This window comes from Dermacentor silvarum, chromosome 8 (genome assembly GCF_013339745.2).
Source record: "Dermacentor silvarum isolate Dsil-2018 chromosome 8, BIME_Dsil_1.4, whole genome shotgun sequence".
Classification (NCBI taxonomy): domain Eukaryota; kingdom Metazoa; phylum Arthropoda; class Arachnida; order Ixodida; family Ixodidae; genus Dermacentor; species Dermacentor silvarum.
The window spans coordinates 63,768,919-64,057,276 of record NC_051161.1 but is presented as its reverse complement, the minus strand read 5'-3'; the positions used below and the strand labels follow the sequence as shown (position 1 = coordinate 64,057,276).

At 46.0% G+C, this 288,358-nt stretch overlaps 10 protein-coding genes and 1 non-coding gene across 21 annotated transcripts in view; 3 read left to right on the top strand and 8 right to left on the bottom strand.

Annotated features, from left to right (window-relative positions):
• Positions 1-16,442, bottom strand: part of LOC119461357 (mitochondrial pyruvate carrier 2-like) — a 337,603-nt gene extending 321,161 nt beyond the window's left edge. Inside the window, exon 1 of the mRNA XM_049672519.1 lies at positions 16,434-16,442. The gene's annotated coding sequence lies outside the window, so the exon portion shown is untranslated. The remainder of the gene's footprint in view (positions 1-16,433) is intronic.
• On the bottom strand, positions 12,513-27,076 carry LOC119462167 (membrane metallo-endopeptidase-like 1). Its single transcript, XM_037723511.1, has 3 exons — positions 26,999-27,076; positions 24,408-24,464; positions 12,513-14,546 (listed from the first exon to the last, which is right to left on the bottom strand). The coding sequence occupies exons 1-3, from the start codon at positions 27,074-27,076 to the stop codon at positions 12,513-12,515; spliced, it is 2,169 nt and encodes a 722-aa protein (XP_037579439.1).
• Positions 27,077-46,625: 19,549 nt separating this feature from the next.
• LOC119462166 (neprilysin-1) lies at positions 46,626-48,626 on the bottom strand. Its single transcript, XM_037723510.2, has one exon. It carries the CDS (start codon positions 48,474-48,476, stop codon positions 46,626-46,628), a length of 1,851 nt encoding a protein of 616 aa, XP_037579438.1. The 5' UTR covers positions 48,477-48,626.
• Positions 48,627-65,176: 16,550 nt separating this feature from the next.
• Positions 65,177-69,575, top strand: LOC119461351 (DNA-(apurinic or apyrimidinic site) endonuclease 2-like). Its single transcript, XM_037722630.2, is given in 7 exon segments — positions 65,177-65,373; positions 65,618-65,888; positions 66,531-66,674; positions 66,753-66,825; positions 66,894-66,978; positions 68,230-68,655; positions 68,658-69,575. Coding segments are annotated over 7 exon segments (1,584 nt in total). The 5' UTR covers positions 65,177-65,258; the 3' UTR covers positions 69,128-69,575.
• Positions 69,576-72,748: 3,173 nt separating this feature from the next.
• Positions 72,749-99,290, bottom strand: LOC119461349 (synaptophysin-like protein 2). 6 transcript variants are annotated; one of them, XR_007468374.1, is made up of 7 exons: positions 98,460-98,861; positions 98,012-98,078; positions 95,523-95,644; positions 92,522-92,735; positions 86,385-86,585; positions 77,356-81,932; positions 72,749-76,914 (listed from the first exon to the last, which is right to left on the bottom strand). XR_007468374.1 is itself a non-coding variant. In XM_037722629.2 (7 exons), the coding sequence occupies exons 3-7, from the start codon at positions 98,069-98,071 to the stop codon at positions 81,741-81,743; spliced, it is 789 nt and encodes a 262-aa protein (XP_037578557.1). In that variant the 5' UTR covers positions 98,072-98,078; positions 98,933-99,039; positions 99,165-99,290; the 3' UTR covers positions 72,749-81,740. The 6 variants fall into 6 exon arrangements, 5 of the variants coding, with proteins under 5 accessions (XP_037578557.1, XP_049528465.1, XP_049528466.1 ...); XM_037722629.2 differs by lacking the exon at positions 98,460-98,861 and adding exons at positions 98,933-99,039; positions 99,165-99,290 and having other exon boundaries at positions 72,749-81,932; XM_049672508.1 differs by lacking the exon at positions 98,460-98,861 and adding exons at positions 98,933-99,034; positions 99,159-99,236 and having other exon boundaries at positions 72,749-81,932.
• Positions 99,291-99,667: 377 nt separating this feature from the next.
• On the top strand, positions 99,668-106,823 carry LOC119461348 (translocon-associated protein subunit delta). The gene is made up of 5 exons (XM_037722628.2): positions 99,668-99,800; positions 101,047-101,165; positions 102,223-102,387; positions 103,378-103,443; positions 106,602-106,823. The coding sequence occupies exons 1-5, from the start codon at positions 99,740-99,742 to the stop codon at positions 106,704-106,706; spliced, it is 516 nt and encodes a 171-aa protein (XP_037578556.1). The 5' UTR covers positions 99,668-99,739; the 3' UTR covers positions 106,707-106,823.
• Positions 106,824-111,644: 4,821 nt separating this feature from the next.
• LOC119461347 (protein SSUH2 homolog) lies at positions 111,645-174,520 on the bottom strand. Of its 2 annotated transcripts, XM_037722625.2 has the most exons (12): positions 174,332-174,520; positions 162,514-162,695; positions 141,705-141,809; positions 136,049-136,121; positions 135,216-135,345; positions 133,266-133,326; positions 132,346-132,533; positions 130,714-130,808; positions 129,725-129,817; positions 128,641-128,743; positions 126,757-126,861; positions 111,645-118,965 (listed from the first exon to the last, which is right to left on the bottom strand). In XM_037722625.2, the coding sequence occupies exons 1-12, from the start codon at positions 174,346-174,348 to the stop codon at positions 118,819-118,821; spliced, it is 1,299 nt and encodes a 432-aa protein (XP_037578553.1). In that variant the 5' UTR covers positions 174,349-174,520; the 3' UTR covers positions 111,645-118,818. The 2 variants fall into 2 exon arrangements, with proteins under 2 accessions (XP_037578553.1, XP_037578554.1); XM_037722626.2 differs by lacking the exons at positions 162,514-162,695; positions 174,332-174,520 and adding an exon at positions 146,438-148,332.
• Positions 174,521-186,670: 12,150 nt separating this feature from the next.
• Positions 186,671-198,272, top strand: LOC119461346 (testis-expressed protein 264 homolog). The gene is made up of 3 exons (XM_037722624.2): positions 186,671-187,190; positions 189,767-189,988; positions 193,627-198,272. The coding sequence occupies exons 1-3, from the start codon at positions 186,930-186,932 to the stop codon at positions 193,981-193,983; spliced, it is 840 nt and encodes a 279-aa protein (XP_037578552.1). The 5' UTR covers positions 186,671-186,929; the 3' UTR covers positions 193,984-198,272.
• Positions 198,273-201,182: 2,910 nt separating this feature from the next.
• LOC119461345 (uncharacterized) lies at positions 201,183-222,596 on the bottom strand. Of its 3 annotated transcripts, XM_037722622.2 has the most exons (9): positions 221,946-222,594; positions 221,700-221,823; positions 217,394-217,462; positions 215,282-215,380; positions 211,560-211,637; positions 208,863-208,898; positions 207,078-207,167; positions 205,676-205,753; positions 201,183-204,256 (listed from the first exon to the last, which is right to left on the bottom strand). In XM_037722622.2, the coding sequence occupies exons 1-9, from the start codon at positions 222,088-222,090 to the stop codon at positions 204,076-204,078; spliced, it is 900 nt and encodes a 299-aa protein (XP_037578550.1). In that variant the 5' UTR covers positions 222,091-222,594; the 3' UTR covers positions 201,183-204,075. The 3 variants fall into 3 exon arrangements, with proteins under 3 accessions (XP_037578550.1, XP_049528461.1, XP_037578551.1); XM_049672504.1 differs by lacking the exon at positions 207,078-207,167 and having other exon boundaries at positions 221,946-222,596; XM_037722623.2 differs by lacking the exon at positions 208,863-208,898.
• Positions 222,597-224,457: 1,861 nt separating this feature from the next.
• LOC119461343 (nucleolar and coiled-body phosphoprotein 1) lies at positions 224,458-258,594 on the bottom strand. 3 transcript variants are annotated; one of them, XM_037722617.2, is made up of 14 exons: positions 258,353-258,593; positions 258,123-258,249; positions 257,963-258,043; positions 256,132-256,200; positions 254,873-254,965; positions 250,080-250,148; positions 245,961-246,038; positions 245,108-245,203; positions 241,599-241,691; positions 234,620-234,706; positions 231,694-231,765; positions 227,253-227,345; positions 226,535-226,612; positions 224,458-224,974 (listed from the first exon to the last, which is right to left on the bottom strand). In XM_037722617.2, the coding sequence occupies exons 1-14, from the start codon at positions 258,492-258,494 to the stop codon at positions 224,788-224,790; spliced, it is 1,365 nt and encodes a 454-aa protein (XP_037578545.1). In that variant the 5' UTR covers positions 258,495-258,593; the 3' UTR covers positions 224,458-224,787. The 3 variants fall into 3 exon arrangements, with proteins under 3 accessions (XP_037578545.1, XP_049528458.1, XP_049528459.1); XM_049672501.1 differs by lacking the exon at positions 231,694-231,765 and having other exon boundaries at positions 258,353-258,594; XM_049672502.1 differs by lacking the exon at positions 234,620-234,706 and having other exon boundaries at positions 258,353-258,594.
• An 803-nt stretch (positions 258,595-259,397) lies between these two features.
• Trnae-cuc (transfer RNA glutamic acid (anticodon CUC)) lies at positions 259,398-259,469 on the bottom strand. The gene has a single exon. It is a non-coding gene; the product is annotated as a tRNA-Glu (tRNA).
• Between the last annotated feature and the right edge of the window lie 28,889 nt (positions 259,470-288,358).

Genomic DNA, 288,358 nt, shown 5'->3' with positions numbered 1-288,358 from the left:
TATGCCACCGCACTGACATACAAGGATGGGGATAGCAAACATCAGAAAAAAAGACGCGCTGGTGATGTAAAATGCAACAAGTTCCTTTCAGTTATGGCAGTAATCATCCACAAAAGGTGAAACCACAGTTGACCATCAGGCAGAAACTACGGGCACCACAAATATGTCTGTCATCTGCCAACCAGTTGCTCACAAGCTCGAAATGGTTGCGCCTTCCCCGCTTTTCGTTATTTGAGGAGGGGTGTCTTCAAAAAAAAAATTCAGTGCCATTTCACTCTGTGAAGTTGGATGACCAGCCAAGCTGTGTATGTGGTGATTGACCGTTGCTCCGGTGAAACGTTCCAAATTTGGAATGGGATGGACGGTTCGCATGCACGTGGCCGCCAGGGTCAGCTACGTCAGGTAATGAAGAAGCAAACCTAAGTTCCTACAAAAAGCGCGGTGGAGTGCACACATTTTTTTACGGTGGCGCGACGTGTCTGAAGTTGTTTTACGATCCCGAACGCCGCCATTCCGACGTTTTCATACAACGCCACAAGGTAGCACAACGCGTCTACTTCCGGTCTGTTGCCGGACGCGATCTCCTGGAACCTAGCCTATAGCAGCTTCGCTGTAAAAACGCGCGAAATGCTGCATACTGAAGAAAGTTGCAATTAAACAGCTGAAGCGATTCAGTAATTAAGGCCCTGTGTCAGCAAATACTACATAAACTTCACGACGAGTTGCATCGGAATGTTCAATTATGTTGGGTATAAATAAGGGTGCGCGAATAGTGATTTTTGAGATCGACTCTAATACGAATCGAATAGTACCAGAAGGCAATCGAATATCGAATAGTTCCTGAATAATGAGCAGCCCTTATCACAAATAATACAAAACCATGTACACATCGTAGTATTCTCAAAGTTAGCAAGTTTCTGTCATTTCATAGTACGTTATCAAACGTTGTTTATTAAAAGCACAAATTGAGCATTAGGAACAAACAAATAGTTTCTTCGCATGCACATAGCTCTTGGGAGAGTGCGAATGATCGCTTTATGGTCGGTAATGTACGGCTACCTAAGCAACGTAGCCTGCTCCACCACGCAAGTTCTCATGTTTTATGCCTATACTATGCCTGCGGGAGTGAGAACTTACCGTACTTTTGCCCCAAGTTTATCTTAAGTTGTGCGCAATTGACAGTTTGAAATATTCGAAAAGTATTCGTGCAATTTTCGCATTTACGAATATTGTCCTATTTATTTGGTCTTCGAATCGAATAGGACAATATTCGATTCGTTATTCGAAAGTTTTGAATGTTCGCACGCCCCTATAGGTATAAGGGAGCAGCACGGACCTTTTCGATGTCCTGCAGAAAAACGTGCGAAGGTCACCACCAGTGCCCCTCGCTTTGCAATTCCTTCCCGAGCAAAGCAGGAAACCGCAGAGCTAGAATGTTACAGCTAGGACAGTGTATGCGTTTACGTCTCTCAGGGTTTGGAACAAAGGACATTAGCATTGTACTTCAAGCCAGCAGGACAACCAGTCAAGTGAATGCACTCACTGCAGCTGGACTTATGACTGCATCTATGCGATCTTGATCACGACCGGCATCAGCCTATTTCAATGTCCACTGCCAGCGCGAGGGCCTCTCCCAGCGATTTACAATTACCCCTGGCTTGCGCTAGCTGATTCCAAGTTGCGCGTGCAAATTTGCCCATTTCATCACCTCACATCTTCCGATTTGGTTTGTTTCATGAACCAAATCGAAAGACTAAAGCTTAACACTGCCAGTAGAACGCTCCTCGGAAGACTTGGATGGGTACCCTCTCGAAGAACACAACAGTCCGCAACGTGTAACCCCGACCCTGAGAACAAGGATACACGTAGCCCCCATACCAAGAAACATGCACCCAGAATAAAACAAAGAGAGAGGACAAGCGAGAGCCTCCACACTACAAAAAAGAATGCTACAACAAAGCAGCAACAACAACAAAGCAAGCAAAAAGGCAGAAATAAGACACGTGGATGCCGCCAGGTACAAGGTAGGTAGGTATGTTGTCTGCGTAGCCAACAAGCATAACGAAGAGATAGCAGCTGCATCAGTAGTTTCTAAGGACATTAAGATAGCCGAACAGGTCGCCATAGCAATGACCCTACGGACCTGCCGATGAGACGTGCCGGTCATCGCCGGCACAGACTCGCAGGCAGCCTGTCGCCATTTTTATTTTTATTTTAATGTTTTTTTTACCCATTTTTATTCTTTTGTGAATTTCGTTCTCATGTTCAGGGTCCCCTTTGAGTAATTGACCTAGATAATCGTACTCCTGCACAGTCTCTATAGTCTCACTGCCCGTCATGAATCCTAGTTCCCTTGCCAGGCTACTGAACATTACCTTCGTCGTCTGTATAATAATCTTCCACCCTACTCTTACACTTTCTCGGTTAAGGTCTCAATTCTTGTTGCAATTCATCCCCAGTGTTGCTGAACAGGGCAATGTGATGTGCAAACGGAAGGTTGTTGAGATATTCGCCGTTGATCCTCACTTTAATCCTTCCTAAACTCACAGTTTGAATACTTCTAAGCACGCAGTGAATAGCATTGGTGAAATTGTGTATCCTTGCCTAACCTCTTTCTTAATAGCTATTTTTCCACTTTTCTTGTGTGTAATTGAGGTAGCTGGAAAGTATTTGTAGATATTTCCCAAGATATTCAAGTATGCTTCCTTTACTACTTGATTACGCAATGCCTCCATGACTACTGGTATCTCTACTGAATCAAATGCATTTTTATAATCAGTAAAATCCATATGAACAGGTTGGTTGCACTCAACATATTCCCCAGCAAAGCGTGGCTGATGTGAATTAAAGGCAACTTTCATTTAATTTCATTTTTTTTTACCTTACCGACTGCCTTAAGAAGGTGGTGTCGCATTACGGCTGGGCGTATACAAGAAATGAACACAATGTCGCTACAAGTATTCAGATGCATAAGCGATCAGTTACAGCTGGGCCGGTATTTTGCAGCGATACCTTTCCGATGCTAATGCCTTTTCGCGCTTTTCGCGCTTGGTCAGTGGTCAGAGCGACGGTCCGCTCACGTTATCAACGGGATCAGCCGGCCGTGAGCGGTGGATAAGACTAGTATAGAATAAAGCATAACACATCGCTACAAAATAACGGGCCCGGTCGGCTACATCGTGGCAGTAATGTGCAGATGAAGGTCATTCCAGTCAGAGGCTGCTCGGAAAGAGAATGATAACAAAATGTCATCGTACGGGCTCGTGGACACGCAACTTGGCAAGGATGACCAGTACGGCCAGATATGCGCAGAGGGGCGAAACACAACGTGCGCAGTTAAGAGACGAACAATAGAACTTGCTCAAGAGGGACAGGCTTGGAATAGGGCTGCGTAGGGAAACAGGAGGTGAGATAGAGAGGAAGAAAGAGACAGAAAGAAAGAACGGCATGGAGGTCAACAAGGACGACGTCCGGTTTTGCTACCCTGCACGGGGAAGAGGAGTGATGGATTAAAAGAAAAAATAAGGCGAAGGAAAAAGAAAGTTCACTCGCACATTGATTTACGCAGGGTGTCTATAAGCGTATTTTGAGGTCTGTTGATTTTATAAAAGTCACGAGAGCATGTGTATATTTCTGTATTGATGGTGGGTGAGGCCAAGCACCCAGGATATTTGTTTCTGTAAAAGGTCGACCGTCCAGTTCGCCGAGTGCGCTCTCAAGAGGCTGGCGTTAACGGTGCAGTTGGCTGACGTTAGGCAAGCGGATGCAGTTGCAGAAAGGGTGGTCGATGGTCCCCTCGCAATTACAATGGCCGCATATAGGGAAGTCGGCCATTCCACTGAGGAAAGAGTATGAATTTGTGAAAGCTACACCCAGTCGTAGGCGGCGCACCATTGTAGTGTCACATCGGCAAAGGTTGGACGGTAATCGCAGCCGCAGTGATGAGTCAAGCAAGCACAAACGACCATTGTAATACTCGCGAGTTTTACAAAGAGCCAGTGTGATGTCGCGAGCAATTGTTCCCTGGCGGCGTCTATTCTTGCTAGTGCTATGAGCATGCTCTGTATGAGCATCCTGGACTGATCTGCCAGCTTCATCAGCGAGGTGGTTGTTCAAATAACCACAACGACAAAGTATCTGCTGGAAAATAACACCATGTCCTTTTCCAACAGCGCGATCGTACATTTCTATTATGTTTGAAACCACCTGTTCATAATTTCAATGACCTAATGCCGCCTGCAGGCATTGAAGGGCTGCTTTAGAATCGCAGAACGCTGCCCACTTACATGGCGATTCCTGGTCAATATATATTGAACAGAGACACGAGGAATGGCAAGTTCTGATGCTGGGGACGTGGTCATAAGTGAAGTTCAAAATTTAGCTGTGATCAGGCGGACCGGAACAGCGACAGCAACCGTTGAATTGGTAGACGCGACTGAACTATCAGTGTAAGTGTGAACGCTGTCCGCTTGCACTTCGTGGAAAAGCGATAGAGTAAGCTTCTTTAGGAGTGTTGATGACATACCTGGGCCTTCTTTGTAATCTCTGGTATCTGGAGGCGTACTTGAGGCTTCTGGGCATACACCCCAATGGAAAGGTTGAACTTGCAGTGGGTGCGAAGCTCATTAGAAGGGAAGGCTGGTGAGTATATCGTTCTTGAAAATGTAGCCTGAAGTCTTTGCAATGGCAAGAAAGCGAGATGGTGGTCAGGGATCCGGAATATGTACTGAATATGCACTCTAAGCGCGTCAATAGCTATGTAGGCCATTGTAGCGCACTGACGTACACCTAAGAATGTGCATAGAGCCTGTTCTTGTATGCTATGACGAGCACGAGGATTGGTTTTTACAATGTTGGACATTACAGGCAGGCTGTACCGTAAAGATTCCAGAAAAGGTGATCTGTATAGTCGAAGCATGGATCTCGCTGATGTGCCCCACGTCTTCTACCGAGAAATCTTAGCAGGTGCGCATTAGAACTTAGCTTCTTTGTTAAGCGGGTAAATCAGATTGCACTTTCAGAGATGAAATGCTGATATCATATGAGTATGCTTTATGAACTAACCTGATAGCATAACTTTGAATTGATTCAATGGCATTATGAGGTATGCTTGCGGTGGATCCCATATAGCAGAGGAGTACTCTAGTTTTGATTTGCCAAGTGATTTATAAGTCAGTAGTTTTACATAAGACGGTTCGTGGCGCAAGTGGCGCTTTAGGTAGCCTAGGCTCCCGTTGGCTGATGAGGTAATGCTATTAACATGCGCGCCTCAAGACAAATCCTTACAGAGTGTCGTACCAAGATATTTAAAATACGGGACTAGTTGAACAGAGATGTTAGCAATCGCGTAGGTGTACACTCAAATAGCACATTTTTGTTTCACATTTTAGACATAAACAGAATCATTTGTAATTTTTCAATTCACGTAAGTGAATCTACAAATTTGATTCATTGGGTTCGTAGTTAACCAGGTCAATTCTTTTTAACACAGTCCATGTAGCAAAATGTGGGATTTCAACGCTCCAGTTGGTGCACACAAGTATATATATTGCAGTAGTAGGAGGTACAGCCGCCCGCATTTTTAGCTATATCGCGCAAGTGTCCATCACGCGTCACTTTAGCGCCTTTGAGCGGGCATAATCAGCGAGACCGGCAGAAGTAATCTCAAGTGCACTAAGCACTCTCCTGTGCAAGAGTCGTGTGATGCGATGTTCCCTTCAGCATGACGTACGACCACATTATAGTGTCCTCGCGCGATATAGCTAAAAACGCGGGAGGCTTTATATATGTCCCCCTATTACTGCAATGTAGATATATGAAACTCTACATATGTAGACATTAGGACATTATTAACAACCATCTACATCTGTCATATAGGTACTCATGCTGGTAAAACAACCTGCCGCGTATGCTGAAAATGTTGAGGTCGGCCGAGTGCACAGGAAGGTGGACATGAGGAAGAGGTGTACAAAACAACAAAAAGCTACCTCACGTGTCCTTCAGCTGCTGCATGTGCACATTTTCGAAGCAAGTGATGATGAACAGTAGGCAATGAAACACAGAATAAGAAATAAGTGATTAAGACAAGTCTTTGGAATTTGAAAGTTTTAGCCAGGCCAATAAAGCAGGCAAATAACGTAATCTAGTAGGGAGTCCAGCAAGCAAGATGGCCTGATGGAGGTTTTAAACATCTGATACGCTTATCTTGTAGAGTTGTTGGCCAGGTAGCACGGCTTTTCTGTCAGTGTGCCTGTGGTTCTCACGAGTCCACACTGCAACGAGACCACAATGCCTAACCTTCTTTGCTTCACATGTCACCAACCTGCGTTGGATGCCCGCCTCCTCCAAAAGCCGTACATTCCCCTTTTGTCTGTCACTTTCTCCACACCACTGTGCTCTGTCTTTGTCAATCCGTCGCTTGTTGTAGGTGTTGACTCTGCACCTCCAGCAGGTTGTAAAGCTGAAGGATGATTTGTGATTGTTCACACTGCAGTACTGCTGAAACACTGTGCCAACAGTTCAGTCGGCGTATATAGTGCGGCGTTAGCACTCGTAATATAGCCTTCCAAGTTCTCTTCGTTTATCTATATAGCACTACTTTATGTATCATTGTATTCTAAATGAACCAAATATTGAACTTCGCAAGTTTTGGGAACTTTCATTGATCCCACGCGGCCCAAATACGAAAATATACCTTGAAATCAGTGGCGTCGCACAGACGAACCACGGCTGGATTTAGGCGCGAAACTTATAAAAAAATTCAACTTTATCTCTCTTCGAAGAATTAATCTATTATCGCGAAATTAGCGAAAATATACTTTTCAAGGAATACTTGATCAGTTTAAACGAATTTTATGTTTCTTTGTGCCGTTACTGATTACGCCTAATTTTCAAAATTTTCAAATGATTATATTTTTCTAAACGCATGCAGGCAATAGGATGCAGCAAACATGAGTAATCATTGCGAATTGTTGCATATTTAACGGAATATCTTGCTGAAAGAAAAAGCCGGCAGATTCGACGCCCTGTGGGAATCGATGTTATGCGAAGCAGTATGCAGGGAGCCTACCAAGTTAACGAAACGACCATGAGAGCACCAAGACATAAGCGGCTTTTTCATGACCTACATGGCACGCATCTCATGACATTCACGTCACGAGTCCTCAGGAGCCCCTTTAGCAACGCCTAGGAGACCTTAAGCCTTAGCCATGCTCACGACTAGGACTTCAACCATTGACCTTTAGCCTTTTCCTTCACTTAGTACCACATCCGAACCCATTCCATTGGTTTTTAAGTGTTAAACTTTTTTCGCTGAGTCATTGTCATTTTTGCTGAATCATGCTCATGACTATGACTTCTAGCATCATCCTTTAGTGTTGCCTTCACTCTGTACCCACGTCCGAACAAATTTCATTGGTTTTTGAGTGTTAATGTTTTTTCGCTGGGTCATCCTCATTTTAGGCGGCTGTTAATGACCTACGCATGTCATGACATTCATGTCATGACCTATTATTTATGTTCGTCATACACTGGTGCCATACTATGCCAATTTTGGTACCTACCAAGTTAACCAAACGATCATGAGAGCACCAAGACGCAGGGAGCTGTTTCATCACCTACATGACACACATGTCATGATATTAATGTCGTAACCAATCATTTACGTTCGTCATAGACTCTTGTCATAGTATGCCAATTTTGGTAAATACTAAGTTAACGATACGACCATGAGAGACCATGAGCATCTATATATATATATATATATATATATATATATATATATATATATATAGAGAGAGAGAGAGAGAGAGAGAGAGATAGATAGATAGATAGATTAGATAGATAGATAGATAGATAGATAGATAGATAGATAGATAGATAGATAGATAGATAGATAGATAGATAGATAGATAGATAGATAGATAGATAGATAGATAGATAGATAGATAGATAGATAGATAGATAGATAGATAGATAGATAGATAGATAGATAGATAGATAGATAGATAGATAGATAGATAGATAGATAGATAGATAGATAGATAGATAGATAGATACTGTCAAAGTGATCGCATGTCAAAGTGATCGCAAAGTTAGCGCACTTAATATGCGCTAACTTTTTGTATAGGTTGACTCTTTCGTCGCAGTATTTCGTAATGGCAAACATATCGTAATGGAATTCTTAATTAACCCACGTTCGCACTGTCGTATGCGAACGTGGGTGCACCAGTATTACCACGTCCTTGCTATGTAGTGACCCAGGCAAGGCGCAGCTCTTAATTCTGTAACTTTTCATGTTACAGCGCATGTCCCATTAGCGGATGTGAAACGGAAAAGTACTGGAGGCGGCCCCATTAAACAAATGTCCTGCTTAGCATCAGTTTCGCCACTTGTCAGCACAGCATTCCTCCATGACGCTAATAAGTGTTAACCGGTTCATCATCATTTTGCCGCAGATTTTGCGAACGTGCTATACTTCTCGAAATTGGTGCTAAGTACCGAATGTGTGCTAAATACGATAGGGCTATTGCTCGGCTTATATCCCAGGATGACGTTCGAAGGAAAAATTGTGCGTTATTCGCACACTATGAGTAAGATAACCAACGTTCAGAAATTTTACGTACCAGCAATTCCATTCGTCTATACGTAATCGAATACAACCTTTCCTTCAGAGAACGGACTGACGATATTCGATTCCCTTTTGCGAATTGTGGAACATTCACGAATCCTTATCAAGCAACCGTCAGGCATTCTTTCTCACGGGGACTCCCAATTTCCCACATGAATGAGTCGTGCTCCATGGGAGTATATACTCTCCTGAGAAAATACGCACTCTTCCTTGATTACATGGAAGGTACAGCATTTGCAACGTATGGATACAGCACAGTTGACACGTGGTCATTGTTTCGTTGATTTTTTCCGCGTCTCAACGGGTTACGAAGAATCGCTGCTCAACGCAGCCCTGGTTATCAACCATGTACCTTCTCATCTCAGCATAACACCTAGGGATCACTACACAGACAAAGCTCATGGAATACCAGAGACGACAGCAAATGCAAAACATCCTTTAGAAGTCCCAATCGTCCCTACTGCGTCCTCTCGCTTCTCTGAAGACCGCTGTTCTAGTTCTGTCTCTTGAGCGAGTCAGACGCCAGATGAGCTGCAACGCCTCCGAAAAACAAAACAAAAGACGTACAGTCCCATGCTTTCGTTACTCTCGATACTCTCGGAGCCTTAATTTGTCACGAAGGAGAGAGCGACCGTAGACTCCGTGGACATTTAGGTCTACAGAATGCCATCGAAAGATTCCTGTTCTCAAGCGCACCAGGAGCACTAGCCACGCAAACGGTGGCTCCGTACACTACCGCGGAGGAATTTCATTCCCAACGGAGACGATAAAGTACGAGTATATTCGCTTGACAACCAGATCTGTGCACCGATTCATCATTGGCGTTACGTCAATCAAATGGATCCATTGCTTTGTCGGCCTGTGTTGACTTCAATGTGAACAAGCCCCTGTTTCCAAGAATTGAAAGCTTGGGTCAAGGCGTCGAGGTCTCAGACGACGAGCAAGTTAACTCGAGGAGAAGAGTGCGTTGTGCTGAAATATTTTCCCCTGGGGACACTGAATTTTCAGGAGACAGGTGTTTCGGCTCCTCCTGAATACTAATATGTCACCAATCGTTCCATGTAGTAGGTACGCTCATTAATTGGGTATACGAGTCGAACTAGTTGGATTGATAGCATTCCACATGCGGCTTTGTAGCACAACTCTGTGACTCGTATATCTCCACACTTTTTAAAAGTGGTCGTTCACACGTAGCACTTGTCGGCATGCTTTTGCAAGGCTATAGATCCACCCGTAGCTACCACCATCCTTATCCTGCATGGTGCGCTTCCGTCTAGCGATGAACTTCCGTTACAAGGCACACTCCACGCGGGAACGAAATTTGTACGTAACAATTTACGCATAATTATTTCTTATAATCAATGGCAATTTTTAATTGAACTATAATTTTACGTGATAAAATTTACACTAATTACTTTTTTCGGTAAGAAGTCATGAAGTTGAAGGTATAAGGCATTTGATTCAGTAGAGATACCAGCAGTCGTAGAGGCATTGCGTAATCAAGGAATACAGGAGGCATGCCTGAATATCTTCGGAAATATCTACAAAGATTCCACAGCTACCTTGGTTCTCCACAAGAAAAGAAGAAAGTTACCTATCCAGAAAGAGGTCAGGCAAGGAGACGCGATCTTTCCAATGCTATTAACTGCATGCTTAGAAGAAGTATTCAAGCTCTTAGACTGGGAAGGCTTGGGAGTGAGGATAAACGGCGAATATCTCAGCAGTCTTCGGTTTGCAGATGACATTGTCCTATTCAACAACAATGGGGAGGAATTACAACAAATGATTGAGGACCTTAACCGAGAAAGTGTAAGAGTGGGGTTGAAGATTAATATGCAGAAGACAAAGATAATGTTCAATAGCTTCTCAAGGGAACAATAATTCAGGATTGCCAGTCAGCCTCTAGAGTCTGTAAAGGAGTACGGTTATCTAGGTCAATTATTCACATGGGACCCTGATCATGAGAAGGAAATTTACAGAAGAATAAATTTGTGTTGGAGTGCACACGACAGACATTACCAAATCCTGACTGGGAGCTTACCACTGTCGTTGAAAAGAAAAGTGTACAATCATTGCATGCTACCGGTGCTAATATTTGGGGCTAACATCCTACGCATGTAATGCGTAGGATGGATAACCGGGGGACCATTAGAGTTACAGAATGGATACCAAGAGAAGGGAACGCAGTCGAGGACGGTAGAAAACTAGGCGGAGTGATGAAGTTAGGAAATTTGCAGGCGCAAGTTCGAATCAGCTAGCGCAAGACAGGGGTAATTGGAGATCGCTGGGAGAGTCATTCCTCCCGCAGTGGTCATAAATATAGGCTGATGATGATGATGATGATGATGATGATTATTATTATTATTATTATTATTATTATTATTATTATTATTATTATTATTATTATTATTATTATTATTATTATGATGATGATGATGACTCTATGCCACCTGCGGTTGTGTTACGCATGCTATCCCATGGATGCGCATGTTGCTTTCAGTGTCACTTCTGATGTTTTCACACCCCTAAAGAAATTAACGGGAAAATATGACCAGTTTACTTTCTTTAAAGCAACCATTTAGTGAATTGCAGAGGATGTAAAAAGTTAGCGACGTATTATATAACTCATTTTCCGGAAAGAAATTTTTCACCTCGTCCTGAAGACATTGACAGCGACTGTTACGTTTATCAAGTATTTCTAAAGGGTCACTAATCGCTTAATGTAGTAGGCATGTTCGTTGTATACATATGAGGCGAACATGATGAAGTTGTTGCATTCTATCTTTCTCTTTGTAGCTTTATATGTGCTCACGCAGCGTTTAAATATCTGGCACATTTATCCCCGCATTTGGTTAAAGGAGACACCCGAATCGCGAGCGTTTAGGAAATATTAACGTTAGAAGGGTTGCAGAAGATGTGTTAAAAAGTTTGGTACATAATATAAAATCGAGTTATTTTCAGATCAGTTGGCCAGTTACTTTTGCGGATCAGCAATCGATCGCTGCAATTACATTTTTGAATAAAGCAATAGTAAAAAGAACAAGTTCAAACAGAACACGGCTGCTCCGAATGAAAAAGAGTTCACAATCCATAAAATTAATGTTTTAAGAACGAGTTCACTGAAAAAGCGTGCATTGAGTACCAGCGATACAATGCCCAAAGATTAAGCACGCGCCTAACAGAGCACGAAATAAGGGTAACAACCAAAATGATGAATGAATGCAATGCAGTACAAGCATTAAACTACATTACAAGGAGACTAGGCAGAATACGCTACGTAGCTTAACGCACCAAAATCCCCATGCATAGCCCGGCAAACGGTATCAAATAAAAAAAGTTCCTTCAATGCGAATGAGTAACGTGCGAGCTTAGTGCACTTCGCTTGGTGCGCATACTTTTTTTTTTTTTTAATGGCAATGCGGCCCGCTACGTACGCCCCTCTTCTCAGCCTTGACCTTTGGCGGCCGCGACAGACGCGGCGCGTGTCACCTGTAATAACGCTTCCCTATGTATAGTTGAGTTCCTAGTGCAGTATAGTTGAAAAAGAAAGCAATACAAGGCTCGTTGCCAATAAACACGAAACCCACCAACCCATGGTGTCCAATCGCATGCCAAGAAAATCACGACAATCAGCAGTTATCAAAGAACCCGTTGTTAAAATGGTTAAGTGAAATTTACGGGCTACAGGTCCCCGTCAAGCAGAATCTTCGACCTTTTAGCCCTGTACCTTAAAGATTTGTTATTGTCGATGTCGAAAAAAAAGTTGATTCCATCATTAATAATAATTCCAACTTCATACCCCGGCACCCTAAAGTGAAGTAAGAAAAAAATACGGCAAGTTAGAAGGTAAACAAAAAAGGCGCATGTTGTCCGCGCACGCTTGCTAGAAGAAAGTGCACTTTTTTCTGGGGTTCATGGGTGTGTCGTCAGCGCACTGGAAGGCGGTGGCGAACTTGTACGACTGGCGAATCGGCACGTTACAGTCATCGCCGTTGCTGCCCAAGGCGCAGGTCATGTGGCAGTACGTTATGAAGAAGACTTGGTCGTCAGTGTACGCCTCCAGACCCTTGAGCCGGAAGATGTCCACTGAGTGTGTGACCTTGATGGCAGCGCGGTACGCGGCGAACGCGGTCCTCAAGCCCAGCATGGACAGGAACAGCGGGCTGGTGGGAGCGGCCTCGTGGCCGGAGCGAGACCCGCCGGCTTTGAGGTCGCACTTGAAGCGCTCGTCGTAGGCGTCACGGCCCGAGCTCCACCAAAGAGATTCCTCTCCTTTGTCGTAATTGATACCTCGTTCGTCGAACGCACGAGCCATGGAACTGGCGAGCAACGTGCCCAGCGAGCCATACGTGATGGCGAACGTGCCGTCGACGTGGAAGAGCGGCGGCTCGAGCGCCCCGACAGCAAAGTAGACGCTGTTGTAGTAGTAGCTGTACGACGTTGCCACGTGCCCATCGCCTAGCCTTTTGGAGAAAGTGGTGATGAATTCGTCCGAGGCCAGCTTCTTGCGATATGCCTTGGCTATGTTGACGAAGTTGTCGAAAAATGAGCCAGCTGACTCTTTCGGGAAATCCTTGTACAAAACCCCAGTGGTAAAGTTGGAGAAGAATGCGCTGCCGGGCAGAGAGTTGAGGTCTAAACTTTCGGACATCTTGGCGCTCAGCTTGGTCTTGACCGGCTCGTCGATCCACGTCGCGTCGGCGAATTCTCTTTGGTACTGGGTTCTGACGTTTTCGAAGACGGAATCCAAGAAGCCGCGCACTACTTCTTGAAAGCGTGCGCGCAGGTGACGAGTCGAGACAACAAGGCCAAACATGGCGTTCACGTAAGCAAAGCAGGCAGTTTTTCTTCTCACCGCGAGCTCGATATTGGTGCCCTTGTAACGCAGATGCGCATTTCCGGTGATCGTCCAGAGGTTCATGCGAAGAAACGCCCACGCCATCCCCAACAGGAGCGACTCGTCCCCGATACTTTCCAGCAGGTGGTTGATGTTCTTGAGTATATTGGGGTGCTGGACCAACACAACGTCCTCGGGCCGCCATTCGAAATCGGGAGAGAACATCTCGTTCAGATAAAGCCGCCACTTGTCTTTCTTGGACTTCGTACGTTCGTCAATATCCTTCAGCACCGTCCTCGTCTCATCTCTGGGGTCTGGCGTGAAGCCCAGGGTTGCGTTGACCACAGCTTGGTACACATCCCTTAGCTTCTCCATCTGTTCCAGCGTAGGCGCAGGGACTTCTAAGTACTCGCAGTGCTGTTTGACCGACCGGTCCATTTCGGCCGCCTCAAGCGACCATTTGGGATTCACCAGTCCTGGCTGGATGAAAAGTGCCCTGGGCCGGGCCTTGTACCCTGGCATGGCACGTATATTGAAGATCATGTTGATGTTCCAGTTAACGGTCATATTTATAAGCACCCTGAGCGGGGGCACGGACACACTGCTATTCTCGGGCCATTCCTCGGGCCACAAGAGGCCGAGATCTCGCTTGAACTGTGCGAACTTGCGGACATCTTTCTTCATATAATCTACCGACCGCTCGGCCATACAGCTTTGGAAGTACAGCTGCGCAATAGGAAGATCTGAATCGTTGGCGTTGCTCTTCAGTTGCTGGAGCGCGATGTCGAAAGAGTGGGCAAAAATCGCTTCGATCACGGAACCGTGCCGACCGACGGGCTTCCACGAGCCGCATGAGAATCGGTAGAAGTCGGAGCATGGCTGGACCGACTCGTCCATGGCGGCCCTGAGCGCCTTTGCGTGCCCTATGCATCCGGGCGTAGTGCAAATACCCACCGAGGGAGCAAGCAACCGCCTAATGAGCAACGTCACGCTGGTAAACACGACAATGCAGCCAAACGCCAAGAGTACGACGACGGCCACCAACGTTCCTTTCGCTCGAGCACGGGGTGTTGTCGACGCCTAAGAGAACGGCGAGAAAGAAAGGCAAATTTTTCAAGTAAAAAACACATCAGACGTAGAATAATATTAAAACATAAATGCTTAAATAGATAGTAAATACAAATGTTAGGGAGGACCAGAAGCGTCACAGAGGACAAAACTCTCCCCCCCCCCCTCATGATGAAGTATACAGGGTGTCCCAACTATCATGCAAAAAGATTTTAACATATGCGCATGCCCCGTAGCTGGACAGAACCAAGGTACTAAGGTAATGTTGCTTTCGTCGCCTGGAGAGGCTCAGATTTTTTTCATTCCGCCTAAATACACAGTCTTAATTAATGAGCTTCTCAAACTTCTTAAACGAACTTCTCAATACGTGCTACGTAAAATTGGTTTTCCGAGCGTGCAATAAGCCTGCGAATACACGCAAAGTGGTTGGAGCGGCCAGTCGCGCGGCAGTTTTGCGTGTATTCGTGGGTTTCTTTCACACACTCGAAAAACACTTATGTAGCACGTATGCAACAGAAAGCGTTATCGGGATTTTTTCATGTTGCTCTACAGTTTTCTCGTTGACACTTTTCATCTAATTAAAATATTTGAGAAGTTGATTAATTATTTGCGACTAATTATGCAATTAAGGGAATGCAAAAATAATCTGAGCGACGGCAAACACGGATTCACAACCCGGAAAACTTGAACTTGCCCCAGCCCGTCACTGACGTGCTTTCCCTGGCACCCTAAGTTCGCGGTCAATTGAACCGAAGTGTTCCCCGCCAGACCTCCTGGCGACCGTCAGGCAAGTCTCCCGGCGTGCTTCTGAGCAAGAGTACGAACGTTGCATAGCAGAAGGCGTTGATGTCCTGAGCCACTGTAAGCCAACTGCTTCAAAACTTCCTGTAAAACGTGTTACTTGTTTTCTAAAAGACCAATCCTTGTGTGGGCTCCCAGCAGACAAAGAGGGTGGCTTCGCAGTCTTGTCTATTGGGTTGTATCAGGATAGGGCACGACGCACGCTTTCTTCCTGATTTGATTGTCACAATTTTAATCGCAAAAGTCGATAGCATACCCTGCAGCAAAACTCGAAAACATTACTCGCACCGCAAAACTCGAAGAACTGCTCAGCGGCGTTCAATTGGACATTAATGCTTTCGCATGCACAGCTCTTAAGCGCTTAGTTGTCCTCGTAATGTTTTTTTTTTTTTTTCAATCCATCTCTTCAACACACGCGTTCATCCAGTGCAATTATTTTATATTCTTTCTTGGGCTTCTCTGGTTGATAGTTCTAGCTGTTTATTTATTTATTTGATTCAGTGTATTGGCAGAGGGTGCGTTTGAGGCACGCTACATTTACCGTGGCAGAGCACCCTGCCAACTACATATGGTATACGGACTTTCGCGCGAGCACGTTGAACTCCAGGAAGGACACCGATGCCCAAACTAACCGCTGGAAGCTAACAGCCAACCGACTGCGCCTCACCTGTTGGACAGACAGCGCTCGTCGCTCGGATGATAGGTTGGCGTCGGGTGATAAGTTGGCGTCCGATGACGGGGAACCGGAAACCATCTGTAAAGTAAGACTGCAATTCTAAGAGTTTAATTAAACTCTCGAATTTCCCGTGTCAAAACCACGATCTGATGATGAGCTACGCCGTAACGGGGCACTCCGGTTTAATTCAGGCCACCTGCTGTTTCTTATTGTGCATCCAGTACGCAGTACGTACATTGCTTGTTTTTAGCGCGAAAGTGTTTTATGCCGGGTTTCATGACTGATTTCCGGCAACGGGTGTAACGGATGTGAATATGACGTCGGCTCCGGCGCCGCCATCTGTGAGGCAAAGTACTGCATCGCGACAATAACGAGCGCCGACAGTAAAGTCACACGCAGCGGAGGCTACAACGCGGTGTAGCCATAGAATAAAGAACGAAGTGTAAACCTTTGGGCCTCGTGACTTCGTTAACTGGTCGTTTTCAACGAAGTGCAGTGTAATGAATAACAAAATTAACATTTACAAACTTTAAGTGTCCGACGGCAGGATTCGAGCCCAGGACCTCTAGTACAGAAGCCAGACATTAAAACCATTACACCACGGACGCTTTTTTTTTTCGCCTGTTAGTGCATGCGTCCGTGGTGTAACATTAAAGCCATTACACCACGGACGCATGCACTAAGAGGCGCCTTAGAACGATCTTCTCGCGAGCAAGTCGGTGCGTTTCAACGCCGCTCGCCAACAGGACGCGGCACGCGAGGCAAACATACAACCAATACCACCCAAGTAAGGTGGTGCTGATACAACGCGGTCGCCGTCCCGCAAATTGGGTGTCTTTCGCTGCAGTGGACCGTGAGTTCATGAAGCAAACATCCAACAGCTTCTATGAAGACACGTTCCACTTCCGCGTTCTACCAATTCCTATATAAGAGGGATCAACCATAATTTGGTTTTATTCATTCCACCCCTACCGGAGTGTGACCACCGTGGCCGTTATCGAACTCGCTACATCAAGCTCAGCCGTACAAGCACATAGCCACTGCGTTACCTAGGTGGATAAGTTTGCCACTACGATATTGACGCGTGTGCTCTAGGCAGAAGACAACGACGATGGGGGGCATTTAACGGACTCCGTCTAGTGGGTCAGTGGGATTTGGCCGACGACGAAGAAGACGTGTCTCTGATCTGTTTTGCTTGAACTGGTTGTCTCGTTGTTCCTGAAGAACGTCTCCGAGTCTTCTCTTGGCGTTGTACCGCGACACTGGTGGAGGTGCTGGGTATTGACCACGCCTGATGCTCCGGACTCCTTCTGGGAGTCGTTCATCTAGCCCGGACGCATTGCCCCCAGTTACAACCCCCGTGCATCGCTTCAGCCTTCGACTGCTAGGCCTTGCCCCGGAGTTCTCTCCTGTTCAACCACCTTTTTCTCGGAGCCCCACACATCTGGCAATGGCCGAAACCAGCCCACCGCAAGCACCCCAATGCAGCCGGTCTCCCAGTCAACAACAGGTAACCGTTCTTCATCCGCTGGTTCCCGATCGCTATCGCGGTGCAGCCTTTGAAGACATTGAAGACTGGCTTGACAAGTACGAGCGCGTCGCACAGATCAACCAGTGGACCGAACAGCAAAAGCTCTCCCACGTCTATTTCGCCCTTGACGACAATGGCCGTACTTGGTACGAGAAGCGCGAAGGTAGCCTAACGACATGGAATGACTTTCGGCAGAAAATCATCGATACTTTTGCAAGTGCCGACCGACGCGACCGCGCCCAGCAGTTGATGGAGCTACGGGTGCAACAACCCAATGAGTCGGTCACAATGTTCGCCGAAGACATGGCCCGTCTCTTTCGTAGAGCCGACCCAAACATGACCGAGGATAGGAAGTTGCGTTACCTCATGCGAGGTGTAAAAGAGCAGTTGTTCGCGGGGCTTGTGCGGAATCCACCAGTCACTGCCGCTGATTTCATCAAAGAGGCTACGGCTATTGAGCGGGCCCTTCATCAACGATGCAGGCAGTACGATCGACTGTCCACCAGCACCGTAATCAATGCCACCGCATTGACTCCAGAGTATCAGAGCCCGTTACGCGATTTGATCAGAGAGCTCGTCAGAGAAGAAATTCACAAGATTCTGACACCGACACTGGATAGCCCCGTCACGTCAATCGCCGAAGTGGTCCGTGACGAAATCCGGCAGGCGTTACCGGCAGCCGATCGTCCATACTACCAGCATCCCATGACTTACGCCGCCGTTGTCCGATGTCCGCCACCCGTTACAAGCACACCCCCGTACCACCAGCATGCGACAGCCGCTCCTTGGTCGCCGCCGCAAGAGGAGGCCTTCAGGCGCGCACCCTTGATGCTGCCGATGCAGTAAAACCGCCAGCCATCATTCGCCATCATACGCCGCAAAACGACCCTACGAGACGGCCGCAATTTCGGAGATCCGACGACCGCCGATAACCGCCCTCTCTGTTTTAACTGCGGGGGTGCTGGCCATATTTCGCGCCATTGCTGGCATCGTGACACATCATTTCGACCTCTTCGTCCGTGGTCTGATGGTCAGCGTGCAAATGGCGACTCCATGCTACGCTGCAACGACGCTGATTTTCAGGGACCTCCCATAGCGCACCCGCATGACGAATCCGTGTCCAATGCTCGGTCCGATTTCAGCCGACGGTCGCGCTCCCCAACGCCTACACGCCAGATGCCTGCAGGACGTGCTTTTGCCGACCTTCAAGGACGAAGGTCGCCCAGCCCCCGCCGGGGAAACTGAAGGCGGCGACCTCTGGGGGTAAGGTTGCAGGCCTGCCGCAAGACGATAAAATGCCCCCAACTCGCCCGCTGCCGAACGCCGAGAAGCCGATAACCGACCCCGAAGAAATTGTGAGCGCCGACCTTGATGTTTTCGTGGATGGACAGCCAGTGACAGCGCTAGTCGACACTGGTGCTGACTTCTCTATAAAAAGTCAGGAACTCGCCCTCCGTCTGAAGAAAGTAAAGACGCCATGGACGGGACCTCACATAAGGACGGCAGGCGGCCACTTACTCAGGCCTACTGGAAGTTGTACTGCAAGAATTAACATTGGAGATTCTTCTTTCGTGGCCGCTTTCATCGTGCTTCCTGCGTGTTGTAAAGATTTGATTATTGGAATGGATTTCCTAAGGGAATATGGTGCCGTAATTAACATCCCAGACCGCATGGTGACGTTTTATAAGAGCCCTAGTTTAGTCAATTGCTTATCGCCGCAACACAACTCATTTCGTTTAACAGAAGACGACGTCGTAATCCCACCTCAGTCATGTATCCTTGCTTCAGTGACCTGTGACGTACCGTTTCATTGCGAAGGAGTTGCCGACCAAATAACCATTTTGTTGCTTACTCACGGTATCTCGGTTGCACGAGGAATTGTAAATGTCACCGACGGGCGCACAAACCTATTGCTAACAAATTTTAGCACTGAGAGACGGCACCTTCCAAAAGGCACGGCTGTGGCTTATATTGACGGTGTTGCGGAAGTTCGCGGTTGCTGTTCTCTACTCGAAGAAGCGCCTACACAAGACCCAGCTCCTGTACTTGACGTCAGCACTGTTTTGCCGCAGCATGACCGAGAACGGCTTCTTACGCTATTGGCCGCGTTCAACGACTGCTTTTCGTCGACGTCAAGAGTCGGTCGGACGCCTCTAACAAGGCACCGAATAATTACAGAGGATACGGCGAGACCGATTCACCAAAATCCTTATCGTGTGGCTCCCAGAGAACGTGAAGCCATACAACAACAGGTGACAAAAATGCTTGAAGACGACGTGATCCAACCATCAATGAGTCCCTGGGCATCCCCTGTAGTTCTAGTCAAGAAAAAAGACGGCAGCTTGCGTTTCTGTGTGGACTACCGAAAACTAAATCAGGTGACGAAGAAAGACGTGTACACGCTTTCCCGTGTCGACGATTCCCTCGACAGGCTTCGACACGCACGTTACTTCTCTTCAGTGGACTTGAAAAGCGGCTATTGGCAAATCGAGGTAGACCCCAGAGACCGTGAAAAGACTGCTTTTGTGACGCCAGACGGCCTATACGAATTTAAGGTTTTGCCTTTCGGCTTGTGCTCTGCCCCTTCTACGTTCCAACGCCTCATGGATACTGTGCTTTCCTGTCTCAAGTGGAAAACCTGCTTAGTGTACCTCGACGACGTCATCGTGTTCTCCGCAACGTTTGAAGAACACCTCGAACGGCTTGAAGCGGTTCTGCAGTCCATACGATCCGCCGGCCTCACCCTGAAGACGGAGAAGTGCCACTTTGGCTTTGCGGAATTACAGTTTCTTGGTCACGTCGTCAGCCACGCCGGTGTCCGCCCAGATCCTGAAAAAATTACCGCCGTCGCACAGTTTCCCGTACCATCCGATAAAAAGGCTGTCCGGCGGTTCCTCGGCCTCTGCGCCTATTACCGGCGGTTTATTGCAGACTTTGCTCATAATGCGTCGCCGTTAACTCGCCTCACGAGAGACGACGCTGCTTTTGTATGGGGCGACGAAGAGCAAGGGGCATTTAACGTCTTGCGGCAACGTCTCCAGACACCTCCAGTGCTTGCCCACTTTGATGAGACCGCTCCTACATCGCTCCATACGGATGCCAGCAATGTTGGATTGGGAGCTGGTCTTGTGCAATGGCAGGATAACACAGAAAGAGTGATTGCCTATGCAAGCAGAACGCTCTCACGCGCCGAGGCAAATTATTCCACAACTGAGAAAGAATGCCTCGCCGTAGTATGGGCGGTTATGAAATTTCGCCCATATTTGTATGGCCGCCCTTTCAAGGTTCTCAGCGACCACCATTCACTGTGTTGGTTGACTAACCTTAAAGATCCGTCTGGATGATTGGCGCGTTGGAGCCTAAGGCTGCAAGAGTTTGACATGACGGTCACGTACAAGTCAGGGAAGCGACATACGGATGCTGACTGCCTGTCTCGGTCGCCGATAGAGTCGGCTTCTCCACTCGAAGAAGAAGATACAGCATTTCTTTGCGTTCTGGACACATCTGCCATCGCTCAACATCAACGGGACGACCCTGAGTTGCTTGCACTCATCAATTACTTAGAAAGAAGATCTGCTAAAGCACCTAGAGTTTTCTCAAGAGGATTGTCTTCGTTTTGTTTGCGGGCCAAAGTCCTTTACAAAAGAAACTTTTCTTCAACCGGGTCCCCCTACCTGCTCGTCATTCCTGCAGCTCTTCGTACGGAAGTATTTCAAGCCTGTCACAACGAGGTGACTTCTGGTCACTTAGGCTACACGCGAACATTGGGCAGAGTGCGGCAAAGCTACTACTGGCCGAGGCTTACCACCGCCGTGAAACATCACGTTCGCACTTGTCTTGACTGCCAGAGGCACAAGTCGCCTCCGACGAAACCAGCCGGCCTCCTACAACCTGTCCAGGTTCCTCGAACACCATTCGATCAAATTGGTATGGATATTTTGGGCCCACTTCCTACTTCTACTGCAGGGAATCGCTTTGTTCTCGTTGCAACCGACTATCTGACGCGGTACACTGAAACAAAGGCCATCCAGAGAGGCACAGCAGCCGAGGTGGCGCGCTTTTTCATTGAGAATGTGTTACGACACGGCGCACCCAGCGTCGTAATCACGGACCGAGGAACTGCATTCACGGCTGCACTTTTAGATCACGTCTTGCTGCTAAGTGGAACGGCTCATCGGAAGTCAATGGCCTACCATCCACAAACGAACGGACTGACAGAGCGTCTTAACAAAACAATCGAAGGCATGCTTTCAATGTACGTGGATGCCGATCATAAAAATTGAGATGACATCCTTCCTTATATCACGTTTGCGTACAGCACGGCGAAACAAGAGACGACGCGCATGACTCCGCTCAGCCTTGTTCATGGCCGGGATGTACGAACGATGTTGGATGCAATGCTTCCACACGAATTTGACGACACTGATACGGACGCCGATATGTTTACGCAACGCGCCGAAGAGGCTCGGCAGCTCGCGCGCTTACGGATCTGCCAGCAGCAAGACTGCGACGCAGGCCGCTATGATGCTCACCGTAGAACCGTAACTTATGAAGTCGGCGACCGAGTGTGGGTTTGGACACCCATACGGAAACGAGGCCTCTCCGAGAAGCTGTTAAGGCGATACTTCGGCCCATATCGAGTGTTGCGGCGACTCAGTGATGTAACATACGAGGTCGTCCCCGATAGTCCCAACTGTACGCGGCGTCGCCCGCACCGTCCTGAACTTGTGCATGTTGTACGCATGAAGCCGTATGTGAGCGAATGACTCTGCGCGCGACCCTCACATCCGCAAGTGACATTTCTGGTCTAGCATCGGGACGATGCTCTTCTAGGGAGGGACAAATGACGCGTGTGCTCTAGGCAGAAGACAATGACGATGGGGGGCATTTAACGCACTCCGTCTAGTGGGTCGGTGGGATTTGGCCGACGACGAAGAAGACGTGTCTCTGATCTGTTTTGCTTGCACTGGTTGTCTCGTTGTTCCTGAAGAACGTCTCCGAGTCTTCTCTTGGCGTTGTACCGCGACAATATTACGATATACTGCGACGAAAGAGTCAACCTATACAAAAAGTTAGCGCACATAAAATGCGAAGCATTGCTTGGCGAACATTTGCCACTTTGACAGTATCTATATATATAGCCACCTACGTCTTGCTGCTCTCATGGTCGTATCGTTAACTTATGTTTACCAAAATTGGCATAGTATGATAAGAGTCTATGGCGAACATAAATGATTGGTCACGACATTATTATGATGACATGTGTGTCATGTAGGTGATGAAACAGCTCCCTGCGTCTTGGTGCTCTCATGGTCGTTTCATTAACTTGGTAGGTACCAAAATTGGCATAGTATGACAACAGTGTATGACGAACATAAATGAAAGGTCATGACATGAACGTCATGACATGCGTGTCATGTAGTTCATTAACAGCCGCCTAAAATGACGATCACCCAGCGAAAGAACATTAACACTCAAAAACCAATGAAATTTGTTCGGACGTGAGTACAAAGTGAAGGCAACACTAAAGGATGATGCTAGAAGTCATAGTCATGAGCATGACTCGGCAAAAAAGATTAACCCTCCAAAAACACTGGAATGGGTTCTTACGTGGGTACTAAGTGAACGTAACACTAAAAGATGATCCTAGAAGTCATAGTGACGAGCATGACTCATCAAAGATGACAATGAGTCAGCGAAAAAAGATTAACACTCAGAAACCAATGGAATGGGTTCGGATGTAGTAGTAAGTGAAGGAAAAGGCTAAAGTTATGGGTTCGGATGTAGTAGTAAGTGAAGGAAAAGGCTAAAGTTAATGATTGCAGTCATAGTCATGAGCATGACTAAGGCTTTTGCCTTAGGTTCTCTTAGTCGTAGCTAAAGGCACTCATCATGCAGGACTCACGACATGAATGTCATGACATGCGTGTCATGTAGGTCATGAAACAGCCGCCTACGTCTTGGTGTTTTATTGGTCGTTTCGTTAACTTGGTAAGCTTCCAGCACATTGCTTCGCATAATATCGATTCCCACAGGGCGTCGGATCTGCCGGCTTTTTTTTTCAGGAATAGCCACATTACGGTAATGTGGAAAGTTGGGCTAGTTGGTGATTAATCATCATACTGTATTGGTGTAGCAGTGCACTGACAAGGACAAAGTGGAGAGACGCAAGAATACACGACAGTCGCTGCTCTCGCAACTTTTGCGAGAGCAGCGAGTGTCGTGTATTCTTGCGTCTCTCTCCACTTTGTCCTTGTCAGTGCGCTGCTACACCAATACAGTATGAGCCACATTACGCTTAAACGGCAGTGGTTGCTTAGTGGCTAAACCGGCCACGGCGGCCGCGTTACGATGGAGGCGAAATGCGAAAACACCCGTGTACTTAGGTTTAGATGCACGTTAAGGAACCCCAGGTGGTCCAAATTATTCCGGAGTCCCCCTGCTACGGCGTGCCTCATAATCAAATCGTGAATTTGGCACGTAAAACCCCATAATCAATTCATTCAATTACGCTTAGATATCGTGATATCCGGGGCGTCAAACTTACGCTACAAATGACTTGGTTTAAAAGCGAAAATTTAGAAGAAAAAATTTAACCCAGAAGTTTGCTTGTCGTTTTTTTCAGCTACCAGTCACTCTCATTCCGTCAGAGAAAAAAAAGAGAAAAGAAAGAAAGAACGAAAGGTGCAGGTGGATTTTTCAAAAAGTACTCGAGCCATTAAAATTAATTCATTGTCGCCCTTTGATGGCCCCTCAGTAAGTGTAGCAGATCATGCCGGTTTACGCTTTCGCTTGTCCTTGTTAAGTGGAAGCGTAAACCGGCGTGACAATAACCGTCAAGATGCCAAGAACATCTAGGGCTCACCTTTCCAGCTTCGTCCCTGTGCTTGTCGTGCTGCTTTCCATGCTTGTCCGAGGCCCTCTGCGCTTCAGAAGAAAATGCGCCGAACGACGAAAAGAATACTTAAACGATTAAATCAGCACTAAAGAAAAATAGTAAGACCATCTAGACTGGTAATTACGTTTCTCGAATTTTAGTCATATCAGGGGATATGAGTTTAGTGCGCAGAATTGACCCAAAAAAATAAATTACAGGTGGCGACACCGTCTTGAAGTTGCCGCACTGTAGCTCTCCGTGACATCATTGACAGTTTCACATCATGACCAAGAATGATGAATAAAACACGACAGGGCTATTTACTGTCTTCATGAACGAACTGTTAACTCAGCTGGGCTACTTTTCTGGGCATTGTCAGTACAGGGGCACTCGAATACGCCAAGGCGTACGGCACGAAGTTTGTAAGTTTATTCCTTAATTGTCCTAATTAACAAACGCGCGCTTCTCCGCCCTTCAAAGAAACACGTAAGCAGCCCTCGAATATAATCATCGCCCTTGTAGTGTCCCCTTGAAAAAAGTCGCAGTTTCGCCCGAAAGGCCGAAGCATCAAGTGCGATAGCAAATTAGTAGAGAACTATACGGAGTAAGAATTGTTAGGAATTTCTTCACAGACACACATTTTAAAGAAGGGCGCTCTTTAATTGATAAATAAAAGAAAAAAAAAGAGTTCACAACGAGCGTGACGACTGCCCTCCATCACGAGCCACCATCTCTCCCTATGTTGCCAGCCTTGCCTTCCGATTCCGCTAACAGGATAGTAGTTTTATTGGCTGCATGAACATGGACACATTCGCTTACTAACTGAACTAACAAGCATGGTGTCAGCGCGCACAAGCAAAAATTAGTAGATCACACTCGATGACCGCAGACAACCACTGTCAAAACGCTGCCGTGAGCAAGCGAGGAGGCAGCAGCAGCGAGCAGGCAGCAGCAGCGAGCGAAGGCTCGTGCAGTCTATCGCTTCAACGGAAACTGAGCGGCGAAAGCATAGCGCATACAAAGGTAGGAGCCGTGTGCAGATCGCTTTCAAGATACGGTGCGCGCGACCGCCCGCAGCGGCGCAAAGTACAAATACGCAGTTGCTGGCAGAGTAGAAGCCGCTCCCCCTCTCTTCCTCCCGCGCTGCCTTCCCGCTTTCGTCCTTTCGCGTGGGATATTAAATCGACAGTTCCCCTTGCGCCCGGTCGCAAGATACGCAGTAGGTGCCGCAGCTAAACATCGCCTCCCCTCCCTCTCCCTCCCATCCCCCCACGGCCTTTCGTATGACGGAAGACATCGCGTTTGCTCTCCGCCATGCGTTCACTCGCACATACAGCATTCGGCGCGCGGCGACTTTATCGTCCTAGGACTTTATACTGAACCTCACGGCGACGGTGGTGACGGCGGTGACGCCAACGGCAGAAATCCGCTTGGAGTGTCCATATAATTGCTATCGCAATAAAAAACGAGCTCATTGCCCTGGAAGCAATGACCGCCATCGCTTAGTCAACCTTTTTTCATGCGAGCTAAGGGAGCCCGTGTGCGCTGCAGCATTTCGGACTCGCGTGGAAGACAACCCAGCGATGAAGATCACATGCGCATTCGAGATGGGACCTCAATAAATGATTCCCTTTGAAACAGGGCAGTAGCGCTTGCCACCAAGCTCGTGAGCTTTATCTTTCTTCAGCACTGATTATCACAAGGTTCGTATGTACCTATCTTTTGTATTATACCATCGCATCTGATAAAAATGCATTGTTCTAAAATCTATGAATTTTGTTCCCTGTTGCCTCACTACTACGCCAGTTGTTTTTTACTACTCTCCGCCGGCAGATTTATTAATCTTTCATTTACTGTCCTTAAGTCATCACTGATCTCTGCTCAATAAATACTGCGACATGGTAAGAAAATATGCCCTGACGTAGTCATGTGCTATTCCCATTCGTCGGCCAATTTTCTCCTATAACGCAATGTTCCGAGACATCCTGATCCGACATTCTGACCGGGTATTGAACCCACGACTTGTCGCTCGGCAGCAGAACTGCATAGCATTCGAGCCACCGCCACGGGTCCCTGTGCTTGCCGTAGTCTGCTTTCTTCGGATGCCGATCGCACGATATACAGTGGCCCTCCGAGGAGATGCAGCACGAGAGGCAAACCGCATACAAGGGAAGCACACGACCGAAAGCATAGGGGTCGATGCGCATTGCTGCAGCAGTAAAACACGTATCGAGCGCATGGCAACTTTAAGCCACCAAAATGGATGGAAAGCAGCCGAAATGGACAGTCCACGAGGTGGACAGTCGAGCTGACTATCCACCTAGTGGACTGTCCACTTCGGCTGCTGATGTGCTGGCTGACTTTGCTGGATTACCAGTGAGATGGAGACAGGCACTCTCATCCAGTCTCCTTCTCGCTGTTACAGCTCCAGCCAACCAGTGGTGACCGAAATGGTCAGTTCACTAGGTGAACTCTAACAAAGTACCTTCCCCTCCCCAGGAAAGTGCTCAGGCCACGGCTCACGCGTTCGAACTCGTACTGAATGCGACGGCATATATAGCCATACATGGCGTCCGCACCTTGCCCCTGATCATGGGGTGGTGTTGTTGCTTGTGGTGATGCTTCTTGGGCGTCTGGCCAACGCCGGGCGACGCCATGACGCCGAAGTGCCCTTGACAGTCTGCAGCGCTCGAATCGGAACAGCGAGGACTGGTGCGGAGGCGAGCCTTGATGCGCGGCCAGCAGATCGACTGTGGATGGCGGACCCTCTGGAATACCGGCCCGTGGTTGGGTGGCGAGCAGAGCGCGAGCTACTGGTTATGATGATGACGACGATGATGACGACGACGGCAGCAACCTCAAGCTATGGCGCATACCCGCTGAGGAGGATTTGCCAAGAAACGGACTGTAGAACAATGAGAAAAAGAGAAAAAAACTACACTTATTGGCTTTATCTGGTCGGTCGGTCGGTCCGTTTGAAAAGAAAGTGAGAAAAACCTTATTTTGAAAGGTTACGGAGAGGGGTAGGATGCCCGAATTGGGTGGACCTCTCAGTCCAACCCGACCCATCGGGGTTGGTTTGGTGTGGTTTAGGTGGAATGTGATATATCGGGTTAAGCTGGTTTGGGTTGGGTTGCGTTGGTGTTTGGTTTGTTTTGGTTTTGTTGATTTGGTTTCGTCATTCAGTCACTTGATCCTGAATTATTCTTCTGATTAGAGCTGTTTGTTTAGTCAGTTCTGCTCCAATCAGTTCTCCAGTTTTCTTCTAAATGGGGTTCACACCAACTATATGGAATTTGCCAGTAATCGTATAGGATTACATACGACATTTTGACCAGTCTAGAAAAACAATAAGTGACAAAATGGGGGAATATTAAGGGAAAATTAAAATTCGGTCCTGAAGATGCCCTGAAAATTCACAGAGGAAATCGCCTTTAATGAAACAGAAATTCCTCAACGGCTGAGCAAACATCCCAATTTTAATGTGTCCAACACCATTCCAATTTCAACCACACTTAATTTCCCCGATGTTTTCCTTGGCTTCGTTGTCTGTTGGCTTTATGTGGTTATGACTAATAAAATCGTGCCCCTCGGTTCCCATTCTTCTTTTAAATTTCATTACGAGGGTCTCGAATATGGCAGCCTTGATGTCATTAGGTAGCATGCGAGGGTTTATTAGCCACGTGCCTGCTCTCCCAAGATCACGTGTATCGTGACGCCATCGGGCTAAAAATGATGTTCCACATCCGCCCACCATGGTTCTGAGTGGCGCTGGCTAACACTCCTTGGATTAGATCTAGTAAACATAAATACCCAAGTTAGTGGACGAATTGATGGCCGTCGCCGTAGCACAATTGGTAATGCAACGCACGCGTAATGCGGAGGTTGCGGGTTCGGCTCCCGCCGGCGACAAGTTATTTTTTCGTCCACTTTCATTTTTCATTTTCTTCGTTATTTTCTACATACCAATTTCAACCACACTTAATTTCCCCGATGCTTTCCTTGGCTTCGTTGTCTGTTGGCTTTATGTGGTTATGACTAATGAAATCGTGCCCCTCGGTTCCCATTCTTCTTTCGCATAAAAATCAAATGGCTCTTTCAGAGATGAAATGCTGATATCATATTAGTATGTGGTATGAACGAACCTGATAGCATGACTTTAAATTCATTCAGTGGCATTAGGATGTATGCTTGTGGTGGACCCCATATAGCAGATGCGTACTCTAGTTTTAATTTGACAAGGAATTTCATTATCATCATCATCAGCCTATATTTATGTCCACTCCAGGACATAGATTATGCAGGACAAGTGATTTACAAGCCAGCAATTTTACATAAAGCGGCTCGGTAGCCTAGGTAGCCTAGGCTCCGGTTAGGGGATGAGGCAATGTTATTAACATGCGCACGTCAAGACAAATCGTTATGGAGGGTGGCACCAAGATATTTAATATATGGGACTAATTGAACAGGGAAGTTAGCAATCGTGCAGGTGTTCAATCAAATCGCACATTTTTGTTTCACAGGTTAGACAAAAAAACAATCACTCATGATTTTTCAATTCACGTATATCAGTCTGCAAAGTTGATTCATTGGGTTCCGTTTACCCGGGTCACTTTTTTCTTGTTACTCAATTCAAGCAGGAAACTGTTGTGTTTCAACACTCCACATTGGTTCACACGAGTATATTGCAGTAGTAGGAGGTACGTATGTCCTCCTATTACTGCAATGTAATTATTTCTTGATTTCATATATCTACATGAAAAAATTGTAATGTAGATACATGAAATTCTACATATGAAAACATTATGACATCATTAACAACCATCTACAGCTGTCATATAAGTAATCATACTGGTACAACAGCCTGTCGCGCATGTTGAAAATGTTGAGCTTGGCAGAGTGCACAAGAAGTTGGGCATGTGGAAGGGATGTACGGAGGTTAACATACTTCTCCAGAACGCGCGGACCACGTTCTCAGGACTGCGCTGGCGAATCGGAAGATGACATGTGACATAAAGTCGGCTGTATGTGAGCTTGCGTGACTGCATTTACAGTTTCCATAGATTTCTCTCGGCCTGGTGCTGCTTTGACCCTCAGGAGTGTGTTCCAGACATGTGTGTGGACCTCTGCCCAAAACACTTAACAGCAACCTTCCGTGTCCTTCAGCTGCGGCACGGGCATATTGGCGAAACAAGTAATGAGTATAGAATAAGAACCAAGTGATTAAAACATGTCTTTGGAATTTGAAAGTTCTAGCGAGGCCAATAAAGCATGCCAATAACATAATCAAAATCATAAAGTTAGGGAGGGGGGGGGGGCACTGAGCAAGGTGGCCAGATAGGTGTTCGAACCAGGGGAGGTATTCTGTAAGACTCCACCTAGTGGACATGTCCATTTCGTCTGCTGCTTAAGTGCTGATTGGCTGTGACGCGGGGCTCCTGTTCACGCGCACCCAGGCCCAGCCAATCAGAACTTCAACAGCAGACAAAATGCACATGTCCACTAGGTGGACCCTTACGGAGTACCTTCCTAGCAGATACGCTGCTCTTGTATAGTTGTGGGCCATGTAGCAAGGCGTTTTCATCAGTGTGCCTCTTCTTCTCGCGAGTCCACATGGCAACGAGACTACAATCATTAACCAGCTTCGTTTCACATGTCGCCAAGCTAATGTTGGGTGCCCTCCTCTTCCAAAAGCCGTGCGTTCCACTTTTGTCAGTTACTTTCTGCACACCACTATGTTCTGTCTTTGTCAATCCGTCGCCTGTTGTAGGTATTGCACGTCCACCAGGTTGTAGAGCTGCAGAGGAATAGGCTATTGTTCCCACTGCACTGATGCTGAAACACTGTGCCAACAGTGCAATCGGCGCAGGGCGGCGTAAGCGCTCGTATTAATTGTAACCTTCTAGTCCTCGTCTTTCTTTTATATAGCGCTACTTTAATTATCATTGCATTCTAAATGAACCAAAGATTGAACTTGGCAAGTCTTAGGGACTTTCACTGAGCGCACGCGGCCCAAATATGAAAATATACCTTGAAATCAGTGGCGTCACTCAGACGTACAATCGCTGGGATTCAGGCGTGAAGCTTACAAAAAAATGAACTTTGATTTTGTCTCTCTTCTGACAATCAATATATTATTGCAAAATTAACGAAAATATAGTTTTCAAGGAATACTTGATCAGTTTAAACCAATCTTGTGTTTCTCTGTGCCGTTACTGATTATGCCTAATTTTCTAAATTTTCAAGCGATAATATTTTTCTAAACGCATGAAGGCAATAGGGTGCACCAAACATGCGTTATCGTTGCGAATTGTTGGATTTTTAGCGAAATCTCTTGCTGGAAGAAAAAATTGGCTGCGGCTTAGCTCAGCTAACCCTGGATATGCAAAGCGAAAGCTTGGTTTAGCCTGGTTAAGTCTTGGTTTCACTTGGTTAGCCTTTGATTTAACTGTAATTATTATACCTCGGTATAGACTCATCGATATAAGCCATGTATACATTATAAGCCGACAAGTCCAAGCATTTTGCGAGCCGAACGGCTAGCTCTTCCTCAGTATCCAACGCTAGCTTCGCGCGCTTGGCATTCCGGACCCTCTCCAGTGAAGCAGTTCGCGTCAGACGCCGGTAAGACGCCGCGGGGTGGTCAGACCATAGAGACAGAAACGCTGCCAGCTGCGGCGGTTGCTAGGCAACGGCTCAGCTCGCGGTGCGGCCACCGGCCACAGCGAAACGGCGAGAATGCGGCCAATGTAGCCTTCGCTAGAAAAAGCAACCTCCAAAGACACAAGGCCATTTGAAGCCGGAATGACGAGGTTCAGGCAAATCAATGTACTTACTATCAATCCCATGCTCTCTGAACCTCCGTGTTTGCAGCTTCCATGGAAACAATCACCACAATTCCCTCTGGTATTTTTTTGTTAAAAAATGATGGCGCACCTATGCTTTGAAGATGACTGGGCACGTTGGTGCGATTTGATAGGTGTGTATATCGTCAATGTCAAGAAAGTCGCTGTAAGTTTCCAAAAGACGGCGGAGGTCAGCAGCTTGAGCAGGAACAATGTCAGGTGCAATCAGCTTGCTAAGTTCGTCTGTGACTAGAGTAGGTGAATCGGGGGTTCCTGTAGAGGGGGTTCCTGCTATCTGCCACACGCAACCTTTAAAATTTTTTTGAAAGTGTTTGCTGAAACACCCCGTATTTATGGCCTCTGCATACAAGAGGCGATGTTTCGATCCCTAATGCGTAAATGTTGTAAATAATTAGAAGAGCTTTTTTTCTCTTCTTTTTTTGTCACCAGTCGTTAGCATTGCCTACCGGAAAGAGAATCGCCTTCAAAATCCACCGGTCCTGGGACACTTCGATGGAGACGCCCCGACAGCGGTTCACACCGATGCCAGCAATATCGGCTTCCTATAGTAGCTGTGCTTGAATGCAGGGGCAAGACGGCGCTGAAAAAGTAATAGCTTATGCAAGTAGAGGCCTTTCCCGCACAGAAGAAAATTATTCCACCACAGAAAAAGAAAGAGTGTCTTGCGGTGGTTTGGGCGGTGATCAAATTTCGCCCATATTTGTACGGCCGCTCGTTTGATGTCAGTGATGACCACTCACTTTGTTGGCTGACGAACTTATAAGACCCATCAGAATGATTGGCGCGCTGGAGCCTTAAACTTCAAGAATTTGACATGGCTATTGCGTACAAGTAAGGAAAGCGGCATACAGATGCCGACTGCCTTTCTCGTGCCCCATTCGAACCTGCAAGTAGAGAAGATGACGACGCTACAGCGTTTGTTGCAGTTGTCAACACGACTACGCTCGCACAGCAGCAACGCGAAGACCCAGAATTGGAGCCCATTATTAGCTTCCTGGAGGGTCGCACTTCTACTCTGCCAAAACGTTTTGGAAGAGGACTTCCATCGTTCTGCTTACGCAACGACGTCCTCTATAATGTGAACTTTTCTCCGAACGGAAGCCCCTATTTGCTCGTCGTCCCACCATCTCTCAGGAATAAAAAAATTGCAGGCATGCCATGATGAAGCAACATCCGGTCATTTGGGCTTCACACGAACGCTCTGCAGAGTGAAACAAAAGTATTACTGGCCAAGATTGACGGCGACCGTTCAACAGTACGTCCGCACATGCCTTGATTGCCAGTGGCGGAAAGTGCCAGCCGTCAAACCGGCAGGCTTCCTCCATCCTATCGAAGTACCCAGAACTCAATTTGCACAAGTCTGAATGGATCTGTTAGGACCATTTCCAACTTCTACTACAGGACACCGATGAATTATAGTAGCCACGGACTATCTCACGCGCTACGCCAAAATAAAAGCTCTACCGCGGGCTTATACCCCAGAGGTAAGACAGCGACTCCTACTTAGGTGGCTGTCGCGACAAACCGGGGGAGACCGATCATAGCAGCGTCCGTACGCACGACTTCAAGTGCCATGGCGGAATCCGCGGCCATAGATAGCCCTAGCCATCCGAGACGCTGAGGCCAAGAGCCAGTCGGCTTATATACTCACAGACTTGCAAGACGCCTGCCGGCTTTTCCTTCGGGGAGTTCTACCGGCCGGGGTTCTTCGCATACTAGGACCAAGCCTCCAAATGGACCACGGGATAACCTGGTGTCCCGCGCACACCGGAGTGGAAGACAACGATCGGGCGGATCGTCTGGCTCGAGGTATAACAGGCCGAGCCCGATACACACCGCTCGAACGGACGCCTCTCGGACATCCGGCAGCACACCGAGAAGCATACTTGAGGCACAACGACTAGGAAGACGAACCAAAGCTTCACCTCACCCCAAGCTCAACAGGCGACAGGCGAGGGACTGGCGCCGAATACAGACAAACACCTACCCACACTTACATCGACTCAACAAAATATTTCCCAACAAACACAGCGACAGATGTCCATGGTGCGACTCCACCCCGACACTAGAACGCATCACTTACCAATGCACGCAGCGTCCGGCAGACGTCTCGCCGCTACTTAACGATACACTTAGCAATTGGTCGTGGGAGGCGCGACTCTCCGAACTGGACTTGGAAGCCAATTGGCAACCCTCGACCAGGCCCGGTACGCCGCAATAGCCAGTGGGGCCCTAGAAGAGGGGCTTCACCCACAGTAACCAAGCACGATCTTTATTTAAATAAAGTTGTTTCTCTCTCTCTACCGCGGGGAACAGCCAGTGAAGCAGCTCGATTTTTTATAGAGAATGTGGTACTGAGACATGGCGCCCCCACAGTAATAATAGCTGACAGAGGAACTGCATTCACATCCGAGCTATTGGGCACAGTTTTAAGACTTAGTGGCACATCTTATCAGCAAGCAACGGCGTACCATCCGTAAACTAATGGACTCACGGAGCGCCTCAATAAGACACTTGAAGATATGCTTTGCATGTATGTTGATGTGGAGCATAAAAACTGGGATGAGATATTGCCGTATGTCACCTTTTCATACAATACGGCCCAGCAAGAGACAACGAGGATGACACCGTTCCGCCTTCTCCACGGTCGCGATGTCACAACCATACTCGACGCAATGTTGTCACATGAACATGGATGCGATGGCGTCGAAACTGATGCTGACTACATTACTCAGCGTGCTGAAGAAGCCCGACAACTTGCACACATACGCATTCGTCGGCAGCAGGAGTACGATGCAGGGCACTATAACCTTCGCCACCGAAAAGTCTCCTACGAGCCTGGAGAGAGAGTTTGGGTCTGGACTCCTGTTCGCCGTGGTGGCCTTTCAGATAAACTATTGGGCCGGTACTTCGGTCCGTATAAAGTCATCCGACGTCTCTCTGATGTCAACTATGAAGTCGCTTCCGATAGCCCACATTCCTCAAGGCGTCGACGGCATACACCGGAGATTGTGCACGTCGTCCGGATGAAGCCTTATTTGTACGAATGAAATCACTGCAGCATACGCGTGGACAGATCCTGGCGTCGTCACTTTTGTGGAGCACAGGGAATACTCTACCACATGGTAGGGGGCTGTACAGAATTACCCCTTAGAGAATCACCTAATCCGCACCACACACCTGACCTTTGGGAGAGTGCCCTAACCAGCTCCACCCTCGCAAGCCAGCGCCAGCTGGTAGCGAGGGCCGTGGACGCGGCAAAAGCCTATGGTTTCCTGGAAAGGGGAGACCACCCCGAAGACATCTCCTAAAATAATCTCTTAAATGGTCCCTGAAACGGTTCGGACAAATTTTGTAGGCGTGTAGGATACAGCTATAGTCGGGTACAACTTTAGAAGACAGGAGAGGCCCCGCCCAGTTGACCGAAGCGCAGCAGCCAATTCCTCCGCGACTAAAGAAATAGTCCCGCTCAAAAAATTGACTGCTTCTAAAACGCGTATTTGTCGGCATAAATAAGATTTGTGTATCTTGACGAGTGGTTTGGTAAAACTATCATGATGGAAATGCTACATCACATGCCGGATCGCGAGAGAAAAATAACTCCGTGCCTTCTACAACGCTGTGCGTCGTCTGCTACGGAGCAAGATCGACGGCACCGGGCGTGTAATTATAAATCAGTCGCTGGCTTAATAGCATAAGATTCATATATACTTTTTGTGTGTTTGCACAAGCTTATTTTTTTAATGTGTTAGGCTTATTTTTAAATAATATTTTTTTCCCGGTTGTGAACCTGCGATCTCGTGAGTTTTCCGTGTAGCCTCGATGACCACACCACCAAGGAGCCTCGGCAAGAACAGCCACATCCTGAACAGCGATTCACGCAACATGATCTTCCACTGCTACACGTTTTGGCGTAACAGGCAGCCTGAACGCAGCGCGGAGGACACGAGCAAGTTTGTCGCCGACATGCTCGGTGTCAGCGAAAGGACTGTGTTCAGGGAGGAAGTTAAAGCTTCGCATTTTTCAGGTGGCAAACTGACGACGCCCTCGCGAAAGCGCCCACGCAATGCGGAGAAGAGAAGACGCAACGCGAAGTTTGACAGCTTCACGTTGTGCGCGCTTAGGTCATGTGTGCACGATTTCTTTCGCCGCAACGAGATACCGACGGTCGAGAAGATAACTACCGAGTTCTCGGAGCGTATGGAACTCCCATCACTAAGGCAGTGTACTGTGCGTCGCCTGCTAGCCGAGATCGGCTTCAAGCACGAAAAGAGAAGCCGCAACTCTCTGCTTATCGACCGGGATGACATCACCGATTGGCGGAATCGCCACCTCCGTGACGTGGAGCGCTACCGGGTGGAAGGCCGAAAGATCTTCTACCTGGACGAGACATGGGTGACGGCGGGACACACTCGGTCGATCGTGTGGACAGACACCGTGGTGCAGAAGCGCGGACGCCTGTTCGCTCGAGCAAATGGCCTGACTACGGGTCTAAAACAACCTTCTGGGAAAGGTCAGCGCCTGATCGTGACGGACATCGGCAGCGAGGATGTTTTCGTAGACGGCTGCTTGGATGTATTCCGAGGCGAAAAGACAGGCGACTACCACGAGGAAATGGACGGCAATCGCTTTGAGGGCTTGTTCAATGACGTTCTGCAGAAGTTGCCAGCTGGTAGCGCCATTGTTTTAGACAATGCAACTTACCATAGCCGGCGAGAAGAGAAATTGCCGACGACGGCCTGGAAGAAGGAAAAGATACAGGAGTGTCTCACAAGCAAGAACATCACCTACGGTGAAAGGATGATAAAGAAGCAGCTGCTTGAGCTGGTGGCATCTGTAAAGTCGCGCTTTCTGAGCTACGTAGACAACACAGCTGTAAGGGCCGGTTGCATTGTACTCAGGCTCCTGCCGTACCATTGCGAATTTAATCCCATTGAGCTTGTGTGGGCCAAGGTCAAAAATGGCATCGCTGCGGTCCTGCGGACAGCAGACACTTCAAGCTGTCCGCAGTCGACGTCATCTTGAGGGAGAAAATCAAGCAGGTAACGGCGGAAGACTGGAGGAAGAGCATTCAGCATGTGATGGACTTGGAGGCAAAGTTCAGACTTGACACGTCTGGGAGTGAGCACATTAAACCCATCATCATCCAGCTGAGTGAAGATGACACTGAAGAAAGCGACTCCGACTGTGAGCTGTCTGGCATTGAGCCACTCGACGAAGCATAAAGGCTTCTTACTAACGAAAGAACAGCCCTTATTAGGGTTACCAAAATTTTGCCGGTGGGTTCGCAACAGCCAACCATCCGTTCCGTGACCTCTCAAATAAATAAGCAGTTCCATTTATGGCATGTTCCTTATAATAGAAGCTCAATTCTGATAAGCAACGTCCTGCACACATTGTGCTCGATTTAAGAAGTGGCATAGAAACACATTTAAATGCTGGTATATCTGAATTGAAACACTATATATTGTTAACCCTGATTATCCTTGGCGGGCTCAAAATGCTCATTCGGGCAGCCACCGTCGAGTGTGACGCGCCCCATAGTGAAATAGCAGTAGTCAGAGCATGCTTTATGGTTCTGTTAGCAGTCTGCACTGGAAATCACAGTCATGTCATAGCGAGTGGTGGTGAAATAGCAGCAGACAACACGAAACTGACAGCAACTGTCAGCAGCTTGCATGTCAAAGTACATTCATGTGGTTGCATTGTTTATTTTGTTATCTGGCTCACACAAGTAATGCAATTAAGAGAACAAATACAAGACATCATTAGTTTAGTGAGGCCCAAAATGCTCATTCAGGCAGCCACCGTCGAGTTTGACGCGCCCCATAGTGAAATAGCAGAAGTCAGAGCACGCTTTATGGTTCTGTTAGCAGTCTAACAGTCATGTCATAGCGAGTGGTGGTGAAATAGCAGCAGACAACACGAAACTGACAGCCACTGTCAGCAGCTTGAATGCCAAAGCACATTCATGTACGTGGTTGCATTGTTTACTTTGATATCTGGCTCACACAAGCAATGCGATTAAGAGAACAAATATAAAACATCATTAGCTTAGTGAGGCCCAAAATGCTCATTCAGGCAGCCACCGTCGAGTTTGACGCGCCCCATAGTGAAATAGCAGAAGTCAGAGTACGCTTTATGATTCTGTTAGCAGTCTACACTGGAAATCACAGTCATGTCATAGCGAGTGGTGGTGAAATAGCAGCAGACAGACACGAAACTGACAGCCACTGTCAGCAGCTTGAATGCCAAAGCACAATTATGTGGTTGCATTGTTTATTTTGCTATCTGGCTCACACAAGCATTGCGATTAAGATAACAAATATAAAACATCATTAGCTCATTGCGAGCGTTCTGTCGCAGCGCCGAGCATGTCCGGTATTTCGGTAAGCACAGGCGGGCTGGGTGTTTTGACGGATAGCCAGAGGCGTAAACTAAAGCCCCTCCATACCGCTGTGATGAAGGAGCTTCGTAGACATACGTGATGGCGCAGAGCCAAATACAGATCTAATATTCCTGTAACCAAGCGTAAAACATTGGAAACATATAAAAAGACAACGTGTTCAAGATTACGCTCCTGCCAAAAATTTGAGCCAGCAGCAAAGTAGAAAAAACTTGGTTACTGCTATATTAGCTGTGTGTTTGGTTGAGCTTACGCTTGCGTTCACCTGAATACCGGACAAGCTAAATTCTATTGTGGAAATCCGTCGACGTGAAGTGACGGTCGCAAACGCGTAAATGCTGGCGCCGTTTGGATACTGTCAGTCCGATGCGCTGCAGCCACTCAGCTCGTCTGCTGCCTTGCAGCGGGGCACGATGTCGCAGCTTGACGTGTCGCCGATCGCTACGTTTGCGGCCCACAACGCAAGGGCGAACCATGGTGCTTGCTAAAAGAAAGAACAAGACCAACACTGACCACGCATCTCTCGTCAACACGGAGCACTTTGTAACACAAGTAGACGACACTTGCTGTGGGCCGGAAGTGCTTTTTATGTAGTGATACAGGTCCTTGTGCTTTCTCTTTCTGTTACTTTCTTTTTATGGAAACAAATTAACTAACATCTAAACTATTACGAACAACATTTGTTCACCTTAATGTTGGAAAAATTATCGGTGACGCGCCCTGGGCAGCCAATTGGATAGTTGGCCCAGTGACGTATTCTGGGCAAATCGCGTCATCTGGGCACAAAACTCAGACCCTTGGCGTGCTGCAATCGGTAGCGATGTACATTTTTAAAACCCTATAATAAATTACACACTTTACGTGCAGCGCTTAAATGCGTCAATTAATGATCAGAAGGACCTACTCTAATGACTCAGTACGTTTGTACAAAATCGTCAAAATCGTTTCAGGGTCCCTTGAATAAAGATGTTTATTCTCTCTCTCTCTCGTCACGATAAAGCATCGGGACGATCCTTTCTTGGAAGGGAGGCATTGTCACGACTAAAGAAGACAACTAAAGGGACACACGCGCAAGCATCTCTCTCTCCGAATAAGATAAAGTTGGCGCGGACAATTATTGTTGGGCCTTGAATATAGAGCTTGTGTTTGGGTCTGCCTAAATTCGTTGCTAATAACGTGTTATATCAGGAAGCGCGCTTACCTTCTCTTCACACGAGATTCCGCATGCTTACGGTTCAAACCTACTTAAGGACTTATGAATCTCATGTTAGCCGTACAGAATATACATTTATTAGTGAACCAAATCCATTTTTTGAAAACACGTGGCCACGGTCACATACCCCACAGGATGTATTTGTGCAGGCACAATTAGCACCTTTTCAATGTTCGCATTAGGGAAATCATTCCGTTTGATAGGTCCACATTGTCCCTTAAAATAGAATTTGCAGGCATTTTTCCCAATAAAGCAAAACTGCTGCCACCAACATATTTGAATGCCCATTTGCAAGACTATTTGGCCCATTTCCCATAAATGTAATAGCGACTGATGCTTCCTCGTGGGAAGAGAAGGCAGGCGTGGGATTTTACTGACCATCCCTCGATTGGTCATTTTCACTTCGCCTGCCAGATTACACATCAGTTTTTCAGGCCGAACTTCTGGCAATTGTTTCTGCATTGTGAAAGTTACCGCTACATGTTACAAAAGTTGTTATCGTCACAGATTACCTTTCCGTATGCAGCGCGCTTAACGCGTCTACAAATTCGACAGCTTTGAACACGTTTTATACATTAGCTCCGCCCCACTTAAGGTTCGTTCATTCATTATGGGTACGCAGGCCACCAAAACATCCAACTTAATGAAATAGCTGATTCTTTAGCACGAGCTTCTTCAAAAGGTCCGGCGATATCTGTGCTGCCTGCAACTGCGCATATCACTGCAGCCAGATATAGGCAGTTTTTATTTTTTTATTTTTTCATTTATTTATTATTATTATTTTTTGACCGAAGACAAGAGGGGTGTGTTCCAATATTCGCCTTAGACGTCTAAATAGACAGTTAAAGGGAAGCTGAAGAGGTTTGTGAATTTGAAAATTTACGGGGGTTTGGAAGGCTGACACAGTTAGTATAATTGAACTCCTGCAGTTATTTTCTCGATTAGGCGCGTAGCAGCGCCGCAATTGTGGTTTGAAGTTTCGTTGAAGCTCCGCCCCCTTCGCGCGCCGAGCGTAGCGGTGAAAGACCGGCCGCGAGGATGACGTCAATACGTGAGCGCTCCATTCGAATCACGCTCCTCGCCGATACCTAAGATGACGTCACGATCGTCTTCACCATCAGAGCCCGTTAAGCGACCCGCGGCGTCTCCCGCAGACGCTGCGCCTTGTTTTTGCTAAATTAAAGCAACTATAGCGGTGACTTCTGGCCTGTTAAACTACCATTTTAGTATTCAGAGGGTGAAAAAGTATAATAATTCGTTGAAAGCTCACTTTTCTTGAAAAGTGCTTCCACTGCCCTTCAAGTGGACGGCGGCCATCATAAGTCTGGTTCCAATTCTCACTAAGATGTCAAAGTAGACAGCATCGCGAAGACAGCATTGAAGTCAAGAATGACGCAGGCTACTTTCCTGTCTAAACAAGATGGCGACTGAGCAGGGCGCTTAGAAACTCGACGGGAAGGTTGTCTGCGCACACAAAAACGTAGACACGCTTTTCTATACCCTTAATGTAAGTCACATCATGTTTTTCATAGGTTCGCAGGCGAAAATACTTAAAATGCAGAACTAATGTGTGCTTTTCTCAACTTTCTTTTTGTCGCCGCGAGTTGGCGTCACGTCGCAGAAGCGTCTTCCAGACGGCTCCATACGCGTTCCATTACTTGTCCTCGAAGCTGTCGTGGCTGTCTTCGTAGACGTCAAAGTAGACTGAAAGTAGATGGAAAGAATTGGAACACAGCCGAAAAGCCTCGCATTAGCAAAGATTTTATACATCTAAATTATCCTTGGAACCGACAGTGGTCTCCTAACCGGCAATTCGAAGTAACATTTACAAGACTGCGTTGCCATATTCCACAACAAAATTTTTACTTGCACAGATGTGGTCTAGCGGCATCCCCATTATGCTACCTCTGCAATCAACCCGAATCCATCGATCACTTTTTATTATCGTGTCGGCGGTCTTCTAATCATCGACAACGATGTTTGGAATTCCCACTTCGCAATCTAGGACTGCCGTTAAGCAGTTTAGTTATACTCTCACTTGGAGACTCTTCACAAACGTTTCGGCATGGGACCGGCAGTGTATTACACGGATGCTAGTCCAACCAGCTCCGACACGTTCACCGTAGTCTACGTGTCAGAACAACGTTACAACGGCATCCTTCAAAACCTCCTCGGCATGCGTGGCAGAGGCTGCAGCCATCGCCTTGGCCATTCAGGACGCCGAGCGCCAAACCAATTCGGCTGTCATATTATCCGACTCACAAGCAGTTTGCCGCCTGTTTCTAAATGGAACGGCACCCCAGTCAATAATCAAAATTTTGGGCAATCTACTAGAAGGGTACCACACTATCATATATGATGTCCAGCACACGAGGGACTGGCAGGGAACGCGAGGGCAGGCCGTATTGCTCGAGGATTAAACGTCCGAGCAACGGCAGGGCCCAGCGACGACCTTCCACCGAATCCACGTGACATCCTTTTACAGCAAAGGCAGCAGCGGAGACGTTTTGGACATCCTCACTCGAATTTGAACAGCCAACAGGAGATGGACTGGCGTCGTACTCAGACGAATACATACTCCAACCTGCACCACCTACACAGAATACACCCCACGAGGTTCATTGACGAGTGCCCGTGGTGCACAAAATACCCACACTAAATCATCACATGGGAGTGTCCCAAGAGGCCTCCGCACATAGACAGCCCAATAATACTGAAACATCCACTCATGAAGAATGGGCAGTGGGAGGCATGGCTTGCGTACGAGGGCCGGGAGAGCCAATTGGCTCTTCTGGACCAAGCCCAGCGAGCTGCTCGATCGTGCCAGTGAAGCCCTGGAATAGGGGCCCCAACCAGCGTGCCTTCTTTTCTTTATTTAGTTTCAATAAAGTTCTTGCTCACTTCACTCTCACTTGGAGTCACGGTGTTAGGATATAGCCACGGGAGTGTTTGCCGAGCCATTTATAATTTTCTTTGTGACACAAAAAGATTGCCTTATTAATATATTCCCATTTCTTCATGATTGATTTATTTAGCCTTCAATAAGCTATAGATTTAGCAAATTCAAAAAGTAATGTCACAAAATCAAAATTATAATAATGTTAATTGATTATTCAAAATTTACGTCTATCCTTTACTGTATTTAATTTATTATTAAATTATTACTATTCCTATCGAGGCAAGGCTGACTAACTTAGCATAGATTACTTAATTCTTTTATTATCGGTTCATTTCCCATCTTCAATTATTAATTTATTTTACTTTAATTTTTATTACTTATTTCTAAACTAATTTATTTTAAATTTCGATCATAATACCACCCGGTTCGTGGCCTATCCCCCACAGTGGGTTGTGCCATTGATTGAGGCATCATCAACATCATCATCATCATCAGCTTGTGCTTGTTGTCGCACCATCGTCCTGTGTGCTGTTCTTCGCATCTTGCGACAATATCATAACACACAAAATTATGACCGCCGCCGAGACAATAGGTATTGAGTAAAATGTTATCAAAATACGTGGATACTGCTGCAGTCGTGTTTCTTGCCTTCTGCCATTTTGATTTCACCTCTAGGTCTTTTGAGGAAGACAAGGATGAAGAAACTGTCACCTGTGCAGGAGGAGGTGCGAGGAGAATAGCTCAAATACTTTTTATTGCGATAGCAATTATATGGACACTTCAACCGGATTTCTGCCGCCGGCGTCGCCGTCGCCGTCGCCGTCGCCGTGAGGTTCCGTATAGATAGATAGATAAAAATCTTCGCCGCGCGCCGTATGCCCCAGAGGTAGCGTGCGGGGACGCGCGCTATCACGGAGAGCGAACGCACTCAATCTCCCACGCGCAAGCAAGGAAGCGGAAAGCCAGCGCCGGAGGGAGCAGGGAGGGGGGGGGGGGGGGGCCTTCTCTGCCAACAACCGCGCTCGTCGCTCGTCCGCCAGAGTCTCTTATCTCTCCCACGCGCAAGCAAGGAAGCGGGAAGCCAGCGCCGGAAGGAGTGGCGGGGGGGAGCGCACTTCTACGCTGCCAACAACCGCGCTCGTCGTTCGTTCGACCGCACCGTCTCTTATCTCTACACGGCTCTGACCATTATGCGCCGTGCATTCGCCGCTCAGTTTCCGTTGAAGCGATAGACCGCACGTACCTTCGCCCGCTGCTGCGGCGTATATATGCGCTTGCTGCCAGCGTTTTGACAGTCGTTGTCTGCAGTCATTCAGTGTGATCTATTCATGTTTGTTTGTGCGCGCTCACACCACGCTTGTTCAATCAGTTAGTAATAGTCGGGCCACATTTTCCAACGCACGCTACACATGCAATGCTGCCCGGGTCGGCAGTGCAGCGCTACAGGTGTGTCCCTTCGCACGCGCTGCCCACGGGAAGCGCTTCTCATCAACACCACCGTTTCACACGCGCCTTCTCGTGGTCATCGAGTCTCTCTTCATGTCGGTCTACTTGCGCCGCAGCACACCTGCTTACTTAATCAGCTCATGTTTACTACAATTCATATTGCTACCAAAGCCGCTCACCTTACTTCGTATGACATTGCTGTGTTGCTATCGCATTCATCGCTTCGCCCTTAGGGCGAAACTGTGACATTTTTTGAGTTTGCTAACCATTCGCGTCATGATTTAGAACAATTTCTCTAGGTGTCCTTTTTATAGGACGCCAGGGCCGAAAGGGTTAACGGGGAAAGATTACCAGTGAACCTTTTTAAGGCAACCATTTAGTAAACATTAACAGCGTTGTAAGGGCTGCAGAGGGCGTAAAAATGTCACAGTTTCACCTGAAAGGCGAAGCATCAATTGCGATAGCAAATTGGTAGAGAGCTATACGGAGTAATGATATTAGCTTTATCAGCTGTATAAACTTGGACATGCAGCAGCACCGGCAACACGCAGAACTGTTGTCGACGCCGTCGGCGTTTTGCCCGCGTTCGCTCAAAATGCGTGCGGCGTTGGTGACTGTTGCCGGAGCCTCTGATATAAATAGGCACTTGGTGCCGCAGCTAAACGTCGCCTCCCTTCCCTCCCCCTCCCCCCCCCTCCCCCACGGCCTCTCCCGCATCGGAAGAAGGCGCGTTTGCTCTACATATATGGTGATTGTAAAGGAGGAAAGAGACGCCTACTTCTGCAGCCCTTAAGGGAGCACGGCGCAGAACGCGCGTTTGTTCTCCGCCGTGCGTTCACTCCCCGTGAAAGCGCACGCCCCTCGCGCCCTTTCACTCGCACATACAGCGTTCGGCGCGCGGCGACGATTTAATCTCCATTGACGTCATACGGAACCTCACGGCGACGGCGACGACGACGGCGACGCCGACGGCAGAAATCTGCTTTTGAGTGCCCATATAATTGCTATCGCAATAAAAGTTGGTGACATATTATATACTCCAATTTCAGGAAACAAATGTTTCACCTCGACCTGAAGCCATGTAATTCTAAGAACTCACTAATCACTCGATGTAGTAGGTATGTATGTTCATTGGATGTATAAGAGGCGAACATGGCGGAGTGGTGGCGTTCTATATTTCTCTTTGTACAGTTTTATCTGCTCACGCAGCGTTTAAATCTCTGGCACATTTATCCCGCACTTTGTGAAGGGAGTCATCCGGATCGCGACAGTTTAGGGAATATTGAACGTTGGAACGTTGGAATGGTTGCAGATGATGTACTAAAAATTTTGGTACGTAATATAAAATCGATTTCTTTTCTTATCAGTTGCACAGTTACTTTGGCGGATCAGCAATCGATCTCTGCAATTACATTTTTGAATAAAGCGACTGTAATCGGTTGCCTTTTTTTTTAACACGAAAGTGTTTTATGCCGGGGTCCACCAAGACTTCACTGACGTATTTCCGTCACGGAAATACGTCATAGAACATAATACAAAGAAAGAAACCAGAAGAAAAAGTTCCACAAACATGCAAAATTTGGAAATCGAACCCACGACCTCTCGGTCCGCGACGATAGATCGCCGAGCGTTTAACCCATTGCGCCACAAACGCATTTGCAGAGATCTACACCGACGCGCCTTATATATCTAACACTCCTCCGTGTACCCGCGCTCTTGCTCGGGGCGGTGCCGCCGCCTACGAGCAGAAAAGAGAAGTACTGCATTATGACACTAACGCGCACCGACAGTGAACGCTTCGGTGGTCTCATCACTACGACGCCTCGATGCCAGCATTCGAAGGGACGCTGGCATCAAGAAGCACTACCAACGCCGTAACACGCTAGCACAAACGCGTTAGAAACGCGCTAGGTGGCGTTCACCGTACTCAGCACAGCGGAGCGTGGCCTCCGCAATTAGCTCTGAAAATGTTTCTGAAGTTGATCGCGGAGGCTGCAATTACGACGCGCTGTACGCGCTGATTTGACTCGGTGACGATTCAGTTACGTGCTTTGTCTTGCGCGTTGTATTAGTGTGTCAGTTACGTGCTGCGTCTTTCGCGTTGTGCTAGCGTGTGCAGCGTAGTGCAGCTTCCATATGCTTCCATCATGGTCATCGACGTTGGTAGTCGTGATGGAGGAGACGTGCCACCAGGCGTCAGCGTGGGTGCATCAACGCCTAAGGGCGCTTTAGCCACAAAACACCAATAGACATTATATATCAATGTGCAATAAACATTACACTACTTCTGTGAAGACACGTTTCACTTTCGTGTTCTATACCGATTCCTATATAAGAGGGATCAACCACATTTTTTCTTTAACTCGTAGAACAAGTCTGAAAAGAACGGGGCCGCCCCGAATGAAAAAGAGTTCACAATCCATAAAATTAACGTTTTGAGAACGAGTTCACTGAAAAGGACATGTATTGAGTTCCAGCGATTGAAGGCCCAAAGAGTGACCACATGCCTAACAGAGCACAAAATAAGGGTACCAACCAAAATGACGAATGAATGCAATACAGTACAAGAGACAAATACATTAAAAAGAGACTAGTCATTATACGCTACGTAGCATAACGCAGCAAAATCCCCATGCATAGGTGCAGTCTTTCCCGGCAAACGAAAAACAGTGTGAAATAAAAAATATGTCACTAAAAAATAATACCAGCACTACAAACAGGCGCACAGACCATGAGTGAGCACGCCAATGTGCTCCCGGGCGAAGTGTTCCACGAAGCGAATTCAGTCGCTTTTTTTTTCTACAAGTTCCTTCAAGTGTACTTGTTACACCAATCAGTTCCAGTGCGACAATCACTTAGTGCACTTTGGCAGTGTGGCCCGCTACGTACGCCCCTCATCTCAGCATTGAACTTTGATGGCCGCGACAGACGCCACGCTTGTCGCCTGTAATAAAGCTTCCCTGTGTAGTTCAGTTCGTAGAGCACTATAGTTTAAAAAAAAGAAAGAAAAGCAAGTCTCGTCGCCAGTAAACACGAAACCCGCCAACCCATCCATACATGGTGCCAAGAAAAGCATGACAATCGCGTGCCAAGAAAAGCATGACAATCAGCAATTAGATATCTAAGAACCCATTATTAAAAGAGCTAAGTTAAGTTTACGGGGCCCCGTCAAGCAGAATCTTTGAGCTTTTATCCCTGTACCTTGAACATTTGTAACTGTCGATGTCGAAAAAAAAAAGTTTTTTCGATTTCAGTACTGAAGCGCGCACTACGTTAATATACTGGAACTTCATGCCCCGCACCCTAAAGTGAAGAAAAAATAATAATACGGCAAGTTAAAATAATAAAAAAAGAGCATGTTATCCCCGCACGTTCACTAGAAGAAAGTGCACTTCTTGCTGGGGTTCATGGGCGTGTCATCAGCGCACTGGAACGCGGTGGCGAACTTGTACGACTGGCGAATCGGCACGTTACAGTCGTCGCCGTTACTGCCCAAGGCGCAGGTCATGTGGCAGTACGTTATGAAGAAGACTTGGTCGTCAGTGTACGCCTCCAGACCCTTGAGCCTGAATATGTCCACTGAGTGTATGACCTTGATGGCCGCGCGGTACGCGGCGAACGCGGTCCTCAAGCCCAGCATGGCCAAGAACAGTGGGCTGGTGGGAGCGGCCTCGTGGCCGGCGCGAGACCCGCCGGTTTTGAGGTCGCACTTGAAGCGCTCGTTGTAGTCGTCACGGCCCGAGCTCCACCAAAGAGATTCCTCTCCTTTGTCGTACTTGATGCCATGTTCGTCGAACGCCCGAGCCATGGAACTGGCGAGCAACGTGCCCAGCGAGCCGTACGTGATGGCGAACGTGCCGTCGACGTGGAAGAGCGGTGGCTCGAGCGCCCCGACAGCAAAGTAGACGCTGTTGTAGTAGTAGCTGTACGAAGTGGCCACGTGACCATCGCCCAACGTTTTGGAGAAAGTGGTGATGAATTCGTCCGAGGCCAGCTTCTTGCGAAAAGCCCTGGCAATGTTGACGAAGTTGTCGAAGAATGAGCCAGCAGACTCTTTCGGGAAAGCCTTGTACAAAGTCCCGGTGGTAAAGTTGGAGAAGAATGCGCTGCCGGGCAGAGAGTTGAGGTCTAAACTTTCCGACATCTTGGCTCTCAGCTTGGTCTTGACCGCCTCGTCGATCCACGTCGCGTCGGCGAATTCTCTTTGGTACTGGGATTTGACGGTTTCGAAGACGGTATTCAAGAAGAGGCGCGCTTCTTCTTGAAAGCGTGCGCGCAGGTGACGAGTCGAGATAGCAAGGCCAAACATGGCATTCACGTAAGCCAGGCAGGCAGTTCTTCTTCTTACCGCGAGCTCGATATCGGTGCCCTTGTAACGAAGACGCGCATTTCCGGTGATCGTCCAGAGGTTCATGCGCAGAAGCGCCCACGCGATCCCCAACAGGAGCGACTCCTCCCCCATACTTTCCAGCAGGTGGTTGATGTTCTTGAGTATAGTGGGGTGCTGGACCAGCACGACGTCCTCGGGTCGCCAGTTGAAATCGGGAGAGAACATCTCGTTCAGATATAGCCGCCACTTGTCTTTCTTGGACTTCGTACGTTCGTCAATATCCTTCAGCACCGTCCTCGTCTCATCTCTAGGGTCTGGCTTGAAGCCCAGGGTTGCGCCGACCACAGCTTGGTACGCATCCCTTAGCTTTTCCATCTGTTCCGGCGTAGGCGCAGGGACTTCTAAGTACTCGCAGTGTTGTTTGACCGACCGGTCCAATTCGGCCGCCTCAAGCGACCATTTGGGATTCACCAGTCCTGGCTGGATGAAAAGGGCCCTGGGCCGGCCCTTGTACCCTGCCATGGCGCGTACATTGAAGATCATGTTTATGTTCCAGTTAATGGTCATATTTATCAGCACCTTGAACGGGGGCATGGGCACATTGCTTTTCTCGGGCCATTCCTCGGGCCATAAGAGGCCCAGATCTCGCTTAAACTGTGCGAATTTGCGGACCTCCTCCTTCAGCGATGTGTCGGAGTGTTCGGCCAGACAGGTTTGGAAGTACAGCTGCGCAATAGGAAGATCTGAATCGTTGGCGTTACTCTCCAGTTGCTGCACCGCGATGGCGAAAGAGTGGGCAAAAATTTGGTCGATCACGGAACGGTGGCGACCGACGGGCTTCCACGAGCCGCACGAGAATCTGTAGAAGTCGGAGCACGGCTTGACCGACTCGTCCATGGCGGCCGTGAGCGCTTTTGCATGCTCTATGCATCCGGGCGTAGTGCAAATGGCCACCAAGGGAGCAAAGAGCCACCTAGCGAGCAATGTCACGCTGGTAAACACCACAAAACAGCCAAACGCCGAGAGTACGACCACGGCCACCAACTTTCTCTTCGCTCGAGGTGGAGGTGTTGTTCGATGGCGACGCCTGAGAGAATAGCGAGAAAGAAAGGCAAATTTTTCGAATAAGAAAACCCATCAGACGCAGATTAATAATAAAACATAATTGTTTAGGTAGTAAAGGCAAATGTTAGGTCAAGCTAAAGTGATAGATTTGTGGGGACGAGCGACCACGTAGACCGGTAAAGTCTCGGCCTTGCGAGGGAGAGAACAAACCGACGCCCGATATCTTAGTGTAGCATTTTTAATATGTCTCGGAACGCTAACCCGTGCCGGTGAGTGCCAGCCGCACCTGCCTCGTGTAGCACCCTCGCTGCCGGCTACACCAATTTGCGACGCAACCCTGCTGCATCCATCGACGCCGCCTCCGTACGTGACACCCAAGACACGCCGCGTCCCGTGGACTTTCCATCGTTCTTTCCTCCTCTCTAGGGGGGGGGGGGGGGGGGGCACCTTTCTTTGGCGGCAGCAGCATCGGCCTCGTATCAGAATTACGTAGACGCTCGCGTCTACACGAAGAAGCTGCGGCTGGCACGCGCCGGCACGGGCTAGTGTTCCGAGACAGAATAAAATTGGAGGACGCTTAAGCTTTGACTTAAAAAGTGGAACGCGATAGGTTATCGGGCTCCGTTCACATCACATTTTTCTTTGAGTAGGCTTCACTGCAACACACATAGTGGGAAAGCATGCTTACAAACAGCAAGCTTACACTCATCCCCTTAAAGTCGGCTTCACTTTTAAACACAAATGCATTGCTGGGAAGACATTTTCACAGGCGCAATTTAAGCAGTCTTAGATCAAAATGTGAAGGCCCTTATTATTAATTATTTAATTAATAATTAGGTCGTCCGGCAGCGTTTCACACTGTTTTTGGTTTGGGGGGGGGGGGGGGGGGGGGGGGGGGGACGCTGAATCGACGCAGCTTTCACGTGCGACGGTTTCGCGTTTGCGCAGACGCGGAAGGGAAAAGCTGCAAAATAAGTAAACTTTTACGGTCAGTGGTGTGTTCTGTCTTATTTAACTGTTGATGATAAACTGCTTATGTTTTCTCTTCCCCAGCCTAAACCAACGTGGATTAAAACGCGGGACTCTTTTCAGAAGCGCTCTCACTTGTGCGCGCTTTGCCTCGGTAGCTTTCCCTTCATTGCCACAGAATATTGTCCGCGAGTATAGTGCTTATTTGTTTTTAAGCGCAAGCGTGAAATGGCCCACTGAGGGAAAAAAAACCGGCCTCTGTAGCGTCGACACAGCTACTGAATTCTCACTGGCTGCAACGCCACGTGACGAGCGTGCCTCAACGGAGCAGAGCGGGCGAAACGGTACACCTAGGTACACCTGCTGCTGCGCTAGCGCGTCAGGTGAAGAGCGAGGGGAGAGGGCATCGCCGCGACGCCACGTCACCAGCGCGCCTCGACGGAGGAGATACGGCGACGCGGGGCGAGACGGGCGGTCGTCGGCGAGGCAGTCGCGTGAAGCGCGCGTGCGGGTGCCGTCATCGCGCTCTCGGTAGCCAGCGCGCGGTCCGTATCTCTCTCTCTCTCTCTCTCACCCTCACTGGGCTTAGCTGCTGCGCGCACCCGCCGGCCTTGGTGGCCGCTGCTGTTTCCTCGGTCTCTCGACGGTTGCGCAGGACGTCGATGGCATCCGGCGTCCTCGATTTCTCAGCAATATCGTCGAAATGATTCCGGTTTACAGCCAACATGCTAACGTAGAAACTGCACAAAAAAACGTGGGCAGCTTGCACTAGTAGTGCAAGGCTGGAGTAAACAGCGGAGCTGGTGATCGACCTAGCTTCTTCCAGGTTTTACTAGGTTTTAAGTTTTGCTAGGAAATGCTAAGTGCTGCTAGGCACGGTATTCCGAATCGGCTCGCCGCCGACGCGCAGATTCTCGCTTGGCCACGCTTCAAGATAAGCGGCTTCTTCGGGTGTCCGGATCTTCTTTGGTCGTCCCATGTCAAGGCTACATGTACTCGCCACAGAGTCAACGAGAGTTCTGCCGCCGTCACGGCAGCAGTCGAGTCGTTCAGTCGAGGAAGCGATGCAGGCATGTTGGAGTACACGAATCCGTTCGTCGTGCTCAACTGTGGCAATTTCCCCCTGAGCAGACTCTCGCGGCAAGTCCTACACACACGCATTTCCTTGTGGTCGGTAGCTTCGGGAAACGCTTCGCGTAGCACTTGGGGTCCGAGACTAAGCTTCTCCGAGTCACGCGCAGAGTTCATGTGTCGAGAGGTTCACGTCAAACCAAAGCCGGTCACAGACGCGGCACGAATGTCCAAACTCTATGTTGAATTCCCGCTCGGAACGGCCCTACGCTCCTCCCATGGACTTGCGAGCTCCGCGTCGTGATGCCTCGGCGCTTCTCTGTAGTCTGTGTTTTCGCGCATGTTCCGCATACCGATCCGCTTTCATTCCCTTTCTCGATCGGCGTATTAGGGATCTTCGAATCTGCGCCGTAGGCCTCCTCGGCTCGACGCCGGCGACTGCACTCCTGTCCGGCCCAGCGGCGTGATTCCCGGAAAGTGGACCCTTCCTCGGGAGCGCGGCTCCCCCTCGGTCTCCCCATGGCAGCCACCACCGCCCGCACACACACACAACACTTTGTGAAGCTTGGCCATGACGTCACACTGATTATAAAGATCGTGTCGCTGCGACAGCGACGCACCAAACTCTCGTATAGCCTTCGCACTGAGTAAATGTAACATGGGACGGCCGAAGCACATACAAGACTCAGAAGAAAAAGCCGCTCAGCTGGAAGCTCGTCGTGCCGCCATCCGAGAAGGAATGCGGCGATTGCGTGTTAATCCGGAGTATCGCGCCGAAGCCGCTGCTGCTAAACACGCCAAGGCTAGTAAAACCTGGAAGAAGCTAAGTCCCGATCACCAGCTGCGCTCTTTATTCCAGCCTTGCACTAGTTTAGGCTGCCCACCTTTTTTTTCAATCTAGCTTTTCACTGCGCGCCTTCCGACAGTGCAATTGTTTTGAATTCTACTTTCTTGGGCTTCTCTGGTTGATATTTCTAGTCATTTATTTATTTATTTATTTATTTATTTATTTATTTATTTATCTATTTATTTATTTATTTATTTATTTATTTATTTATTTATTTGTTTGTTTGTTTGTTTGTTTGTTTGTTTGTTTGTTTGTTTGTTTGTTTGTTTGTTTGTTTGTTTGTTTGTTTGTTTGTTTGTTTGTTTGTTTGTTTGTTTATAATTTGATTCAGTTTAATAGAAGAGGGTGCATTTGGGGCACGCTACGTTTACCATGGCAGAGCACCCTGCCAACTACATATGATATACGGGCTTTTGCGCGAGCACGTGGTACTCCAGGAAGGACATCGATGTCCAACTAACCGCTCGAACAACCTGTAACAGCCAACCGACTTCGCCTCACCTGTTGGTGAGACAGCGCCCGTCGCTCGGGTGATAGGTTGGCGTCGGGTGATAGGTTGGTGTCGGGTGACAGGTTGGCGTCCGGTGACGGGGAACCGGAAGCCATCTGTAAAGTAAGACGGCAATTCTAAGAATTTAATTAAACTCTCGAATTTCACGTGTCAAAACCACAATCTGATTACGAGGTACGCCGTAAAGGGGGACTTCGGATTAATACTGGCCACCTTCTGTTTCTTATTGTGCATCCAGTACGCAGTACTTTTTTTTTTAGTCATTCCACCACCATAGGGATGCGACCGCCATGGCCGTTATCGAACCCATTACCCTCGAGCTCAGCAGCGCAACGCCATAGCCACTGGATTACCTTGGTGGATAAGATTGCAGTTACAATGGGACGAAAGAGTGAACCTAGCAACGTTTGAGCGCATATTGTTTTTTTATTGTTTTTTTGCAGGAATATCCCAATTACGCTAAGATATCGTGAAATACGTGACGTCAAATTTACGCAACAACTGACACGGTTTGAAAGCGAAACTTTAAAAAATCTTAACGCAGAAGTTTTCTTGCCGTATTTTTTCAGCTACCGTTCATTCTCATTATGTTAGAAGAAAGAAAGAAAGAAAGAAAGAAAGAAAGAAAGAAAGAAAGAAAGAAAGAAAGAAAGAAAGAAAGAAAGGAAGGGAGGAAGGAAGGAAGGAAGGAAGAAAGAAAGAAAGAAAGGACAAAGAAAAGAAAGAAAGAAAGAAAGAAAGAAAGAAAGAAAGAAAGAAAGAAAGAAAGAAAGAAAGAAAGAAAGAAAGAAAGAAAGAAAGAAAGAAAGAAAGAAAGAAAGAAAGAAAGGTAGAGTTTTAAAAAAGTACTCAAGCCATTAAAATTAATTTATTGTCGCCCTTTGATGGCCCGTACGTCAGTAAGTGTGGCATATCATGCCGGTTTACGCTTTCGCTTGCACTTCTTAAGTGTAAGCGTAAACCGGCGTGACAATAATCGTCAAGGTGCCAAGAAGTGGGCTCACCCTTGCAGCTTCGTCCCTACGCTTGTCGCGCTGCTTTCCACGCTTGTCCGAGGCCTTCTGCGCCTGCGAAGAAAGAAAATGCGCCGAATGACAAAAATTTAATAATAAACAAATAAATCAGCACTAAAGAAAAGCATGACCATCTAGACTGGTACTTGCGTCTCGAATTTTAGTCATATCACGGGATATGAGTTTGGTGTGCAGAGATGACCCAAAAAGTCGCAGTTTCACCCGATAGGCGAAGCATTGATTGCGACAGCAAATTAGTGGACAGCTATACAAAGTAAGGATGGTAGCTTTATCGGCCGAATAAACTTTTAAATATAGGCAGTACTAACTGAATTAACAAGCATGGTGTCACGCGAACGCAAGCAAACATGAACGCATCTCACTCGATGACCGCGGAAACTGGCTGTCAAAACGCTGGAGTGAGTCAGCGCAGCAGCAGCAGCAGTGAGCGAATTGAGTTCCGTGTGGGCGCTCGCATCCACGCTATCTTAGCCGCGAAAATACAGGGAGGGTGGACTCTGCCCGCGCCGCACATGGCTTTCAAGAGACAGTCGCGCGGCGGGCGCACGCAGTGCGCCCGCCGCGCTGGGAGAGTGGCTTGGAGAATGGCCCCTCCACCTGCCCCCCCCCCCCCTCCCCCCGAGACTTCCGGCGCGGCGGGAGCGCGCGGCCGCAGTAAGTCGCGGCCCCTCCACCTCCCTGCCGTCCCTGCGGAGCGTTGTACGCCACTGGAAGACTGCGCTTCCTTCCCGCTTCCCGCCCTTGTGCGGGCGAGCCGCGATGGCCGGCTAACCGTCGCATGCTTTCACTCGCACATACAGCGTATGGCGCGCGGCGGAAGATTTAATAGCCCGTGGACTTTATACGGAACCTCACGACGACGACGGCGTCGGCGATGACGACGACGGCGGCGGCGGAATTTCGCCCAGAGTGTCCACATAGCTGACATCGCAATAAAATTAATGACAGGTGGCGACACCGTCTTGAAGTTCCCGCACTCGATATCATTGACAGTTTGAGAGTATGGCGAAGAATGGTGAATAAAACACGACAGGACTATTCACAGTCTTCGTTAACGAATTGTTAACTCAGGATGGGCCACTTTTGTGGACATTGCCATCACAGAAGGCATTCAAAAAACTTGGAGTACGCTTAAGCTTCGCCTTTAAGAGTGGAACGCGATATATAGCGTTATTGGACACCGTTGACGCGGACACCGATACCATATTTTCCGCCACAGGGGGCCCGATCAAAATTTATAAAGGCTCAGTTTTCAATATTCCCCTCAATGTTGCCTAGAACCAAAGTACAGTGAAACACCATCAGAATTGGGGGACGCTTAAGCTTCGCCTTTAAGAGTGCACGCGATAGCATTCAAAGATCCCTGGCTGCTTATCAGGTTTTTTTTTTTTTTTTCTCGTATGTTCAAATTATAATCCGACGCTATCACGTCTGTAGGTTGTGGTTAAGTCGTATTTTACGATTTTTACGACAGATCTTACTTCGAGAAGTTCAATTTTTGTTCACTAACGCCTTGCGCCACGCGAAGGGCCCGCCCTATCGGGATGGTTCGGGAGGATGTGGTTCGTCATTATTATTTCCGCCAGACGCCGATGCTTAACGCCGACGCCGGTTTTTCTGCGACACGCGGCCCTTAACACTATCGCATTAATACGCCAAAGCATACGCCGCGATGCTCGCGAGTTTATTCTTAAATTTTCCTAATTAACAAACGTACTTCTTCCGCTGAAGAAATACGCGAGCAGGCCTCGAATGCAATCATGCCCCTTTTGTGTCCCCTTAAAGAAAAACGAGCTCATTGTCCTGGAAGCAACGAAAGACATCGCTGATTCAACCATTTTCATGAGAACTAAGGGCGCCCGTATGCGCTAGCACCATTCCCGACAACCCAGCGGTGAAGATCGCAGGCGTATTCAAGGTGGGACCTCGGTAAATGTTTCCCATTGAAACAGATTGGAAGCGCGAATGCCATTTCACTCATGATTTTTGCCTTCTGCGATATTTATCCCACGGTTATTACCCGTGGTTCGTATTAAACCATCGAATTTGATAAAAATGCATTGTCCTAAAATCGATTACATTTAACGCGACAACGTTAAGCGCCCCGTGTCGCAGAAAATCCGGACATCGGTGCCGGCGCCAGTGTCGGTGTCGGCGCCGACGTCCGCGGCCGAGAAAGTCATCCCCAACCACGCAGGCCCTCCGAATATATTTAGGTACATGTATATGTCACGCCTTCTTATAATACATGTGATATATGCGGTTTGTATTGCCACACCATTCTATCATTAATGTTGCTCATACCTTGTCTTGCATTCTTGGCAAAGCTATTCCTCGGAATTTTCAGAATGACAATCCACAAACAAATGTCATGAAACAAAACACCCACAGCGCATGCCTTTTATGTTAAGTCTACTTAGACTGAAATATGAAAAGTGGCAAACAAAAACGGAAACCTGAAAATTATGTTTTTTTTTTCTTTTTTTTTCTCTCTTTTTTCTTTTTGCACGGCTGTGCACTATCTCCGGGATCGCCCCACGAAAGAGGCCGCGTTTCTATATATACCAGAAAGCTCGCCTTCGTGCATAGCGTTCGCCGCCAGTGTTTCCCGGTGACGATTACGGTTGCTTAAGCTGCAGTTGTCGGGAAGCGTGAGAAGCAGTCAGGGATCTTTGAATGATATCGCGTTCCACTCTTAAAAGCGATGCGTCCTCCAAATTTTTGTTCCCCGTTTTTGCACCACCGACGCTCCTGTCGTAATTTACTACTCTCCACCGGCAGATTAACCGTTGCATTACTCTCCTTAAGCCCAAGGAATCGGATAGAGTTATTACGTCCACACTGATATCTGCACAATAAATACTGCGACATGCTAAAAAAAAAAATACTCCCTGTGGTACTCATGTGCTATTCCCACACGCTGCGCATGCATATTCTTCGTCCGCCAATTTTCTCCTATAACGCGATGTTCTGAGACATCCTGATCCGACATTCTGACCGGGTATTGAACCCACGACTGTCGCTCGGCAGCAGAACTGCATATATCCTTCGAGCCACCGCCACGGGTCCCTGTGCTTGCCGTAGTCTGCTGTCTTCGGATGCCGAGCGCACGATACAGTGGCCCGTCGAGGAGCAGCAGCACGATAGGCAAACCACATACAAGGGAAGCACACGGCAGAAAGCATGCGCATTGCTGCAGCTGCAAAACGCGTAACGAGCGCCTGCAACTTTGTGCCACCGAAATGGATGGAAAGCAGCCGAAATGGGCAGTCCACTATAGGTGGACAGTCGAGCTGACTATCCACCTAGTGGACTGTCTATTTCGGCTGCTGCTCATGTGCTCACTGACTGTGGTGGAGTACCAGTGAGATGGAGACAGGCGATCCACTCTCCTTCTCGCTGTTACAGCTCCAGCCAACCAGTGGCGACCGAAATGGACAGTCCACTAGGCGGGGTCTTACAAAATACTCTCCAAAAGTGCTCAGGCCGCGGGTCACGTGTTGCAACTCGTACGGAATGCGACAGCATATATAGCCATATACATGGCGTCCGCACCTTGCCCCTCATCATGGGGTGTTGTAGTTTGTGTTGCTTCTTCTTGGGCGTCTGGCCAACGCCGGGCGACGCCATGACGCCGAGGTGCCCTTGACAGTCTGCAGCGCTCGAATCGGAACAGCGAGGACTGGTGCGGAGGCGAGCCTTGATGCGCGGCCAGCAGATCGACTGTGGAATGCGGACCCCCTGGAATACCGGCCCGTGGCTGGGTCGCGAGCAGAGCGCGAGCTACTGATTATGATGATGGCGACGATGAGGATGACGACGGCGGCAACCTCAAACTATGGCGCATACCCGCTGAGGAGGATTTGCCACGAAGCGGACTGTAGAACAATTAGAAAAGATAGAAGAAAGAAACTACACTTGGCTGGTTCTCGTCGGTCGGCCAGTTCGTATGGAGAGAAAGAGATAAACCCCTTATTTTTAAATGTTACGGAGATGTGTAGTGTCCCCGAAATGTGTGGACCTCTCAGTCCAACCCAGCCCAGCGTGGTTGGTTTGGTGTTGTTTAGGTGGGATGGGATATATTGGGTTAAGTTGAGTTGGGTTGGGTTAGATCATGTTGGTTTTGTTTGGTTTGTTTTGGTTTAGCTGATTTGGTTTGGTCTCTCAGTCACTTGATCCTGAATTATTCTTATGACTAGAGCCGTTTCCTTTAGTCAGTTCTGCCCTAATGATGATGATGTTGATTATGATCCTCTGTACAAATGGCACATACCCACCGTGGGGCATCGGCCTAGAATTGGGCGGTTTGAAGAGTTAAAAAGAAAAAGGTTGTGGTATCCTGCTGGCTGTTCTACTTAATTATTATAATTGACTGTTTTAGGAAGTTTTTCATCGCAGTGCGAACATTCTAGTGGCTGTATCCGAATGGGGAAGCTCCAAACGAAATCAAGACGGAGACGTTCATGCTATAGGCCAAGCTTGTTTAAAGGGTCCTCGAGCACCCTTTTATTGCGAGAGCAATTATATGGACACACCAAGCGCATTTTTGCCGTCGCCGTCGCCGTCGCCGTGAGGTTTCGTATAAAGTCCAACGGTGATAAAATCGTCGCCGCGCGCCGTACGCTGTGTGTGCGAGTGAAAGCGTGCGAGCGTGAGCCGGCAACCGCAGCCTTATCTCGCGAACGCGAGAGAGGAAGGCGGCCGGAAGCGAGCGCAGTCTTCGCGCGTGAGGCTCGGGGAGGAGGCAACGGAGAGGGGGGGAGGGGGGGTGCTTTTGCGGCTGCTGCGCACGGAGCTGCCGCGCGGGCGCCTATCTTGAAAGCGATGTGCGATGTGGCCGAAGTGTGCGCCCGCGGGAGCCTCATCTTCAAAGCGATCTGCGATGGATACAAAGTGCATGCGCCGAGTGCCGGCAGCTTTGTATGCGCTGTACTTTCGGCGTTTAGTTTGCGTTGAAGCGAGAGCCAGCGCGAAGGTCAATTTGCTCGCTGCCGCTGGCGCGCTTTCTCACTCCAGCGCTTTGACGAGTTTCCGCGGTTATCGAGCGAGATGTGTTCATGTTTACCTGTGCGCACGTGACACCGTGCTTGTTTATTTAGTTAGTAAGCGAATATTTACGACTTTATACGGCCGATAATACTATCAATCAATCAATCAATCAATCATTTTATTTCAGCATCGATGAATATCAATGACACTTGGTGGGTACAGACAAAAAGCCATTAATCAGGCTTGACAGGGTCTGTACCCCCGGGCTTGGCAAACAAGGCACGTGATTATACAGTACAGAAGTACAAACGAACCAATCTGGATATTATACAGAAGATAGGTGTTTTCACTCAACGGTCATATTTGCGCTAGTAAGGTTGGAAATGCTAAAGGCACTGATACTGCCATCTTTATACAAATGCAAACAAGATAAGTGAGCGTGTTACATGTGAAGCTCTGAATTATTAAGTAGCACAGGCAACTGGTATTTTAACATTTGTGTGCCGTAATTTGTTCGTATTCTAGGCCCCCTCCAGACTTCGCGTGCCCTCAGGGTGCGCACATGCTCAGCCTGTCTTAACCCAGACAATTCTGTAAAAAACGTGTCGTTGTTTTTCGTAGCCAATGTATCGCGTTTCAGTAACATTGAACGGTAAACCTCATTCACTGGTAATAGATTGAGAGCCTTGAAAATTGGTTCCGTGTGCGTCGTATGCAGCATTAACGATGTTTCGAAGGGCTTTCTTTTGAAGTTTGTGGAGTTTTTCAGTGTTAGTTTTGGTGGTCGTGCCCCCAACTAAGCAACAGTAAGATATGTTGGACAAAAATCGCGATTTGTAAATTAACAACTTTATGTTCTGAGGCAGGATGTAGCGAAATTTGCATAAGATGCCTACAGTTCTTGAAAGTTAATTTAAGGTTGAATTTAATTGATCTGACCACGTCATATGTTCTTCAAAAATGACGCCAAGGCTTCTAGCTACGCGTGAAAGCTCTATAGTTGATGACCCTAATTTTAAGTTGTCGGTGATATTCAGTCTTTTGTTCTGAGGGCGAAATAATACTGCTTCTGTCATGAATCGGCAACACTCCATGTGTGGATTTTTCCTATAGTACTGCGTTGCCTTTTTCTACGGGTTTTGAAGGGTCGTGGCCTGTAATAAAAATACTTGTGCCGTCTGCGTAAATGATAAATTTAGTGTTAGCACAAATATTTACGATGTCATTTACGTACAAGTTGAAGAGTAAAGGGCCCAAGATACTGCCTTGAGGCGCACCAGCAGTAACTGGCTTGAATTCGGATACAAAGCCGTTAACAGTGACTTGCTGCCGACGGTGATGAAAGTAAGAAGTGATAAGTTTTAGGAAAGTACCCCTAAAGCCATAATGATTGCAATTTATCAAACAAGGAATGGTGATTAATTGAGTCAAATGCTTTTGAGTAGTCAATGAAAATGCCTAGTGTGCGTAGATGATCTTCAAGTGACTGCAAGATAAATTCCTTTTGCCTCAGAAGAGCCGTTTCAGTTGAATAATCTTTCCGAAAGCCATACTGGCAAGGCGTAATAATGTTATGCTTCGTCGAAAAACTGGACATGCGTTTATATATAAATTTTTCAATGCATTTCGAAAACACGGGAATTATTGAAATAGGCCTATAGTTAGAGAAATTATTGATACCACCACCCTTGTATATCACGGTTACTTTTGACATCTGAAGTTGTTTAGGGAAAATACCAACAGAAAACATTAGGTTAATTACGTGCTCTAGAATTGGAGCGATAGTATCGATAACATATTTTACAGGTTGTATCTGTAAGTCATCAACGTCGGTACACATACTGTTTCTCAGTGACATGACAGAACTTACAATTTCATGCACGGTTGTGGCAAACAAGAATGCACTTCCCTGTATTGGTGTTCTTAAGTACTGAATGCATTTGGGATCGTGCTTACTTTTTACTAATGATGTGAAATAGTCGTTGAAAGAGTTTGCTAATCGTGCATCTGTTAATGTGTCGCCTTTAATGTTAATTGATAAAGTGGATTTTTCTTGGGGGTCACCGTGGAGCGTGTTGTTCAATCGCTTCCCCACAAGGTGTGGCCTTTTAAGTACCTCGGGAGAAAAAATATTACTGAGGTAGGTCTGTGTTGCTCCACGGAGCTGTTTGTTGAGTTTATTCCGGAAACGCTTAAAAGCAAGCAGGTCTGTTAGAGCTCTTGTTTTCATAAAAATTTGGTACAGTTTGTCTTTTTCTTTCACACTCTTTAGGTGTTCCCACGTGACCCATGGTTTACGGGCTTTCCGAGCTCGCTTTCGTAATTTACGTGGAAAACATTGGTCGTACACCACCTTAAAACTTTTATGAACTCAATATAGGCTTTCTCTGGTTCAACAGTTTCTAATACTTTGCTCCAGTCAGTGAGACGCAAATGAGAGCGAAAACGTTCCAGAGTAAGAGTTTATCTGCCTGTACGTTTTGGTAGACGGGTGCTGTAACGTGTTGGAGGGCTTCATATATTCCGATAGAACATAAATGGGTAAATGATCGCTCACGTGAGAACTGATAACACCGGCACTGAGATGCTCAGAGGGAATATTGGTAATCAAGATGTCTAGTAGTGTCGAAGAAGTTGGTTGTGCTCGTGTCGGTAGATTTATTGCGTTAATATAATTGTCCGCATCCAAGATTCTACAAGATTCTTTATTATTTGATGATTGTTGCAAGCAGTCAATGATTATATCACCTCCCAGAATGACAGTGATACCACCATCATTGAAATAGCTAAGGTACCTCTCAAAAAATGTAAAGAAATTCGAAACACTCGCGTGGGGCGGACGATACACTTTAGCGTCATTTCTGACGGTGAGCGCACTTCAAAATCTGAAGTGATTTTCGAAAATTCTTCCACAATAACACAACTCGAACTATTTTTTACTAACAGCATGACACCGCCTCCTTTTCTTAAGGTATGGTTTAGAAAGAAGTATATCCTGGAATTTTCAGCACTTCTGCAGCATCACGGTACCATGTCTCGGTAAACATCATAATATCAAATTGAAGATTCATGCGCAATAATAAGCATTGTATTTCTTCCTCCTTATTTTTAGCAGACTGGGTGTTAATATTCAGTACGGAGATGAATATTTGTTACGTGATAACCTGCGAATTTCTGAAACTGACAAAAGGCGGTTTTCCATGTTCACTTAATTGTTGAAATGGTTTGCACGTGCTTGCTTACTCTGCCTTATCTAAGTCATTGAGCTTCGTGACGCGAAGCACACGTGACCGACTCATTTTTCCTTGCAAATATTTTGCCCTCTTTCGTCCAGCAGAAACGCCAGTTCTCATTTTTCTTGGCTACTGTTTTTCCAAGTAGCACTTTCAATGTGGGGCAAAGATGCTCATTTATGTAGATAGGCTGGCGATCCCCATGGTGTCCGATGTCGGCAGTGGTTATGCGTTTTTTTTTTTTTTTTCGTGTATTTTCAAGCAGGGCATTTCGTTTTGAGCGGCTATTGGAACTGGACAACAATGTTATGTCTTGAGGCGTTCCATGTTGGTACACGGTGGCAAACTTCAATGTCGCTTTCTGATACCGGTTCGTTCACTGCATTGCCAATAGCTGCAAGCACCCTCTCGAGTTTTACGTTCGCTGTCGTAGGAACACCCTTAATCTCGATGTTCTTATTTCTAGAGTATTGTTCTAGTTGGGTGATTCTAAGTTCATTCTCAGTCACTTTGTCTCTCAGCAGCGCGCATTCACTCGTGAAGGAGCTGTTGGCATGCCTTCAGTTCGGCGTTTACAGTTTCAACTTTTTTTAGTTGGTTTGTCATGTCTTCAAAAGCTTTATTCGTGAAATCAAGAGATACCTGGATCTCGCGATACTCTTTCCGCAGTTCTTTCTCGAGCGACTGGCGCATTTCAGTCAAGTCACGTCTTAGCTCCTTCACAAGTTTGCCCACTTCAGTGCGGGACAAGCTCATGGCACAGGACAGCACAGTACACTTTTGATGGCAGCAGCAGCAACGGTAAAAAATTAATGCACTAATAAATCCCGGCTACAAGAGAATTTCAGACCTGCGATCAGTAGAAGGGTGATTGTGAGCGACGTTGCAAGCATGCCGCCGCTGCTGCCAAGTGGACGGTGCCAGACGATGGTCCTGTAGAAATACTGATGGTCCCTGGCGGCACAGTCGCTTCCCGGAGTGACGTCACAGACTATTAAGACCGTCGCCGTCTCCCAGGAAAAAACGAGTGATGTTGCCACCAACTTCTTCACGCACGTATCGGCACTGGAGGTATCTGCGATCAGTAGAAGGATTATTGTGAGCGACGTTGCAAGCATGCCGCCGCTGCTGCCAAGTCCTTACTTCGTAAGCTTTACTTCGTATAGCTAGCTGTCTACTAATTTGCTATAGCAATCGATGCTTCGCCTTTCGGGCGAAACTGCAACTTTTTCTAACTGAGGAGAATCGTCGGCACGCAAGGAGAAAGTGATAAATTGTTTCTGCCTCTCCAGACTGTATACACGAAGGAGATGCCGCCAAACCAGCCCTGTGTGTATAGAAATTTAGCGTCGGGATGCGGCAGCGTAGCCTTGTGAATGTAATCCCTAATTTGCGTGTTAGGCAGAATTTGCGGCTCCAAGGGAATAGTAGGTGGTGGTAGACAGAATGCGAAGTCACACTAGATTTCTATATCTCATTCATCATTGTTAATCTCCTAAACCTAGCAACAGTTATAGGCTGTTGGGGGAACGGCCGGTACTAATGGGCCACGCAGAGAAGCCTTTGCTAATGAATCTGCACACTAATTCAAAGGCAAATTTTCATGCTCAGCCACCCAAATTAGACGAAGCAAGCGCAAATGAGACGGAGCCAGAGATATAATGCTTGCAATTTTTTTTTTAGTCATTACACGTTGCAAGCGATGAACATATTGTTGATGAACATGCAAGCGATGAACAAATATGTTGGTCCTAATCGATTAGGACCAATCTAGCGAATGAGAAAAATATTCCTGCACCTGCCTTTTCATTGCTCTGTGAGGCATCCGTAGCTATTATAGCGTTGGTCTGAAAATGACTCAAGTGATAAACCAGCAAGTCACTGAGAATTCCTCAAGATAAAAAAAAATGCATTATTTCGGTAGATGTTATCAAAAATAATTTCTAGAGAGACGATAGTAGACTTTGCTGGAGTTTACGTGTAGAGTTTAAAATTCAATGGCTCGAGTATAGTGCCTGCGCAAAAACAACCTCTGGCATTTGAAAACGGGGCCAATGGACAAAAAATAAAATGGGCTGACTAACAAACACTGTCTGGTGCCTTCTAAAAGGTTATTCATGCACTCGCCGAAAGGTTTGGACTGTTAGTAGTCGAAGCCTAGCCATTAAAGAAGGCACTCGCGATTCCGGGTACAGTATACAGCGTTCGATACGAATTAGGGGAGGCCAACGCAGAGGCGGAGCGCATCCCGTTCTATTAAAACAAGGGGACAAGTTTTTTTTTTCTTTTTTTTCTTTTTTTTTTTAAATCGCTACCACCACAGACCAGGGCGGTATTCTGTAAGAGTCTACCTAGTGGACTGTCCATTTCGCCATTTCGGCGACCGTTGATTCGCTGCTGCTTGACGTGCAGGAAGGTGCCAGCCAGTCTCCTTCCTGCACGTCAAGCAGCAGCGAATCAACTGTCGCCGAAATGGACAGTCCACTAGGTAGACTCTTACAGAATACCGCCGCAGAACACGCCCAAATTCTAATATTACCCTGACACACATGCTGTATATCATTAGTAATGTGTATCTTCGCATTCCTGACCGATTGTTGCTCAGCCATTGTAATATTCCGAGAGCACGGAATAGCAACATAATCAATATGCGGTAGCCAATTGAGTTTACTGTCATAAATCCCCCTAAGGCACTTGGTTTGTTCAACTTGAGGGATAAATTTGTTCTGATAAAAGATAAATAGATACACTGGACTCCTTAGCGGAAAGACCAGCACGGCACTCTTGTTAACGTTAACAGATAGGTGAATTAATTTCTTCCAGCCATTGTTCAATTGTGTTGACATAAGCTTGCAATGTTCTGTAAAGAGACTGAATGTCATCTGCTGAAGCAAAAAATGCAACATCATCTGCGTAAACGTATGTGTTTTAAGTAATACATTGAAAAACGGCCCGTTGAGGTACACCCCGGGTCTGTCTAAACCTTCTAGAGGCGATACCATTCCTAACACAGAATTCTCTCCCCTTCAAGAACTCGACTGTCCATCTTATAAAGTACTCGGGGATATCTCGTGCATTCATTCTATCTGACAATATTGAATGGTCCACACTGCCATAAGCTTTGGCGACATCTAGCGTGATGTGCAGCACATTGCCCGTGGTGCCGTGCTAGACGAATTAGATTCTGCGTGCGCACACCAGATGGTCAAGCCTGATCTAAAACTACATTTGTAAAGGGCTCAGCAGTTCTCTGGTGTTCACGAACTTCATGATTCAGACATGTAATATTCTTCCGATTAGCTTAACAATGTTTGACGTTAAGGAAATAGGCCGAATGTTCTCAAGTGTTCTAATGGTGGCAAGAAGGCAAACCTCCCTGACCGGCTGCTTTCTACAGCTGCCGGCCGGCGGCGACACAAGTGACACAAGTTTATGCTAAAGCCGTCGCTGCAGCAGCTCGATCCCACCCCCATAAGTGAGGGCAAATGTGCCCTTTTTTTCTTAAAAAACAGGCAAGTAACTGTGGTAAGCGTTATACTAAACGAAGTAGACTCCAAAATGTGATCGTTCTGCAAAATTTCAGCAAGAACAATGCAGCGGTGAGCGCAAAATCTTTTTTTCGAACAGGCGCAGCGAAATATTCAACACCTCCAGTTACTGTTGCTTTAATCCGTCCTTTGACGAAGTTTTTTTTTTTTTTCTTTTTTTCCAAACTCTGTGACTTGTTTCCCTTCCTATCGTGGAAGGAAAACCTGCTTTAATTATAGTACCTAGAATATTCTACTTTAATCAGTGGGGCTAGGGTTCCTTTGTCCCTTGTTGGGAAGCGTTGATCATGCTAGGTTAGAAAGAGACAGCACCTTGGACAACACGCCAAGCCAAGCCAAGCTGCACCAATCCGGCGGAGCGCTAGGCGGGCACGCGTGTTTTGAACTTTGCGGCATTTTTGTCAAATATGAAATGAAACTTCTGAGCTGGAATATAAATGGGCTTCGGTCCTTCAAGACAAGCATGAAAGATGTGCTGCGTGATCTGGATGCTGACATCATTTGCTTTCAAGAAACGAAGGCAACCCGTAAGAAGCGGTTTGTTCAACCTACGCTTTTGACACTACGTTGCTTTTCCAACACAACTTTTTAAAATGTAAACACGTCCGTTCTGCCAAGGCCAGTTGCTTGATCTTAATGTGTTGAGCACAATCCAGGTAAACGCTAAGCATCTTGTAGCGCCTACGCTTTCAGGAACGATGTGCGCGGTTCTAAACAGCTTCGTCCTAAATCAGTCTAAACATTTTTATATTATATTTTATTTCATCGCAGGCTCCGTTCTGGAAGAAAACTGGGCAATTGTCGATGGCTACAGCTCTTACTTTTCGTTCCCACGTCACCAGAGCGGTTACTCTGGCGTGGCAACGTACTGCAAGGACAGCTGTCGCCCGTTTGCGGCCGAGGAAGGATTGACCGATGTGTGGTCCAGTCCGCGGCGCAGTGACTCCGTGGGTTCATACGGCGACACTTTAGCTTTTGACAGCAAGTTTCTCAGCGCAGTCGACGGCGAGGGGCGTGCTGTCTTGACGTTGCACCATGCTGTGTGAGCCTTCGCGTCTTGATCCTTGAATAGCCTTTACATACAAAAACAACGTCCGAGGTCCGGACACTTTCGGGAAGTGTGACCGGAATCGATGGCCCAGTTTGGGCGTCTAGTGAGGACACAAAACGTGCCTTACATATATGCGATTTTGTGTGTGTGTGTGTGTGTGTGTGTGCTGCAGGAAAAAAAACGAGTTACCTATAATGCAATTCAAGAACGATATTTCGTTAATATGGAAACAAACAGACGACGAGCAACCGTGCAGCATGCATATTGCACTTGCAAAATCATTGAAGGACAGCAGTTCAAACAAGACCGAAGTACTCAGGAAGGTGGAGGCTTGAAGTAATCATTAGTAGTCAAATAAAAATTGTCACCAGAGCCAACGTTTCGACGACTTGTCTTCGTTGCTGCCCTGACGAAGACAAGTCCCCTTGTCGAAATGTTGGCTCCAGCAATATTTCTTGTTCGACCAATGCTAATCACTAGAAGGACCTACTAGCAGGTAACATTACTGCAAGCACATCTGTTGAGCCTCAGACATAGATTCATTCTTAGGGACACGTCGCCTGATGTTCTAATCAGTATTAATACTAAAGGCTTTTGTGGTGTGGATTATATTGTTTCCATATATTCACTTAGGTTTGGTGAAGATACGAAGAGAGTGGCAGTCATCAATGTATACTGCCCACGTGCTGATCCTGAAAGACCCGAGCGAGGTCAAATGAAGTTGGACTTCTACCATTTACTTGAACTACGAGCCAAGGCATTGTTGGAAAATGGAATGTAAGTTCTGGTTGAGTCTTGGGCATATCTGTCATGTTCAAAGTACGAAACATAACAGTGTTTGAAATGGAAATGCAGGGAGGTGGTCATAATGGGTGACCTCAACACCTCGCACTGTAAGATCGACCACTGTGACCCATCGGAGGATGAGGTAAATGTAAACCAACATAGTGAGAAAATCCAGCAGAACATGTACACATGAGGGACTTCTTCGTGCAGGATTTTTACTCAAACCCTGGACGCCAGTGGTTGAACAAGTTTCTGCTAAATCAGGAAGGTCCAGATGGCCCTGAAGCAACAAAAGGTATGAATGCATTGACATTTCCACTCGCCACACTGCCATGGAATGTAACTCATGTATGTTGAACAGAATTATGGTAGGACATTGATATCAATGACAGGTCTAGAATGCAACAGCAAGCACTCCTCAAAGGCTGTATGTATACAGTGAATTACCTCAGCTAATCATAATTGTCATTAAAGTCAGGGTACCTATTCTGGGGGATTGATTTGATTCTGCGTCGTCTTCCTTCTCTTTGCAATCTGGGTACATTCCTTTATCTTGCATAAACTAATTTGGTGTGAATCGCATCAACCTCAGGTGGAGGGGAATTGATTGTGAGGTATGTAAGTCCCACGAATCTCGTGCAGCAAAATTTTTCGAATCCTCGAACTGTAAGTGGAGTTATTGCACTGATCCCCGGCTTTATCTCTTTTCATCTCTGCTAGCACGCTGGAAGCTACACAGCGGAGAAGCCAAGAGGGCAAAACCCCGGCCAGAAGTTGAGTTTTGCGGCTGTGAAAGGGCTTGTTGCGTAGATTACACCACACAGCACACTGCTGCCATCTCGGAGGCCATGCGCTGCAAATAGAGCTGCGCGCATTGCAAAGATTAACATTTTTTACATTTTTTTTTCTTTCTGAGTGCAGACATATATATTTTCCATTTATTTAACTCAAAATTTGCAATTATGTATTACTGATAATGCTCTTGCAAACACGAAATCAGCCAGTAGCATTGGTCGGCCAACTGCTTTCAATGACGTCATTGTGGATTCGAGAGCAAGCTGATTTTGACACGATATTGTAAATTCCCTGCTGCATGCAGTGCAATGACGTTTCACTCATGTTCACAGGAGCCTCCGATAACAGATCGGCAATGTTTTTTTACTATGTTCAGGAAGTGTTTCAGGGCTCCGTTAACTCTCTGTCATGCATCGTCTTTGCTACAGTGTGTATTTTGCTGTTTGCACTCTCTAAATTTATAAATTTACTAATAACTGTAGCGCGCTGCTTATTTTTTGTGAATTATTTGTGAAGGTTAAGTGAACACTGCCATCTCCAAACTCTTGCTGCACTCTGTACTGTATATTACATGCACTGTGTGTGTTTGTGTGTGCGTGTGTGTGTTTGAGTGCACGCGCACGTAATTCTAGTTGCATTGCTCTCACCAATAAAATGTCCAAGTAATTAACCTGGATGCTTTGCCACGTGCTTTATTAACCCTTTGACTCTTTGGTGGCCTTTATGATCAAAATTGTTGCAATGCGTGCAGGTGAACCAGAGAAGCCCTGCTTCCATGACACATTCAGGGTGCTCCACCCAACTGCAGAAAAGGCATTTACATGCTGGAACACACGGCTCGGTGCACGCCAGACCAACTACGGGACACGCATTGACTACATACTTTGTAGCAGTGCACTGTTGCCCTTTGTAATCAGCAGTGAAATCTTGCCCGAAGTGTTGGGCTCAGATCATTGCCCAGTCAAGGCTAGCCTTGCCTGTACGCCGGTGTCCTCACCACAGTGCCCATCTTATTCAACAAGGCACTGGCCCGAGTTTTCAGGCCGGCAGCAAAGCATTGCAGGATTTCTGAGTAAAGGGCATTGTATGTCCAGTGAGAAGGCAACACAACCATCTGAAGCACCACTCAAAAAGTGCACTGAAACCAGAGGACAACCAGCAAAGAAGTTGAAGATTTGAAGAATGGACAATCTACATTGAAGGGGTTTTTTGTAGTTGAGAACAAGGAAAAGGCCAAATCACGACAACTAGATTCTGGTGCAGGAGGCACTAGTCTTACAAATGGTAGTGAAGCAGAGATTAGTAGCAAGAAATGTTCTGCTGTAGATGCAACCAGCTCTCAGTGGGAGACAACCAGCGACATGCTACAACCTGAACCCAGTGCGGTGCAGGAAACTGTGAAACAAACAACTCATTCTAAAGCTTGGAAAAGTCTCTTCAAAGGCCCTCCAGTTGCTCCCCTCTGTAAGGGCCACAGTGAGCGGTGTGTTCTTAGGACAGTGAAAAAGCCTGGGCCCAACCTTGGCCGTCAGTTTTTTGTTTGCCCACGGCCTGAGGGCCATTCATCAGACCCAAATGCTCGCTGCAACTTTTTCCAGTGGGTCAACCCTCCCAAAAGGACAAAGGCAGCAGCTGAAGTTGTGCTGTGATGTTGGTGCCAATTGGTTTATTTGTGGAAAGAGTAGAACGATGTTGTAGTTGTGAGCACATCTTGCATCTTTGAAGACTTTGATAGGCTGTGTACACTCGAATGCAGGTACAGTGCTCATTTCGCAGCAGCGTGCACTAAAGTAAACTTTTAACTGTGCCTTGTTTGATTGGTTTGCTTGTTTATTTTTACGTCTGTCTGTTCCCCAGTACTGCTGTGTCTGGGAAGTGTACAAGCTTGTTGAGCAGTTGTAGCATTTTAACGCTTCAACATTTATCAGAGCTAACTGAATTGTATGATTCCAGTTACTTTTTATCAAATCTGTGTGTTCAAATTAGTACTCTGTGCCAGCTGAGTGGAATGACTTCATGCAGTACAAGATATGAACAGTTTGCATTTGTGGTTTGTATCCCAAAATTTTATTTGAAGAGCAGTTTTTACACATGGAATCGTGCCCGAAGCTTAAACGTGCTTACAGTTGAATACTTTGTCTTCTTATTTTCATGGCAGGCATGTGCAGGGTTGTTCACTCTTGGGTAAAACATGTCATTAATATTCAAGCACTCATTGAAGGTTAAATTTGAGATAAAGGCCTACAGAATAATTGTTCAATAACAGACATGTAACGTCTCAAATTGGACCGTAAGGTAAAAGAAATGTTGAAGTGATATCGGAATGAATACTAACAGGCGCCTCAATGTCAGACATTCTACTCTATGCCAGGGCTGTCTGCAGGGACAGACAGTCGGAAGAAAATGTTTGTGGGTGCCGGGCAGTCGTGGATTGAATCATCTTTGCAAGGAGGAACAACACATCTATCCAAGGGAGGCAACCTCCCAGAATCTGGGGTGCCTGCTTCTGAAGGAAAGCTAACATGCACTGGTCGGGAATTGGTCATGGCCTGCCTGCTTCAAGTACATGACCCTCATTATTGCAAGCAAAGCATTAACACTTGCATTCACTTGATGCTACCGTTTTGTACCTTTTACATGTGTATCGCGCAAATTCCAAGTTCCGGAACAATAAATTTTTAGGGAATACCATTTCCAGTGCATGCTTTTGGCCAAAGGGAACAAAGGTAGTACACACGAAACGCTCTGACTTGCCACTTCTTCACTGCTGTCCGACCACTCGAACAATGGTCTTCACCTGTAAACATCTTAACTTTTTTCAGGGATATTAATTTTGTTTCTCAAGAAAACTTGTGCAGAGATTCTGTTGTAATTTAGGCTCTTTGACAGAGCTAAATCACAGGACCACAAAGGCAACACGTGTGTGCCCATGTGTTGCCATTCTTGTCCCATCATTTAGCACCGTTCAAGAAGTTTCGGTGTGCCAACAACCTCGATTTTCAACCCTTCTGCAACTTTTTTAAGAGTTAAGCTCACAAACTCTCAAGAAGTCTGGCCACATGTCGTCTACAGAGAAAGAGAAAGCGATGTCATTGCAAGTTTGTGAAGTCAAACTTTGAAGCCCACTACAGAGTTTCACCAGTACTCTATGTGGCAAATTATTTACTTCCTCTTGTCTGAAACCAATACCTTGTTAAGGTGTGACAGGATACCGTCTGGCCATGTGAAACCATTATTGCTGTCATAGTAATTGTTGCTTTTCGTAAAATTGACAAAATTGGACAAGGTGTCCAAACAACACATTGTTGAATTTTGCCCATTACATCACCTAGTGACGAGATTTATGATTGCTACTGTGGTGTCACCCGGCCAGGCAGTATTCTGTCAGACCCTTGACTAATTTGTAAACAAGGTTTCTGTAGGCACAACACAGCATCAGTTCCGTTTTCTTTGTGGTTATTACAAAATTTACTGATTGCTGCAAACCTTTCTAGTGCTGTCTTCTGATAGATATGCACCTCTTGCCAAAAGAAGTAGTTGGCCACTATGCACGTTGCAAGTACAGAGTGGTCCACTGCTAAAGGGAACACTTGAGTGCGTAGCATGTCTGAATTTTCTTCTCTTGCAAGAGTACAGTTGCCTGGATTTGCAGCAAATAACTTGTGGTTGGTAGCTATGACTTCTTTTCGACTTACCTGTGCAGTGCACTAACATTGGTTCCACAGCCGCTTGCAGCTGGTTTGTGCATGAAATGTTATGTGAAAGTTGCATGAACAGAGGAAAAAATGGTAGACCATGTATGCACATCTCTCATTGAGGGTGGCCACCTCTTTTTGCCTACACTGAAACTCTCAGCATTGCCACCGCATCTTTGAAAAGGCGTGCTCTGCAGGATGCGTCAAACCACTTACCAGTATTGTTAGTTTACTTCCCTCTACCTCCCTAATGATGCCTTCTTAGCCCTGGCTTCAGTAAGAACACACTGCTACCCACTGCAGTAGCACAGTGGCTATGGTGTTGCAATGCTGAGCTCAAAGATTCCAAATTTTACTATAGGTGGAATGCAGAAATGCCCATGTAGATTTAGGTGCATGTTAAAGAACTCCAAGTGGTCAAAATTAATCTGGAGTCCCCCTATATGGCGTGCCTCATAATCAGATTGTGGTTCTGGCATGTAAAACACCAGAATTAATTTTTTAGCACAGTGCTAGACACACAGTTCTCAAAGAAAATGTCCCTTGTTAATCTGTGCTCCTGTTGTCTGATCTTGTCCCATTCTTCACACAGCTCCCATGCAAGGATATTACGCATGCTTGGTCAACTGCAGGTCAACAAAGGAAGCCTCAGCCTGGAGCCGACGTTCTGACAACAGTACATGTCTTTGTCAGGGCAATGTACACCCTGGTGAAGACAAGTCCTTTCGTCGAAATGTCGACTCCAGCCTGGAATGGTGGTTCCAGAACAAGGCTTTGTTTGCCCGCTGTTAATCGCATCGTCTTCATCTCGCCTAGACATCCGTTTGGACGTTCTGGTTACAGTGCAAATTATATTACCCATTCACAGCAGATATTGGGGCTCACACCCAATTGTCTTTTGACGTAATGATGCAGCTGTGCCCGATTTAACCACTGACTGAGCTTGGAGAGCTCTCTTGTGCAGCGTAATGCTGGAGTCGCCTACAGTGGGCTTTACAGGCAAGTTGCATGTTTGGGACTCTGAACCCTATAGGCTGTATTGCAGTTCTTTTATCGGTTATTTGTGCATGTGTACCAACCTCGCAAAGTGCACAGTTTTCAGGATCAGCTTAGCGCCCTTCCTACAGAAGAGCACCAGTGGAAAAGATGCTAGCACTGATGCATGCTACCAGTGAAACACTTGCCGATTTTTTGCACTTCAAACTGCTTATCAGTTTTTGGAGCTTTTCAATAAAAATATGCACGAAGGCAGAATGGCAGCAGCAATATTATCGCACTGCGTTTTTCATCCCACATGACTGCACAATATTTCTTAGTAAAACAGCTATTTGCTGTACCTGCCACATTGGTTATCTTCTTCTGCTGCCGAGGTCATGGGTTCAATTGCTAAGATGGTTGTGTACCAGACTTGGCTGCATTTTAAAGACTCCCAAGGAAGTCTAAATTAATCCAGTGAGGCTATAAGCCTCACTGGAGTCTTTCACTACACAATTCAGAGCGCAGGACTCTAAACCAGCATGTGCCCAGATATGGGCTTTTTTTTTTTTTAGTTAGAGTAACAAACTTATACAACAGTTCACATTTTGAAGCTTTATTTCCAGTAATATATTCTCTTGGACATTTACATTATGTACTATGTACATCTGTCAAGAGTGTCAACAGTAACAGGTTCCTCTGAGACAGCTTTGAACACTGGTCACGCATGGGAGGACTCACAAAAAAAGGACAAGCAGCATGCAATAACTTGGTTCTTTCTATGGCATTCATGCACACGACAGACAGACACACACACACGACACATACTGTGTAGACTGTATATACGCATGCGGTGTAGTGGCACACCCAATGGATTGCCATTCACATCACATAAAATGTCAACCAAAGTAATGAAAACACAGGCGTTGGCGAAAAGTTTCACTGCAGATTCCAAGTCATTGATATTTAGTTTTGTAAATGTATGCACACACAGAGACAAACTGCTTGCTAAGAAATTGTTTTCATGTAGCTTTCAAGCATGCTTTAGAAAAGGCAAATGTAGGAAGTGTTATGTCTCTTATGCTCTCCTGATTGAACAGCTGGCCCTCTCGTGCTCAAATTTCACGCAGCAGTAGCACTTGGTAGTATACGTTTCTTGTATAGTATGAAGCTTTGGCACAGTACTAGCTCATTTCATCTAGAATCAGTTTGAACTAAGCGTAATCTGCCATGATGCTGGCCCGCAAACCAGATTTTTCTCATTTTAAAGAACAGTAATGCCATCTGTATCTAAAAAACAGACAAAACTGTCCAGCATTCTAATCTCCAGATAGATGGCAGCACTGTTTTCTCAAGCCAAAACTATCTGCCTTCTTGGTGCAGTACTGCATCATACAACTTGTACTTCTGATTCAATTCGGGTGAAACAAGACACTACTGAACTAAAGCTCAGTGTCCAACAGAGTTGTCATCAACTGCCATCATTGGGCAAAGTTTGAGGGTGTAGGGCACCAGCATTTCAGCCGAGAGAGTCAATTGTACCCAATCCCCTGTTTGATACATATTCAGAAGTAACCAGCCAGACAGGCTTTTTTTTTTTTTTTTACCACATGCTGTAGACACCACTCAGGAACTTTTCACATTTCACTTTTCTAAGACATTTTCCTCATTTGATATCCTCTAGTTGGCAGTTGTCTTGAATGTAGAGTTCATATCCAAAGCACTTGTCACCCTGTGGCAACAAAGGATGATACTTTATGGATAATCTTGAGTTTCTGACAATACATATTTCCTTCTTAATGTACCTTTCACTGAGCTGGAAAGTCTCAAACAGTGCATGCAACCTGATACTTTGTGTGTGCCATGGAAATTGCAGTTGCCACTAATCAACAGTAACTATTGTGAATTGGTACAATTGACAAGCATGAACCATTAGTAACTTGAACTGTAACTCTTACGTAATGCCACAACAAGGTGTAGCCTCTCAACGCGTGAACTCCAAACAGCCTGAAATTAACTGAGAGGAAAGCAGCAAGAAATCTCGTGAACCAAAATGAGCGAATAGAACCTGTCCCTCAGGAACCTCGCCACAGATTCGCGAGAACAGAAAGGTGGCCGAGATTAGGCAAGGCATAATGGAAGCACGGTAGGACTTTGATAACATCATGGTCAGTCAGCTGGAACTGGTCGCCTTAGGATGGCAGAGCTGTTTGGCTGGCACCGCGCTCGCTCGGGGCTTTGTTTCTTCCCGGCCATTTACGTGTTTGCAGAGTACTGGCGTCACGAGCGAGCCGCGACAGCGGAGGCAACAGCAGCAGGCATGCAAGATAGCTAAAGAGAGAGCTGGCAGTGCGCTCTTTTGGACACGCGAGTGGTGTCACGACCGGTGTGCCCTACACGCATGCTTGTGAGCAGAGTTTTACAAAACTCAGGGAATTCAAGAAACGACAGCACTCGCAGGCATACAAAAGCAGCAGAGAGATGGCAGCTGTTGCCACCCAACATGAAACAAGTGAAGTGCAAGGATCGCAGAAAGGTGGACGACCAAGCACTTTTAACGCAGTCACAAGCGCTCCGAAATGCAGATCTGCACAGAAATCCTGGTGATGTTCCAAAGCACACAGCGTGCGTGGCAGTAAGCAGTGGCTCTCTTTGTCGCATACTGGCCGCACCCAACTCTGTGGTGCATCAGTTTTTCGCAGTGTCACAGGTCATGCACCGGGCAAAGGACTCGCTAAGCTAGGACAGAAAAATAGCTGCAGATTCTAATGCCGCACGGTGCTTCAAGTAGTCCATTGTTGCTACCTTAGTTTCCCCCAAGAAAATTTAATATTTAAAAAGAAGTGTGCTATATGATGTATATCTTAATTGTCACTTTCTTCACTCATCTGTACTTTCTCACATGCACACACGCACTCACATTCTTACACAACAACGCTAAAGTACCACAGTTCCTAAACAGCAATAGTCTTACGTGCTCTGCCTAACAGGGTGTCTTGTATTTTGTCAATAGTAGCAGATACAGCATGCTTAGGGGGCTTGGTATGTCCAGAACTCCGACCATAACAATCTATCCATTACACCATTTTATACGGGGTGTAGCATTTTAGAGTTAGCAGATGGTATGGCAGCCATTAGAAGCATCAAAGTGCCATGGGGTAATAGCACAAGGTATGAAAATGAACAGGCAATTACAAGACTTGCAGGAAAGAAAATTGTGACTTAATGCAATGGCACTTGGCTCTGTTTTCAAAAAAATAAATTTCCTTTAACTCAACTATAATTTTTCACATTCCTCATGAGCAACCCCACCAGAAGGCACAGTTTAAAGTTAAGCCTCCTCTGTAGTGCTCAGAATTTTGCAAGATCCAAAACAACTTTGCAAACGTTTACTTTGTACTTAATGGTCATAGCAACACTTCTGCCAATCAAGTGCAATTTTCTCTCCAAGATAAAATACAGCAAAGGTGCTCCAGCAATACACGCCTTTCTTGTGTTTAAGCACATTATCGCAGTTTAAAGTGACACCTTGGTTTTTGGTGCCACCAATTATGATATGGCTACCAGAATATGGGTGTCTTGAAGATAACTGATACTTTCTGATGCAACAGTAACATGTTAGAACAGGATGCACACGATTCTAGGAGCTCTCTGTCAGTAGGAACACCAATGAAGCCCCCATACAGGGTCACCACCGTACACTTAACCGACAAAACCTATGTGGCAGCCACTGCTTATTGCTGGCTGTTCATTGGGTACGCTCATCGTAAAAGAAGCTAAGAAGGGGATATATCTGCCTCCTTTGTACAAGTGTCACACAGATGGCACCAGATTTTGAACTTTCAACAAACAAGACCACCAATAAACACAAGCACCTTCATTTGCACTGTCAACCTTATGTGCATGAAAAAGCTATGTGAAAAAGAAATGCACTCCTCATGTGTGCATGTCAACAATGCATAAGTTTCTCCATGGCAGCTTCCTCTACATTTTTTTCTCCCCCCCCCCCCCTCTTTTTTTTCCACAGACGTTAAGACTCTTAGCTGCCACAGCGCTATACACAAGCTAGACCATGGATGTACTGACACACAAATGTAACATCTGTGCTTCTCTAACACAGAGTGCAAGAAATTTTTTAAAAATGGGAGACTAACTAAACGCATGACAATGAAATATGCATGGGTTGTTGGTCTTGTTACCAAGTGTCAGCACACATTCAATACGTCGCCTGATTTCCATACATGGCAACCTATATAAACTTACTGTTGAAGAACGTTACATCCTTCATTCAAGAGAGTAAACTAGTGCTTCCAACCAAGCCCTTGTTTTACCCCACTCCCACGGATTGTAAATAGCACAAACGGGGACAAAAAGAAAAGAAAAATGAACGAATTCAGCAAACGTCAAAATGAACAGTTGATTAACGTAGGTAACAAAAGGCCTCTGTACTTGAGGCCACTTTTTCAGATCTTCAGTGGTGTACATGCCACAATAAAAAACAAAAATGGAATGTTGTACTAAAGACATATTTTCACTAGTGCCAAAATGTACATCTGTGAGTATCTATAACAGGGTGCTACGACCACATACTACTTTAGAAAGTAAATCCTTCGTCAACCACACTTCTTGGTTCAGAGTGAAAACTAACACTCTATGCAAAAATTACATCAGTAGAGGGCCATATGAAAAATAAGTACACTGCACATTAATAGCAAGGCCGTCACAACAGTCACACAACATATGACGTAATAGTGACGATCTGCAACCTATGTTTACCCCACTCACACAGATTGTAAATAGCACAAACGGGGACAAAAAGAAAAATGAACGAATTCATCAAACGTCAAACTGAACAGTTGATTAACGGAGGTAACAAAAGGCCTCTGTACTTGAGGCTACTTTTTCAGATCTTCAGTGGTGTACATGCCACAATAAAAAACAAAAATGGAATGTTGTACTAAAGACATATTTTCACTAGTGCCAAAATGTACATCTGTGAGTATCTGTAACAAGGTGCAACGACCAAATAGCTACTTTAGAAAGTAAATCCTTCGTCAAACACATTTCTTGGTTCAGAACGAAAACTAACACTCTATGCAAAAATTACATCAGTAGAGGGCCATATGAAAAATAAGTACACTGCACATTAATAGCAAGGCCGTCACAACAGTCGCACAACATATGACGTAATAGTGACGATCTGCAACCTATATGTGCAACATGTGAGGTAAACAACAAAAGTCTACTATGGCGCTTCATTACATATACAACCAAGAAAAAAAGGTGGTTAAATGGAGTGAAATACTCACTTCATTAGGAAAAACCTAAATAAGACAATCACAACCGATACAAGGTAGCATGGCAGTCTCACATGCATTAACCATATTAATATAATAGGGCCCCTTAAACATACTTATCATAAACTGTTAATGTCATGAATGGAAAATCAATCAGCCTGCATAACACAATTTGAAAGTGTTTTGCCAACACATTTCAGTCATGAACATATAAGAAAAGGGTTATTAGATGCAAGTGCCTCATGCACCTAATTCTTCATTGCATGTAACAAACCCTCTCATTCAACTATTTGCAAAGGTTCTAAATGGTGTCAGTGCACGTTGAAATGCCTAAACTGAACACCTGACAGCCCAAACCAGTTTGGTGTCTTATCAACGTCCGACCGATGCAACTCAACTGTACACATGTGCATGATGTCAAACTGAAGAGACCAATGAGCAGGACTTCCTTAAATAATAAACAGAAGAGAGAAACCCGGGTTCTGCTTTTCAGAAAGCAGCGCCACTCTAGCATGGCTGTTCAATGCAATATTACATTGACTTACACTGCTAGCACACCCCATCTCTAAATACAGATTTAGATAAGTTATTTACATCAACTCAACGACACTCATTTCGTAACAAATGCAAGCAAGCTAGTTTTCATGTCGTTCCCTCAAGTATAGCCAGATGACCAACCAGATCTTCACAACAATGAAATAAATGCAAAAGTGTAAACGTGCCCATTTGTGTTAAGAAAAACAAGGTAGAACCCCGGTAACATGTATTTCATGGGACAGTAAGAACTTAATGTTGTAACTGGGAGAAAGCATTACACAAATGTTCTGAACATACTGAATGTCACGGGTACACTGGGCTTCAGCTAGCATTATAACCGGTAAAAAACGTTGACAAGATTTTTTCATATACAAGTCAACTGAGGCCATAAATGAAAGCACAGTTTTTAAAAAGTACAGTGTCCGAAGCTAACCAAAATAGCAATGAAAAGCTCACAATAGTAGTTACCGACGATAGTTAGATAATGAATAAGTTAAGAAAACGTCTGTCACCGGAGGAAACAAATTAATCACATAAGGCCAAGTTCGTGGATGGCTGCATCCTGGCTTCTGAAGTCACAAAAATGTCTATGGCACTAGGGTTAGAACTAAAGCATACATACTGACCATAGTGATTTGCTATCAACCAAGTGCAGCTATCTGCCTTCCTTTGAAGCCCAAATGCAGCAAAACAACACATTTTACAGTCAGCTGCCTTGGGCAGCTTCTCTTGACAAAAACACTACCACGGTAAATTCATTATTGTGCAGAGGTTCCACCCCCTGTTTTCATACTCAAAGGGCCCCTCACCAGGCCCCATTGAAAATTTGGGTTATACACTGGAAGTTGTACAGCGCCGTCTAAGGAGCGTCTTGCCATCAGATTTGTTTTTAATTGCTTCGTTATTAGAAACAGGAGAAATTGAAATGTCGCATGAGTTCCATTCTTTACTCAATCCTCTCTGCTATTCTCTCTCTTTTTACTCCCCTACCGCCTCCCTACTGCGGACAGCAGTTCAGGTGTCAGGCGACTGTGCTAGACAGTTACAGCATCCTTTTATTCCTTTACATTTAATCACTTCCATAAACAACCAATTAGTACTGTTACTAATACTACTTACTGCCAAGAAGCAAGCTTCACTGCCAACATAGACACTCTCTCTCTTTGTCTCAACTAGCGCCCTCTCACAATATACTTTCCCTGCCTTCTCTCATACCAGACCCGAGGGATCACACCATGTTTACATCACAAGCTCAGCCTTTTCTTCTTCTTTTCCTTTATTTATGTGCGGCGCAGTTTCAGTGGCAGTTCCGAGCATTCTGTATTGAATGATTTTCCAGTCACGTGCCGTAATGAGTGACGTTGAAGGCGTTGCAGTGACGTCTTATGTATAAGTGTTTATGCATGTGACCTTGATTCTCTGGCAGAAAATGGGGCTCCCTTGAGAAGAAGGGTACACATGCTGTCATTTGAAATTTTGGCTATTTCTGCACTACATGGATGTTTGATAGTTTGCAGACACAATTGTCAGCACCTCATCTACACACTGAGCTTGTCTGTTTGCAATGCCCAGACCTGGTGAGAGGCCCTTTAAGTATAATACTAGTCAGTCTGCAACTCACTCCGTACAGGAAAACCCAGTACTAGCAGAAGCTGACTTAGTATTAGGGAACAACTACTACCCCAACAGCTAAAAAGCATTCTTGTTCATGAACTGCAGCTGCAATTAAGGGAGTTTTACGAATGGAAAATAGCCTACTAACGCCGAGAGCCCTGTGAAACGCTGTTCTCTGCCCTCCAATAATGTATACAAACACACACATACCTAAGTATTAGGTCCGTTCTGCAAGCCAATTCACTGGCAGGCTCAAATTTCGCTGCGCTATCATCGTGAATCATGCTTGCGACCTAAGTGGCTGAAGAGGCAAGGCCTATAACGTGTCACCGTACAAAGTCGCTTTGTATTGCTATGTCGAACAGAAAAGAAAAAAAATAAACTTTTCTACCACTGCACAGCGCAAAACAAGGACTACGGATGTCACCTTCTTCAGGACCACGACTGTAACTCGCTGAAACTATGCTAATCATAAGTAGGACAAGAAAACAAAAATGCAGGATAAGGGATAAGGTATGACTACAGAGCATACGTTGCAAGATTTTGGGCATCTGGTAAAGTAGATGCAAACAAACATGCCAAAGTCATCACAGAATAAAAGGGCAAGAGATTCAAAACAAAAATCAGCTTATTTGCAAGCTCAACTTCTGGAGCTCAACAAGGGACTGCAGTGAAATTAAGACTGAACATTTAGCACATGACAGTGAAACGAGATGCATTGGTTACCTCAGTAGGCAGTTGATAAATTTCTGCCTCCTTATACAAACGGCCTCAGCGAGTGGAACTTAGGAGACAAAATAATAATAATGCATGTCTAGTGTCGCAGATCACAAAACACGCATATGTGCTAGCTAATGTCACAGCAGCTGCTAGCTAAAGTTGAAAAAAAAAATGCATTAAGTCTGCCAAAGAACCTGAGAAAAGCACAACCAAAAATATTAAATGTATAAAATGAGCAGGCTGCACATTAGCTGTGCAAGAATTTTGTTGCATGTATGAACACATTCAAGGTAAATTTCACTTGGCAAACGTAAAGCTTCAAGAGAGACAGACCTTTCGTGTATGTGCTTACATCTAGCACATCTTCGCTGCCCTCAAGCATTCAAATCTTGGTACGCATGTGCCAAACATCATCTGACTTGTGCAAGTGTGGTGCCATTTCCCTAAATAAAGCAACGGAATAACGATGTCTAATGGGTTTTACAGCGAGCATAGCAGCTTTCAAAGGAAAAGAATTCATCAATGTGCCATGTCAAAACAAGCACTGTAAACGTAATGGGGCAACCTATGGAAGAGGTCAAATGACCAGCACGTTGGCAAAACCCCAAGTGAAGGAAAGTGGCACGAATGCCTTCTCGCAACAAAATTCAGTTTTCTAACACTTCGATGGAGTTGTTGGCCATCTCGGCAAGCTGCACTTTTCTTTCTTTTTTTTCCCCCTCTCTCTCTCTTTTTTGCAATTTCCTATTTTTACACACGGTGACAAGAAACAAGATGGCGCCTGCTATCACAGCAAGAGCCAATTTGAGGAGACAAAGCGCCAAAATGTAATGCAATGATGTTGCTCTTCTCGACAATTGGAGATAATGTATCAAGCTTACACAAACATCAATGAAAATTTTCTCACTCAAGCACATCTGCGAGCATTAAAATTTGCCTTGGTGCCATCTTCATTAGACAACAATTGGGCCCTTCAGAACTGACACATGAAATGTAGTTCGCCGAGCTTGTAGCACTAATAACGTGGGGCGATAGGACCGACAAAGACACACGGATGCCTTATGCTTGCATGTTTTTGTTCACCATACCAACCTCTGCCCTTAGGAGAGCAAGGGAGGAGCACTGGCACAGTGTATTGACGTTCCAACCAGAGGACTTGTCAACATCCACGCCCCTTTGTCTATGCAGTTGGCACCATACTGACGCTCTTCGCACAATGTCTAGCTGTCAAAAAGTCCCCATCTTCCAGTTCCTCTTGATCTTATACGTTATAACAACAAACTCGTCATAGAGCATCAGATTAGGACAGCTTGCCTTGGTGTACTACAACCCCGATTCCACGCTTCTCCCACTCTGTCCTCTGTGCACGGCTTCCTACACGCGGGGTTTTGCCAAGGTGCACTGGGCTTAATGTTCGCTGGGGCTCAGTACTGCGTCCCAAAAGTTGGGCTCTGGATTGGTGGCGGAGACTGCGGCGGGTACTGGGCATTGGACTGCGGGAACGGCGGCACTGCCCCACCCACAGGGGGCTGCTGACGCTGGCCATGGAAGCTGGTCTCTTTGTAGACGAACCAGCAACCAGCCACCCAAAGAAGCACATTGAAGAATCCCAAGATCTGACAAAGAAAGAAAGGTGCGACTACAGCAATCTGCCTTTCAAGACATTTCCTTACACAGAGAAAACTATGCCGTGTGCAAATATCCTAAATTTAGAATATGAATTGAATATCATCATCATCATCATCCTATAATGATGTCCACTGCAGGACGAAGGCCTCTCCCTGTGATCTCAAATTACCTCTGTCTTGCGCTAGCTGATTCTAAATTGCGCCTGCAAATTTCTGAACTTCATCATCGCATCGGGTTTTCTGCCGACCTCGACTGCGCTTCCCTTATCTTGGTATCCATTCTGTAACCCTAATGGTCCACCGGTTATCCGTCCTACGCATTACATGGCCTGCCCAGCTCCATTTCTTCCGCTTAATGTCAACTAGAATATTGGCTATCCCCGTTTGTTCTCTGATACACACCGCTCTTTTCCAGTCTTTTAACGTTAGGCCTAACATATTTCGTTACATCGCACTTAGTGCGGTCCTTAACTTGTTCTCGAGCTTCTTTGTTAACCTCCAAGTTTCTGCCCCATATGTTGGCACCAGTAGAATGCAATGATTGTACACTTTTCTTTTCAATGACAGTGGTAAGCTTCCAGTCAGCATTTGGCAATGCCTGCCTTCTCCACCAAAATTTTATTCTGCAAATTTCCTTCTCATGATCAGGGTCCCCTGTGAGTAATTGACCTAGATAAGCATACTTCTTTACAGACTCTAGAGGCTGTAAAGGAGTATGTTTATATATAGTCATTACTATTTGAATCGATAATTTACTATTTGAAATTGTAGACTATTCATTTCTGCTCGAGTATAAAGCATAACATCTACTGGACTCGCAAGGGAGATAGGTCCTAGTGAGGACTGCTCAAACTGATTCTGCTGTAGGAGAATTGCAATTATTGTGCAGCGGCAATAGTTTCTGAATAAATGCACTGGCCAAGGTAACTTGAGGTCAATAATTTAGTGTCATTCAATAAGAATGCCTTGCTTTCAGGCAGCCTATATACGAATTTGGTGTCTTGATTTAGGCAAAGCAACTGATTGCTTAATCAATATCACCCTATTTGCACCCACTTAAACTATAAGTGTCGTGGACAAGTCTTACTCGGTTACAATTTTTTTTTTTTTTTTTTTACAATAAGTGCCAAGGCTAAGTCTGTCTCCTCCATCTGTTTGGCCGCTCTTTTTAAGTGCCAGTAAAGGGCCGGGCTGATGCAATCCATTTTGAAGTTCTGGCGACTTCCCTCTTTGGCCACTAGGTGGCCCACAGGCGCCGTTCATCCAGTAGAGATTGTAAATATGGTGGCTGCCAGTTGCCGCACTCATTGTGAATGTGTGGCTTTCATTTGATTGAATTGTCAAGCTACAGATTATTTGCTTCTTCATGAAAGCATAGACAGTATGGCAGTGTTTTCAATGATATAGACAAATCAAGTGGCTGATTTTGTCGACTACAACGATAGTTTTGATATGGCGCAGCACTGAACGAAGTTAGACGGACCGAATCTTCTACCAGTGCCTCTTTGCTTTACATTTGTGTATCTTAAGACAGAAGTTATGAATTAAGCACCCAATGTCATACATATTTCAAATCTGCAAAGAATTTGCCATCCAGATGTGCAATAAAATAAAAATTTTATTTTCTGTATGCCTTTCTGGATTTTTTGGCCCCGCATGTTTGAAGGGTTAAAACAATGTGCAGTACTATAGTAACATCGCACTTCTCTCTTTCAACGAACAAAACATGCTATAATGTATACAGTCAAACCCAGATATATCGAACCCACATATAATGAATTATTGTGCATATCGAACAGCTGTAAAATCCCCTTGAAAATCCCATGCTAATGTACAGGGCTGATGCATGCATATATAGAACGCCCATTCACCAGCACATTCAATATATTGAACACGGAGCCACGCCAAAGACCTCAAAGTGCTTTTTCTCCGTACGGACAGTGAAAGGTGAGTCGCAAAAACGAGCGCTGGAGAAGAGCCGCTTAACGTTCAAAAGCGCCCCACGTGACAACCGAAATGTTTGGAAAGGGTGAGAACATGTCGCCATGCGCAGTATGCTGTATGTGCGAGTGAAAGCGTGGGAGGGGAGCCAACGATCGCGACTAATGTCACGTGCCAAAGGGAAGAAAGCAGGGAGGAAATGCACCATCTTTCGTCGCGCTCGAGGCACCAGGGGGAGGCAAGCGGGGAGGGGGGTGCGTTCCGGCAGCTGCTGAAAACGGTGCGGGCACCCTATCTTGAAAGCGATCTGCAATGTGGATAAAGTGTGCGGCCGCATGGGCCTACCTTCAAAGCGATTTGCTATGTGGACAAAGTGCACCGAGTGCTGGTAGCTTCGTATGCGCTGTGCTTTCAATGATTAGTTCACGTTGAAGCGAGAGGCAGCACGAAGGTCAATTCGCTCACTGCTGCTGCCGCACTTCCTTACTCTCGCGTTTTTACAGCGAGTTTCCACGGTCATCGAGTGAGGTGTGTTTATGTTTACGAGTGCGCGCGTGGCACTGTGCTTGTTAATTTAGTTAATAAGCGAATGTTTACAAGTTGATATGGCAGATAAAACTACTACCCTTACTTCGTATTGTATGGCTGTCTACTAATTTGCAATCACAGTCGCTGCTTTGCTTTTCGGGTGAAACTGCGACTTCTTTATGCGCACACACTGAACTGGCATCAGCATTTCACATGATTCGTCACGTCTGCAGTGATATGGAGGGCACATGGCTTTCGCACCTCAACAGTCTTGACAAGATTGAGACCAGCATCTTCAACTTGATTTCGCAGAAGAAGAAGCAAACGAGGATCAGCAATTTTTTAGAGGTAAATAAATTGTTTTTTTTTTCTTTTTTCTAGTTGCGTGCAGTAACTTAGCAGCCCTCAGACACACCAATCAGTAAGCCGCCGTTTGCCTCGGGGCCTATTATTTTATACCTATACCTATATATCGAATTACCTATATATCGAACTGTTTCGTGATCACCTTCAGTTTCGATATATCCGGGTTTGATTGTACATGCATATGGTGACATGCTGTTCGCTTGTTTCATTACTGTCATTGTCATGGTGCACCAGACAAATGAAAGTTGTTGCTCGTCCAGTTGCTGTCATTACATGCACATATCAAATAATGTAAATAAGCCTCATTCTTTTACCAAACAAACTCCATGCAAGCTTTATAATTCGCTTCGTTTAGAAACAAGAAAGTATTTAATATTTGAAGGTCAATTTTCTCAAATACGCATTCATATTCAGTTCTATTTGTAAATTTCACTATTTAAACACCTCTAGAGAAAGCACTTAGGTGGTGTTTGCACTGGCAACTGACAAAGGCTGGGCAACTGGTGACCAAGGAGCAACTCATGGCTAAATTCCCTCCATGCACGCGCCACCACCGCTTTTGCTAAGTAGCTTCCGCAATCTCCGCTTCCGGGATTTCCATTACCCAGTTGTTCCGCTTCTGGGATTTCCAGTTCCTGAATTTTCGCCCGTTGCACGCGCACCTCTCTATGCAGCAGTGACGTCACTTCCACTTGAAACCTGGAGATGGGACTAGTACATAAGTTCTGCTTGACGCCGAAAGCTAAGGGGATGAGTTAGGGAGGAGCGCGAAGGAGGAGGGTAGGTTGACGTTACTTAACCTGGTCGACAAAATGTGTATGGAGGGGCTTTCCTCATGGCAACCAATGTTCACACCAACCGGTGCTACTAGCCCGTTGCCACACTGAAATGTCTCATGACTGGTGTTGTTCACGTCTGCTCGCATTGCTATTGCCATGCAATATAACCACCTGCATTTTCCGACATCCTGCTCCTGCGCCGCTGATTGGTTCAGCACTTTTGAGACTACAGTCGCACAGCTGAAAATCAGTCAGTGAGTGACTTTGCAAAATTGGGTCCTTTTCAGCCAAAGCGGCCATTTGCGACAAATATGGTCGCACAACCGCTACTGAATTGCCAATATAAATGCAGCCTTGGACTAACAATGGCCAGTTACACAAAAGTTCAACTGCAGCCAGCAGCGCAGCCAGTGAAAATTTGGAGGCACCCATCTGCATAATTTCGCATAAGACGATGGTGATGATCATGATGCCTGTGGCCACATCCCTTTGAAGTGAAACTGGCATCGCTCTATCAAGCTAAAAGAGCGAACGAAAAATAAAAAATTCAAAAGGCTAGAATCCATCTACTGCGATTTGACAGAACATCTGTTGCAGTCCTCACACAGTTTTTCACAGATCTCAGTGTTGCTAAACAGGGTGGAGGCTCGGGCTAGTTGATAAATCGCCTTCAACATAGAGTGCGCACAAAGACTATACTGCACAAAAGAGCAAAGTCTTGGACATAGTGCCGTGTGCCATTCTTTCTTCTAGGGTCTCGTCTTTGTAAACACTGTATATAGAAGGTCATGATTGCTAGACGCAATCTTGTTCCTTCTTGACTCACCAAGGACACATTAAGGGTAGCAAAGCTTCCGCTTGACTCTGATGCGCATAGGGCCTTCTCTTCATCCCTGCAGATGCCAATGGCAGGCCACTTGCGGATGTTGTCAGGGCTCATGTAAAACTTGACATCACGCACTCCCTGGGCCCAGGCACATGAGCCCGCAAACCAGAAGAGTGACATCAGTGTTGTCAGGCCCAGGTCCTGCACAGTAAAGACAGGAAATTCCCACATTCAGGTCCACAAACACTAATTGTACTGCTTTTACTGAAGTGTCCACAAAATTTTATCATAGTTGTGCAACAATTATGTAAAACTATTGCTTTACTGTGCCAAGCACTGTGACTCATTCATTCATCTGTTTGTTTGATATTAGTGTATAATGTTCATGTGCCATTGATATGTTAAAGGTCTGCTGTTCTGCCATTCATTCAAGTACAATGCATAGTTTTATAGCAGAGAGGGACCTATTCAGGCACTCTTGCCTTTTGCCCTCCTCCAAAGTGTGTAAATTGTTACACACTTCCATAAATTTTAATTTCAAATTAAGAAAGAGTTATGAGTGCTAATATATTGTCATAAATCTGGCGCCTCCCCACTCTTTTTTTGTTGTCTCAAAGATAACAATGTACAGTTAACCTCAATATAAATAAGTCAGTAAAATTGGCGACTTGCCTTGTTATATTGAAACTCAATATATAGTACAGTTGTAAATAAGTAGCAAATAAGTACAGTTGCCAATGGATATTTCTTACATGAAAAGGGCTGCAAGATTTTCCGAATTACTGGGCAAATCAGAAAAAGCAAACCTAAATAAGAAAAAAAAAATTTTTGCTGTATTTCAGAGTCGGTGACAAAAGAGGCGATTTTATGCCGTGTCGACGACATCTTTACATCAGCGGTACGAAGCAAAGCCAGCTGCATTTTTGCGTCCTCTCTGCCTCAGCCGCTGATAGTGTCGCCTGCATTGTTACTACACCATCATGAAAAGTGCTGGCAGTGGGGAGCAAATGCTTCGTCTGCCTATCGCTATACGTGTCTACGAAACTCGAGATTGCGCAACCTCCAGCACAAAAAAAAACACGCAGGAAGACAGCACAAAATGCCACACCATCTCGGCTCGCCCAGTCTTTGCACACGCAGCAGATCACCTGTAAAACGGGGCACGCAGGCTGTGTATGCACTCAGCCATGCGCAGCCACGGCGGCCGTGCTAGAAATGGAGACGCAACTTGCCTCTAACTCCCTCTCCCTCCCCTTTTTCCTCCCACCCTCATGCGTGCTTGATGGCATTACTGCGAGCAAGCTCCCCTCCACCCTTGCTCATGCAGGAAGATGGTGCTCATCAAGCCCTCTTCATTCTCGGCTCACCCTTGTACGCTTTCCTGTGCACCTAAAGCATACAGTCCGCGGTACGCAATATGATCTTGGCGCACTTCAAAAAACATCTGTTATTTCGATGTCAAAATTGGCCTTCGCCGGGTAATTCCAACTTGACAGGTCAGCTTCATTTCGCCGCAATACAGCCGGGTTATGCGGTGAAGCTTACACAAATTATTGTGGTGAAACATACCAAGAATGGAAAGGGGCCACTGTCACGGGACATAGTATGAGCACCTAGAGGCTTAATAAGCATACTGGCGGCCATTCAGAGCTGCTTCTGATGTAGCTGTGGCAATTTGAGCCCTTGTTTCGCCCGCCATGCATGTCTCATGCATGGCGCTCGAAGTACAGTCAAAAGTCAACTGTACTTCGTTATATCGAGGTTTAACTGCGCCAACGGCTGTTGCCTCAACAAAGCAATTTAATTTAAATGCTACAATTTATTTACAGCCACTCTAAATCAGACAGACCACTACTCGACATAAAGCAGATAGAAGACTACTCTCAAATACATGAGTGAGTTTCGTGACCACAGCACCACATATCAGTGACACATACCATAAACATACAACAACACATAAAGGCATGGAAGTGCTGCAGCAATTTTTATAGACCCTTTTCGTGGAGCAGTTGCTCTAGAGTAACAAGATGGCACCTTTCGGCGGCACACCACACGTTGCCTCAGTGAAAGCGCACAAATACAAAACCATTACAGCTTCTGCCCTGCTACTGTGCAATCAGCTGTTGGAAATGCGACTTGGTTTCTGCTAACACACTGTGCTCTGTTCATGCTGAAAAATGTGGAATCGTAGAGGGAAAACATGTGCAGTAGTTGGCTGCAATAATAGTGACTGGCATATTAAGGAATGAAATGAATCTGTGTGACCAACTCCACGGAACGCTGCCACATAAGGACTGCCCGTGCTGCCAGCCCTTCGCGTGTATCACTAGCATTGTATCACTAACCTCCAAAGAAAGGTCTTCAACCACGGAACGTCGATCGGCAAGACTGAGTACCGCTTCCTGGCATAGCAAGTTTCACGCACATTATCTACATACATCCATTCAAGTCACATGCAAACTTACCCTCACTCTACTGCCAACGTATAAAGAATAATTGAATGGACGTACACTGGAATCAATGCACCGAAGCATGGGTGACGGCAACTACATCGACAACACAGGAATGTTCAAAGCTGAACGTTTCATAACAGTCCACAGAGGAAGTGAGTGACTAGCGATAATACATTGTTGCTACAAGTTATTTCAAAGTACAGGACATCTACGTTCCAAGCCCCTTGTGTGCAGAAAGAACAAATTTATTCGAACTGAGCACACTCACAAGTGATTAGGCAGAAAATAATCCATCAGATAGTCACCACACCAAGGAATTTTACTGAGTCAGAAACATGACAAGCTGCAGTTTCAAAGTGTTAGTCAAACAAACAACGAATACCAAAACACACTGAACCTGATTTAATTCACAAGCAGAAGGTTTCGACAGCTTGGAATAGATTTCTAGCCCCGCTTATCTCGGGTACCACAACGTAAAAGGTAAAAGATTGTGGCACGCTATAGGTATTTATTGCATCAGCTCTGTGGGGTTAAACATTTTCTTTAAGAAAAGCGAAACTATAACAGCAAACTAGAGCATGACCTCCAATCACAGAGACACCTATATCACAAAGGTGATGCTAGTTGTGTTCAATGCTGCTGCCACTCTACCTACACGGGAAGCCCCAGGAGCTAACGTCTGTAGCAACGGTCGCTCCACTGTTAATACAAGATCGAATTTCTGTCAGAATGAACATTTCTTGTAATGTAAAAAAAAAAAAACTCATATATTGGTTGTGCCAGCACGCATGGGTTTATGCAGATTTAAGTCGCACCATTGTATAAAAGGAGCCAGCAGAAATTTAGGGGGGAAAACTGCAACTTATACACCGACATATAAGGTAATATGTGCTTGCAAGCTGCATGCTATGCATGTGTATTTTAGTCAACGCATGTGATTTAGAACACATCCACAGAGTAACGAATAAGGGTTAATGAAAGGTTTTTTTTATTGCGATAGCAATTATCTGGACACTTCAACCGGATTTCTGCCGTCGCCGTTGCCGTCAGGTTCCCTATAGATAAAATCTTCGCCGCACGCCGTATGCCCGAGCGGAAGCGTGCGGGGACGCGCGCTATCACGGAGAGCGAACGCACTCAATCTCCCACGCGCAAGCAAGGAAGCGGGAAGCCAGCGCCGGAGGGAGCGGGGGGGGCGCACTTCTACTCTGCCAACAACCGCGCTCGTCGCTCGCTCGCACCGTCGCTTATCTCCACACGGCTCTGACCTTTATGCGCCGTGCATTCGCCGCTCAGTTTCCGTTGAAGCGATAGACCGCACGTACCTTCGCCCACTGCTGCGGCGTATGCGCTTGCTGCCAGCGTTTTGACAGTCGTTGTCTGCAGTCATTCAGTGTGATCTATTCACGTTTTTTTGTGCGCACTCACACCACGCTTGTTCATTCAGTTAGTAATAGTCGGGCCACATTTTCCAACGCACGCTACACATGCAATGCTGCCCGGATCGGCAGTGCAGAGCTACAGGTGTGTCCCTTATCGCACGCGCTGCCCACGGGAAGCGCTTCTCATCAACACCACCGTTTCACACGCGCCTTCTCGTGGTCATCGAGTCTCTCTTCATGTCGGTAGCACACCTGCTTACTTAATCAGCTCATGTTTACTACAATTCATATTGCTACCAAAGCCGCTCACCTTACTTCGTATGACATTGCTGTGTTGCTATCGCATTCATTGCTTCGCCCTTAGGGCGAAACTGTGACATTTTTTTTTTTTATGACAGTCCAACAGACCGATCTGCACCCCTCTCACACTGTGCCTCTCTTCTTTCAGCTCTGTCCACAATTGTGTACTGCACTAGGATTTCTCTCCGATTCCAAGCAGTAGCTGCCACGGCGCTCTGGCAACGCCACTGTTATAACCTATATGCACGGATGGATGTACAGGACACACAGAACCCCATTCTCTAGATTATAAGTGCTGTTGAAGTAAAAAAATATAGAGCCAGAAAAGTCTGAGGACCTTACACCAGAAACATACAAAAATTATGTAAAAGCCAGAAAGACAGTAGCCTCGAGTGTATCGAGGTTGTGACAAGCAAGATACAGTGAAACCCCATTGAAACATTTTTCATGGGACCACAGAAAAAAAAAACATAACAGCTGGGAAAACGCAACAAGGAGGAAGGCCCTAAATCACCATAGCAGCATCACAAACAGCTCTAAATGGCTGCCAGTACAGTTATAGACATCTCAGAATACGCACTGTGACCAGGGGCGGAGCATGTGTGCTTGTATTTAGGGCAACTCTGGCGATTTTTGATGTCCACTGACCTTAATAAAATTCTAAATATAGATTCTCCTTCGCACTCCGATTATCTGTGCCATACGATATGACTGCAAGTCATTTAGTTTTCCTGAAAATGAATGTTAAAGATTGGTTGCACGTTCCCAACTCGTGCCCACGAATGTATGACTTTTTACTGGCAACCCTGTGTTTGTGACGTCAGAAACTACACCGCCACTTAGCCTAGAAACGACGAAGCTGGCTCCTTTTTCTACAAAACAATGGCTGATAATCATCGTTTCGACTGGCATCATGGCCAATGCTTCTCTTCGTCTTGCCACAGCACAAAGCGTTGAGCTTGGGGCACGTAGGTGCCTCACGCGGCGGCAGCAGGCCGAAAGCAAATGGCGATCCTTCAGCGCTCATATCGTCGCTGAAATCACCGCTGTTTTGTTCGAAAGAGCTGGAAAAGCTCCCCATGCCGTCAGAAGACATTGTCGGCTTCACTGTTTTGCTGTTAGCACCACGTGCACTGCGTGTTTAGTGTGCATTCTGCGTGTTTCCATTATGGTAGTGCAGGATCTGACGTCATCGACTCATCGTGACATAACACTAAGCAGCTACCCGTTTCGGTACCTCATTCATTGGTAATTTAAAATTATTGATGGGTTTCTAAGCAAATCGAATCCCCCACCGGTGACAGCACAGTCAATGCCATCTGAAAATAACAATATCCTAACATGGTTAAAAAATACGCCAGAGTTGCCCTTTAAGGTACACATACTATGTTCCGCAACAGTGACCCCTTTCTACGCTTGATATGCTTCACCGCATAACACAGCTGTACTGCGGCGAAGCTGACTTTAGGTAACCGGCAAAAACAAATATTGCAGCGGGACACGCTTGCCTGGCCTGACGACCGCGTACTTCCGGCATTTCAGGGCGGGGCCACAGGCGGGGCTTGGCAGGCTTAACCATGAGTGTACATTTATAATTTCCATAGTAACATACGAGAGTAAATTGGCCGCGGCACCGCTAAATTTACGTGACCACTGCGTTCAACTGCAATGTAAGATGCGGGAACATTACAGAATGGCGACATATCAAATGGGAGCGTAATACCTGGAAGTCAATGGGCTTTAAGTCGGGGCCGCGAAAATGTGACATAGCAGCCGGGAAAACGCAACAGCAACAAACATATTAACGGCGTTTCACTGCAACAGGATCGCTAGTTTTAACATTCTCATGTGCTGCACTGTTCTTTTTTTTTTTCGTAAGAGAAATTCAATTATGCCTTTAACTAATATCCAGTAATGCAAAACGTTCCTGTTCTTGTATTGCATATACATAGAGATATTCCCATCATATGCAACACCAAGAGCTCATCTTTCTCAGACTTACCACAATGGGGACAGTTTGGTTCTCTGCATACATCTTGCTGGAGAATAGATAAATGCCAAGGATGCCCACACAGTAGAGGAACGACAGCACGCCTGTGGCGACAAAGAACTCTGCATTGCTGGCAAAGTTGAAGGGAAGTTCAATGGTCTCGAGGATGCGGTCGTCAGGCGTGATAGGGCAGGAACGGGGCACTTGGAAAGGGAAGTAGGACATCCTGCATTTAAAGATATCAGCAATTCATTGAAACATGTTGCCTGTGGGATCCGCTGCAACATATAAAAAAAATAGTGGCAAGTAAACCTGCCAAGTGATTACACCATGTTGATGAAAACGTATAAGCTACATATTAATTTGTATGAACCTGTCGCACGTGTACATTCAATGGCCAGTGAGCCAATACCATCAAAGTCAACAGTGAAAGTTCTTTAAAATTTCCATGAAGGCTTGCTGTATGGCCTACTGTTTTATATGTATTCAGCATATGCTTTAAGGGCTGTGATGTAAGTGAACCTAAGGATTGTTTAATGGTATCTGTTGCCTTGTGCCCAATGATCATAGCTGTAGTAGCACTAATGAATGCCAGCATGCAGGAGACCTAAAACACCAATGACATCCATACATTTATTTTCAATTTTCATTGAGCTCTATGGCCACTTACTTGACAAAGTTGGCAAGGACATTAGAGCTTTACTGGCCAGTGAGAGGAACTTCAACTTGCTAAATGGCAATATAATAAATTTTTAGGTAACTAACATTTAGAATTCTTTTTTTTTTTCCAATCGTGAAAGCTTCAGCAAAGCTCAGAAAGCATCAGCAAAGCTCGAGCTTTCAGATTAATGTTTTGCTGTCTTGACAAAACAACACACACGTAAACTGTCAAGTGTACACCAAAATCTTCCTTTTGGCTTTTATGCTAGGCTGCCATGGCCAGTTGGGTGTTTCGTGCTTCTTCCTTGCTTCTGTTATATAGCAATGCCAGAAACGTTGCTGCTTCATACAAAAGTGTGTCTGTCAATTGCAGTTTTTTTTTTTTTTTGCATCAAATGAACCTCGTGCCACTTGTAACATATGCAACTTTCTTGATGGTTACTGCAATTTGCCATAGAGCAGTGGCATATGACCACTGAAAATTCGATGGCCACTGGCCTCAATCAGCACACTAATTGTTAATCAGTAAGAAGTGTTACACCACCCCACCAAATGGAGAATGTGCAATCTCACTGAAGAGGTAGCCAGTCATTTCCAGCAACTCAGTGAAATCTCCATTCTCTAAATGACATGTTAAAGTTATTCTGACAAAATTACCACATACACTCATGTAAGAACCACACTATTTTTTTATTTTTTTTCAATCTTGACACAGTGCAGCCTTTACACGGGGGCGGGCCATTTAAAGCCAATTACTCTGGTCGTGTGTTATACTAGTGATTCCTCTGTGCAAAAAGAGCAAACGCCATCGTTTTCAGAATGCATTTATTTGTTCACCCAGGCACACCGTGCAGCTAGCGCCCACCTAGTCCTCACAGCTGTCACCGCTGCTCAGGTTTGGTTCGGCGACACACTCATGGATACAGTCATCCTCAGTGCCATTCATTACATTAGGTCAGGCTGCGATGTCAAAGCTTTTCACAATGACTTTTCAACAATTTTCGAAGTCTCCCAACAGCAGATGTCCATGTGCTTTGCATGGCTTGGCATTGACACGCTTGAACGCAGCAGATTGATTAATTTAGCTATCTGGTGATCCATCATAGTGAACAGTGCAAAAACGAACAAGTACATAGGCAAGACAAAGACAAGCAATGACTGGGCTAGATGGGGATCTGCTTGTCTAATTCCTTGTCTGCTTTTGCGCTGTTCTCTTTACTCACTGCATTTAACACGGTGTCATGAGCATTGTCAGCTGCACGCAAGCCATGGTTGTGAATAGACCAGGACTACAATAAACCCTTTTAAAGCAGACACGACAAAGTACTTGATAAAGTGTGACACAGGCCGTGACACACAGCAAAATATTTTTTTATGTTCTTTGACCCACACTGCTGCAAAGGCATTTCACCAATAACCCCCAACCACATCAGCCATATCCTATAATTTTCATACTTGGCTGATCTGACAAGTCTCTTCTGCTCTGCCCTATTCACTTACACATTCCATCATAAGCTTCCTGGCTTTCAGACAACCCTCAATGTTTTGTTAGGTCAGTTAAGTCAAAGGAAAGAGCAAATAATGTTGGCCTAAGTCATCAACTTCTGTCAGTGTACCTGTTATCTCTTCTCATTACACTGCCAGCTCCCAAGTCTTTCCTCTTTTGGAGACCAACGCACTCATCAGCATCCTGCAGTTCATAAGCAGAATCTATACTTCGGCCATATCAAGAGTGGGAATGCCCCAGGTCATTTTGTAGCAATTTTTGGAGCAGATGAAATTTCATTTCGGAACAAATTAAAGCAGACTAATTCTGATTTTGAAGCAGTCTGGAGCATGGCAATTTTAATTTAGAGCATTATTATAATTAAGTGCAGTAATGAACTTAGAGCCTTGTCTCCAACGAAGTCAAGCCACTGGGTGGCAATGGTAGGAGGCCACTGGTTGGCCAGGGTAGGAGAGAGCACAACCTTAACTATCCGCACATGTGGCCTTTCTTTCATATTTCTAATCCCATACTACTGCTTAAAAGCCATTCAAAAGAACAGACCTACAGCACTTTCACCAAAAAACACGCAATGTACGAGTGCCTACAACCTGCTATATAATTTTCTGGGTGTCTGCTGCCACTTGCCATGCCTCGCCTGAAGCGAGCAAGCACTATCGCAGCCTGAATGAAGTGATTGTTTGTGCCACCATCCTCTTCATTTCCTCAACCAAATGGACAGCTGCCAACCACACAGGCACATTAGTAGTGCGGAAACATGAAGAATGAGTACGACAGTGGACAGAGCAACACAAATGCATCTTATGTCATTAACAAAGGCCTGTTACCTTGTCAACATTGGCTCACCTGAATGGATACCCAAACTGGACACTGACTTTGAATGGGGTTGCTGCTCCAGTACAGGTCACCGAGAAAATTGACGTGGTCCCAAAGCCGGATGTGGTTGCAAAAGCAAATATGGAAAATACCTGCACAGTCATACAGTCATGGTCCAGTCAAGCTCATTGCTCCCTACCCTGTTTGCCATGAACATGAATTACAAAACTAGACAACCACTCAAAAGTGCTAAAGGCAAACTGGTCGCAATCACTGAAAGCTTCAAATGCAGCCTAACTTTATTACAACAAACTTGCGTGTGATACAAAAATACCTTCTTCATATCCGATATTTGTTATGAACATACACACCCAATATCGGCAAACAACAAATTTTCTTGAATTTTACGTCAAAATTATTTAAAATCTGCAATATTTTGTGCCATAACCACGATCTGATTATGAGGCACATTGTAGTGGGGGACTCTGGATTAATTCTGACCCACTGGAGTTTATTAATGTACACCTAAATTAAGGTACAGAATAATTCTTGCAGTTCACCCCCAACGAAATGCAACCACCGCCGCCACAGGGATAAAAAAAAAGATTAAATGAAATTTTCGGGTTTAACATGCCAAAACCACGATCTGATTATGAGGCACGCCGTAGTAGGGGACTCTGGAAATTTGGACCACCTGGGGTTCTTTAACATGCACCTAAATCTAAGTACACAGGTGTTTTTGCATTTCGCCCCCATCGAAATGCGGCCGCCGTGGCCGGGATTCGATCCCGCGACCTCATGCTCAGCAGCCCAACACCATAGCCACTGAGCAACCATGGCGGGTTCGCCACAGGGATCGAGCCCACGATCCAACTGCTCACTTGCCATTATACAGGAACCCAACGTCTGACTTTTACCTTCAAGTTTACCACACAAGAGCATGCTTGGCATCAGCGTCCAAGTCGCAAGCCACGCCTTCATACACTTGGCAATAAATAACTACTTGCTAGTAAGAAGCTTTTGCTAGCGTCAACATTTCCTGATTTACAATAAATTACATAAAAGTGTCTGATAGACATGCCACCTGCATATGCTAGTGTCATTACAAGCTATTCTAATGGTTTATACTGTTGCATGCAAACTAAATGCACTGTTCTACCTTTTATCTAAACATCCACAAAGTCCAAACAACATTACATAAAGAGGACAAATATTACAGCATATATTACAAATATGCAAATATTACAGCATGTGCACAGCTCTGCACATGAAGATAGTGCATCAAAAGCAAGAGCACTGGTGAAAATGATAATTAAACTATGTCACATACAACCTTAAATACTTCTGATTGAAATTCTGCTGCAAGTTTCAATAATATGCTTTAAGTGTTTCAGTAAAACAAGTCAGAAGGTAGACGACTGAGTGTTTACTTCCGGTATCACTATGTCGTGATGTAGCAGGTTCACTTTCATTGCTTTTCGCTGTTTTACATTGGGCATATTTTTCAAGTAGCTGGATAAGTGATGTTCTCATGTCTGATGCTCCTGTAGAGTTCTTGCATGAATTCTGCATTCCGCAAACTTCACAAAACGCACTGAGGAATTCAAAATTCTTAAACCATTCTGCAGCTGTACACTTATCATGATTCTGAGGGTGCAAGAAATGTGGTGAAACTAAATTTTCAATGGACAAAATGGCACCTGAAGGAGATAAGAGGGCTCACCAAACACTTATTTTACAATGTGGATGTCACAGTTTAAAGTGCATATTGAAAGCCTTGAAGCATTCTATATACAAGATCATACAGACTGAAGTATGACAGCAGTAACACGTATCACATTAATTCAATGCAGAAGTTCTCCAACGTACCTCTAATACCGGTGTCACACGTATACACTTCCGATCGCAATCAAAAGTGGTCGCTGCTACACGGTCCAACGATCCGGATCGAGTTATTATAATCTGTTGATTGACAGTAACTCTCAGAATTGCAGAATGCCTTGGCTACAAATTCAGATTTGCAAAATATGGTTAAATGACACTCAATTTTACAGATTACTATTGCTGATTAAAAGGTTTTGAAACGTTTTTATTGAGCTGCGTTTATTTTTTGGTTTTAATTTTGAGAATACTGCGCTAGAGGGTGCAGCCGTCAGCCTGCGATCGCGATCAAGAGGCCTGATCGCGATTCTCGGATCGCGATCGCCCGGATCTGGATCCCGCAAGATCGCGATCGCAAATGACCGCGTAGCAACACTCTAACCAGATCAAGTCCAATCCGGATCGCCCCGATCACGATCAGAAGTGTACGTGTGACACCGGTATAAGCTACCGCTTTTTGCAATAAGCTGCCGAAACGTACATACATACGACAAAATTTACATTATGAAATAGACCTTTGCTCTCATTTATCAAAAGTTACAACATGGTTTGTGCACTATTTTCACAATATAAAATAATCAATTAAATCAATCAAACATTCCCTACCGTAAATAAAATTAATTTTAGAGTCTACTTACGAACTGCAGGACTCTGATGAATCCTCTGGGTTCTTTCAGGACTCTGAAATTAAGGTCCATCGCTGGCCTAGGCGGGGCAAAGGAAAACAAATTAACTGTAACTGCCGCATCTGAAACAATAGAAGGAAACCACTTCGCAATTGTGCGCACGCAAACCGCGAGCATTCGACCGTCACTACTCTTGAGCGAGTTCAGCTACATAAAAAAGAAAAAAGAACTAAAAAAAAAAAGAGTCGCGCTTTAGCTTTCGCAGAAAACTATCACACAAACATGGTGTAGTAGAGCAAAGTGGCAGATCATGCCGAAATAGGACAGTTTACCTCACCGACCGCAAATCGATATACCTTCCGTAGGTGAATAAAAACATGCATCGCCCACGCGATCTGCGAGCGATCACGTCCTCGAGGCCGCGAAACACCTGGCTGTAACAATGAAAACAACCCCGTACCGTGATTTTGGCGCTGCTGCTAGAGCAGCAGACCGCAACTCCCTGTGGCCTTCCACTACACGCCAAACCGCAGCATTTCCACAGCAAGCGCGCATTCCGTTAACTGAACCGAGCCTCAGGCAAAGCGCCGCTCCCACCGAGCGTAAGTTGCGTCACTGCCGAGAGAACTCAGCGCCTAAATATTGCTGTTTACAAAACGTCGTAGTAAACGCTCGCGTCACGCACGTGACGCGCTGATTAGCTACATTCCGCAGCGGCAAATTGACCATCCGACAATTTCAACCGCGCTGCTACATCGCCTTTGGAAGACCGCGGACCGGAGATACATATCGATCTTCGGTGTCTAAATGCGGACCGACACATTCCGCAAAAGACTGTTTCCAGGGTGCAAAACACGACCCGATTAAGCTCCGTTTGCAGCAAACGTTTTGCACGTGATATGCCCGCTCAGAGAGGTCGAATCCAGGGAATACCTGAAACAATCAACCTGGAAACTCTGATGCCCGCTGACCGCCCGCCGCCCCGAATCTGCCCGCACCAGCCGCTGCTACCGTGCGTCTCCTCTCGCTCCTCCACTGCCCTGTGCGCGAATGGGCGGGGGAAAAAAAAAGAATCAGAACGCTGCCGCTCTCAATCTTTTGTCACTGGGTCTAAAACGACTGTTGTGTAGCGTCCGCAGTGATTGCGGGGTCGCGTAACGTTTACCTGTCAAAGCAGCAGGCGCGCCCGACAACCAGTCCGACTCTGCGCGTTTTCGTCCCGTGTTTTCCTGGCGCTTAGCTTATGCGGAATCCATAAGCTCCGCTGATATCGGCTCCGCCCCACACATACTAATGCCTGCCTTGCTTTTTGAGCAAGTTTTGGATGCATTTGTGGAGTTGTGGTTCTAAGCCATCAGGGAGCGCTTAATGCCGAGTATGCTGATATTAAAAACTTTTAACATTCACGTTATTCGCTCGTCATAAAAATTTAAAAAATTATTGATGCCTAAAAGTATTTCTTTGTAGGCTTCTAAAATAAATCAAAACGGTACAACTAACATTTTGCAAAATACGTTATGCAGTGTTCTCTACAGCCAGCAGCCTTAACTATGTTTTACAAAAATACTTTTTAAAATGTGTCGTTACGTCATAAAATAAATAAGTAGTATAAATTTGAAACAACGTTATAAATAGTTTATTAAATGTTTGGTTGTTTATCGAGAAACGAATTGCTCTGAACAGGTACGTTGGAGAGTTCACCACCACGTCATTACACGTGTTCTCCCCCTCTTCAGCAACATGGCAGCGTTGAGGTGTGTTGTCGCCGCGTTCCTCTTGGCTTTTCTTGAGTTCAGCTACGGTAAGTTATATTTTCCTACTGTCGATTTTTTTCTTTGACAACGTAACACCATTGTACTTAGCGGTTCAGCCGGCAGGAAGCTCTAGTTTGCTAATTTTGCCAACTGAAAATTGTTCGAATCGCCGGCGTAACATTTCGAGAGGAGCATCTGCACAGTGTCATCGCATATCATTTGCGATCTCTTGCTTACATAGCAGGCTGCCGAACTTTTTAAATGATAGTGGTGACCAAGCCGCTCGTTGTTACAGGAGCTGAACCTATCCAGCCGCTTTAGATTCCTTAAGTTGAACCTCCCGGCTGCTCAATGCATTACGCTATAAAGCCGTTTCGTGCAATGTTAAGTCTGTTAAGCTCATGTTAAGTTCCTTCTGCATCTCAGAAGGACGAGAAGAAGATGCTGGCTGTGTTGTGTATTCGAAAAATATGTGAATGTCGAATACACAACACAGCCAGCATCTTCTTCTCGTCCCTCTGAGATGCAGAAGGGACTTAACATGAGCGCACATTGCACGTTTAACATATTTTTCACGAACTGACACATCGTACAATCGGAACTACAGTGAGCTGGAATTCGTGTTTAGATGTATCCGAACTGTCAGCTCCCCCTTCAGCATTTATTTTTGTTTTGTAGTACTTTGCATGAATCACGTTTAGAGTATAAGTAAACAATCGGAGATCCCGAAGTAAAACTGGAGTAGTAACCTCGTAACAAGAAACAAGCAAAACTAGATTCTACGCAGATAGTTGCATGCAGAGATGTACCTTGCGCTGAAGCTTTCCAGATTAAAGACTTTAGTTTTATCTAATGACCTTATTCCACAGTTGACAGTAGTGCCAGAACACACAGCCCAGAGAGCGAAAGAAGCAAATAAATTTGGCGGGACGCGATTCAATAGCGATGGCGCTTCCGAGCGCTTATCGCGAAACAAAATTCGCCCTCAAACGCAGCACCATGAGCATCACCAAGATTGGGCTTTAGACTGGGCAAAGCTCAGCGCCTAATACCTCGGTCACACGGGGCACTCTCGATCGCTATCGAGCCCGATCGGAATCGATCCCATGTGCCTTGGGTATGACACTCAAACAAACGTTATCTTTACGCCAGGAAGGTCGTTTCTATAGTCGCTTAATTGTTATCGCAACTCTAGCAGCTGGCATTGGCGAAACTCAAGAACGAGTCTCAGTGTTCAGTGCACGACGATTGATATCACCATATTTCATAAACTGTTTGTAATCTGCCTTGCAGGTAAAGTCTGCGAGAACCCTGAGGTGACGCCAAAGGTTTACACAACGACAGATGGACTTGTGATCGCAAACATCGCATTCATCGCTGAATTCCACCTCAGGTGCCGTGAAAACGTACAGGTAATGGATAGTACCGGCATCACTTATCGTTGGATGATCATGTCACAAATGTAAATAAAGTGCTGACCATAGCTGGCACCTATCCACACTGTGACGCCATTTCTTGCAGTTGACTAGATGACGATACATAAAACCTTTTCCTCTAGTATCGACTATTGCTTCTTTATATAGTGTGCTACATCGTTTACTGACATTAAGAAGCTACACTTCAACGAAAGAGTTATTTGTGATATTGGCATTTTATGACATGAACATGCCAAACTTATTTTTCAGCACTTGTCATCATTCAAATACCACAGCTGCAAGAAATAATTTTGTCAAATTAGTATGAAACATCTATAAAGCTGATTTTTTATTCACTCAACGTATTTGGAAATTGTAACCTTAAGTGTTGTACAGTGCATGTGCAAGTTTCTCTTGCTTTATTCTGAACTCTTGAACTATGGTCATCAGAATTTTAACTTATAACCTTCAGTTTTTGTTAAGCCATGTGACCTCATGCAATGTGCAATCAGCCACTATTTATTTGACTTATGCTGAGTGTACTGTTCGTTTGTAGACACATTGGTTTCATTTTGAGGCTGCCCCTGTTCTTGCTGCATTGTCGCGTATGTTCCAGTGCATGACGGTCTGGCAGAGAAGCCCAGTGTAGGGAACATTTGCCTTTGTCAAGCTTTTTCGTGGGCTTTTAATTGGCTCCCTGTAGCATCATATCGACGTTGAATTAGTGATTTATTAGTCTCCTTGCTTGCACAGTAAGTAGCTTCTCGTGCTCCCAGTCTTGGCAGGTTGTTTTGGTGATGAATGTGGTGGCAGTGTGTCCTGTATAATATATTGGTGCTCACCTCATATCGCAGTGCTTTGTAATTTCTATAATGTTCAATAACACACAAAAATATGCATTATCAAATGAAGTATTTGAAGCTAGTTCTTTTGTGTTCATTGTGATATCGAAATGTTTACTTCTTGAACACCCCAGTTTACTTTCTACAGTATAAATGTGACTTGCTTTTGATGGCCTGTTAGTGCAATATATTATTGCTTTGTTGGATTTCAGAATGTCCCACTGTATGCGGATGTGAAAGGCAAAATTGTTCCAGTGGTGAAGTCTACTGAGACCAACGATTACCAAGTAAGCTGGACAGAAGAACTGAGCAAGGCCCAGTCTGGGGACTACCTGATCAGGGTGTATGATGAGGAAGGCTATGGAGCCCTCCGTAAGGTAAGTGGGAGGAATGCACATTGATTGCCGATTTAGGCATTACCAAGTCATGACCTGCAACTTACTGCTATTCTTGAAAAGGATAGTGTACAGTCATTGCATTCTACCAGTGCTCACATACGGGGCAGAAACTTGGAGGTTAAAAGGGCCTTGAAACACTGTTCTGTCAAATCATAGAATGATATCACTATTAAATTGTCTCCTCACAAATCTTCCGCTACAAATATTTTCCTAGTCCTTCAAGCACATGCAAAGTTAGGTGTAGTTATCGGGCCGATCAAAGGCTTTCTGTCTCCTTTCATTTCCACTAGCATGCTGAAAGCTACACAGGGAGGCCGCAAGGGAGAAATGCCCCACCCAAAGGTTGAATGCGAGACTGCTCGTGGCGGCCGCATCATCTACACTCCGTTGTTTATCTCGGAGGCTACGCATAGCACGACGCAGCAATGTGAGACTTTCATGTTTAGACCGGTAGTACGAAAATGTAATTGTTTTTCTGTTTTCTTCTGACAGATCCGCAACATTTTCTTACTATGTTCAAAAAGTGTTCCAGGGCCCTTTTAACAAAGGAGCTTGAGAAGAAGCTACATACTGCGCAACAAGTGATGCAGCGAAAAATTATAGGCTTAACCTTAAGAGATGGGAAGGCAGTGATGTGGATTAGAGAGCAAACAGGGGTAACCGATATTCTAGTTGACATGTAAGAGCAATAAATAGAGTTGAACATGCCATTTAACATAGGGCAGATAACCGATGGTCTTATTAGAGTTACAGCATTGGTGCTAAGGAAAGGGAAGCACAGTCGAGGATGGCAGAGAACTAGGTGGTATAGTGAAATCTGGAAATTTGCGGGCATAATAATATGGGGTCAGCTGGCACAATACGGGTAATTGCAGTTTGATGGGAGAGGCCTTCATCCTGCAGTCGGAATAATATAGACTAATGATGAGTGTGGCTTCCAGGAGTGACTGCATAATTTTCCACTTCTAGGCCCAGCGCACAGGCGAAAGTACCCAGGGTGTGACTCCTCTCTTCACCATCAACTTGAACCATCCGGTGAGTGCTCACAGGATATAATACCTAGCCTGTACTGTGTAGCTGCCCAGTGGGATGACTTACTGGTCATGAGCAGACTGGTTCGCTTGTTGGCTGTCTCGACCACATTCAGATGGAATGCACAAACACCGTCGTACAGTCGCGCTTGCCTGTAGCGAATGTCACTGCTATACGGGATGCAATGATGGTAAGTGGACTGTCAGGAAAATGCGTAACTGCAGTTAGCACAAAACAAGCATTCACATGCCCACCATTCTGGCTCGCTTCGGTGGCCATGGTGTTCGGTGCTGCTGAGCACTAGGTCGCAGACACATTTCTCGGCCACTGCGGCCACATTACGATGGTGCTGGAACGCATCAACGCTCATGGTCAAAGTTAACCTGGAGCCCTCCGCTACTGTGTACCTTGTAACCCACTGTGTGCTTTCAAAGAAATTGAAAGATGAGGCGAGTCACTTTTTAGAAGTTTTGTTTAACAGACCTATAATAGACTGATCTCAGTCCGCTACTAACAAGTGCTGGAGCTATTTGGAAGTGATGCTGGTGACTATGCTAGGCGTAGTACTTGGAGTGCATCTGATATGGCAATTACGTAACTGTTGCACATTTTTGTATAATTGAATGCTTTATTTCAGCTTCTTGTACAGGGCATGTACAACTGCATTTGACGAGAAAAAAAGCAGTCTTCAAGGCTGCTTGACAAGCCTCGCTAGCCTTGCTGCTCGGCAGCGGTGACAATATGATCAGTAACTAAAACAAAAACAGAAGCAAGTAGCATAATATATGAATATGGTTTGGCATAACCGACATAATACAATCTCAAAACAACAACAAAAACAAAACAAGGAAACATATTTTAATCTACATAAAGCTTTCTAATGCTATGAAATGGTACAGAATGTATGCGCTGATAAAACTCCTTGTTCAAGCAGTCTGAAAGTATATATATTTTAACATTTAGAATCCGTAGTTTGGCCTACATCGAGGTGTGACAAGTGTTTTGTATGCGCATTTCGTATGATGTATAACGCGGCAAAAGTTTCACAATACGATGCAAGAATGGGTCATTTTGATCAGTAGTGTTTTTATAGACATATGTGAGGTTTTTATAATAGGTTTTGAAGGTATTTGAGAATTTACGTTTTTCTTCAGATTGTTTTTGAACAATATGGTATAACAGGCTAGTTTTTAAAAAACATGTTTCTAATGCTCACTAATTCTTGGTTACATATATTAGCATCTGAAATATAGGAATTTCCATGCCATCACTAGGACCTTTTACACCTTCAAACATGTTATAGGCACTAGAATACTTATCAGAAAGCAGGACATTTGGAATACACTATAATGTCAAAACTATGTTGACTGGTATGGGATAGTATGGAGCAATTATGTGAATACGAATTCCAGTATTTGTACTGAGTGCACATGCCTGGTTCAAGCGCACTTTGACCTAGGTGGCGTAACTGTGTAGGCTTTCATACAGTATATCAGTTGTTCCCTAGATGATGAATACTTGCATGTGCACAAATATAATGCAAGTTACCTTGTGCGACGAATGTAACTTAATATCATTTTTCCCATTTCACTCTTTAGTAAAGTGCAGTAAGCTCAATTGCCATATGAATAAGCTCTGCAGGAAAGACTGAGGAATTCAAAATTCTTAAACCATTCTGCAGCTGTACACTTATCATGATTCTGAGGGTGCAAAAAATGTGGTGAATCTAAATTTTCAATGGACAAAATGGCACCTGAAGGGGATAAGAGGGCTCACCAAACACTTATTTTACACTGTGGATGTCACAGTTTAAAGTGCATATTGAAAGCGCTAGTTTGCGAACTGACATCAATAAGGGTTACGAAATTGCACCAAGCACAGCCGTCATATGGTTAAGCTGTGCGGGAAAGCCAACGTCTGATTGTCAGAAAGTGCTAGTCTGTACAGCAGAACCTCGTTAATATGATCCCATTAGGTACGATTTCCCAGTTCCTACATTCCCGGAAAACACAATTTGTTGGCTCCATCGTTCAGTAAATTGCCAAACTGCAATTGTATGGTACATTTTTCGGCTGCTACAACTCACATAAACAAGAAAAGCGCGAGTCACGCGCTATCGAGAACAGTAGCCGCCTGCCGCAGCAGCTTCCCCACAATACTTGCCTGCCCATGTCACGTGAAAACGCCAGCACGCACTCAGTTTCCCGTTTTGGTATCGGCAAATCTCCTGGGTCATCACACGCTGTATTCACAGCTAACGTCGCCAACCCTATTGCAATAAGCATCTTCACCTATCTGTTTCACGGCATGTGGGGTGTAGTGCTGTTTAAATCATAGTACATGCTTTTAATGGGTGATAACCCAAATGCGCCGCCGTTCGCTGTTGCAGGCAGTGCGAGGTGACTGTAATGGTTGCATTCTGGCGGTATTGTAGGCATCGTATTCCAGCGTCACACCCACCAGATCAATTATATTTCGGTTTCCCATCGCCGTCTCGGATTGCTCAGGCACCACCACTTGACGTGCATCGTCATCTTGTGCCGCAACGATTTAGCACAGAGTGGACACATCAAAACTTACCACAAAAACACCCTGCTCGAAGCAGCTGCTGCCCTTACTGAATTCGAGGAGCGCAAACGTAAAGCTTGCCGAAGCCATAAAAACGGCAATGCATGTCTTGGGCCACTCGGACCCCACCATCTCAGCGCACATCGGCGTTTCGTGCTGCAATGATTCACGTTGCGCTTCACCTTATGTAATGTCTACTGCAGTTGAGTCTGTCAAATTCGTTAGCGACTTCAGATCGTATGTTTTCCCTGTAAAGTATTGTTCTTGCGTTTTCTTTTCCGAAACCTATGTACAAGGTTCTACTTTAAATGGCGACCACGAGGCGTTCACAAAAAAAAGATGCAAAGAAATTGAACGAGCTAGTTTATTCGTTCCGCCAAGTATGGCTTGGCTCAGTGGAACACGATCAGCTAGTCTGCAACGTCGTTGTACACGCTGTAATGCAGTGGCGCTTTGCCACATCACACTCCCTCTGCTGTATAGTTCAGTTCATCGTGAGAGTCTATGTTTAAAGCAAATCTTAAGCTTGTTAGGTATGTAATGTACAGTTTCATTGGCCCTGAAAAGTCGTATGCCTTTTTTCTTTTATCCAGGGTACCTACCGTGGTCCATGGGTCCAGAGTGAATTTGTCGCCGTGATGGCTGCTGCACTACTGTGGTACTTTGCCTACAGTGCGAAGGCAAAGCTTCAGTCATAGATGTTTTGTATGTGCATACATTCATGTTGTTTCATCATGTATGTCTCCCTTTTATTTAATTTTTTTATACAAAAATAAAGGGAACCAGTGGTGCCTAACATGTCTTTTTGTAATGGAGCCTTGTGTTCTTGTTTCAATGGAGCAAAATGTAAAAACACTTGTGTGCTTAGATTTGAATACATGTTAAAGAACACCACATGGTAAAAATTATTCCGGAGCCCGCCACATGGCATCGGTTATAACGCTGTGCAGTTTTGAGACATTAAACCCCAGATAACTTTTTCTTTTTCTCCCAGAACTTGTGCTGCACAAAAGAGAAAAGCTTAAAATTACATTTTGCTTGTTGCATACAAGCACTTTCATGGATATAGACACTCGCCACTCCTTCACCACGGTCTGACCTACATGTGCCTCTTATTTTCCACGAATTGTCCCGAGCTGATGTTTATCGCAATTTGTGCATTCTTCTGCCACTGCAGATCTTGCGTCTCCTGTCAGATTGCTTCCATCACACATGCTCTACTTGGTAGATTCACAGGCTCGCCAACCGCTGTCAATCTGGCCCATCATGTTTGCATGCTAGTCTGTACTGCTAGTCACACAGATTACTTGCATAGTTCCTATTCTCTAGTCTGCCTCACTCATATGCAGTGCGTTGGCAGTATGTTCTTTCATCTAAGGGAGCCCACAGCATCCTATGCTTACTAGATTATGTGCAGCAGCCCACCCTCCCCCCCCCCATTCCCACTTTGAGATTTTAGTGAAGAATGGAAACGCTGCCCATTCTTTCTGCTTTTAATGTGTTAGCATTCTTGGGGTACTCCATGCTCTCTACAGGAGCTATCTAGTATCTCTCTCTATGAATGTTTATATCTAACCATTTTCCCGCTTACCTGGGTCTTTCGGTAGTCTGTGGTCAAATGGGTAGTGCTGAGGGAACATGATCAAAAACCAACCATTGGGCCAACTTGGTCACTGAGTATGTGGCGATGTGTAGATACGTGCCGCTCTTCAACGAACATCTTTCACGCCGACATGGGTCACTGTAGATGCAGGTCTGGTTGGCACTGCTGTTTGAAGGAGCTCCGACGCCAACTTGGAGCACTGGATATGTGCCACTCGGTCTGTGCCGGTCTTCAATGAACCTCTTTGAAGCCAACTTGTTGAACTACGTATGGACCACTTTACAATGACAAAAAATACCCCTTAAATTCTGCTCAAACTTACGTCGCACAGGTTGTTCAAGGACAGCAGGCCGACACATTTGCTGTCTGCACCACAAATACACTGGGTATGTGCAGCTTTTCCTTGAATGCCTTTCACGTCAATATTTAGCAAGCTGCGCCATGAACGCCAACTCTCGCCAACTTTGGTCACTGACTGTGCGGCAAGCGAGTGTTGCGGCATCGGTGTGCCATGCTTCTCATCTCGGAGGCCACGCGCGGACTTCTCGGCAGTGCCATTAAATGGCGTAGCGCATCCAGAAAGAAGAGCGAGAGTCCGGTTTCCATGTGATGCGTTTCTCGGCATTCGCACGTGCTGGAGTGCCATGAATTTCGGACGCCACGTGCAAGCATTGCGGCAGCGCTAGCTGTTCTTGGGAAGTGCAAAAGAGGTGTGTCGCTGCAGTAGACGCTTCATACATAACTCATTGTGATGTTGGCAATAGTACGTTGTGTCGCTATATATATTCATCGCTACTGATGCTGGTGTAGGATGAAAGCGCCACTACATTCTTCCTGCTGAACCTTCTTGAATTATGAACAGCATTGGAGATCTAATGTGGAACAGAAACCATCCTCAAGCAAAGAAAAAAAAACTACAGAAGACAGCAGCACTCTCGCAACAGTTCATGTAATGGCAATACTTCGCATGGTGGAAGGTACACCAATCAAAGGGACCTGCTAGTACCGTTTTTTTTTCTGCGTATAGCCTGCCACCGTGCGTAATCTGCACCCCCGTTTACAATAGCCCTAGAGAAAAACTAAGATCCGAGCATACAAACCGCGAAAATCTCTGCATACCACAACGCTCAAATCTTTACAAGAACAGTTTCCATTCGCGGATGCATGACTCGTCCACCTCGTATCTTCTACCAGCAGCTCTGTGCCCTCTCTTCTTCAATGCTAGTAAATCTGGATTGACGCGACGGGCGTGATTGCAGACGAATCAGTCGCGTGACATGTGACGTGAATCGCATCACTTCGCAGCTAGCATTCACACGACAGAGGATGACGGCGCTGTCGGAGCCTCCCTTGCACGGGCAACGGCGATGGCGCAAATGCAACTGAGCCGAAAATCCCAACGGTGATTTAGCTCCCCGTTGTATCACGCGGACTGAGGAAGCACCGCGGGAACGTGGTTTACCGGCTCCACGTGCACTATTCGCAAATTGGCGACCCGTAAAGAGGTGCATGGACGACCATGAAGGAAGGGAGACGGGAGCTTCAACACGCAGAGGTGGGGAAACGGCGGGGTTCCCTAGGAGATAACGAAACTGAATGGCAGAAAACCTTGCCTTGAAATGTGGCTTCACGGCAGCGCGCACTGCGCTGCCGTGAAGCATCAAGGCGAAATTTGCATGAAGCCCGCACCCCGGCTTTACTGCTAAACATTTTGAAGTTTTTCTGCAAGCTATAAGCGCGAAAATACGATACTTCCTATGGTCGTGCTCATCATCTCTGCTGAGCTGCGGTACTTCTCTCTTGACAAGAAACCTTTTGTCTCGGAATTGAACGCACTCTGGCAACGTCACACGGCAGCCCTTTAAACATTAAATTAATTCTGAAGAAACGTACCAAATGTCCCAAATTTTTTTATGTGGTCATCTTGTTTTTCTGTGTCATTCTGAAAATATATTACTTGATTGGTTTCTAGCTAAAATTAACACAAAAAAACTATGCTCCCTAAGGCGAAATTTGAGCGCAGCACTATACATGTTTTCACTTCGCGATATATTGGCTGGCATGGACAATCTGGCTTGTGCGGCACATTCCAAACGGAGCGAAGTGAGGCACGACTGCCTCGCTAATCTGGAGATCGCGATAGCCAGCGCGTGGGTGACGCGTGGGCGCGATTTACAGCAGCCGACGCTGACAGACCTCCCAGACGATGGATCGATGAATGGATGGATAAGGCTGAACCCTTTAAATCGGGCGGCGGCTCACGCCACCTAGCCACTAGTTATATATTTTGTATTTAGTGGAGGCTGAAATTTCACTGTTGCCTTGATTTTAGCCACCAATGAGATAACCTACGTTTGGTTATTTCTACCCGCTTAAAGTCTATTTTGCCTCCACTGTCCGTAAACCCCAATGCTTCGAGAAAATCAGCCCCGTTGCTTTGAATTGCAGGGCGAAGCCCTTTACAGAAAAGTATCAAGTGTTCAGCCGTTTCCTCCTCTCCACACACCGCATAACGTGTCTATCTGTCTATCCCTTGGTATTTGCCTCAGTACGTCTTAGTCGGTAATACTCCCGTTCTGGCTTCAAACGACAAAGTGCTTGCCCTAGAATTATCGTAGAAATTTTCTTTCACAATTTTCTGCTTGCAAGTTCTGTGTGTTCCCAGTGTTGGTTTCGTCTGTATCCCTATTTTCCACAGACGGTTCTATATGTTTCTTTAACCGATGATTCTTGGTTTGCTCCCTCCCAGGCACTGTTCAAATATTTGCTTGACAATTTTCTGGTTCGCTTCCTTCATTTTGCATCAACATTCCTCATGCACAAGTAACTGACGATGCATGCTAACTCTTGCACCATCGTCGCCGTACTACGCTTTTCACGCTTTTGCCGTACCCTCCTCCGCTTTCCACCTCATGATTCCGCTGTACCCTCCTCTCCGCTTTCCTCCACGCATCTTTCATCCACCGCTCCGCGTTCGCTTTCATCTTTCGCTGCATTCGTTCGCTCGGTTACGCCGCCGACGCTCGCCGCAGAACGGGCGCCTAAGAGCTGCGCTCTAAAAAGAAAAGCTGTTCTTGAGGGCAGCTTTCCTTCAATGCCGACCGTAATTCACCTTTGGCAGTGGGAGCTGAACGAGTGTAGCTCGTCATTGCCGATATTTGCACAACTCCCTTGATGAGTACAGCATGGGATTGGGGGTTAAGGGCTAACACCCCCCACTTCTACGCTTTTAGCATTTTTTGGCTATGAATAAGACACTGGGGCCAATGTCCACCATGTGCAGTGCTGTCCACCCAATAAAAGAGTTTCTTCCGATGCTCGCATACATGCTGTTTAGTTGTACCCGCGGATCAGTGGTCTGTGAATCAAAAGTCCGAGATGTTAGTCTCAGCTGAGTGGGTTTTTTAATGCTCACTTAACTGATGTGAGCAAGGTGTCGAGCGCATAAACACGATATTCTCAAAAGCTCACTTCCAGATGGCTAACTTTAGCACATCTTGATCCTGTTTTCATTTCATGAAAACCATTGCACTGAATATAATGAGCATACAAAGAGAGAGAAAAAAGAAACACCACTGAAAGCCTTTTGTCTCCACACTCGTTCTCATCTTATGCACTGTGTGTTTTCCATGTTTCAGTAGCAACAAGTCAGTCATTAAGCCTTATCCCAATTTCATTGTTTCCTTGATAATTTATGACAGTGAAACTAAAGAGAAATCGTGAAGCTTGTGATGTTACTATTATAACAGACTGTGGAGCAATGATCAAAGAAAACATAGAAATCAGCAGTTCAATTGGGTGTGCGGCTTGTTTCTCATCAGTATGCATGCCCCAGGTTATGACAGTAGTGCTATAGCATGTTGTTAGCATATTGAGCAGAACAATTAAGAAGTAACAACTTCTGACATGCCATCATCTTGAAATGCAGTCAGCTGAAAGTTAAGCCATTTTAACTATTAATGCATTTTGCAAGAACTGGTGTTATGGTACTGTGGATTTCTTACATGCTAAAGACAAAAACAGAGACAATGCGGTAAGATTTAAATAAAATTTACTGACATTTGCAACAGCTTTTGAAACGACACATAAAATGCACATGCACCGAGTGAAAACAGAGAACTTTCATTGAATCTGGAACAAAGCAAAGTTAAAGAAAACACAGGGGTGTGGAGTGCATGTATATTGCTAAATGATTGGTACAGCTGAGAGGACTGAGAGGCGAGTGTGCAGTATGCTAGCACTGCAAGCACAAAACTGAAGTGCAGCTTTTTGTAAGCAGCAGTGGTGTACAGAGTCGTCCACTCTCATGAGAGACGCTTCACTAGTATTCAAGACATCCCAACTGTTCAAGTTTGCAGAAAAATAGATAAGGGACCGAAATCAATCAATCAAGTGAGAATTTGTCTCAAGACCTTCATGTCAAATTTAAGCTTCTATCAGTGCTTGAACACGAGTGAGGTGTTCTCCTTAGCATTGAACGATTCTACACACATCTGGTGGTCTTTCCTTCTGGTTATTTGCAAAAAGACTACAATGCCTCTTGCAAGACAAGGCCTGATATTTAATGACTTGTGACAGTCTGTCCAAAATAATTTATTCGGTTCTTTCACCTTATGCCTGTACTTAATTTTAACTAACCCTTTAGACTAACTCACACTGTCTCATTTGGCAGTGGTCAGGTTCAGTGGCAAGACAAACACACATACATCATCAAGCATATTTTGTATTGCCTACCTTATATCAGTGACAATGTTTGTTCACACATGAAGGTCGTAAGACCCGAAAATTCATCAAAGATTTTTCGGCTCAGCCTGTCTGCAATTCAGGTTTTACACCCCTGTGCAGATTCAGCAGTTGCATCACGTTGCAGCAATCAATTGCACATATCTTTTCAGAGGCCTTTGCCATTCTTGGAAGTTTCAGTATTAAGTTATAAAGAAAATCTGTGGTTGCTACCACAACAGCGCGGAGAGCCCTGGGGCTCTGTTGTAGACGTTGACGTGAAAAGTTTTGTGTCAGTAGCTTTGATTTCAAGCTCCACACTTGCCTCTAATGTGGTAAGGATTCCAGCGGCAAGTGATTTGAGTAGTGTAAAAGGGTTGGCTGTTGGCCAAAGAAAGCATTGTGCACACAGTTCTGTCTGTATAAGTTAGTGATGCTGGCCAGAGGTACAGTGTGTGTGTGAAGGCTGCCATGACATGTTTCATTTATGCTGTATGGCTCACCTTTACTGTCACTCGTAGTTGAAGTCATAGTTTAACTGCACAGAAGCCACAGCAAAGTATGCCAAAATTATTTTTTTTAAATAATTACTGAGAACTATTCTCAATAACTTTGTCACTACAACCACACAGCAATCACATGTATAGTTGTAGTGCACACCATTCACAAATTCCAAGTTCGCAACAATGCCACAAAAGCTTTTGTCACACACATCCTTTGAGTATAGTGTGCAGGTACAAGCTGGTCTGTTTCCCGTTGTATTTCTCAATAAAATTTTTGCCTGGCTGATGACCAAGTCTATACATTTGCGTCTGATAACAATACTTTGACTACACTCCTCAATGCACTGACATACAGTTGGCAGTCGATATCACTAGCGTAGAGGCGGCTAATAGCATGAATGCCTTCATGAACCAGAATAACTGCAGCAATTCATATGCTGTACGAGTATTCTTTGACATTATTTTTTTTAATGGATAAGTGTATATATTTGTATACTCTCTGCCGTCTTGTCAAACAGTTATGAGGGCAGTTTCAGCAGCTGATTTTTAAAGAGAGTTCACAAGAGGGAGTTGCAAATTTCTTCAACGCTTTACGAAGCGAGTGAGCCACTTGTGCTATTGTATTTGCATGAATATAGTAGGAGTTATGACATTTTGATGCCTCAGAAATAAAAATGCATTACTGCGTTCATGACAAAAGTCAACACTGCATTAAGCAACCACAGCCAACAGCTTAGAACAGAAACTACATTAATACAGGCAGCTTAAAAATTAAGTGACTACAACTTGCTTTTATTCACTGTCCCCACCAAGGGTCTTTTACAGCCTGTTGGCAGTGTAGCCTAACTATGAAAAGTCGGGAACTTGCCAATATTGCTTGTTGCTGCTGTTGCATGCTATGTGGACAAGGCAATCATTTTGCAGAACACAAATGGTTTGAACTTGGCTTTCTTCAATAGCCCAAGTGATTGAGGTCAAGACCAATTCTTTTAAAATTGTCATCACTTTATACTCATAACGCAGTTTCCTAGCGTGAGTAATAGTTTTAGGCAAAAAGAACACAAGAGAAAAACGTACTATATTCATGCAAATACGGTGCTTTGATTATGTTAATAACGACTCTTGGGAGTTGGTTGCAACCGCAGACAACTTGTATATGGGACTAATACATCTGAGTATTCGTCAACTGATTGGACCTCGCTCCAGCATATTGCACTGAGACGTGCACTTTTGGGGAGGAAACTCGAGAAAACTCGTTTAGTTACATTTGTGTCGCAAGGACACACATCAAATTTAGGACAGCACAAGTATTTGGTCCCGTTGGGCCGTTGTTTGCACAGTGCAAGCCTCGATTCCCACAAGGTGCACGCGCTGAAACAAGCTGCTTTTTTGTTCTGCACTTTGTGTCACATCACTTCACAGAAACAGTACGAATGAGGGACATGGTGGTGAGGCATGGTGCGTATAGTATGTCTTTTTGCTTCAAATTTGTATCTAGCTTCAAGTGCACACCTTCAGTTATGAAAAATGCACGCACGCATAGGTCAAATTCTCTGCGAAGAATAGACCTGCATGAGTTATCAGCAGCTGCAAATGAGAGTGAACAGCCCCAAAGCTGGAAGAAACCCCACACATTCAGTTGGTGATTGCATCGCTCTAACATTGTTCCTATCATTTTAATCATTCCCCACCAACGCTGAACACAGTCCCTCAGCAGTACGCCTACAACTGTCTTTACACATGATTTTCCACGTACACACACACACACACACACATACACCGGTGACATGCTTACAATGTTTGAAACACATTCATGGTGAGAGTATCTGAGATGTGCTGTCTAGAGCAGCGTACACTGTGTAGTTCCTTCTAACAATTCTGACTTGCAGGCTTTTTTGTCCTGCATTCTTTTCTCATACACTGAATCCACTCTGGCATCACAAACAAGACATGTATAGTCTCAAGCACAACACTTAATCAGCGTGCAACACGCTGCAGACAGTGTACAGCAATGACACGTTGTCACATCATAGACATTGCCAGACGACAAGCATCTTATATGAGAGCTTGGCGCACAGCACGTATTACAACACCTTTAGAACAATCTACAACTCTATTGTACAAGCTCATTTTTGGAGGCAAGCCCCAGCAACAAAATATTGAGTGTGTTTCCATAACCAAGCAACTACTGAGCAACCAGGCTCGCAGAAACTCAGCTTGCTTGCAAGACACAAACACATTGGAATTTCAATGCACAAAGTTCACAAACAACTATACAATTACCCGCATGTATAAAGAAAGCTGTAAATACTTCCAAGATTTACAGCAGGCCAATATGTTAACAGATTATTTTGCTTGATGAGGAACGTGTATATCCTGCTGCACAGTGACCCATAGGCCATCTTTTTATCTATCCAAGGTGCAATCAATGTAGAAATCAATACAACATACTGTTTTGCCAATGATTTCTGCCTGCAGCTATCAGAGCTGCAATGCTGCTCTGTGAGCCAACGATGCCGCACAGCGACAGAGTTTAGCATGGTTTTTGTACACGGGGTAGCAAGTAAGGTCTATCATTGAGAACTGCACCATTTTACTGTGTTGTTTTACACCGTTTTTTTCTTTTCTTCCTTTGTCTGTTATGAAGATTGTGTACCATCCAGCATGGCCAATTAGGCGTACTCTGGGCGGCACCTGTTCAGAAAACATCAACCAAGATGTACAACAGTCCAACCTTGTATTATGTTTGACCAGTGAGGGCTGCTAGGTGTCTTGATGAGAAAAGCACAGACTCGTTATATGGTAGCCCTGTGGCCTTTGAACTCTTTCCTTCTCTACTTGCCTGTACTCTATCCCAGTACCTCCCTTCAGCGCTGTCATAGATACCTACAAGGTATACTAAAGCTGATGGCTGCATTCAGCCATGCCATAATCACTATCACCAAAGCATTTTATCTGTATATATGGTGCCTTAATAGGACATGAAGAGGGCAGCTGCACGTCATTCCGCTCGGCAAAAACAGCATTTTAACCAATAAAGCCTATTGCTGCGTCAAGTCTCAAGTGGAGTAACAAAAAAAGAAAAGTTCCTTGTTTCATTTCTTAAAGTGGCATAATTCTTCGCAGAGGAGAGACACAACTTAAAGTATACCTGTTAGCTTTTTTTTTTTTTTTTTTAATACCTGCCTATTTCAAACCCGATCTTTAACCCACCTTACTATTTAAAGAACTGGGTGCAGCCGGCACTGACAGACGGCGCCGTACTTTCGCGGCCCGCCTTCGTGCCTGCCTGAGCCTTGGGGCGCGTCGCCATGGAAACTCGACGTCCGCAGAAGCGGGGCATTCAAATACACGTGTAGTTCTTGGCTCCTAACTGCAACATCGAAATCAGATCACTTTTGTACGGACGCGCTTGCGGGTGCCACGAGAAAGCACCGTGCAGGCGACAAGCAGGTAACACGCGCACGAATACACTTCCAGCAAGCGTCCGTGTATCTCATTGGCTGGGTCTATACTTGTAGCTCTCGCAGCGCTAAAGGAAACTACTGAGATGGAGTATATGGGTCTAGAATACATGACCAACGTGTCGATACTGAGGCTTCGACAGAGGTATGCATGCTCACATCCGCGAAGCCGTGTCTTCTGACTTCTCGTCTACCACCTCCACAACCACGCAAGCGCGTCTACAGGCAGATGTGAGATGTTAAGCCTTTTCCAAAATCACGCGCTTCTTGCGCAGTCGCAGATCGACTGCATGATACGTTTAAGCGCTCTACCAACACCGCAGTGCGAGGGGCGACTATAGCGGCGTCAAGAAATCTATCGCGAACACCACCGATGTGCTCCAAGTCTGGCAACGAACTACGCGTTGAATAGCGATACACACCGCGTACTACGTGGGGACACGCGGCGTCCCGCTGCACGCGACTTGCAGTGCCGCGGCGTACCGAAAAATAGACGCCGTGCGACATCGGTCCCACCCTCCCAACGCCGTTCGCTGGCGTGCCATCTTCGCGTGCAAGCGTTCTTGGCACGTGTCGGACATCCATCCATCCCCGCGCCTAAAGATCGGTCGACGCGAGCCTCGAAGCGCGCAAAACGTCCACAAAACAAGAACAGGGAGTTACAAGCAGAGCGCTGGGGGAGCACTCGAAGCAGAAACAGACTAAAACGTAGTCCGCGGCACGCGAGCATCACGAGAACGTCGAAAAAAAAAAAAAAAAAAAGACGAGGACGAAGCAGCTCGTTTACACGCGCGAACTCCCCGATGGCGTGCGCTGCCTCGGCGGCGATTCGAAAATATATTTATTTTTTTCTCCGTGGAGGCGGTGGTGAGAAGAGTCTCGCAGCACCGAGGGAACGGTTTGAGAAGAGCAGGGCGGCCTAGCAAGGACCTTCTGGCTTCTCGGAGGACGCCAAGGCCTCGCTTTCGACCGAAGATGGCGCGCGGCCGGCGGGTTCGACGGAAAACGATTGCCATCACGCGCGCGTTCGCGTTAGAACGTTTCGCGGGAGAAATATTTCGCGCTCCATCGGGCTCGCTCGGCACTGGAGGAGGAAGACGCCCGAGGACGCCCTGCTGCGATTTCTCGGGGCACTCGCGCGAGGAGACGCGGGAGGACACGACGCGGTCAAGAAGCTCGGCGGCGGCCGCGATGCGGCACGCTTGGGCGACGCCGCCATGTTCGCTCGTTACCCTTCCCCATCGAGTACGCGTATCTATAGAGGCGAACGGAAACGTTCGGCGGGTTTATGACCTCCGACGACGACGCGGTACTATAGAGAATGTCTCCGGGCAGGAATGATGATGAAGCGCTGAGTATTTGCGACCTGCGGAGTGAATTGGCCGCTATATGAACGGCATGCTGAAGCTGCGAAAGAGGCGCGCATGTGTCTTCGCCTTCTTTTACCGATCGTCCACAACCTTTTGTTACTATATAGTCGCACAGCACGTATTCGCTACTATATACACGAAAAAGAAAATAACGAAGAAAAAAAAATAGACGTCCGACGGCTCAGGGCAAGAACACACTGATATAAAAAGCCATAGCGTTAAGTCGGATGCCTGGAAAATGTCCTCAAGCGCGGCTGACCGCACTTCGATAAATGTATTTACTGTTGTAGGTGAATACAGAAAGAAACAAAAAAAAAATAGCATTACATGTAGATAAAAATAAAACTAACTCAAAGAAGCGCACTGCTTCTCGGGGTGTTAAGTCGAAACCATATCACATAGTGTGCACTCGTTGACGTGGCTGGTCCACATACAAAATATTCAGAGATGTTTGGTGGGCTGTTTAAAGCGCGATTAATCGAGCATACCTGACAACGTCGTTGGGCTGTCAATTGATCACGCAGTTGCTCTTTAACGAAAAAAAAAATAATAATTGTACGGCACCGTGATGACTATGGGCTGTAGCACGGTACCGCGTAATGCAAAGCCAACTAATAACGGTATATATACACTGCGATCTGTGAACCGCTAGCCAAGTTTAACAGTCAGATACAATCCACCACTGTTAACAGCGGCTGTCTAAATTAATACGGGCATTGCATTTCCTTTGGCCAGACCTTACCGCTGGCCGCAGTCATCACGTGACCTAGCCTTTCCGTTCAATCACGGCGTGCTCCGGCTTCGGTCTTTGGGCAATGGCGGCGGCAACATGGATCTTTCTTTTCTGTACAGGTCATAAATATAAGCATTACGCACAGACGCATTCGTCATCGCCAACGTGGCATTCTCGTATCAACTCTTTCTGGCGACGGCCAGCAGGGCAACCCCTGAGAACAAAGCACCGGAGCCGCTTCCATGAACAGAAAGCCCACGTTCACGTGACTCCCTTCTGTTTTTTTTCCCCCCCAATCTGCCGCGCAGACGCGCAACACTGCTGCGCCTACCGCAGCAGGAATTGCGTGGTCGTGCTCACGCTATAACACGCTATCAGCTGTTCACAGGTGACGCGGTCGTCCGCTGGGCGCCGTTCAGAGGATGGTGCACCCGCAGCAGCAGGTTTGCGGGTAGTCCGGCGCATACGCTTTCTTCTCGTGGCCGAACACGCTGAAGGTGCCCACGTGCGAGCGCCACTCGTAGTACACCGTCGATACCGGGATCACGCGCACCCGCTGTCTCTGCAAGAAAGGCCACGAGCTTGTATAGAGAGTCAGTCGAGTCACCAACCGCGCGGCTTTGCGATCAGTGTGCGGATAGATACAACGCTGTTGAACTGTTCCAAATTAGTGCTCTAGAAAGACACTGCGCCGGTTTCGGCGGTAGTATGCCGAGGCCTATGCGATGCGGCATCGACCAGATCTTATGAGGTGAAGGAAACGTCACCCCAGCGTCATATATATAGCACTCTGCCATAAACTCAGCCAGTGGGGCAGCTTGAGGGCGCAACAGTACAATCTTGTATCGTTGGTTCAGGGCAATAAAAACAAGCCCGAAATAACGAAAAAGATAAAAGAAAGGAAAGTCATGAGTCACATGGTTTGTTCAGGTGCTCCTTTGCACGAGAATGAGCACTAGGAAACACTGGTCAGTGCATGGGTACTGCCATTCGTCACTCGTCCGTATATATACAATTACTATACGAGAGCACGTCAAAGGACTAAGCGAGCGACGAATGCGCCGTCGTGAAAGAGGCGGTTTGTGCTCAGAGCTTCACAGCACATTCACTGAGATGGGGAGAGTGAAGTCGGTCAATAAACGGTCGGTCGCTGCTAGTTAAAGGGCCTCATCACTCACGGCACGTCCCACGGCCCACGCTCGATCGCTCTTCGCAACCAGAGCCGTGTGCACCCCGTGTTTACCGTGGCCCCCTGCCACCGAAGAAGGCGGGCAGGCTGTATAGGCGGACGTGCACAGAACAAGCAAACGGAGGCACCGCGGCGTAAAAAGAAACAGGAGCACGAACAAAGCGGCGCATTTGTCCCAACGTTTGCCACCCTTCGCTCGATGCCGCAGGCGCAGCCGTGGTGAGTACAACGACTCGCGCTGCTGGCTAGTGCGCGTCTGGAGCGTGTAGCAACTCTTTCAAGCTTACACGTTTACGACCTCGTGACAAGGTGAGCCACGGTGGACATGCCAGGTAAAATAAAAAAAAGTTGTTTGAGAATACGTAGCCTTCCTCTATATACTTTTAATACATCTCCAAGCCACCGGCACACAGAGGGCGTGACGCGTCTTCGTCATACGCCGCGTGCAGCCGGCCAAAAAACTAGGGAGCCTACATGCAACGGCGTTTAAAACAGCGCTTGCATGTAGGCTCCGTAGCCTTCTGTTGTGGCTGTGTCCAGGGACAAAGTATGGACGATAAGTTCTACAGGCCACGCACGTAGCTTCTTTATGAAGAATAGCTGCAGGGATTTAATTAACTATTTACTATGCCGTGCGGAAACCCGCGCAGGAAAAAAAAAGGAGAAAAGTTTCACTCGATGACTGCGAGCGCTGGCTATCACAGCGCTGAAGTGATGAGGAGCGCCGGCAGCGCGGAGCGAAAGCATCGTGATGTCGCTCGCTTCACCATGTCAACTGCACCGAGTCTCCGAAACGCCGGGTAACGCGACCTTCAACACTAAGCACACAGAAAGACTGCACAAACGAAGCCACCAGCCATCTCCGTTCGCCCATAGATCCGGCGCGCGGATCTAAATACGGCCGGACTAGAGGAGGAGACGCGCTCGATCCCTTAACGCGCTCGCGATCACGTGAACCTCCAACATTAGACAGTTAGACAGAATAGCGGGATCGAAGTGCGCATGCGCAGAACGCTAACCGACCCATACCGTTTACCGTGCGCACGCTATTTCTCAAAGTTAACGTTACCGTGTTAGCGTGGTGTACGTAGTGTACGTAAAACATGGCGGCGGTCCCGGTCGCCCGCTTCGAACAGAATTTGGCGTTGTTTTTGTAGAATTCACTTCGTTCGTAGCAAATGACTGCGTAAACGGCTTTTGCTTAGCCTCATGCCGCTTCGCCGAGAGAGTGTTATGGCTAATCTTGAGGAATTTTCGAGATCGCTGCTCGTTTCGAACGCGCCTAAGCCTAACGAAAGAAATTTTTCTGAGATGCGAGCGCCATCTGTCGCTAAAGTCAGGAGATAGGCGCGAAGACGGCATATGGCCTCTGAGATGGGAGGATTTCGGAGGCTATGGTAGACAGCTTGTACTGCTTGTCTGTTTCGTTGCAGATCGACGGACATGTGAAGTAAAAATACAACGCGCTCCTGGCTTCCATTGCGCTGCCTATCGCACTTTCCGGACGCACACACACATAGAATTAGTGCCCTGTGTATGCGAAATTAAAAGCGTAATGGAATAGCGTCCCGCACGTAAACTACGCTATCACGCTAAACTAAAACTCTCTTTCTGCAAAGTTCGTTTGCGGAACGGTAACGCTATTTCCCGTAACCCCGCTATTACGCTAACGCTAAACTAAAACTGTCTATTGTGCGCGGACAGACTGCGCTAGAGTGACTTAGAATACTAGGTCACTTTAACTGCGCCCATCAAGCCACATTCCTTCCCGGTTCACCCTCACACGCTTGCCCTCGCACCCTGTTGCGAAGTCGGGGGGGGGGGGGGGGGGGGGGTTGAGCGGCCACATAGGTTCCGTGTCTGGTGACGTGCCAAGTGCCAGGAGAAGGAGCCATCGAGAGAGATTAAAAAATGGGTTTTATATACAAATGTACACGTTATTTTGCTCGAAGGGCTCCATGACTCTTGGAGCCGTCTACATGCTATATAACGTCTTTGCATGTCCGAGCGTTTACATCTTCTCCGAGCCTCTTCACAACACTCAACCCCTGCTTTTTATCCCATTCCTTTCGCTCTTTCACTCGTCGAGGGAATTCACTGTCTCTATTCTTGGCCAATTGGACTGTCGCACCGTTTGCAACATCCCGCCCCCGGTGGTGCACCGCGCCGCCGGTCTCGGCCTCTGGCTTCCAAGCTTCGACCCGCCCTCTATGCAATGTCAGTGCAATTTCATGGGAACCTTGGGTCAATGTGGTTGCCACGATGGCGAAGTCGCCAGCGTAGGCTTTTTGCAGCAATTAGCAGGTGGTACAATGCCGATGACGGCTTCACAATTTGGTGTCCGACTCGTTCGTCAGCTGAGACGAACACGCGACACAGAGTCACCTGTCGATCATCTAGACGAGGTATCGTCGCCAGCTCTTTCGCGTTGAAAAGACGATGCCGCTTGAATCGGGCCTTTCATAGCTGCACGCTCCCCGGTATACGCACACCTCGTCCAGAATGTTCGACAGGTTAAACAGCATTCCGTTACTCCAGGTTTTGTCGAGAAAGCCGCCGAGCACAACAACCCGCAGCATATACGGCGCACGGGGCGCTCATTATCATCGCACTTCATGCGGAACATCACGGCGATGGCGACTACGAGAATTTGCCTGAAGTGTTCATATCATTGCTGTCGCAATAATAAAATGGGCAACTTCGAACCGAATGGCGTAGAACTCAAAGCGATAGCGGGGGTTAGCTTCGCGCTGGAGCTCCGCGGACGGTGTTCTAAGAATACGCGGAGACATGTGACATGTTGGCGGTGACTAAGCACGCGAGGCATGCTCATGCCTCCAGTGGAAGACAGAACGCTCACGCCTCCAGAACACTCATGCCTCAGATCGAACGCCCATATGCCTCCAGTGGAAGACAGAACACTTGTTGTTCTACGCACTATACAGAACACTGTCCTTGCTCCGCTGCAGAGCCGATTGAGCGGTGCATGCGTCCACTTGGAGTCCACTTGCAGCCAAATGCACTGCGCGTCTCTCGCGTCTTCGGAGACCTTCTAACCCTCCACGAACGGGCCGCGCATGCGCCGCCGATATCGGAACAGCATGCCGACGGCGTCAACGCCGTCGGCATGCTGGTGGCCATATCGCAAAAAAAAAAAAAATCCAGGTAGACCATCCTGAAACAGTGGAGAGGGAATACCGTTCCCGTGGCCCGCGCTACAGGCTCTGCGCGTGCGCGATTAGAGTGCCTGGTTCGGCATAGTCAACAAAAATATCGCAGTTTCGCCCGAAAGGCGAAGCATCAATTGCGATAGCAAATTAGTAGAAAGCTATACGGAGTAAGGATAGTGGTTTTATCAGCTGTATAAACTTGGACATGCAGCAGCAACGCACAGAACTGTTGTCGACGCTGTCGGTGTTTTGCCCGCGTTCGCACCGAACGCGCGCGGCGTTGGTGACTGTTGCCGGTGCCTCTGGGGGCGGCTCGGAGGTTTTCGACAAGATCAGAATGGGACGCTCATCGAGCAGCGTCGGAAATCTTACCCACCTTTTCACCTCGCAACATGTTTATATAAATACGCATTTGGTGCCGCAGCTAAACGTCGCCTCCCCTCCCTCCCTCCCGCCCCCCACCCCCGGCCTTTCGCTCGATAGAAGAAGGCGCGTTTGCTCTCTATATATGGTGATTGTAAAGGAGGAAAGAGACGCTTAATTCTGCAGCCCTTCAGGGAACACGGCGCAGAACACGCGTTGGCTTTCCGACGTGCGTTCGCTCCCCGTGAAAGCGCGCGTCCCTCGCGCCCTTTCACTCGCACATACAGCGTCCGGAGCGGGGCAATGATTTCATCGCCGTTGACGTCATACGGAACCTCACGGCGACGGCGACGACGACGGCAACGGCGACGCCGACGGCAGAAATCCGCTTTGGAGTGTCCATATAATTGCTATCGCAATAAAAGACGCGTAAATATACAGGACGGTGACAAATGTAGCACTTTTTCACAATTCTCACATTAAGCGTGCGAAGCCACCGTGGCCCGGTGGCTTCGCATGCATGCCACCCTGTTGCTAACCGCGAGGCCATGGGTTCGAATCCGGGCCATGGCTGTCGCTTTCCGGCGGGACCGCAACGCAGAACGTTTATTTATTTGAACAGGTACTGCAGGCTATTCAGGGTATAAATTCGCCGCGGTGGTCAAAGTTAATTTGGGGGCACCACACTTCCTCCTCAATAACGTCGTCTCTCAAACTCCTCCGCGGTGCATGACTTTGTGGCTTCGGCGTTTTGCTGCTGACCACCAGGTCGCGGCGGCGGCGGCATTTTGATGAAGGCAGAAAGCAAAAACACACACACACACACATTCTTTTACCGTGCTTCGAATGCACGTTCGATAACGAAAAATTAATCCGGTGGTCAAAAATATAGTCCGGAGCATTCCACTACGGCGTTTCCGTGCACTTTTCTAAGACGCTAAACCCTATAATTCGATTCAACGTCTTCCAAAGATAAGATTTGCTGTTAAGCATGTACCATCACCAATAAGAAAACGGAAAGAAAAAGAAAACGAATATAGCTAAGAGAGAGAAAGATAAACCAGACGGGTACAGTGTAGAATCAGGCATGTTTCTTGTTTTGGTGGTTCTGAGCCACTATCGTTTTCTATGTCATTATTATTATTATTATTATTATTATTATTATTATTATTATTATTATTATTATTATTATTATTATTATTATTATTATTATTATTATTATTATTACCGAGATTAGCTTACTACAAATGCCTTTCCGACGGATATACTACAGGTCTAAGTGGATGCCACCAGTATAAGAGCTATTGCCGTAGACCCTGCTCCTAGCATGGGCCCCCAACCTTCGTTTTCCAAATGCATGCGTTGCGTGTTGCGCGGGCGCTGGTGCACATGCCCGGCGGCAGCTAGCGCGCACATCACGGTGCGTCCTTGTGTCCGGCGGCTACGCGAGCGTGTCGAATCGAGCGTGACCGCATACACACCCTGTTTCGCCACGCGCAAGCCCGCCGCGAGCAGCAATGCAGCCGCGAACTTCATACGCGCGCAAACGCGTGCGGCAGCGCGCGCTTGTTAACTGCTCTCTCGCTTCGCACGCACGTACGCCACGCGAACGACGCGAATGCGCAACCGTGAGTCGCCGTCTTCCTTCGGCGACGACCGTGTCTTCTCCGTATATGCGGATAAAAACCGCGAGCGGCGCCGTGTCGGATTCGGCGCCAAGCACGCTCCGTGGGCGGAGACTGCCTAATTACTCGCGTGTGCGACGATTATGCTCGTGCGTTTGGAAACCGGGGAGCCGGCCATTTTGTCCGTACAAAGCGAGCGAGCCGGTGAGCGGGCGATGCAGGCAAGTGAAAGTGAAAAATAAAAAGAAATGGCTTTGCAGATGTATGCAAATCTGAGGAATTCACACATTAAGGACAGCGAAGCTGTATACGCAAAGGGGTTCTCACAATCCTTCGGAATTATACTGACTGTCTGGTTTGCCACTGCTTGAAATCTAACCAGGACTTTGCAAACGCCTTCACTGTATCCGGTGCAATTCCTTCGCTATACACTAGTTTTCAAAGCGAAGCTTTATATGTCTAGGCGAAATCTGTACAGAGGCGAAATCACCTGTGTACAGAAAGCTATCATCATCAGCATTGGCTCGAGCGTCGTCTTCGTCCACAGCTGGCTCGTTAGCGCCCCTCGGGTTGCGCTCGTGTCACTGCTCCCGCGTTCGTATAGTCGTCTTCTTCCACAGCTGGATGCGTTGCCGCTCAACATTCCAGCGTAAAATTTCACTTCTCTTCTGTCGTCGTAAATGGGAGGCCTCGTTTACGGGGGTATGAGCCATTCATTGTCTTACGTGACGGACAGATTTAACTTTGAAGAAATTTAATTTCGAAGAATCGCAAGCGGCGATGGCGGGCGAATGCTGCTAACCACGCCACCGAGCAAACTCGAGACAGCGAACGCAAGCGACAACGGCGGACTGCAGGCATATCAGTGACGTCGTTCTCTCCGTCGCAGCCGAACGTGTGTGTAACCTCAGAATTGAGAAATACTTTGATGAACCCTCGGGATTAACCCAGTGATAAACACCGGGGCTGCACGTTTCAGCTTCGTTGGTTAACCATCTTACACGGAATGAAAGGGCCGACGATTTTTTTTTTTTTTATATGCTTTGCGCTTTATCCTACACATATACTGTACGCTGCTTGTTCCAGCTCTACTTACTGCATTGCGCTTGTGTCTCGATCATGCCGCCGCACGAAAAATCACTGTTGAACGTCGTAATATGAGTGATTGAGCGAGTGGAGTGGGCGAGTGAATTAGTGAGCCATCTATAGTTGGCCGCCTGTGTTGAAGCTCTTCACGACGACTCGATGAATTGGGAGCCCTCTGGCGGACCGTTGAGCGCCGGCGGTTTCTCTGTCTGCGTGACTGGCGAGATGAAATTGATCGCAGAAAGCGGGAGCGCACAATCTGGACAGTTCGTGATCGGGCCTTATTGGTAGCATTTCTGGAAGGTAGTCAAGGCGATTCGCTATAGAACTAGCGTTTTAGCAGCCAACTGCAAAAGAGGCTGCCCCGACTTCTGTATAGCGGAGAGTTCATTAACGAGTAAGTTTATAATGAAGGTCGCGTCGATAATTTAAGTCTGGAGATGGACGAGTATGCAGCCAGTTTCTTGCGTTTAGCTGACTGCAGGAGCATGCCTGTGCATGTGTCCTTTTATGAAAATAGATTTAGGCAGTGGTAGCGTATAGGCAGTTTATAGAAAACTTCGCTTTCATGTGCACTTTATTCGCTCACTTGCCCGTACACGACCTACGACGAATCTTTTTACAGATACCCATCGATTTCGTAACGTGTTTCTTCGCAAGGTGACGTCCGCCAATCGGTAATTCGTTGTATAACGGCAGAATCTCGCAGCCATTTACTCCGAAAGAACAGTAAGCAGGATCAATGTACGCCCAACGTTGGACAACATGGGTCTTAGATCGGACAACGTTGGCGCAACATTCGCCTCTGCTTATGCTGCTATTTGGCTGGGCGCCCTTCTCATTACAGAAAACTTGCAAAAGCCGAATGGCAAATGCCAAAGCCAAGCCCGCGCAGATCGCGTTGTGATCAGCCGGCTTACCTGCATGAGGATCTTCTCCGACTTGAAAGCGGCGGCGTGCTTCTGCACCAGTTGCACGGAGGCCATGTTGACCGTCATGTCGGGAAAGTGGTTGATCGGCCAAATCTGTCGAGGCAAGAGGCGCACGCTTGACAGCATCCTTGAGTAAGGCACCAAATGAAAGCTTATTCATTTAATTCGCGACCATAACGATGCATTCCATATGTTCTCGCCGTGATGATGATTTCGTTTGAATGGCGCAAGGGCCAGTTCTGGCCAAAGAGCGCCATACACATGATACAATGGGCGCGTTAAGTTAGCGCGCTCCGAACTCCAAAGGAGCACGCTCGAGTGCGCTCGAGTGCGACGCCTTCAGAGCTTAACGTCATTTTTCCGGAAGCCGTATAGCAGGCGCGCGCTCTCGCGCACCGTTTCCAGGGTGGAGCGCGTAGAGCGCGCTCCGTAATCACGCACCGGAAGTCGCTTTTTAGCCGTTAAGTTTAAAAGAGCGCACTCTGCTGGCTAGAGCGCGCTCGAGCGCCTTGACTTAACGAGCCCAGTGAGTTAACGATGGTTAATGAAGTATAAGATGCACCATGGCTGTAGAGGGGCCTAAAATCAGTCACTGTGTGAGTGCGTCAAATATATATGTGCTATACATGTAACAAGTGAGGTATGCTATGACCATAAAATATATACGAGGCGAAGCGAATAGTAGATAAAAATGTAAAAGTATGGAAGTAGCACTGATGCCTTACCCGGGTCCTTGAGCGCAAGAATCTGAAGGCACGTGCTCCTAATACTACTTCCACAGCAGCAGCCTCTGATAAGAGGCCGTGCTACGGATCACTTGGATGTATAACATTCAGTACACCTGCATCCTTTAAAAAAGCTAAGGTTGATTTAACGTCGAAGAGCGGTTCGTCGCCTAGGAACATTTCTGGATGCAATGGAACTTGTTCACGGCGTAGTAAATAAAAGTGTTATTTTCTCTGAGTCTCTAGTGCACGACATTCGATTAACACGTGAAGGACAGTTAACGTAGCGCCACATTTACCAAACACAGGTGGCTCATCACCAATCAACAAGTACGAGTGTGTACCGAAAGTGTGGCCGATTCTAGGACGGCAAAAAATAACCTCGGTTTGTCGTATTTTTGTTATAGGCAGCCAATTTCCTAGGTTAGGGCTTAATGATGTGGAGTTTATTGAGTGTTTCGCTGTCCCACATGCTTTGCCAATATCTCCTCAGTTCCTTCCGGAGGTAAGGTATCAAATGTTCTCGCCCTAATGTTTTAATAAAAATGACTGTATTTATGCGGAACTCATATCTAAGGCAACCTGTCCGAAGGAATCATCAGAAAACGTATCTAGGCCTGTTGTGAAAACCCAGTTTCCGCGTGCTGGCGTAGACGGTAAACGCCGCTCATTGGGAACAATCACCATAAATACAAGAAAATAAAACCTCTACGTCTTTTGCTTTACCATTGAACAGCCACTAGCGAACGAAGGTAATTGTTTCCTGGACGTTGACGCAGTACGTTAACAGGTCGGTCTGAAAAAAATAAAAATTACGACTACCTTGACATCGCAACACAATATATAAACTGGCAAAATTTTCTGTGGTTGTCCTACGCTTTTTAGCTGTTGAGTTTCCTTGCACGCTATTGTATATTATAAGTCGTATGGACTTTGTAAAACCAGCTCCCGTTTAATAGTCGCGACAGAAACCACAAGAAACAAGTAATGCAATCATTCTACCAGAAGCTGCCGGTCTTGCATGTAAAGAGATTTGTCTTTCTTGCTGAATTTGTTTACTGCATATATACTTCGTGGCACATCGTTTTCGCGACCGTTATGCAGGAGAAGAAATAAGATATGCGCCGGAACATGCCGATAAACTCACCCTCGAGTTCTGCTCTTCGAAGACTAATTGGCCCGAGACAAATTTTATCTGGTCGTCCGGTACGAAGGAGTGCTCGACCACGTGGTCATCCGTCTTCGTCGACCTGCGGGTTGTTGAAGGGGCATCTCAATTACGCGAGGAACCAGTACGCCAACTTGTGCTCGCTATAGCTGATCGATTACGTAAAACTCGTGAGCGGCAACCTCATGTAAGAGCGCATTTCCGACGTTTTTTCAGCTTCGCTCTGCGTCGCCCGGCGCCGACGCGTCTATTTTACGCCACGCAGCGTAAAACGGGCGCGTCAACGCTACGCGATGCCGGAAATGCTTCGGATATACGCTGCATGTGGGTGCCGCCCTGCGTATACATCTAATCCGACACGAAAAAAAAAAAAACGAAAGCTATAATACGCTGTCATTGCTACGAACTGGCAGCGCGTGCGGGAAGAGCACGAGTTGACTGGCTAAATGGTTCCACATACTAACGCAGTAGTACAGGAAAAGATAAAGTGCGTAAGAACGTCAAACTGTGCTCGTGGCGTCAGTATTACGTTCCTGTGGCATTTGTCCTTCATGTACTGCTGCATTGGTGATGAATGAATGAATGAATGAATGAATGAATGAATGAATGAATGAATGAATGAATGAATGAATGAATGAATGAATGAATGAAAATTTTAGCCATCGCCTGCTCAGCTCGGCAGTAATGCCAATCCCCCCCCCCCTCCCCCCACCTTAAAAAAAAATAGATTGATGAGCGCCACGGCACGCACAGCTGAATCCTGAATCCATCTCGGATTAATTTTGACCACCTGGGGTTCTTTGAACACTTTCGCATTTCGTCTCCACCGGAATGCGCGCGGCCGTCGCCGTGCACGCATCTGCATGCACCTGACGCGGCACGCTTACTCTCCTGGCTATACGACAAGTTTGCGAAGCTCGCGACTCCGAGTGCAGATCACTCAGATTTCATTTCTCAGAGATACTGACCATTTCTCCTGGGTAGCTCGCGTGGTCTACAGCGCATGCGCGAACGGAATGGTATGCTTCCAACGGTATATGTGCAGCGTGCCGCAATCACTTACCAAACCACGGTGAGCTTGATGTAGCACTTGATCTGGCCGGTACCGGAACAAGCGCGACAGGGAGCCACGCCGTCGCCGTTGCATTTCCAACAACTGCGGGTGTGGGGAGAGCGAAAAAAAGCTGCACAATGATGCCCGCTAAAGACAGCAAAACGCGGCACTTCTTCTTTTCCCAATAATACGATTTTGTTGGATAATACAATTTTCGGATGATACGCTTTATTTCTCGGTTCCCGCGAAGATCGCATCAACGGGATTCCGCATACTGTGCAGTCGGCCTGTTAACATTTAAGACCGTTCGGCTGCTCTGTCAGGCGGCGTTATCATAAACGTGCGGGGGTGGGGTATACAGTATAGGCCGTCGACCAACTTGCGCACGAACGTGTTAACATTCGCGTATACATACAGCTATAGCCATACTTCACTTTACCGACTCCGTACACACTGCGACGTTAGATAGGGTCCCCGTCTATAGCGAACGGCAACGAGAACAGTGGTCATGTGTCGAAGATAAAGGCGAAAGGCTTTCCCAACACACACTGTTAATCCCTGCGTGATACTTCCACTTAACAATTGCCTCCCACGGTGAAATTATCGTTTCTGGCAGTGCTGCTGTCACCGTTAGACGCTTAGTTAGTGATACCTGCTGTGTAGTAAGAGGTATACGCTTCTGAAGAAGCCGCCAAAATTCAGATACAGGGATAAAGATTAAGATATTGAAGAGTAAGAACCAAGTAAAACAGCGCGAAATAATTCAATTTAAACGAAAGCGAGATACAAGATTACATCGGCCGAACACCAGTTGCCCACGGTGGGCAAATTCGTTTATCAGAAGCGTCAATTTAAAGCAAGGCCCTATATTAAAAGCGATAAGTCCATCACCCTTGACAATTATCGAGACGTTATCTCCTTGCCGCATCAAAACCAAGAACTGTATCCATCAACTCCAATCAGCCGAGAGCAACAATTCCCGCAAGAATTGCACTTACCGCATCCGACCCATGCCGTGACATTGGAAACATCGATCGTTGTCGCCCGATAGACTTCGCTTCTGGCCGTCGCCCTGACAGTAGTTGCACTGCTCCTAAGGGTTGAGAGATAACGAACTCAATGTCAGCTTACGACTCGTAAACGCACTATAGTTTACAAGTCAAAAGAATGCGAAAGTGTGGTGTACAACGACAACAGACAGTCTCGAAGGCAAATATGGTGCACATGTTGCCTTAGCGTGCGCTCATAACCTTAATTGTGGGTGTCGCTAACTTTCATTACTGCAAACGTTGCTCGTGTATTTCTTCTCAAAAGACAATATTAGTATAACATTCCCGGGAAGTTTTCGCCAGTTCTTGCAGAAAATCGAAGGCGAAGCAAAGTGCGTATTCGTCTACCTCTCTTCTTCTTCTTTTTTTTTTTTTTTCGCCGTGTACATCCCTGTTAGTTACACCCAGACGATTTATACACATGCGTAGCTGCGGCTATTCCTTTACAAGCATGCAGCTTGTCTATATAGGACGCTAATACACGTGCACATAGGAGTAACCACGTTTAGTGGTCCACGGCACAGAAGTCCGGTAAACGTATTTTCCCTGCCCTGATCAACTTTGATGTTACTCACAAGTTATGGTACATTCGGCTGGTCGCTTTCGAGCACTCTAGAGCGCTTTTGCGGTGCGGTTTACATTCGCGTGCATGGTTGAAATCGAGTGCTGGGAACGCATTCGACTTTAGTTCATATACAGCGCCGTGCTGCAGCTCGGAGCACTCGAGCTGGGAGCGCGAGGGAGCACCTATAGCACGTTCGGCCGGGGCAGACTTCACCTGGCTCTAATCCCGAGAGCATCGCCGCAAACCGAGTAGGAGCACGGCAGGAACCAGTAGAATGCACCATTATATAGCACAGCACCCGGAGGTACCTTGTTGTCTTCTTCCTTCACTGCCCTCGTCTATGCACACGATGCCACCGTTATACGATTTCTAAACCTCGATGCACAAACTATACGCACACGTAAACAGGAGCCAAAACAGATTTATCTCGTTACAGCAGTCTGATCGCGATATCGAGGGCAGTGTGGTTTATTGATTGCATATTCGGTTGGTTATTTCAAAGCGTTCTGGCAGCTCTATGCAAATTTAGGATTGCATTATGAAAGTGAGCAGGTCTGGTAGCTGTAATCTGGCTTCGTTATCGCCATTGAAACACGCATGCATATACAGGGGACGTATTCTGCAAAGACGGCCTCGGCGATACTATCGCATTCGCGTGACGTGGTGCACAACGAGCCAATCAGCTCATACTATTTTGCTCCACCAGCCAATCAGCGCGCGCCCGACGGCGATACTATCGCCGAAAGTGATAGTCGCAGGATGCGTCCCCTGGTTGCGCCAAAGCGTACCGAAAGCTATACGCAGCTTTAATTAGGTTTGCATTATGAGAGCGAGTGGTAGCTGTAATCTGGTTCATTATTGCCATTATAACACGCATATGCTGGCAGTAAAGATGAGTTTGCTGCCTTACACGACTTTCGCGACTCTCTTAAACGACCAGTCCAATGACGCTGTATAAGCAGTAGAGCCAGTAAAGCCAGTAAAGACAGAGAGACGCACACAAAGCAAGGACTCACGTATCCGTTTCCGTTGCACGTGGCGCACCGCTTCCGTCCGACGCCGCCGCAGGTGTGGCAAGTCTTGACCGAGGCCGTGTGGGGCACTTCCACCGAGGTCGTCTGGCACTGGAACGGAGTCGGCGAGGGCACCGGCACCTCCCAGGGACCCGGCGCGGGGCCCGCCGACGGACCGTCCACCGGACCCCCTGCCCGTCGGAACCACAGTTGGCAGTCTTGCGCTTCGTACTATGCTACACCGCTTTCCTTATTACCCGAATAAGTTAACCAGAGTTGAGAGGCACCCAGATGTGTTGGCTAGAAAGAGTAAGGAACAATGGCCACGTTGCCAAGGCAACAACTGTGGCGCCTCTTGAAGATTGAGTAACTTCCTATATCCGTAAGCCACGCGAACGTGTTGTTCCAAAATAACTTGTTGTTGGGCAAGTTGGTTGACACTGGGCGTAGCCATTGTAGCGCCAATAAAATAAAGAATGGTAAAATAAAGTCGGAGACTACAGGGAGACGGAGACGACTTGCGCCGATTGGATCCCAGCAATACATGTAAGCAGGATTTAGGTTCTCGAGTAAAATATGTAGGGAGTATTCGCATGACGTCGAGGACGATGTATTGTTGTCCTATATGCCCAACTTACACAGTGCTGCTGAGAGATAAGCTGATCGGGATAGCACTGAGATTCTCACCCTGCTGGCTGTACAACTCTATGGCGGCCTCAATGACGTCAGCGCATACCCCCTTGTACACGCAGGCCAGCTTCCATAACCTAATCCAAATATCTCTATTACGAGCTCGAGGCCTCGCAAGCGTGCATTTTTTGTCAAGCCGTTGCAGACGTCTTGATCCTTTTCAAGTTTCTCGTATACGGCGCTTAAGTCCGAAGGCAAGCTTTGAAGCGGGCAGAGCGCCCCACCTCACTGACCTGTGTACGGTTCGAAGCACCAGGCAGTCTGCCGCTTCTCAGTGAACGTCTCCAAGGTGTACTGGAAAGTAAATCATATACTGTCACGCGACTGCAGTAGGTATTCCCATGTTTCACGCGCGATACATCGCAAGAAATTCGCAGTCTATGTTTAGAACGTTACAGCATTCGCTGCAGTGAAAGCGCTAGCAATGTTCTGCCATAACAGCGCTATACGCCAGAAGCGCCACAATTAACGTAATTGAGATTGAGAGAGCGAATGCAATCAGCATGCAATGCGCAAGGTTTAAACGCCGTGGCACTAGATCAATTTCTGCTGCGCACCTTGAACGGAGAAGATATGGGGGTTAATTGCACTAACATGCCAATGCAATGCCAATGCAATGCCAACGTTGGAATGTCAATGCCCGGAAGGTAATTACAATTCTATGCAAAGAAAGAGATTTGGACCAGAAGCACCGTGCCAGTGAACAATAGGATAAGGTCTGTTGCAATTCCTTGGAGCACACCTTCCTGTTTTTTAAACATACTGTTAAAGAATTTTAAAAATTCGGGAGGGAGGGGGGGGGGGGGGGGGCAGGCGCGTTTTTGGTGTGCACGCCAACCCCTGGCTGAGCCACTGCGCGTGAGTGTATAACACACGCGCGAATTTTTCCAGTGTGGAATCGCGCGGCTTTGCCGCAGATGACTTGTGCCACAGGCGCCTCTCTACACATCTATATGCCGCGAGATCAGTTTTTGCTGAGCGCCCTGTTAAGTTACAGCAGTTCATACTGCCATTACTTCAACCGGAATCTGCAGCTGGAGTGCATGCGTACCAGCAAAGTGAGAGCCGCTCATTGCAACGTTTCATTTAACAACGCACCGGACTGCACTTCAAAAAGCTTTTTTAAAAAAAAGTATCCGCTGCCTCTTCTTTTATTTATACATTGATTCACAGAGAAAGATCAACAACATTTATTGAATATATCCGACGGCGGCCGTTATATTGCCATTGAATAGCAGGTCGATTTTTCCGGTTCCGGAAAGTGCAGATGTGGATATATCGTCAGATGCTGCCCTGCTACGCGGCTCCCATGCGTCAGGGAAAGCAGTCTCTGGCTTCAACATCACACAGGCCTGCCGCCCAAACGCATTCGCGATAAATATATCAGCGATCGATCCCAACGGCGCTGAGAGGCTGCTTCGACGTGCCTGCAGCTGTGACTCTCGCCTTTCTATAAGCCATATAATAACAAGCTGTCGGTACAACATAGAGGCAAGCAGGGCCAGCGCCGTTCCCTCGAAGCCCAATATTCGCTCCCCGATCGACCGGTGAATCGACCACGCGGTGTCGTGTAGTGGTTGTACGCCTTATCAGTTCCGTTTGGAGCAATGCTCGCGGGCGTGCCTACGTTTGTAATCCGAACTACCGTACAAACGCGCGTAAATGCCGCATGTTTATTGCGTGATTTTTTTGTCGTTACTATGGGTACGGCCTGAATACGAAAAATCCCGCTACAATATATATATATATATATATATATATATATATATATATATATATATATATATACAATTGAACTGCAGTAACCATATATCTACTATACGGCTCAGACAACGTGACCGAGCATCCACATCGTTCTTTTCTGCGCACAGAAGCTTTCAGTCTGTGTTTCGTGCGTTGCTAGCAAAGAAGATGGCAATATTAAGGATTTTACTCTTAAACACTCGGGCATGTGCTACGTGCGTTTATACGGTATGCCTAAAAAAAGAGAGAGAGAGAAGAAGAAGCCATCAGCCGTAGGCGATTGCGTCATCTGACGACGCTGAATTGAGAATGCATACGTAAACGCATGCGCAAGCTGCGACTTCTCGCGGATAGAGTTCGTCTATGTTCTTTTTTATTGTCTGCCTGCACTAAATGCGACGGAAGCGCCGCCGCATCTCGGTGACGTCAACGGCACTCACGTGGAAGGCGGACGTGTGGTCGATCTTGGTGATGGCCATGTCTCGCGCGCACGCCTTGCCGTAGCAGCAGTGCTTGGCCACGTGCTTGGTTAAGGCTTGCCGGGCCTCTTGCTCCGTCACCTGCGGAGTGCTGCGCCGCCACGTGCAACGCACGCGCGATTACTGTGTTGTTCCGTGCATAAGTACACTCTACAAGAAACGTTCACACACTTTGGGGCGTGTCTTTGCTTCCAAACAAGCCGTCACCTGTCTTGAGTGTCTTTCGTGTCGTTAACGTTGCGCGCCCGGCATTTCCAGGTCACGAGTGGAGTGCACGTTACCAGCGTGACATAGAACGTAGTCTTGACAGGGAAGTAGCGAGCGCACAGTTTTCAGAAAAGGAAACGCAAACAATAACGGATGACGACAATTGTTTGGGGACAAGTTACGCCCCACAAGACGTAAACATTTGTTACAAGGTGTAGTAATGTAGAGATCATGCACGACTACTGTCAGGCTTGGATGATGCACTTACGGTATACGTACAACCATCAAACGCACTATATATATATATATATATATATATATATATATATATATATATATAGTAAATCGATGCAGTATAGACCACATCGATGTCTCGGTGAGCTTGTGGCATCTCGCAAACTTGAAGCCACGTTACTTTTTTTACTGCTCTTTGACAGTGCATATGGATTTTGACAGCAATAGTTGGTTCTATTTCATTCGAAAAGCGCGCGACCAATGTAAAATGACACCGTGTACCGTGGACACGGTGGGACACCTTGTTGAGACCTCGTCACACTTGTAGATAGAAGAAGTATATAGCTTCGTACCATGGTAGCGGCGCTCGCTTGGGAGTATCCTCTTCTTTGGGTGTCGAGGGCGTGTACGGAGGTGGGACGTCCACTGCGGGGAAAGGGGGATGAAACAGTATGTTTAGAGTTGGTATCGCGTTCTTTCATAACATTATCTGCATCTTACTTACTCCCCGTGTGTGACTGTATGCGCTATTCAAGCGTCTATAACTACATGTATATATAGTAACCATGACCCAGCACCTGGAGTAGCATGTCAGGGTTACATCATCGTTACGTCGAGGATGTCACCGCATTTTCGGAAAATTTGTTATAAAGGAAAAGGAAGTAGAAACTGCCAGTACGAGCTTCGAACGCATTGAAGCTCGAACGCAATGAACGTTTGCTTCGCTGGTTAATAAACTACGTTGCCCCGTGCAGATGCTGTCGAAATTTGTGACGTCACGCGGTGCGCGGGTGGGATACTCGGCGCGGCGTCGGTACCCGTCTTCTGTTTCTTTATATATATATATATATATATATATATATATATATATATATATATTCATGAACGGCTAACCGAGCTTCCGCCGGCTGTTTCATGCCATTCAGTGGTAATAAAACGCTTTGATAACTGGTTATTGTATGGTGCCGAGCAGTCGCATAATTTTGTTTCCGCTTATTAGACAAAGATTTATTTTATCTTAACTGCCGGTCATTCTCGTTTATCAAACGCACATGTTTGCTATGTTTGCCACTTGCAGAGCGGAGTAACAACAAGGTTTCCTAGGTTTCATACGAGACGCCTGACTTTTTCTCAAATCTGCAGTAATGATCACCAAAGCAGGCGTTTAAAGGAATATTCGATCAAGGGAAGGTTAAAGTACTTTTTAAACTATACTAGAGTAAATTACAATTCTGTAGCACCCACTCTTACCTTGAAAGGATGCTTTGTAAGCCAGAAAAAGTTCATTGAAAATAAAAATAATGAGAATATAAAGTAAGACGCGACACCGAAAGACGGACGGCGACTTCATTCTACAACAAATGAAAGAACCAACTTGGCAAGTTTCGAGAACATTTCCTGCGCCAAAAGAAAGAGGCCCACACACGAGATAACACTTTGAAATCCGTGACGTCATGCTGACGTGCCAGCGCTGACATTTTGGCGCGAAATTAAAAAAATGAAAGTTGAGGATCCATTTTTTAAAATATATAAGCACCTTTCTACCGAATGAAAGAAAACAGAGTTTTGAAAGAATACTTTACAACTCTAAACTGCGATCCGGCGTCGCCTTTTTAGTGCCCCTATAATAAAAGTTCGCGACAGATTTATAGCCCGTTCGACGGGTACCCCCCACACAAGCGAGCAAAACTTCGCTCACCGAAACCGAAGACGTACGGCTCGATCGGCACCACGACCAGCGGCTTGCGCTTGCCGAATTCGACGGGCTCGAAGAAGATGCTCGTCTGGGCCATGTTCGTTTTTCCCACCTTTCTTTTCGCGCCACTTTCTTCGCGACTGCCGAACTCTCCGACTCTGCGTGATACACTCGGTCGATCGCGAGAAAAAAAAAAAAAAAACGGAACGCATTTTCGCTTTATTTTCCTCCCCTTTTCATCCCCTCTTCTATTTTTTTTTCCCCTTCCACCATCTCGAACGGCGAGGCCGCGGCGGCAAAATGGCGGCCCGAAGCGAGGGAGAGAGAGAGCGCCTTCAAACCATGCGCGTCCGCGTCGGTCACGTGGCCGCGTCGCGTAAACACAAACGAGAAGACGACCGAACGAACGAACTCGCGCGGCGCGCTGTCACCGATGTGTACATACTCGGAAGACACGCCGGGTTAATGAACAAACAAACAAAAATCAAGTGTACGGGCGAATACTCTGCCACACGCGGACCGCTATTGTCCGGTGCGTAACCACCTCATTGTTTCCCCGAGCGCGGCGTGATTTCGATAACAAAGGCTTCATTTTTCTCTCTCTTTCTTTCTTATTTGAAGAAGCCGAGTCACACTGATGCCATATACACCGGAAACCATTATTCGCGCTGTCGTGGAGGAGGACGAGGTAATACGGTAAATTCGGGTATCCGTTTTCCTCTCTCTCTCTCTCTCTCTCTCTCTCTCTTAGAGGACCTTCTGCCGCTTGCTTTCTATAAAGAGAAGCGGGCAGTGTTTCCTCTTCGTCTTGCTTTACAGTTCCGTGCAGTACAATGCGACCCGCGACTCTGCCTCGTGCGATGAAGGTAAAGGTATAGAACGCGTTGCACCACAATGACGTACCGCTGCTGGAGGCCTTTGAAGCATTCACCGTATCGGACACAGTGCTTCAAAAAAAAAAAAAAAAAAAGCAGCGCGGTGATCATCATCTGTAGGTCACCAAGTAAACATTAATATGTGTCCTAGTGACTTCGGAGCGACCAACCCAGAAGCTGGTTCATCATTATAGTAAAGCTTCATTGGGTCTTCTTATGTGGAAGATAGACTCAAATTGTGCGACGACTTTAGTTGCGGAGTCACTGCAGTTACGAAAAAAAAAAGAAATAAGAACAAATCCTCATCCTTCTGCGTGTAATTCGTATAACTACTACAATGGCGCGATGCAAACACTCTCACGCGCTGTCTAGTGTGGCTACCAATACGACGACCAAGACGACGACCAATCAGGAAGCGATCTTAGGTGCTGCCGAGTTTACGACAAGCAGGCAACGTAAGTCCTGAGTAGGCGTAACTGCAACCGTTGTAGCGATGCGGGCTTGTCGTTAGATGGCACGTGATTAGCACGTGAACGCACAGACACGGCGCTCTTATATACCACACCGAGTGACACGCTGCCTGCATGACTTCGATGCCAGTCAGCTGCCACAGACACTGCACGGAATTAAACGAGACGGCGCATGGAGAAGCTTTCGCCCGCGATCTGTGACGCCTCGTAACGGAAGCCCACTTAAACGAACACGATATACCGGTACAGAGGGAAGCCCTCGGGATCCTTCACTATAGGCGTGGTGCGTCGTGACCTACGCGCACGTTTACAGCGGCCTTCGTTTCTTGTCACACGTGGCTCTTGCACGTGTAAGATGGAGAGCGACGACGTCACCCTTGTACCAAAAAAATGTGGTTGATCCCTCTTATATAGGAATCGGTATAGAACACGAAAGTGAAACGTGTCTTCACAGAAGTAGTGTAATGTTTATTGCACATTGATATATAATGTCTATTGGTGTTTTGTGGCTAAAGCGCCCTTAGGCGTTGATGCACCCACGCTGACGCCTGGTGGCACGTCTCCTCCATCACGACTACCAACGTCGATGACCATGAGCAACCGTCGTGCATATGGAAGCTGCACTACGCTGCACACGCTAGCACAACGCGAAAGACGAAGCACGTAACTGACACACTAATACAACGCGCAAGACAAAGCACGTAACTGAATCGTCACCGAGTCAAATCAGCGCGTACAGCGCGTCGTAATTGCAGCCTCCGCGATCAACTTCAGAAACATTTTCAGAGCTAATTGCGGAGGCCACGCTCCGCTGTGCTGAGTACGGTGAACGCCACCTAGGTGGCGTTGGTAGTGCTTCTTGATGCCAGCGTCCCTTCGAATGCTGGCATCGAGGCGTCGTAGTGCTGAGACCACCGAAGCGTTCACTGTCGGTGCGCGTTAGTAGACAGTTTTAGCAGAGCGTTGCTTACGCTCCGCTCCGCTAACGTTTCACGCACACCGCTGGCTGCATGAACTGCGTTGATTTGGCTTGTTTGACAACCGCGTCTGCCAGAGACGCCTGCCACGCGCGCTCAGCGCGGCTGTAAAACGGCAAATCAACCAGTAGACGCACCCTAACGCTCCGCACAAATGGCTTCGTAGCGGACCGTCGGCAGCGTTCTTCGTTCCGCTGCCGATATGAGCGTTGTGCGCACGCGCATTGGCGTTCCCGCTAGCGTTCCGCTTAGAGGCTCTGCGCGAATCGTTCGGACACGACGGTCTGAGCGGAGCGGACCGTGAACGCTCTGCTAAAACTGTCTAGTGTCATAATGCAGTACTTCTCTTTTCTGCTCGTAGGCGGCGGCACCACCCCGAGCAAGAGCGCGGGTACACGGAGGAGTGTTAGATATATAAGGCGCGTCTGTGTAGCTCTCTGCAAATGCGTTTGTGGCGCAATGGGTTAAACGCTCGGCGATCTATCGTCGCGGACCGAGAGGTCGTGGGTTCGATTTCCAAATTTTGCATGTTTGTGGAACTTTTTCTTCTGGTTTCTTTCTTTGTATTATGTTCTATGACGTATTTCCGTGACGGAAATACGTCAGTGAAGTCTTGGTGGACCCCGGCATAAAACACTTTCGTGTTAAAAGTCTGGGCCACCCGGCAGGCGCAGCGCGATGGTGCGCCACCGTCCGTGTAGAGAACATGCAGCGGATACCAAGTGAAAAGTAAGATTGCTCCGGAAAAGTTTTGACCACCTGGGCTTAACGCGCACCCAAGGCGTACAAGTGCGTTTTTGCATTCCGCCGCCACAAACACAAACAAATTTAAAGGGGATTTTTAACGTTTTTTGTTCATTTTGAACGTTTCCCGATCTTGGGGTGGGAGGACAATTTGCAATGCAAGTATAAGTGCGCAATCTCTTCGCTTGCGCAAAGCGACCCTGACGTGTAGTGATTAGTAGCAGTAGCAAGTTGTGTCATACAACCGAACGTCAACTTATGCGTGCTGCGCACTAACCAGCGGTCTTTCCACTAACCATAAGTTCCACAAGCTGATTTCAAAAACTTTTCATGATTGCCGTTCCAATGCTGCTCCTGTCCCGAGGCATCTCATATGTCATTAAGAGACTGTTGCGTCACTCTTACAACCACAGGTCACTGTGGATTTTAACAAAAGTCAGAGGATGCCCATCAACAGCACAGAGCTTTGCTGCTCGCTTTCCCGTGGGCTCGTGTAAATACGGATACACACACTTTACAGCCGATCGACTGCTACAGTAAGGAAGCCTCTTATACTACCCAACTACATTTGTTGTACAGGGTAGTATAATTCAGGAAGCGAATTACATCATAAACAACAACTTCCACAAAAGAGGCCAACCGCAATGTCAGCTGGGCGGCCAAATGCGACTGAAAATAAGCCCCCATATAATTTCGCAATGTACGATTTCATCCCGTACGTTCGGCTCCTCGTTCCGGCAGTGCTCGCAGCTGCAATGCGGTGTAAGCTGCGATAGCCGTCACGCTAGAAGGGCAACCACGAGGTACGCATTTTTGTCACGTTTTCGACATCGCGTCACTGCCTCGATTTCAAAGCCGCACAATGTCAAAGCTACGATTGGGGCCGAATATATGCGGTTGTTACTTAACTGTACGACTAAGGGCAACGCTAGACCAGTTTCGGACTGGTAATGTGCTCCTTCAAAACTCTCTTAGTTTTTCGAAAGTTTGCCCTGCGGCGTAAGACGTGCGAGGCATGCATGTCATATGTACACATTGTTGCGCTCGATGAAGAGTAACAGGGATCCACGGGGCGGACCATAGATTCACATGTGATAATCAGTTCTATTTATTTGCAACCGTCCGTTGGCGTCTCGCGTTTAATTTGCTCTGTGTCCTTGCTGTTCGTTTGCTTAACATAACAGCCCAATATCCACGTACTGGAACCAACGACAATGCAAACTAGTGCGTCGCGTATACTGACGTACCGGCGTCGAAGGAGGCCTGCTCGTAGCCGTCCACTTTATCCATGAGCTCGAGCGGGGGCGCCGAAGGCTCTGGCTCGTCGTCCATCGCGAACGATGCATGAGACCCTGCGAACAACGAGAACGATCAGACGAGTAAGAGGAGATCGAGGGCATCAATCATATTCACCAACACGGCGGTGCCTGCCCCCCCCCCCCCCCCCCCCCCCCACACACACACATCGTATTTTGATGTCCAGTATGACTGCCAGGCGGACGAGTGAGAAGCGCGGCTTCTGAACTCAGCAGAAGCCAAACTTCCTCAACATTTGCGCGCTCCTCAACGGCAACAAGGAAATGTTACGTGTGCATGACGAGTAACATTTAGAATGCCGTGTGTCACGATGCGTGACTTGTCCGGTTATCACCAGAGGATCCAGCTCCGATAGGAGGTGAACTCCCAGCTCAAATCACCTGAAGGTCGAATTACAGGGCACATTTAACATTTACTGTGAGTTAAGTGCAACAAAATTATCGGTGTCGGCAGTCTATCACACTCGGAAGTTGGCGTTGCACGAACAACTTTGGAGCAATGAGATGTTGAGTCTCTTGTCCTCTTACTAGGCATCGTCCCCTTCATACATAAACGAATAACCGCTGTGTAAAGTGACATACAGTTTCCACTTCAACATTGGCAGTGGTAACAATTATACAGCTCGTGAAACCCCGTGACGTGCGTACGGAATGACCTCCCCAAGCGCCATTCGATTAGTATATTCATTATTTGAGTTAGTAAGAGTGTGACCTATTTTGGTTTGATTTAATTTAGCTTGGCTTCAAGTCCCGAAGCTACGCGTGTTCTACGAGAGACGCAACACTGGAGCGCTTCGGATAAATTTTGATCATGTGTGGTGGCTCTTAACGCCCTTCGCCCCCACCTCGAGGCTACCGATGCGTCCGCATATCGACTTTATTCTGAGCACGGAAAGCCATAGCCATATACTGAGTCACCGCAAATGGTAGTGCGCATGTATTGTCACGACCGTAATCTCAACATAGCCTTAGAGGACGAACAGAAAGAGAGATTCCAAGTGTTTTGACAAGTAGTTGATAAAAAGTGAGAGACGGGAAGCAACAACGTGTTGTCCCTTTTATTGCGACAGCAATTATATGGACACTTCCAGCGGATTTCTGCCGTCGGCGTCGCCGTCGCCGTGAGGTTCCATATAAAGTCCAAGGACGATGAAATCGTCGCCGCGCGCCATACGTGGGACGCGCGCTATCACAGAGAGCGAACTCCCGGCGGAGAGCAAACGCGACTTCCGTCGCGCGAAAGGGCGTGGAGGTATGGGAAGGAGGGAGGGGGGGGGCGACGCTGTGCTACGGCACCAAATGCGTATCTTGCAACCGGGCGCAAGGGGAACTGGCAACTCAGTCTCGCACGCGAAAGAAGGAAGGCGGGAAGGCAGCGCGGGAGGGAGGGAGGGAGGGGGCAGCTTTTACTCTGCCAACAACTGCGCTTGTACTTTGCCCGGCTGCGGCGGTCGCCCGCACCGTATCTTGAAAGCGATCTCTACACGGCTCTGACCTTCGTATGTACTGTGCGTTCGCCGCTCAGTTTCCTTTGAACCGATAGACTACACGAACCTTCGCTCGCTGCGGCGGCTGCGCTTGCTGCCAGCGTTTTGACAGTGGTTGTCTGCGGTCATCGAGTGTGATCTATTCACGTTTGCTTGTGCGCGCTGACACCACGCTTGTTAATTCAGTTAGTAAGTGAATGTGTCCAAGTTTATGCAGTCGATAAAACTACTATCCCTACTCTACTAATTTGCTATCGCAATTGATGCTTCACCTTTCGGGCGAAATTTCGACATTTTTTAACGCGCCCGTGTCGTTTGCTGCGATATTCGAGGTCTAACAGGTTGCTCTGCGCACGTAGCCAGCTGACCGCTCGTATGGCACCTTATAATATACTTGCAACGATTTGACCGAAAGTTGACGTTTCGAAACCAACTAAGTTGCTCGTTTCTTGATAGCAATTCTACCTTGCTACATTTGCTCCCCTTGCTATCTTTGAGCAGAATCAATCGAACAGTCGAATCGACTAACGTGAGATTAACGGAAGTCGACTTGTCCCTTCAGCGCGATAAGATTAGCGCTTAAGGCCATGTCACAAATATATGTTTGCGGAATAGTGCGTGACCGCGACGTAAATCTTCCTATCGCTCAAACCGGATGCATATTCTTCTCCAAATCCTCGAATGCTTCACTACTGATGTATTCTTAATAAACATGACTGATTGTTCGATTGATTGATTAATCGATTGATTGAAAACAAAGCGGGCGCAACGCATTACCTTATTTCCGCATTACCGTACGGTTGATACGGAAACACGGCATGTCTAAACGTCTCTGAAGACGCCACGAGACGCTCCGGGCATTTTCTGCGCTTAACTCCCACCGAAAGTTGGGTGTCATGGACAGAAATAGAAACGTTACTTTAAAGGCCACATATCATCTGCTGTTTAAAATTTCTAACATATTTTTTCCCCTTTTTTCTTCGCTGTCAAACATTCCACGAGACAGCTTACAAAGCAGTGGAAAAAAGAACAAAAGTTTGGTGACCCATACGGAAACGTAAACCGTCGCTCTAGTTCCGGCAGTAATAGTTACGCGTTTTCTATACAAAACGGCCGTTATAAATGACACATTCAAACTCTTTTTTTGTGTGTGTATTTCGTTTTTCTTTTTTTTTTTTTTTTTTTTTTTTTTTTTAGCGACGCCGGATGGGGCTCGGACAGTTTCACCGCTTATGTTGGCACGTCTCTGAAGATGTGCAGAAGTAAACGTGAACGTTAAACTGACGTGCAAGCCGTCTGAGGCCAGCCACTAGACCTTAACGTTTTACCGCGTTTGCAAAAGAAAAAAGAAAGGGTAACGCAAGCTTAAACACACGTTCTCTCCCCCCCCCCCCCTCCTGCCACGTGATGCACAGAGCAGACAACGGGACAGGATATATGGAAAGAGGACAGATGCATCTGTTAACGGACGCAAACAGGCGCGTCTGTCGTGTTTGTATATCACTTGTCTCGTCGTCCGCGCTCGACATGCTAAACGAAAATCAACTAGCGCAACTTCAAAGGCACGTGTAGTTAAGGGGAAGCCCGCACCGTCTGATTCAACTCAGATTTCCCAATTTCTAATACATGTGAAACGCAGAAGTACTGTAACCAGAAAACCGCCGAACCGATTTGAACGAAACTTATTGCACGTAAGAGAGAATGCGAATTATGCCAACTGTAGGAAGCTGAAAGCCAAGATCTCGTAGTTCTGAAGCGGACCAATTTGATACGCGTATTGACAACGTGGAACTGTTGCGATGTTTACGAAGATTTTTTCAAATTGTCTACTCGCATTTCAGCGGTATACAGTATAGATTCCCGTTAAGACTAACCCAGGTAAGCAGCATCTTCAGATATCCCGAACAACGTGCAAGTGCTTGGTTGGTTTCCCACTGACTCCATGACAATAATAATTTTAAAAAGAAGAAAAAAAAAAAGATCAGCACGAGCCATTCATTTGGTTAAGCCCGTGAAAACAAGCAGGGCTGACACTATGGTTTTGAGAATCTGCATTTGCAAGCTGATAGCGACGGTGCAAGGACTCTGCCAATGAGTCGTAAACTCGCTGCTTTCTTTTTTAATATTGTGATTTTCATGAACTTTCCTAAAAAGATTGATGGCGTAAATTGAAAATCTACTTACTGCAGTCAGGTAGACATGAGTTTTTTTTTTTTTTTTCGCAGCAAACCTAATCAAATTCGATGCAGGACATGCCAGGCAATACGATTTTTTTGTTGCCGCGTACTCAGAAGGCGCAACCGAGGTTAAGCTTCCGTTAACATTCCGTTAAGCACACGACAGGCATAGAAGGGACGGAACCAAGAGCCTAGTGGTGCAGTCACGCGTTCACCTGGAAAAATCATTAGCATTTTGGAGTGGTTCTTGGAGAACGGTGTCCGCTGCTAGCGACTGAAAAGCGCTGAAGATGGATCTGTAGAAACTGCTCGTAAAATGTCAAATCATGTCACAGTATGTAAGAGGAACCTCAGATACTGTGTTTTCTAAGTTTCGACGACTCGTGTGTTTATCACGCGTGTGTTTATCACCTTGACCGTGAACTGTGTCGTCAAATATCAAAAGTGCAAGCAGTACGAGACATGCGAGACTGTCAAGGCGTTAAATGGTTTATTCTGCGAGCCAGCAACTGTCAATGCTGAGCTCAGAGAAGCTTGGCATTCATCCAGGCCCATTTCGTGCGTGTTTCAAAATGTGTCATTCCCTCCTCCTTGTTTTTCCTTATTGTTCTACGTGAAGCTCAGACATGAAGCAGCCGAGATACGCAATACGCCGACCTCGCCAATGCAATCAAATGGTAACAGAACACAATAACTTATAACTGTCAGGCATGCACGCTGACACGGGCATTTACAAACGCTCTCGCAAGGTTGAAAATAACAGGAAGCACGGGACAAGGCACCCTTACGCTGTGCTTCCTTCTCTGTGTGAGTATACGTTCGTGTGGCCCTTGCAGTATGTCGCTCGGTATATAAGCGGCAGCTAACCAACAAGCCCGGATCAAGGACATATCGGACGTTCTCGACGAATGCGACAAAGAAATCGAACATTAGTAAACAGAAAAGGGGCGAGCAATAACGAAGGGCACGCGGGACAGACATCATGCAAGCAATGCTTCACCTTTGAAGCTGGCCCTTTTGTAGCTGGAATTTGAGGACGCCACGCTGAGCTCACGATTGAGCACACGCCTCGTGCAGGGCGGCGGACGCTTGCAGCTCGTCTTGGTACTCCGCATCGTTAGCGTACACTACGTATCCCGCTATAGATTACACAGATTAAAGACTGCGGGCAGTTGTCCTCGCTCAGGACACAGCGAACCGAAACGACTTCAGATGGTATGGCACGCCGAAGTGCTCACAGTAGGTTATCGTTTCGAAGCGACCGCTCCAAGTCAAAGGTGCTTTAAGATCATCACCGAGTCTTCCAGCCTGTACGAATGTTCAACGCTAGGCGAAGGAGTTCCAAAATTTGGAGGTGTGTTGCGGGAGACGCGCCTTCACTGAAAACAGAAGCGTGTAAACATAGACACGTCACAGAATCTGCGCCGCAGTGGCTCGTTCCAGGAAGACGCAGCAGGAAATAAAATCAATGGTTCTCCGGGCCAGGACGACAGGCTGATTGCTGACTGTGGCAACGTAGAGCCTCAACCGGAATGAATCCACAAACTCTGTGCTTCTGGAGAGAGAAGAGAGTCGGAAAGTCCTCCACAGAATTCTCAATCGTTCCTCCCTGGTCCCCGGTGCGACGTGCGTTTGTCATCACGGCATCGCTTGCCAGGTCCCGCGAAAGACAAAGGACCCTCTTGATAGCGCGGCACACCCTCTAGCCCGTTTGAGCGTTCGCTATCGCTTCTTCCCCTGGGGCGGTATTTATGTCGCCAAGGAGCGTACACGTCGCTCTACCCTTGGCGACGAGAGACAAGCAACTTCTCTTGATTGCTTGCGTCGTGGTGTGGTTCTTTGGACGATCCGTCTCAACCTTAGGAACGGCGTGAGAAGCGCTCGGGCATAGGGGAAGGCATCAATTTCACCGACTTATGCAAAAGAGGTCGCTGGCTGTGTGCTGACGAGTTCTTGCGTTGTCTTTTGGTGCCCCTGCTACCGCGGTGTCACGAGTTGGCGGCAGATCTCTCGCACAAGGTGCTATTCCACAATGCACTCGGTATCGCTTCTGCAACGCCAAACGATACCTTGATGTTCACCAACAGAAGACGGTGTCAAAGTACTTGAAGACAGAAATGTTTGTCACAAGCATCACTTCACTCGTTTCGCGTGGATCGACGGCAGGTCATTCGATGATCCTCGCACTATCTCAATGCATACTTGTTCTCAGGGCTGCGTCCCGTACTTCTATAAGACACAGATATCGTCACCTGATAATGGAGCGTAAGCACCCACTGTTACTTCGAGCACCTGCAGACGCACACTCGGGTCATCCAGTTTCACAGTCGCGAATTACCAGCGGCGAGGCGTTACTCGCCAATGTCCACGTGACGACCAGCACAAGTAGGTCTACGACACTGAACTGGCACTCCCTTTCACCGGCTTGACAAACGGTTCAAGCTCGGCAACAGTCTCTCCTCACGTATTCGAAGTGACATCAGAAAGGAGCGATCACTATTCCTCCAAGTTCTGTGTACCACTCCCTCGACGAGCTCGGGCACTCGGACCGTTGGCCTCGTCCCCTTTTATGGTTCCGGCTAGCCTCTGAAGTCATCAACCTCAGAGAGTCGGTGATCGAAGGCTCAATCCTAATACGAGGTCACGAAGACTCCTTTCTCTTACGCGCGTCTTCGAGCCGGCGGTACCAGGAGAAGGAATCACCCTTTCGCACACGTATACACACCGCCTAACTCAGCCGGCTTGAGCGGGCGGTCCCGCCGTCGTCTCCCGTGGTTCTGGTATCGCTCGCGGACTCGGCGTCAACCGCTCGACGACACGGCTTTCGAGCGAGTGGCGCACTGGAGGGACCCTCGTCGTCGGGCTCTTGAACGCCGTGTGTGGCGGCGGATGCGAAGGAGAAATATGTAGTGCGCTCTGGCAGCTGGGAATCGCTCGCTCGCTCGCCGACGGCAGTGCGAGGGCGACGTGGAAGAGGAGGAGGGAAAGGAGACGGCGATGAACGAGAGCGCGTTTCGCGGTTACGTTGAACGCAAAGATAAAGAACAAAATGCAAAGGCCCATGGGCCTGCGGCAGTAAGTGAGTGAGGCAAAGAAAAATACATTTTTAAGGCCCGCGGGGGAGGGGGGTCGGGTTCTCTCGGAAACCGGGCCAACCGACGACTCCCGGAGACCTCACCGCACGCCGGCCTCGAGCTTATTTTTAGGAGGAACCCCTGGTCTCTTCCCTCCTTCTTATTCTATCTTTTCTCTTGCTTGTGTGTCCCTTTCCTCGATTTTTCTCATAATTGTTTCTTTTACGGAAGTGTATCTGTAAATTCTGCTTCCCCAACGCCGTTATGTTACTTAATTCCTGGTGATCCAAGGGTCAGCTACGTGCGTAGGTGTGGGCACAAGGGGCACAAGAGACGCAGGCGACGGACGTGCAGACGCCGAGGAGTAGACGCCAGCAACTTTAACACATTCAAAGCGTTTTGTAAGCAAAAAAAAAAAAAAAACCGTATCGCAAGGTTCGGAGAGGAGGCAGATGTGTGGGGACATACAATATTGATGGTTGCGCCTTCCTTAGGGGATCTTTCTCTTTTTCTTTTTTTCGCTGCTACCTCGGCAAACGGCGGTGAGCGATGACGGCCGTCGTTCCTCGCTCAAGACAGGCCTTGCCGCGCTTGCCAAAACTCGGGGCATGTCCACGGGGACGCGGCGGCAATAGCCTCCTGCTCACCCGTTTCCCAGCTAGGCCCCCTTTCCTTTGCCCACCACATGCCGCCGCTATAGCTCGGGACGACGTTCAACTGCCGTTTCTGCATCATGTGTCCGCTGATGCAGCTATATAGGAAAGCAGCATGGCGTCTTCCATCTGGCCTTCATCCTTCTTCCTGGTGAAAAGGAGGAGGAGGCGGATCTAGCCTTGCAACGCCAAGCCGGCAATAGCTGCGTGGGGGTAAACATTCCAGAGAGTTACATGAGGCGTAAGCGCTCCTAAGGGAGGATGAAGAAGGCGACCAAACGGAGCGAAGGTGGAATGTTTGCAGTTCGTCAAGGCAACTCTTACTACATCAAGTGATTGCTGGCTATTATTAGCAAGTACTGCTAAACGTCACCGCTCGATGGACAAATCGGTCTCTCTAAGAAACTTTAATAGGAGGCGAAGCCCCTTCTGAAAGTCAGGCGTCCCTGCGGGAAGACTTAATAAGTCTTCCGTGGTCGGCCGATACCGCTAACGTCGCACACACCTTGCAACACGCGCTACCGCCTGTCACGAAAAACACTACCACCGCCGCACAACGCTCTCAAGCGAGATGAAGCCGTACCATGGCGTAAACTACAAACATATATCCGCACTCGAGCCTTTAGCATGTTATACACCCTGCGCTGTATTAAAGATGCCCACACAGCGATGGATGAGCAACGCTCTACCACATCGTATGGGCATGCGCAAGCACACAAGAGTTCACACCCGTAGCACATCCCACCGCACGGATAGGAGGCAATTAACGTTGCCCAACTCCGGCTCGACGGTCCAGCTCGAACTGGTCGACCGAACGAGAAGGGCAGTCGGCCTTTAGGCCGCTGGACTCCTGGACTGAGGGGACCACACACTGCAGAGCAGAGGAACTAACCATTCTGTTCTGGATAAACTTTATACTCTCTCTCCTTCGTGGTGGCGCACGGAGCCGCTCTATGTTTCAACCCTTCGGTCGCGTTGTCTGTGCGTGAGTCCAGATGTATGTATACTACCGCCTCGTGCGCGACTGTTTGGCTGTTTATGACTGAGTGGGGCTGGCGCTGCTCGACGTTGACGCCCTTCCTGTGGGCAAGCGCGGTGTTGTGGTTTAACATCTCGTCGACAGCCGAATGAGTGTGCGTGTCTGAGCGTGTATAACCTGCTTCGCGTCGAAAACACGCCTGTTACGCAGTTGCCGGCCGCACGAAAACAGTAACCGCGTAAACACCTCCCTACAGACCTCTCTCTCTCTCTCCCTAAATACCCTCGCTTCCTTCATTTCTTACGGAGTGCGCGCTGACAGCAAACAGAATTCAATCGTCGCTCACGTTGCAGGAGTTCCGTTTACCTCGACGCCTGCTTTGTGCGTTCATTTTTTTTTTTTTTTTAAACCGCGGAGAGGTGAAAGACGAAAAACCGACTGCTTCCTCTCCGCTGGAAAACTCCCCGTCATTTTCTGGCATCCCAAGCTACAATTTCACCACGATGCAGTAGGCTGTGTAGTAATACTCTGTTTCTTGCGTTAAAAAAAAAAAAGTCAAGATTTAGCCGACAATACGCCTTCTCCCAGCGCGTTTTCAGGGCCCCATGCCAGAGACACTTTCGGTGCAGAATCATCAGGTCTGTCTTCTTAGAATCGACTACACAAGCGCCGGAAACTCGCTGGAATCACGAATGCACTATTGCTGAAACTACTACAAATGGTGATAAATTTACAATTTTACGAAGCTTTTAAAAGGCGGCTGTTGCAGATAGCGTAATTCTTGTGGTCGAGCTGGATTATTCGAAGAGGCGGACAGTACTAGCACCGAGAAATCGAAACTTAAAAATTATCACCCCGTATGCTGCTTGCTTTCAGAGATGCTCCCACCTTCGACGTCGCTAGTTGTTCACTCACATCGGTTTACCTTCCTTGTTAGCTAAACTGCGACTGCTGCTTAAAACAGCAGAGCTGATGGCGGTAACTTAACGTGCAAAATGTCAAAGAGAGAGAGAGAGAGAGAGAGTGAGGCACGTGTGTGTGTGTGTGTGGGGGGGGGGGGGGGGTGCGTGCGTGCGTATATCAGAAAGATGCATGTATCTGCGACCGCACTGCCTCCTCCGTGCCTTGCGCTTTCGTGAACGTCAGCCGCTGCGATGCGGACAGAAATGCGACCACCACATTTATATATATATATATATATATATATATATATATATATATATATATATAAACAAGGTTTGTGTAACTCATCCTTGAAACGCTTTTCTTCCCTTCGTGGTTCCTGCCAAAAAGTAGAGTGATTCATTTTCGACGGGCCTGAGAACGGCGCCTGGAACCTTCGCGCACTTAAAGGCGAAGTCATTAGTCATCGCTACGCCTCCGGCCCTCCCCCACACTTTCTGTTCTGGTACTAATTCAACGAAAAAATCGCGGTTCCTCTTCTCCACCTCTTCCCCATCTGCCTTCCTTTCTATCCTCCTCGTCTGAACGGCTCCCCGCTTCCAGCCAATCATGAAAAAGCCACCAACCGCATACTGGCTCATCACGCAAGGAAGATTCCTGCGGCTGCGTATAGAAGACCGGCATGGATGGAGAGAGAGGGATGGGTGGGTGGGGGGAGGGGGGGGGGGCACAGTGCTGTAGGCTTCGGCCTCGGGGTTTTAAGCCTGGGGCGCCACCGTTTATTTGGACAACCGGGCGGCTGCAGCGCGCTCGAGGAACATCCAAATCGAGGGGAACGGCCTCCGCGAGCATGGCTCGCGCGAGTGCGCGCCGTGACTAATCGTCGCAGGGCTCTCTAGCGCGCGCGGTTTATACGGTAGCTGCGCCGTCCGCGGTACCGGAGTGAAAGAGCACTGCCGACCCGCCGCGCAGTCCGTTTTAGTGTAAACCGTTTCCGGCAGCAGGGCTGAGCCTCTCTGCAGGCCGCGGTTTACAACTGGAACACGGCTTACCGAGGTCTCCGACGCCGGTTTGGGCGGCTGGTTATACTACGCACGTTAGAGCATGCTTCGTTGCGAGATGGCTTTCTCCAGGAAGGCGAACCGCACGCACCGTATAGGTATACGTGGCGGTTCGCTGACTAACAGCGGCTCGGGTGTTAGTCAACGCAGAGTTTGTTTTGCGGAACGCGCTGTAAGTATAACGTAAACGTTACTATTACTGAGGGGCAGTGTATATACCTGTCGGTGAACGTGAGCTGCTGTTGGCTGGCCGTGCTTGTTGGTAAATTATGCACCGCGCGCAGGCTATTTTTTTTTTCCCCCGTAACCGGAAGCAAACCAACGAAGTGCTGATACCGACTTGTTTAAATTTTAAAATTCCGCTTTTGTTGCCGGACTTGCGGCTTACCGGGGTCCGACGCCGGTTTGAGCGGTTGGTTACTACGCACGTGAAACCGTTACAAATGGGTTAGATTAGTCATTGAGGTGAAAAGTACCATATTGAGGCAGGTGATAGGTGCGTGAGTGTTGCATCAGTCTCATTATCGCGCAAAGAACTACTTTACCTGAACGCAAATGCGCACTAATTAACTGTGATAGCGCTCCTTGTAAAGTCACCCTGTGCGTGTGTATGTTCTCTCTTTGTCCGTCGTCGTATCCCGGTCTTGAACTTCAGATCATTACGGTGACATGTGGTCACGGCAAGGAAAACGATAGCCTGAGACGTTGTCTCGTGCGCTGAAATGCCTGCGCACTATACTAAACGCAGTTTAAACCTTCCCTCGCTCTTTACTCATCGACGCTTTAATTCACTTCGGTGACTACACCACCACTGTATGTTTCTCGCGTGCATGCAACCTACTTACATAAACATCATTGTTTTATACAAGACCACCCACTGGCTCAGATTTTTCGTACGTCCGTACGTCAAGCAGACCCGACTGCTCGTCATCTTATTCCTCGGCAGCCACCGGGAAGCATCTATATAATCCGCACACTTCTTGAAAATGTATGACACGCCTCTAAGTAGTCACTAACGTTCACGTATAAGCAAGATGTGGTCATTCATCTCAACGTGCGCGATTGCGTAAGGAGAACGCACGATACAGCCAACGCCACGACGAATTCAACAAGAGTCAATAAGAGCCAAGGAACATCAATAAAGTGCAGTTCAAGGCAATCGTTTCCCAAACAGCGAGAAAAAATAAAGTGTTTGCTTACTTGTGACACAGTGAATCAAACCCTCCAGGTGTGACAAGAGATGCAGCCCCATGCTCGCCACTGATTGATTGATTGATTGATTGATTGATTGATTGATTGATTGATTGATTGATTGATTGATTGATTGATTGATTGATTGATTGATTGATTGATTGATTGAGCGAGCGAGTGAGTGAGTGAGTGAGCGAGCGAGCGAGTGGGGGAGGAGGATAAGCGCTATATTCTACAACCCTTGAAGAAGCACGGCCCAGCACCAATTAGTGCTCAAGTTCACGGACTTCGCAGTTTGCGCGTAGTAGAGCGCTGGAGTTTGAGTAGAACAGCAAATTCAACAAACGTTACCGATGGAGCCTATTTTAGTAAAGCTTGTTGCATTTAAAATTATAGGATTGCCTTTTTTTTTTCTGTGCTTCAGGTGTACTCTTCAGAATGTCTATGCCTCACGTGTAGTTGAGCGTAACATTAACGTTTCCTCGTATTCACATGCATTGGTGAGGGGAAATGTTTAGAAAAGAAATAACTTATCCGGCAAGAAGTGTTTCCAGGGTCCCTTAAAAAAACAGCGAAGCTGGGCGATCGTAGCCCAGCATTTTCCGGAAGTGCGCGCGAACTTTTCGTCTTATTACTGATGATGATGATAATTTCTTTTCGCGCGTCTCGGACTTACGGCCGTCACTGCGCGTTCCATAGCGCAGCATGCAACACCGACACCGCGTTCCAATGCCGACACCGCGTTCCAGGGGACCCCCTCCATGAATATGTCTCTCTCTCGCTCTTTTTTTTTTTTTTTTTTCGAAAGCTTGCCTCTAGGCATAATACAAAGTATATCAAAAATACACGAACAGACTTGACTCATGCAAAATATCTAGAAGTGAACGATGATACGGTCCATGAATCCAACGTTCAAGGTCGGGTGGGCGGCCAGGCCGAAGCCCTGTTGCCCGTAGGTGGCGGAGACGGCTTAGGTGAAGTCCTGGGCACGTCCATAATAGGTGTGTCACTGTCACATTTTGAATCGTAGTGTCACATAATGGGCACGATGTATCATAGGGACCGACCGTGGTACTGTTGTGCCCAGAGAGCGGTCACAGACGGGGTGAGTGCGACCCCGACACGCAGCCTCCGTAACGTGACCTCCTCTCGGCGGGTTAACCCACCAGGGAGGTCCGACCCACACGGAGGTATAAGAGCTCGTGTGGTACGTCGGAGGTTTTCTTTTTCCCGGAGCATTTGTCTGCAGGCGTCTTCAGGAAAATGCGGAAGTGGGTACGTTATGTTCTCAGGGTGGGTTTCCAAATCTGCTTCAAGTAGACCCGGCAGGGCTGCTCGAGGCACCCACTGAACGCGTATCACTAAATTCGTTCTCATAGCGCGAAAAACCTCTTCACCTCGCAGAGCACGAGCGTACGAACGCGCCAGCTGTGGACGAAGACGACGACGCTCGAACGCAATCGTATGGTTCGCATAAATGCACGTTCTGCAAGCGTAGCTCCATAGCCTAGTGGTTACGACGCTCGCTTGGGGACCGGGGGCACGCGGGCTCGAATCCCGCCTCGGCAAGAAAACTTATTTTCTTCTTGGCAGTTTCTTGCTACGTACCACAAATTACGGCTGGCATAAACAGCTTCGCTGTTAAAAGAAGAAAGACGGTTCGAACAAGTTCGCGGCACACGCTAAGAAACACCAGATGGCAAAAATCAATCCAGACACCTCCAACGCGACCTAATTATACAGCCCACGAGACAGACTTCGTCGTGGCTTGCTTTTCATCTCCAAAAGAAAAAAAAAAACGATTGTACGAAACGCTTCAGTTCAGGGAGGCGGGTAACACGCGTTTCGAAAGGCCTGTCGCGAATGACTCAGGACTCCACGTGACACCGCAGTTAAAACGTTTCTCTTTCTCTTCAACGGCGCGCGCGCGAAGCAAAAAAAGAAAAAGAAAGTAAGCTCGGAACAAAGCGAAACGGATGCAAACCAGCGGCGAGTCTTAAAAAACTGCAGTTGGCTCGTTGTCGGCGCGTTTGTTTTGGCAGCCGTTTTCCTCGCCGTTTTCTCGCGCTCGCTTTGTTGCTCAATGGTCCACGGGTGCGCGCGCGAGCCGAGACCGTTAAATCGTGGGAGAACGCCAGTAGCTATCGAAGCAACGGAAGGAACATCTGCTTTTAGCTCAGACAAAAAAAAAAAAACAGCCGAGAACAAAAGGGATGCGTCTGCATGGTCGTACGTTTGCATGTTTCCATTGGGCAATAAGCCTCGAGAATCGGGCCAAACTTTCTTACGCCGAATTTCGCCGTCACAAGGCCTTTTTTTTTTTTAAGGCTCAGCTGTATGGTTACGACTTGCTGCGCATGCTGACTAATACTCGTATATACAAACTTACGATTGTCGGCAGTAAAAAACAACGACCTCTCAATACAAGACTGCGGTGGTTAAGAGCCACAGCTGGAGACTATGTCATCACAAGTTTTTATGTCGCTTTCTTCTTTTCTTTTCCTTTTTAAAGACAACCTTTTTCTTAGCCAGTTACCCCCACTTTTTGGTATCGGGTATAAGTTTATCTATCCTCTTTCATGCGCAGATCCCGGATATAGTACAGTCTAAAAATGTGGGCCAATCACGAGTTGGTGGAATGCAGAGTCCGACTCCACGCGATAAAGTGCCATGCAAGGCGACTCCGCCTGCAGCACGTGGAGAGTTAAGCGCTGCATTTCGCGCCCGGAAATTTCGTTACAAGATTAAGGAATGGGATAAATACAATGAGCGAGTGTTCTTAAAATTGTCTACATGTGGCAATATTGTGGTACAGTTACATAGGTAGGGGGGGGGGGGGGGGGGGGCTTTAGCAAAAGGAAGTGCTCACAAAAGATGGCAAACACTGTTCGCAGATGTGCCTTTGGCCTAACTTTCTTGTTCCCGTACATATCTGCTCGGCGTTCTTTCCCATTGGATTGCTAAATATAGCATAGCACCCACAACTTGCCAAAGTCATAAACAACAAAAAAAATATTCAAAGTCATTCCGGAAGACCGCGCGTAGCTCGCCGTCAAGTGTTTTTTTTCTGGTCGCGCAAACAGCCCCGATGCCTGGCAGCCTGTCAAGACTTTAGCCCCCTGCATAGTGTGCTAACGTCTTCTCAGCAATGCACAAAAGCTGTGCGTGAAGCACGCTTTACAGAACAGACGCCAGCTCAATATTTTTTTTCTTCTTTCTTCCTTCTTCTTCTACTACTTCTTTCACGCATTTCACGCAGATGGACATATTACACAGGAAAACGAGAAAATTAATCGAAAGCTAACAACGCCTGAAGAGCTGTAAAGAAGAAACACATGATTTTTTTAATTACATGTCTTCTTTAGCTATGGCGGCATTAATTCATTTCTACACATACCATCCTTCTCTCTTCCTCCTCCCTATCTTAGTCTCCTCCCCACATGCTCTCCTCCTATTGCCAGTCCAATCACCGCAGCATCAAGACCCATCTGGCTCCGCAAAGAAACTATCTCTTTAAAATGGCGCAGTTGGTGATCGCTTTGAAGTTTGTACAAGTAGGGCAAGAATACGTCCGACAAAAGGTGTCCTTGAACTTCAGCGCAGGTGACAATGGTGATTACAATCATTTACAAAACAGACAATCGTAAATAAGCAGGCAGCCAGCATGCAAACAACCAGCTTGAAAAAAAATGTTCACCGGAAAGACTTTTGACAGCGAAGCCCACACAATGCCTATTGTGCCGATGTAAATTATACGCGCAAATTTGGGTTCCTTTGTGTGCGCTTTTACCGCAAATACAAACGCTCATAACACTACGTCAATGATGCAACAACAGCGAGGACGCAGTATAGTAATAAAAAAAAAAAAAAGGCGAATGATGGAACGGAAGTGGAAGCCGGCGAATCCGTCATTCTGTTCAAGGGCAGATTCTATTTACAACTGTTGTAAATATAGTATGTACGGAAGTACAACATTTACATCGTTGATCATGTTTATGCCTAATACATCAGCATTGACGTGGGTTATTTAACAGATTTCACGAACAGTGTAGCTATGCGTTTGCACACCGTAGGTCGTTCATAAAAAAGCTAGTCAAACATCCATCTTGAAGACAAAGTGTCAACAGCCAAGGAACCACGCGAAAGCAGACGAACACCGGCGCTGGTACTATATATGTACGTATGTTTTTTTTTCTTTCTTTCTTTCTTTCTTTCTTTCTTTATTTATTTATTTATTTATTTATTTATTTATTTATTTATTTATTTATTTATTTTCTTTCCTTCCTTCTTCCTTTCTTCTTTTTATTTCTTTTTTAAATAAGTGTTTGACAGTTGTGCGCAGCGCCGGTGCAATTGCTTGTCTGCTTCACTTGGTCTTTTGTCTGTTGACGCCTTGTTTTCAAGAATGTACACCAACTTGCCTAGGTTTGGGTTCATTTATGAACATCACCAGCAGAACCGACGTGTACCATACACAGAATTGAGAGCGAGACAAAGATTTAGCTGACCGGGCTGGTGGCACCACCTGGTGGTGCGTAGTTTAACCAGGGAGGTCATAGAACTATTATTGCAGGAACAAAGCATATTCTACTTGGGCGCTGGTGTAAAACTACACCATGGTGTAAAACGTCTGCAGCGACATAAACGTTAACATGTAGCCTTTATTTATATATTGCTTCGGCAAGAATGCCCATGTAAGCGGCCAACGTGTCTAATATGTCGTGGTTGGACAAAGCGTCACAAGATATCGCTAGCAGCGCGGTGTTGCTGTTGTCATTCTGCGCTTAAACTTGGGAGATCATGTCGGGGTTGGAAGCTAACCAAAGGTCGGTAGGCCAATTGGCATTTGGTGGCCCACAGAAAAACCACAAACGAGGCAGTGCAGGATGACGTGGGTTGAGCCTCTTTTGAAATCAGGGCAAGCACAGAGCAAAATTAGTTTTGAAGAAAGACTCGCGAAAATGATTGAAAAAAAAAAAACAAAAAAAAAAATGCTGGCTGTCTCGTAATCGAGAGTAGATGTAAGCACGAAATAACTACCGGCAAAGCAGATTGGTGCCGCGACGCAGGCCTGAAGGCGTATTGAAGCCGAAATGAACCTGTTTTGAACTGCACCTCGTAGCAAGTCTCGTCTCGGCCAAACAACCATCCCCGCCGCACCGGACGCTGCCGGCCTGGTCACGCAGCGTTGTCTCGAAGGAGTCGGCGCAAAACCGGTGACGCGGAACTCACGGACTGCTGGCGTTGAAAAGAGCACAGGCAACCCTGTCTCAGCGCCAAAAGGTGACAATCAAGTGTATGGTGCACTGTATCTGCCTTTTGAACGTTGCTATTGAAAATGACAAACTAAGGTTCAGCGTACGAAAAGTTACAGCTTGAATGATATTGTGAACAAACATTAGGAAGAAATCGGAAGCAATATTTTTTTTTTTTTTTTTGTAACTTGTTTGGTCAGTAACTAGCGTATGTAATGCGGTCCTGTACAAGGGTCGTTGAGGACCAGAGACCGCATTTTCTTAAGTTTTGACTGGATCTCATTCTCGTCTCGCAACGATGCCCGGATGTTCTAGCTCGCTGGTTCTCGTTTCGTTCTCGCGCTCATTCTCGTCTTGAGTGCCCGGATAACGGCTCTGCATATTTGCTCAAGGTCTTTTGAAGGTCGCCAACAACGGGAGCTAAAAGCCTTTCATGCTTAAAAAAAAATGGGTGGCTAAAGTGCACAAATATCTGTACCTCAATAGCGCGGATATGGAATGGAGGAAGAGGTCAAGAAAGTTGGCAGCCAGGTACAGGGTAAACGAAGCGCAAATATACAACTCAGATTCATCAAACCGAAAGTGAAAAAACAAAACAAAACAGAGACGGTAAATTGGATGCAATAGACGAAAACAAATGAGTCCATGGAGATTTAGAAATGCGGCAAGAAATAAATCAGGTGAGAAAGCCTGTACGATAACACAAAGGGCAGTGTCTTGCTATGGGAGGCCCGAGCTGGCTTCCTAAAGACAAAACCATACCAAAGCAAAATCATCGCAACAGGATAATGCATGTGTCTGCAGCAGCAAAAGTCTGAAAACGACTCGGCGCACATCACAATGGAATTCCAAGATATTCACCCAGCAAGACCTCGTAAGGAACGTCCGACTTTCAGAAGCTCCGGGATTCAAAGCGGATAGAAGCATTAACTGGTCAGCAGTCGAGATAACCAAGGTACGTTTAGAGTATTTGGGTGGGAAAAAACAAGGAAGGGATCGATAGAGCCGGGACCGTTACAGTCATATATAACTGTACAATATAGAAACAGGGGTTTCAATGAAGAGAGAAACGATCAAGGAGACAGACAACATGCTATAGGCTGCAATATATGTAGTAAAACCTGGTAAGCTCAAGCAGCCTAGGTGACTATTTGTCACCGCCCAGTTTCGAAGGGGATGCTAATAAACATCATCATTATCTGTTGTCCACGTCTCCAGTAACACGGTATTCCGTGAACGTTACTAAGTTTAAGGACAACCTAAAGCTTCCTATTTCGTGCGTGCGTGCGTCTGTGCATGCGTGCGTGCCATAATCCTGCGCTATGATACGAGCGGAACTGAATTTGTACCGGCGAAAGTGCGCGCGGACGACATCAGAACCGCTTCTAGCTTCGGGAGAACAATAGCTGAAATTCGATGCTGCCGACAGTCTCGCGAGCACTTCGGAGCGCTTTGAAAAACCCGCAGTAGTGAATTTGTTTCGTGTCTCCACTGTTTTCAAGCGCGCACATAATTATCAGCGTCCTAGTGCATCAACGTCGCCAATAGGCAACGCATTATATACGTCGAGTACGTTCAGCCTGCGCGGGCGACACCGAATGACTTACGTAATTACTTTGCGACTGTATACGTCTCCGACGCAATTACTAAACTTAGCGGGCCCGTGGGTTTCAGATGTACACGACCGCAATGCCTTATAAACTCACCATATAGAGCAGCTATCGCTCCTGAAAAGGGGGGGGGGAGAGAGAATCAGGGATCGCGACTTCGCCAGGAGTGTATTAAAACTCAATTTTCAGGGGACATAATTAACTGGCGCTTGAGGCCATAGGCTATTGTACCGTGCACTGCAGTGCGCACCGCGACCACCGATTCATATCGGGGCGCATCTCGTCCGCTGGTCTGGTGTCTGTAAGTGGAGCGGGACGACCTGAGCTCTGGGTCGGCTTGCACAAACATTTAACGACGAAAATAATAACGAATTTAATAGGGCGTTCTCAAATGTTGCCTCGACAACTCCTAGACCGCGCTAGAACGCATTCTTAAGGTCGCCATTATTTTCGTCATGTTTGTGCAAGTCGCCCCTGGTGCATATACGCTCGGAACGTGCAGCTGTCAGAGCTGGCCCGGCTTCGTCAGGAGAAGATTAGTCTTTCTTGAGAGCCACGGCTGAGTGCGAGAACACAGGACCCCGCAACTGGCACCCAACGTAGGGCTCGAAGCCACGACCCTGAGATTAACTCGTGTGTGCTCTAAAGAGAGCGGGATAACCCGACTCACCTCATCAAACAACAAAACATGGCGAAAGTCAGGGTAGCTAAACGGGAAATTCCAATACGCATGCGTACAAAGCTCGAAAAAAGCGAAAGATAGATAACGTCATCGTTTATATATATATATATATATATATATATATATATATATATATATAGGGCGAAGGACAACCAGCACTAGTTTAAAGAAAAAATAGGTTCTGGCGTTTTACGTGCCAAACGACAAGCTGATCACGAGGCACGCCGTTAGTGAGGAGCTCCGGATTAATTTTGACCACTCGGGGTTCTTTAACGTGCACCCAATGCACGATTTTTTTTTTTTTATGGTATAACCGTTGTCTTTAAATCTGACGAAAATAGAGAGAGGAAGAAGAGGGGGGGGGGACAAGGGTAGGGGGGGGGGGGGGGGACGGAGATCGCATTAGCAGCGGTGGTCTCAATGAACTACCGTCGTGTTCTATGTGTGTAAACATCGATCAGACAAATTTTTTTTACCCTTCCTCTTTTTCTTTCTTCTTCTTCGTTCGCGTTAGGCGTACTCGTTGATGACTGCCCATTGCGACAGCGGCCAACGTTAATTACCCAAGAGACGCTCAGTGCAAAGCTGCAGCCAACAAAATGAAGAAAAGAGTAATGCTCCTTTCGAAATACGCAGGCATGCACTTCTTCGCAACCCTCCCCCCCCCCCCCCCCTCTCCTCACCCCAGCCCCAGACACACACCCGTCTGCCCCACTGCGGTTCCCCCTTTTCTTTTTTTGGTACGAAAAAGATTCAAGCGGACCTCAAGCGTCTGGCTTAAACACCGAGCTCTTTATCGGGCGCACTAATGACTCTTGCGTCACTCTGCGCCAACATCAGTTCGCTAGACGCTGCCTTTCCGAACTATTGTTTCCTTTTTTTCCCCTGAAGCTGTTGTTAGAAAAGCCCGGTCGTTAAAGCGGCACATTAAAAGTGATGCAGGGTTCAGAATAGTATAGCGACTTCCAGAATATCTCGTACGTCAGACCACCGTAGTTTGCGCAAACGATGAAGTCATCAGAGCATACGATTCACCATAACTTGGAAGCTTTTACCTGCTTCTCGTGTTTCCTTTGACGGCAGACAGATGAATAAAGAAGTGGATGCAACTTCGCGCATACGCACTACCACTGAAGGAGGACCGTACATAGAACACGTTCGATTGATTACTCGATCGATTGATTGACTGATTGATTAAGAGATTGATTGATTGATTGATTGATTGAACAAAGGATTGGTTGATTGAACAATTGATTGATTGGTTGATTGGTTGGTCGATTGATTGAACAATTTATTTATTTATTTATTTATTTATTTATTTATTTATTTATTTATTTATTTATTTATTTATTTATTTATTTATTGATAACGCCTCTTGTAACGCGTTCATCGCTGGATCAGTCGTGCACGTAAAAGTCATGTAGCAACAACATCCAGAACCACGATCCTGTAATTCTGCGCATTGTCCCTAACGCGAACCGAAATCTGAGAGCGAAGGTGTCCTTAATTCTTTACGCCCATCGCTGTGTCATCAGTGTACACGTCCGACGCTTCACTGAAACGCCAACTAAAAGACACCGCCACGGTGATCAAATGAAAATGAAGTGACACTTGCAGCAGGACGCATACCAAGATGGCGGCAGCGGCCATGGGCAAGCGAAAGCTCACCGTTGCTCTGCTGCTGCTGCTGTTGTTGCTGGCAGAGGGCGGCCTTGTCATTCTGCAGCTGCTGCCGGCCGCCGGGCGTGTTGGAGACGGGCGTCAGCGGGGGCGGTGGCGACGACGGCACCAGGCTGGGCGTCCACGGGGGGGCCGATGGTTCAAGCGGCGGCATCACGTACAGGACACCCCTGCGTGTGACGCGGTACGACCGCACAGTCAACCACAAAAGTTTATCGACCAGGGGATCACGGGAAAACGCTAATTTCAGAGCAGCTAGCTGTAACAGTATAGTCAGTAACATCGAACATCACGGTGTTGTTCACATATACTGGTAGAGGCTGCAGTAAATGCGAATACTATAGGCTGCGTTGTGACGCTGCGCAGATATCCAGCTTTCTGTCAGATCTCGTGCTACGTAATATTTTGGGGTTGACTGTACAGACAGAGACACGAGAACCGGCCATATGTGCACTGCTCGGCGCAACTTTCGCACATTGCGCATTTTTCCCCACTCGTACCACGTTGGCGAGTACGTACGACTACCTAAACGCATTGTCGTTTACCGTTATTCCGGTATAGAAAGCCCATGTGCCTCGGACGACAAGATCTAGACCATGTATGTGACTGGGGATTTGAAACGCGGCTTCATGACTGGTTAATGATTGAAAAAAAAAACACCGCATATCCACGAAGTGAATGATGATGAGTGGGCGAAGCACCGGGGGATCATTCGGGTAACCGTGAATCCCTCTACTTCTTTCTGGGGTTTTACGTGCCAAAACCAGTTCTGATTATGAGGCACGCCGTAGTGGAGGGCTCCGGATTAATTTTGACCACCTGGGGTTCTTTAACGTGCACTACAACGCAAGCACACGGGCGTTTTTGCATTTCGCCTCCATCGAAATGCGGCCGCCGGGGTGAATCAACTCGTATATACTGTACATGTGTACAGTATATACAGCGCATATATTGCGTCTTACTGTAAGAACAACAGTTCGCAATGAGTACGCATGCGCGCAGACTTTATTGCCATGCTGTATTTAGAAAACTATTATTGCTTGGGAGTTTAGAAAAAAAATAAAGCGTATAAACGAATAACGCCAGGAGAACGTATGAAGCGATTAGCACTAAGATCAGACAAATTCGTGTGCTGCGTACACCATTTCCACGGCATAGCTTAACTATCGCAGCGCCAGAGCTCGCCCTAGTAATTTTAGTAGGGAACTCTATGATCTATAGACAATGTATGGACTGCTTACTTCAGCGGCGACGCCACGACGCGGCAAGGCCCCGATGACGTCACATGCAGAGCTCCTATGGCTCTTTCTGTTATCGATGAGGCATCGTCCCGGCATCAAAGTCACTGTATATTATTCAGAGCCGCAATCGCAGGCGCGGTAGTTCCAAGCCCGCACCGGGCACCGTACCATCCGGCAGATTTTTTTTTGTTTTTTTTTTGTTTTTTTGTTTTTAGATTTCCTCCTAATTTTCCATCGTCGCTTGAAGCCGCTCCCATGCCATACGAGTTAAATTGGAGTCTCTTAAAGGTTTTTCTCACTGTATCAAATCGAGCGTAGCTTTAGTGGAAGCCAGCTGAACACAAAGACTACGACTATAATTTCAAGTTGTGCGAGTTTTTACTCGCGCTGAGGGAAGAAAAACAACGCTTGTGACAGGGCATACAAGGAGAAAAGAAAATCATAAACAATAAAATTTTTAAGAAAGATGGAACACGGCACGTCCATCGATACTAAAGCTAAATAAAGATTCCCAAGACAAAAGAGGAAAGCTAAATGAAGACAGACACTATATACAGGTCATCAAGTATATTCAGGCATGAATAACGACGCGCGAGGTGCGGCGTTGAACTGTGTGTCTAACCAGCATATTTTACTACAGCATGTGTGTCGCTCCAGCATCGAAAGCAACTTCGGACAATTAGGCAGAAAATGCAAGTTATCCGAGTCACAGAGAATCCAGCAGCCTAAGTAGAAAGACCAGACGTCGTGAAATGTATTTCCCCTGTCTAAACTCTAAGATTTGCGACAGTGACACGTGTGTACGCGACTGAGCGGAGCATTACAAATCAATACACTAAGTGCGCTAACTATCTCGTCCAGCCGAAAACTAGTTCACACAGGACCGCCTAATAAGCCTTTTGTGTCCTCTTGTGCACTGCACTATGTAATTCGCGACAACCTTACAATGCACTGGTGAGTACACTGCTGTCCAACTCAAACAGAATGTGTATAAATGCGCCAGCCAATCACGTTTGCAGATTATCTTCATGTAGCGCAGAAGCACACGGACGTAGAAGAAGAACGGAGACACACACAGCGCCTGTGTGTGTCTCCGTTCTTCTTCTACGTCCGTGTGCTTTTGCGCTACATGAAGATAATCTGCAAACATGTTATACCAACAAGCCCAAATGTCTACACTGACAATCAATCACGTTTAGTCGTTTCCCTGACGTCACGATGTAGGCGAAGTTCTTTCGATACCGGTGTCTCTCGGAATTTCGAAACAATGTTTTTGCAGCGCGGAGGCATTGAAGGATCACGTGGTGCGGCTTTGTGGACAGAACTTGCGCTGCGTACTTCAGTTTCACCAAGTATATTACCTCGGGACGAGAAGCACTGTCTTCGAAATATCCCCGGCGTCTTACATTATCAAGCTGGCGTCTAGCTCCATTCCTGAAACTTTTAACCTTACCCAGCCTAACCTAACCTAACCGTTTTTACCGGCAGGTATAACTCAGACGGAAGTATAAAGCGACCATATACTGTGCGCGCCAACTACTGGCAGTTCAGAACCACGCAATTGTAATGGTACGCCGGAGGGCTTGAGCCACAAAACGCCGTTATAGCAAGGGCAACAATCTCAGGACATCCACGTGCAGACACTTCACCAACAAAGAGAAGCGTGCCCGATATCTTTCTCGACAACCGCACGCTCTGATTTGAGAGTCAATTGGGCGCCCCGGTCTGCTTCGAGGAAAAACCAAAAAAGCCCTGCGGCGAAGGGAGGAAAACGACGGTTTTGCAACCGTCGTTTACAGAGTGGATAGTCCAAAAGAGCTTCGCTTTAACAGTCAACCGATCACCGCGATATTAACGTAAATAGAGTTTTGAAATTATACTATACCAGTTTATACTGAATCAGTGTTCCTATTCAGTGCCATTTTTTTTTCTTCTTTTTTTTTAAGTGCGCACGAACCACAGTCAGGGATATGACTGCAATTCTGGCTCACGTATCTTCGCACCTCTGTGTATATACACTGAAGCGCTGGGCGCATGCGCCTTCGTGAGAAGACCGGCCGCACAGACAAGGTCACTTCGCGGACACCGCGAGTATATATAATGGAGCCAAATGACCGAGCGAGTCAATGACAGCGCCCCGCGGCACATACACCCGAGTGAGGAAAACGGAAAGTAGCCGAGCCACGCGTCGACTCGTTGCTTCGCCAACTTGCTAGCCGGCCTTAATCAACACTCGCTCCGCACTTCTCTTTGTCGACAGCGGCTGACGACTAATGTTATGGGCTTACGTTTCGAGGATATGCGTAGGGCAAGTTTCTCGGGTGTAAAAGGAGCGCTCGAGAGACAGCAGCTGCGAGTCGCACACTGAATGACAACGACGCTTCGTCCCGCCGAGTAAAACCGCAACTACGTGGAGCGCGTTTCAGTGCGTCATTCTGGCGTGATGTCTCTCGGCTTTCCCGCCTATCTGAAGAGTGGGCTCAACGTTCGTTATTCTCGCATTACCTTCACTGAGTGAATCATTAGTGGGTTCCTGGAAACAATGGGTTCGATGGTAATCGGCCCGCCGGCATCGAGGCAATGTTGACCCTCAGCAATGACACAAACGAGGTCACCGTGCACAGGCCCTGAGTTACTCCGTATCACGTAACGCTAGAACAAGGTGAGAGCAGGAGCCAACGTTTCGACAAGTGGACTTGTCTTCGTCAAGCCGACATATGCTCTCCTGGGCACTGTATATATAGGTAGGGTTCTTCTAAAGGGGAGAGAAGGTAAGGCGGGTGGGTGAGGTGACGAGCGAGAGTGTGTTAGCGGCGAGGGTGTAGAATTGAAAAGAAATATAATGCACTACTGATAGTCGCTTGTCCACTTGTCGAAACCTTGGCTCCTGCTCTCACCTTGTTCTCGTGTTACTCATCGTCTTGAATCGCCATCTCCCGCGTTCCCCTTGTTTTCCGTATCACGTGCAACGTTAGAGGGAGCTACTGAACAGAACCTGATAACCACCATTGCGCCGACCCCATGAGAACGATCCGAATTAAGGCTTGATTTTAAATAATATTCGCTATCCAAGAAAGTCTCACGAGCCGTCCTGGCTGCGACGGGTGTTGTTCTCTCTCGGCATTACAATATCTTCTGTCTCAATGAGAAGAAACAATAGTTGGGGCAGTCGGTCTTGAATAATTATAAACATAAACAAGCGAAACAAAAGGATAAGCAAAAATAAATAAATAAATAAAATAGCCATTCAGCGTTGCTGTTCGCCTCCTTTCATACGTCCTTCATTGAGCTAATCCACCTTTAATTAGTAACTTCTTGATTAACTTCTTGAGTAACAAAGACCACGACGAGTACACCGTTCCGGAGGCGGCAGATCACGTGTTTACTGCCTGCGGTCGATATTGGCAACTGCAAAAGTAAATGGCCGTCTGATTTTTTATAGGCTAAACAACAGGCCATTTCCCGAAGCTGCCATCTCTGGCCGGTGGCCAGAACACTGCACTTCGCCAAGCCAAGAGATTCGGGCCCTTGTGGACAGTTTCTCGCGCAAATGTTTCACCGCCCTAAGCACTACAGCATCCCGTGCAAGGAAAAAAAGATGGAAGGGGGGGGGGGATTAGAGATAACTGTAACAAGAGTGGTATACAGCCGTTTTTTTTTTTTTTTCCTCAAAAGTGCAGAGGCCACTGCTTCCGCGATAGTATACAGCTATCACAGAGCAGCAAATCCTAAACACTGCAAACGCTCGCTATAGATCTACACCATAAGCAAAAAGAGTGTGCTGGGAACTGTTCTTGCAGGAGTTACGGCTTGACCCTAACTTAACCTTATTTTTCAGAATTCTTTTTGACATTTCCCTGCGGTCTAAGTTCACTTTTCCGCCACAGCCTGTTTACCCTTTTTACACACAAGTGAAGTGAATGTACTCCATCGGGGAGTACGAACTCCCGAAATTGGTCTAAACGTGGGTCTCAAGCAGTTGGGTGTCAAGAAACAAAGGAATCATCAGCACTACCTCTTTTTTTACAGTGAATAAGTTGAGAAACCCAGTCGCCTCGACAGCGCGCCAGCGGGTTTCTTTCAAAGAATGCCAATTTCAATAGAAAAAGAAAAACATTTGCTGACTCTGTAGAACAATAAAAAAATTATGGCGTTTTACGTGCCAAACCACCATCTGATTATGAGGCACGCCGTATTATAGTGGGGGACTCCGGATTAATTCGGACCACCCGAGGTTCTGCACCTAAATCTAAGTACACGGGTGTTTTCTGCATTTCGCCCCCATCGATATGCGGCCGCCGTGGCCGGGATTCGATCCCGCGACCTCGTGCTCAGCAGCCCAACACCATAACCACTGAGCAACGACGGCGGGTTCTGTACAACAATGTTCTTATTTCTTTCGACTAAATCCACGTCCACGACTAAATCCACGGAAAGAGCATCCGCATGCAGGGACCCCACTGCACAAGCCTAAATATATACTTTTGCCGGAGACCGCGCGCATGTATCCCCAAGTTCAGTAGCAAAAGTAATCAAGCGAAAATCGCAAAATGAGACAGACCATAATCAGAGCGGTATCCCGCTTCATGAACAGGTATACTATATCAGCTACAACACAGTCTGCTTGAAACTGCATGCCACAATAACGCGAAACCAAGCACCTCGCGATTATAAAGCTCACTTACAACCGTATTGAAAAAAAAAAGCAAGTTACCATTTAAGAAGACAAGAGAGGCCACGCCCAAATGACCGAAGCGCGGCAGCCGATTGCCTCCGCGACTAAATAGTCCCGCTGACGCGACGCGGCCCAGCTCGAAGCGCGGGGTGCCATGTTTTCCGTCGGCGGGTTCATCGGGCGTCCGGCTCATGACGTCGGCCTAGAGTGCCCGCCCATTGGTGGAGGCTAGTGTGCATCCGCCTTTGAGGGCAAATGCCGCTGCCTTTTAAAGTTGAACCACGCAACGAGCATACCAGACGGACGAGCGAGTGCCAAAACGTCACGATGTCCTGCACCCACGTGACTACATTATCACACATACACACCTCCTGAGAAACGATATCGAAACTGGTTCGTAGAAAAGTTATTATCGTAAAATATGTAGGGCCGCTCTGGGTGCTTGGCAGTATTTCTCCTGGACTTTCGAGGTCGACGACCTTCATTTAAAGCAAGAAATCAAAAGTTGAAATTTTTACTTCCGTATTCTCATTAAGACCGGAGTGTCCGGGTGGTCGGTAAATTGCATTCTAACTATAGTACACAGTCGACATAAAAACTTTACGGACCGCGGGATCAGAGCTAAAACTGAATACTTTCCGCATATGTATACACATATCTCCAGCCTGTAAGTGTCTACGAGCAACACAACGTTGCAGAATTTTACTGGCCACTGTCACAAAGTATACTCGGAAAGTCAACGTTTTTCTCAGATCTCGTGGTCCGTGAACCTTTGACGCAGACTGCATACACGACAGCGCAAAATTTTGAAATAAACACAGACACGACAGAGACAAAAAAGGGGCGAGCGCTCGCAACCTTCCTTAAAATGATTCGCTCGCGTTCTTGCTCTCACCCTCACATAAAGCACTAATGCTTAGCTATATCGACCGCGGGAAATCTCCACGGGAAAATTCCCCTGCCTCCGTCTAGCTCGGCATGTGTGCACTGTATACAGCTCGTGAACCCCGTGAGTCAGTCGTGTATTACACACACACACACACCTATTTCTGCACAAAGTGTATACATAGTAAAGTGGTGCCCGCGTTGAGGCCACGACGGACTCACCGCATCGGAGCGCGAACATGCATGCGCAAAGGCCCGTGTTTCAGGAACGTGCTTCTTGAGTCTGGAGCTGGCTGTGTTTACAACCGCCGCAACCGTAAACACACACACAAACGCACGCACGCACAACGCCGTGACTCAGTCGAAGTTATACTCCAGGAAGACCTGCAGCCAGTTAAGCCTTCTCCCGTTTACGTCGTGCGACCGAAAGTGCTTGGACCGGCGCCTGCAGGGATGGACGCGTGGGAGACGAAGCCGATGTTGTTCGTTACCTAGCCGGTTCTCTTGTACCGTCGCAGATTCGTGTACGTATATATACGTAGGTGTATACAATCGTGGGGCGGCGGAATGTTCGGCGCGCTTTTGATCACGCCGCAAGCCATGGAAGCAGCGGCCAAGAACTGCTGCCTTGCGTCCACGGCGTAAATAAGGGCCTTCCCGCCACCGCAGCTCGAATTTCAAGAAACGCAGAACGTTCGTGTGCTGCATTGCATCATTAACTGAATCTCTTTTACTAATTAGCACTTTTGCTGTCGGTCTTTTTTCGTTTGTCCGTCCGTACGTCCGTCCGTCGGTTCGTTTAAAATTAATTAGTTCTCGGGTACTCGTACTTTTATCTTCTGTATAACATACGAACGTCCAGCTGTAGTACTTCGCGATGCACGGGCCCGACCTCCTTTAATTAACATTTTCTCCTTGCAGGCAAATACTCATTCGGTTGTACCGTATACGCAAGAACCAGTAGGTATACGAGAACGAAATTAAACCATGGTCCCGGCCCCTTGGTACTGAATCGCGTCGTCCACACACCACGCAGAAGAGAGAGTGACTGTGAAGAGGCGCAATTTTCTGCAATTCTTGGCCAAACCCCAAGAGTGAGTATGTGCCACTAACATCGAGGCTCCACATCTGCAAACCTTTAGGGAGCTCACGGCGCGGCGCCTTCCACGTAAACAAGCGGCACGAAGGAATGCACGCCCGTGCAGGCTGACAAAAAAAAAAAAAAAAAGCGTCCTCTCGTATACGTGTGCCCAGCAAAGCCCTGTGAGGCGATGACTTGCACAATGATGGTTGCTGCTTTTCAGCCCTCACAAGTGAACGCTACTTCGGTTTTCTTACCGTGAAAACGGGCTACGCACACTCGATACACAACACAGATCCTTGTTTCCAAACAATTATTAGTGCCTATCAGGGGCAACTTATAGTGAATGGGACATTATGAACCTGTTTTAGGCGCCTAAAAGCCGCATTCCTAGTGCCTAAAAGTCCGATTTCTACTAATGACCATGTGGCGAAAAAAAAATGAAATATATCGATAGAAAACATGACCCCAGAGCCCTCTTGAAGGGTATCTCGCTTAACATCAAAACAACTAAGCTTTTAAACAGCCTAAACTCTGCGAAAGCGCAGAGAAAACTGGTAAAATTGCTTCTACTGCACGCGTTCTGTATCCTATAGTGCATATTTTAGGCGTGTCGGGGAGCTACCGTGCACCGTCAAAAGAAACAAAACGTTTGTGCATTTGCAGAAAAAATAGTTACCTGTACATTATACGCGCGGAAACGTTTTACCGGGACGACTGTCATTTCTTTTGACACAACATAGAAAACGGTGCCGATATGGTTGCGTCCGACGTAGCTGTAGGCCGAATACAACATCTGGGCACTTCCGAGACTCGAAAATGATGTGCATTCCTGTCGTTGTCGGTCCAGCTATCGCTGTTTTCGGTGAAACACTCGATGTTTTCCTTTGAGAGGCCCTTCCTTAGGCTACGCAGCTTGATCTCGCACTAATTTCCTGTCAGTATCTCCGCGACAAAACTTGCAACACAACTGCGCGCGTGCGTGCTATAGGTATATCCGTTCTAAATAAGATATTTATGGTTATACATAGGTGTTATCACAGCTCCTTGTCGAATTGCTGAATAACGCAGGTTAGTGTTCCGCTGGTTTACACAAGCTATCCGGATAGCTGCTGGTGCACCCGATCAGTGACGTCATTGGGTTTCCCGGCACGGCTGCTCGGCGTGTCAACCCCCCCCCCCCCTTCTTCTCTTTCCCCTGCCACTCCCATTTCTTAACGCACACTTCGTATAGTGAATGCGAAATAATTTAAAACGGCAACGCTCCTACTTTTGCCTGTAATTCGGTGTTTTTGTGACGGCAGCTTGTCATGTAACAGTTTGTAAGCGCTCTTGAAATTGTGCCGTTTGACACTGCAAACCCTGAGCCCACAGTTAGCAGCTAAAATAAATACTATACATTAAAATTACATAAAGTTAACAATGCGCTGCACGATACAAACAATACTTATTGCAAAGGATAATTACTATTCCTTATAATTGGAAACTTACTTTTCATAAATGACCAGGGAAAAAAGAAAACTATTGAGCGAACATTTTGAACGGACCGTATTACATCTCGGGTGCATTTACCGTGTAAAGAATAAATTAAGTCGAACATTACGCCAAAGTAATGTGCGGACGTAATATCAGCGACCAATTTTTCTTTGACGTGTAGAGGAGGTATACATTTATATGTATAGCTGCTATCGTTGCCTTTAATTAATCTTATTCATTCACCTAGCCTGACATTTTGCTATTATGTTTATTTCTCCAGAATTTATTTGTTTATTTATTTATGAACGACGGGCGACCTACCTATAGCATTTCTGGTCGCTCTCGAAAGCTACCATGTATAATACAGGCCCGCGCTGTCTTTCTTTCCCTCTATTTTATTCCTCTGAGAAAGGTCGGCGATCGCGGTTGAGGTGTCCTCTATTGAAAGACAGTTATCGCGTTGCACTTAACCGAACATTTCACCCCCTTTTCCACAAGAATCTCACTCCGGCGATCGCGAAGCAGCCAAATCATGCTGTCACAACAGGATGGAGCAGCGTGGCTTGTAAACAAAAGATGTCTCGAACATGTGTACTGACACCTATAGGCGGTGGCACAGAGAGATCTTTAGTCAACCAAATCACGGCACGATGTTCGCAGTCTGCGACAAATGTCAGCGGCCGCATCATCAACCACGTTGCCAACCGAGGGAGGGCCGCTTATTAATTCCTGAGGACACAAGAACAATGACGGCGGTGCGGTGCGCCTCGCGTGACGCGCACGGCGAATTACGCGCACAAAGATTAAGCGAAAGAAAGAAGAAGAGAACAGAGACGCCCCTCGTTTAAAACCGCGCAGCCAGCCCGACCCGAGCTCCATTATCTTCACGCAATGTAGGAAACGGGGTCACGGCCCGCAGCGCGCCGTGCTGGTCGCAAGTAGTACACACACGCACACACACAAACCCGCGCGCGTCGTCCTCCGAAACGAAGAAAACACGACACCCCGGCAGCGGAGTGTGCCGACACCGGCGGCAGATTCATTATCGATCTCGTGACGTTCGAAGAGGAGCGCGCACTGCCCCAACGGAGAGAAGATCGAGCTTCCCCTACACGACGGGCCAATCATAACCCTCCCAGCGAGCAACGTACCCTGCGCCATGCCATGCTCGCTTGAGCCAAAGCAGATGGTGGCGATGGACGTGGTGCATTGACTCGGGGCGCAGAGACAGGGGCGCTCCAGCGCTAGCTCGGTGATAACGAGCTGCGGCGCGTCCGAATGAAGCGCGTACGAGTTGTGCTAACCAGAACGACCAATATTTCTCGTTTCTGCGTTTTCCTTACCTACGCGATAAACTCTGGCGTGATTCCTGCTTCAAAACACGAATGGTGGGGCCGAATAGCACATTCGGCAGCTTTTCTTTTTTTTTTTTTTTCGCGCACCCACGTGACATATCGCAGGCTCGAGTAATAACACGAGCTTGGTTTCGTCCCGCTCACTCTCGTTTAATTTCAAGCCGACATAAAGCACCGAAACTATCGTAAGCGACTCGATATCGGGAGCAACACGCTCTACCTACTTTCTTTTGTCCTGTGCAAGCATCAAGACGCGCGCGCACACACATCGCCGATGCTGCGGCAAGGTAATGTTGACATCACAGCGGTCGTCTCGCTGAAGCGTCGCGGTAGTTATCTTGACAGGCGCTGGCAGCCGTATTTACGAGCACGCGCAGCTGAGAAAGGGTGAAGAAACCAGCTCCTCGCAAACCAGTAAAACGTGTACAATGCTGTCCGCTATAGTCTGCTATACCGTGCGCACAGCGCAAAACCGGCCGGCCTACATAGCAAGAAACTGCACGCTCCCGGCTCCAACATTCTCGCTCTTGAATGCGTGCGATGCCTGCCGCAACAGTTTGAAGGCGCGTTATCACAGCATGTCTCAACCAAATCCACCGAGGATGCGCCAGGAAGCGATTGGGAACATAACGAAGAAACGCGCTGGCTCTCGGAGCGCGCGCGATATTTTGCGGCGAGAAAAACGCGAGTTCACACAATAAACGCATTCGGACGAATCCTACGGGAACGATCGTACTATGACGGTACAAGCAGAAGTACGACACCAGCTTGCATTTCCAGAGCCGCGCGCAGGGTTCATACGCTCTCCCAGCGGCTCGCGAGTAGGTTCTAATGATGTCATCGACCTAACGCGGCAGTGTCTATTAACACGTCCGCATCGGCGACGCACGAAGGGAGGATATCGGGACGTTGAATGCGCAATCACTGGCCCTTTGGTACCGTCAGGCCAGTGAACAACGAGAAGGCATCGCAATTTTGGAGAAACAGCTGCCCCACGACACAGCGCGGGACGTTCAGTGGCGAGAAGCCAGTGTACACGATCGTCGGCGGCGGCGGCGGTCGCTCAAAAGAATGGAAGGTCTCGTTTACCCACCTGGCTACTGTGGCCATCTCCGCTTATCCGAGTGGTTCGAGGTCTTTTAAGCGAGACTTCTTGCTGACGAGCATGCTACCGACGCTTCCTCCCCCGTCGTGGATCACACAGTGATAATTTTACATTTTGAAATCGCGAGGAACAATCAAAACGACGGACATCCTCGCGACGCGAGGGAAGGGGCAAACTAGAAAAAAATAAAGGGGCCGCGCGCGCGCGGGCTGACAAGTGAGGGCATCTGGTGCCGGCGCGAAGAACGATACCAGTCGTGCAGGTTTTTTCGCTTCGGTTGCATCGGTTGCTTTGGCGTCCGTTTCGCGCATCTGCCTTGCGCTCGGCACCAGCCACAAGAATAAAAACTTTTTTTTTCTTTTTTTTTTTCATCAGCATACCTTTGACCCCGAAAGAAAAGGCAACTCCCAATACCCAAGGGACTTGAATTGTTCAGAAAGTGAAAACGTGCCGCCGACGCCACGCGCCTGATAAGTTGCCATTGTAGAATTGCAAGTTCAAGTAGTAACGTGTTCAGCGCACAAAAAAAAAAAAAAAAAAATTGAAGTTGACATGTCTATCCAGCTGTTTTATATGAAAATGAGCCATTACGTCTAAAAGGACAGCAACCTTTATAAAGAAGTGGAGGGGGAGCAAGAAAAGAAAATGCGACCTGTGACTGACACATCAAGTAAAAAGTTGGACATTTTTGCGAAGGATTCATCTGGTCCTCCTTACTGCAGCTCCAGGCCTGAGCGAAAGACGGGGTATTCCTGAGTGGAATCACAACCCTAAGCCTCGGATGCGTCATGGCATCTTCGGCGAACTCTTGCCTCAGCTGCTCCGAAGAGCCGCCCTCACACATGTCCGCAGCGTACAAAACGTGGAAGAGCTGCTTCGAGTTTAGAGGAAGGTTCAGCATGTCTTGTTGGACGGCGACGCCGCTTTCCACTACGTACTTCGAGAACACCGTCACGGCGGGCTCCATGGCGACGTTGTCGAGAAAGTCGTACGTCGTGGTGACCACAGAGCGGATCTTCTCGTCGTGCAGGTTGTTCGAAACGCTCCTGTACTGAGACTGGAGGCACGTGGTCGCACTCGTCAAGGTCTCCGTGGTGTTCGGCATCGTGGGAGGTCCCGGGAGCGGATACGAGTTACGATGCAATGAGGCGACCAAAGCCGTTAGGACGCGGGTGGCAACGCGTGGTGTCTGAAACAGAAGCCCTGCGTCGGTGTCGGGGGCGCTGAAGTTGAAGAGAGCCACCGGGACGTAGACAGAGCGGGTCTCGTAGTCAAAAGTCGGGTACGTGGTGAAGATGGACCCCTTCCACTCAGGGTAAGGCTGAACAGTCGCTCCCGTGATGGTTAGCAGTCTCCGCTCCGTGTTCTTCCTGACGAAATCCGAGTAGGCGCTCAGCAGCTCGGCGGTGTCATTGGGTGGTGCTGGAAGGAGAAAGTTGAATGCCTCTCCGTTGTCTTCCCTGACCCAGGATGGATAGAACACTTCGAGGTTAACGTCGGAAAGTATGTTTCTGGCTTTTATCTTGTCGGCAGCGTCCATCCAGGTGAAGTTGCTCACCGCAAGAAGAGCGCTGCTCTTCAGGTCGTTCAGTAGAGCCGTGACTCTTTCAATGTTGAGCAACTTGTCGGTGGCCTTAAAGATCGCCCGCTGAAAAACGAATGGCATTGCGTCTTCCAGCATCCTTAGGCAAGTCTTCCAGCGCGGCCAGCCTAGTTTTTTGTGTCCGGTCAGTTGACGCATTCGCACGGACGCCAGCTCGACAAATTCTTCGCCGAACATCAGTGGGGAGATGTGGAGAACAGCCCTAAAACCCAGGTAATTGAGAAGATCGCTGTTTTGTGTCATGTGGATCAATGTCCTCAGTGCCTTCAGGTATCGCATGTTCTTCACGAGTAGCCTCGTCTTTTCGTTCACGATGGTGATCTCGTCGAACAGCAAGCCCAGAAACTGTGCGTAAGATGGAAGGTTGTGAACGGTGGTCATTTTGGCTTCTTCCACGTAGTTCCTCTCGCCACGTGTGCTGGTGATGCCGGCGAGTTTCTCTGAAAACGCCAGAACCTTGTCCGCCTGGTTGAGGTACTTGTAAGGGCTGAACATCTTCATCGTACCTCGAACGACGTGCGAATACCAGTTTGGCAAAAAAACATCCTTGGTTCCAAAGAGGCCTATAGCAATATCTGGCTCGTCTATGGACACTACAAGCGACGTTTCATTTTCGGGATCTTTTTCGACCGACACTGCGACCAACGTCGGAAGTCCAAGGTGCCGGTAGAGAAGCACAACGGTTGTCCACAGGTCGGCTCTGCTGACGCTGTCGTTTTGGTAGGGCCACTTCTCCAGTCCGACAGTTGTCAGAAGCGACCGCAGGTTCGTCCATTGTTCTGCCTGTTTCTCGTTGTCACTTTTGTTGGTGTTGTCATTCATGCAGAGGTCCATGAGCGTCTCTGCATAGCCCAGCGGTGACGTTGAGTTCTCTGTGATGTCTTGCTTGTCAGCAGCAGGCTTGAACAGTTGGCTTTCGAGTTCCGATGATTCCAAGAGCGAATCTCTCAGCCTCTCCTCCACCTCTTCTGCGTACAGAGAGTCTTGCGAGAACGCTCTTTTTTCCTGCGTCCTCCACGAGGAGCAAACAAACTCGTAGAAGTCCCCACAGGGTGACAAGGTCCAGTTCAATAACGACTTGAAGCGATCAGTCATGTCGCGACAGAAAGCCGTGCGGCAACGTGGGACTTTGACCTGGCGTTTCTCCGTCGCTTCCGCCTCCTCCTGAGATGTGGTCCACTTGGGCTCTAGGTAGAAGACCTTGTCTTCTGGTCTTGCGGCGGCGGGTGCATTGTCACTTGCCGTTGACACGCCCGTTGGAAGCGGGCTTGGCTCTTCCTTAGGCGCGGCGGCCATATTGTTTTCTTTCTCACGGTTGACTGCGAATGGAGTGAAGTTGAAAAAGGACAGGTCCCTGTCCGAGAGCTTCCCGCTGACGATGTAAAAGGAGAACAAGCCTCCTGCCATCAGCGCGAGCACGAGCGTCGTCACGAAGAAAGCCGCGCGACAGCACCCACCAGGTCTGGCCGGTGGCTGACTCTTGGGCTTGGAGTCCTCTTCGGTGGCCATGGCGGCGCGACTCAGCAGTTCGAGCAGAGCCTTGTTCAACTTCTGCTGGGGAATGGCCTCCAGGGGCGGGTAGCGATGGTCTACGGCTGGGAAGGCGCTAATCAACGCCGGTCCAGGATAGAAGGGCGCTGGGCTCAAGAAGGCTGGCGTCGGAGGTGGCTTGAAGAAGGGCTGCAGCGCTCCAGGCTGCGAGCTGGCGGTCCCCTTGGCACTGTCGGCAGGCGTCGGCGCGCGCACCGGAGGCTGGTCTCCCGGCGCGGTCGGGTAGTGCACGAAGTAGCCCATGGGTAGATAGGTGGCCGGGTTGGGTCCTTCGTAACTTGGGCTCTGTTCCGGTGCGGTGAGCGATCGGCGCGAGGTTTGCGGGGGATTTGAGGAGCGTTTTTTGGGTTGTGGCGAACACTGGTGTGCCATCTTCTTGTCTCGCGCCCCGCGGCAAGCGTCTTTTGGTGAGAGTCGTGCGCGGCCCTCTTCGCCGTAGGCGCAGCCGGGCCTGGTGCTTCTGTCGGGGATTTTCTTCTTCTGGGGTGTGCGCCGCGCGACAACGAGCCCTTCTTTTTCCTCGAGTGCGCGTATGTGCTACATTTTGTCAGGCCCTCGCCAAAAGCATGGCCAATTCGTCTGCAGCGCTTAGAATACATTCGTATAGGAACAAGAACATACCCGCACTGCTATATAATGAACTGTTACTGTATGCATGGTAACTGTAACATGGATCGGAGGAAGGCAGCCATTTTAATACGGCGACATTGTGCATGAAATGTGAAGCAGCTCGACCACCATCGTCGTAACTGTATGTTTTGAAAAGAGCGTTCTTCTATATATTTGGTAAAAAAAAACGGTAGACGACCCTAATCTTTGACTTATGTGTCTCGATGTTAGTAGCACTCGCACTTCGTCGTTAATTTTAATTAATTCTAATAATTCCAAACACTTCCGTAACTCAACGTGTAACTAAACTTATGCTCTGATATCACATCTATAATGAAACCCATGAATTTTGTAATGTACTATTTTTTCTGATTTATGTTGAATTTCGTCCCAGGTCGTCTCCGTGATTTTTAATTAATTCAAATTATTCCAGACACTTCAGCAACTCAAATTGTAACTTAACTCATGCTCCGATATCATATCTATAATGAAACCCATGAATTTTGTACTCTACTATTTTTTTTTTTTCTGATTTATTTTGAATTTCGTCCCCGGTCGTCTCAGGAGGTGAACCGGAAGTGCTGTGCAAGAAACAAGAGGGTCGTTCGATGCTCGTGCTACTAATAAATGTGCGCTAATCCCTCACGATATCTTGATACTACGCGATCATGTTCGTCTACGTCGTTACGGCTCGCGCAACATACTTCCAGGCGTCGTTCTATGACTTTTTACCTGTGTCTTTTTTTCACGGGGTTATCACTGTTACATAGCAAGTTATATCTCTGCGCAAGACGCAACTGCTGTACTTGAAATTTCTGGAACGTTAAATATAGGTGTGTGTGTGTGTGTGTGGTCAGATTGCGCGCGCGTCGCGAATCGCGTTGTATATACATTCTCAAATGTAAACGAGCGCCAGGAATTGGTGTGGAAATGAAATAATTAGATTATGAGGTTTTACGTGCCAAAACCACGATTTGATTATGAGGCGCGCCGTAGTGGGGGACTCCGGCTCAATTTTGACCACGTGCATAGGGCTCTTTAACCTGCACCCAATTCGTGGTATACAAGCGTTTCCTGTATATATATATATATATATATATATATATATATATATATATATATATATATATATATATATATATATATCGCCCCCATAGAAATGCGGCCGCCATGGCTGGGACTCGATCCCATGCCCTCGGGACTTATAGCAGCCAAACGCCAAGACCGCTACGCCACCATGGTGCACGGTACCTGGAATGAGCGGTGACACGAAATCAAGTCGACGATCGACGACTGTTCTCCTCTGTTATCGTTGGTATTTTTTTTTTCTTGAATTATTAAATGGTTTAAGTGTTCCTTAAATGGCCACAAGTTCCCCGACATAGAGTTAGATTCTTAACTCACATTTCTGGCAGTGTTTCGTTCTTCACCGTTTCAGATTGTATTACAGTAATATTGGAGCAATTGAGTACAAAATGAGTAGCCCGATAGCGTGCCCCAAAGTTAAAACTGTCACGGTGACACGGCGAAGAGGCATTGTGCGTGTGACGGTACGTATGCCGTACATTTTGTATAAATGAAGTTGTAATTCGTCGTACTGAATTAACTGTCTACATTTCGGGGCTCCTTGTACGAATAATGCATACTTTCTCACGGTTCACCTGAACAAACGAAATTGCGCTGCTTGGTATAGGCTATATATATATATATATATATATATATATATATATATATATATATATATATATATATATATATATATATGGGATTAATATTCTGCTCTCTTGAGGCCTTGTCATATCTCCTCGCTATTGGGCCGTTGTATACCATTGCGAGAACCTTCACGGCTATATAGATGTGACTTCGGTGGCCACATGCCATCATTTACAATTTGTTGCCTAGTTCATAGTTGATTACTAAACCCCGATTCTCGTAATATTCTAACACCCAATGAAATTCTTACCTGACACTATACAGGGTGTCCCAGCTATCACGCAGCACGATTTAAAAAAGGAGGAACGGCGTTACGCGAAGCAAGCCTAGTGCGTATTGTTTCCAGTACAGTGAAGTAGCCGCCAGTAATTTTTTCGTTACAGAAATTTAATTAGGTAATTGTAATTAATTATCTAACTCGGAGAAGTACTGTCCTAATTATCAAAGTGTCAATGAGAAAATTGTAGAGCACCATGAAAAACTCCCGATACAGCTTTCTGCTGCTCAATACGTGCAACATAAATGTGTTACTGGAAACAATACGCACTAGGTTTGCTTCGCGTAACGCCGCTCCTATTTTTTTTTTTTAAATCGTGCTGCATGATATAGCTGGGACACCCTGTATATTGCCACACTAACCCAGTCATCAACACTTCAGTCAACAGCTTCGTGTGTTTTTGCGAAGTTGAATAGCTACGATGATGCTTTCTTGTACGGTATATGTAGTATTCTTTCAGTGGCTTACTACGTAGTGACCATGCATGCTGAAATGATTGTGTTTTATGCTACAACTTATGTATTTCGTTTATAATTATTTCATTACATTTCCCATATATGTATATAATGAGCATTTAGGCCTTTATGTATGCACATAAAATAGATAATGGCAAGCTCTCTGAGAAACAGGCCAATATTTATGATGGAGCTACACGGTAACGCGTTGGACTGTCCCGTAAATCATGGGCATTTTCGATGGGGGCGAAGTGCCCCTACTTAGATTTAGGGGCACGTCAAAGAACTTCAGGTGCTCAAAATTAATGCAGAGTCCCCAAATACGACGTGCCTCGTTATCATGTCGTGGTTTCGGCGCGTAAACCTCCACTCCCCCCCCCCCCCCCCCCCCTCATTTCCGCTTCGAAAAAGAAAAAAAAAATCTGAGGCCACCTTAGCATTTCTTATGAGTTGTGAATGCCACCGATTCCCTGTGCGACGAGAGACCGAGGAAGCAGCAACGGTCACCAAGACCGGCAGGCGCGCGCAGCAGCTCTGGGGATGAGAGAGAGCGAGATACTAAATAGATACGGACCACGCACCGGCTTCCAAGAGCGAGCCGGCGGTACCCGCACGCTCGCGTCGCGCGACAGGCTCGCCGACGATAGAGACATACAGGAACTCTATCCGACGACAACCCGTCTCGCCTCGCAGCGTCGCGTCGCCACAGTCGCTCCGTCGAGGCGCGCTCGTGACGTGGCGCCGCAGCCAATGGGAATTTAGGTGCTGTTTCGCTGCTACAGACGCCGGCGTTCTGGCTCGATGGGCCACTTGATGCTCTCGCACGAAAAATAATCGTGGACGATGTACCTCAGCGCGGGTCTTTAGCTCTGCTATGTCCAGTCTTGTTCAAGGTGGCCTAAAGTCACGAAACCTCTTAGCGCAGTTTTGACTGGTGAATGCCAGTCAAAAGATAAGAGATAGATATGCAGAACAAACATTTTATTTGTCGCTTTGGGCCCGCAGTCGCATCCCTGTGTAGCAGGACTGACGGAGAGGTTAAAGGGCCCCTCACCTGGCCCCATTGCAAATTTTGGTTTTACACTGTAAGCTGTAAAACGCCGTCTAAGGAACGTTTCACCGAAATATTTTTTTTCATATTTATTCATTATTAGAGTAGATAGGAGAAATTAACTGTCCTGTTAACCTGCCACCAGGAGGCGACCGCCGCTGCCAACGGAGACACTCTCTCCCTCTGCCTCGACATAGCGTTCCCGAGCGGTGTAAGCGTCATTTCCTTCTCTTGATCACTCTCTCTCTTCCCTGCCGTCTCCCATACCGGAGCCGAGGAATGTCGAGCTCTGCCTTTTACAGCGGAGCTCTTGATGCCTAGGCGAAACACTCCTGGTCCGACCACAGAAACCCTCTGGCGGAAATCAACATATCGAAAAGCTATCGAAAACTCGCGTCTCGTTTACTTGGTATATACCAAAATTGGCATGGAAGGGTTCGAATGTATGACTAACATGACTGATAGGTCATGAAATCAATAACATCACATGCTTGTTAGTCACGTCGCGATTAACGACAATAAAATCACGTGTGGCTCATACTCGCGTTGGATATTTGGGTATGACCCAGGGACAAGAAAGAAAGAAAGAAAGAAAGAAAGAAAGAAAGAAAGAAAGAAAGAAAGAAAGAAAGAAAGAAAGAAAGAAAGAAAGAAAGAAAGAAAGAAAGAAAGAAATCACGTGTGGCTCATACCCGCATTGGATATGTGGGTATGAGCCCACAACGCCTCGGCAGAAGATCGGGCCCGCGAAGAGCAGGTGGCTATTTCGGGCCGATCGGGCGGCTCGTGTGGCCGAGCTAGACAGAGACGTAATCCATAATTGAGAAAGACTTTAATGAACCGTCGGGATTAACCCATTGATAAACACCGGGGCCGCACATTTCAGCTTCACTGGTTTACCAACTGTACGGGGTGCATGGGCGGTGTAATTTCTGTCTTTCTTTCTTTCTTTCTTTCTTTCTTTCTTTCTTTCTTTCTTTCTTTCTTTCTTTCTTTCTTTTTTTTGTTCCCTACCTATTTCGCGGCGTTGCGCCGTCCGCATCGGATGATTAGTCGTGGTTAATGACAAAACACGGGCGGCGAAGAGGCATTTGTGCGTCGTGTAATCCTATGCACCATTTATGTTTATGCATGCGTACCAGTCGACCAAAGCGTTAGTGTCACCACGTTCATGCTTACGCCGAACATCCGTTCATGCGAATCAATGCACACGGTGAGATGTGGACGCAGTTATGCCACGAGAACGAAGGCGACGTTCGATGTTAGTCGAGGGAAGAATGGTGAGGAGAGGTGTATGCTGAGATAAGCATATACGACGCCGAAGACAATGGTATATATAAGGTTGACTATATGATTCGCCCGTTTCATTCCTGCGCATATCCTAGTGTAAACCGGCGCGCACTCGCGCCTGCTCTCGCGCGAGCTACGCAACGTGATGCAATGTCTCAAAGGACAGCTTTGGTGCTGGTGTGAGATAAATGTGGGTGTGGTTACGAGCGAGGCAGTAAAGAGATACAGGGATGGTGGCCTAACGGCTAGCGTGGTGTTAGGAGACCGCGGGGTTCGACCCCTAGCTCCATGGGACACGTACTTCATTCTTTTTTTTCTTTTTTTTAAAGTGCGAAGCACTTTAGGGGCCCGGGCTGTCGGAGTCTGTAGCGCGCGATCTGTTGTGATCACGCTCGAAACAAATGCTCAAAACAGGGTACAAAACAAGTGCAGAATTGATCAAAACCGGTTCAAAATAAACTAACGTGATTCAGAATAATTTAAAAGACAGGAATGACCAAGCAATATAGGTGCATTAATTAGCAGAAACTCGTTAATATCAGTTCCGGAAACGCCAGACTGGTACTAGCGCAGCGCAAGAGAGGGCGCCACCACCCCACAAGCGCTGATTGGTGGATAAAATCTGATATCTGATTGGTGGATAAAATCAAGGCAGGAGTGAAATTTCACCCACCACAAAGTACAAAATATGTTAATAGTCATGGCTAGGTGGCGTATGCCACCGCCCGGTTTAAAGGGTTCAGCCTCATCCATCCATCCATCCATCCATCCATCCATCCATCCATCCATCCATCCATCCATCCATCCATCCATCCATCCATCCATCCATCCATCCATCCATCCATCCATCCATCCGCTCGATTGCTCCTCCCTCCAGCGCTACTCCAACACCGGCGCAACACTGCTTCGCACTTTCCCAGCTTTCACGTTAGTGGAGCTGCATTAGCGCTGGATTTGAACTACACAAGCGCAGGATTTTTTTTTTTCTGCCTGTTAGCGGTTCCGCAAGACAGCAGCAGCACCCAGATACAGCCACGGCCAGCAAAAATCCGGGAGCCTTTGCGAAGAAAAACTTTGCTTAAAAAAAAAGGGCACGATTTGGTTTTCTTGTATAAAAGATTACCAGACCTCACATATATGCGATGCGACACGGTGAGACCAAGGTCTTTTGCTTGTTCTTTATACTTCGCTGTTTCAAAAACAACCAGCTAAAAATAAAACTACAAAAAATGAAAAAGGAAAAGGAAAGAAAAAAGCAGAAAGAACGACGTGGCAGTGTCTAGAAATCACAGTAAAGCAAGCGTTCGATAATTTATTGCATTATAGAGTGGCTACATGAGCACGTTTATGAGCTGACAGGGAAATAATAAGGTTCGGTATGTCAGAAAAGGCCGCATCACATTGTGCCATAGTGAATTCCGTATGCATAGCACGAAAATATCGTCAGTACTTACTCCATTAGAAGGGGGGGGGGGGGGGGGTCGCAGCGATTCCTCAGTTTGCATCAGTATCCCTCCAGAGTGTAAATTTCCTTAACTTTGCTCTTTTGGTTGTTAATTGTGGCATTTGACCAACATCCCCGTCCCCTGTTATATTTTTTTTTTCATTTTTTACCCCTTCTATATGAGGTGCCAATAGGCTTGAGGTCCGTGAAATTAAGAAATGCATATCCGGCACCGGGCGGCAATTTCTCACCATCGAGCTACTCGTGGCTTCTTTCATCGCCCGGTTAATTCATTCTGGCAGTCAAGTTAGCGCTGTCTCTTTCGGCGAATTTTGCTCTGCTTTCTCGAATTACGCGGAATTCGTATCCCACCATACAGGTCACGCCAGCCTTCTTTCAATGTCAATATGAAAGACTAACGTTCCATTAAAAGAAAGAAAGAAAGAAAGAAAGAAAGAAAGAAAGAAAGAAAGAAAGAAAGAAAGAAAGAAAGAAAGAAAGAAAGAAAGAAAGCCTGCTTGCTCCTCATTCCATGGTGCTTACCCATTACGGGGGACCATGGTCAAGTGGCCATCGGTTAAACGGAGGAGGGGAAAGTGCAAATAATCTGAAAATAGACTCATTTTATAGGGACTAACGTTTTAAAGAGAAAGTATAATTTACATACAGACAGGCAAGTTCAGAGGTAATGAAAGGTATAGTTTTGGGATTGATCCAATTATCGATCCCGAAAAACTTCAGTGACGATTTAGCGGTAAATGAATGCGAGATACATGCGTTAGCGTAACGCCGCACCTCTTTGAGGTCCCGCATCCACGATTTAGATAGCGTTCACCGCATTCCTGCAAACCAGCAGCGACGCATTACCTGAAACGAAGCCCAGTCGACACACGTCCTGCCTCTTCGAGAAGCGAAGTGCAACTGACGGTGATCCTATATGAGTGGAACCTCGTTGATACGATTCTGTGTAATACGTTTTTCGGGATTATACGTCTTTTTTTCCTAATCCCGATAATACGATTTGGTTGGATAATACGTTGGATGATACGATTTTTGAATGATACGCTTTATTTTCCGGTTCCCGTGAAGATCGTATCAACGAGGTTCCACGTATATATATATATATATATATATATATATATATATATATATATACAGGGTGTTTCAGCGAACACTTTCAAAAATTTTTAAAGGTTGCCTGTGGCAGATAGCCCAATTCTAGTTCATGAGCTGGTTTACTCGAAGAGGCGGACATTACTTTCACAAGAAATTGAAATGCATAATCGAATCATTAACAAAAATTCACTAATTAAGTTTTTAACTAATTACCTGGTGGCCCATATTGCAATGTACAAATTGTAGCCGTGGAGTTCGCAAGGCGGATCTACTTGAAATTAATTCTCAGGTTGACACCAGTTTCGAGATATTAATTCCCGAACTTTGCGGAAAAATGCATTGACGTTCCAGTTAAGTTTGTGCTTCAATGCAGAAAGCGACATTTTATTAAGAAACTAACAATCGCAAGTACGTAGTATAGCGATCCAGCTGGCGCCTTACGCTTAAAGTACCATGTACGTAGCGTACGTTAGCAAATTAGTTCAAAAGGATAATATGCCATAGACAAGAATGGTTCTTTGTGCAAATTTATGCAGCCACTTTTTGCGCAACAGCAAAACTATCGCTCTTTATACTTTAAGCTGGCCTATATACTGATTCACTCGTATGACAAAAACTCGTATGACAGTAGGCTCACCACAAACCAGTCTCGGATAATTCGAAATTAAGGCTAATTTCAACGAACGTTTATGAAATTAACCTCTGCGTTTTTAATACATTTTTAAAGTCGCTTATAAGGCATTCAGTTTGTTCGAACGTCTTTCCAGCGCAAGCAATGTCATCGAAAAAGGGGCGATGAAAATTAGCGGAGGTAAATTCTTTACCGGACAATTCGCCGCTGTCAAATTCACCATATCTTCTTGCTTTGATTGGCGCTAAGAATGGACACACCCTCTCTTTACTGTCTTCTGTTCTCCTGCATATATGTACTCTCATATCGCGAACGAAAAGATTCACCATAATACCTGCTTTATAGATATGTTGACGCGCGCCCTCACGACGTGGCTCCACGGACTGGGCTGTGAAAATTGTGAAACAGAGGCAGATAAAGTCTTGCGTATCTCTTTGCAGTCCAATCAAAGCGAAATCATGCAAAAATTTACATAACTGCTGATTACTATTTCTTGAAGTAGGCTGTATGTAAGCGCCCCCTTCGCTTCCATGTTTTGATTCTAACCTCTGTTCTTACACATATCTCTATGTTGGGTAACCTCCCTCGTATTTTGAGGTCTCTTGCATCGCTTGCGTGCTGCGGAGAAAAGCAACAGTTGAAGGCACGAGGAGAGGTTTCCAAAAGGACAGGAAGATTGCCGCAATGACGCGGCTGGGAGCGTAGCCTTCATTATTTCTAGGTAGTTCTTCGAAAGCGCCACAAGTGCGTGAAACCGACGCGAAAAGGCGATTGACGTTCCGTACTCTGACGGAAGCAAACAGCGCATTACTTCCGGTACCATCAGCACCGTCTGCTCAGCTCAAAATGGAGACTGATGTTGCGTTGCTGTTGGGCATTATCGTGGTTCTCATTCTTCTCTTGTTGACCCTGCTCGGCTTTCTCAGTTACTGTGGCCTGTTCGCGCCGATAGACATTAAGGCCGAGAAGCCGCCCTTCAATGAGTTGAAGGTAGCGTACAAGTTCTCTCGGGGCTCGTACAAAAATTCGGGCGCTCTCTTCACCGAAGCTCACAGCATCGCACCCACCCTAAAATGCATCGGCGTCTACTACGACGACCCGAGCGAGGTAAGTCTGCTCCACCACAAGCTACTTCTGCGTTTATTCACCCGCGCCGGAGATTGTGGAACCGAAGGTTGCTACGGCGCGTCCCATTAGCTCCGCTTTTGGTAGACGAAAGTCAGCGATTTGTGCGGGCCGCGCGCCCTTTTTGCGTGCGTGCGTGTCAACGGCTCCCCACTGAGTCACGACTGGCAGTTTCACTGCGCGATTAGCCGTTGTCCGCGAGCGCGGTTCGTTTGTTTGGAAACAGAACGCGTTGTTTGAAAAGGAGGACTCGTGGTTTCAACCGCACTGATCGCGCATTTGCGATGGGGGCGAGACCAAACTTTGTTGCTTCTGTGGGATACCAGTTTGTAAAGCGCTTTCCCGGCCTTGAGATTGAAAGACCTCGCTATCAACGCGCTTATCTGAGGCGTGTGACGACTTGGTGTCGCCATTTATCTACTTCGAGTTGAGTCATGCGCCGCTTATGGCGGAAGATGTGGCATTCCGAACCCTCTCTGCACACTGCGCACGCCATCTTCCACCTTGGCGCCCGCTTTTTACCTGTCGGTTTCCCTTTCACGGCGGTACTTCCTTAGGCCACCTGAGTGTTTGTTTACAGAGCGCCGTATTCGCATTGTTGCTCAGAAAAGTACTACGTTACTTAGCCGCTTGTGCGACAGACAATGCAATCGTTACATCACGCTACCTGTCATCTCCTCCGCAGTAGCTCCATGCGGTGTCTGAGGCTATAAAGCACGTTCAAGATGTTCATTGCCTAAGCCCTAGCATCGCCGAAGTTATGGCGCAGTGGGCGTTTCGCATTGAGCCGTAAGCACGAGGCTTTGATATGAAGTGTTGACGCTGATCTGTACCAGACAAAGTGGCAAGATTGTTGACGTGAATGCCATGGCGTGTTATGATTGAACATTAATTGTCAGCTTTGGTAGGTGCGTAGTTCGCCCATTTGATTCCTTGCCATTTCCAATAACCGCTCGAGCTACCATTCAGGAAATCTTGTGCAAGATATCAAATGAGGCATATATCAAAATTGACCAGTGTTGTGAAGTTTTGTACAGTACAGAGAAAATAATCTCGTGGATACTGGACATAAAGAAAAGTACACATAAATAGTTAACCACCACCTTTAACATGCAGTGACGAAGTGGAAAAGATAACAAAAGGACTCTCAAATAAATTTTTAACCAATGCCTTATATTTAATAGTGCACTTTATTGTGAGCCAAGATGTTGCTCTGTCCCCGTCATGCTGTCCGGTGCCACTTCAATGTCTTATAGCTACGGACAGCTTACAGATAAAAATAACTGAAACCTTGTAAAATGTTATGTACAGATCCTCTGTTATGGACTAACCATGAGCTGTGTTCTGTCACTTCCATATCAGAGCCTTACTCACTCATCATAAACAGAAAAACTGTAGCTAACACCGTGTAACTCTGTATTCAAATGCTTCTCTGTTTGTGTTGCTCTTGTCCATGACTACTGAGAAGCTGACTTCTTACAATAAATACATCTACAGTGCTTTTACTAACCAGATTTTCTAAAGTATTTTGCAAGTTTCATTTTAATATTTTTAAAGACAATGTAAACAGATTTTATGTGTAAGTACCTCTTCTTGCTATAATGCAAAAAAAAAAAAAAAAGTTGATGTGATGAAGAGAACCCTAGCTTTGTGAAATGATGCCATATCAGATGTTCTTCAAGGTACTTTTTCAATATCCACTCTGAACAAGCACCGTGTGTAGTGTGAACCTAGTGAACAAAGTGCAGCTCGTCTAGATGGTGTCAGTGAATGCTGTCCATGCTATGTCACTCCAGCATGCTTCAATCTTATACTGGGAAATAGTTGTATATCTGCATATTGTTAAGAGGTTTCAGAAATGTTTTTCTTCATGTTTATTGCTTATTTATTTGCAATATATACAATTAACTATGTTTCCAACACTATTTATCACAAATTCAAGTAATGAAAGCCCTGCCATATTTAACTATTATTAATGTGGCTGAGGATGAAATGGGAGGAGCTGCAGCAGCCACATTTTGATGAGAACAGAATAAAGAAACATTACTTTACCAAGCTATGGGTGCATGTTAAAAGAACCCTAGGTGGTCAGAAATAATCTGCAAGCCTTCATTGTTACCTCTTATAGCCTGTGTGTTGCTTTATTTCGTTAAACACACTCAATTATCAAATTAATTGGAGTGAAAATCACTCAGAGGTTTTCCTCCTCGTCATAACAGCTGCATAGAAGTCTGTCAGTGGCCTTCTGGAGCTTTGAACAGATGCATTGTGCTGTAAACAAAAATGTGCTCTAAACGTATAAAGCACTTTGGACATTTGGTTTCGTACTTGCAGTTTCTTAGTTGTAGGCGCAAAGAAAAGTATACTGGAAGATGCTCCGACCACCTGTCACCCGCCGACTACATTTGAAAACCTAATATATTGTCATACGGAATCACAAGTTACATGCTTTGTTTCACTACTTACCTTGTTCCTGACTGCTACAAAGTTGTATAGCTAGCACATGACAGAAGGGGTGCATAGTGTGCTTTCTATAAAGGATTGCTCAATGCCTTCAGGTGGACGTGCCACGTCTGCGCTACCTTGTGGGTGTGGTGCTCAATGACACCGAACGGCCAGCCACCAAGGAGGTGAAGGAGCAGCTGGAAGCTGAGGGCTTCAAGACTGCCAGCTTTCCGGCTGTGGATCATGCTGTCACCACTGTGTTCCCATTCCGTGGCTCAGTTTCCGTGATGATTGCCATGGCCCGAGTCTACCCCAAGCTCAGAGAGTACATCAAGGTATGCAGGGCATATGATATTACATTCTCTTTAATGTCTTTACTGGCTCTAGCCCATTACCGTGATTACATAGCCCCATCATGGGACTACAGTAGAGTGTACTAGATATGTGGAGTGGGTCCAGATGCAGAGCTGTTTTATAATGAAATGTCGGTGGCCCCACCTTCATCTGGATGAACTGCCCTGTGCACTGGCCAAATGCATGTCTTGTTGAACTTATGCCAAGCAACAATATGCCTTGCACGACCAAAGAAGGGCAATGCATGTGGCTCATGTGTAGGCCGCTTGGAACAGGTGCACGTGAAGATTTAGCGCTGCTTCATGGATGTTTCACTAGGTCTGAGCACCAAATTTTCATGCAATGTACATACCCCCTGACCTTCGTTGATGTGATATCTCTCATGAGTATGTATTTCTCTTAAAAGTGCAGCCTACAACTGAGTAGGGCACTGGTTTGGGTGCACAAAAGCCTACCGTCATGGTCGCTCCCAAGGGTGAATCAGCACGATGGAGATGTCGCTCCCACGGGGGCGAAATGCGAAAACCCATGTACTTAGATTTAGGTGCATGTTAAAGAACCCCAGGTGGTCCAAATTACTCTGGAGTCCCCCACCACGGCGTGCCTCATAATCAGATCGTGGTTTTGGCACGTAAAACCCTATAATCTAATTTTAATTTTTAGATGTCGCTCCCACATCGGGCGTCTTTCTCCACTTTCATGGACTCCAAACAGCAAGACCTTGGATAGGCGCTCGTTTCAATATACTGTATCCAGTTTTGTTACTCTGTGCGAAACAGTAGTTAATTCGCCAGGGTTTACTCATCCTTTCCAAGTCACCAGACAAAATACCAACATGTATACGTCATGCAGACGACACTGTTGGACGGAAGCAACGAGCATCCTGCTGGCACTGTGAACAATATTCAGTCTCCTGAAAGGTATGCAGTGTGTTGAACTCAGTAATTTTATTCCACATCAATGTGTTCTAAAAACAAAAAAGTGGAGAAAGATTGTCAAAACTATGCAAGAACGACAGCTCATTGAGCAGACAACAGTGGCTCGTCCTGTGGGCTCGGCACAGCCAAAAGGCGCAACTGAAACAACTGGAGCTTCAGGATAAGATGAAGTAGTGCCACCACAATTCTTCAGCATTTTTGCTTCACTCCTGGCGCTTGCGCAATCTCCTCTGGACCCACTCTCCGATTCTAGTACTTTAACCACACCGAGATTACATTGCCCCACTTTGTAATGATAACACTTGCACTGCTGTTGGTGCCCAGCTCAGTGCTTGCAGGAGTAGCCCTTCAAGAAAGTTGTGCATTATTGAAGAAATACAACCCACAGTACACCAATTTCCACAAACTAATGCAGTCGTGTCTGTCGCAAAAATGTGCTGTCACTGAATGTTTGTGTTACACGTTCAGTCAATGTTGTCTCAAACAAGCGTTAAGCCCCTTTTTGCTTCTGGTGTGGTAGGTGCTGGAGATTTCTGCCTCGGGTGCCTTGAATGGTGCTAGCTTAATATGTCTTCTTTCCAAAGCATTAAATGTTTGCTGCTTGCAGCCCCTCTTTGTTAAACTTAAGCCGCTATAATCTCTTTTCACTTGTTGGGCTAAGTATGATAGCAGCTGTACGTGCTGATAAGAAGCGGACAGACAGTGAAGACGAAAAAAGTGTGGGGGAAATAACCCTTCTATAAAATTGTACGAATTAAATATGATTGCATTTATGATAAATTTTATATTTATAATAAAGGAAAAGGGGAATATCAGTGGAAGAAACAATAACTTTTCCACCTATGGGAGTCAAACTTATCAAACCCACAACTTCGATGGTAAGCTCCTGCCAGCCGCAAGTCTTTTTTTTTTTGTTTATCCCTTTGTTTAGTCTTCATTGTCTTAGCTTAAAGGGGCCATGACACCAAATATTGAACTATGCATTGCATGGTAAACCGTACATGTTCCACAGCAAGCTGGCAAAATTGAGTGCATTCAATGCTGTAGAAGACCTAGATTTTAATTTTTTAATGTCTCAGTTGAACTGTACAGCAGTCTGGTAACACTGAGTGGTGCCGAAATGAGTCAACACCTCCGGAAATGGCTCCCTCGGGCAACAGAGGTTGATCTTGAAGGCTATGCTTTTGTGTACTCTAAATACCACAAGTGATTACAAAGAGCTGGAAAAAAGTCATATCAGCCATAAGTTGCTCTGTTTGCTACTGCTTATTGCTGTGCAAGTGAAGGAATTGCGGGCACAATTCAACGGCAACACCCTTGCTGCACCGTTGGGTGCCAGAGCATGCGAAGCAAAACGTCTGATGTGGTCTGGCATTGTTTCAAGGCAGATGAAACAGGGGTGGCCCTTTCATTTCTGATGTCACACAGCCACGCCAAAATGGCGGTTGCTGTCAGGGTAGGGGCTTAGAGGCTGTGATTTCAAATTGAAAGTTGTAGTTTGACGTAGTTCGCAGGCTTAAAGACACAAATTACTGCAAAGGCTAGCCTTGTCCTTGAGCCAACTCGGATATTTGGGGGGGTATAGTGAAAGCACCATAGCATTTGTCAAAAGTAATGTGATCCTAACTCTGATGGCTGTAGTGAAAGAATCTGTGTTTACATTTAGACTGAATATAACAATGCTATAACACATTCACTGTGGCATTCACTTTTTGAAATCCTGATTCCTGCGCGTGATGCAGTGGGTCACTTGTCATATTTCTCTGGTACGTCATGACCCGCATGTGACTGCCTCAACATGAGAGATGGTGCCACAATGTGTCAAGAAGCAACAAGAACTTTTTCTCTCCATCGATTTCTAGCGAGGACGTTTCTTGGGCACTGCAGAAAAGCCCTGCACAGCCGCACAGTGGAAATAACTGCCGTGACCCACCTGCGACCCACGTCGCAGTGAACTTGTTAATGAATAAAGCTAGTAGTTTCCATTGTTTATTGTTGAAACATATGGGGCAGAAACTTGGAGGTTAACAAAGAAGCTTGAGAACAAGTTAAGGACTGCACAAAGAGCGATGGTAAGAAAAATGTTAGGCCTAACGCTAAGAGATGGGAAGAGAGCTGTGTGGATCAGAGAGCAAATGGGGATAGCTGATATTCTAGCTGACATGGAAATGGAGCAGGGCAGGCCATGTAATGCGTATGGGAAGATAACCGGTGGACCATTAGCGTTACACAATGGGTGCGAAGAGAAGGGAAGCGCAGTCGAGGACGACGGAAAACTAGGTGGGGTGATTAAGTTAAGAAATTTGCAGGCGCAAGTTGGAATCAGCTAGTGCAAGCCAGGGGCAATTGGAGATCGCAGGGAGAGGCCTTCGTCTTGCAGTGGACATTAATATAGGCTGATGATGATTATTATTATTGAAACAGGGGCATTACTTCAAGCATTTCAATGTCACTTCATGTAAGAAGTTTGTAAACTTTCATGTTCACTTGCAAGTTACACATTCTGTGCGCTATTAGCATTGTTAGCTTGCATAACTCTAAAAGAGCTCTACAAGTGTGCTTCAAGAGCTACCTGTTTTTGCTAAAACAAAAAAGTGAAAGTGAGTTGAAGAGGCAAAAACCGTGGAAATGAGAACCACAGTATCCAATTTACTTATTTCTTCTTTATCGTTGCCATGCAGGAAAAGCTGCTGTGTGCACGGCCTATGATGGAGATTTACGAGGGCGAGCGTGTGCTGTTTGTCTGCCCGCTTGCAAAGCAAGACGAGTTCTACGTCGAGGAAGCGACCGAAGACCCTGAGGAGGGTGCCACTACGGACCCTGGCACCACCACTGCCTCTGAAGAGGATCATGCTGAGGATGGCGAGGACGAGGACGAAGAGGAGGAAGAGCTGCCGTCACCACCCACGAGCCAACCTGCATCTAGCAATGGCAATGGTGGCAATGGAAACCCTGAGGAAAGTGACCACGAGCGTGGCTCGCGCAGCAGCACCACATCTTCCTTCGAAGAGCTGCGCCTCGAGACGGCATCCAACTAGGCGTGGCTTCTCTCTGGCCTCACCATGTCCTCCCCTCCCAATTATTCTTCCCCGGTGTTGCACGTGGGACGTACACAACATGCTCTTCCGCAAGCGCACAATGCTGCCACCTCTCTCCCCTTCATCTCAGTGCTTAAACCTGAAGTTGTTGTTTTGAGGAGGTGTGCGTGCAGTTATAGTTGGTGTTTTGAAGGAGCGTTACCTGCTCTATTGGAGGAGCATCAAAGGGACTCTGGAGCAGTGCTGAAGGTTGCCACAAACCATGCCTATTCGATAGTTGTCGTGACTATCAGAGTTTGCAGCAGCAATCATTGGCTTAGATTACTGCCGGGTCTGCCAATCCGTATTCAGCACTTTGGAATCGGAGATAGCGAATGGGGTATTTCCAGCCTTGCTAACTGTATTGCTATGTTGTGCAAAAGCTATGGCACCAAGCTTTTGTGTTATGTGCTGTCAGAATTGCCAACCATCTGTCACACGATGACTAGCGTGCAGTGTCTTGCTATGCTGTTCACCTTCGTATTGCAAAGTGGAAATTTGGAAGCTCTTTCAGGCTAGTACTCTGTGGGGAATTGTGCAACCGGCATATAGTACTGATGTCTGGTTTGTATGGTTGGAAATATCTGTGGACTTCACTTGTTTCTGTCCCTTCTGAAATGACTCATACAGGGTTCTCTTCAGGACACATTTAGTAGTCTGACCCAGGCAGGCATGGGATCCAAAATGAGGTGGTAGACCAATGAACAGTGTTTGCATTGCCAGTACAATGTTCCTGTTGTATAACCTGTAATTTAAGTGGCAACCAGATTGAATATGTATCCTATGTATTTTGGGCATGGTTTTGTCAGTCATCGGCACATCCGTTTTGCTCTATGCAATTAGAGCACTGCTATTATCTCCGAAATGCTTACCATGGGCTACCCACTTTTAGTGGTAAGAGCATGAAGACGGTTTGGTCAAAATTGGTGGTGTGAAATGAATGTGTTGACGTTGGGCAACACCATGCCTAAAGTATATCTAAAGTAGGTCCTACATCATTTCTGCTTTTCTTGAACCTGCATGCAAGCTTCTTCCCCGTCACAAGGTTAAGAGGTACATCCCTTGCTTGCCAATATTGCCATATTTTTCTGGCATCACATTGTACTTCCAGAGACCCCTTTACATGCCTCTATACAGAATTCAACAGTGAGCAATAGCCTTGCAGCTAGAGAATTCTTCTGCAATGGGGACAAGGTGCTTCTGGTGATTGAATAAGACCAGCTTTTCATCTATGGAATGCCCCATTGCTCGTACTGGTGTGACATTGGAAAGCAAACAAAAAGGGGAAGAAAAAGAATCTGATAATTTCAGTTTAACTGCGTAAATGCCCGCTTCTATCTCCCCTAAACTCGGCGCTTTTTACTCAAGCCACTTCTGGATTCTCTACAGCGCTCTCAGAGTTCAGAATTATTGGCCATAAATTCATGTAGATAGACATTGCAGGGGAGTAAATTTAAGTAGATAGGAACCATAGGGGACCGACTGGTGCTGAACCTTCTAATTAATGTGGCAGGTTCAGTGCAACTTTTACTCTCTAGTCCAGCCTCTTGAGGTAAGCTGCAAAAGTGAATGAGTGGGCCCTGTGGTCTGAGCCTCGTTTTGCTTCAGTGGATGCCAACTTTGCAAAAGTATTTGCTGCTTTCTTTTTTTTTTTTTTTTTTCACCCTTACTCAACTGCCTTGTTTGACGTTTTAAGCAAAGCACTGATGTGACATTGTATTGTGTCTTATTCAGCTCTGAGTGCCGCCTTCTTGGCACCGAAGCAGTGTTGTGTGCTTGTTGTAAAGCATGATTTTATGACTAGGCTGGCAAGCTGTGCCTGCCTTGGTCGCCATCAGTGACCTGGCGCCATCTTGCTTTCCACTTTGTTGGGCATTTATTCGTTGCTGTTCACACGCGCTTTCGAAGTGGCCCCAAGTCTTCCTTCCAATTTTTGCGCAGCTGCGTTGTCAAGAGTACTATGATGAGACTGGCAGGCTTTGGTCAGTACTGCAAGCACCAGTATGTCAAGTTGTAGCAAATCGCTACAGCAGCGGAATACAAGAACAAGCACTGAAATAAACTAGCAGCATGTTTTGTTTTGCATTATTGGGAATTTGCAAGGTTTTTATGATGCTGTATATGGTTTGTATGGTAATAGGCAGGGGCAGCAAGCATTTTGTGAGCTCATGTATGTGGGATGTAGAGTATTTCTTAAAGAAGGAGCGCTGATCGACACAGATGCAACACAAGATACTGCGAATCCTAGTTGTGTGCTGAATGTTTTCTGCTCAAGAAATGCTTTGAGACACTACACGGTTTTCCTAGTACAGTAAAACCTCGTTAATGCGTAGTTGACGGGGAACAGGGATCAGGTAGGCACTAAGCGATGTACTAATTAACCGACAATGGCAGATGAGCAGCTATAGACTTGCCAGCCAAAAAAAAAAAACATGTTAAGTGTCACTCGGACACACACACACACAGACAAGTTTTATTTGCGAGCAGGCAGCAAAAAATCTTAATTTCACTTGCCACCGTGGCGGCCTTGCAGCGATGACGGCATACTCAAACTCTGCTGCTAGCCAGTTTCTCCATCAGGCCCCACTCATGATGGTCGATCAGGCCCTCGTGAAGGTCAATGCGCTAGCCCCGTCGGATACGGAAGGGCCATCGTCCACATTGTCATCCACGACCACGAGGTGGAACCCCTAGAAGCGATGCGAACAGGAAGCATGTCGTGGCTACCATGTTTTCACGTCACTATCGGTGGCAACCGCAGTCTGGGAAAGGTCCGTGCACTGCAATTTGGCTATCTACGATTTGCACACACGATATTTCGCCATCCACACTTATATGCACTGAAAAATGAAGTAAACACTATGCGCTAACCGTTTGGAATGCGTTAAGCGACCACGGCTTAAGCGGTCAGCATTAGGTTCAATGGCAACAGGGTGGGGGATTCTTCGCGACTATATTTAAACCAGAATGACTTATTAAGCGGTTATGTATTAACGAGGCTTTACTGTATGTACATCTGCTGTTCTCGTATAAGCTCTTGCTTCTCATGCGAGCCAAGAGTGCTTACATGATTAATGAATCGCATGCACACCGCCACTTTTCTGCCTTCGGTATATATCGAGCTCGAGCACAGATTAAGGCCTTTTTGTTTTACTTTGTAAAACAAACTGTAACAAAAGGTTGTGTTAATGTTAAATACCATAGTTAAGAACTTGTTGCTGGAGCTACTTACACTTTTCTTGCCCTTTGTGCCACTTTCACAATTTTATATGCATAGTGTGTTCCGTATTAGGCGCTTGGCACAGTCAGTTATTTGATGAAAGTGCTGAAATCGCTGAAATGTTTTAAAGTAAAACTGCTCTTTGTGTGTGCACCTGTTTTCTTTGGAAGGTAGTTGTAAGAGCCCTAAGAGCTTCCGTAATTAAGGTTGGTTTATAAAAAAAAAAAAGGTTCACTTCTCGTCGCATACTTTTTAGGTAATGGGCATCTTGCGTAACATATGCTTGCTTGCTTACTAGTTGCAAAGACCTAGCAAGACCTCTCGCAATTATTTCACTTCTCACAGGTTAGTTATTGCATTTCCTCATTGATAGTTTTCAATGCACCAAAATATACATTGTCTTAAAGCTTTTGCAGGGAATCTTTTTTTTTTTTTCTCTCTAATTTACTTTTCAAAGGGAGATAAGTGAGGCTGGAATTTCATTTCAGTCTTTCAAGATCTGTCCCTGTATGCCACTAAAATGTACCCCCTCTGTTGTCAAGGGCTGAATCTGAGCTCTTGGTTTAATGCACCCAACTGTTCCAACTGCTCACATGCAGTCGGCCTTTGTTTCTAGCATGTTGCTAAAGCAAGCAACAAAAAAATGCTTCTCTGTATTAGAAACTGATTCACTTGTTGATACAGCATTTTGCATATTTATCCCACTAACTGTTTCTTAACCATACCCAGTTACTTCCTCCTGCAAAGTTTGTTGATGTTGAAAAATGTTTGTTGCCTAGAGTTGAGTTGCACGCTGCCAAGGAGTGTAGTCTAGTGACCGTTTCCAAAAGTTCAGAGGTTTAACTTACTACATGTTCCTGTTTTGTACTTTTTGGGGGTTGATTGATGGTTTGAACACCACATGGAAGCAAAGTGGCATTTTGCCTAGTGTCTCTGAAGCGTTGCAGCAGAGTTCTTGGGAGGTTTTTCTTTAATGTCATTTATTCTGGAATTTCGTTGCCTTCCATTCATAAAGCACCTCTTTCAATCAGTTTGTCGCATAGTTCCTACAAAAAAGTGTTTTTGAGTGAAGCTCTCACTTGGATCAGTGCCAAGCTGCATTGCTTTGGGCCTTCTATAAATGTCGCATTCAAGCTAAACTGGCGTAACTGTTGGAGCTACGCGACTCGGGTGAAAGCAGGAATGCTGCCACGGATACCTATGAGCCCTTGTACGACATAAGGTGAAACCTTTAGGCGCTATACACAGCGCCTAGGTTAGTTTTGAACCACTGGCCAGTACTCGATAGCCTTTGCAGTAATGCCCAGATCAGTTTGAAGTGTTGCATACTCATCTTACAAAAGCACTGCATTATGGCACACATTCACATGCATGTGCCCTCTCAAATACAGCGCTGCTCTTTTCACAGCATGAGTCGGTGAGTCTTGGAGCCTGTCCGAATGAAACACGCTTACATAATGCACAGAATTTAGGAGACCTTAGTATCAAGTGCATGTTGCTACAGTTTTAAAAGCTCGTAGAAGAGTAACTTAGTATGCACCTTTGAACTGTTGCATCGTTTTCGGGCAAGCTGTTCACTACTTTCGCGTTCAGGCACAGTACTGAATGGTGCTTAGGATTTGTTTGTGCATTAGTTCTGTAAAGCGCTACTTGGTACATAAGGCATGATGATGACTGTGGTGCACAAGCATGACGGAAAAATTTTATAACCATAATGACTTTAATTGTTCCTGTTTGGGATGTCTGGATATGTACGGACCCTATTAGGTACCTCATCAAGGCTCAAGTGGTGTGTGGCCCAGGGAATAGTGGAGGCATTTACCATCACTCCCCCATTGTTTAAAGCTAGAAATGGCAGTATGAGGAGTGAAAAAAAAGCTGTGTGGCTTCGCATATTCAGTAAAAGCCTACTTCGGACACAGTCGCCTGATGCGGTCTGAAGCACACCATCCAAGCGCCTCAATCTTGGCTGTGCACTTGATAACAAGCTGTTGAGATTCTACTGTGTGAATCACACTAAAGTCTTCTCGCATCTGATGTTACAAATAGTGCATTACTGAAGTGATATCATCTCGACTAGCCTTGTTCCAGCACTCCTTCATTTCCACTTTAAAGAACGCCTCCATAGTCTCTGCTCTGTGTTATATCGGTGTCACGGGCTTGAGCTTCTTATGCAAAACAGTAATGCACACGGTGTAAAACCAATAGCCACAAAAGCGCTGTGACCAAGAAGGGAAACTTTCGCGTGGTTTTTTTTTTTTTTTAATTCGTCTAGAAAGACACTTTGCTGTATTGTTCCTAACATTTTCATTTTTTTTTTCTTTTGCATTTAAATAAATTGTGGCAGACTTGAGAAATGAAGGAAACTCGACTGAACTGGCAAATGTGTACACATTGGAAATTCAGTTGACTAGTAGACGTACTCATAGGGCGAACTTACTCGTGCTTCCTTTCATAGCGGCTCATTTCATGAAAAAAATTAGGCGATTCCCACATGCTGTAGTAATCGTAAAGTGGTTGAGCGCAGGGAAACACGAAAAAAGAAGGCACATTGGACGCATGGGCGCTACTAGCAACAATGATCTTTAATTCCTTCGCCGAGCCAACAAACATAATTACCTTCAGTGGGCGACGTCACACATCACGTGAATCACTTTACAAAAGAAGAAGGAAAATCAAACGGAGCACTCAAAAGAACTGAAAAGTCAAACCATCGTAGCATGCACAGAAAATCCAATTCTTTGTCAGTGAAGGTTGGGGAAGTTTTACTGATACATGTGTCACTGAAATAGTGAATTTTCTCGGATTCAATTATTAGGTGAGTGACTTCACACTTGTTTCTGCCTATGATAACTGTTTTATCGAAAAGGGGTCCACACCCACATCTCTGGCAATGTATCAAGAAAACCATCGAGTGGTGTTTTAGTCTTATTGCTATGCTCTCTAAGCCATTCATTTCTAAAACGTCCCATTTGCCCGGCGTAACATCGGTTATAGGACAGCGGGATATTATAGGTGACACGTTTTGTGCTCAACAAATTTTTTTCTGTGCATTTGAAATGCAGCCTTCACAGTCGTTGTGGGATCTGTTTTTTTACACATTGCCCAGCTTACTGGGTGCTGAAGAAACAACTTGAACAATGCCTTGTGCAGCAGGCTTCCTGCCTCAACGACCTGCCCTTACTTTTGCCTTATGCACTGACTGAATGTTCTAGCAGAAAAGCGAAAGACGAGCCAGTAAATAGTACTCACTCCAAACAGGACATGTTCTAGGCTTTCAAGTGGTGGTTTATACTACATATGGCAAAAGAATACCAAGCAGGAGAGCAAACCTGTTCAGTGGGCCTTCAGAGTTTACGGGACATAAGCTAGACATTTGTGCGTCTTTTAAGCATGGTGTTTCTAATTCAGTGGAATACTACGTAAGTCACGCAAAAGTGCTACAGACTGAAACTGTGTGCTGTGTGCCCAGGCCTTGTCGGATTCATTCCCCCCTCTCCCGCCCCCCTCCAAATGAAGTGTCCCATAAACTTAAGCACTGTACTGTATGCAAACCCTCTGGGGTGAGGAGTGCCACATGACGACAAAGTGGCTGTGGCATCACAGGCCTTACCACATGTGGCATTAGGACAAGGTCAGTGAATAAATGCTGCCCCTTTTCACAAAAAGACCTACTGGAAAAAAATTGAAGGGGCTGCCAAGGTCACCACCAGCTGAGAGAACATGGCTGAATGGGTGGAAGGATGAAATAAGGGTTGTTGAAAACGAAGCATCAATGTGTGATGTCAAAAGTGAGTTTGGAAAGCTAAAGGGGGAGAGCTTGCATAGTGAGTTTTTTGACAATGTACAAAAATAAGGTTCATGGGGGTGTGAAATAAGGTAAACTAGGGTTCATTGAAGGTCAAAAATACAATTACTGAAGTACTGGGGTTCCTTACTGGCCACTATCTTGTCTTCAGTTCTACACGTTGAGATCCGCCAAAGGCATTATTTTAAGTTGACCACTGCCCAGCATGCTATCATGCCTGTCATTCTAGAATGTCCAGCTGTTCATAATGGTGGCCATACAAGGGGTAAAAAAAACTTCGTGAAGGTATGCACAAGGTAAGCATAGATATTTGATATTTTAGACATATGCAGTGTACCAACCAAACATATTTTATATAGACACTCAGCAATGCAAAGCTATGATGGGGCTATGGGAGACTCCACAATGGTGCTATCTAGTAACCTTGCCACGTAGGGTTTTTAAATATGCATGCGAGTCTTGTGCATAGATGCTTTTGCATTCTTCCTAATTGAAATACAGCTGCTGTAGCTGGGAATAACCAAGCCCAAAACCACACAACTGAACAAGACGTATTTTTGGGCTAGTTGGTTCATATCCGTAGTAAAACAGCGCCAGAGAACACAAGGGACTAGACAAAGAACGCAGGGCACACTAACAACTGAAGGTTTATTCACTGAATGCGCAGAATAAGTACTGGCTGAACATGAATAAACAGAAGATAGGAAAATATAAGAGAGACGAAAGAGCATCACATGGTCAAGCCTAGCTACTACGCTTGAAAAATGATTCCTGTAAGGAATCTGATGTCTTTCTCTGAGAGCATGACTGACGGCATGCTGACACAAGATTCACCCAGCTTTTTAATCTCTAAGGCTTCAACAGGGATGAAAGAAAGGGTGTGAGAAACGAAGTATGCAAACACAAATACGGAGTGCTTCATAAATAGGAGCATCAGGTGTACATCCCTCTTCCTGCTAAGCCGCTGGCAGATCTCTGCACAAATTTTAATTTGCATGAAGTTTAGTTTAATACCACATTTTCGGGCTCTGTTACCCCCCACCACCAGTTTTATCCACAATAAATCCAAAGTCGGTGTCTTCTGCAGAAATGCTACTCAAAACTTCAAGCACCTTAGTTTAATAAAAGCTACACCAAGAATGAACCTGTAGATGAGTTTTTGTTCATTATTTTTAAAGTTGGAAGCAGCCGACATTTTGGGACAAGGTGGGTTTTTCCAAATAATAAAAGAGTATGTGTGGGCTTTCACGGCTTTATTTTCAGTATGAAAAAGTAACACTGCTCACGATTAACCAGTTTCAGGATTTCAAATATTTCGTGTTTACATCCCTCTCATGTGTTCAGAAAGAGCATAGCCAACTTGTTTCTACTTATTTTTCTGCAAATTCTAGCTGATACCCCTGTAAAACAGGCAAATTTAGTGTCGCTTTGGGCGAGGGCACTTCGCTGTTAATGTTGTTCGCAGGCAATCACATGGAAAGGTTTAGTGACACTCGTAGAATGCACTTTCCAGCAAGTGTGCTCATCAAAACTCACTTCACCGGGTATGTGCCACTTTTCAATGAACATCTCTCACGCGAAAGCTTTAGCAAGCTGTGCCATGAACGCACTGGGTATGTGCCGCTCTTCGATGAACATCTTGCCGACTTGGATCACTGAGTGTGCGGCAAGCGAGGGAACAATTCTCAGTTTTTGCAGGCACTGGCGCGCCACGCTTCACGTCTCGGAGGCCACGAGCAGACTTCTCAGCAAAGCCACTAGGTGGCGCAGCATGTCCAAAAAGAAACGTTTCTCAGCAGCAGCGCTAGACGGTGCCAAGTGCAAAAGGGGAATCCCACTGCAGTCTCACCTCGTACATAACTCGTTTCGACAATGGCAATACGTTGGTTGGCTAGATTGATTCAATGCTAAATGCATTACCGTCAACAGTCATTATGAGGTGGGTTCTGGCGAATTATTTTTTCTCATTTTTTGCTGTGCGGCGCACCTCTGGTAGCAGCTTTGCGCATTCTGTGTTGAATGATGTAGACATTTGGTGTGACAGTGTTCTGCCAGACAGCGAGACTAGCTCAAAAGCGAGGGTGCACAGGCTGTTGTTTGAATTTGCAGCTGTTCTCATGGCATATGTCCGTGCAATACCTTGTAGGCATGATTGTCAGCATGTAATCTACGCAACACACTAGTTTCTTTACAATGCCCAAACCTGGTGAGGGGCCCTTCAACTGATGAGAGACCTGTATACCTGGCACAGTGGCATGCCATTAGTCACCATATGCTGGAGGTTATCAGGTTGCAGTAGGTATGATACAAAATGTAAAAACAGTTCCATTATATTTTAACGATTCCTGGGTCGAAGGTTCCAGAAGGGTCGACTGAGTTAGTAGCATAATCGATGCAACATATTTCTGCCTTACAAATGGGGTTCAACATACCACAGAAATGCCATAGCGGAGAGCTCCACATTAACTTTGACCGCCTGAGCTTCTTTAATATGCACCTGTAGCCATGTATGCATTTGTAGCCAAGCTCACTGTGGAATGCAGCAGCCACTTTTGTCGCTAACCCTACTGTACAATTTAGGATTCCTACATAACACACATTTTTTACAGCACAGTTGTCCACAATTATGGAACAGATTCCAAGCTTGCAGCCCATGCTCTTCAGTTAGTTTGTGAATGACTGTATGTTGGCAGAAACATGGGACTTTTCAAAGCACAATTACTGCCTTCCTAAGCTATTATTGTGCTCGACTAATGCTACTGCATCATTCATTTTTGTGCACTTGCATTTTCAAGGTGCTCACTGAAATTGTTCATGCCGCTTCTTTAATGATGTGGCATTCCATTGTTCTTGCAACTCAAGCATGTGGTAATTATTATTTTTTTTTCTTTTTGAAAACACAATTTTGTTGGGTAACGTCGCTAATGGCAGCTTTTACTAATACTCTTCTTTTTTTTTCACCATGGAAGTCTGGGACCATCGAGTCTTACCAAAAAATGTGATATGTAGTTCTTGCTGTTTGTTTTCAAGACTTAGCAGCATTGTCAAGCATACTGAGAATGGTAGCCTTCATAGTCCACACTACTTCTGGCTTGAGTCTCATAAACCTCTCTTGCACTTGTTCAAAGAACTTAAGGTGCAATGTGCTAGCACAGTTCATGCCACTGGGACCCTTGTCATCTGCACCAAAGCTGCTTCTCTGAGTTCTGAAAGTGCAAGAAGATTCAAAAATACATACAAAAATCAATTACTTAAGTGTCATTTCCTTTATTACTGCATAACGAAGCATTCTAATACAGATGAACCTCAATATAGCAAATCATCTGTATAACAAGATAAATCTAAAATGTTTCTCACAGATATCAGTGTGTAACAAATTACATGCTTACGGCAACTATCAAATATAACAAAGTTATTTTCGTGTTGAATTCAAATTCATTATAACAAGGTTTCAGTATCTTTTACTGCTTTACCATTGCAGATGCCTTTCTGCCATAAAAAATTTATCTAACATATTCAGCTTCATATGTCATGCAACCTTTGGTCTCTTATTTCAGTACTCTTTTCTACAGCTGATGTAAAAGCATGTTCACCTGGAGTAGGCAGTGCAGTGTTAAAAACAACAGTACAGTCAACGCCTTTATAATGCTGTGCTTTTTCCCTCCAAAATCATTCATTATAAATGTCACTTTGTTGTAAAGGTCGCGCACTGCACACCTTACAATATAACTGGGACAGAATTATTGCCAAGTTTTACAGGTCATTTCGTTGTAGAGGCGCTCAACTGTAATTCATTTTGATTTAGTTCTATCATTCTTATCTGTTAATTCTATTTGATCCCATGAGATAAATGCTAAAAGCACTGATGTGGAACTTAGCTCTGTTGCTCTGGCTTAATGGTTCAACGATCCTAGTTAGTTCTTGCCACAAGTCCAGTTTTCCTCCAGACTAAAAGTGGGACACACACTTTACAGGTAACTACTACAGAACTGTCAGGAATGCGGGCTTATCATTTTGAAATGAACTTGTGGTTTCTTTACAACTAAGGTTTCTTTTTCTTTTACTGCTGCCTAGTTCTACTGCAGATTACTTGCAGCACACATGAATAGAAAAACTGCCTGCAGCAGATACTTTGCCCCATCTCACGTCTAGTTGCTGCAGATTGGCTAATGAAGTGCTGAGCTTGCCTCGGAGGTACACAAAATGACTGCCTCTACAATGAAATGACTTGTATAACGAAGGAATATTTCTGTCCCTGTTCTATTGTTAGCTGTGCAGCGTGAGACCTTTACAACGAAGTGACCTGTATAATGAATGATTCCGAAGGTCCCAAGCACTTCGTTATAAAGACGTTCAACTGTAATAGACAGCAGCTTTTTGAACATGACTAGAAACTTTGAATCTCATGGCATGCACACTGTTGTGCCAAGATCAACACATGGTGATGATAATAATGACGCTTAAAAGGGCACTAAAGAAAGCCTTCTGCAAAAGTCGCTAATATCTGTTGCAAAGCTTCCGAAGGTTCACTTTTACTGAGAAGGAAGGTGGAAAGGCATAACTTCCAGAAGGTTTTTGTTGCTATTGCTTTATTTGTTCAAAGTAAAGACACGTGGTATCCCTACCTTGGATGCTTTGGAGATGGTGCCTCAGCTTTTGAGCTTCCTGCCAGCTGTTCTTGAATTGCTTCACCAAGTTCCAACCTTCAGAAAAAGAAAGAGCTTTACAATGTTCCACAAAGTGGACAAGCACCACATGTATGTGATGGTTCTCTTGCCTTAGTTTTTTGCTGTGGTGCAAGCACTAACCAATGTACTCAAACTAAGCAAGCAGGGTCTTTTAGTTTCTGACAACCAACCACGATCCTGACACTAGCAAAGTCTATAATAGTGATCAGAGTGAGTTATCAACTTCATTTAACCCTAATGTCAAAAAGCTGCAACTTGGCCAGATGCAAAAGACACCATAAAGGCTTTGGACTAATTTCTATGTGGTATCTTATATATATATGGAAAAAAAAAAAAAACGGACGAAGAGGAAGCACATATTGATTGATCTATTTCAATCACCTTGAGTTCTGCAAGATGCATCCAAATCACAACAATGGGCATTTCTCTGTGGTGGTGCCCTTGGACAGAGAAATACTAAGTCCCTCAAGCAACAGCAGCAATAAAGCAGACTGGCTTTTACCCTGACAAGAGTTGACGTCCTGTGAGGCTCGTCTTTATAACAGTGGTGACCTGAAATGGCTGAACCCAACACTTCTAACAAAGAACTCACGCCTGCCATGTAATCTCCACCAACTGTTCAAGCGACCAATGTTTGCCTTGCCTCTTTCTGGGCACAACATCCCAAAGTGTGGTCTGTGCAAGCTGAAGGATTGTTCCGCCTACATTACATCACCTCTCAACATGCTCGCTTTGCCCGCATCCGGTCTTCCCTCCCTAGTGACACTGCATTGTAAGCGTATGACGTCCTCTCCAATCCACCCACGACCAGGGCAATCATCCTCAAGCGAACCATGCTGTCCGAATGTAAGCATCTGCAACAGTTTTTTCGTGGAGAAACTCGGTGACGCCCACCTACAGAACTCTGTCACAAGCAAGCCCAGTTAGAAGATTGACCAGCAGCTTTTGACCAGCAGCTCCTGCGGGAGCTTTTCCTGCAGCAAGTACCAGCGTCAGTGCAGATGATCCTGGCCACGGCATCAGACCTATCCCTGTCGGTTTTGGCTGTCCACGCTGTTCACCTGCCGTCACTACAGATGCATTCCAGACCCATCAATATGTGGCTGCCGTAGCTAAGAATCGAACTCACAACCTTGAGCTCAGCAGGTGAATGCCATGGTTACCGAGCCACTGCATTAAGTGACAAAGTGCAACATGCAGCAGTACATAGTATTGGAGCACCCAAAAGATTTTATCACATTACACCTCTTTCTCATTTTAATGTGTGCTATAATAAGCAACACCACTGCAGCTTGTCTATGCTATGTGACTACTGCTACCTAGCGTGAACAAAGGATACCTTCGTTTTCCAGGAGGTGTGCGGCTAATTGTGGGCTGCTGCGTGGTGTGTGGTAGCGATGTTGCATGTGCTTGCCTTGGACTCTCTTTGCTGCCAGGAAGAGAAGAATGGGTACCCACAAGCTGGACATTTTCACTCTCTACTTTTCTACATTGCTCACACTCTGTGCTTTAAGAAGCAGAAGAGCAATTCCTTGCACCAATTGATTGGCTGATTGATTGGTAATTATTTATGTCTGTAAGTTACTATGGCTATAGCATGCCATAGCGGAAGAATACAGTTTTATTCTGACCACCTAGTGTCCTCTACCACAATTGACCACAGGGGCATTTTTGCATTGCGTATCTTTAAAAATTTGGCCACTATATTACAGGGATTGAACCTGTAACATTGTGAATAGCAGTGAGATATTGCAGCTTCTGAGTTACCATAGCACTTACGCCTTGAAACAGATATAAATGTCAAGGGAGAGATCCATCTCGAAATAAGTTACATGCATGTACAGTGAGTACAAGCAGTCTTTTTTAAAAGTCATGCATTCTTTTCTTTCCAACTTTTCTTTCCAACCCACTAATAATTATTATAGGTTGCAAAATAGGTGTAATTGCTTTTCACTTTGCCATCTGTAAGCTGCACTGACCCGTATTTGTTCCACAGCTGCGCATCTACAAGACACACAGGCTGGACACATAAAACATAACATGTGGGTCACATGACATGCCGGAAATGTTCTGGCACAAGAGCTGCATTTTTTCACTAGTGTTTAGCATAACTTACCACAGCACAGCATGTTTACAACCGAGATTTATGCTGTAGCTTCAAGAGGCAACAGTACTTCTGACCACGCCAAATGTGGAAAAGGTATAGCGAACGCTTCTGCCTGAATTTAGAGGCTGTGCAGATTATTTCAGGTCTCTTTGTATGCAGTGCCTACAACAACAATTTCCTATGCATTTCCTAGAGTATTTTCTTGAATTCTTATGTCTTCTCTTTGGCTGCAGATGGACGCAGTGTGAACCTGCTGTGTCAGTGTAGGCTGCAATAGTGCTTTTACTGAAACACTGCAAGGCCTCACTATGCTTTGCTATTAGGAACTGTGTGCTGCTCAAAACTGCAAAGTAAAAATTCCAGCATGCAAGTATACACAGGTTGTGGGGACACTAAGAGTGTCACATCCATGGCTTGTGAGTGAATTGCAATGTGGAATCCATGCACTGCTTTGTTTGTTTGTTTGTTTGTTTGTTTGTTTGTTTGTTGCTTGTTTGTTTGCATGTTTTCTATACTCCAAGATCCCAAAGGCATTACAAAGAGAAGTGGAGATAATTGGCAACAGCTTCCTTGCAGTTCTGCCATCTTTGTATTAGTTGATTCAATTACAAGCACTGAATATGCTAAAGGCTATAAGTAGTAATTACATACTGCACTACAATGAACTATGGCCTGCAACACCCATAATATACTAGGCGATGTTTTTTTAATCGTTAATAGAATATTTTAAAATCCCCTGTAGCACATAGCACGAATCTACTGATTGAGCGCAGGAATACTCGGTGATCGAGGCCGACATTCCTCACATTGAAAATAAAAATGCATAATTTAATAATCAACAAAGCTTCACTAATAATCTCTTTAACTAATTACTTTAGTGCAAATATTGCATACACAAATTGAAGCTCGTGATTTCATAAGGCGCATCCATTTGGAACGAATTCTGAATCTAGCACCAGTTTTGAGATAAGCGCTGTCAAACATATACATATTAAAATTCACAGTTGTTCTACTTACTTCTTTAACAGACGTCTTTTTATACTGGGAGGTATACTGCAAATGAACATGCAGGACAGAAACAAACGTATTCTCAAAACTCTTGTCATCCTCAGAATTTGTTATATATATATATAAATATATATATATATATATATATATATATATATATTGTGAAGGCGCGCCTCCGTCCAGTAGCATCGCCAACGCTCGGCTCGCTCTGCCCGCACTGCTGGTGGCTGGTGTTTCCTTTGAGACGGTGTTTAATTGACGGTTTTAAGTTTTAATTTATGGCAATGTCTCCATTGTGCCATCATTTCATCAAATAATCTTCAAATAATCAAAAATTTCAAAAATAATCAAAATAATAAAAATAATAAAAATAATAAAAAAACAAAAAATTTGGTCAGACACATGACCTTATGTGTCTGACCAAACAAAAAAATGAACTACACAACTGTTTCCTAAAGACGCGTGACCTTGACCTGTCGAACCCTAGCGGCTTTTAAAACGCTCCACAATCGATTAACTAAGGACTTAAAAAAAGCGAAAAACGAATATTACGAACAGCTTTTTCAAAGTGCACACATGCCTGATCGTGTGTGGACATGTGTGGACAGTTAATAGCGTATTAAGAACTCAGTCATGGCAAATTGATGCAAGCGGCATTACTATTAACGGCAAAACACTGTCCAGAACTGCTTTATCAGAGCACTTCAGCACACATTACGCCTCATTTTCACATAAAACATGCCCCTTCTATCGATCCATCCTACATGATAAAAACATTCCAGACACAGCATTTTTCCAACCAACAGATTGCTTAGAGGTGTATCGACGTTTGAGTTCCTGAGGAATAGTACGGCCATCGACATAGCCTACAGGTTAAGGCAATGAAACACGTGCTCAATCTTGTTTGTCCATGCTTTGCACATATCTTTAATCTTGCTATTGAATCTGGTATATTTTCTACCAAGATGAAGCGAGCAAAAGTATTGGTGATACATAAAGTTGGCGACAGGAATGATTTTCCAACTACTGGCCAATATCTGTTCTGCCCGTGTTCTTTAAGGGCTTTGAAAAAATTATTCTGTTGTGATTAGATAGCTTCTTCTTTAAGCACAACATCTTGTCGGGCTGCAAGCATGGCTTTACAAAGATAGGTCTACAAGTCTGCGCTCCTAGTGAAAAAGTAAATAGTTTTTAAAGGGCAATGAAAAAGGGCCATGAACACTTCGCATTTTCATAGACTATAGTCAAGTATTTAACTTTTTCCATAATCGTATACTTAGCTAAGCTACAACAATATGGCATCCGTATGATCCTACAATATGACATCCGTATGATCCGACGTCAGGCCATCTTGGATTCATTCGCACCTTACATCGAATACAGGAGGGGTTTTACTGGCCTAAGATGCGACATTCTACTAAACAATATGTGCCGAACTGCGAGAAGTCCCAGCATCACAAGTGACCTACAAGCACTCCACAAGGACTTCTTCATCCTGTAGCGCCGCCTACTACACCTTTCGAGCAAGTTGGTATCGACCTGTTAGGACCGTTTCCTAGATCGTCGAACAACCATTGGGTCATCGTCTGTGTCGATCACATTACTAGATACGCGGAAACTGCTGTGATATCTTCCTCCACCGCTACTTGCGTTGCTGCCTTCTTGTTATGCTACATAATTCTTCGCCACGGTCCGCCTTGCGTAATCATCAGCGACCGTGGTTGCCAATTCATCACCGACACCATGGAAGAATTGCTTAAACTCTGCACTTCGCAGTTCCGCCACCATCCCCAAACGAATGGCCTTGTCGAACCGCACCCTGACCAACATGCTGGCTATGTACGTATCATCCAATCACAAGAACTGGGATGACATCTTACCATTTATTACCTATGCCTACAATACAGCGAAGCATGAAACTACAGACTTCACACCTTTCTACCTGCTCTACGCTTGGGCACCACGCAGCTGTCTTGATACCTTTTTCCCTTTTACTCTCCATACAGAGAATTCAGCTAGTTGCCGAAACTTTGTGCCGTGCTGAGGAAGCCCGACAAATTGCTCATCTGCGTACACTGGCATCACAAGATCGCTTCAAGGAGTGGTATGACCGCCGCCATGACTCAGTTTCATTCGAAAAAGGTGACTTGCTGTGGCTGTGGAACCCTCAGCGCAGACGCAGGTTATGCCAAAAGTTCTTGGCTCAGTATACCGGTCCCTTCACCATTATTGACTGCATCAGTGATTTAACGTATGTGGTCGCCCGTGTAAGGTCACCAGAATGCCGCTTTAGCGCTACTCAACTTGCGCATGTTACGCGCCTCAAGCGAGATCACACTATCACTCAGCCCTAAATCCCATGGTGGGCTTCGTCTACGAAACAGGGAATGTAACGCCCTGGTTGAGGCGAAAGGAAGAAGAGGAGGACGACAAATCTTTTTGGGTGCGGAGCACAGAACGAAACTGGTGCTGGACTGTTTTCCTAGATTCTCATTCGTCATCTGTAAATAAACACGTCTCAACCGTCACAATATCATCGTGCTCATGTTTAAAAAACATGAAAGAGATCAGTAGACAATAAGTCAACAGCTTCCCTCTCCATTTTGCCTTCTGTTGCAAATCAATTTGGCAATACGCACTGTGCATGAGCCTAAGAGAGCTCTTGCATAAAAGGGTAGTCAATTGAGTAAATGAGCGGGTACAAACATAAGCAAAACATCTGGCTCCTTTGCACTTCCTGTGGGCAGCACAGGTGTGGTCTTGGGCGCTGGTGGCTCATGGAAGCTGCAATCAGGAAATAAGCAGCATGTAGTTTTTGTTCGCATGCACATTGCTGCTTCCGCGTCAACATAAAATATTAGAACTGTTGTTCCTGCATCATTTTACATGCTGTGACTGATTAACACCGTAAAGGATGCTGGCGAAAACCGAAGAGTGTGACTGTAAAGGCTCTCTACATACCAATTTCTGTCAGTTCCTCGTAACATATTCTGTTTTAATTTAGATTTCACCCACAGTGGTGGGCTCTGTGGCTAATCCTGGTGCTGGCAGGAGGTCGCAGGTTTGATTCCTTGACACAGTGGCCGCATTATAACAAGGGTAGCATTCAAGAACACTCATGTACTTCGATTTAGATGCACTCTAAATCTTGAGTGCATCATTTAGATGCACTCTAAAGGAACCTGGGTGGTCGAAATTAATCTGGAGACCATCACTACAGTGTCTCTCGTAGGCAATGAGTTGCTTAAGATATTAAATTAAATTTCAATTTTTTGTTTAGATTTCAGATTGGTTTTCAATTGAGAATGCGGTGTATTACGTACATATGATACGAGGAGATTATAGCGTTAAGGTTGTCTACAGTAGCTAGCTGCATGGCCAGACAGCCAAGTCATTTCACATATATATATATACAGTCGAATCTCGTTAATTCGAACACGCTTAATTCGAACTGCCGGTTTATTCGAACTGACGCTCTGGTCCCGTCAAAGTTATGTGTATTTCAATGGGCGAAAACGCTCGGTAATTCGAACGCGAAAGCATTTGCGACGGTTAATTCGAACATACCGCGGACCGACAATGCTCTCAGCAGCGTGCCGAATAACGCGGCGGCGCCTGCTCCGACACCGCCATAGAGCAAAAGCTTAGGAGAGACCCCTTCATGCAGCGGCGGAGGCCCAGTCCGGCCGCAACACTCCATTTGCTACGGTCAAACGCTGGGTCAAACGCACGGTCAAACGCACGGTCAAACGCACGGTCAAACGCTGTACCTACTAGCAATTGTAAATACGCTGCCGGGTTTTCAATCGACGATCGTCGCATAGAGAAATTATTGTCGTCTCTCGCATGGAACAACGAGCGCTCGCGGTGTTGCTCGCGCGGTTGCTCGCGCGTTCGGAGAGCGCCGGAGATCTTATCGCGCTGCCGCGCGCGGCGCGGCGAGACGCGCGTGCCTTGCATAGGGACTTTACGCGTGCCACGGTGGCCTCGTGGCAAGGCGCGGCATGACGCGCGCGTTTTTTGCCGCTAGCGTGGCCGTACCCTAAGCTGGACCAACGGCGTCGGCACCCACGCCGGCAAACGCTCGCTTCCCGATAACGGCAGAAAACGAAACTTCAAGGAGGCTAATCTGCGCCGGTACCGGCGGTGCCAGCGGGCGCGCACGGAGACAGTCGAAGGTGAGGGAGCTGCCAGGAAGTTGAGAAAGAGGGCGAGGGGAGCCACCGAAGCGGCGGAGTTGCCGAGACCAAATCCGCTTTCCTGCCGCCCTCCTCCGACGGTCTCCACGCGCGCGCGCCCATCGCCATGTCGGCGCCGTCCGCTCACTGAAGTTTCGTTTTCTGCCGTTATCGGGAAGCGAGCGTTGGCCGGCGTGGGCGCAACTCGCTATGCGCTTGCGCGCCGCGAAATTTCACGACTCGCACCGTTCGTTCATCTTGCTATGGTGCTCGAATACTTCAAAAATACGTCCTTCCGTTCATTCGAACTTCCTTTAATTCTTTTAATTCGAACAAATTTTCGGGCCCCTTCGAGTTCGAATTATCGAGATTCGACTGTATATATATATATATATATATATATATATATATATATATATATATATATATATAACTGCATCATATGACTCAAGCGAAGATGTTTGTGCGCACAGTGGTTGGAAAGTACTGTTCAACGGGTTTAGACTGATTTCAGGCTTCAAGAAATAAAAGCTTGGTGATTGGTTAAACTGATTACACTTACTGTCACCCTTTCTTTTTCTGTAGATCTGTTAGAAATGGGGCTTCTATACATATTTCTGTGTTTACGTTATATGCACTAATATATAAAAATGTAGACCTATTATTTCATGGGACATATCATGGTAGCTGTTAATACTAACAATATCTTTGCTGGGTTTTCGTCATGAGATTATACTGTATGTAAGTGCACCACATATTGCATGTATCTGTCATATAACAGCACATCACTTGTTACTCGAAGAGAGTGATAAAAGGACTTAGAGAAGCTAGACTGCCTTTTTGACTAGCTTAATTTTGAGTGGAATGCGCATTTTATATCTGGCACTCTCTATGGCGATAGTAATCAGGATCATGTAAAGCATCACACAAATGCTTTCTCAGCCTGTAGTGAAATACGAAAGCCATTCAATAAATTATTCCATACACAAATGGCACTGGCAAGCATATAAACAAGTGGCTGTTGAGCGCGATGCTGTGTGATCTAGTGTGACAGCATAAATCCAGTGAAGGGCTTGCATATTTTGCATCCTGCATATGAGCACCTTGGCAATGTGGAGAACAAGCGCTAGATCTGCACTCTAAAAGAGCCAATGAGGTATAATTTTCAACATGAAATGGCTTGCAAAAAAATAGTCTTATTGATGTGAAAGCGTCAAATGGCTCATTGAGCTAAAAAGCCGGCGTCCGGCATCAGTAGAAACGAAACAGCACCTAAATTCCCTATTGGCTGCGACGCCACGGCATGAGCGCGCCTGCAGAGTAGGCAAAAGAGAACCTGCCACAGTAGCACACCAGGTGTTGTGTGAGGGGAGAGGGCATTGCCGCGACGCCAAATCAGCCTCGCTCTCACAAACCTGTGTTATCTGCACGTTCCTTGTTTGCGCAAACGAGAGTTCTAACTGCGCCTCGGTAAAGCCAAATCAAAATGCGCCAAATGTCTCACGCGCTCGCTTGCCCACGAGGAGTTCATACCTCGAAGGACCACTCAGCGGCGTTCAATTGGAGATTAATGTTTAATGTTTACCATTCACAACTCTTAATTAAGTGCTTAGGTGTGTGTGTGTGTGCGTGTGCATGCGTGTGTGTGTTTTTGCAAGATCGACATTATTTATAAATGTTTCCTGGCAAGATTTTATCCACCAGAAGAGTTCCAGGAGCATGAAGAGTTTCTTGGATTGCTCGAAAATGAAAACATCACTTCAACATAACTGCAAATTTGATTTGATGAAGATGATTTGATGACTTTGGTTGTATTGAGGTTTAGCAGTATACTATGAAGTGAAATCAAGCAATCTGATATCACTAAACAGCCACTGCTGTCAAAGGCTACATAAGCACTCAGTGATTCACATTCCACTGACATTTTGACAAGGTGCAGAAGATGCCTAGTATTAAATCAGAATTATGGCAGTTCACTGAATAATTAAAGAATTAAGACACACCAAATAATCAACAAAAACAATTAAGCATCATGCTCAACAGGAAACATTCCCCTTCATGTTCTGATTATGGCAATTGATAGGTGCATAGAAAACAGGTGTGCGAGCGTGCGTGCATGCGTGCCGTGCTTGCGTGCCGTGCGTGCGTGTGTGTGTGTGTATCAGTTTCAAGCATCCGTTTTTTTTCACATATTCAGATTTTCTTAACAAACAAACAAACACAATAAAGAAAGAGTACACAAATACATACATAGTCAGAGTCAGAGGATGTAATGGCTTTCCAGCTGTGGCACATTCTAGGGCACCTTCATTCATAACAATGAGTTTATCAGTTCGCAGCAAAGAAGTCCTGTAACAAGAAAAGTGACGCTATCAATACTGGACGCAATCTGTGACAGCTAGAATTTGCTATGCGTATAAATAGGATGAGGCATGTATCTGACAGTTGACTGCTAGCAAGACTCCAAGAACTTGCACTTACTTTTGGCTATAAAACAAACAAAAAAATTACAAGGACACATGGGGATCACATGGTGTTATAGTGCTTTACTACCATGCATTATAAATGCCTCCTTTTAAAGGAGCACTGCAACACGTATTTTCAAACTTGTAGAAACTTTACCACATGCTCCTTGCATACAAAAAAAAAAAAAATAAAATAAAAATAAGGTGCCATACAAAGACTGCAAAACACTTAAAAGATATTTTATTTCGATACTGAAGTTTGTCTCCAAATTCTAGCCGGCATCATAGACATTATCATGACATATCATAACAAAGAGCAAAACTTTGCTTACGTCCTATGGTAAAATGAGGCTGCGTATGATGACATTGCTCATCAAAAAATTAACAGGAGTGCTGCATGCATTTCTTTTGGCTGCATTAACAAGAGGCAGTCGCAGCTATTGAACGAATGAATTAAGGTAGTTTATCATGACATCGTGACAAGCCCACATTAGGGGTACTAAAACACACTTACTCGTAGAAAGAAGCACTGTAGTAATTATTTAGAGTGCTCTGACAATAGCCAGTATATTTTCTTGGGTTTAGAGGGTTTGGTCTTTCATTTATTGCAGAAATGAAAAAAAGAAAGAAAGAAAAAGCGCTTCGAAGATGTCATATGGTACACATATGGACCAAGAACTGAAAGCAATGAGTGCACATCAGAGGATCAAGAAGCATATTAACAAAAGAGAGGAAGGGAAAAGTGGCTGTTTATCACTACACTAAGCAGCAACAAGATATACTGTAATGTTAATGGCCAAAGAAACGGGAAACGGACTTGCATAGGAAAACAAGGCAATTATGATGCTCAAATACTTTGTAGCACAACAAATACAGTAATGACAATGATGAGCATGTAACGAACCAAAGGGAGAAGAAAAGTGCTTGATAATGAGGAAGTTACGCTATGCTGACACTAACATGGAGGCTGGCCTGCTTGAAGCACTACAGCATTGGTTACACTGAAACTTAACAGAGTTGCCATCTTTTATGGCAGGCATAATAGATGGTAAAGCTGCAGTCTATTATACCACAAAGAATTGTGGCACATGTTTGAATGCAGAATGAGCTGTTTGAGCTGTAGCAAATTTCACTAGTCAATTTGGAGCAACCTTAGTCTGCCCTATAGATGATAATGCACGCTTGTTTGATTAATTTGATGCCACATTGCATGTTTAGTTGTTGCATTAGGTGAAACCTAATTTAAATCTGCACTTAAAGCATCACATCCTGCTACAAATACACTGAGTGAGCATGCCTACTCACTATGCAGTGGGGAAGGAACAACTGCTTCCAGTGGACCTGTGGAGTTAACCAATAAATTATTTTTCTTGAATGAATTAATTCTCAGTTGATAGTCAGTGCCAACGTTGCTATTTCCTTGTGCCTACTCTGCTGGATCAGCTGTATGCGCTAGCTGGGATTTAAAATGACTTGGCACCAACTAAGGCACAAACCTTGATTTTAAGGAACAGTAGCATGAAAATGACAATGACGAAAAATGTTCACGATGAACACTTGCCTATCCTGCACCTTGTTGCTTAACAGTCACAGCTAAGCTCAATTACCATACTTTCAGCATTAAAGCCATAATCTTATGCAGAAATGTTGCTATATACGCTGAGATGAACAGTTTGGGAGATGATGAAGGAACATCGCCACAGGCAACTTTTGAATTTTTTCTAGGCAATGATGGGATGACTGTCAATGTAGAAATATTTCCTGAAAAGCTGCGAAACAAGCACTCATTGTGGATCAGTACTGTGCAATACTCGGGATGTACTGTTCTAACGTGGCTTGACACCGGATTCTTGAATACAGTTAAAGGATGCCAAAAGAAAAGAAGAAGCCCACTTGCCAATTCGAGCCAGCAGTCTTGGTTGCACTTCTCTTTATTGCCCCTTTCTGGCTGCTCTTGCCTGGTGAACTATTAGGGACAAAAAAATAAATAAATAAAAGCCTATGAAGAGAGAAACCTACGTTTATGCCACTACTAGGAAGTTTACACACTAAGTGCTCTTTCTTAAAAAAGACTGAATAAAAATGCATTATCAGGGACTGACCAAAACTTGTACAGAGGAAACTGAAATACTTCCTAGTGTGTTCACATACAAAAATATTTAATTAATGTAATTAATTATGCAATTTTATACATGCCAAAACAACGATCTAATTATGAGGCACGCCATAGTGGGGACTCCGGAATAATTTGGACCACCTGCAGTTATTGAGGTGCACCTAAATCTAAGTACACGGGTGTTTTCACATTTCACCCCCATCGAAATGCGGACACCGTGGCCAGGATTTGATTCCGCGACCTCGTGCTCAGCAGCCCGACACCATAGCCACTAAGCAACCACAGTGGGTCAAATACAAATATGTTCAGTACCACTATGAAGGTAGGCAAATGCAGGGGTTATAGGTGATGAGCCTTGAGTAACCCTAGTTACAACTACATGATGCAAACACAATGAAGCTGGAAAAAGCATAGGGAAAATTATTTATGTTTAACTGAAATGTAGAAGAAAAAAAAAGAAAAAAAAGGAAATGAATGGAGCCTAACCTGCATCTTCCACATTGCACATGCAGTGCTTTATCAGAAGACCCTTGGTAATTTGAGTGCATAATTAAATGTACAGTGGTTAAAACACGTCATCAGGGACATAAACAATTAACATGAGGTGAAAGATGAGATGAGGTTAAAAAAAAAAATAGGTCACAAACAGTTGAGAAACAATGCACTGTGTCTCTAGAATGACTGTGTTTGAATCCCATCTTGTTAAGACTTCCTTTTCTACACCTTGCTGATCCATATACAAACCATGCAGCAGAGATGTCAAACCTCTGACAGAATTTTTGGTGGAAAAATGCAGGAGACCTAGGCACATAAAATGCTCCTACATTAAAAAAATAAATAAAAGCACCGCTGTTGCTGGACCTGAAAAAATGCCAGGATTCTGAAAGGAGCCACCGCCTGAGGTTGTTTCCTCTCCTCAAGATGTACTTGTCTTTTAATAGCTCAGCTGTGCAGCCAATTTCATTAGCTACACCCAAACGTGATGACCCTTTAAAAAAAAATGGCAGACCCCATGCTTATGTAGGAATCGGTGTTAAGTGAAGCTTTCGGTGACGTTAGCACAAATTATAAAGTAAATGTTATACAAATGTAATGATAATGTCCGAAATGCTTGCAGCAAATTACAAAAATGAAGTATATTATTTTATGCAAATAAAATGCTAATGATACAAGGACAATCGAATGTTTAACCAAACCTAGCACGGTCAGGCAAGTGTAACGTAATGACCCAAATGTTTAGATGCATGCATGGCCTCTATTTAGGGGTGACAGAAATGCACATTAAATGCACACACTCACTATGGGGGTGGCCTATGTTGCCAACTTCTTGTGTACCTCTCTGTTGCCAACTTATTTACTTCTTATCTCTGGTAATGGGTAGTGGGTATTGATGGCAACAGGATGGCAGTGGAGTGGAAATGCTATAATGACAACAGAATGATCACAATGGAGCCACAACGGTCTGACAACCGCGGCATGACGACTCCAGAGTGCATGATGATGACAGCATATGCCCTTGACTGCATGATTATGAAGGAATCATGACTGCATGTGAAGAAGGAATGACAATGAAGAAGTGATGAGACAATGGAGTGATGACAGAGTGAGTGGTGATGACAAATTAACAATGGCGGAATGATGACAATGGAACCACGACTACAGAATGACCAGAGCTTCATGATAATAACGGCATGCCGACAACGGCATGCATGTTCCCAAGGATGGAATGACAACCAAGGAGTAACAACAATGGAATGACTATTGAATGATGATGATCACCCATAATGACAGATTGACAATGCAGGAATGATGATGATGGAACCATGATAGGAGTGACAAGGACAGAGTGACAATGCCGAGACGTAGACGACGGCGGACCACAGCATGACCACGACTGAGCGATTGCAACAGAGTGAGTAATGACAACATACTGACAATGGCGGAATGATGATCGTGGAACCAGAATGGGAGTGACAATGACAGAGTGATGATGCCAGAACGATGACACGTGCCCGGTGTGCCCTGTCCCCACACGGCTATGCCCCTGCATTTAATCCTGAGAATTCCCAATTTTGTTGAGCCATCTGCAGTCAGAAATTTGTCCAAACTTTCAGCTTTCTCTAGTTAAAAAGCATTCTTGCATTTTGATACCATAAAGATAACTCAATTTTGAGTGGCCAAGCACATCACACAACAATATTTATTTCCGCAGTTCTACACTGTTGGATTCGTCAGCAGAGATTTGTGTGATATTTTCAAAGGATAAAGCTATTTCTTCCATTCCACTGATGTTTGAGCAAAGGCATAATTTCGTTTCAGAAGTCCTTCATGACTCGGGCAGCTCCTCAGGTCATTTGAAGGAATGCCACAGCTCCACGTCAATGTTCACGTTCACCTATGATATAATCTGTTGTTGTAACAGCATACATGTCGGCAATATCAAAACCTGATTACGTTTAATGTATATTTGCTCTATCACAATATATCCCACGCCAAGCACTGACGCCTGCAGAGCACTACTCAACAGTGATAGCATTCCATGAATAATTGCCGTGTATGGTCCACATATTGACGCTTGGAGTGCCATTGCCTAGCAGCTTTAACTTAAGCTGGGCTGAAATTAAATTCCTCTATGTGCGTATAGGACAGTGCGTATGCAATAGAGTTTCACAGCTGCATCAATGAGAAAATTCCAGTACTGATGGAAATGGTGTGCACTCCCAGTGCCATCGATACATTCTTGAGTAACAAGAACGTACAAGTTTTTCAGAGCCTACAAGTTTTTGTCACCACATTTATTTACGTTACACTACCTGATCAGTTTGCCTGCCACATTTCTTACGTGCTAAAGTGAATGTGCTGGCTGCGTGCATGCTCATTATCAGTCTTTAAAAATGTCTGCAAAAAGCTCATTTAATTAATTGAGCAAATTTACAAAAGGGAACATAATAGAATACTTAACTTGTAGTGAAAACTGTTGCAAGTGTTTCAAACAGTGATCATGGCCAGTGATCTTTAATTCCCATAAACCCCTAAAGTGCCTATATTATTAAGCTTTTGAAATCTACAAACTGTAAGCCACAGACGTGACTGCAAAGTCATTAATATACATACAATCCGGCTAAAAATATGTGGATTGTGTGGGTCAGAGTCTGTCAGGGGCACTGAAAAGAGAGGGGCGGGGGAATCCATAACTGCATGCCTGACCCCCCCCCCGCGAAAATTCCTGGCGACGCATAGTGTCTGCATTACATGACACATATATCTGCCACTACTTCCACGCATGCTAATAAAGCAGTTGGCAGTTATCATATATGCATGATCAAACTAATTTTGGTATTCATGTGAAAACACGAATTAGCCACAAAATGCACTCTATTAGCTCTAAATGACGTAGACGCTATACGGCTTTCCATAGCCAAGGACATGGCTCTGAGGCGTAAAAAAAATCAATAAATAAAAAAATAAAGAAGTCAAAGCGCGGGCTATCATCGTCCAATCGGAGATACAGGAGAGACAGAAGCGGCGTTGATCAAAGGATGGCGGAACTTTTCTTATATAGGGACTTTAAAGCACACGGGTCCGGAGCGGCGCGGCGCGGCAGTTCCCAGAAAAAGGCCCTCGCTGGAGCATAGCCTCCTCTATAACTATAGAGGAGGCTATGGCTGGAGCCGGCGCTTTTATGGATCGACTTGCTTTGGACACTCCCCTATTATTCTAGGTCACTCTAGCGGGAGTGTCTTCGGCACCGGCACATGCACATCAATAAATTAAACTCCGCAATGCTCATCATGATGTAGCCAGGATCACTGGTGACCCATCCACCCGCCCCCTTTCACCCGACCCCTTCCGTTATTCCGCTTTTCCCCTCCCTCGATAAATAATAGTTTTTCCATCCATCCATCCATGACCATAACATAAATGCACATATAATAACAGCCCCCCAAGATGAGGTTACATGTATGTGTGCTCTTGAAAACAAACTATCCAGCCCAATTGCAGCCCATAATGTGGTTGCATTCACAATTTAGTATAATTAATAAGCATATGTTTTATAGTGGTATATATACGATGCTCAACGTTATACCTCCTTTCAGCTGCTGTCTGAAGAAACCCGAGGAAGGGCCACAATTCCCAAGCCGTGTTGTTCTCTTTCCTTGCCTTGACGAACTGATGTTTTATGAACTTCCATTTGATTTCGCATTTGGACGCTGTAAAACAAGTAACGTTAAATGCACGCATGTCGTTCTATCAATGATCAAATTATGAAAACAGCTTATAATATGTGCATTGCATATATAAATGCATTGTAGCGGCGAACACGGGCACTCACGTTGCTGCAGTCCAAGATCTCTCGCGATCGTCTTCCAAGCGTTCTTCTTAGCCTCATCGCTGTGAAATCTTTCGTGACCTATGTCATATATTTCTGGATAGCGCTGCACAAGTTTGCAGAGCTCCACAGCAAAGTGGTCGGGCATACTTTAAGAGCACAAATTTAACAGAGCGCGGAGCGAGTTAACGGTGCACAACAAATTACTCGCTGCATGCGCTCCGGAATTTGTTATCGCCTATCACCGCGTACGTGTCTCACAGGCTGAACATCCTCGAGCACGACGCAACTTCCGCGATGCGTCACCACAGAACACCCATCTCAACTCATCTCTCAACTCATCTACGGGCGACGAGACGCGTGCGTACAGTGTACTACCCCTATTCTAGTACACTGTACGCGTGCGGTAGCTACCGCGCGCGTTTACGGCATATGAGCTAACTGAGCTCGCCCTTGTAAGCTCAGCAGACCATTTCTTCATTTCTTATACACCCGCAAATACAGTCGCTAGGCTCTCGATTCCATCGCACGCAGACAGACACGAATTCCTCGGACATATGGATGTCGCCGACTTATGTCCTCGAGAAATGATTAAGCGAGAAAACGAAACTGCATTGTTTCCGAATCACCTGCTGTCGAATGGCAAGTTGCGAGCTGCGCTGCATCTGTAATCTTGCTTAGAAATGATTGCAACTCATGTGACTACGTCGTAATGGGCACGGCGGACATGCGCAATGCACGTGGGCATTTATAAAAAGGCCATTTGAGGCCCAAGTCTGCTACGCCTGCTAATTTACCCGTTACACGTGAAGGTTTAATAAATAAATAGGGTGTGTGCGATTATTCGATACAATTTCGAATAACGATAGAATAATCGTCTTAATCATACATCCAAATATTTTTTTTAATACTTCACATTGTCAGCTGTGCACGATTTATACAAACATAAAAGTAAAAAAATAAACTTTCATCCTAGCCATACATAGTGGAAATAATGTAGTAAAGCATATGCTGCATTGCTCACAAGTCAACACTTTTCCAGCTAAGCCATGACCATATACTTTACTTGTAAAAGCCACATTTTCCTCTATCATATTAACATGATCCACGCAGACTCCAGAGTTAAAAAAAAAAAAAAAAAAAAATCCTGGAAATACTTAGTACATTCCTCAAAATGCGACGGTGAGTCACAATTACTTAAGAAGAGATCGGAGGTGGTTGAGCTGAATGCTTGATGAACTTGGCATGAATGTATAGTAAAGCGCGAAAGAACAACTGATACATAGACTGCAGGTCTGATCACCAAGCGCTATATTGGGGAAAAAAAAATACACCTACAGTTTTTATGCACTTCACAAGGCCTTCTTTGCTCCCACTGCACTTACTCCGTTTCAAAGCAAATAATGGTTTGCATGTAGCAAAGCTCTTTGTCCACTGCAATGTCCCACCTTCGCTGCCCAACATAACCTCGGTGACTTCTTGTTTGTAGCCCTGTCTGCATTGGCAAGCACATACAAGTAAACACTGTCCTTGATGTTTTTGCAGACTATATGATGCCCACGCTTGCACGCTATCTGCAGTAGCGAGTTTCATCTGGTTCTGCACCATGTAAGCAACAGAACCCATGTGTTATAGCAATAGCAATGGCAGTTGCATGGCAATGCCAAATTAACATGCCTGCAAAACAGCAGGTGCATTTGTTTGAACACCTTCACGTGTAAAGGTGCAACCTGGTTTATCGAAACCTAATTACAGCCACGCATCCCCGTCTACATAGTACGGTCGACATACATTAATTTGACTTTTGTGGCACTACAAGATTTCGACAAATTATCTGAAAGGTCAAACAAAGTTAAGAAATGGCAGCAAATTCACCATTCTTTTTTTCGGTTGCTTGAAGTAATCTGTAATGTCTTTTTACTCTTTCAACTTGGAGCATGACTCGGCCAGTATGCAGCGAAGAGTCCCGACATGTTTAGAACGCCGATTCAGCGTTGAACTGTCACGTCACCGAGTGTCGTGGGTGAGTAGCCTACAAAGCCTTAACACCATCGTCGGCACTGACCAAATCCTCAAGAGGGACAAAAGTAGTAGCACCAACTGCTGAATTTATTCTGTCGTGCTATGCGCATGAAGGGGTGCCTTTGGGGGCCGAATTAACCAAAGTGGCATGCTTTAGAGTTCAATCTAAACTAGTTTTCCTTCCATATCAATGTGTTGTCTCTCGCCTGGATTTTTTACTGCGTTCGAATTAACTGAGGTTGATTTAACAGGAGTTGGCTATATTCAAAGGTTTCAGAGCTGAACCATCACTTCAATTCCAATATCATTCAGTAAAATTGAGATTGTGATAATATCGTTTCATTAAGTTTGCCAGAGTGAAAAAGTTTTTTATTCTGGGAATGCAATGCAATCCAATTCCGTTCTTCTGATTCTGGTGCATCGACACACAGTTCATGCTACAAAGCTCACAGCACATAAGAAAGGCAGCAAGTACTGAGACCACAAAAGCAAACTGTGAATTCAATTTTTTATTGAACAACATGTCACAAAAGACACTTGGCTCTGCAGTACCTGAGATCTTAAAACAGATAAAATACTAGTGCACCAATCTAAATGTATGTTAACATAAAAAAAAAAACTAATACATGTACCTGTAGTAAAATAGATGTAAATGAGTACAAAGTGTTGCCAAACAAAGCATAGTTCTTCTATAGCTCCAGATAAATTCTGCTTTGTGCAAGAAAGTGATTTGATTTATGAAATTAAGGTACTCTTTCGATCTAGCACATGAAAAAATATAAAACACAGCTGCAGAGAAACTTGTGATCTCAAGTTTTACATTTCAATTATTCGCTGCTTCATCGAGCATTTTAAAGATGCTGGCCTTCATGGTTGATACAACTTCTGGCCTGAGCTTAGCAAACTTTTCTTGCAGCTGTTTGAAGAACTTCTGGTTCAGTGCAGTATCAAACTTCATGCCTGCAAGTGCATCTTCTTGGTCATCAGCACCAACGCCATTTCCTTCAATTCTGGAAGTACAAAATGAAAAGTATGAATGTAGACTAAACAGTCAAACAAGCATGCAATTTTATTAATTAGCCTAATTTTTCTTCTCATATCATTTGTTTGTGCTAGCTACACCATCAAGCACTGTAGAAAGTTTCACTTAAAAAAAAAAAAAGGAGTTTCTGGAGTTTTACGTGCAAAACCATGATCTAATAATATACGAGGCACACCGCAGTGGAGGTAGTAGTAATAAACCTTATTTATCAAATGAGCAGGCGACGAATACACCCTGGGTGGTCGGCGTCCTCGTTTGAGGACGCCAAAGACCCTGGCCACCTGCCGTGTGCTGTCCAGCCAGCTCGCCTGGTCCTCAGGGTCAGTGCTGACCAATCGGCCATACCATGTGGTAGAGGGTGTTGGGAACCTTGCAGTGCTTGCATTCCTTGCTGTAGCTCGTAGGTTGCATTCTGTTTAGGAGCATAAAATGCGGAAAGGCGTTCATCTGAAGTCTTCTGAAGTCGACTGCTTTGTATTTGCTCAGCCTGGCATAGCGTCATCTGTTCAGTCCGTAGTGTGTGAGTATATCCGAGTACTACTTGGGGACGGTGTCACGCCGCAGGTAGGCGAGGTCCGGTTGGTTGGCTTGGAGAAAGTACCCATGCCACGGTATCTGCCACTGCATTTCCCACTAGGACCTTATGGCCCAGGGTTGATTGATTGACGTATAGGTTTCTATGGCACAAGGGCCAGATATGGCCAAAGAGCCATACACATGGTGAGGAGTTTTCAATGAATCGTTTATGAAATGGAGAAATGCACTGTGAATGGTGGATGCGGCATGGCTGTAAACAGGCCTAAAATCAGTCGCTGTAGCTAGCATCAAAAAAAAAAAAAAAGAATTAAAATGACAATGACTAGAGATGTGAGCTATGACCATAAGTGTTTTATTACGAAGGGATGATGTGATAAAATGTGTAGGCGAAAGTAGCACTGGCGCATGCCCCAGGGTCCAAGGGACGAATATTTCTGATGGGCTTCAGAGCTTCGTTAGGATCTCTAGGGCCACCTTTGATATTCGACCCTTTGGATGATTCCTGCATGTGGCTTGAGAGTCCGTGAGTATTACGGCTCGCTCTTCGTACGCACACAATGGCCACCTCTTCCAAAGCCTCTTCCATGTCATTTGTGCTGATCGTCACCACCGTCACCTCCACTTCAGATTAATTTTTACCACCTAGGATTCCTTGATGTGCACCTAAATCGAAATGCACGAGTGTTTTTGCATTTTGTCCTAATCGGAATGCGACCACCACAGCCATGATCATACTCGCGACCTCGAACTCAGCTTCGCAATGTTACAGTCATTAAGCTACCGTGGGGGTAAAAAAAGAAGTGGAAGAAAAAAGCTTTGTGTAATGTGCAGTTATAACCTCTCCGTGCAAGATGAATGAAGATGCACTAATCCTGATTGATGATGCACCTTACAAAGTCTTCCAAGGCGAGACATTCAAGAATATATAAAGCAACCCAATCTGTAAGTGAACTGCCACCTGTCACACATACAGGCTGCACAAAATGCTTACCTTGGACGTTTGGGCTGAGGTGGTTCAACATTTGAGCTGTCAACCTCCTCTTCTGGAATAATTTCAGCAGGTGCAGCCCTTGAGAAAAACAACAAAGTGTTCACTACATTGTGCTTCAGGTGTAAACAGCCCAACACGTGCTGGGCTTGACGCCTTTAACCTTTGACACTAGCATCCTGTCATCAGTGACAACCCGAGATTATTCACGACATGAACTCAAGTACACGGTGACTGTGTTGACATGCAGATTTGGAACTGCACTGACAATCAGCCAGCAGCAGAATGATTCCATGCCATTCTCTCAAATGCGGGAAAGGTGCTAACCCTTTCCCGCTCAAGTTTCAATTTATGCTGGAGGCACATTTCTAAGATCGAAACGTCTGCCTCTGCACTCTACTTGTGAGCATGCATTATGTATTAGTGAAATGGATGATATGCAAAATTTGGTGAGCAGGCTTTTTCATACATCTAATTTGCAGTAACCAAGAAGGCCACGCTAGTAGAATTGTTGAAGCTTACACATGCATCTTGAAAGCTTGAACGATGCATTGAATGGAGAGCGGCAAAAATGATGTCACCAGCTCCCATGTTGACACCTTAAAATTACGATTCTAGTCTGAGGGTTGCCGTCTTAGCGAGACCAAATGAGGTGTGTGGAGAAGTGCACTTGCAGGTTTTGCATATAGTACTGTGGATGTTCAGAACTAACGGGAATTACCTCATGCTTCGTCTTCCCCGAGGTGTGTTGCTCACTCTGCCCTTGGATGGTGCTTGTGATGCTGCGGCAGCTTTTCTGGGGATCTCCTTGCGGCTGGTAGATGACAGATTGATAATTAGCTCTTGTGTTGTGACGAGATTCATGCGCATGTGCACGCACACTTTAATGTGAGCAGGTACACACCACATCCCCCCCAAAAAAACTCAAATGTGCTCTTAGGACACTGGTGGTGTCTGAAAAGCTTGTTGGTAACGTAACGTAAGGCAACGTAAGCAGCCTTTCAATAAGTAACGTGAATTCATTCCAAAGTAAGCACTTCACTCCGAGTAACGTAATGTAAGGCAACGGAAGCAACGTAAGGCAGCCCTTCATTCCGAAAAGGCTCGCCACCGTACAAGTATGGCGCCGAGCCTTTTCGGAATGAAGTGCTGCCTTACGTTGCTTCAGAGGTGCTGCAACCTTCTGTGACTTCATTAAAATATTATTATTCTGCTGCCGCCCCTTGGTTTCCAGAAAAACTGATTTTTCGTTTCACTCTATGGTGTGCGCCACTGCGGTACTTTAGAAGTATTTCCGCTTCACCTAGCTTAACGTTGCGTGCTCACGCCTGCGCTTGTACACATTATTACTGGCACTCTAGCACTTGTCATTTCCAGTTAAGGGCATCGGTGACACTGATTTTTATCTCGTTTCGTATCATTTAAAGCGCTAATGCATGGCTATCTCGCAGGCGTGTGATTACTTTGTTTACAACAGGCGGGCGTTTGAAAACCGGCGATACGGCCGCGCATGCGCATTTTTTTTGCAAGGCACGGGAGAGATTATTGCAGGTTTCTCAATGGGTTCGTTTTTCTGACTGGTGCACAGCCACTGAGCTTGATTGCAGGTGCTCACATGGCATGCACATGCCTTGCTTTCGCTATGGTCCCATGTCCCTGGGGCCATATTCTCTGATGCTCCACATTATTTTCCATTCTTCTGGCCCTGTCATAGACTCGGAAGTAGATCAAAGGCCGCCGCACCACTGTCTTCGATGGGGCGGCATGTTCAGCGTGACACAAATAAGTAAAATGAAATAGAACGCTTCAAAATACGAGTTCTAGTTGTAGGAAATGTTCTTCAAACAAAAATAAGTTGTGTGAATATCATCACATCACAAAAAAAAATTAATAATGGTAGTCTAACAATGTATTCAGAAAATAAACCATGTATAACACTACACACAATAAAAAATTCTTGTGGCTTTATTGTCACCTAAAAAATTTGGTGGCTGTTTTCTCGTGAAGTAATTCACGAGAAAACAAAAATTCAAAAAAAAAAAAAAAATTCTCTGAAATTCAAATCTGCAATAAAAAAAATGTGACCCTGGTGGAATGATGCTTAAAAAAAATGCGACCCTCAAAGGACTCGAAAATACTACAGCCAAAGCCCAAAAAACAGCAAATGTTGGAAACAAATTACTAAAAATTGACATTACTGAAAATATTCGCTGTTCATACTTCATAAAGATTTCACAGATTTAGTTCAGTAGGGGTGCTCTTTATAGTTGCCAGATAATCTGCGGAGGGGAAAAAAGGGAAGAAGAAAATGAAAGAAACAGAAATGGTTATGAAGTTTATCAAATCGTTATATTTCAATTTATACTTTGGTTCCTACGATTAAGTGGTGCGTTGCGTGTAGGTCCGAATAATGAAACTGGTCAGAAAAATGGAGGGCTCTAGGAACTCACTTGGCAACAGTACTATTTTTATTCCTTTGAAATAAGTTTTGTTCAAAACTGTACACAAATAAAAAATCAACCTTATTGATCCCAATATGAAAATATTAAGCTCTAAAAATCGGGCATTTTATAATAATATTGTAACAGTTGACCGGTGTGAAAGAGGGAGAAATCATATAGTGGTTGGCTGGCTCATGTTTTCTTTGAGGGGAGGGGGGCGTTTGCAGTTGCATTGCTGACCCATCGTTGACTACAGGACATGTCACAAGCTTGAAGCATGGTCATTAATGAAAAAGAGCTGACAGGGTAAAATTTGTGGCCTGCAACGTGTGAAGAAGAAGAAGAAAAAAAAAAAAAAGAACACCGCATATCCACGAAGTGAATGATGATAAGTGGGCAAAGCACCAGGGGATCATTTGGGCAAAACGCCGGAAGCGTGCTCCGGAAGCCAGAGCAACTGCGTACATATACTATACATATACATACATACATATACAGGGTGTTTCAGCGAACACTTTCAAAAATTCTTAAACGTTGCCTGTGGCAGATAGCCCAATTCTAGTTAATGAGCTGGTCTACTCAAAGAGGCGGACATTACTTGCACAAAAAATTGAAATGCATAATCAACTAATTAATCCCTTAAGTGCTTTGGACGAGCAGAGCTCGTCCTGCCTAAACTGTCCCCAAACTGCTTTGGACGAGCAGAGCTCGTCCTAGCGGAATAGGTACACCCCTCTACCGTTCAGGACGAGAAGCGCTCGTCTACGGCTTAAATTGCGTGTAAATGGCAGCATTTACTCGATGATTTAGTTTTGTTCTGCGGTAGGAGCGCAGTTTTTGTATGAAAAGATGGCGTGCGGTGGCGGCGACCCATGCATAGCTGGTCCGTCAACGCGAAAAAGAAGCTTTTCATTTTTGTCATCTTCTTCGAGTGATGATGATTCGGATACAGATGTTTATCTTGTGTCCGGAAGTGATGACAGCGATGACGGTGAATTGAGCAGCTCCTCCGGTGATGATGAAGACAGCTCGGAAGCGAACATCGCGAGTGCTCGCCAGTGGATCCTGCCTGATGTGGACAATCCTCCTGTGAAGCCTCCTCGCTTTCTCTTCTTGGCCATCCCAGGCAAGACTTTCAACTTGTCATCGTCAGATGACCTTATGGAATATATTCAGCAGTTTCTACCGTCTCGCCCTAATTGAGGCAATCCTGACTAGGTACCTTGATCCTTTAAGAAAGACAAAGCGTGGCCGACCGTCTGATGTGCTTGACGCTGTGCATCTCAAGGAACGGCACTTTGCTTCTTACATCCCGCCAAGCGAAACCAAAGCAGCGCCAACAAGAAAATGCTTCATTTGCTGTCGGAAGCGAGGAGAAAACGGGAAAAAGTTGAGAAAAGAAACTCGCTTTGGTGCAGGAGCTGCAACAAGCCGCTTTGCGTTATTCCATGTTTCGAAATTTTCCACACAGTCCCGAAGCTTCCCGAGTGAAATAACCCAAGGGTACTTAGCCTACACAAGGAAACAAAGATGTGACGTCTGCAACTGTTTTTTATAAGGTTTTTATTTATATTAGCAGCAGGTAGCTGGTCTCCTATGTACTGTTCCGAAATAAACTTTATTGTGTTGATTTGACTAAGTATGTGGTGCAAATATTTTTTCAACATCGGCTAGCTGCTTTTTAGTACAATCAGATTTGAAATCAGCAATAAAAAAAATAGGCACTTTTGGTTCGGAAATTGTCAAAAAATAGAGCACTTAAGCGGTTAACAAAAATTCACTAATTCAGTTTTTAGCTAATTACCTGATGGCCCATATTGCAATTTACAAATTGTAGCCGTGGAGTTCGCAAGGCGGGTACACTTGGAATTAATTCTCAGGATGACACCAGTTTCAACATATTAATTCCTGAACTTTGCAGAGAAATGCATTGGCGTTCCAGTTAAATTCTTAACAAAATGTCGCTTTATGCATTGAAGCACAAAATTAACTCCGCCTCTTCGAGTAGACCAGCTCATGAACTAAAATTGCGCTATCTGCCACAGGCAACCTTTAAGAATTTTTGAAAGTGTTCGCTGAAACACCCTGTATATATACATATATATATACTGTACATGTTTACAGTATATACAGCGCTTATATAGCCTTTGTGCACCGCAGTGCCCCTAGCGGTCTCCATGCAAACCAGAGCTACGGACAACGGACAACGACGAGGGACAAGGCTCGGCCCCAAGGTGCTTCGCCCCTAAAGAAAAGAAGTTACTTTTCTCTCTCACTGCAGGAAGCAAGCAGAAAGGGCTTTTTTTTTTGCTTTCTTTACTGCCTATGCACTACTGTGCTTATGGTCACTGTGATGTACGTCCGTCTTGTGTATCACTGCTAGAGTACTACAAGATTTTGCTGTCGATGGCAATGTACAGAAACTGAAGATGGAACTACTATAGCATTAGCTGCTAGTGGTGATGCAAAGTGCGCCATCCAATTGTTGCTTTGAGCATGAAGCTTCATGCTGCAACTTTTTGTGCTATCATACATGTGCTGTGCACTATTCTGCACCTGTTCACATGCAACATATAGAGCACATTTCAGGCTTTTTTTATTTGATGAAACAGAGTTACAAACCTCTCGTGAAGTTTTTTCTGAAAGCATGACTGTTACATCAAAGTTTGGTTCGCAGTCCACATTTTGTTCTGACATAATTACATGTGTAAGATAACTCACATCACATCCGACACTGTAGCTTTCTCTGGACTTGCCGCTGGCAGTATTACAGGCTTTCCTTCTCGGATGAGCCTGCAATAATGTTTTAATTGTGGAGTACAAAATCAGAATATTGCACGTTCCACAATGTATGTGAAAAATGGAGGCTTCAGATTCACTAGACTATGTTTTAGGAAAAAAAAAAAAAAAAGGCGGCTCTGTCATTTTCCTTTTTTTTTCCCCCTGAGTGTATACAGGAATGGCCTCACAGTCAGGTTTAAGTAGATTATCCAACGTCGATATCTCTACTCATATGTGAAATGCAGAAATGCTCTCATTAGAAAACTGCTGAAGCGATGTGAGTCAGGTTTGTTGCACTTAAGGGGAAGAAGCTGAATTCTACCGACCATGAGAACCAAAATTTTGACTTAAGGCGTCAATTTTTTTGCCAGAGTTGCCAGAAATCGGCAAGTTATGCACAGAACACGAAGCAGATAGCATGCATGCATGATTGAGAGCGCGGCGCACTGTTTACGGCCGGGAAGAAGCCTTCACGGGACACACACACACACACAAAAGAAAGCTTCAAGTGATTGTAGCATGTTCCGCTGACGCTCATATGGTACCGCCTCGCAAGGCGGAACGGTGCATTAGAACCTTAGAAAGATAACGCTAGAAGTAATGCGATCCGAAGGTGACTGTGGCCGAGCAAGATTAAAAGCCCTTAAGCGCCCGCATTGCAATCTGTCAAGTCCCCACAAAGATGGCGGCGAGCGCTTATCGCCTCTTTGTCGTCTACTGGCCAGAGAACTTCGAGAGAACAGCCAGGCCAAAATTTCCCTGGATGGTCCTGGTAGCCCGCGGGCAGCCAGAACAGTCCAGCCCGAGAAAAATGAATGCGTAGTCAAGTGCGTCGTGCGGTGGGCGGAGCAGCCCGAGAAAAACGAAGGTGCTCTGGCAGCCTGCAGGTAGCCAGAAGTAGAAAATTGGAGAGGCCCACAGTACAAAAAACGAAACAAAAAAATACCAACAGGAGGCATGGCGCTTGACACAAGTCGGTGCTGTAGGCTCTTTGGCTGCAATAAGAGAGTTCTGAAAACGTTTCCCAAAGGGTGCCTTACGTTTGCCAGTATGTAATGCAATTTTTGCTGAACACGGGTGGGGGCTTTTTTAAAGGGACTGACAACCGATATTTATGGACCCAGTTTTTTATGGCGCAACGAAAAGCTCACCCTCGGTAGTGTTTGCACCTGCAGCGGTTACTTCCAAAAGTGCGTCGATATTTTGTAAGCAGAATTTTTCGATCTGAGCAGCCTCTAAAAAAAAAAAAAAAAAAAAAAAAAAAATGAGAGTCCCTCCTCCAGCAACGCTAAGAAGTGATAGCGATGCCGATAGCCCGCCTCGCAAATTGTGAAAGCCGCCCATCGCCCTGCTTTCACTGGAGGAAGTGCAACTGTGAGTAACCACCTATATTGTCACCTTTCCAGCCACTTTTAAAGGTAAGTAGACTGGTACAATAAGTTTGCGTTGTTGTACAGACGTTTCTTATAGTGGTACCGTGTTGTTTTCCCAAGTACACGCCTACGTCATGGCTGGCTGGTCCCCGTCGTCGTTAATCAGTCGATAGCACGAGCCAAGCCAAGTCATCGAAAACGAAGGCGAAGGCAGCGCTACTTTTCTACTCACTACAAACGAAGGCTTATCTGCACATTGTAAGTTACAAAAAACTTATAATAGAAAGAATCTTACTGCATTTCAATATTAATAAAAAGACTAGGAACAGCATACACTGGTAAAAGGTCACGTGGTAGACCTCTTAAGGGGGACATGGGTCCCAGATAAAAACACTTTTTGACCTAGACACATGAAATTTTCAGGTAATATTCAACCTTGCGTGCTGATTACAAATATGCAGTTAGTTTTTCCCAAGTCAGTCCAAAAAAAATTTTCCAATTATTTATGTGCTATAAATTTGGGATGCGACTTGCAAAAAAGTTACGGCACCAAGAGAGCTAAAATTAAGCAGGTTCAAAGAGTGCAAGTTTGCATTTTAGTGTTTATATCTGTAGTTTAGCTGAAGTTATGAAATTTTTGGAGTTGCAACTTTGCAAATGTGAATTTTTATTAGTGATTCCTACAATATTTCAAAATATTGCAGTGTCCTTAAACACCATATCATAGCTTTTGTGCACTCTCCGACTCTCTAGCATTCCGGCAAAAAAGAAATCAAGAGGATTGAATGAGTAACAGTGACAGTGCTGCCCCCAAAATTTTACACTTAGAAAAATCATTTTTTGAGAAAAATGCAAAAAATTACAGAGTGTGCAAAAATGTCATTTTATGCTACGAAACCAGGTAGTTTTCTTCTGAAGCAGCATTGAAGGCTCGTTTTGGCAGGAAAGCAAGCAGCGAACATGCTCTTTCAAACAACACCGAGATGGCCTGGCTATGATAGATGGTTTTGGAATGGCGAATGACACAAAATGAGCCATGTCAGCTCTTTCATGGGCAAAACTAAATATTTAATTGGACAAATACAGCATTTTCTTCCTCAATGGCACAGCATTTGCTTCCTCAATGGCATGTCATTTAGAGCTAGTTTTTTGCCAGCAGGTGCGCCCTGGTATGGGGATTAGAAAAAATAATAAAAATGAATGTTAAATTTTTAGTGAATTTTTTATCTCCAGGACCCATGTGTTAAATAGGTTTATGTTTGTGCGGCATGGGGCGCCAAAGGTCATTTGTCACGACTTTTAGTGAAGAATTAAAAATATAAATCCACGTTTACTGAGAAAAACAGGGCCCGTTCTCGCCAATACGATAGACGATCTTTCCATCCGCGGGGTTATCTCAATTCATGTTCTGAGCAGTTGTCTGTGCCTTTAATTAATGTGTGTTGGTGTGTGTGACAGCAGCAAAGATAGCAATGAAAACAGAAGCAACCCACTTGGCAGACAGCACAGGGATGCGTGACAGGACAACTTCTGGCTGCATGGCCATCGTGGTTGATGCCATGGCTGTCCCTTGCGAGTAGCTGCAGAGGCAGTGAGCAAGTTCGATTAAAGGCTGTGCAAGTCAGCTTCTTGTGTTCTTTACAAAAGCTTTAAGAATTAGTTACTTAGAATTAGTTTATTAAGCAGTTGTTTTGTGATAAAATGCTCATGCGTGTTAGTGCTCATTAGTCTTCAAGGCGAACTACAATGAAATTTCACTTTGCTTAAAGTGGTTATAAATGAGTATAGTACAGAGGTCAACACACTTCTCTAGAATGCGCGAACCACGTTCTCAGGACTGCGCTGGTGATATCTGAAGATGACTTATGGCACAAAATCGGCTGTATGTGAGCTTGCGTGACTACATTTACAGTTTCCATTGATTTCTCTCAACCTGGTGGTCAGCTTAAGTTTTGGTATCTGCTTCGGCCTTCAGGAATGTATTCTAGAGAAGTGTATTGAACTCTGTACATAGTATTAGACAATTATTTTTGGCAAAGCTGCCGGGCTGGTAATTGTCTTATTAGCAGCATTTAAACAGCACATAAGCAGATGATGGGTGCACCTGGCGGTTGGTACTATTATGCAAGTCCCGGCACATTGCTTCCGAGATTTCTTTCAGTGCTCCGTGGGCAAATGCTGGCGGCGCCCATTAACCTCGAAAGTCATGTCGAGGGGCCACACGTGCTGGGTCCCATTCACTACCGCCAAGCATAATGACACTTTTTTTCCCCAGTTTCGGTATCAAAAACGTCTATTCTTGCTGGCATTTCGTGATGCATCCACCCGCATTTTAAATCTACTTTTCTATGTCTACATTATCTGAAACAAGGTTTTTTACGTGGTCCAAAATTTCCTGGCAGTTGGCCTTTAACTAACTTACATTTATGATGAATGCAGCAGTGACTATATACATTTTATAGGGGTGGGCGAATATAAGTTTCGAATACATATAGTACGAGGGAGTACCCAAAGGTAACCGGAATTCTTTTTATAAAGCTATGTATTTATTTATTTTTTACAAAACGATCTTATCACCTTCAAAGTATTCTCCATTACACTTAATACATTTGTCCAATCTGCAATTCCATTCTTCAAGACATCTTTCAAACTCATCTGTTTTGATGGCCAATAGCTCCTTTGTGTTTTCCTTCACGTCGTCTATGTTGTGGAATCACAGTCCTTTCATCCTTTCAAAAACTTTCACGGAGCGAGGTCAAGTGATCAAGGGGCGTGGGAGTCATGCTATTTGAGCTTTTTATTTAGAAGTACTGAACAGATTGCGTAACAGTGTGTGACAAAAAAGGCCTGATTTGTGGAAAATGGAGGACTGATTTATCCACCATGACAATGCACCAGATGAAGTAGCCATCTCAGTGCACCAGTTTTCGGCCAAAATAGCATGACTCCCTTGCCCCAAGCCCCTTACTCACCTGACCTCGCTCCGAGCAACTTTTTTTTGTTTCCTCGAATGAAGAAGATCATGAAAGGACTGAGATTTCACGACGTAAAAGAGGTGAAGGAAAAAACGAGAAAGGAGCTATCAGCCATCAAAACAGGCAAGTTTGAAAAATGTTTCTAAGAATGAAATCGCAGATTGGACAAATGTATTAAGTGTAATATAGTGCTTTGAAGCGGGTAAGGTTGTTTTGTGAAAAATGAATACATGCATATCTACTAAAAAGAAAATTTTGGTTCCTTTAGGTACCCCCTTGTATATTATACACTAACTACCGTATTTTCCGGTCTATAAATCGCACCGCTGACAAAAGAAAAAAATGAAACACGTATATAAGTCTTGTATAAAATGCACCTGTTCATCCAGTACATGATTGTAAAAAAAGTTTGACGTTTCACTTCGTGAACGCGGGTCACAAGCAAGTGTATGGGTGCAATTCCTATATAAATGCGATCGATAGCAATGACATGGCCCCTCCAGGCGCGTTTCTGCCGTCGTGGTTGCCGCGATAACATTGTCCCTGTGCGCCGTATGCTGTATGTGCGAGAGAAAGCGTGCGACGGGGAACCAAATCGCACACAAGGAAGGAAAACAGGAAGGCAGCGCGGGAGGGAGGGAGGGTGGCTTGTACTCGGGTAGCAACTGCGTAGTTTGCACAGTGGCGCACACCTGTATCTTGAAAGCGATCTGCAGGTACGACAACTTTGGGGTCGGTCGACTCATGGCGGGCCTGCCGCCGTTTGCGTTGCTGCTCTGCAATTCTTGCATGGCGCTTGGCAACTTGATCACGAGATGAGCCCGGTACCTCCATAACGCACATACAACCCGTAGCAACTGCCAGAGGAGGCCAACCCAGAGTGCTTTGCGTGGCCATAGCATCCAATCAGATTTGGACGGCAATTTTTCAGAGAAAAAAAAAAAATGTATATAAGTATCTGTTAGATAAGACGCACAGACAAAAAAATTTGCAACAAGTCACGACATATACACCGGAATATATGGTACTTTCGAATACAGTCAAGGTTCAGTTTTTCAGACACCCAAGAGGCTGTGAAAACGTCCAAAAAGAAAAAAAAATTATGGAGGTAGCTTGCACTAGTGGCACAAGGCTAAACAAACAGCGGAGCTGATCGGTTCCTAGCTGGTCCTGGCTATACGAAGTGATGCTAAGTTATATGAAGTGTATAAACATTTCCTCGTGGTCCGTGGCATCAAGGAACGCCTCGCGAAGCACATGCAGTCTCTGAGCACATGTAGGGGAAGTGGGGTGAAAGCTATGCACAGCGTCAGGGCAGCAAGCAGCAGACGACACGCCGTGATGACGTCACGGCGCATGTGCAGTAGCGCGCAGCTGGTGCGAGTTCGGCAGGGCCGCCGCCAGAGGCGCCTGCTGCAGTCGCGGACACCGCGAGCGTTCAGTGCTAATGTGGGGAAACGGAAAAGCGCGGATGGCGTCGGCAGCACCTCTGCGCATTGCCTTGTTGGTGCTGCTACAATTTGTTTCTCTCTCTCTCTGTTTCGCTTTCATTTTCTCTCCCGAGCATAGCACGCGACGCGTGCACTCTCTCTCGTTCCCATGTTCTCTTTCTCTCTCACAAGCATAGCGCGCAACACATGCACTCTCTTGCTCCCATTGTCATTCTCTTTCCCGGGCATAGCACGCGATGTGTGCACTCTCTTTCGCTCTCATTTTATCTTTCTCTCTTCTGAGCATAGCACGCCACGCTCCGCGAGGTGGTTACTAGGCAACGCAATGGCAGGCGGCACACATTACGGCTGGCTTAAACAGCTCCGCTGTTAAAACGAATGCATGCCTTTTACTGCACCCAAGGGCTCAAATCGCCACAGGCTGAAATAGCTCTGAAGGCCAGTACAGTTATTAGGCGTATCGTAGCTCATACTGTGATGGGAGGCGGTGTGTGCACACGTGTATAATCAAGGAATACATACCGTGTCTCGTGACAATAGCCGCTTCCCACACTTGATAAGCTTCATCGCAGTACTTCGCATATGCTTCACTGCATAAGCATGCTGTATTGAGGCGAGGCTGACTTACGGGAACCGGCATTATGCAACGCGCCGTGCTTTCCGAGCTTTGAAGCCATTCGCGAAAATTACGAAGGCGGAGTCAGTGCCATTGCTGACAGCAGTGAATAGTTTCAATGAAAAATACGGCATCGAACAGAAATAAGCCTGGTAGCGGATGTCGAAGAAGCTAGGCCTAACGTTGCCGCGGTGGTGTCTACGGCTGCCAGCGGATCTGCGTGCGAGAGCGCCGATTCGAGGAGGCGCGATAATCAAAATGGTGGCGGTGGTGGCTATGATTAATGCCGTTTCGGACCTGCGGTCATGGCAAAAAGCCCGGAAAATCGAACGGTGATAGTTTTTTGTGTCCGAAATTTCAGATGTTTTTATACATTCACTTTATGGAGTATGTGGCGGTGCCGCGATGGCGTCCGAATTATTGGGCATGTCCGAAAAATCACGCGTCCGGAAAATCGGTCATTGACTGTATTAGAAGCAAATATATGTTTTTAAAAATTCCAGGGTTAACCATGATTTGATAATGAGGCACGTGGAAGTGGAGACTCTGGATTAATTTTGACCACCTGGGGATCTTTAACGTGCCCCAATGCAGAGGGACACCAGCGATGTTGCATTTCACTCCAATCGAAATGCGGCCGCCGCGACCCGAATTTGATCTCGCGACCGAATATTAGAAGCTAACCAAATATTTCACAAAAGCTGACTGGTAAAGTATAGTTACTGTTCTCTGTCTGCTATACAAAGTATTGCAAGTTATCAGAAATTAAGTAATGCAAACGTTTCCGAAGCAATGCAAAAACAAAATCGGTAATGCAAGCTTTGTTTTCGATTTTGCAGTGGAAACCTAAACAACATTGTGATTTTTGCTTATGGTTAGAGCAGCAGGCTGCTGTGATGAAGGAACCGACTTAAAAATCAACTGCCGGGCAAACTTGGGTCATGGATACAAGAGATTTGGCATGCATCGCTTATCAGTTAAAACCATAGAGTTTCATATTACTATAACTAGAGGGCAATGTGGCGCTGCGATCGTTCAACTATCATGGGAATGATGGGAAGTACAGGCTACGGATTGGTATTCTGTTGACTGGCGAACTAGTCTACAGGTATTTTTTTGTCAGTTTTGGTTTCGCTAGTTTTGCTCCAAGCGCAGTTGCTACAATCCGTAGAACACAAACTTACTTGTGGTAGGAAAGGTTGCTGCTTCCTGGCTGTAGTCTGCTGTCGCAAAACGGGTAAGTGCAAAGCCACGACATAACAGTTGCTGGCGTGCACTTCAGAAGAAGCGGTACGTCAACATAAAATATAGTGAAGCATGCTCGTAAGAGGCCACAAGCGTCCAAGATAGCACTGCAGCAGATGTGTTTAAAAGTACTCGAAGACGTTCATCAATCGTGACAGCCGATGTAGCCTTTCGAAAGAGCGAGAGAGTTCGCAAGTGCGTCTGCGAGAAAAGTTCACTTTCCCCGCGTTCGCAGCGAGCAGGCGTCTCTCAAAGGCGCAACACTTTTCTCATAATACAAAATTTTTATTCCCACAAATATTTGATGAGTATTTTTTATATAAGCACATGCATGGTTGTTATTGCTGTTGTGAAAGTAAATAAATAGTTATTCAATGGCGCTAAATCAGGCAGAACGATGCATGCCCTGGTGGTAAACCATGCTTCAATCTCAAAGTCATACAAACTTTATTCAATGTATTATGCATTATATAAAACACAACATAAATAAAATTAATTTTTGCACGAAAATGTTTTAATACAGCTTCGTTTACTGCGCCGCATGCAAACGCCACCAGTTTCAAGACAGAAGTCAATCCGAAGCCTGTACTTCCCATCATTCCCATGTAGGTTGAGGCGACGTTCAGGAGAACCCCCGTAGACACTAGCGCCACTTTTCCCTCTAGGTTTTTTTATTTAGAAACTCTATGGTTAAAACATTTCACCCAGTTAACCCTTCTGTTACTGGGTATGTGCCAGTGCTTATGTGCTGCTCTTCAATGAACCTATTTCACCCCATCTTGGATCACTGGGTACAGGGATCCAAGATGAATGAAACTCACTAGTAACAATTCGTAGATTGAAATATGTGCCATGAAGTAATTAAGAAGTTTATCAGTGTAATTATGTTAATTACTCAAATAAGTATTTTGATTTCTCATAGAAGTAATCGTATAGTCAAAACATGCTCGAAAATTTGTTTTCACAGTTCCTGCAATCCGTAAACGGTATCAGCTGACTGTACTGTCTGTTCCAAATCAATAAAGCTCACTTAGCCACAACAGAAGTGGGCGTACGGTTGTGCAATGCTGTCAATCATGGGCATTGGCCTGCACAGGTACTCTACGTCACATGGATATGGAGGCCTGAACATATACTCCTACCGGGCCAGCATTGGCAACAGCTCCGCTTCTACAATGACTCACGCCCAATTCTAATCATGGTCACTACGAGCAACACTTTCTTGAAATAGGCTGCACATGTTTGGAAACTATAAACTTCATACGAAACATTCATCCAACATGCTCAACTCATACACACACACCATGAGTATGCAGAAGCAGACGCACATCAATATCAAGAGTAGAGAAAATATAAATTTTTTATGAAAAGTTGAAGGCCGCATTTCGCTCCCTTCAAATGCAGTCAGGATCAGACCCGCAAGCTCAAGCTGAATAGCACAACACCATAGCTACTGGGCCACTGCAGTGGGTAAACGTTAACTTCCTTTGTCATAATACACATGAAAAAAAGAAATAGGTAATCCCTATACAATCTGGCAAATGTGTCTAAACATAAATTATGGTGCTTTTAATAACAGCTAACTTATGTAGGTCAATCTATGTGGTGGGGCTCCAGCGCTAGCACCAAAGCTCCACGGTAGAGTGTTGTGGCATGAAGTTTATTGCGACTTTCTGGCAGATTTAAAATAACAATTCCTATTCCAACTAATATAAAGCAGGTTCTCATCATTTCCACTAAAATCTCATTACGGATTCCGATTGGTTGTCTGTCCCTTTAGTGTCACAAACAAGATGGCATTTTTCCCAGTAAATAAACTTGCCTGCAAAATTTTGTCTTTATAATTTAGTGGTGACGCAGTCCTGTATTGCAATAACTTTCTCAGAAAATGTGACCAAATAATCTATTGGCTCCGATTAGCATGAAAGCACTAAAGCTGTTCTAATCTATATTAAAGTTATTTTTTAATACGTCATAGCGTGAATCACATCTAGAAAACCTTGCGAGCGCATTTCTCTGCTTCTCTGCAAGAAGGAAAATACTTTGACGTACAGTATGTTGCTCTCAAAAGAAGGTGGTTCATGGTACATAAATCTCGAATATACTATATCCTGCTGAGACTGTACAGATGTCGGTACTCTCTTTTACACAATTGAGTGCACAAATTTAAAACAAGGGTACATACGCAGTCCCAGCCTTAAGTGGTGTTCCAGATGAAGCACCATTCACTCCACGTGTTGTAGAAGCCACAGTTGTATCAAGGTGAACCGTGGAAGCCCTGTAACGACAAAAACACACAAAAATAAACAGTCTAGATGCAATGCAAGCACATAGGAATTCACTGCAAAAGCTGGCCAACAGAGAGCACCAAGCATCCTGGGTTCAGTAAGCACAGATGCACCAAGGAGTTTGTAGGAGCTTATTCCTACAATGATTCTAATCTACGCACAACACTACAGACACGTAACAGAGCAAGAGCGGGACAATTCGAAATACTTGTAGCACATGTGCTGCAAATATTGTGGACCTTTTCAAGCCATTCTCTTCAGAGGAAGAAACGGCAATTAGGGCATTTACAAAAGATATCAGCCTGAATACACACAGATATTGGCAGATGAGAAGTTAAGAGAACTGGATATACCTGACATATGGGAGGATGAAGGAAGGAAAGAGAGAGGGCAGCTTTCATTAGCTTAATGTTTATCTGGCATAGTATCTGGGCTAGCATTCATCCCCTAAATGTCACGGGAGGCAACTGCACACACCCTCCCTTCAACGCCACTGCAAGAAACAGTTCATAAGAGGTGGTACCTGCACAATGCAACTATAAAAAAAAGTGACAGCGAAGACATAGCTCAATGACAAACATATTCTATAAACTGAAAGCCTTGCTTTACCACTCTTTTGTCTTGAGAACAAAGCAGCAACAGACAAGGAACGATGTGAAGCGTCAGACACCAACGTTACTCGCAAGTATCAAATATTTGAAAAAAAAAAAGAAATACATATACAGTGGAATCTCGTTGATAAGATCTTCACGGGAACCTGAAAATAAAGCGTATCATCTGAAAATCGTATCCTCCAATGTATTATCCAACCAAATTGTATAACTGAGAAAAGAAAAAGACGCATATTATCCCGAAAAACGTATGATGCAGAATCATATCAACAAGATTCCACTGTAATAGCCATACAGATACAACTGTGCATGTGCTGACACTACCCCTCAGCTGCCGTGAGAAATGTTGAAATATATTGACGAAAAGTGCGGATCTTTTTTAAAATCTACACTTATTTTGCTATATTTTTCTTTAAAATACGACACAAGAAATGCTATAGCACTTTTACTGCTCTTGTGGAAAGAAATAACCAAACATTGTTCATTACTTTTTATTTATGTGTCAAAATTATAAGGTAGTGCAACCTTTGTGATGATGAGTCAACTTGACAACGGCAGTTAAGGGGTTAAAAAATCTAAACATGAAAGCAAAAAATCAGGCAAGTTTGCCCTCGGTTGTGCAAAGCTTAGGCACAGCAAAGCTTACTGGGGAAGGTATTCTCGAGTGATCACTTTCGGAGGTACCTTCCCTTTCGCGACATTTCGCGTGACTAGTGCTGGACGCGTGGGCACCTACGAGCGACAGCGCTCCTGGCATGCTACAAACACAGGCAGGCTAACCAAGGTTGGCAGAGTGCCAAGAGCGCTGCTGCTTGCCGACGCCAAACACGTTGGAGGCTAGCCGCTCGATATCAATCGGCCAGCTTCACTGTGTCTTGAGCTTTGAGCGGCCTAGTGCAAGCTTTCGCTTTTTTTTTTTTTTTACCTGGCTCAGCGCGCGGCGGAGAGGAGAGAGGCAGGGGTGGGGAAGGCAGGGAGCTCGCGAGGAGAAGACCGTGTGCATGTGCACGCGATCTCCTCCTCCTACGGGTTGCCATGACTATCACGGCTACGCACCACAAATTACGGCTGGCTTAAACAGCTTCGCTGTTAAAAAAGAATACATAACTGATCAAGTGCCTTCAAATTATCTCTTTGGACAACAATGAGGCAGATGTGCAGCTAACACACATTCATCCGCCTTTGTAAAGATATGAAAAGCTTTGACTGCTTCACATATGACTCTCTGCCTGCACCGAAACAGCTCACATTAATAAAAAAACCTTGCTCTGAGCAAGCACGTTTTCATAGATACATACGCCTAACGTTAAAGATGATTTACCTTAGACATGGCGCACTGGCAACAACAAACTTGGCACAGCAAATGATGACAGTCAACACCTTATTTTAAAGCGAAAGCTTAGATCTCTATGTTTCAAGGTTGCGTTGTGAGGTACACAAAAACGAAGCGCGCCGGAGAAGGGAAACAGCAGCGCCGGAGAGTACAGGGAAAGGGCAACAGTGGCGCTGGGGAGAAAGAGGGAAATGTCAACAGCGGTGCCCGTAGAACGTTCTGATAACGGCGGCAGCACGCTTGCAGTGCGCTTGTACGCCTTGTATACGCAGCTGTGTGGGCTCAGAGCTTCAATCCACAGCGCTATGGGTGACGACGCACCACGCCCTAGTTGTGGGCAGATTAGACCGAGAAAGTACACCGCAGTGGAAGAGGCTAGAGCAGCTCAAAATGTCGCTCGTCAAAACCGCCGTTGGGAGGAAGCGGCTATGAAGGAAGCTGTGGCAGCGGCTCGACAAGAGCAACATGCGGCCCTAAGGCGACGCAATCGTTCTGGGAATGCAGAATTGGTTGAGAAGCCGCTGCCGCTCCTACAAGATGAGTTGCCTTGAGAGGTGAAGGTACCGACGGGGGCGAACAAGAGGCTCTTGGCGATGGCGAGCGAGGGGAACAAGCTTGGGAGGGTGCTGTCCAGGGGGCTGTCCAACTAGGCTTTCGCCTTCATATTCTTAGAAAGTTCTAAGCATTCCCCGTAATTTTTAGATCCCAGTGAAATTTTCAGCGACACTGGTGTTGCCGATTTCGCCTGTTTCAGGAACTCGTCTGTATAAAACTTGTATGAAGAACATACCCCTCTTGCATCCTTTCACATACTAAAGTTCTATTGGATGTATATACCTATATTATGAGGTTTTATGTGCCAATACCACGATCTGATTATGAGGCACGCCGTAGCGGGGGACTCCAGAATAATTTGGACCACCTGGGGTTCTTTAATGTGCGCCTAAATATACCGTATTTACTCGATTCTAACGCGCCCTCGCTTGTAACGCGCACCCGTTTTCCGTGACCAAAAGAGAGAGAGGAAAAAAAAAACCTTTACAGTACCGCACACCTCACGCTTTCATACAGAAATACAACTTCCTGCCATTTGGAAAAACAAAGATTTACTCCCAATACAGTAAAGCTGCGATGAATAAAAAAAAAGTCGCAGTTTCGCCTGAAAGGTGAAGCATCGATTGCGATAGCAAATTAGTAGACAGCTATATGAAGTAAGTATAGTAGTTTTAACGGCTGTATGAACTTGTAAGCATTCGGTTACTAACTAAATTAACAAGCATGGTGTCCCGTGTGCACAAGCAAACATGAACACATCTCTCGTGCTTGAACACAGCTTGTGTTGGCCTGCTTAACTACTTTCCTTGCGGTAAAGAAAAGCTTTTAATAGTTCTCCCAATGGGCACAGGTGGCGCACGTTCAAAGTGCAAAAAAAAAAAAGTAGAGCATTGAAGATGATACGCACCGCGCACTCTGTCTACGAGTGGCACCTTTGGTTGGTGTAGGTAACACAGGCTCAGGTAGCTTGCTGCTTGGCTGAGGTATGACTGGTTCTGGTGCTCTGCGTATTTTAAAAACGAAATTGAAGTGATCTTTTTTCACATGCAACAGAAAATAAAGCACACCGAATAAGATTGCTGTATTACTGCAAACCTCAGCGCACCCATAATTTGCAAAGATTAATGCTAGTACGTACTTGATGATAACAGTAAGGAATATATGTCCCAAATATCACGCATACTAAAGCCACAAGAACCATACTGAGGAGAATCACAAACGGTAAGCAAACTCAAAGAAGTTATAAAGCTAAGAAATCACAAACATTAACTTAAATAAATCTTTTGTGGCAGGTGTTCGTCTTCTACGTTCATCACGCTATATTTCTCTGAGAACAAGTCACCCAGGAACAAATACTAATGTCTCCAGCTAATAGTGTACATCATATCAAAAACACTAGGAGGCCGCCTGCGTATTAGAAAGTTCTACATTTATATTAGCATTCCCGGCAAATTACACAAACCACCACAGCAGCCACTGAGGGCAACTACACGCTGTAATATACTGCAACAGGGATGAGACATTTCAAAAGAACATAAATAAGCTGCTGTGCAAGTTGGCTGGCTATTGTTTTATATGATTAATTTGTCAAAGGCAGACTTTTCCTGCCAGGCTCTCATAAAATTGTACTTTCTGAAGAACATCAAGCCAACAGCTATGCTACATTAATTACATGAAGTACTCCAAGTTGTAAAACATTTTTAACTTAATTTTCTCACAGCGAGATGACTACACATAGAATTAAACCTGGGAATACGCACTCATCCACAGTCTGCAGCGGCGTGCCTGTCTCGGTGCTATCCAATTCACCGACCGTGTCGTCGTGCGCCGAGGAAGCCCTGTAACAACAAAATACCATTTACAGGCAGAACCAAACTAGATAACAAATAATGGTAAAAAAAAAAAAAGTTGAGCTACGAACATATAGGTTGAATCTTCTGCAGCAAGACAACATTGCAAACATGTGCATGTTGTACTCAGCTTAGATGCCAAGGGGCTGCTAAGCAACATTCTGGAACAGCAGGGATGTGTGCAGCAAGCTTTTGCCAAGAGAAAACAGTAAAACAAATTCTGCTCTGATTTTGAAAGATTAAAATTTAAACTAGGTCAAGATTATTTCAGAATACCAAAAGCCAAATCAGAACAGGACCAATCAGCGGCTCTGGGGTCAGTCCAAACATCTGCAGAGGTGTGCAATATAAAAGCAGATACAGTTAAACCTGCTTATAACGAACCTCCATATAACGAATTCCTGGATATAACGAAGTTCTTCTATTCCCTGCCGTTACTCCATAGAAGCACATGTATTTGAAACCTCTACGTAACGAAGTGGCTGCGGGAGACCCCGTCGAAATAATGAATTTTCCCCACCGACAACCTAGAGATTTCGCCCCAAATTTTGTCATTTTTGTGCAAGCAGCAACCGGAAGCACCTTCTCCGCCACGATGAAATGCGAACCAGCGGCGTCGCGCTTGGCGTGCAATTCACGGCAACTGCGAGGTGAGAGCATGTGTGCGTGCATGTGAGCATGCACGAGGCGGGCCTGCATCTCTCAACCCGGTGATCTTGCCGCCGCGGGCGTGACCTTTCCCCTCTTTGATAAAATGGGTCCAAAAATTGCCTGCACGTTACAATCGAGTATGACCCTAAATTTGAGCTACCATATCGCCGTCAGCATTTCAATATGGCCGCCTCTTACGCACTTCGAGCCTAGCTCCTGTAGCTTCGACTATGTGCTGTAGTACGTGTGCTTAGGTTTTAGTGAACCAATTTAGTTAAACAGCGAATGCTTCCAAGTTTATACGGCCTATAAAACTACCATCCTTACTTCGTATAGCTGTCTGCTAATTCGCTGTCGCAATCGATGCTTCGCCTTTCGGGCGAAACTGCGACTTTTTTGTTCATCGCAACTTTAGTGTATTGGGAGTAAATCTTGAGCGATATTGGTATTTCTGTATGAAAGCATGAGGTGCGCGGTTATGTAAACAATTTTTTCCGCCCTCTTTTGGTCAAGGAAAATGAGTGCACATTACAATCGAGGGCGCGTTAGAATCGAGTAAATTGGGTAAGCGTTTTTTTTCTCGAATTTTGATGCTGAACCTGCATATAACGAAATCCTCTTTATAACAAAGTTTTTCGAGAATTTGTCAATTTCGTTATATCCAGGTTATGTGGCTTTGTGGACGGCTCATCAACATTTTAGCATCGCCACAGAGATGTTTCACAGCAGCCTACAAACACATCTTGCAGAACAACCACGTTTGACCAAGTTCTGAAATTTTTGTCTAAATGTTTCACCAGAAGAAGCAGGCAACAAAGATTTTGCAATAATGGCAAAGCATTCTTCTCCAGCGTATGTTTAAAAAAGATAATTAAATTCTGAGACTTTACATGCCAAAACCACAATCTGATTATGATGCACACTGTAGTGGGGAGCTCTGGAATAATTTCGGCCACCTGAGGTTCTTTAATGTGCACCCAATGCACAATATACGGGCGTTTTTTTAATTCGTCCCGATCGAAGTGCGGCCCAGATTTGATCCAGCAACCTCGTGCTTAGCAGCGCAATGCCAAAGCCACTAAGCAACCACGGCAAATATATGCTTGTTTGCTATTACAAAGTAAGCGTGGGCTTTTCTGTAAACAACATTGAACATCACTGAGCTCCCAAAACAACATTTCCCATCACCAGTAAAGCAGCTAAGGAATCGCCACATATGCTATCACAATGAATGTGAACGTATTGCAGAAAGTGAATGTGCCAGAATAATAGAAACAACAGTGCTGACACAAGCAGGCAATGTCACTGCCAAATGTGTGCAGCAGCGTTCTTAAACAAGGTTGCACAGAAAATGTAGTAGTTGTTTGATACTTTTAGGCACATATTAGAGAGTTCCTATGCCTACTCTAGCTGGATGGCTTTTACAAACGAGACCTCGCATCTCAAGTAAATATACAGGAAGGAGCTAGAGAAGAAAACTACGTAGTGAGACAATAATTGTGGGTTACATCAGTGCTAAAGAAAAACAAGGAGATGACCAAACAAAAACAGCAAACAGAGGTCAAGTCCCTGCTATTAAGAAGCAACACAAGCACCCAGTGTTATTAAGCTACTGAGGTGCAGTTCTGTTCCAAGCAGTACCCTTTGTCTAAATTCATGGGCATAAACATCTTGTTAGCAGACAGCTGATTGTGCTGTGGTTGCAATAAAAGCTGCTGTTTCATCTGCCACAGACCTTTAGTGGGCAGCAATGACAACTTTGACAGTGCACATCCTGGCGTAAGAACTCAACATACTCCACTGCAAGCTACTAGAGAAGGTGACATCTTTTACAAAGGCACACAACTGCACACAAGCGGGCACACCATGCAGGGCAGGGTTAAGTTGGCACACCAACTGTTATCAAGCAGACAGTAAATGCAGTTGCCCATACCTCCAATACAAGAATGGTATCTGCGAGAGAAAGCTCTGCTCTGAGCCCTCTGTCGTGGTTACACCAATTCTAAACAAAAAGGAAAGCAGTGAATAGAGGAAAGAGACAGGCAAAAGAAAAAAAAAAGGATAGATCACTACTACAACACAGCAAAATAAGTGACATGAATCACATTAAGTGACATGAATCACATTCAGTGCCTGAAGGCACTGCCCCGCCAGGTTCACTCATTTACAGGGTAGCAGGCAGCAAACACCAAGGGCACCTAAGCCACTGACAGGTGTGGCAGGTTAACAACCTAGCAAATTAACAGTCTACAGGTAATGCGCAGCCTCAAAGTTATTCTAAGCTTAGAGGAGTTCCTTCCAGAGCTTTGCTCAACTACTTGTCTCACTGGACTGATTGTTCACTAGCAGCCCAGTGAGCACATGACATAATACAGCATATTTAAAGTGCAAGCAAAATGCAACCACATAGTAGTATTGTTATGGAGATAGGCCTGTGTGGCGAAGAAGGTCTTCGGGCTGGTGACATGCTGGGCACAAGTAGGAAGGACAAAGATTCAGAAAAGTGAAGGGGAGATTTATCTGTTGTCTTTGCAGCATGTCTCCGTTTTTCTTTCTCAGCAGCAGTATTGAACAAACATCCGGTGACATTGCTACAGTTTTGTGGTGACAATGCCCACCAAATTATCCAAGATACTTTCCCAAATTTCTGCATCTATTTATGCCTGACCATCACCAATTTCCGAGAGGTTCCGCGACCTGTAGTTGTCACCACAGACATTGAGAGGTGCTACAATGAACTCAGGCAAATCTTGGCAACTTTGAGACCCTGTACATAAGCACTGCACAAAACCTCTCTGATTAACATGCAAACAATGCATACAAACTTTTGTTTTGTCATCCTGCAACCCTGCCCAACAGTATGTTGTTCCTGCTCACACAGAGCACTCATCAAGGTTACGTAGACCAACCTTTGTAATAGCACACATTTTCAACAACAGAGACATCTTTGTTGGGGACTGGCTGACTAAGTGGCAACTTCGAAGTTCCCTTGAATGTTATTATTATAGATAAAGCAGAGGGGCCACTTGCTATACATGCCACACGGGATATTTTCAGCCCAGTCGAACACCTTAAAAAATGTCTATATATGCCCGTAGATATTTTTTCCTTTCGCAGAGTGCACTGCCATTTTGGGAACAAAGCAACATACCTCGGTGGCAACACTGCAAAATAAATTAAATTTTGAAAAAAAAGAAAAGAAAAAGAAAACAGAAAAAAAAATATTCAGTTAAGCACAACAAAAGGCGTCAAAGCAATTAAATTTGAAAAGTGAGGAAAAAAATGCACAAGTTAAAAGAGGAAGAAAGGAGTAGTAAACAAGATCACTAACTAATAAACTGTATACTGGAGTAGCAGAAAAAAAAAAAAGCTACTTGCCTTTTTGAACGAGCAGTCCTTGTCGTAGCTCGCTTTGTTTCTTTCTTTTCGGGACTTGCCTTTGAAGCGCTACAGCAGCATAAGAAAGAGACTGTTACAAAAAATGAAAAAGAACAATGTTAGCAATACATGCTCCTGAAGCTCTGACACAAAATGGCCAAGGAAATGAGCATTACTGATGCTCCCACTGAAATGATAGCAGCTGCTGGTTGAGTGTTTGCCTTGACTGCGGGAGGCTGTGGGCTCAAAAGCACGCTGCCGCCGTTTACCCACCAGTTACACAAACAGACGTTCCCAGGCCAGACTCTCAGCTTTCTGAAGACATTAACTGCCCTTGGAAAGAAAGGATCCAAATCCCTTCTTTCCAAAGGCATGGTTACCATGGTGGGTAACTGGTGGTTACCCACCAGTTACACAAACAGACGTTCCCAGGCCAGACTCTCAGCTTTCTGAAGACATTAACTGCCCTTGGAAAGAAGGGATGCAAATCCCGTCAAACCCTAGGGGCACCACGAAACCCTGTAAAAAGGGGCCACTCCCAGGCAGCAGTTTCTCATGTGGCATCCAAAAGCACCTATTAGATGGTGTAAGATTCGGGGATAGTGGTCTTGGAGTCGGCGTCACACTAAGGGTCACTCTCTAGCCTACACCGCCGGTGTGTCTTGAAATGGGTAGCTGGCCTACCCTGCCAGGGTGTCACTTGGTGTTAGCGCTAAGCTGGCCCACGCTGTCGTCCGAACTTTCTTAGCAACAGCTGCTAATTTGGTGATGAGTTATGAGGTCAGGAGGACGGAGAAACAAAACAGGGGTTTACTTGCATCGGAGGGCAAACTTATTTACAAAGGCACACCTTGTACTGGCAGAGCATAGCACAGTACATACCAACATCGTAGCCCGCAGCTGCACCATTCGGTCTGAGCAGGCTACCTCATTCTGGAGGAGCACATCCCACACACAGAGGATGTCTCTTCAAAACCCCGTCCTTCCCTATATCACTCACTAGCATACCTGCCAAGTTCTAAGAAACTAAATCCGGGAGATCTGCCGAACAAGGGGGGGGTCAGTCCCCCCCAAGAAGTACTGACAAGAGAACTTCCTTATAATTTTATTTACAGATATACAAATGACCACATGAACATCAGTGTCTCACTTTTGCAAGCTTTTCGTTGTTGCCAATTCTGTCTTCAAAAATTCTTTAAAATTGAATTAAATTCTCGGGTCTTTTGTCCCACAACCTCCGTCTGATTATGAGGCACGCCGTAGTGGGGAACTCCGGATTAATTTCGACCACCTGGGGTTCTTTAACGTGCACCCAATGGACGGCACACAGGCGTTTTTGCATTTTGCCCCCAACTAAATGCAGCCGCCGCGGCCGAGATTTGATCCAACGGACTCGTGCTTAGCAGTGCAATGCCAAAGCCACTAAGCAACCACAGCGGTTGTTCAAATATTGTTCAGATAATGTTTGATTGTAAGAAATTTCATTTTTATCACATTTTGCGATGACGTTTCCCAGCATCTTATACGAGCGACACATGGATGAGCGGCACTGTGTCCTCGTATTTTTCCCAATGTTAAATTGCCGCTAGCACTCTGCATTGCTCTGTGGTATTGACAAAATATCCAGCGTCACTTCGGCTGAGCACTACATTAAAAATCCTTCAAGATACTTTTCGCGCTAGCGCTCCTTGCTTCTAAAGCCATGACTGACCGTAGGCCTACGCAAAGCCAGAGTGGCTGACGCCGAGGAGAATGATGGAGAGTCTAGTGCTGCTAGTTGCAGAATGCGGCATTCGCTTGCTAGCTTAATGAGACTAGGGCCACTAGGGCACCCAACAACCCCATCAGCGTAAGGAGCGGCCCTGCGGTTAACGAAATAGTGCATGTACAGTGGAATCTCGATGATACGAATCTCACGGGGTCACGAAAAATATTCGTATTAGCCGAAATTCGTACCATCGAAACACAATTAAAACCAGCTAAATTAAGGGGAGATGCAGGGATCAGATCGCGAAAATTCCGAGAAAAATCGATTTTTGAAAACCACGCGTTTGGGTATCTGCAACGCCTAATCTACGCTGCATCAAAATGGTTTGGCTGAAAACGCAACTGAAAGTGCCCGAAAAAGTTTCATTCGTCAGTGCGCAGGGCGAGAAAACAGCTTTAAATCGCGCAAAATCACCGCAGTACACGGAGCCATATCTCGTATTTCCCGCCACCGAGCGCCGGCGTCTTGGTATCGTTCGAAAGCTCAAAGTTTCGCCGTTCCGCTTCTTAATTCGTCCGTCGTCGCCAACTTGTAACAAACACACAAACACCAAAGAAGCACGGGTCTGCGATAGGTAGTCACACGGGCCCTCTGATAAAAGCGGGCCTCCGATTGGATGCCGTGCTGAAAGGAGTCTCTCCATTGGTTGCTGCTGTGGCAGGGGCAAGATGGCAACCGCAGTTGTCTGCTTTGTAAACCACGCCGGCGTCTTCACTTGACACACAGAATTCGGATTACTGAGAACTCCCAGGTTAGAGATGGATCGTTGCTCGTTGGCGAATAAACTTTGGACGAAGCACGCCTTCGGGATTACGGAAGCGCTCCTACGGCAAGAAAAATACGGCGATTAGCGGGAGAAGCGGAGGCGCACCTGACTGAACGAGCGCAACCTTGCACCGTGGATTACGTGCCGCGCTATCTCGCACCGTGTGACTCCAGCAGCGAAACCCACAATCGCCCTGTGCCATCGGCACCAATAACGCAGCCGACAGAAGACGCGCCAACGGAGGCTCCCGCGCCTCGGCGTACGGCCGCGTGAATCAGCTGAGATCGTATCGCGGTAGACATAGCTCGCTGCGACTAGGCAAAATGGCGCAAAAAAGAATGTGGCCCGAAGCACGGCAGCCGGAGTGCCCGATGGCACGAAGAAAAGAAGGAAAAGCACAAAAGCAACAAAAGCGCCACCGCTTCGAACTCTTCGCGCCCATTCGCGGCCTTCACGCTGTCCGGCGTCGCGTCCGCGCCTCCGCACCAAAAGAGAAAGGGAGAAAGCGCGTGACGGCGCGCTGTTCACCGCAGAAAAATTCGTATCATCTGGAAATTCGTATTAGCCGTGATCGTATCATCGAGGTTCCACTGTATAGGGTTTCCCTACTACTTTCTGAACAAGGTTTTGCGCGATGAACTTCCAACCGGTTTGAATTGGGTTGGATTCTATTTGCCAATGTGGCCTGACAAAGCGTTGGACGCGGATAGAAATGGTACACAACTGCAATTTCCGGGAGATTTTCCTGTCAACTCAACAACCGGAAAAAAATGCTCCAAATCCGGGAGTCTCCCAGGTAATCCGGGAGTCTCCCAGGTAATCCGGGAGACTTGGCAGGCATGCACTAGGGAAACAGGTCATGTCTTAATCGGTGAATTGCAATGGCTGAACTGTTCGCTACAGTATGCCACCCACGACATCACATCGCCCCACCGGACTCTGCCTCTGATGTTGCACCTTCACTCTCACCTATGATGCAATGAGAAGGTAATCGGGAAGCAGCAGTCGACGCCGTTCTCATAGTTGGACATTGGTTTCTTGCATTATTTAGATGAGCCACACTTGGGGGGGGGGGGGAGTATTCTGTAAGAATCCACCTAGTGGACCGTCCACTTCAGCTGTCGCCATTGGCTCCAGCTTCAAGAGCGCGAAGGAGACTGGCTGGCACCTTCGCGCTCGTGAAGCTGGAGCCAATGGCGATAGCTGAAGTGGACAGTCCACAAGTGGATTCTTACAGAATACCCCTCCTCTGATGATCGTTTCGCCTTTCACAGAATGGAGCAGTTACAGACAACTCAAATGGACGTTGACCTCACCGGTTGACCTGCAGTTGTATAGGCATAATTGCTGGAATGCTGGTCTTGTCAGCAGTCCCATGACCCTTACGTTTGGTCTTCAGCTAATATGCCAAACGTAACAGCAGAGACGCCCTCGGTTTGGGGAGATGTCCCTTTCTAAGCATTGAGGTCCTGTAATGGCTGCGTGCCTCGCAGGGAGTGCATTTGTACCCATTTTACCGATAGGCACCCAGCAACAGCTCTTGTCTGCCTCCCACAGTCATGATGGATGCTCTACAACAAAGCTGTCTAACTGGACAATGGGCACCCAGAGACTACACTCAGAAATCTCTTTAAGGCTCCTTTCTGAGATGAAAGCTTTCCCAAGCAGCCATGCATTAGGCCGGGAAACATCTCTACCCCATTAGAAAAACCGGCGAGCTTTTGGTGGCACAGGGATTTGAACCCAATGCCTCCCACATATGAGGTGGATGCTCAGCCACCAGTATAGTACAGAAGAACCCTGCTGGCACGTCTTTCAAGGACCAGCCTGAAGGATGCGCTAGCTGGTACCAGAGGCATACTACATTCATTAGCCGTAGATTTCTTTACAATTTGACCTTAGCAACTAATAAATGTCAAGGCTCTCACTCTAGCATTTTGTTGAAAGAAACCCTGCCAACAAGCACGAAACCATGACATAAATTTATGCCCATGTGCAAGTGAAAACAATTCCAGCTGGTAACTCATGCAACAGATATTACAAGCAAATAAACATATGAACATATTAAAGAGACACTAAAGGCAAATATTAAGTAAAGCAAAAGTGATGAACTGATGCTACAATATGTATAAAGCTACACTTTCACTGAGAACAAAGCTTACATAAACAAGAAAATTATGTCAATACAGGCCAGGAATGGCACTGACAATAGAACACCTGCTCCCATGACATTAATTCAAAGGTGTCAGTGCTACATACATGGTCGCAGGCTGCAGCAGCACGCCAGCTTCAGTGCTGGAAAAAACACTCTTCGAAGATGTGACAACCGTTTGACTGTGGATAGAGGAAGTCCTGTAAAACAGAACAATGAGTATGCATAAACACACAGTTTTTCAGAACAAGAATTCAAAAACTAATTTTCAATAACAGCGCATATAACGGGACAAGAAATGGACACAAACACAACACTGACTTGCAACTGAAGATTTATCTTGGATTACGAAAAATATATACATAATAGAAAAGAGGGTACAGTATAGGGATGGTGACAGACAGATGACAAACCGCCATCACCCCCCCACTCCTCGTCTATCACTACACTCACCTACTTAAAGGGACACTAAAGGCAAATCCTACGTTGACGTGGACTGTTGAAATACCATTCCAGAAACCTCACAGCACTTGTTTCATGCAAATAAAAGACTCAGTTTACGGGAAAATTACGTCTGAAAGTTCCGTATACCTTTAGCACAATTCAAATTGCCAGCCCGCCTCCGAGCGGGGCGTGGGGACGTTTATTACGCCATCACTACCCTTTACTGCCGTCGGTGAGTAAAACGGCACCTGACAGATGGCACTATGGTTTTCTGTGCAAAACGCAAATGCACGGTCATGGAGAAACCAAGCCAAGACAGAGCGTTGAATTTGCCACTGCTGCTGCTCTTGGTCAAGTGGTGTGGACCGTTCGAGAAACCCACGACATCACATGGACATGGCATTCTCTGCTACTTGTAGTTTGTGCGAGTTTCGCGAGCCAGAAAAACCAGTGCAGCACTACACGATAACAAAACTACTGAAACGCTAAAGCCCAGGCGGTGCAGAAGGGAGAAAACGAAACATTTCGACAATCCAGGACCTAGGTAAATGCTTTTTTATTTTCACATTGTACATGGTAGCATTGTACAGGTCTGTGCTCGTATAACGCATAAAAAATAAGTTTAGTAATAAATCATCAGATAAAAACAGCACTTTATGCTGGATAAACGAAGTTCTCTTCATTTATCCAACTCCATGAAGTGCACTTCTAGTCCAAAAATGTTCAGTACATACAGCATTGCAACAATAAAAGATGCCGACCACACCTACACCGTGCTACATGTAACACCGTAAGCAGACAATACAGGAATATCACAGATTAAATTTTTTTTTTCTGACAGATGACTTTTCAAGAATACAGGATTCACCAGAATCTCAGCAAATTTGTAGCGACATGCATAAAAAGAAAGAAAAGCACTTACCGTGTCGAGCGAGTACCCCTGGTTGCTGCTGTCTGTGTTTCCAACTTTTCCGTGTCAGCACTCGCAGCACTATGAAGATGAAATAAACAAAAGCATTAAATATGAGAAAGCCTGGGTGCAAGTTAAGCATCCTACATGGTTGATCGGACGAGAACCGGCGTATTCAGCATGGTATGGCCGATGGCCCTACATGGTTGAACCTAAAAATTACAGAAATACGGAGATTTATGTACTCATTTTAGCTAAAAATGCAAATGCAACGTTATGATTCGGTTATATGAAATATTTCAGAGCTAAAGAAGAATTAAAATTAAATTAAATTATGGGGTTTTACGTGCCAAAACCATGATTTGATTATGAGGCACGCCGTAGTGGGGGACTTCAGAAAATTTCGACCACCTGGGGTTCTTTAACGTGCACCTAAATCTAAGTACACGGGTGTTTTCGCATTTCGCCCCCATCGAAATGCGGCCGCCGTGGCCAGGATTCGATCCTGCAACCTCGTGCTCAGCAGCCAAACACCATAGCCACTGAGTAATCACGGCGGGTAGCTAAAGAAGAAACCTCAAATGAAAGCCTCTCAAGGTAAGTAATTGAGGCATACAGAGTCTCACGAAATTTTCCCGCGACATCGGCCATTAGAGAGGCGATAAAAGTGATACGCCATTTTAAATGACAGCGGCTCATTTTTTGTCGTTCGCCTGGGTGTTGTGCAGTGCGCTTCGACGAGATCAAGCTCAGAATTGTTCACGCTTCTGATATCGGTCGCAAACATTGCGCACTTCGTCATTTTCACAACTCTGACATTCCTGCCTCCTGTTAAGCGATTTAAGTGTCACGCCTGTCGCGTTTTGCTTCTGCCACTCGTTAGGCTGTTTGTTCTGGCGCTGCTGTCAACATTGAAAATCTTCAGCACAAGGTGCTTATTGACAAATGGCCGCTGGCCACCCCAGAGTTTGACTTGTAGATAGCGCAGAGGTCGCATGCAAACTGCAGTGCAGGGTGCCTATGGAACTTTTTCAACTGCCATGCAAAGCTCTGCAGCCACCAAATCTCTTGTCTACAGACGGCATCTCATCTGCAGACTGCACAGGGTAGTCAGAGGACAGCATAGTGCCACTGTGCTCACTGTAATCCCCCCCCTCTGCCTTTTATTGCTTACTAAAGAAATTGGGTGCAGTTGCAGGTCGACACTTATTGTCCTTTAGAGATGCCATCTTGTGCAATTCCCGGGCCATGGAGTTGCACAGCATCAATTGATTTTCAAGAAGCTTAAAATCATGACAGTTTGGCTGAAACATTTTATGCAACACTGCACTCACGTATCAAAACACACTGTACTGTAAAAAAAGGAAGAAGTGCTGTTACACAGTTGCAAATACGCCTTCAGGATCACTGAGTGCACGCATGTTAGCAACGGTTGGACGGTTTCTTGCTTCTTTGACAAAACGCGCCAACAGTAACGATTGTTGTTTAAACAAGCAGCAAAACCTCCAGTCACTTGATTACTTTTTCACAATAGATATTCTTTTTTTTTTACTCCTAGTAATCACTACTCACTCTAGGAAATTTTTCTGCGGATGCCCATGAATATGGCTCGACAACCAAACGCGGCACGAGTATACACATCAAGAATTATGCCTTAACGGCAAGTCTTTATCGCAATAAAAAAAAAAAAAAAGAGTACTGCTGCCACGTGCGGAAAATAAACACCAATAATAGCTTCACCGCCGCTTTCTTTAATACAGTACGGTACCATTTGAGCTCGCGGCGCTGAAAGGCAGGCTTCTGCAAATCGCCTCACGTTGAGGACGCGTTATGGGCTCCATACCTGGGCATCTCGATGTCTGCAACAGGAATTTCCATCTTCATCGGTGTGGCAGTACTTTCGCGCTTACGCTTCTTGGGCGCGCTACAACGAAGAAAAAGGCAATAGGTTAGACGCGAATGAAAATTATTCACACCGCGAACAACAGGGTCTGGTACGTCACCTTTTCGCTGCTGCTGTATCGTCGAGAAACTGAAGAAAAGGCCACAGGTCCCACGTAGTGTTCGGTTCTTTCTTTGCCTTCACGTACTGATGTTTCAGAGACTTCCACTTGATCACGCACTTAGACTCTGCAAAGGAAAGTGCTCTCTGGTTCGCACCGCGTCTCAACGCATTCACCTGCGTCGCTGACAGGCGAAGACAAACGCGCCGCGCGCGTCTGCGTTCACTTACGTTGCACTCCCAGGTCCTGCGCGATCTCATGCCAAGCGTTGTTCTTCACCTCTTCGTTATGAAAACTTTCATTGAATATGTCGTAAAGTTCAGGGTGCCTCTGCACAAGCTTACACAGCTTGACACTGAATTCGTCCGGCATTTTCCTTATTTGTTTTAATTGCTAAAAGATGAACAAAATTCAAACGCGGTATGCGTCCGTCGTCAGTCCATAAAAAAATCCGCCAGCGTGCTATAATTGTGCTGTATAGATGATGATGGTGATCATTACCTTTCGAACGAGCTGGTGAGCTGGTGCAGCATGCAGCGCAACCTGGCGAGAAAGGTTATTTGAGACCTGCACATCATAATTGGATTTCTCGGCTCATTGGTGAGAAACCATGGCTCAATTCAAGCCACAACGTAACAACAAACAGAAAAGAAAAAGGGAACACACACACACACACACACACACACACACACACACACACACACACACACATATATATATATATATATATATATATATATATATATATATATATATATATATATATATATATATATACATAAATCAAAATTATGTTCTGTCATTTTTTTTTTTTCTTTTGGACTTTGTGTGGGAACTGTCTGACCATAGCATACAATTTCATCTATGAAAGTGTGATGAACATTTCTGCACCCGCAGTCATAGAGTTTCCTTGTATGAAACTCTATGCCCGCGGTACAGTAAGCTAGAACCACAGAGTAGCCAGAAGTGTACCACCCATCATGCGCCTATTTCTTACCCTTCCCCCAACGCCGAGTAGCTGGCTAGAGGAATTTACCTCAGGCCAACCTCTCTGCATTTCGCATCATTAAACTTATCTCTCTATCCGCGGTAACCGCAACCCAAGACCTCCGCCTTGTCCATCATCCACGTATCCTTGACCTTATCAAAGTAGACGCGTCTTCGTTCACTTGCCTTTCATCTCGAGTGAAAATGTTTGAAAATTGAGACGATGGAAGAGAAAAAGTACCAGTGCGAGCGCCACTGCTGTTTTAAAAAGAAAAATTAAAAGTACAGTTCCGACACCGGGAATCGAACCCGGGCCTCCTGGGTGAGAGCCAGGTATCCTAACCACTAGACCATGCCGGAGATGTCCGGGAGAGCTAACTAAATGCATATCATTCAATTGCTATTGTATAAAATAACAATCTATTTATGTTACTGTTAATTTGTTTAATTATGCCTTTATCAAACATTTTTTTTTGTGTCCTTACCTCTGCAAGTTGTCACACTTCATTACGAGACCACGCGCCATCTCAATGTGCGCCGGATACCGCTGTATACGGATGTGGCGCCAACTTTAAATGCCTGGAGCCGGCACTCAATACAATGATCTCTGCAGTGAAAGCTGTAGCATAGCTTGTTATAGAGGAGGCTATGGCTGTAGGGATGTGTATGAGTGGTGATCGCCCTTCGATATTTGTATACGATGAGCTGTACGAGAAAGCACTGTTTCGCAATGTGTTACTAACTGAATACCATTAATAACAAAGTGCGAAATAGTGCTGTCTTGAAGTGCGATCACCGGCCCTTAGATATTTCTCGCGACACGCGCGAGTAAGTCTTTCCGATGTACGGCGCCCGTGCGAGGAAAGAGAGAGGGAGCATAAACTTAATTCAAGAACACCGGTCCGGGTTCGCCCGCTTTGTTCTAGTTGTGAATTATGCAACGCCAACGAGGAATTTAGCATAAATAGCAACGTTATCGCCTGTGAGATTAGTTGGTATATGCGCACCCCACGGCGTAACAATTGTTCTTCGACGTGCCTTGAAGCTTCGGCCACTACACACATGTGACGGGTGGCGTTTATTTCACTCCGAAAACGCGGGTCAAGCGGAAACGCCCGAGTATTGGCGCAGAAATGTACGGCGGCAGCACGAGATGGACAGCTGCCTACATGGCTGCCTTCTTCCCGTGCGCACTTAGCAAGGCCTCCACCACAGGTGCGTCAGAGGAGCACTCGGGCACTCCAAAGGCCATTGGCAAGTAACATCTACTGGAAAGGCGTTTCTGTGGACAGGTGAAATCGCCTGTCCACAGAATACTATCATCATCAGCATTGGCTCGAGCGTCGTCGTCTTCTTCCGCAGCTGGCTCATTAGAGAGCTTTAGAATAGGGACCCCAAAGAAATAGCGTCGACACCACTGCGCATGCGCGAGACGCAAACTGCGTTGGGTTTTCCGTTGGGCACGCTATTTCAAAAAGCTTTGCGTCAACAAACATGGCGGCACCCATCGAAGCGACGGCTCTCCGAGTACCAAACTGGGCTTGATTCACGGTAACGCGTGAAGTTCGTAAGCTAGGAGCTGGCTGCGTTGCCGCTAATCAGTCCAGCGTAGAATTTCGCTTCTCTTCTGTTGTCGCAACGGGGAGGCCGCGTTTGCGGGGGTATGAGCCATTCATTGTCTTACGTAACCGACAGATTTAATTTTGAAGGAATTTAATTTCGAAGAATCGCAAGCGGCAATGGCGGGCGAATGCTGCTAACCACACCGCCGAGCAAACTCGAGACATCGAACGCAAGCGACAACGGCGGACTGCAGGCATACCGGCAGTGACTTCGTTCTCTCCGTCGCAGCCGAACGTGTGTGTAACCTCATAATTGAGAAATACTTTAATGAACCCTCGGGATTAACCCAGTGATAAACACCGGGGCCGCACGTTTCAGCTTCGCTGGTTAACCATCTTCGCGGAGTGGAAGGGCCGACGAACTTTTTGGTATGGGTCCCTTGGGGAAATGAAAATATGCAAACTCCTTTATGGGCCTCAAGGGGTAACCTCGTGCGCAGCTCTTCAACGACAAAAAAAAAAAAAAAAAAAAAACACTTGGCAAAATACAATGGTGCCTTATTAAGTATTCTAGTGTCTGCAAAATCTATTTTATACTTCGTATATAGTGACGCACTTTGTTCGGCAGTCAACGTTTATATAGTGCAGCGATACTCATATTCACTGTCATAGTCACTCAGTGCCACAATTATGATCGCCAGCGACCATATAGTATCCTACTAAACTTTGTTGGAAACAGCGCCACCGACCATATGATCGCTATATTGGCCCTTGGCAGCTTCGTCGCTCTGTGGCTTCGTCCCCGTCCGGTTTACACGGAGCAGCATGCATGATCAGTGGCGTGCCCCTGATTGCGCGCGCAGCCAAGATGACTGCGCGCCGTCGGCGTCCTGTGTCCGCGATCGACGACAGTTTCACAGTGTATTGACACGTGAAATGTGAGCGGTCTGTAAGCGACGCTCACGTTGAAATTGTCAAATGATGTTACAAGACTAAAATAAACCTACGCATTTTTTCTCTTATTTATTCACTTATATGTTTCTTTTAATGCGAAGCATTTTTCTTTGAATCCAGCCACCTTAGGGTGGGCGAGCCTATCTCGCCGTTTTCATGGGCCGATCCCGGTGATAGTGCAATCTGTGTGCCGCAAGGTCAAAGGGGTATGTGCACTGGGTTCACTGGGTATTTGCATTGGGTGAATATGCGTCCCTGGAACCACTGGGTATGCGCCATGGGGTTTAGTTTGCTCAGAAGGGTTTGGGTGCGAACTCTCAGTTTGCTTTCAATCTTACTTCTGGCAATTACAAACATTCTGTCTTACTTATAAATATAAATACTGCAGCCTGTAATCTCTACAAACCGCTCGCTGCACAGCGGTTACACTGTTTATATACAACCAATCTCTACAAAGCATGAATGTTTCGCATAACGTAGACGTCAACTTGAGTCTGCAAAATGTTCTTTTGCATTGAGCCGATACAGATTTTCTTTAACGTTATGTGAGTTTGAGTTTAAAGAAACAGCGCCATGTGTTTTGCTGCGTCGCTTACTAAGAACAAAAAAGAGGAGACCACGCCGTACTGTATGTCGGCGGCGAAACGCCTTTCGCTAAGGGGTCCTTAAGCGTAAAGGAAAGAGGTTTCGCTCAAAGGAATTTGCTTCGCCCGTATTTCGGGGGTATTAATTTCTAGATAGACAAGGTTATTAGAAACCACTTGTTAAGAGCTTGTGATTAGACAATAAGGTTGTCCTTATTCCCAAGAAAGCCAAAATAACCGGGACCTACTGGGGAGGTCGATAACCTAGAAAAGGAAACGAAAATATTTGGCGTGACGGAAAAGGAATCAACATCATGTATCATATACCCGGGTTGAGAAATATAGCGGGAGCGCGGCAAATTAGGGAAACACATCTCACAGCGCTCTCTATACAACTTCCGGCTCTACACTGTTCGCGCTGCAAAAAATGCGAGAAAATTGCTTTAAACATTTTCCCAGGCAAACACCATATATGACATGCTCAACTCGTAAGTTACAAAAAAAAGTTTCGCCGGAAAGGCGAAGCATCAATTGCGATAGCAAATTTACTAGTAGATACTACTAGAGACCTATACGAAGTAAGGATAGTATTTTTATCGGCTGCATAAAATTGGACACATTCGCTTACTAACTGAATTAACAAGCATGGTGTCAGCGCGCAGAAGCAAACATGAATAGATCACACTCGATTACCGCAGACAACCACTGTCAAAACGCTGGCGTGAGCAAGCGCGGCTGCAGCAGCGACCAAAGGTTCGTGCGGTCCAAGGTGCGGTCTATCGCTTTAACGGAAACTGAGCGGCGAAAGCACAGCGAATACAAAGGTAAGAGCCGTGTGGAGATCGCTTTCAAGATACGGTGCGCGCGACAGCCCTCAGCCGTGCAAAGTACAAGTACGCAGTTGCTGGCAAAGAGAAGCTTTCCTGCTTTCCTCCTTTCGTGTGGGAGATTGAGTCGCCAGTTCCCCTTGCGTCCGGTCGCAAGATACACATTTGGTGCCGCAGCTAAACGTCGCCTCCCCTCCCTTCTCCCTCTTATCCCCCCGCGGCCTTTCGCACGACGGAAGACATCGCGTTTGCTCTCCGCCGTGCGTTCGCTCTCCGTGAAAGCGCGCGTCCCTCGCGTGCTTTCACTCGCACACACAGCATACGAAGCGCTGCGACGATTTTATCGCCGTTGAACTTCATACGGAACCTCACGGCTGACGACGACGGCAGAAATGCGCTTGTATCCATATAGTTGCTATCGCAATAAAAAAAATTGCGTGAGCGTTGCCTGCTTGAGCCGCGCACCATCAGAATTGGAGGACTCTTAAGCTTCGCCTTTAAAGTGGAACGCGATAGCATTCAATGATGCCTAGCTGCTTATCAGGCTTTTTTATCGTATATTCAAATTACAATCCATTGCTATCATGTCTGTACGTTGTAGTTAAGTCGTACTTTACGATTTTTCTGACGGATTTTACTTTGAGAAATTCAATTTTTGTTCACTAACCCCTTGCGCCACTCGGAGGGCCTGTGTGGTCGGGGTGGTTCGGGATGAATTTCTCCGCCACTGATGCCACGGACGCCGATGCTTACGCCGAAGCCGACACCGACGCCGGATTTTCTGCGACACGGGGCCCCTAACGCTGTCGCGTTAAAAAAAAAAAAAAATAAACAAACAAACAAACAAACAAACTTTCAGAGCTATTCACAGCGCTGAAATTGTTCCCCATTGAAATTGTTCCCCGATTGTTCCCCACAGCCAACGCTGTTCAAACCCTGCCACATATGCGTCAACGTCCTTGGACGGCCATTTCTACGATAATACATTCGGCTCACATACTCGATCAAGTGACTGAATTAACATTTGGTATTCGTTTTCGCACAGCGATACTGAAATAACTTGAGCAAGAAAAAAGACGCAAATACGACCGAATAACGGGTGGCGACGTCGTCGTCATTAAGTTCCCGCGCGAGCTCGTTGTGACGTCATGGACTTTGACAATATCTGTTTGAGCCAAGTTATTTCTTTTAGTTATTAGTCTTACAGTTTAGTTGTTTCTTTTTACTGTTAAAGACGAACTATACGTGTCGTAAAGGAGCCAAAACCTAACTCAGCGAGTTTAGAGATATTTAACTATGCTGCGCCCCCCAACGGCCCAAATACGAGGATACAGATACGAAGAACTCTATTAAACGCATCCTGAGAAGCGCCGCTCCTTAGGGCGACACCGCGTGCCGCTCCCACGTGGGAACGGTTAGGCGCAACCTAACCATCGCATCGCAGGCTCTCTGGACAGCCCAAAGCTGACGATGGCATTCCGAGCTCTTGATGGCCGAGTTCCACTTCTGTTCAGTGATGTCCTTATCCTCTCGTAACGAGAGTCACCGGCAGAGCACGTGATCTAAATTGCATGTTCCCCCGCAGCTAGGACACTGTGAGCTAAACACGTCCGGGAATAAACAGTGCATGGAAGGCCAGACTATGATAGGAACTAGTCTGAAGAATCCTAAGCGTTATGGCCTGAGTTCTTGTGAGCTTTTTATGTGGTGGAGGAAAGATTCTTCTCTCCAGATAGAAATGTTTAGTGAATTCATTAAAGATGAAAAGTGTGTCCCGGAACTTTTGGATATTGGACTGCGACAAAGCTCCTCCTCCCGCGCGGAGAGTTACTACGCGCGCCTAGGAGTGGGCAATATCATTGAGGTTGGTGAGCGAGTCCAGATTTAGGCCCAAGTGTGCCGGAAGTGATTGTATGTGGAGTGATTGCCCTGTTCTTGAGAATACTACGGGCTGCCTTCTCGATGGAGCCCGAGGCGAACGCCCTGACTGCCTATGCTGATTCTGTGTAGATTTGCGTTCTGTTGTCGTCCAAAAGAGCCAAAACAACAGCAACCTGCTCTGCTTTAGAAGTGGTCCCAGCCACCGAGGCTGCCGAAACAGCATGACCTCTGTGACATATTGCCACTATGGCAAAGTGAGACGAGCAGCCATATTGAGCCGCATCCACACAGCAGACCGATTGAGGTTCGTTCTTGATCTTCTTCAGTATCGCGATCGCCCTGGCCCTACGCCTTCCCCCATTGTGCTGCGGGTGTACATTACGAGGGATTGGAGCAACGTAAATGCTTTTTCAGTGATTCGATGCCTTCTCTCTTCAGCAAGGTACTGGGTTAAGGCCCAGGATTGCCAGAATTCTTCTCCCCGCCGAAGAGCAGGACAGCCGAGCCAGTTGGGCCACTTCTTGCGCCTTGATGATCTCCTCGAATGAATTGTGTACTCCCAGTTGATAGAGGCGTTCTGTACTGGCGGTCATAATAACTTAAAACCCGTGACGTCAGACTGACGTCCCAGCGCTTCGGTGCGAAATTCAAGAAATGGCAGTTTGGCCTTCATTTTATCTTGTAGTAAATGACCTCTTTTATTGCGATAGCAATTATATGGACACTCCAAAGCGGATTTCTGCCGTCGGCGTCGCCGTCGCCGTGAGCTTCCGTATGACGTCAACGGCGATGAAATCGTCGCCGCGCTCCGGACGCTGTAAGTGCGAGTGAAAGGGCACGAGGGACGCGCGCTTTCACGGGGAGCGAACGCACGTCGGAGAGCAAAGGCGCGTTCTGCGCCGTCCCTGAAGGGCTGCAGAATTAAGCGTCTCTTTCCTCCTTTACAATCACCATATATATAGAGAGCAAACGCGAATTCTTCCGTCGCGCGAAAGGCCACGAGGGGACGGGAGGGAGGGAGGGGAGGCGACGTTTAGCTGCGGCACCAAATGCGTATTTATATAAAAACGTTGCGAGGCGAGAAGGTGGGTAAGATTTCCGACGCTGCTCGACGTGTGCCCCATTCTGATCTCGTCGAAAACCTCCTAGCCGCCCCCAGAGGCACCGGCAACAGTCACCAACGCCGCGCGCGTTCGGTGCGAACGCGGGCAAAACGCCGACGGGGTCGACAACAGTTCTGCGCGTTGCTGGTGCTGCTGCATGTCCAAGTTTGTACAGCTGATAAAACTACTATCCTTACTCCGTATAGCTCTCTACTTATTTGCTATCGCAATTGATGCTTCGCCTTTCGGGTGAAACAGCGACAATTTTTTGTGAAATTAACCAAAATGTGTATATGGGTTTCAAAGAATACTTTATCAGTTTAAACTGAGTTTGTTTCTCTGTAATGTCACTTTAAGACTGAACATTACTGATTGTTCAAGATAAATATAGAAGAAGACGGAGAATTCTTTAAGGGCATCATCACCATCAACAGAAGAAGAAGAACTTGAGCTGGGGTCACGATATAGGACGCGGTTCACTGTGACTGCAGCCATTATGGACTTCTTCACTCCACTCGGCCTTGACGTGAGTTGCATGCGCGCTTCCTGCTGTTAGGTACATGAATCACCATTTTTTGTTGCAGTTCTCACAAAACACGTTTGCGGTGCCTTGTGAGCAAAATTTCCATTTACCACAAGGCAGAGCATGGTGATCGCAATTACCATAGAGATTCCACGCGATCACGAGCGATTTCATGCCCGTGGCACCAGACTTTCCGTAATATATGAAGCTCCGCGAATCTGTTTTTTTTTTTTTTCATTATTCCCCATGAGACATTGAAACAGCATGTCCTTGCTTGTATTTCGTGATATCACGTAGGGAACAACATTATGAATTTTTAAAATAATGTTCTATTAGTTTTTAGTTTATTTTTCATGACCCCTTTGCAGGATCGAACCAACCACTTGCACTCGTCCATTCCTTGACTGTGATGAGGATGATATTTAATGGCATCCTTTTTAAAATCGGGGTAGCGACAAACAGTGACCTACCTAGCCCTTGTAAGTTACTTACGTGCACCCTGCTGTCATACAGTAATCTATCACTCTTTTTCGAAAGGTAACGAAAGGTAACACCCGACCGTATGACAAACCCTTTTGTCCGGCAAACCGCAACCGGCTCAACGCACATACGAGGAGAGGTCGATCGAGCGGAAGATTACCAGGGTAAGGCGGAAGGGAGAGAGAGACATAGGGAAAGATAACGGCAGATGGAAAGTGACAGTGCAATGCATTGTTATACGCATTGTCCAATATACGTGATGCAGTCAAGAATTCTCCATATCGAATAAGCGAAATTTATACTGAGTGAAACTCGTAAAATACCCCCCCCCCCCCCCCCACACACACACACACACACTCGCAGTAAAACAATTTTCACCCTTATTCCCTCTTAAGGGTGTAAATTATTTTACAGTGCATAACGACGCTCGGGAAGTTGGGTATATCAAATCCCCAGAGTCCTCTGCCAGTGCCATCAAGCTCTTCCATGTGAAGAGCCGCCTCGCCCGTCGCTATCTTTCTGCGGTGGGTGACTGAGCCGACATTGAGGGAAGTGGATTGGAACAGAACATCATTCTTAGCGACGATGAGAAATAGTTCAAGACAGAGGCAGAAATCGCTGCCTGCTTACGTACGAGTAGGTTTGTTTCAATAAATAGATTCCTTCCAGGTTGTTTTTCTTTTCTCCGTCTCCACGGGAGGCAACAAATTTGTATATACCAAACGCATGTCAGAAGAAAAAAGAAAGGGTGCCGACGAGAAAGGTATTGATATAGGTATTACACGTTTCGGCTTGTGGAAGCCTCGTTCACAAACAAGCGCATAATTAATACTTATTAACGCGGTCGGCCTCCTTTCTTATCTTCTGACATGAATTTATACCCGGCCTTTGGCGAGATGTCGTCAAACCATCGATTTCGCACCACAATAGTTCGTCTAAGTTCGTCATATGTATGTGGAGTTTGGGTATATCAATAAAGTGGGAATTTGGGCCGGCTGGTAAATATCGGGTATATCGAATTACCTGATATATCGAACTATTCTTAGCGCATAAGAGTGTTCGCTGTAACCGAGCTCGACTGTACATGCACTGCCCGTACAAGTAATACGTCCACACGTTCAGACGCACTTTGTATACATTCACATTCACACCGCACATTCAAAGCCCAGGATGCCGTTTGCCGTATCGGCCACGGTCGCGTTACCGATACTGCCAGCTGCATGTTTCGGGCGCAGTTCTCGGTCAGCCCCACTCATATGCATGCACCCTCTAGCACGCGAAAAGCGGCACAGGAAGGCCCATGCATATATATGTATATAGATTTGACCCATGCACGGCTGCGTGGGACAGTATCGGTAATGTCGATACGTTTGTGCTATTCTGAAACATTGCAATAAGAGCGCAGATTTGTCAGAATGACACTGGTCAAGAATGTGGAATGTTCTATGCGCTTTTGCACAATTGATGTTGCACTCCGCTCAAGTGCTGACGAAATTGTTCCGCCACCATTTTTCTAACGTTTGGATTGCCCGCGCAGTTTAACTTTTTCCATTGTTCTATTCACAGCAAGAAGAACAAGAGTCCGATGAAGGTACGTTTGTTCGTCAGCAGGATTACTATGGTGAAATGACTTCGTATGTGTACCTGAAACAGCATAAACCTTGGGGGTCAATGCGACCGGTTGTTACAAACCTATGGTGTAAAATTTTGTTGTACTATATCGAGCCTCTGTATAGTAACTACGGATTATAATGATTACTATGGGGAAAATTGAGGGGGTGGAGGGGATGGGGACGGTGTATTAAGCCGCATTACCAGGTACATTTTATAGACACCGCTCACCTGAGCGACCATGCTTCCTTAGAAATTACGCCCTCATATATGCTTACATCCCAGCTTTACACGCTGCTGATGCGTCACTAAGAAATTGCGGAGAATTTAAAGATCGGCCGAACCTCCACATCGATTAAATCTATCTCCGATTGCATTGCACTTTCTTTCGAAGTGTTAGATCGGGTGGCAAAGTTCAAAAAAAAAAAAAAAAAGAAGAAGTTGCAGTCTTACAATGTTCGCTTTGGTGTTCGCCCCGTTCGCTTTCATTTTTTGGTGTTAGGTTCGTTCGTTCGGTTAGGCCGCCGATGTTCGCCGCAGGAACGGGTGACCAAGAGCTGCGCTCAAAAATATGTTTGCCAGAGGTTCTTTACAGGCTATACATAGTATGCTCTCTCCCTCCTAATATGTGTATATTAGGGGAGAGGGAAAACCAAGAGAACTAATTTCGGCGGTCGCGTGCTGCGATCACACTCATGTGCGACCCGATGTAGGGCTAGCAGTCGCAATGACCGCATCTATCAGGTTTACATCAGTTTCCGAACACCTATAACTGTCGGAAATTTTCCGGATGCGCCTTGTTGATCGCCACATCGATCGTACCACGCAAAGCAGTTTTAAAGATTTGCCTCTACCCTGGGGATTGGCGTGCGTCGTCGCTCCCTCGCCTGATACATTTGTGGATATATATATATATATATATATATATATATATATATATATATATATATAGAGAGAGAGAGAGAGAGAGAACTTAGATGATTGGGTACATGTCTCATCGCTGATGCCTTACCGAGTAGACAGCTTTGGACCACTGCAGCACACTGGGCATGTGCCAATTCTTGGCCATTGGGTGTGCCACTCTATTGGGTGTGCCCTCGTCCCCACTCCATGAGTATGAAGCCTTAAAATGTATTTAGACACTTCTCAGTACCATACACCTCTCGTCAAAATTATTTCCTCGAACAAGCATCACACATCGACTTCGTCCTTGTGACGTTAACAGCTATAGGTGACGAGGCTGTGCTCGCGTTGTCCGCTACTGCTGCTACCTAGCTAACTCATACAAAGATCACGTCATTTAGATTTCAACAGTGCGTTGGATCTGCGTGTTTTATCCAAATTTTTTTTTTTTTTTGCACAGTTGTGGCGGTTTTCTACGGTATAGTTGGCTTTTCCGTGTGATTCACATATAGCGCATTACGGGCAGGCTTTCCAGTAACTTGCCAAGTTTTCTCAGAACAAGGTCTGAGTCGGAAAATGGTTTATTTTCCCCGAACATGAAGCTACTGTATACCAAGGCATGAAAATCGCCATCGAAGTCGGTCTTGCGAACGAAGTCGGAGCCAACGCTGCCATACTGGCATGAGCAAACCGACCCGTACAATGGTTCGCTTTTCCTCTAGTGGAAGGGTACGGACCCCAAAATTTGACTCCCACGCACAAGAAAAATTTGTTCAAAACGACAAGTCCATATACTCTTAAGACTCAGTGTACAATACATCGCATATTGCCTTCTATGTTTATTTTTTTTTTTTTTTTAATAATTTCACTCGGAAGTGATTACGCAAAATATTCATTCTGGGTATCAAGTACGGCACATGTGTAACTGTAAAGAAGTGGTTTACTCATATTTTTGTTATCCGCTTTCGAGGAATTTTACACTCAAATGATCAACACCTCTGCGTCGTCCCAGACGGAGGTGTTGAGCGACCTTGAGGTGTGTTTCGAAATCACTGAGATTGCGTGAAAATACCGGACGCGCCAGCAACACGGCAATGCACTACACGTATATATAGTCCCATCCTCATCTCTGCGTAAGCATTGAAATACAGTTTTTACTAAAGCAAACATGAGGAGATTAGGCGATGTTCACATACATGAAGACGCGGTTTTTCGCTCTAACCGCGCTATTTAAATTAAAAAAGAAGTTTTTAAGTTCATAACATAACAGTAGACAAAAAAATAAAAAAAAACACCTTGAAGAGCGATTATATCGCAGTTTTGTTCGGGTCTCAGGAGGATATAGCAGACGCGTGGATGTGTCACGGCCGCGCAAAAAGCGTCGACTTGCAAGCCCTTCGACTGTCGGGACACACCGATATATTTTGAAGAGGCTTCTTATAGGCCTATAGAAATGATCCTATGAAGCACGATCTCGTTAAAGAACTCACGATCGTTAAAGAACCCCAGGTGGTCCAAATTTTCGGAGTCCCCCACTACGGCGTGCGTCATAATCAGATCGTGGTTTTGGCACGTAAAACACCACAATTTAATTTTTTTATAGTCCTATGCACACAACTGCTTGCTGTGCATCCAAAACACTGTCTGTGGACACGTGCCGGCGTGCGTGAGTGTGAGTGATTTACTCTGATGACATTAAACACGTTGGCAACTGTACGTTGCGTCGCCGGCTTATTCACAAAAAATAGATTGTCTAATGAGCAAAGGATGATAATATGAGGTGATATAAAAAAAACAACCAAACGGTCTGGCAATAAACCACATTTCGTAAACATGCTTGAAGAACAAACAGTATATGCGGAAAAGAAAACAGCACACTTACCAATCTATATAACTCACACAGAATGCTGCGACATAACAATATACAATGACATACAAACTGTTATCCCATATTCAATGTCACTTTCACTAAATAAGGTTATTAAAGTTTTCAGAGCTGATAATTTTAATGAAGCGTCATTCCATGGTCCAAGCAACATTTCTGTGCTTAAAGGACGACTATCAAGAGTTATCAACCTTGCCCTCAAAGCACATCTTTGCTGTTCAAACTAATTAGGACAGCTTAATGGAATGTGTTCTACATTCTCTAATGAATGGCCGCAAGTGCAACAAGACATATCAGAACGACGTATGCGACACAAAAGGCCGCCTGTATACGCCGCTTCTAATATGGTACGATGAATGAGGGAGTCTGTGTCACGGCCAGCGCCAGCAGAGATCGGAAACTGTAGATGGGGGTCAACTCTATACAAAGACTGCTGAATTGGCGTAATAGGGGTAAACCTAAGTTATCATTATCATCAGCCTATATTTATGTCCATTGCAGGACGAAGGCCTCTTCCTGCGATCTCCAATTATCCGCTGTCTTGTGCTAGCTGATTCCAACTTTGCACCTGCAAATTTCCTAACTTACGTTATAGACTTGAATAATTGTTTTGTTCTAATGTTAGCATCATGCATGCAACCTTCGTGAAGTGAGTTAGTGTGACTAGGGCGGAGTGACGTGCTTCGCTCGCAATATTGGCGTATTCGGTGTGCGTAGGGGCGCAGCTTCCGCAATAGCTTTCGTTAAGCTTGCTTCTTCGATGTAATAGTCTTTGTGCGCAGAAGCCAACTTAAAAAAAACTCTTTCTGTTATGCGCTATATCTTGCTTCTCCACAATAAAAAATCTGTATGCGGAGAAGCACGTTTCAATAATTATCTTTGTTTTATAAATTACGCCTTCTATAAATTAGAAGTATTTATGTGTGTGCGCGCAGGGGAACCGAGTCTTAGTATCTAGCAAGAATGATCACTCCAGGCAAGTGTAACTGCATGGCAAACCGAGCATCTACCCTGCATATAACTCTACTATTCAAACGCTTTATTTTTAATCTCGAAGGGGTTCTGACAGCTTCAATTTTTCATTCTTGAAAGAGAAGAACAGGGTGTTTGTCCAAGTTAAATATTTTAGCGGAAAGTTAGGCACGTCCGAACATTACACGCGGATCAGCATAATGTAAGTACGTAATGTAAGCGCCATAATAACGGTAAACGTCGTCGTAAATAAATGAATGACAGATAACCGGTGTGGTCGGTCGGTCGGTCGGTCGGTCGGTCGGTCGGTCGGTCGGTCGGTCGGTCGGTCGGTCGGTCGGTCGGTCGGTCGGTCGGTCGGTCGGTCGGTCGGTCGGTCGGTCGGTCGGTCGGTCGGTCGGTCGGTCGGTCGGTCGGTCGGTCGGTCGGTCGGTCGGTCGGTCGGTCGGTCGGTCGGTCGGTCGGTCGGTCGGTCGGTCGGTCGGTCGGTCGGTCGGTCGGTCGGTCGGTCGGTCGGTCGGTCGGTCGGTCGGTCGGTCGGTCGGTCGGTCGGTCGGTCGGTCGGTCGGTCGGTCGGTCGGTCGGTCGGTCGGTCGGTCGGTCGGTCGGTCGTCGGTCGGTCGGTCGGTCGGTCGGTCGGTCGTCGGTCGGTCGGTCGGTCGGTCGGTGTGTCTTTCTTTCTTTCACAGGCCAAAAAATAAATAACTGAGAGCGTGGCTATGTGAGGAACCCACAACGTATGAAGAGCTGATAGAATGACCTTGTGGTATGCTGTTCTATTGAGCGCAGAGGCACGCCGCCATAGGCGCGAACGCTCACGAACCCGGCGTCTCGCCAAGCAACAGCGCGCAGGAGCCAAGGTCGAGAAGCCAGCGACACCGGAAGCGGGCGCAGTTACGCGTCGAAGTAAGCCCATGAATCCCGCTCTCTTAGTTTTCGTGAAGGGAAGCTGAGAGCACTTGAGGAAAAGTAGCTGAGTGCACTCTGTGGAAGCTTTCGGTTCACTTTTGCTTACTGTATGAGTTCCATATATGCAGTAAAGGGCCGGCGAAAAGTGCAGTGTCAGAGAAAACAGGAAGTGTCACGCGACCATAGCAGAATCGCAACCATAATTCCAGAACAGCTGCCCATTCGGCCACCCATGCCTCCGTACATGCGATGTCCATAACCCATGCCACCGCGCATTGGCTGGATTCAGCCACCGCCTCGGCAAGATAATCTCGGGGAGCTCCGTAAAGCAACGAACAAACTATTGGGGATCCCCTACAACGCCAGAAATTAACCCCACACTTTTTTTTACTTTGTCCGCATGTCACAGTTTACACGCGCAGCATCCCCTAAAAATTTCGTTGCTATACAGCTTCAATAGTTCTCTCACAATTACTTTTCGTCGACATTCTGAACGAACAGTCTCTTCGTTGTCATCATGCGCGGACATTATCCACCGTATTAGTCGCACTAACAGCGTCTCTGTTTGAGAAGGAGAGGAGGAAGAGGTTGACGATGATGATGGTTCGAAAGAGCTTAAAAGCGAATCAGGCGTCCAAACGTAATAGGCGCTCGTCTGTGTCTCATGTGCTCTTTTGTGTCTGTGTTTTTTGCGCTTCAAACTATTTCCGTAATAGGTGTCCCTTCATTCGTTCCTTCGTTCGTTCGTTAATTACTTCTTTACTTCCTTTTTTCTGCTGTAGTTCCCGCCAAATTCAAATCGGCTTAAATCGTCTATGAAGTAACTGGTTACCCGTAACAGGTTACTGAAAAATAAGTAATTCAATTACGTTGAGCGTTACTGAGCAAGAAAAGTAATCGGCCAGTTGTAATTGATTAATGTAATTGAATGATGAAATGTAAAATGTAATTGATTACAAGTGATTAATTGCATGTAATTCTTTATTCAAAAGTCTGGCTCGAACGAGCCGTTTATTCTCTTCAGTCTGGCACTTACCGATTTCCGCTGTTCATGCGTGCGGTGCGCGAGAGCGGAGCGATAATCGTTTGCTGAACAGCTTAAGAAGCTCCGCTTGGTGCTGGTGCCACATTAAGGAAACTATAGCTACATTTACATGAACGCGTGAAAGTCGGGTCGAATTGGTTTTTCGTTCCCAGAAACGGTCGTCCAGCTCACGTACACGCTGTGGGGTCGGGCCGAACAATTAAACAACGAGGTGAGTTTGGTCAACCCTTCTACAGCGGATGGGTTGTGTTGCCGAACCCGCTTAGCAAGATGAATAAAGATTAAGTCGCGTCGGGCTGGGTTAGCTCGACTTCTGATCCTACCCGCTCGCGTCGAGTTAAGGTCAACGAAAGTATACTTCTTAAAACGCGGAGGGCAGGCGCATCAGGCTTTCATGTAGGAGCTTCTCCTGCATCCTCGACTTGTCACGGACCGCAATAACTGTCCCTTTAGTGGCTCGATCGGCGCTGCGCACTGCAGCAACTGTGATGTGGCTCACCGTGTCCAGGAAACGCAGAACGTCGGGCCAATATTGTATTCGCGGTGACATTTCATAACCCAATGGAGGCCCAGCACTGCCAACAAGATCACTTGGCTGTTTAACTTTATAGTGGTTCCAACTAAGAGGCCATCATGCAAGTTCCATCGTTGGATCTCTGTATTGACCCTTTTCGCGGAGCAGTTTGCACTAAAAGAACGAGGTGGCGCTTTCGGCGGCGCGACATACGTTGCCTCAGCGAATGCGCACGAATACAAAACCGTTACTGCTTCTGTCCTGCTACTGAGCGATAAGCTGTCGGAAATGCAAACCGGGTGTTCGCTAATGCACTGTGCCCAATTCATGCTACAAAATGTGTAACGATAAAGGGAAGACGTGTGCGGTAGTTCGCTGTAAAAATAGTGATTCACATATTAAGGAATGGAATCAACCTGTGACGCCCCTACTGCATATATGGACTGCCTGCGTTGCCGGCCCTTCGCGATGCACGGCTTTCCTCGAGGATCAAAAAAGATAATTCATCAGCCAGCGCTGTATAGCTAACCTCCAAAGAAAGCACTTCAACCCAGGAACGTCGGCACTTAAGAGGGAGTACCGCTTGTTACAAAAGGAAGTAGCGCCAATTACTGGCATAGTAAGCTTCTCGCACGTTATCTACACTCATCCACGCCTACTGACATGCAAACGTACGTCCACCCTATCGCCAACGTATCAATAATAAGTGAATGAGCGCACACTTGAACCAATATGCCGAATCATGAGTGACGGTGACTACACCGACAAGACACGAATATTCGAAGCTGACCGTTTCGTGACGGTCCACAGGGTAAGCGAGGGACTAGCGATAATACATCTTTGCTACGAGCTACCACAAAGTACAGAACATTTAAATTCCAAGCTTTGTGCGCAGCAAGAACAAATCCATCGCAGCAGAGCACACCCGCGAGTGATTAGGCTGAAAATAAACAATCAGATAGTGGCCGCACCGAGGAACTTTACTGAGTCAGAAACATGACAATCCACTTCTTCAAAATGTTTGCCAAATAAAGAACGCGAAGAGTGCACACCGATCCCGATTTAATTCATAAGCGGAATGTTTCGACAGCTTAATTGGAATACATTTCTAGTCCCACTTTTAGTACAAGCACCGTATACGCTGCTCGCGCTGTTTGGACAAGGCGTAATGAGCTCTGAAAGCCCTTACATGTTCTCTAAAGATGTGGTCAAAGCTGCGTGTCCTGCACACAGCCACCGTCTACGATATGCGTCGAAACAGAGGTTTAATGCGCCGCACCAGCGTCACGCGCTTGCATTGTAAACGCGGAGGCAACGGAGGCAGCTGAGGCAAGCAATGGATGCGTGACCACGTGATCAAACATGGCCGCGCCCACGGGAGCGCCACGAAAAGGGTCATTATACGACGTGGCTGGCAATAATGGGGCCATCTCACTTGTCGCTATCGCAATCTTGGTTGTAAACTGGCGGTTCGTATAGCTACATGTTGTTAACTCGATGTCACCTGCTCTCAAATATCACCCAGTCAATGTCATTTGTCGAGCAATGTTTTCTTGTTGTAAATATCATCGCGCCGATGTTGTTAATTTTAAACCGCGTGGTACGATCTTTAAAACCGCGTGGTCAGACATGCTTGTTGCTTCCCGCAGGAAGTGGCAGCGTAGCGGCGGCAGGCGGCCGCCGGTCTTCCAACGTGTCCGGAGTCGTAGACGACAAGATACCGGCCATGGAGCGGCTCAGGCCCCGCGAGAGCCTGGCGCCCTGTTTGCCCTCCGAAGTCTCTGACAACTCCGACCAGAACGCGCCGTCAGGCACGTACATTTATTTAACCTACACCTTTACTATGCATGGAAACGGGGCACCGAGTAGTGTAGTGCACTAGGACGTACTTTCGGCGGGCACTAGAATCATTCAATCGATGTGCGTCCTTCGTATTTGTAAACTAGAGCATCATAACGTCACTACTGCATGATAATCAGTTAAAGAACCCTAGGTGGTCAAAATTATTCCGGAACCCTCCACTACGGCGTGCCTCATAATCGGAACTGGTTTTGGCACGTAAAACCCCAGAAAGAAGATAATCAGGTTCATGGTCAGATGAAGCCACCTCCAATTCTTTTAGCGGAGGTACTCTAGTCGGTTACCACAATCACTCGTTGGCTCAAATAGGCGTTTCTTTTCCACGTTTTTTTGTAGGATAGGAAAGAAATTTTCACACAACGGCACACCTGCCACAGTTTGTTGGTGTCCTGCTCATAGTGAGAGGCAATGGTAGGCGCATATCTGTGGGACGTTGGGTGCGGAGGAGGTCACAAGAGGTCGAAAGAAGTTCTATGGTATGTATATCTATGGGCCTTGATGTGTAGGCCAGAGATATAAAATCTGTATCCCATGCAGCTCGTGTGCATCTACTGTGGACCTCCTCGAGTACTCTACTATAAAGCACCTTTTCAATACCCGCTTCTCTCTAACATGTCATTCGAGCGGTCAACAGGTCTCATCGCTGCGTCGAATACTCTTGTTTTCTCTCTCTCTCTCTCCCTCTCTTTTTTTCAGGCTGTGGCTCCCATGTGCGAAAGCCTGCAGCTGCAGCTGCTGCCTATTTTGGCACAACCATCATGTGCCTGCCACGGGCTTTTCTCCGGCGTGGCGGTGCCGCTATAGCGCTTTTGCGATACGGTGTTACACTTGATCGGCCTTCCGAAGTGATTTTGAGGCCTCTGCATGGTGTATATATACGGCTGTATATATACACGCATGGTGTATATATACGGCAAGAGGTCGTACGTATACGGCTGACTCCTATTCATCACTGTGCGTCGTTACTCTTCCTTTTTTTTCCCCTTTTTGTAACGGGTAATTCCCCAAAATTTGCCTTAGAGTATTTGCCTTTTCCATGCGCTCATTTCGGCCACGATTAGGCTTGTTTGCTCAGGGGATGCTGCGAGGATGATCATTTTCTTAGCTCGCTTCCGAACTACAGCATCGATTATAACGTCCTTGCAAAGTGCCATATGAGCACGATGCTGTGCCCTATACCTGCAAGGAGCAAAGTGATCGCGTTGTGCTGATTCGGCATTTCGAGAGCACGCGCTGACCTACTGCAGCTGTACATAGAGATAGAGATAGAGAAATACACCTTCAGGAATAAAGTGTCATTCAGGATAACACTAAGGGCCAGTCCGGTTGGGTTGGTGCGTTGAGTGCAGGAAACACAAGGCAGGTAGCGAAATTTATATATTGTTCGATACTTGTACGTAAGCGACGCTGCATCAGTGTGGTCTATATGCCTGCGCTCCAAGGCTCGTAGAAAACGTGCATTATAAAACATGCGTTAACTTATGTTATGGTGGCCGGTCACTCTTCATGCTCATGATGCAGGCAAATCTTCAGCCGGCCCCAAGGGGTCGCTGTCTTCGGCCGGCGCCGCCTCGGCAAAGCCCTGTACGCTCCCGTCGGCAACCAAGAAACGAGGTACGCAGTGCAATAACATGTGGTATACGTCGAACTCGAACCCCCTCCAATCTCTCACCATTATGCCGAGCAAGATTATAAATATATTGCGCTGCAATGGCGCACACGCACGCACGCACAGAGGTCTAAATAAATAAATAAAGAAATAAATAAATAAATAAATAAATAAATAAATAAATAAATAATCAAACAAGGATATCCCAGTATTCGTGAGCAGCGCCGCACAACTGCACTATACCATTATTATTATTATTATTATTATTATTATTATTATTATTATTATTTATTATTATTATTATTATTATTATTATTATTATTATTATTATTATTATTATTATTATTATTATTATTATTATTATTATTATTTATAGGGCCCGCAAGGGGTATCTCGATCTCAGAGTTGCAGAGAAACTGCCTTTCCTTAATTCTTCACCTTTTCGCAGCAGACCACCCATATATATAGATCGCTATAATATATGTTGGTGTACGGCAGTGTTATTTCCGTAGTCTATACACACCTACAGCTGTTTATCCGCACGGGCGCCTCGTTGCACATCACTCCTGCGCAGGGTCTCTGCTGGAACGCCTGTCGAACGCCATCATGCCCAAAGCAAAGCGCAACGACAGCGCGGCTGCCAAGCACTCGAGCGGGCCCGTCGAACGAGTGGTGCCTCCGAACGCCGACGTGCACGAAGGGAGCCCTTCAAGCGGTACATCATCAACAACTTGATTTGTGCGAGTCGGTTCATCCAGAAGGTGTGCGTTTGAGCAGCGTGATGGGACGAGGGCCAAGACATACACGAAAGAACTATAGCGTTGACTACCAACTAAACTTTATTGGAAGGAGCATGAGCCGCTAATAGCCATCTTGAAAACAAGAAAATAATCCGGCCTGACACGCATGAATACAGGTGACACTTCACAGGTGTTAATCCAGAAATGACATATATTATTGCGTGTAGACAGGCTCAGTGACATGGCGCTGATGCCCTTATCGTTGGCTTTTCATATACATGCAGTTACATCATATAATTTCTCCTTCTACATTACTGTTGTGTGTGTGTTTGCCCTCGTCCCCATCTCGCTAAAATCAAAATTAAATTAAATTCTGGGATTTTACGTGCACTAAAACCACGATTTCATTATGAGGCACGCCGTGTAGTGCCTCATAATCCGGATTAAATTTAATCACTTGGGCTTCTCTAACGTGCACCTAAATTTAAGTGCAGAAGGGCTTTTTTTTAACTTGTATTGCTTCACAAATGTTGGCGGTGGTGGTCGAAAGCTCGCGTCTCGTTCACTTTGTATATACCAATATTGGCATGGAAGGGTTCAAATGTGTGACTAACATGACTGATAGGTCATGACACCAATAACATCACATGCTTGTCAGTTACGTCACGCTTAGCGATAATAAATCACGTGTGGCCCATACCCACATTGCATATGCACGTATGAGCCAGGGACAAGAAAGAAGGAAGGAAGGAAAGAAGAAAGTAAGAGCATGTGCGGGAAAAGCTGCGCCGGCGCCGGATAACGTGACGCGCACGACCAATCAGGGTCATTTGGTGTGGGTCATTTGGTGTGTCGCGGGGAGGGAAAGGGAAGGAGCAAGCGCCTTGTCCTGTCGTCGTTCTTGTGTCCGTTGTTTTGCGCTAAACAAAGTAATTATGAATTCACCCCAACTAGCCCGCCAACGCATTGTGCTGATGGAAAGGGGATTGGCGCGCGCTCCGCCGGGCTTCCCTCGCCTCAGATCAGTTTCGGCGTCCGGACGGGAAGGCGGCGCGTGGTTCGTTCCGCCGAGGAGCATGCTGTATTTGAGCAACGACGCAGCGAACTCGCAGGGGAAAGGGCTCGTCGTCGACGTGTCGATTCTAGCGTGAGGCCTTCCGAAGCCCAGGCGAAACGTCAGCGAAGAGCCGCGGATCCCGGGTTGCGGGAGCACGATGTTGAGGGCAAACATCGGCGAAGAGCCGCCGACCCTGAGTTTAGAGCAAACGAAGCGGAACGCCTGCGACAGCGTCGTCTTGCCACAAGCGTCGCTTGCCCCCATTTTCTCGACAGGAGAAGGGCTCTGAGTTTTTGCGTTTCGTCTCCATCGAAACGCGGCTGCCACCGTTATCGAACCCGTGACCTCGAGCTCAGGAGCACAACGTATTATCCACAAGGCACCACAGCGGGGTTCCTATCGCGCTGCTTCAATAGACCTGCACGAGGATTACTGGCAGATCCAGAGGGGGAAGGGGAGAGGCTCTTCCCCTCGCCCCTTTTACAGCGAAGTTGTATATTGGTAGACGAAACCAAAAACCGTACGTCCGATGTGCGCAGCAACTATTACCATCAGCAATGGCTCGAGCGTCGTCTTTTTCCCCAGCTGGCACGTTGGCGTGCCATTGCTCCCGCGTTCGTCGTCGTCGTCTTCTTCCACAACTGGCTCCGACGCCACTCATCATTCCAGCGTAGAATTTCACTCCTCTTCTGTCGGCGTAATGGGGAGGCCGCGTTTACGGGAGTATGCGCCATTGCTTAAGGGGGTATGAGTCATTCATTGTCTTACGTGACGGACAGATTTAATTTTCAAGCAATTGAATTTTGAAGAATCGCAAGCGGCTATGGCGGGCGGATGCCACGCCGCCGAGCAAACTCAAGACATTGAACGCAAACGACAACGGCGGACTGCGGGCAGTCGAACATGTGTTTAACGTCATTAACAAACACAAAGACGTAACCAATAATCAATGCAATAAATGTGAAAGACTTTAATGAACCGTCGGGATTAACCCAGTGATAAACACCGGGGCTGCACGTTTCAGCTTCGCTGGTTAACCATTTGTACGGAGTGCTTGGGCGGTGTTTTTTTTTTCCTTTTTTTTTTTAACAGCGAAGCTGTTTAAGCTGGAGGTAATCCGGTGGTTTACGCAGAAAACGCCTCCACCTGGCGATGACGTCACGGGCGTCGCCTAGCAACGGAGCGCCACCTCCTCGCCCCGCCACTGGGGTTTTACGTGCCAAAACCAGTTCTGATTATGAGGCACGCCGTAGTGGAGGGCTCCGGATTAATTTTGACCATCTGGGGTTCTTTAACGTGCACTACAACGCAAGCACACGGGCGTTCTCGCATTTCGCCTCCATCGAAATGCGGCCGCCGCGGCCGGGATTCGATCCCGCGATCTGCTGACTAAGCCACCGCGGCGGGTTTAGCCTTGCCTAACATCCACAGCAGCGCCGCTCGCTCCTCCGCCGTAAGGTCCCTAGATATATTTTTTTTGCTTTCTTTAAAAAAGAGCAGAACATCTAGGGACTTTACCCCGCCGTAGCTCTGCCTAGCTTCTCCCCACAGCCGCGCGGGGGCGAAGCTAGGCAATGACGTCACTCCAGAGTATATAGCTCCACGTCGCCGAGTGCGCGGAGACACAGTTTACCTCGTGAGCTTGCGCCGAGCACATGGGTCGTCCGAAGAAGATCGTCACGCCTGAAGAAGAGCCGGAGCGGCGCGAAAAGCACCACGCTGTCACTCGAGAGCGACTCCGAAGACTTCGCATCGATCCTGAGTTTCCCCAGCACAGCCACCTAAAGCCTAGAAAAGCCAAGCTACTAGAAAGGCCAAGTTAAAGCTAATGAAAAGGCCAAATAAAAGCTAACAGAGAACCAAGTTAACGCTAAGAGAGAACGAAGTTAAAGCTAATGAAAAGCCGATTTAAAGCTAGGGGGGCTACCAGCTTCGCTGTTTGCTCAGACTGCGCACCACTCATGTGAAGCTGCCCTGCATTTTTTTCTTTATTTCGATGAGGGACAGATACACAGCGCTGTTTGTGTCCCCTTTCTATCTCATGTGTCTTCGCGCCGAGTTAGTTCTGCTTCCGAAAATGCCATATCGACCAGCAAGCTGCTATCTCTCCAGTTCATTCGCTCGTTCGGTCGTTAGTTCGTATTTATTTTGCTATGGGCGGCAGTCGGAAAGGGCTGCAGTGACTTAGTCCAGAACGCAAGCGTCTATATCTACTGCCAGTACGGTACCGATACTTCTGGAATATACGCTTTAATTTCTCCTATATTGTAGCCAGTAATTTATTCATAATCAACATGCGCAATTATTTATCCTAATTACAAACAAATATTAACGTGTATAATTAATTCACTAATTGATAACTGGTGCCTTTTGCAGTCAAAGGCTCTACTCCCACCAAAGCGGTGGCCGTGCCCACGGATCCAGCCGACACCAAGAAGTCTCCTCAAGTCTGTAACAGCGCGGCGGATCCCAGTGATTCGGCTACTCCAGTGGACGCGTCATCAAGTAAAACAGTATTTATCCAGGAGAGGAACTACAAAGCGCGGAATCCGCTCCTGACGATGTTCATAAAACCCGGAAATCTCATCTTTGTAACAGCTTGTAACCGGTTATCGTTCCACCCAGAAGTTTTACAGGGTATTTCAGCGAACACTTTCAAAAATTCTTAAAGGTTGCCTGTGGCAGATAGCACAATTCTAGTTCGTAAGCTGGTCCGCTCGAAGAGGCGGACATTACTTGCATAAGAAATTGAAATGCATATTAGAAAATTAACAAAAATTCACTAATTAAGTTTTTAACTAATTACCTGATTGCCCATATTGCAATTTACAAATCGTAGCCGTGGAGTTCGCAAGGCGGATCCACTTGGAACAAATTCTCGCGATGACACCAGTTTCGAGATATTAATTCCCGAACTTTGCGGAGAAATGCATTGGCGTTCCAGTTAGTTTGTTAAAAAAAAAAAAAAAAAAAAAAAAAAACGTCGCTTTATGCATTGAAGCACACAATTAACTGGAACGCCAGTGCATTTATTTCACCGCAAAGTTCGGGAATTAATATCTCAAAACTGGTGTCATCCTGAGAATTCGTTCCAAGTGGATCCGCCATGCGAACTCCACGGCTACAATTTGTAAATTGCAATGTGGGCCATCAGGTAATTAGTTAAAAAGTTAATTAGTGATTGTTTGTTGATTAGTCGATTATGCATTTCAATTTTTCGTGCAAGTAATGTCCGCCTCTTCGAGGAAACCAGCTAATTAACTAGAATTGGGCTATCTGCCACAGGCAACCTTAAATAAATTTTGTAAGTGTTCGCTGAAACACCCTGTATATATTATCAACAGGAACAAGCGATCGCTTTCTCGTGAGAGCTTCTATTACATGAGGACAGTGAAATAGTTTTTCTCGACCAGACCGAATCGATTAGGTTTGCTGCATTTGAAAGAAAACGTTAACGTATAGTGACTATAGGAAGCAGCTAGATGTCTTACTTGGGCCGTGATTTCTTTTAATTCTTGAAAATTGCGAAATAAAAAAAATATCGCAGTTATCAAGGTATCTGTAATTCTGTAATAAATGACAGTGTCACAATTATTTATAATTCACCTACTAAGAAATATAAAGCGGACAATACTGATGTATTATACAACACTCTGTAATCTAACATTAATTTGCGAGTATGAAGTTTTCAATGCCCTTATAAACAGTGTAACAGTTTCGCAGTTTCGCGTAAGCTGTAAGCTCGTATATCAAATTTAGATGCGTTAACAGTTGCAGTCTACTGAACTGCGATATCGCTTTTAGATGACGACTTACGGATTTGTAAACTTCCTGCTTCAATTTTATTTTATTTTTTTAGAAACCGATATTCGGCAATTTTTTGAAAAAGGTATGAGTCCTAAACCAAAACTTGGCTTCCTGAAATTGTTAGAACTTAAATTAAGCCCCATCATGTTCTCTCTCAGATCAAAAAATTTTATTCAAGTCGCTCCAGCGATTATCTCGGGGGAGAATTTAAGCCTTTTACATGTATTTGAATAGGTAAATCGGGGTAAGCGCCGCAATAAGGCTTATTAAACTTCAATTGAGAGAGAGTTCTTGAATTGAAGACAGTGGCGTTTTGCCAGCTTGCGTATCACAGCGGACATACTATACGTACATATTTACAGGAATTTAACGGACACTTATTCTGACAACACGGAAGGAAGGAAGACGATACACTGCTCAGCAAATGCGTCGTCTTCCTTTCTTCCTTCCTGTCATCATTCATTCATTGATTTCATCCTTGTCATACTTTCTTCCTTCCTCGCTACATTCCTGTCCATTCATTCATTTCATCCTTCCTGTCAACCTTCGGCCCTTTCTTCTTTCCTCCTTTTCCAGTCATCATTTATTCATTCATTTCATCCTTGTCATACTTACTTCCTTCCTCTCTACATTTCTGTCCATTCATTCATTTCATTCTTCCTGTCAACCTTCCTCCCTTCCTGTCATCATTCATTCATTCATTCATTCATTCCAACCCCCCCCCCCCCCCCCTGTCATCATTTATTCATTCATTTCACCCTTGTCATACTTCATTCCTTCCTCCCTTTCTACATTCCTGTCATGATTAACTAATTCATTCATTCATTCATTCATTCATTTCATCCTTCCTGTCTTGTTTCATTTGATACTTACTTCCCTTCCTCGTCAAAACGAGTGTCTACTGAATTACGAGAGATCTCGCTGACCTGTGGCGATCGCATGCAGGGTTGCCGGCTCGCCGGGTGTCGTGCGCGTCCCCCGCCGCCGACGCCGAGGAACGCGACGCTCTTGGTGCCGCACGAACGCGTTCTCAGCAGCAGGCCCCGCAAGTGCCTGCAACTGCCACCGACGCCGAGACATGCCCGGGTGAGTTTGGCACCCGAAAAGGAGTCCGTGCACGAAACGGCTGTATTCTCACCACGTATGCGCACTATCAACAATCGTTCGCACCTCTTTGGGGCGTTATATAGTGGGTGCACACTCGTCACGTGTTAACGTTCCTCTAAAATAAACTTGGTGCTGATTTGCCCCTCGGCTATAACACTCTTGCGTTTAAGGATATAAAAACAAAAATATTGTTACGCTGCGCTCGCGTCAGGAGAAGCGTCAACGGCAGCAATACTGACAGTCGCTTCTGAGTCAGAAGTGGCCACCTTCACTCCAGTCGGCGGTAAAACTTGTTGCATAGACGTGTTCACCGTCCACACGTGAGCACGACCATCTAAACATTCTATAATGGATCGAGGAACTAGAATATGTTTTTAAACTTCCTAAAATACTTCCTGCTTGTCCACGTCAGATACTTTTGGTCATGGTTCGTCCCTAATCAAGTGATTTCGAAGAGAAATTTCACCAGCTCCACAATCTAACAATGCACCACATTCACCAAGAAAGTCAATCCCAAGGGTGAGGTTGTGAGTGGTGTGTTCCAACACAATAAATTCAGTTGGAAAATCTTGTCCACCAAAACTCACTATAGCAGAGCAAACACCAACGGGCCGCAGGGTTTCAGCCCCAACTCCACGAAAAGTAGTCTTCCGGTCCCACGCGAACATAACCTTGTGTTCAAGACTATTTTTAAAGAAAACACTCATATTATAACTGAAACTGTAGCACCAGTATCCACTATAGGCATCAATATTTTGTTTCAGATTCAAGTTTATTGCTTCATTAGTGGTATATATATATATATATATATATATATATATATATATATATATATATATATATATATATATATATATATGCAGTAGAAGTTATATAGAAAGAAGTCCCACAGTTAGAAACTGCAGCGCGGGACCTCTTTCACAGACCATCAACAACACAGACACACTTTGTTGTTGAGCAAGGCGACAGGCGGAGGACTACGTGACCGTCCCGCGACCTCACATGGAACACACGTGCATGGAAGCGACACTCAAATTGCTGCTGCAATGAAAGAAGCTGTAGTTGAAAATTGTGTTTTATATGTCCGACTACCTGGTGCGCACCGAGATGCGTGACACGACAGTTTGACCGTGTCGTCTGTCGCAGCCCCATCATGTTTACTTGCCACAACAAAGTCGCCAAAGAAGACAACTAATTCATTTGTGCCCACCAAAAAACATTTGGTCTTACCATTTAGCCATGGGACAAACGAAGCACACTTTATACACCCATACGGGTGTTAAAAGTTTCCGTGTGATAAGTAAAAATTGGAGGACGCAAGAGTGGAACGCGATAGCGTTATCAGGCCCCGTTGTAAGCTGGCTTTCCCACTTCAACACAAAACGTGGGAAAGCCAGTTTACAAAGAAGCTTACACCGATCCCCTTAAAGTCGGCTTCACTTTTAAACAGAAATGCATTGCTGGGAAGACGTTTTATCAGGGGCATATATATTAAATTAGATTTAGGTGCACGTTAAAGAACCCCAGGTGGTCCAAATTTCCGGAGTCCCCCACTACGGCGTGCCTCATAATCAGAACTGGTTTTGGCACGTAAAACCCCATAATTTAATTTAATATATTAAAATGTGAAGGCCCTAGCACATTTTTAAATTATTTTATTAATTGTTTGCTATTGCTTCGACGCGCGCGTGTGTCCAAAACGCATTAGGCCGGCGAAGTCCCAATTTGACCTGCCGAGGAAGCGAGCGCCATCTGGATATCATTTTCGCAACTACCCGAGCGCACAGCTTTATAGGTCTGTTAGAAATGCTGGAAAAGGGGTTTGTGTTTGAGTTTCCTCGTAACAGAATTATGTTTTCTCGTACATTCAAATTACAATCCGACGCCACCATGTCTGTATAGGTTGTGGTTAAGTCGTAGTTTACTGTTTATCTGACGGATTTCACCGTGAGAAATTCAATTTTTGTTCACCGAAACCTTGCACCTTGTGGAGGGCCTGCGCGGTTGGAGTGGTTCGGGATGATTTTCTCCGCCACGGACGCCGACATCGCACGCCGACGCCGGATTTTATGCGACACAGGGCCCCCTTAGCGCTATCGCGTCAAAAATTGCACCTTTGAAGCTTACACTTTGAGAAAGGTTTGCACCCTTTGGGGCTTATCTTGCCGCAAAACGATAATCGTCATTTATCTTGCGTGTCTTTACTTTCTTTAACGCGGCGCGCCATCGGTATACTTCCAGCTCACGAAGGGCATGCAAGTTATCAGCGTGACATAACATTCTTGAGAGGGAACGCAAGCAGGTCAGGTGATGATTATCGTTTGGGGACAAGATACGACCCATGGGGTGTAACCTTTCATGTCCCCCAACAACAATCGTGATCTATCTTGAGTGCATTTCCTTTATTTAACGCTGCGCTCCCGGTATACTGTCACGAACGGCATGCACGTGTAAACGCGGCATTGCGTTCCGTCAGGAAAGTAGCTATGTATGTGTTAAATAAAGGAACTGCATGTACTCAAAATTTCCGCGATTGTCCACTCTAAAAAGTGATTACACTTTACTTACTTTGGGGCTTATTTCATATCAGAATAATAATCATCTATCTCGCGTGAATTTCCTATCTTTATCATACACTTTGCGCTCGCAAGTTTCCTGTCAAGAATGCTATATCACGCTGATACGCGCCTGCGCCGTTCGTGACCTGAAAGCACCGGTAGCGCCGCGTCAAAGAAAGGAAGAAAAGGCGTGCAAGATACGCGACAATTATTGTTTGGGGACAATATAAGCCCCAAATAGTGCAAAAAAGATCTTGTGGTGTGCGTTCGCACACTATATTAAGATGTTACACCTTTCGGGGCGTATACAGAGGATTTATGCTCACCGTACATGCGCACGCTTTTACAGGGGCTTTTGCGTCACCCATATATATGAGTGCGGAAATTCTGTCCATATCAGGGCACTGCTAAGAATTCGCACCATTTTTTACACTCCTACGTTGTACGAAAAAAAAAAAAGTGTGAAGTTTTTGGGCGTGGATTATACACGACGCAAAATGCCTAAAATTCTCAACCGTGTCATCGGCATTCTGTTGTTTTGTTTGTGTACGAGAAAGAAAGAAAGAAAGAAAGAAAGAAGAAAGAAAGAAAGAAAGAAAGAAAAGAAAAGAAAAGAGCTGCACGCTTTACTGTGACCGCCGACACGAAGCCGTCATTTTCTCTCTTACTCTGCCATTGGCTCTATATAGTTTTAAATGACTAATCATCAGTCTATCAACACTTAAGCTGTCAAGCGATTACATTCTACAGTCATCGCT

Coding starts and splice junctions, on each gene's coding strand:
- LOC119462166 (XM_037723510.2), bottom strand. CDS start 48,476: ATGGACGAGTCGGTCAAGCCGTGCTCCGACTTCTACAGATTCTCGTGC.
- LOC119461347 (XM_037722625.2), bottom strand. Junction 136,122..141,704: donor GCAGGCCTCCTTCGACGCCG/GTACGTCAGTAT, acceptor CTTTCCCCGCAG/TGGACGTCCCACCTCCGTAC. Junction 126,862..128,640: donor TCGAAGAGCAGAACTCGAGG/GTGAGTTTATCG, acceptor TTGCCTCGACAG/ATTTGGCCGATCAACCACTT.
- LOC119461345 (XM_037722622.2), bottom strand. CDS start 222,090: ATGCCCGACCACTTTGCTGTGGAGCTCTGCAAACTTGTGCAGCGCTAT. Junction 207,168..208,862: donor AAAAGACGTCTGTTAAAGAA/GTAAGTAGAACA, acceptor TCTTCCTGGCAG/CAAAGAGAGTCCAAGGCAAG. Junction 205,754..207,077: donor ACACCTCCTGGAAAACGAAG/GTATCCTTTGTT, acceptor CTTTTTCTGAAG/GTTGGAACTTGGTGAAGCAA.
- LOC119462167 (XM_037723511.1), bottom strand. CDS start 27,076: ATGGCGTCGCCCGGCGTTGGCCAGACGCCCAAGAAGCATCACCACAAG. Junction 24,465..26,998: donor ACCCCATGATCAGGGGCAAG/GTGCGGACGCCA, acceptor TCTGAAGCGCAG/AGGGCCTCGGACAAGCATGG. Junction 14,547..24,407: donor ACAGGGACGAAGCTGGAAAG/GTGAGCCCTAGA, acceptor CCGTTCTCTTAG/GCGTCGACAACACCCCGTGC.
- LOC119461349 (XM_049672505.1), bottom strand. CDS start 98,554: ATGCGCGCTTGCTGTGGAAATGCTGCGGTTTGGCGTGTAGTGGAAGGC. Junction 98,079..98,459: donor GCAGCAGCGCCAAAATCACG/GTACGGGGTTGT, acceptor TGCCCCGCCTAG/GCCAGCGATGGACCTTAATT. Junction 95,645..98,011: donor TCATCAGAGTCCTGCAGTTC/GTAAGTAGACTC, acceptor ATGACTGTGCAG/GTATTTTCCATATTTGCTTT.
- LOC119461346 (XM_037722624.2), top strand. CDS start 186,930: ATGGAGACTGATGTTGCGTTGCTGTTGGGCATTATCGTGGTTCTCATT. Junction 187,191..189,766: donor ACTACGACGACCCGAGCGAG/GTAAGTCTGCTC, acceptor CAATGCCTTCAG/GTGGACGTGCCACGTCTGCG. Junction 189,989..193,626: donor AGCTCAGAGAGTACATCAAG/GTATGCAGGGCA, acceptor GTTGCCATGCAG/GAAAAGCTGCTGTGTGCACG.
- LOC119461348 (XM_037722628.2), top strand. CDS start 99,740: ATGGCAGCGTTGAGGTGTGTTGTCGCCGCGTTCCTCTTGGCTTTTCTT. Junction 102,388..103,377: donor GCTATGGAGCCCTCCGTAAG/GTAAGTGGGAGG, acceptor TTCCACTTCTAG/GCCCAGCGCACAGGCGAAAG. Junction 103,444..106,601: donor CCATCAACTTGAACCATCCG/GTGAGTGCTCAC, acceptor TCTTTTATCCAG/GGTACCTACCGTGGTCCATG.
- LOC119461343 (XM_037722617.2), bottom strand. CDS start 258,494: ATGCCGGACGAATTCAGTGTCAAGCTGTGTAAGCTTGTGCAGAGGCAC. Junction 258,044..258,122: donor GATACAGCAGCAGCGAAAAG/GTGACGTACCAG, acceptor TCTTCGTTGTAG/CGCGCCCAAGAAGCGTAAGC. Junction 231,766..234,619: donor ATCCCTGTGCTGTCTGCCAA/GTGGGTTGCTTC, acceptor ACATTATTGCAG/GCTCATCCGAGAAGGAAAGC.